Source organism: Lithobates pipiens, unplaced genomic scaffold (assembly GCF_037356315.1).
Source record: "Lithobates pipiens isolate NorthernLeopardFrog02 unplaced genomic scaffold, aLitPip1_a1.2 Scaffold_18, whole genome shotgun sequence".
Classification (NCBI taxonomy): domain Eukaryota; kingdom Metazoa; phylum Chordata; class Amphibia; order Anura; family Ranidae; genus Lithobates; species Lithobates pipiens.
In genome coordinates, this window is record NW_027507758.1 from 419,658,008 (window position 1) to 419,927,091 (window position 269,084).

The 269,084-nt window shown below is 42.8% G+C and overlaps 1 protein-coding gene across 5 annotated transcripts; it reads left to right on the forward strand.

Moving 5' to 3' along the window:
• The first annotated feature begins 42,946 nt into the window (after window positions 1-42,946).
• GOLIM4 (golgi integral membrane protein 4) lies at window positions 42,947-212,275 on the forward strand. Of its 5 annotated transcripts, XM_077488024.1 has the most exons (16): window positions 42,947-43,429; window positions 108,332-108,406; window positions 114,545-114,594; window positions 120,945-120,998; window positions 124,429-124,579; window positions 129,479-129,561; window positions 138,078-138,161; window positions 146,860-147,030; window positions 158,275-158,637; window positions 161,039-161,250; window positions 163,365-163,444; window positions 183,653-183,765; window positions 186,022-186,177; window positions 186,921-186,989; window positions 187,794-187,868; window positions 200,676-212,275. In XM_077488024.1, the coding sequence occupies exons 1-16, from the start codon at window positions 43,243-43,245 to the stop codon at window positions 200,811-200,813; spliced, it is 2,061 nt and encodes a 686-aa protein (XP_077344150.1). In that variant the 5' UTR covers window positions 42,947-43,242; the 3' UTR covers window positions 200,814-212,275. The 5 variants fall into 5 exon arrangements, with proteins under 5 accessions (XP_077344150.1, XP_077344153.1, XP_077344152.1 ...); XM_077488027.1 differs by lacking the exon at window positions 146,860-147,030; XM_077488026.1 differs by lacking the exon at window positions 138,078-138,161.
• The last annotated feature ends 56,809 nt before the right edge of the window (window positions 212,276-269,084 follow it).

Below are 269,084 nucleotides of genomic sequence, written 5' to 3' on the forward strand. Positions count from 1 at the left end.
TAATCATAGGTGTGGTCCTTTGCTTAGGATGTATAGAAACATACTAAAGTTTTAAAATAGAAAACTCAATTATTACACTTGGCATTATGGGAACAAGGGTGAGGTAGGGATCAGGGGTATCCCTGAAAATCTCATACATTGGACTACACCTCAGTCTCTTTTTGATCTTTTTTAACCATTTCAGCCACGTAAGATTTTACCCCCTTCCTGACCAGAGAACTTTTTCTGATTCGGCACTGCGTCGCTTTATCTGACAATTGCGCGGTCATGCAACGTGGCACCCAAACAAAATTGATGTCCTTTTTTTCCCACAAATAGAGCTTTCTTTTGGTGGCATTTGATCGTTTTTGTAGTTTTTATTTTTTGCGCTATAAACAAAAAAATAGAAATTCATTTTTTTTCAAAATTGTCACTTTTACTTTTTGCTATAATAAATATCCCGCAAAATTATATAAATAAAATATATTTTTTCCTCAGTTTAGACTGATATGTATTCTTCTACATATTTTTGGTAAAAAAAAAAAAAAAATCGTAATAAGCGTATATTGATTGGTTTGCGCAAAAGTTATAGCATCTACAATATAGGGGATAGTTTTATGACATTTTTTTATTTATTTTTTATTTTTATTTTTATTAATAATGTTGGCAAGCTGCAATTTTTATCAGGACTGCGACATTATGGCGGACACATTGGACACTTTTGACACTGTTTTGGGACCACTGTCATTTATACAGCGATCAGTGCTATAAAAATGCACGGATTACTGTGTAAATGATACTGGCAGTGGTTAACCGTGTCCTAGGGAGGGATTCTAACTGTGGGGGGGTGGGCCACCACTCACATGACAAGGATCACTGCTCCCGATTACAGGGAGCAGTGATCCCTGTCATGACACAAGGCAAAATGGGGAAATAGCTTGTTTACATAGGCACTTCCCCGTTCCGCGGCTCCGTGACACGATAGCTGGGAGACCAGCAGACATTGAGTCCGCCTGTCCCACAGGCACGGTCAAGCTTAAGAGCCTGCTAGCCCCAGCTCTTGAATGAGACGTACAGGTATGCCCATTTGCCCACCGCTGCCATTGTGCTGACATATATCGGCACACAATGGTCGGCAAGAGGTTAAATAACCCCAACCTGTGCATGGGGCTAGTCTATTCTCTACTGCCATGGATCACAGATTCTCACCAGTCTGAATTAGCCCTTATACTACACTAAATCTTTCACTCAGTCCCTAAATTATAGCATTTGTTATTATGAAAAGTTGATATAAAGAAAAAGTAGTGGTGAAAAAAGCACTAATCTGTATGTCCAATCGTTTTTACATATTATTTCCACATAACTGGGGGCAATACTAAACTCTGATTTAAAAAGAAAATTCTATTCAAGAATGTATTAAGTCAAAAATGTACCTTTTGTTGCTCTCAGCCTCCTACAAATCCCCCAATTTCCTTTTCTTCTGCTGTGATTTTACTTCCTATTAGATGATTACATTCGTTCTCCATGGTCCCATTGTGTGTAGGAATATAGCCACAAAGGGAGGGTTATAACCCCTGTCAGTTTTTTCTGGCATCTGTGTCCTATTTGAGAGACTTTCTTCACATCCCAAAGCCAATGTAGGAAGTGAGGGAATTACTCTAAATTTGGGATTTTTCTTTCACTTTCAGTGATAACGAAAAAATAGAGGAAGATCAATCTCCATGGCGTGGCACAGAAAGTAATAAAAACTGAGGTGCTCTAATTCCTCTCCATGCTGTCCAAACTAAGGGGAAAAAAAATGGTCTTTAGTTAAACATTAAAGAGGAGCTCCAGACTAGGCAAAAAATTAAAAGTCAGCAGCTACAAATACTGTAGCTGCTGACTTTTAATATAAGGACACTTACCTGTCCAGGGATCCAGCAATGTCGGCACCCTGAACCGATTCTTCAATCAGCTTTGGGTGCAGAGCTGGCATTGTAAGAAAGGGAAACTGGCAGTGAAGCCTTCAGGCTTCACAGCCTGTTTCCTACTGCGCATTTCTGCACTGCGCTTTCTGAAGGGTCCCGCTGTCTTCGGGGACCTGTGCGTCCCAGAAGGCAGCGGGGGGGTGAACTACTCAGAGATTGCTGCTGCGATATTACCCATAAGTGGGTACCCCCCCCAAAAAATTCCAAATGTGGAGTGAGGGAGGGTGCGAACAGGCAGAGTTTCCCCTTTTGGTTGGAGCTCTTTGTGGCTCATATAATTGTATTGTTCTTTCAACCCCCTGACGCTCCCTTCCTAATGGCCAGCGGGGTGGGAAGGATCATCGATAATGTGAACACTGTGACTGCCTTTCACAGTCGTCTCATGATCCGAAGTTGGTCCCGCCAGCTACCAAAGTTTTCTTGGGACCAAGAGCCATTTTAGCAGCTCAGTCTTTCGGCGGCTCCCTGCACTCACAGCACATAAACATTGTCACCCAGCTTTTTGACGCTGTACATATGGGTTAATCGAGTGTAACAGGGTTAAAATTAGGGCAACCACACATCCCCGATTGCCCGGGACAGTCCCACATTTTGGAGGTCTGTCCCGGGTCCCAGGCACCTTCATTCTGAGACAATACAGTGTCCTGGAATGAAATTGACACGGCTGATGCAGCCGTTCACAATTCTGTGGCCATGTCTGTCTCCTCTTCCGACTCTGGGAGGAGCTAGAGATCTGCACAGAGAGCGGGATTGGTGGGAGTCTTCATAACAGCACCTTCCGCCCCCTGCTCTGCTCTGCTAATAGGCAGGGCCATCTTTGCCTTAAAGGTAGTATAGGGTGATTGGTTGCAGGAGTGGGGGTGGACAGCGGGGTAATAGTACAATGGATGGAGGTGTAGGTCATGGATAGCAGTGTACGGCTGATCCCAGTGATCAGTGCTCTGACACTGCTTGTCTCTCGTGACTTAAATGGAGGCAGGGCCCTGCCTGTATCTGTCCCCGAGTCCCTCCCGTGCATCCCAGTCTCTGGGTTCCTCCTTCTCTGTGCTCAATCACCCCCAGCTGGTTCCTCCCTGATCGTCTCCCCCAGCTCTGATCAGTACAGAGGGCTCTAATCTGGGTCCCTCTAACTGTTCCAGGCTGTCCATGTCCAGGGTCCCCTCTGACACTATCCTCTGCCTTCTACTCCTCCCCTGACTCCGTGATGGAGCCCTCTCCTCTTCCTGTACCTCCCATCTTCCCTACATCCCTCTACCCTACAGAATCCTGCCCCCAACCCATGCATCTATGAATGCACACAGCCTGACTCGGGAGTATGTCATCAAGTGTACCCCATATGGCTTGTTTTGGGGCACAGGCAGTAGAGGAGAAGCAGAGAGCTCTGGGACCCCAGAAAAGGAGGTTAAGAAAGTAAGTATAGCACCTTTTTTATTTTGTTTTTAAAAATGGCTTACAATCACTTTAAAGAGTAGCTACTTTGTTGCTTCAGAAAGGAATTTGTGACCGTGCAGTTGTTTAGGGCTCCAATACAGATTTGTGAATTCCTCAGCAGACAAGCATAGGACTTTTATTACAGTAAGCTAGATCCATATTTCTGAATATTCCTTCAGTCAAGGCACCCTTTAAAATTCTGCACAATCTTGAGGCACCCCATTCTAAAATGTAAGAAATAAAATGAATATTTTTACATAATGTAACAACATGTATCAGTGGGACACCAAGCATTGGAGGTGATTTATTCTCCCAAAGTAAATACAACTTTGCACACTGGTACCTACTAGTATGCCAATGTTTCTCTTCTCTCTCGGTTTCCATCATTCGCTCAGTAAATGTGACCCTAGTGCTGACGGAGAGTGGCAAACAAGGACATCCGGTGCCTGCACAACATCCTTATCAACTGATCGTCAGCTGGAAGGCTATAATGGTGTACAATGCAAACCTGGACTTCATCCACCCGCTGGTTTGTATACAATTTTTGGGCAATTTTTAGTCCCAGTTGACATCACATGCAGTCCAATTGCATTTTTGTTCTGCATCAAAAACGCATGGAAAATATTTTATATTGTTTCCAATGGCATAGTTCACACCAGTACAGTCAGTTCCAGGGATTTTCAGTTAAAGAAAAAAAAAAAGGTAGAACATGCTGCATTTTTCATGTACTGGACTGTACTGGAACACAGTAAAATGCACTGGAACACATCAAAAAAACAAACAAAAAAAAAAAAACGCACTGGACCCTAGTATAGTGGGGAAAAAAGAAGAAAAAAAATAAAAAAGCACTTGAAATGCATCTGGAAATGCATCAAAAACTTGTTAAACCCATGCATGCAGAAATGCATCCGGAATGGATCTGGAGTGAGTTTTTGTGGTGTGAACTGGCCCTTAGGCATTTGACAAGGCACCCCTGAACAAACCTGAAGGCACCCTAGTTGAAAAAGGCTGAGCTGGATAGCTGTTTGCATTAACCACTTTTCTTACTCTCAGCATGCAGCTACTACTGAATAAAGTACATTTTACAATTGTCTGTGTCACGGGTTTGCAAGGGTGTCACCAGGTTCAAGTAGAACTTGTACTCATATGGTGCACTAAAAAATATTATAATAAATATATAGTGCCTTGCAAAAGTATTCGGCCCCCTTGAACTTTTCAACCTTTTGCCACATTTCAGGCTTCAAACATAAAGATATATAAAAAAAAAAATTTTTTGGTGAAGAATCACCAACAAGTGGGACACAATTGTGAAGTGGAACGAAATCTATTGGATTTTTGAAACTTTTTTAACTAATAAAAAAAATGAAAAGTGGGGCGTGCAAAATTATTCGGCCCCCTTGCATTAATACTTTGTAGAGCCACCTTTTGCTGCGATTACAGCTGCAAGTCGCTTGGGGTATGTCTCTATCAGTTTTGCACATCGAGAGACTGAAATTCTTGCCCATCCTTCCTTGCAAAACAGCTCGAGCTCAGTGAGGTTGGATGGAGAGCGTTTGTGAACAGCAGTTTTCAGCTCTTTCCACAGATTCTCGATTGGATACAGGTCTGGACTTTGACTTGGCCATTCTAACACCTGGATACGTTTATTTGTGAACCATTCCTTTGTAGATTTTGCTGTATGTTTGGGATCATTGTCTTGTTGGAACATAAATCTCCGTCCCAGTTTCAGGTCTTTTGCAGACTCCAACAGGTTTTCATCCAGAATGGTCCTGTATTTGGCTGCATCCATCTTCTCCTCAATTTTAACCATCTTCCCTGTCCCTGCTGAAGAAAAGCAGGCCCAAACCATGATGCTGCCACCACCATGTTTGACAGTGGGGATGGTGTGTTGAGGGTGATGAGCTGTGTTGCTTTTACGCCAAACATATCGTTTTGCATTGTGGGCAAAAAGTTAGATTTTGGTTTCATCTGACCAGAGCACCTTATTCCACATGTTTGGTGTGTCTCCCAGGTGGCTTGTGGCAAACTTTAGACGAGACTTTTTATGGATATCTTTGAGAAATGGCTTTCTTCTTGCCACTTTTCCATAAAGGCCAGATTTGTGCAGTGTACGACTGATTGTTGTCCTATGGACAGACTCTCCCACCTCAGCTGTAGTTCTCTGCAGTTCATCCAGAGTGATCATGGGCCTCTTGGCTGCATCTCTGATCAGTCTTCTCCTTGTCTGAGCTGAAAGTTTAGAGGGATGGCCAGGTCTTGGTAGATTTGCAGTGGTCTGATACTCCTTCCATTTCAAAATGATCGCTTGCACAGTGCTCCTTGGGATGTTTAAAGCTTTGGAAAAAAATTTGTATCCAAATCCAGCTTTAAACTTCTCCAACAGTATTACGGACCTGCCTGGTGTGTTCCTTGGTCTTCATGATGCTCTCTGTGCTTTCAACAGAACCCTGAGACTATCACAGAGCAGGTGTATTTATACAGAGACTTGATTACATACAGGTGGATTCTATTTATCACCATCAGTCATTTAGGACAACATTGGATCATTCAGAGATCCTCGCTGAACTTCTGGAGTGAGTTTGCTGCACTGAAAGTAAAGGGGCCGAATAATTTTGTATGCACCACTTTTCAGTTTTTTATTTGCTAAAAAAGTTTAAAATATCCAATAGATTTCATTCCACTTCACAATTGTGTCACCACTTGTTGGTGATTCTTCACAAATTTTTTTAAATTTTATATCTTTAATGTTTGAAGCCTGAAATGTGGCAAAAGTTTGCAAAGTTTAAGGGGGCCGAATACACTGTGTGTATGTATATATATATATATATATATACATACATACATACATACATACACACATACACACACACACACACACACACACACACACACACACACACACACACACACACACAATCTATCTATCTCGATATCCATTATCCACACACACTATATTAATTTATTTCACCATTAGCAGAACAATTATGAGTGTAATCATTGATTGTTGCACGTATGGACGTACTTCAGACCACATATAAGCTCCAATGTATACACTTAACCACTTCAATACAGGGCACTTTCGCCCCCTTCCTTCCCAGCCCAATTTTCAGCTTTCAGCGCTCTAGCGCTTTCAGTGACAATTGCGCGGTCATGCTACACTGTACCCAAATGAAATTTTTATCATTTTGTTCGCACAAATAGAGCTTTATTTTGGTGGTATTTATTCACGACTCCGTTTTTAATTTTTTGCGATATAAGCGCAAAAAAGCGGAAATTTGGAAAAAAAAACAATATTTTCTTTTTTCTACTTCAATAAAAATCCAATAAAATCAAATTTTGTCATAAATTTAAGCCAAAATGTATTCTGCTACATGTTTTTGGTAAAAAAAAATCCGTTAAGTGTATAATAATTGGTTTGTGTGATCACGGACATATGTACGCAAATGATCATGTACATATGTGTGCAGGTGATCACGTACATATGTGTGCAGATAATCATTGGGACATGTGATTTTAGTGGGACATATGTGGGGGACATGTTTTTATTATTAGGGACATGTGTTTTTATTATTTGGGGACATGTATGTTTTGGGGACATGTGTGGGGACATTGTGTTTATACTGTGTGATGTGTTTACTGTGTGGTGTGTTTACTGTGTACACTAGACTGGTGATCAGTGAGTAAAAAGCTGTAAAAAGCAGCTCATACTCACTGATCAGCAGCCGGCTGCAGCGATCTGCTCTCCTCTCCACAGCGATGACTTCTGTGTGAGGAGAGGAGGAGCCGATTGCCTAGCAACCGGCTGTTTGTTTACATCACATGACGGCCGTGATTGGACACGGCCGTCATGTGATCAGGAGGGCCAATCACAGAGCCCTCCTGCCGATCTGAGATGCGCCGTGTCCGGGTGACACGGGCGCATCGGGATCGCGCCGCTGCGCGGGCGTGCGCGCGCGCGATCCCACTACTCCTGAATGACGTTCCTGAACGTCCTATTAGGAGTAGGCGGCTCCCACCCGGCCGTATATGTGCATTGGCCGGGTGGGAAGTGGTTAAAGTGTTACTAAACCCAGGACCCTGCATTCACTATAGCTGGTCTCCCACAGTACACAGAACATGGAAATGTGATTATTTTAGTAAATATAAAAATGGAAAATTGTATACTCATATTTCTGTAATTTTCCTTTCCTGACGCATCCCCATGGCAGCACACACTGAGTTGGTACTCTGCCCCCACAACCTGACAGGATTGGTTAGCTATAAATTTGAAGGAGAGGCACCCCACTTCATTCTCTGTAACCATCATCCTAAATAAGGGGTGGGATGCTGTGTGCTGCCATGGGGATGCGTCAGGAAAGGAAAATGATGGAAAGGTGAGTATACAATTTTCCGTTTTCCTGACACATCCTGACAGCACACACTGGGAAATAACTCGCTAGTCGGGTGGGTGCAAGTTAAATTAGTAGCGTTTATTATATAGCTGAAGAATTGGCTCCAACAACGGCTCTTCCAAAATCTACCGTTGATAACTGAGCCGAATCCACTCTATAGTGGGACATGAAAGTATGCCTGGAGGACCAGGTAGCTGCCCTGCAAATTGTCTCGGGAGACACTCTGCAATACTCTGCCCAGGACGCTGCCACTGCCCTTGTTGAATAAGCCCTGATGCCTCCGGGTACAGGCAGATTCTGAAAGTCATAAGCTTTCTTGATTGCCTTGACCAACCAAGATGCGATGGTGCGGGATGATGCCATCTGGCCTCTTCTCCCCCCATGGGGCATCACTAATAGACATTTTCGGTCTTCCTGAAAGACACTGTAGCTGATAGATCATTTCTAATAGTAGTCTTAACATCCAAAGCGTGTGGTTGACCTTGATTATTGATGCTGGAATTGGCAGCGTTAGACCTGGAAGGGCTACCAGAAATCGCATTATTAGCAAATATGCACTCTTTTTTTCTCTCCTTCATACCTACCATGAATGCTGGCACCTCTCACCTCATATGATGAGGATGGTCTGCTTGGGCAGTGGCTTCCATGAAAACAGTGCACCAGAACACAGTATCTGGAAAACATACAGTATAGGATTGCACAAGTAGTCACAGACCTAAAAAGATCACTTATTAACACAAGCAAAAGAGATGTGGACTTACCTGAGACTGAGGGCAGCAAAGCACCCAAGGAAAATCCTTTTGTAATATGCCTGTATAACCATCAGCAAAAACAGACAGATTACAAGGCTTTTTAAATTCCCCTCCTCCGTCTCGCCGGAAATGACATCACCGCACATGTGCCTTACTGGCTAACATTTGAACTGAGATAAAGTATAAATTACGTGAATAAGGTTTATATAATCTGTTTGTTTTCCTATAGTCTCGTATGCTTACTCCGCCTCCCAGATTCTGATTGGGTGTCACGTACGGGAGTAATGAATATGCAATTTTTCCCTATAGTCTCGTACGCTCACTCCGCCTCTCTACTCTGATTGGCTGTTACGAACGGGAGTAATTATTATGCCGTTTTTTTAGTCTATTTTCCTATTTAATGCGTAGTGTGTAGTGGCGTGGCACCGCCGCTGAAGACGTCAATGATGAAACGCGTTCGACGGAGTTACGCTTACTACGTCACTTCCGGGGTCGCCTACGGTGGTTGGAACGCAGTTGGAGCGCACGCTGCGCATCCACCGAGCAGACCCCGCAGTGTGTTTAGGAGATTTGCTAAGAAGGGCTCTACCCTAGGGGAATTTACAAATAATTTTTTTTTTGCAAATGGAACTAATCTAGGAATACTGCTCACTTTTATTGGAGCAATTTGTAAAGCACAATTCAGGATTGTTCCTGTCCCCTTTGAGCCAGATAGCCATTAGCGTAGATTTTATCTGTGTTTTTGTATTTTTATTATTTTATTTTTATATACATTTTTTTGTGGAAATAAATGTTTTTTAAATATATTATTAGCATCTCCTTTAAATTAATTTTTTATATACATGTTACACTATGGAGACTATAATTATTTTCCTATGAGGGCAAAATGGAATTTTCTTCTGAATACGAATGACCATACAGCATATGGGCCAAGGAGCTGGATTTCCTCAAAGCTGATTTAAAGGCAAAGTACCCCTGCAGGGGTGTATTCTTCTGGTGAGTGGGGTACCTTGTGGGGGAGCATGGAAGTCACTTTGAAGAATTCACAACAAGCACTAAAGTCACCTTATGAACATCTACTGTTGGATTTGCACAATAGAAGATTTTTTGACAGTGGACATTATAGACGTTTTTTTTTGGGGGGGGGGGGGGGGGGGTTTGGTTTTTCTCTTTTTCTGTTTTTTTCTTTTTTTCTTTTCTTTTTATTATTAACCCTTTTTTTGCTTGGGTTTTTTACTCTTAATTTTTTATTTTGGTATTTTTTATTTTTATTTTTGTTGTGATTTACTCTTTGTCTTTTTTCCTAGTTGGGTATCTTTTAGGAATATACACAATCTTTGTTTGTGATATATGTTTACAGTAATTTGCACTTTAGAATTTTAATTTGATTTTAATTGTCTTACTGGTTTCAAATTGCACTTTATACACTTGTTCCTTATTCATATATTTGCACTTTCAAATTAGACTTGTTTACAAATTTAGCTGACACATTATTAATACTCATGCGACTTTAAGGTTAAAGTCGCATTGAGTATCACAGTTGTCATTTAGATATTATTTTTTTCACATAATTTATATTTTTTGGTGAATTATAATTCCTTTAAACACGGATGTAAGACACACATATATTACAATAGATAAGGTTACACTTTTGTCTGAATCGCAAGGGGTCAATCTATGCGATTTCAGTTGTGAACAGCAGAGGTTATCATTTTGTCTAATTTTTATAGAACTAGAGTTAGTGGGTTTGAAATTATTGTATTGTATCTCTTCTGTATCTCTTCTGAGAAGGAGTCATTATCTCCATAGGGTGGTAACTTGATTTCTATGATTACTATTTGAGAGACAGGATAGGTCATAGAATAAGTTGATGTATTATTGGACTTGTTGGCATTATCAGGGTTCCCACCAAAATACACTCTCTTTTTGGGATTTTGGAATTATGTTATGATAGTTTTTTAAATAAGAGGTAGCGCCAGATACCCCAGTTTTTTAGGTTTTATTTATTGCTGTGGAAACCCCTTGTGGGGACTTCCTTTGTTTTGGTGGGCTGCAACCTAAAAAAATATATATATATATATATATATATATATATATATATATATATATATATATATATTATGAGTTTTTTCTGGTTCTGTCTATCCTATACCTAGAACTCATTAGCGCGGTTTCTCCAAATATTTATAATACATGTGCAGTAGTGCTGTGTAGTCTCGGACACCATCTTGGAGAAGGGCAAATGTTCCAGTATGACCTCACTTCCCCCAGCACCTGTGCAGAGAGCTGATGAGGACTAGGGATGAGCTTCGTGTTCGAGTCGAACGCATGTTCGACTCGAACATCGGTCGTTCGTGCGTTCGCCGAATTCCGAACGTTTGGGCCGTTCGCGGCAAAATTCGTGTGGCCCACAATGCACTGCGATGGCGCAATGCATTGCTGTCTCACGATTGGCCAAGCATGCACTGTGACCCCGCATGCTTGGCCAATCGCAGCGCCAGTAGCGGGAAGAGCAATGGTTGGTCACAGGCATCCTGCCTGTGGCCAATCATAGCTCAGACAGTGTAGTGCATGCCCCACACTATATAAAGCTGCCTTTCAGGCGGCCTCGTGTAGTGTTTGTTAGCATCTGAAGCAGTGGGTGTTCTGTGTACCTTCAACACAGTTACACACCAATCGTTTTTGGCTGATTTACTATTTTGCTCTTGTGTAGTGGTTACTGTCTGTGCCCTGACCGCAGTATACACCACTATATTCACCTCACCTATATAGCTAGTGATCTAGCTTTAATAATAGAGCTTGCAGTCAGTAGTGTTAGTGCGTGCTGTCTGCGTGCTCTGTACCCAGTACATACCACTATATACACCTACATAGCTGTTCTCTATTTGAGCCCGATTGTCATTTGCTGGAGTTATTGGAAGTTGTGTGTGCCTCCAGCACAGCACAGTATACAGCTGTATATGCCCCTTTAACTCTGCTGTTTTCTTGTTATTGTCTGCGTGCCCTGACCGCAGTATACACCGTGATATTCACCTCACCTATATAGCTAGTGGTCCATCTTTAACAATAGAGCTTGCAGTCAGCAGTGTCACTCAGGAGATAGTGCGTGCTGTGTGCCTGCTCTGTACCCAGTACATACCGCTATTATCCACCTACATAGCTGTTCTCTATTTGGGCCCGATTGACATCTGCTGGAGTTATTGGAAGTTGTGTGTGCCTCCAGCACAGCACAGTATACAGCTGTATATACCCCTTTAACTCTGCTGTTTTCTTGTTATTGTCTGCGTGCCCTGACCGCAGTATACACCGTGATATTCACCTCACCTATATAGCTAGTGGTCCATCTTTAACAATAGAGCTTGCAGTCAGCAGTGTCACTCAGGAGATAGTGCGTGCTGTGTGCCTGCTCTGTACCCAGTACATACCGCTATTATCCACCTACATAGCTGTTCTCTATTTGGGCCCGATTGACATCTGCTGGAGTTATTGGAAGTTGTGTGTGCCTCCAGCACAGCACAGTATACAGCTGTATATACCCCTTTAACTCTGCTGTTTTCTTGTTATTGTCTGCGTGCCCTGACCGCAGTATACACCGTGATATTCACCTCACCTATATAGCTAGTGGTCCATCTTTAACAATAGAGCTTGCAGTCAGCAGTGTCACTCAGGAGATAGTGCGTGCTGTGTGCCTGCTCTGTACCCAGTACATACCGCTATTATCCACCTACATAGCTGTTCTGTATTTGGGCCCGATTGGCATCTGCTGGAGTTATTGGAAGTTGTGTGTGCTTCCAGCACAGCACAGTATACATCTGTATATACCCCTTTAACTCTGCTGTTCTATAAAAAAGGCATCTGCAGGAGTTAGTGGGTGTTGTGTGCCTCCAGCACAATATAAACTACCCAACTACTGTTTTGCCCAACTCCCTTCAGGCCATTACCATGTCTGGAAGGCCAGCAAGGAGAGGCAGACAGGCGCGAGCCGATAAAAGAGGGCAAGCAGGCTCTGTGTCTAGAGACAACAGTGCTGGTCGGGGACGCGGTGCATTGTCATCAGCACGTGGCCATGGGACATGCTTGTCCTTCTTTTCTGCAGCTGGACATGTTGAACCGCAACATGCCAACGACTTGGTAGAGTGGATGACCAAGCCCTCTTCATCCTCCTCATCCTCTCTCACCCAGTCTCAGGGTAGTAGAAAAGCAGCTGCCAACACATCGTCGTCCCTCCTCTCAATGTCATCATCAGTGACTCCTTCCCTAGACCCACCACGTCCTCCTGAGGAGTCTCCTGAACTCTTTGAGCACAGTGTTGGGTACATGCTCCAGGAGGATGCCCAGTGTTTGGTGGGCTCTGATGATGACACTCAGCTAGAGGAAGGCAGTAGCGTGAGCACAGAGAGAGGGGATGCTCAAGAAGGACAGCAATCTGGCAGTAATGTTCCACAAGCTACAGCATACTGCCAGGTTTGCTACAGCGATGAAGAGGGAGGGGATGATGAGGGCACTGACTCCACATGGGTGCCTGGAAGGAGGGAGGAGGAGGAGGAGGAGGAGGAGGCACATGTCCAACGAGGCAGGATGCCCTCCGGGGGCCAGCTTAGGGGCAGCACACCGACTGAATCACACCGCAGAGCTCCGCCTGCGCAGAGCGCTTCCTCTGCGCAGAGCGCTTCCTCTGCGCGTTATTCTAAAAGTTCTTTGGTGTGGGCCTTTTTTGAGACGAGTGCATCAGATCGCACCGCTGCTATTTGCAACATATGTCTCAAGCGTATCTCACGTGGCCAAAACATCAGCCGCTTGGGCACCACATGCTTGACCAGACATATGTTGACCTGCCATGCAGCTCGTTGGCAAGCATACCTCAAAAGACCCACACCAAAGAACAAAGCGGACCTCTCCTTGCTCCTCATCAGCTGGCATCTCCAACCCCACTAGACCTTCAGTCCTCTCTGAAACCTGCTCTGAGAGGAATGAAGGTGTAGAATTAGGTGTGTCACAGCCAAGTGCTTCCGGGAACTCTGCTAGTGGTACATCCACGTCCGATTATAGCAGACAAATGTCCCTGCCCCAGCTGCTGGACCGGCGGAAGAAATTTACTCCCAGCCATCCACATGCCCAGCGGTTGAATGCTAGCTTGGCTAAATTGCTAGCACTTCAACTGCTGCCTTTTCAGTTGGTAGATTCGGCCCCCTTCCGTGAGTTTGTACAATGTGCGGTTCCTCAGTGGCAGGTCCCCAAACGCCACTTTTTCTCACGGAAGGCAATTCCGGCTCTCTACCGGCATGTGGAAGGCAATGTCCTTGCCTCGCTGGACAGGGCGGTCAGTGGTAAGGTGCATATTACCGCTGACTCATGGTCCAGCAGGCATGGACAGGGACGTTACCTGTCTTTCACGGCCCATTGGGTCACTCTTCTGGCTGCTGGGAAGGATGCAGGACAAGGTGCAGTAGTATTGGAGGTTGTTCCGCCACCACGCCTCCAAAATGCTACTATTGGTTGTGACACACCTCTCTCCTCCACCCCCTCCTCTTCTTCTTCCTCCACGGCCTCTTCCAGTGCTCTGTCCTCAGAACCAGCGGTGCTCCGTAGGCGTTGCAGGGGCTACGCAAGTACGCAGGCAAAACGATGCCATGCCGTGCTTGCGCTGGTTTGTTTGGGGGACAGGAGCCACACTGGGGCGGATGTTTTGTCAGCTCTGCAGGGGCAGGCCGAGAGGTGGTTGACGCCACGCCAGCTTAAGCCAGGAATGGTGGTTTGCGACAATGGCACCAACCTCCTCTCCGCCCTCCGACAGGGACAACTGACCCATGTGCCCTGTGTAGCTCACGTCCTTAACCTGGTGGTGCAGCGGTTCTTGGGCAGGTACCCCGGCTTACAGGATGTCCTGAAACAGGCCAGGAGAGTCTGTGTGCATTTCCGCCGATCATTTAATGCCTGTGCTCGGCTGGCTGAGCTCCAAAAGGAGTTGAACCTGCCCAAGAACCGCCTTATATGTGACATGCCCACCAGATGGAACTCAACATTGGCCATGCTGCAGTGGCTGCACACGCAGCAGAGGGCCATCAATGAGTACCTGTGCGACTACGGCACCAGGACAGGGTCAGGAGAGCTTGGTTTTTTCTCACCACGCCAGTGGGGCATGATCAGGGATGCATGCACTGTCCTGTCACCGTTTGAGGAGGCCACAAGGATGGTGAGCAGTGACAGTGCATGCATCAGTGACACTATACCTCTTGTCCACCTCTTGGAGCATACGCTGCGTGGAATAATGGACAGGGCACTTGAGGCAGAACAGAGGCAGGAAGAGGAGGACTTCCTTGCCTCTCAAGGCCCCCTTTATCCAGACAGTGTTCCTGCTGTGCCACCCATCACACAGGAAGAGGGTGAGGAGGAGGAAGAGGAGGAGGAGGATGATTGTGTCAGCATGGAGGTGGAGGCTGGCACTCAGCATCAGCAGCAGCAGTCTTATAGGGATGATTTACAGTCCCAAGAAACACGTGGACTTGTACGTGGCTGGGAGGAGGTAGCTGCGGATCATGTTGTCCTTAGTGACCCAGAGGACTCCGGACCGAATGCCTCAGCTAACCTACGCTGCATGGCCTCCCTGATCCTGCAAAGCCTGCGGAAGGATCCTCGTATTCTTCGGATCAAAGAGAGGGACCATTACTGGCTGGCCACTCTCCTTGATCCACGGTACAAGGGTAAGGTTGCCGACCTTATCTTGCCATCGCAGAGGGAGCAGAGGATGAGACATCTCCGGGAGGCCTTGCAGAAAGCTCTGTGCAACGCGTTCCCAGAGACTGGGAGGTCACAAACTCCTGGTCCTGGACAACGTGTTGCTGAGGCATCAGTCAGAAGGAGCGGTGGAGAAGGTGGCCGTCTGACTGATGCGTTCAGACAATTTTTTAGTCCGCAGCCCCAAGGTATGATTGGTTCCAGCACCCATCGCCAGCGTCTAATTTACATGGTGCAGGAATACCTAGGGGCAAGGTCAGACTTGGACACCTTTCCCACTGAAAATCCTCTGGCTTACTGGGTCTTGAGGATGGATCACTGGCCAGAGCTTGCACAGTATGCAATTGAGCTCCTGGCCTGTCCTGCATCCAGCGTTCTTTCGGAACGCACCTTCAGTGCTGCTGGTGGCTTCGTTACCGATCACAGGGTGCGCCTGTCCACCGAATCAGTTGATCGACTGACCTTCATCAAGATGAATCAGTCTTGGATCACCCACAGCTACCAAGCACCTGAAGCTGATGTAACCGAATAATTTTTTTTGAAATACCACATCCCTTCAAGACTGCCTATGCTGATGCTGAGTGACTGTCCTGTTATGTTGATTGTCTATCCTCTTCCTCCTCCGCTGATATGTTGGAAGAACATTTTTGGTTCTGGGTGATGCCAGCAGCCCAATTTTTCTGCCCCTGTTTAACAGGGGTGTTTAAGTACAATTTTTGATGCAATGCTTTGCAGCAGGGCTAATTCCTGCAAAAAAACTAGAGTGTATGGCAGAGGTTGCAGTGTGATGGCACCAGTGCCTAAGGCCCAATTTTTCTGCCCCTGTTTAACAGGGGCGTTTAAGTACAATTTTTGATGCAATGCTTTGCAGCAGGGCTAATTCCTGCAATAAAACTAGAGTGTATGGCAGAGGTTGCAGTGTGATGGCACCAGTGCCTAAGGCCCAATTTTTCTGCCCCTGTTTAACAGGGGCGTTTAAGTACAATTTTTGATGCAATGCTTTGCAGCAGGGCTAATTCCTGCAATAAAACTAGAGTGTATGGCAGAGGTTGCAGTGTGATGGCACCAGTGCCTAAGGCCCAATTTTTCTGCCCCTGTTTAACAGGGGCGTTTAAGTACAATTTTTGATGCAATGCTTTGCAGCAGGGCTAATTCCTGCAATAAAACTAGAGTGTATGGCAGAGGTTGCAGTGTGATGGCACCAGTGCCTAAGGCCCAATTTTTCTGCCCCTGTTTAACAGGGACATGTAATTACAATTCTTGATATAATATTTCACTTGAGGGCCCCTTCCTGTGCCCACCCAGAGTAACTGTGAGGACTTATAGTGTTGTGGCACCAGCACCACAACCACCAAAGGTCAATTTTTCTACCACTGTTCAACAATGGCATGTACCGTATATACTCGAGTATAGGCCGACCCGAATATAAGCCAAGGCCCCCAATTTACCCCCAAAAAAACTGGCAAACTTATTGACTCGTGTATAAGCCGAGGGTGAGACATGCCTGTCCATCCCTGTGTGTGTGTCCGTCCATCCCTGTGTGTCCGTCCATCCCTGTGTGTCCGTCCATCCCTGTGTGTCCGTCCATCCCTGTGTGTCCGTCCATCCATCCCTGTGTGTGTGTGTGTCCATCCATCCATCCATCCCTGTGTGTGTGTGTCTCCATCCATCCATCCATCCATCCCTGTGTGTGTGTGTCTCCATCCATCCATCCATCCCTGTGTGTGTGTGTATCCATCCATCCCTGTGTGTGTGTGTGTCTCCATCCATCCATCCGTGTGTGTGTGTGTGTGTGTGTGTGTGTGTGTGTGTGTGTGTGTGTGTGTGTGTGTGTGTCCAGCCTACCTGTGTCCCGAGCCTTTGTCCCGAGCCTCCGTCCCGTGCCTTGCCTCCTTGCCTCCGTCCCGTGCCGTGCCTTGCCTCCGTCCCGTGTCGTGCCTTGCCTTGCCTCCGTCCCGTCCCGTCCCGTGCCGTGCCTTGCCTTGCCTCCGTCCCGTGCCCTCTTCGTCGGCGCCTCGGCGGCCATTGTAAAATTCAAAAGCCGCGCCTCCGCCTTCGCCTGTGATAGGCGGAACACTGAATTTCCCAGCAGCCTGTGTTCCGCCTATCACGGACATCGTATCATCCTCGTCCGTAGTACGAGGATGATACGATGTCCGTGATAGGCGGAACACAGGCTGCTGGGAAATTCAGTGTTCCGCCTATCACAGGCGAAGGCGGAGCCGGAGGCGCGGCTTTTGAATTATAGAATGGCCGCTGTCTGTCTGCTCGACACGCTGATCGAGCGGGCAGACAGCGATGACTCGAGTATAAGCCGAGGGGGGCACTTTCAGCCTCAAAAAAGAGGCTGAAAATCTCGGCTTATACTCGAGTATATACGGTAATTACAATTCTTGATATAATCGTTCACAGCAGGGCGCTCCAGCGGCCACCAAGAGTCACTTTGAGGGCTTACAATGTTGTTGCAAAACCAACACCTTGTTCCGCAATTTCTGCAGAGCATATAGGGCAGGCCCCTACTTTCAAACATCCAATTTACAAACATCTCCTACTTACAAACGGAAGGAGACAACAGCAAGTGAGATGAAAAAAGATGGACGACAAAACAAATTATACAGGGGTGATAACCCTTCCCTATGTTTTCCAAAAAGCTTAAAGATATTTTTTTTGACTGGAGCTACACTTTAAAAATGTACCGCTTGAAAATGACAAACAGATTCAACTTAACACAACAAACCTACACAGTCCCTGTCTTGTTTGCACCGCCTGTATACTGCTGTTCTGAGTATATAGGGCCTGGGGGCCACACGCATTTCCTTTTTTTAATATGGGTACGGGGTTCCCCTTAATATGCGTACAAGACCCAAATAGGCTGGTAATGGGCAGGGAGGGCTACCCATGCCATTTTTCTGAATGATTTTCAACCATATTACAGGAACCAGATATAACATTAAAACCGCAAGCAGTTTTAAATGGTGTTATTTCCGTTTAATGTCATTTTGTGCAGGGACTGTTCTAAACACGGGAAACACGTGGCACTTCACAGGCATACTATAGACACCCCCCAGGCACCATATTTAAAGGAATATTTCACTTTTTTTTTTCACTTTAATCGTCATTAAAATCAGTGCTCCCGCCAAAACGGTAGTTTTTAAAACTTTTTTTTGCAGTGACCCATGTCCCCTGAGGCAGGAGGCAGATCGCCAAACCCTTTTTAGCACACTATCTTGCATATTAGCCGTTAAAATTAGCACTTTCCAATTCGAACGTTCGAGTCCCATAGACTTCAATGGGGTTCTAACGTTCGTGCCGAACGCGGGGGTCGTTCGCAAGTTCTGGTGCGAACCGAACCGGGGGGTGTTCGGCTCATCCCTAATGAGGACACTGCACCAATCTTGGAGACTCCTCTTGTCTGTGGAACTATAGAGCCCAGCAGAACTTTAAAGCACACAAAAATGAAAGGAAATTACACACTTACAGGAGTGGAGACAGGTAGGAAGCCACTGCGATTTTTTTAAGCTTCTTTAAAGCTTTTTTTTTTTTTTTTATTCTATATTTTATTTCCAACAACTTTTACACACCAACACAAATACAATTTCATTGCATGCGTATCACAAAACATATCCCAAATCTTTATTGTTTCATTTTTCATCCGATTATACTGAAACACCAGAAAAAACAGAAAGAAAGAAAGAAAAAATGTATATATCTATATAATTAAATTCTCTTTTCCATCAGACAGAGATTTTCCATTGGCGTATTTAAACAATCCGATCTCTCCCCCCGAATAAGAGAACAAAGAAAGTGAGTAAGCTGTTGCATCTGCCAAGGATCCAGTGGCGGATTAAACGTAAGCTGTATTTCCGCCGCCATTTTCATCCTTGATCCTTCAAGATAATCACCTAATCTGATTTTGGCATCTCTTCTTTAAAGCTTGTATGTGCCAGAAATCCTTGCCCCTGAGACCACCAGAGTGGGGCTCTCTCCATAAAGACTCCTTTAGAGGCTGAACAGGAGTAAGGATGAGCTCAGGCGTATTGGCACAGCCCACATGCAGAGCCCGCAAGGAAGTCGGCACAGCGCTTACCGCTTCCCGCCCGCCCTATAGCCGAATAACGGCCTTAGGGCGGGCGGCTTCCCTCGCCTGGCCGTCCCTGGACGGCCTGGTGTTTACTTCCGCAATGCGCGCCGCCGCGGGCGCGCATCGCGGAAGTTCTGTGTTTGCCGTGTCCCCCGGGGACAGGCAAACACAGATCGCTGTAAACGGCCAATCACAGCGGCCGTTTACAGCGTGATCGGCGTGTCCAATGGGAGATGATCTCATATGTAAACATATGAGATCATCTCTCAGCGCCGCTCTCCCTCCTCACACAGACAGCGTGTGAGAGGGGAGAGAAGAACAGCTGCAGCAGCCGTCAGTGTACAAAAGAAAAAAAAAAAAAAAGTAAAAAAAAAGTTTAAAAAAAAGTGCCATCCTCCCCCAGAGCCATCCTCCCCCAGTGCCACCCCCCCCCCAGTGCCATGCCCCCCCCAGTGCCATCCTGCCCCAGTGCCATCCTGCCCCAGTGCCATCCGCCCCAGTGCCATCTCCCCCAGTGCCATCCTGCCCCAGTGCCATCCGCCCCAGTGCCATCCACCCCAGTGCCATCCACCCCAGTGCAATCCACCCCACCCCAGTGCCACCTGCCCGCAGTGCTATCTGTCCCCAGTGCCACCTGTTGTCAGTGCCATTTGTCCCCAGTGCCATCTGTCATCAGTGCCACGTATAAGTGGCATCTGTCATCAGTGCCACGTGTTATTAGTGCCACATAGTGCCATCTGTCATCAGTGCCACGTATTAGTGCCATCTGTCATCAGTGCCACGTATCAGTGCCATTTGTCATCAGTGCCACCTGTCAGTGTCACGTGCCATCTGTTGTCAGTGTCACGTGTCATCAATGCCACTTATCAGTGCCATCTGTCATCAGTGTCACGCGTCATTGGTGCCACGTATTAGTGCCATCTGTCACCGGTGGCACGTATTAGTGCCACGTATTAGTGCCACATGTCATCAGTGCCACGTATTAGTGCCACGTGTCATCAGTGCCACATATTAGTGCCACGTGTCATCAGTGCCACGTATTAGTGCCACGTGTCATCAGTGCCACGTATTAGTGCCACGTGTCATCAGTGCCACATATTAGTGTCATCTGTCATCAGTGCCACGTGTCATCAGTGCCACGTATAAGTGTCATCATTGCCACGTATCAGTGCCATCTGTCATCAGTGTCACGTGTCATTGTCCTGGTGCTTCAAAAGTGTAATAAATAGTCAACAAGTTAGATGTGTAATTTATGCTTCTAGAACACGTGATGGCGCTCCCTGCATGTTGGGCCTCTCTATGTGGCCAGGCTGTGAAAAAGTCCCACACATGTGGTATTGTAATACTCAGGAGGAGTAGCAGAATTTTTTGGGGGGTGTCATTTGTGGTATACACATGCCACGTGAGAGAAATAACCTATTACAATGACAATTTTGTGGAGAAAAATAAAGAAAATGAAAAATCTTCATTTTGCAAAGAATTGTGGGAAAAAAATGACAACATCAAAAAGCTCACCATGCCTCTTACTAAATACCTTGGAATGTCTACTTTCCAAAAAGGGGTCATTTGGGGGGTATTTGTACTTTCCTGACTTGTTCGGGTCACAAGAAGCGAGATAGGCCACCAGTACATCAGATGTGATCAATTTTGTGCGATTCGCACCACAGCTTGTAGACTCTCTAACTTTCACAAAGACCAAATAATATCCACTAATTTGGGTTATTTTTACCAAAGATATGTAGCAGTATAAATTGTGGCCAAAATTTATGAAGAAAAATTAATAATTTGCATAATTCTGTCACAGAAACAAAGAAATATGCGTTTTTTTTCAAAATTTTCGGTCTTTTTTCATTTATAGCGCAAAAAATAAAAACCCCAGAGGTGATCAAATACCACCAAAAGAAAGCTCTATTTGTGGGAAAAAAAGGACACAAAATTCATTTGGGTACAGTGTTGCATGACTGAGTAATTGTCATTCAAAGTGTGAGAGCACCGAAAGCTGAAAATTGGTCTGGGCAGGAAGGGTGTTTAAGTGCCCAGTAAGCAAGTGGTTAAACAGGAGAGACTTCCAGCCAGGAGAACCTGGTGGAGCGAATACGGTAAGGGTGCAGAGGCTTCCAATCTTGTCAGATGAGGAAAAAAAAGAGAATGAAGTGGGATGCCTCTCCTTCAAATTTATAGCTAACCAATCCTGTCAGGTTGTGGGGTGGAGTCACAACCCAGTGTGTGCTGCCTGTGATGCGTCAGAAAAACTGCTTTTCTCATCATCAGTATATAGCAGTCTTGTGACTTCTATAAGTTTCCAGTACTGGTTAAAGCTTGTAGGAGGAGTTTTCTGACTGACCTATGAGACTGCAAGACCCCTGACCCTCTGTCTGGACAGTGCTGATTGGCCCTATGCTGATCAAACGCACTCTCCTAAGAAGAAGAAGAAAAAAACCTCTCTAGCAATACACCAAACTGAGCATGTGAAGCCTGACTCCATAGACTCTGTATTATGAGGAAATTATTAGGGGACAGTGGAAAAAAGGGAGGATCAGAGAAGCTTGGATCAGAGAAGCTGGGATCAAACAGACTCTTTACACAATGCAGAGTATTGACTCCTTAGGTACCACAGTGAGTAAAACAAGTATGCTTTACTGCATATACAGACTTTATTGTAGTGGGTTTAGTAACACTTTAAGACATCTGATCAATCCCAATGCATGCACTTTAGATGACAGAACAGCCCTATTGAATGCACTTTAAACATCAGATCAGCCCCATTGCATGCACTTCAGACCCCCACATCAGCCCCAATCTCTGTACCTTCAGAAATGCCGAGTACTGCTGTAAGCTTGTGTACAGGCTTCTTCTGCACAATACATGTAGCAGCACCCCCGTAGGGGCTGCTAGTTGTTTTGGTCTGTCTCTCACCCTGCACAATTAGGCACACAGTTCTCAATCGCTCTTATGCCCCATACACACCATCAGATTTTCTGCTGATTTTTTCCTTCAGGTTTACCAAAACCATGTAGTGCAAGGGCCTGCCCCATTGTATACAAATTGAAACTCCTAAGATTTGACCTCATATTATATGGTTTTGGTAAATATGAAGGAAAAACTCAGCAGAAAAACTGATAGTGTGTATGGGGCTTTAGGCAGAAAAACAGACCTTGCACTTTGTTTTTCTTTTTTTATTTGGGGAAATCAACTTGAATGGGGTAAGGGAAAGTATGGGATGCCCACTTGATTGAAGAAACAAAGAATCTGGACTTCAACTATATACACCTCTTCACTTCCAGCTCCAGCACATCACTTCCAGGACCAGCTAGCACTAAAGGTTAGGCCTGTGACTGGCTCTGACTATGCATCCACAGTCCACTCCACTGTCTCTGCACCCATCCCAGACTGCACTCTCCCAGTCCTCTCATGCGTGCCTCCCCAGTCCTTCTGACTGTGTGAACACTTACCAGCCCTCCTGGTGAGGACTTCTCTGTGGGTTGTAAGAAGGTCCTGTCCGCACCCAATCCCAGGCCCAAGGTCACCCCCCAGACTGAGGAGCTCCCTCAAAGGCCACGGCAGCCTAACACTCTATCTCCATCTTCCACCAAATACCAACCCCTCCCCAACTGGGCTGACCCTGAGTATTTGAGGGGGTATGCCCCCTGCCAATCAAAGTTGGGGATTGGTCAGGGCCCTTAGATTACTCCAGGGAGCACACCCTGGCCTCTCTTCCTTTCTTTCCAGAAGATTCTAACATGTTCTGGAAACAAGTGGGAGGTCTCAGTGATGCTGCCTGTGAGTCATCCAGTCCTACCTGGCTTCCTGCCAACCCAGAATCAAAATACAGGCTTGGCTGCCTGCCAAGCCTGCTTAGGTTTTTTTGTAGCGTAGGAAAATCTAACTGTACACATCCTAGTACCACTAGAGGATGCTACGCTCACCCACCTAACATCCAGCCAGTCCCTTAGCTGGGAAAGTTCTAAAAAAAATCAGCTCCTGGGCCCAGGAACAAGGGCATCACACACAAATACAGTTTTATATGGGACAGGGGAGGAAACTGGGATGGGACTATGCACAAATAAATAAGTACAAAATAAAACTTTTGTTAGTATATACAGAATATACATTACATACACCTAACTACAAATCCCTATAGCTAACAACACTTTACACCACATACTGAGCCAGAGCAACTACCCCCACCCACCCCCCCAGGGAGAGATCCTCTGGCCGCAGGATTCTTGACTCCAGCCGGAGATGGATGTACAGCCACCCGAAGAGGCCCTGTGGGAAAAGGATAAACAACATCCTACTCTAACAACTATCTAGGCACTCTACAACATTTTCTGTCAGGAGGGGGTTATAGACCTGCTGACAGAAAGAAAGTTTGACACTCAATATACATTTGTTGCTCCCTAAGTGTTGGCCTGTCAGGAGAGGGTTAGCTTTCTGTTGACAGAGACAAAGGGGCAAGCTAAGAAGAAAAGCACAGTTCTTTTTTGGAGTTACTGGTGGGAGGGGCCCCCGGACTTTACTTATTAAATTTTTTGAAGAATATGTTATCAGACCTCACCCAGCATCCAGCAAAAGGAATGTCTATCCATTGGCACAGGTTAGGGTGGCAGGCCAGTCTGATCCTGTAAAGAGTCAGAGAAGAAATGAGGGAAAAACACAGTCTGTTTTCTCCATAACAGTTCATGTTGCCACTTCCATCATGAGCTGCACTCTTTAGCAGTCCACTCATGCTTAAATGTGCGAATCAGGCAGTCTCTTAGTACTCACCCCTCTTCTCAGATGGAGACAGAGTGGCTTCTTGCAGGCCATCCTGCTTCCACGACCACCACTCTGTCTTTGCAGATTGCAAGTACTCCCACACTAGGTCATCCTCCCACTCTCCCCAGGAATTCTCCATAATATCCACGATGTCCATAGTGTTACGGGGGGGACATAAGGGTAGTCAAGACCCCACTCCAGAGCAACTCTGCGCTGAACTTCCAGCTGGAACCTGGAAAACCTGGGCAGTTCTCTTGGCTTTTCCCAGGCTTCTTCACCTCCCATAGCCAGATCTGGCACATCTACCACCTTGGAATGGATCTCTTGGACCTGGGAGCCTCCCGTCCCCCATTCATACTCCGAGCTACTGTGGGACGACAAATCCACTATTCCAGGGACCCAAACTCTGCTTGCAGTCTGGGAGAACCCCAATCTATGGCCCTGTCCTTGCCTTCGCCTCCTTGCTCACCTGAGGTCGCATCTCAATGGGCCGTAGGGCAGTATTCCAACATAATGACCCAAAACACACCTCCAAGAGGACCACTGCCTTGCTAAAGAAGCTGAGGGTAAAGGTGATGGATTGGCCAAGCATGTCTCCAGACCTAAACCCTATTGAGCACATGAGGTGCATCCTAAAACTGAAGGTGTGAGGAGTGCAAGGTCTCTAACATCCACCAACTCTATCATGGAGGAGTGGAAGAGGACTCCAGTGGCAACCTGTGAAGCTCTGGTGAACTCCATGCCCAAGGCAGTACTGTAAAATAATGGTGGCCACACAAAATATTGACACTTTGGGCCCAATGTAGGCATTCTCCCTTTGGGGTGTACTCACTTTTGTTGGCAGCGGTTTATACATTAATGGCTGTGTGTTGAGTTATTTTGAGGGGACAGCAAATTTACACGGTTATACAAGCTGTACACTCACTACTTTACATTGTAGCAAAGTGTTATTTCTTCACTGTTATCATATGAAAAGATATAATAAAATATTTACAAAAATGTGAGATACTGTAATGTTTAGCCTTTAGAAGGCTTTCAGTAATGTCAGGGAGTTGGGTGGGCCAGGTGTTGTACAGGACAGCCTAGCAAAACCATAATTTACAGTCAAAAGCAGTGGGTATCAACGCAAACAGCATTCAGATAGGCATGTGTGCTGGGGGTTGCCAAAACCTGCATTATTTGCATTACCAATCTTCACCTTATTCTCGTGACCTTTAAATTATGTTGTTCTTTCTGTCAAATGACTTTGTTGAGCATTTTAAACCTAGAAGTTCAAGAAATTCAAGCTATTTCTGTACTACAGTGTCAAAAGTATGCAAAATAGAGTGCCTTTGGCAAAATTATAGGTTTTGGTAATTTTCTCAACAAAAAGAAGTTAACATAACTTAGAATCTATTTAAAACAAATCTTTACTTTGTCTGTACTGGATCACTTTACAGCAGGCATGTACTGGCCATCTGGACTACCGAGAGTTTCCCGGTGGGCCCATAGCTCAGTGGGCCACTGTGATCTAAGGGGGCTGGTGATGGGCCACTCTGATGTAAGGGGGCTGCTGATGGCACACTCTGATGTAAGGGGGCTGCTGATGTGACATTCTGATGTAAGGGGGCTGCTGATGTGACATTCTGATGTAAGGGGGCTGCTGATGGGCCACTCTGATGTAAGGGGGCTGCTGATGGGCCACTCTGATGTAAGGGGCTGCTCATGGGACACTCTGATGTAAGGGGCTGCTCATGGGACACTCTGATGTAAGGGGGCTGATGATGGGACACTCAAAATGTAAGTGGGCCGCCTGGATGAAGTCCAGGGCCAAATTTCTGTCCCAGTCCAGCCCTGCTTTACAGTAGGTAGTGGCATGGGTATTTACTTACCTTCCACTACCCCACTAACCTTTCCCATGTTACAGGACAAAACAGTGCATTGTGGAATGATGGCGGAGTGTAACATGTACTCATACACTGAGTACATGTTATGGTATTATTTTTCTGGCTGTACAGATTTAGGAGGGGAGGGTAAGTGGAAAGTATGTAAAGCTCCTGACTGCACCTCATGTAAAATGAAGCAGTATGGGTGAAGTACAACTTAAAGTTAAGTCAAGAAGCACCTTTAGAAAAAGTCAGTTTATGCTTTTCTAGTCTAGGGCTCATTCCTGGATGTTCTCTTGCATTGTCCATCAATGGCTCCTGCTGCTGCCTCTGTCCTGTGAATGCAGGAAGAGAGAGGAGAGAGCTTCTACAGTTGGGCACATTGCTGGATTGAGTGAGTAAGCATATGGGGGTGGGGTTGTGGGGAAATAAATGCTGGAAATTTTTTACCTTAAAGTGGTTCACCACTCTGTAACAAATTCAAGTCTGTGGCTACATATACTGTAGCCGCTGGCTTTAAATAATAGGACACTTACCTGTCCATGGATCCTGTCCTCATCTGGGCTAGTTCTTCTCTAGCAGAAAACAAATGCTCCTGCACATGAGTGGATTACCAGACAATCTATGTATCATGATGGTATATGTCACAGGCCTTGCTGCCCTCAAGGATAGCGGTATGCTAACAGTCAAAGAGAAAAGGAAAAAAGGGGCACCAGCCTTGTGCATTAGCCTATGGATATATTTTATTAAAAGTAAATAAAAGGAAAACTAACCACAAAACATCTGTAGAAATCTTGCAATGTAAATAGTCACCAAATAGAAGCAATTGGTCTAAGACAAATAATAAACTCCAGAGGTCACGGAGGAGATAACAGGGGCCACTGCCGGCTGACGCTTTTCGAAGGAATACCTTCTTCCTCAGAGCGCAGCAGCAGTCCTTATATATACTGCTAAAGTAGGATACACTGTTGCGCTCTGAGGAAGAAGGTATTCTTTCTTTTGAGTGGTTTTCCTTTTATTTACTTTTAATAAAATATATCCAAAGGATAATGCACAAGGCTGGGGCGCCCTTTTTTCTTTTTCTCTAGTTCTTCATTAGTCTTAGGGTTCCCTATGCCGGCATCTTAACTGTGGGCAGCCAGCTGTGCTTCTTGCGGCTTCACAGCCAGCTGCCCACTGCTCATGTTCGAGCCACGCTGCATTTTGTGAATGGTCCCACAGTCTTCTTCCACATTAAGTTAAAAAAGTGCGGCCGTTACAAACACTTTAAGGCCTCATGCATTGGGCTTTTGTAAATGCTTTCCTACTGGCAGGAGAAAAGCAGTTTAAAAAATCCATCTCAGCCATGTTTTGGAAATGCGTTTAGGCACACCAAGTGCTTGGGCATTTATTTATTTTATTGGTAAGAATATAAAAATTTGTTATTAAAGCATTAAACATACCTAATTTAGAAGCTCTTACATGCAATTAGGTGCGTCAAATGTTTTTTCAGCCAAAATGCCCTTCTCCCGAATGCCAACGTGATGTTTTTTTCTCTACGTCTAAACTGTTAACACTTATGTGTGCATGACCACACACACATACAATAGGGGCGTTTAGAGGCAGAAAAACAGGTTCACATACATTTCAATTTTGATTTTTGAAATTCATTTATTTTTATGTAATTGTTAAAAAGTCAATCCATCCAAAACTGATATTTTCAATTTGTTAGATGCTGGAGAGTGAAACCAACTGACAAATTTGTCATATCAGTTGGGAACTCATTTGGTGAGATATCTATCATTGGTTTACTAGATATGCACACCTTGCATGGCCATTATCAAGGGTTTACACTCTCCCTTTAGGATTTTTCTATTGACTTCATGTTATGGAAAATGAAATAGAATGAGTTGGGACATAGGTCAAAGGACAAAATGTTAACAGGGATAATCTAAACTCCAGGGTGAACATGAGCAGAATCAGGAATTACTGCAGAGAGGTTTCAATGTTGTAGTATCTAAGATGAATTTGAAGGCCAGGGCTTTGTTTCTACAATGCACAAATTTGAATCGGACCTCATTCATTCATTCATTCATTCAATCTAGAGCTGGCCATATACCGATTCCTGATGAACCAGCTGAAATGTAATCAGTGGGTGGATTTGTCACCACCCACCTTCACAACATCTCTTAATTGGAAAATGACAAAAGTAGGGTGGAATGAAAAAAATGGTGTATGACCATCTTTAATCATGTCAACCAATTAAAAAAAATAAAAAATAAAATAAATAAGAAAATAAAAAAAATTAAAACTTCAATGGCATTTTCCAGATAGCGTCAGTTCATCTTTAAAGAGACACTCGCATCATTAAACAGTTTAAGCAAAACTCATATTTGTTCCAAGGTCCACCGACTCTTTTTTCATCATACTCAAATACTCTAACAACTTCATCTTACCCCATCTCCTGTTATCCCGCATTCTTCATAATTCTTTATTTCTCGCAGCCTTTGAGAGGCCCCTAGCTTTAGCTGGTGGTTGGCATGGAGCATCAAATACACCTATGATCTTCTTTCGCTGGATGGCATCAAATGAGATCTTTTAATACTGTACTATCAAATTAACTACTTCTTACACATGCTTCCTAAACAAAACAATGACTGCCTGATATGTCTGTCTCTATTTGAAAGTTGCAGTGTGACTGACCTACAGCAGGGCCGGATATCTCTTTTGTACACAGCTCCCATATCCACAGCTACCATATCTCCCATATCCCCCTGTGAACAGCTCCAACTTCACCTGCATGCATAACTGGGAAATTAGATCTGAGATTACTTTTTGAGAAATTCCTAGATATCTCAAAATGGGAATATGGAGAAAACAAATTTGCCGTATTAAACTTGAAACGCTGCAGATAGACTTGCGGTACCTAATTCATTATATTATATGGCGGTGCAACTGCAGCATCTTACAGCATGGCATAACCCCAATTTTCAAGACCCTGTGAAATGTATCCTTGCAACTGTACTATCTGACAACGACCTGGTTGATTGTTTGGAGGCTGGGGAATTTGGAGCATTGTTTCAATACCCTACCTTGATATTAATAGATAAACAAAAACAAAAAAAGTGAAACAGCACTTTCAGGAGAGGGTTGGCAGACACTGAGGGGTTGGTAAGGTGGATAAGTCTGGCAGCAGCATTCATGATAGACTGAAGAGGGGATAGCCTATGGAGAAGCAGGCCAATGAGAAGGGAGTTGCAATAGTCAAAGCAAGAGATAACGAGGGAGTGAATGAGGAGCTTGGTGGTTTCATTTGTTAAAAAGGGGCAAATTTTAAAGATGTTACGGAGGTGAATTTTACCAAATTTTGACAATGATTGAATATGAGGCTGAAATGACAAGTCAGATTCTAGGATTACACCTAGTACCCTTACATGAGGGGAGGGACTGATGGTTGCATGGTTGGTTTTGATGGAAAAGTCAGGGAGGGGAGCACGGGCGGGGGGCAATATGATTAGCTCAGTTTTAGAGAGAGAGATTTAATTTAAGGAAGTGGTGCAACATCCATGCTGATATGTCAGTTAGTAATGCGAGAGGAAACTGAAGGAGTGAGGTGAGGAGTAGACAGATAGATTTGGATGTCATCGGCATATAAGTGCTATTGGAAGCCATGGATAGTTATCAAGTGACCAAGGGAGGAGGTGTAGATAGAGAAGAGAAGGGGTCCAAGAACAGAGCCTTGAAGGACCCCCACAGAAAGGGACAATGGAGAAGAGGAGACAGAGTTGTAGGTAACACTGAAGGAGTGCTGTGATAGATAGACAGAGAACCAGGATAGAGCAGAATCTTGGAGACCAAGGGAATGGAGTTTATTGAGAAGGAGCGGGTGGTCAACAGTATCAAAGACCGCAGAGAGGTCAAGTAGTAGGAGTATGGAGTACTGGCTGTTGGTTTTAGCAGTTAGTAAATCATTAGTGACTTTTAGTAAGGCAGTTTCTGTGGAGTGCTGTGAGCGAAAGCCTGACTGTAAGGGGTCAAGAAGGTTATTTTCACTGAGGTAAGTGCTAAGACGGTTGTAGACTAAGCGTTCTAGAAGCTTAGAGGTGAATGGGAGCAATGAGATGGGTCTTAAGTTGTTCAGGTTGGTGGGGTCCAGTGAGGGCTTTTTAAGTATGGGAGTGATCTGCGCATATTTTAGAGGGGAGGAAAAGGTGCCACTAGAGAGGGAGAGATTGAAAATGTGAGTGAGGGAGCATAGGATAGAAGAAGAGGGTGACTGTAGTAGTTGTGAGGGAACAGGATCCAAGGGACAATTGGTTATGTGGGCATCTGAGAAAAGTTTTGTAACTTCTTCAGTAGTAGCCAATTCAAAAGAGGAAAGTGTTGAATGTGCCGTTAAGGAAATGTATGTTGGGTGGTGAAGATGTACGTACAGTGGAGGTGTCCTCACAAATTGCATCAATCTTGTCTTTGAAGTGATTGGCAATCTCTTGGGCAGTGAGCGAGTTAGTGGGTGAAGGGGGTGGGAGACAAAGCAGAGAGTTAAAGGTTGAGAAGAGCCGACGAGGACTGGATGACAAGGTATTAATAAGAATGGCTATAAATTATTAATATTCTTAGGCCCCATACTCACTATTAGATTTTCTGCAGATTTTTGTCTTCCGATTTACCAAAACCATAGAATATGAGGTCAAAACTTAAGAGCTTCAATTTGTATGCAGTCAGGCAGGCCCTTGCACTACATGTTTTGGTAAATCTGAAGACAAAAATCTGCAGAAAATCTAATAGTGTGTATGGGGTCTTAGAGTCATGTTTATTGCCCAAAAACTTATAGCACAGAAGTGTCTCTCTGCAACACCTCCCTCTTATGAGGAGTGGGTTAATGCGGTTAACACAGTTTTGCATAGGGAACAATTTGTTTACCAGCATAGGGGTAGTTTTAATTTTAATTTTAATTTTTAATTTTAATTTTACCAAATTTGGGATGCATGGTTAGACACCCCTGGACTTGCCCCATTGCACCTAGTTTAAAATAGATTTCTTGGTGGAAAAATCTCCTCAGGCTTGGAGTAAAATGGTTATGGATGTTGTATTCCAACAAAATATGGGATATTAACTCTTAAAGGATTTTTCGATATTACTGAATAAGGTTGCTAAATTTCACTGTACCTGGACAGATAGAAGCTGTTTAATTGGTTTGTGTTTTTGTTCAGTATACAGCAGTTTTAAAGTAGTGTACATCTTTGTTTTTCCATTTTTTTTTCTCCTTCCTTTCTCTTGTTTGTTTGGTGGGGATGAAAAGGGGAGAGAAAGAGGGATTGAGGTTCTTGTGCATATTATTCTCATTGTTGGAGATACATATTTAGTACAATCAGATTGTTTATGTTGTATAATTCTATGTACGAAGTTAATCCCTCAATCTCTGGATGTGTATGTTTGAAAAATCTTAGTAAAAATAAATTAAAACATTTGAAAATTAAGATAAAAAAAAGGATATCTCAGAATGGGAGATTGACCACAACAAGGGTAAAATAGAACAACATGAAGGGTGGTTGAGAAACAGGTCAAAAGATCCAAAAAGAAGGCCAAAGAAAATCCATATAACAGACCTGGAGGTAAATGCTGACACCACCCAGTGACAGGAGAGTATACAAAAGTAAAAGGTTACACTCCTTTGGCCAGATGTTGCTGACCTAGAGATGTAAAATTTTCTGGTAGTTTTGAAGCCATGGGAAAGAAGTTTTTTCCCTGTTTTTTTTCCAGGGAAAAATGGGAATTTTGGAAAAAAAATTGCTTGGAATATTTTTACAAATTGAAAGTAATTAAAGGGTTAAATACAGTGTATATTAAAGTATAAGCTTTAGGGTCGGTTCACACTGAGGCAGCATGACTTGCAGCACAACTGCCTCAGGCGACCTGCATCCGACTTCCGCAGTGGTTTGCAAAATGAGTTCATTATAGAAGTCAATGCAAGTCACCTGGAGTCGCCCCAAAAGTAGTACAGAAACCTTTTTCTAAGTCGGACTTGTGTCGCTCCTATTAGAATGGCTCCATTGTACAGAATGGAGTGCGACTTGTCAGGCGGCTAAGTCGCCTGACAAGTTGCCCCAGTGTGGAACCGAGTCTTAAATAAAAGTACAGCTTATTCAGTAAATAAAGTAAACTTGAAACAAGTCTAAACAACTGCAGTGTGTGATGGGGTTTACTAAATATACTCCCATATGGAATAATAACAACTATGCTGAATTGGCAAAATTGCAGCAGGGTGACCCATCTTTCACATATTTTTAAGAACAGGAGGTTGCTTTCCTTTTCCGAACTTCAGAATTGTTTTGCTTTGCCCCTTCCATGCTTTAACATTACATGCAATTACAACATGCTGTCAAAGCCCAGGGCAATATGGAAGGATGGGTTCAGTGGCCTGCTACTATTTTTAATTTGATTCAAACATTTGATTGCACTAAAAGCTTCATTTCACATTGCTATAGTATGCTGGTAACTGGTTTTCTCAAGGACCACCCTATACAAGCAATGGCTCAATAGGATGAGGATATACTGTAGATTCACTGACAGGAAAGGGAGGAGGCATTCCAGTTAGTGACCATTAGATCATGGAATGTTTAACAGAAATTGTCAGATGTGTATATTTTATTGAGAGTGCATTACACTCCACTCAGACTTCATAAAATGGGTAAGCTCAAGGACCCACTGCGTGTGATGTGTGTGTAGGTGTAGTAGAGCACAAGGGGATCTTAGTCATCTCCTCTGGCATTGCCTGAAGTTAAACCAGTACTGGGCTGGGGTTCTGTCCACTTAACGGAGTCTTCCAGACTAAAGCACCCCTTGACCCGAAATGCTGTTTGTTAGGCATCCTAGAAGATGAGGTCCTGGAGGAAATGATGAGAGTGGCCTTTAAAAGAGCCTTGTTTCAGGCCCGCAAATTAATACTGATGTTATGGAAATCCTCAGAACCACCCTCCCTTAAGTCTTGGGTGACTCACATGGGAGATACACTCCTTCTCGTATTCTACATATATCAACACAGGAAACAAGAAATAAAATAGTTATCAAAGCTGCACCTCCAATTAATGGAATCCAAAGGGGGAGAATTAGGTTCCAGAAACCCTGGATCAGTGCGTACCGTCACTCCAGATCATCCACAACGAGAAGAGGAGTGTGTTCCTCTGAATCAATATTAGCATATACATACCGTAAATGGATAAGGAGTCCAAAGGAATTCGTCAATGAGGAGCAACCGGTATTGTAAAATGTTCCTCATTGACAAATTCCTTCAGACTCCTTGTCCATTTATGTATATATCAACACAAGGGCTGTTTGGGCAAGTTTGAAAAAAAACTGTGGGCACCGTGGCTCGACACGCCAGGTCTAAGTCTGAGGGACCTTAATGTACAGGGATATTATTATTGTTTATGGCTCGGCTTTACCTGAGGACTTTGATTGGGGGGGGGGGGGACAATACATTTTCTTTGATCTGTGGACTTTACTGCATGTTACTTAAAATCTGTACACTGGAGTGTTTTCTTATGTTCAATAAAACTTTATTGATTGAAGAAGAAATAATGTAAAACTTTTTTTTTTTTTTTATTGTATTTTTTATTACAAATAGAATAACCAGGACTGTATATGTTGAAAATATGTCAAGCTACACATGAGAACAGGTAATCACAACGCTTGCCCTCATAATGATATAAAAGCTTCCTCCCAATATGCATGCAAGTCCTAGGTGCGAGGCCAGATTTCTGAGAGTGCGCCCCTTGTGGCTGAGTGCAGCCTACCCCTGGGAGTGAGACATGGAGTACGGTGCTCAAAGGTGCATGAGTTGCCCAATGCAGTTTGCTGGGTAGCTGGGTTGTTGAGGGCAGCTGGGGTGCGCTGGTAAAGCAAATTGGGCACCCGTGCGTGGAAGGATCCCGGTGGAGCAACCAGGAACAGGATCAAGCCAGGCCAAGGGTCGTACACAACAAGATCAGTCCGAGAGAAGGTACAACAGGATAATTCAGGAACAGAGTCGGTAGCCAGACCAGGGGTCAAACACCATGCGGACAAGCGAAGGTACAGGAGTGCAGATGGTAGCTTAGTCAAATCCAAGCCAGGGGTCATGCAGGCGGAGAGCAGGAGGAGTCAGGCAAGCCGAGTAGTCAACAGGAATAAGATAATCAGATACAGGCAGCAGGTACCAAGGTCACAGGAAACTGACGATAATCCAGCAACCTGCCTACATCTACAGCAGGCTTAAATAGGCCAGAAGGCACCAACTACTGTCACTGTGCGTGCGTGTCTGTGCTCACCTTCTGTAGCTCATCTGCGCGCTCCCGCCGTATTGCACCTACATGCACCCGTCGTCGTGCACCTGTGTCTACGCACGTGCCTGGGTATTGGCCCAGCATGACCATGGCACTTACTGGCAGGATCACCAGTCCTACGGCTATTTCCCTGACAGATTGTGTAGTTTTGTGAGACCGTGGTTTGTAACACTTCCGTACACACGATCGGACTATCCGGTGGACTTAGTCCGGCGGACAAACCTCCGGACTTTGAGGCGGAGGTCCGCCGGACTTCAAAACAAGCGGACCTGCCCACACACGACTGGACTTTTCCAGTGGACTAGGTGCGGCGGACAAACCTCCAGACTATGGCCGGACTATTGAAATGAACGGACTTGCCCACACACGGAGGAAAGTCTGTTCATTTTGAAAGCGGCTCCAGGTAGATGGGACTAGCAAAGGAAGTCAATGTCGCCGCCTTCACCTGGTATGGACTTAAAGGGGAAGCCCTACGCCGAAAAAACGGCGTGGGGTTCCCCCCAAGGTCCATATCAGACCCTTATCCGAGCACGAGCGCTCTCCCCTTCTGAGCCGTACCAGGCTGCGTGCCCCCCAACATGGGGGGTGCTTTGGGGAAGGGGGCCCTGCGCCTCCCCACCCCAAAGCACCTTGTCCTCATGTTGATGAGGACAAGGGTCTCTTCCTGACAACCCTGGCCGTTGGTTGTCGGGGGTTTGCGGGTGGGGGAACTTATCGGAATCCGAGAGCCCCCTTTAATAAAGGGCCCCCCAGATACCGCCCTCCCACCCTATGAGAATGAGTATTGGGGTACCATGTACCCCTACCCCTTCACCTGGTGAAAAAAGTGTAAATAAAACACAAGGTTTTAAAATAATTTATTGCACAGCTCCGGTGATCTTCCGTCTTGAGGGGTCTTTTCGCCGGACTCCTCCGCTAGCTCTTTTACTAGCGGAGGAGCCCGGCTTTCTTCTTCTTCGTCACCGCCGCCGCCCGAGGGTCTTCTTCCGACTTTGGGGGTCTTGTCCCCCTCTTCGGTTCTTCTTGCCGGGCCTCCGCTTTCTTCTCCCAGCTATTTTACTAGCGGTGGCCCGGTCTTCTGTCATCACCGCCACCTTCTCTTCTTCTTCTACTCTTCTTCCTTGAGATGTTGACTCTGCGCTGTCTCTGGCCACAATGATAGGGATGCATTGTGCGGCGACTTATATAGGGACAATAGGCGGGATCACCGGGTGATGTCCCCGCCCCTTGTGATGTCACAGTCCCGGCATCCTCCGGGACTATGACATCATAAGGGGAGGGAGGAGGAGAAGCCCGGGCCACCGCTAGTAAAAAGAGCTGGGAGAAGTCGGAAGAAGACCCCCGGCAGTGAAGAAGAAGAAAGCCGGGCTCCTCCGCTAGTAAAAGAGCTAGCAGAAGATAGCAGAGAAGACTGGCGAGAAGACCCCCCCAAGACGGAAGACCAACGGAGCTGTGCAATAAATGATTTTAAAACCTTGTGTTGTGTTTTATTTACACTTTTTTCACCAGGTGAATGGGTAGGGGTACATTGCACCCCATACTCATTCACATAGGGTGGGGGGCTGGCATCTGGGCCCCCCAGATTCCGATAAGCCCCCCGCCCGCAGACCCCGACAACCAACGGCCAGGGTTGTCGGGAAGAGGCCCTTGTCCTCATCAACATGGGGACAAGGTGCTTTGGGGTGGGGGGCCGCAGGGCCCCCCCTTCCCCAAAGCACCCCCCATGTTGAGGGCACACGGCCTGGTAAGGCTCAGGAGGGGGGGTGCTCGCTTGTCCCCACCCCCTTTCCTAACCGGCCAGGCTGCGTGCTCGGATAAGGGTCTGATATGGACTTTGGGGGGACCCCCACGTCATTTTTTCGGCGTAGGGCTTCTCCTTTAAGTCCATACCAGGCGACGGGGCCAGCGGCGTGTCAATCTCGCCCATGGAGGCTGCAAAATTGACCTCCTGCGCTAGTCCCGTCTACCTGGAGCTGCGTTCAAAATGAACAGACTTTTCTCCGTGTGCGGGAAAGTCTGTTCATTTCAAAAGTCCAGCGGACTAGCACACAGGCGGCCGGATTGTCCGCTGGACTGCCGAGTCCGGCGGACAATTTTGAGTCAAAACTTCTAAGTCCGATGGACTTTTAGGGAAAAAAAAGTCTGTCGGAGCCCACACAGGGGCAGATTCCGCCGGACCAAGTCCGCCAGATAGTCCGATCGTGTGTACGGGGCATTACTTGAAGATGCTGCTGTTGAAGTAACACTTTGTGATGATCCAGAAGCAGCAGAAAGAGTGTTTCCGGAATGAGAACTTCTGGAAAAGCTACTCTCACTTTCATTATGGTCCTCATAATTTCATTCCATAAAGGACTTTTTAATGTCTTTTGGGCACCTCTGCCATGCAAGGATGTTGTTTGTCATCCTTGTAGCATTTGGAAAAGAAAATTTCTTCTCACAATATTTGCAAATATGGAAATGTTTCCAAACTCTAGATGTTGGTCTCAGAATTTTACTGAGAGGAGGAAAAGAAAAAGCAATTTACTGAGCAGACTATAGGGAAACATTAGTGCAGAACATTAATAGGAATCATGTAAAGGGTATAAAGATAAACTAATTTGTCAGACAAATGTACCCTCTTACCAGTCAATTAGGGCTTGAAAGAACAAACTATCATCTACTATATCCCTACAATCACCCAACAGTAAGCCCCTGTACACACGGTCGGAGATTTCCACAACCAAATCCGTCGGATTTTGTCCGTTAGATTTAGTCTGACGGATTGTGTCCGAAACTATTGCATACACACGGTCGGACTAAGTTGTCGAAAAATCCGATCTTTCAGAACGTGATGACGTAATTTCGTTACGATGGGACTACATTCAGGCTAGTAGCCAATAGCTTTGATGTAGGAATTTGATCTGAGCATGCGTGGCACTTGGTCCGATCAAAATTCTCTACACATGATCGGATTACGTCCGACCGGCCCAGTTGGTCGGGAAATATTTCCAACATGTTGGAAAATTGGGTCCGACGGAGATTCGGACGGAATCAGTCCGATGCATACCACATACAGTCGGAATATCTGACTACGCGGTCTGATAAGACGCATTCCGATGGATTCTCCAACCGTGTGTACGCGGCATAAGAAGTACAAAATGGAGCCCACCAGCAAACTAAACTGGAGCCTTTCTCCTTCAGTGCCCCCTAGTGGCATAAATGCATATTTCTCTTGTTTGAGAACTGCATTGAGAAGTACAGTGTTACTTGAACTGTATCCTGGGATTTGCTTGACTTCAGCTGAGAGAACATGCGATAATTTAAAATTTTACATAATGTCTCAGAAATCTTTCATTAAGGTCTTCATGTTAAATAGTTTGAATACTATGTCATAGATATGTTATTCATCATTGTAAAAGAATACATTCCACACTTCTTTTTTTGCAATTTATCCAGCATAAGTAGTAAAAAAAATGCCTTGAAAAAAACAGAACTTTTTTTAATTTTTTCTGGGGGGTTCCAGGCCTTCCCATCTCTATTGCTGCCAAAAGATATGTCACCAATCCAGTACTCAACTGACTGAGGATCTGCCAAGCAACTGATGTAAATCTTCTTAGCAGCAGCAGGCAGCTGAAATACATAACAGAAAGAACCAGTAAAGCAGCTCCAGAGAGATATGTGCTTACCAGTCACCATAGCCCTCTGCTAAGACAATTATAAAAAAATCAAATGAGTGAAAGGGGACAATCACATGGGAGCACTTTATTTTTTTATTTCATGGCCCTATTTAGAACACAACATACAGGGATATGGTAAATGATTATAGACACTGACACATGTTCACCTACACAGGTTGAACTGAATGGACTATTGCCTTTATTCAACCTTACCTACTATGATAATATTATTCTGGCTCAAGAAAACACAGACAAGCTGCTATTATGATAGTACTTGACCCCAGACCACATGGCTAAATTTGCACCTAATGCCTCTCCACTCTGTTTTTAGGGAGGTAGGACCCAGGTCATATTCCACCACAGTAGACGGAAGTAGACGGTGGAGTCTAGGAGGAGCTGCTTGGAGTGTTGATGAAGTCCCCAGCCAATCCCCAAAATGGGCTGGCAGGGGACAGGCCATTTTATAAATATTCACAAATCATGCCAGCAGGGGCAGTCAGGTGGAAGTTGGAGAAGGAGTGCTGAGGAGGGTGTGGTAGCCCTTGAGGGTGTCCCCTAGTCTGGGGGAGGGGGTGACCTTGGGACTGGGGCTAGGATGCTTGCGGGACCCTCTTCAACACATGAAGGAATCCTTTCTGGAGGCATGGGAGCAAGGAGAGGACAGTGGGAGCAGTTCAGCCCGTCCAGGAGTTCTCCTGAGAAGTCAGCCGGGTATGCTGGTGAGTGATCCGTCTGAGAGGACTATGTAGAGAGAGAGTGTCAGTCTGGTAAGACTGTGGAGAAGTAGCCAGGAGGGCTAATCAAAGGGGCAGCTGCAGCCAGAACGGGCTGGCAGTGCCTGAGGAGGTGGTGCTGGGATCAGCAACCACATGAGTGCTCAAGCTGGACACTGCAATTTTGCTACACACTTAAAGGGGCCTCGGGTTCCTGCCTTCAACAGGCTTTTGCTCTAAATCTAACTGCATGCTTGTGCAGTGCAGTGTGCCAGCTTAAGTTTTGCAAGCAAGTGTGCTGGGGGAAGTGAGGAGTGTATATTGACTGTAAATAGGAGAAGTTGTCCCTGAAGTTGCTTTGATGTCAAATTGGCATCCCATAATTTTTCCAATCCCTATCCAAGTTATGTTCTTTCAATAAAACAAAAAAAAAAGCTAATTACTGGACTGTTTCCTGACTCTGAAGCGACTGTGAAAATTCAGTGTGCCTGGCTGTGCAAGGTGGGGGATCCCAGTTCATCTGCGGCTCCTTAGGGGGTGCGCTACACATATTTTATGGCTTCCTCGATACAGCTAGTTTACCCCTCTTTTGTCCATCCCCCTTTGTCCTTTACCATCATAGGGCATCCAGAGCCTGCCATAATATATTCCCCAAACGATACACTCAGAAGCTCCCTTCCATGCATTCTACACTATTTTCTACATTTGATTGGGACTAAAGATGCTACCTTCCCTACCGCCACCTAAGTAACCAATGCCCGCACTTATGCGTAGAGATGAGCTTGGGCATCTTCTTAACACATCTTTATCCGAACTCTGAACTTGCACTCTTTTTTTACTCCAGTAAGCTGTGGGATGGGTCATAGTTTGACTATGGACGAGCTTGTAGGATGCCCAAGTTTTTCTCTACACATGCGTTTCCCCTGATGACATTTGTTTCATGCACTTCTGGTTGAATATATGCATATATTTTCTCCTTTTCTAATTTTACCCATTGTGTTGGACACGTCATTTGTATTGGACATGTCATTTGTATTATACAGTATTGTCTTTGCTCTACCTGCCTTCTTTTCCAGGTTCCTGTAGAGCAGGGATGTCCATCCTGCAGCTCACAACTGCTATGAATGCGACACAACATAAAATCGTACACGTACTAAAAATGTTGACTTTTATTGAAATTTTATGTAAAAACATGTTTACGCTTAGCGAACGCATGCATGCAACCGAAAAAAAAATCTGAGTGTCTTTTTACTGAACTTTTATAAGTTTTATCTTTCCAAAGAAAAATATTCCAGTCTTCACAATCACGCCTTATTCATGTCATCAGTTTTCGGTAGCACCTACTGTATCGGTGTATATAGGTGTATATCAAGGATGAAAATTAGAACCAAAATATCTAATGAGCACCTTGAGAATTCATTGAGGATTAATACTCCATCCATTGAACCAGATATTGATGTGTTAGTTTATCAAAAACAGTGACAAATATCGCACTAGTTTTATGTTGCCCTCTCTTACTTTTATTATAAAAAAAAATTACTTAATAAAAAATTATCTTATCAGTGATCATTAATTTGTGATCTGCCTCACGTTTTCTATTCATCAGCTATCCTTTTTGTTAGTATATTTTAGGTGTGGCCCAAAAAGGTCAAAAGGTTTGACAACCCTGCTGTATATTTTCTTTAAAAATCAATATAATATACATGAAAGAGAAATATACTGTAGGATTTGCCGCCCTCTACTGTTGGCTGTGAATGTGACAGTGCTATGTATAATTATGTATTAGTACTAGGAGGATGGCTTAAAAGCAGGGCTCAAGTCATGCAGGAACACATGGGAACGGAGTTCCTGTACTTTTTCCACAACAGGAACTCAGTTCCTGTTAGCAGCTGCGTCCTGCATATGCCTTAGTAACTGGTTGCAAGGCTGAGCAGCCAGCCACAGACACCACACCAGACAGAGCCACACTTACTGCTGGTAAGGATCCAGCCTGTGCCCACTGCCCAGTCAGTGCCAGACAGTCCCGGGGGCCGCCGCTAACTACTCCCGCAGCCGCTGTAGCACATTGCCAGCAGTGCAGCCCAACTCTGAGCTGCCAGAGAGAGAGAGACACAATTATTTTGGTGGTATTTGATCACCTCTGCGGTTTTTATTTTTGTGCTATAAAACAAAAAAAGTGTGACAATTTTGAAAAAAACAATATTTTTAACTTTTTGCTATAATAAATATCCCATTTAAAAAAAAAAAAAAAAATCTTTTCCTCAGTTTAGGCCGATACATATTCTTCTACACATTTTTGGTAAAAAAATTTATAAAATCGCAATAAGCGTACATTGATCGGTTTGTGAAAAAGTTATAGCATCTACAAAATAGGGGATAGATTTATGGCATTTTTAAATTTTTTTTACTAGTAATGGCAGCGATCTGCGATATTTTTCGTGACTGCGACGTTATGGCGGACACATTGGACACTTTTGACACATTTTTGGGACCATTCACAAAGCAATCGGTGCTATAAAATTGCACTGATTACTGTGTAAATGTGACTGGCAGGGAAGGGGTTAACACCAGGGGGCGCTGCAGGGGTTAATATGGGGGGAGAGGAGGAGACCGATCAGTGTTCCTCTGTACTGGGAACACACCATCGGTCTCCTCTCCACTGACAGGGCGTGGATCTGTGTGTTTACATACACAGGTTCACGGTACTGCTGTGTTCCCGGGCAATCGCGGGTGCCCGGCGGACATCACGGCCGTTGGGCACGCGCACCGGGTCCCGAGCAATGCCGCTCGCACCCCCTAGATGGCCGGGAATGAGAGGACGTCATATGAGTAGTGACAGACAAGTCTCTGTCCTATTCTTATTAGCTCACATGTACAGTGTCATATAGCTAAACTGGTGCTACTGAATGTATGTAGTGGTCACCTTCCAGTAAATCAGTAGGTGAACCTGTTTATTGCCATAGAGTTTATATGCAGCTCCTGTTATTTTGGTTAACCCTGACCCTTCTGGTCTGGGATTCTGTAGCTAGTTTTAGCTCAGGGCTCGATATCTAGAATATACTAGAGCCAGGTTAAGCATCTGATGACCACTTCTGGTAATAAGAGGTCTGCTTGAATGTCAGTTTAGAAACTACTAGGGAGGGACTAAAGTAGATAGGCTGACTCTAAGTTCCAGTGCCACATCACAGTTTCTGCAGGTGGGAAGCTGTGTTCCAGGCTGGCTGGACAACAGTTGGAGGATCTATCTATTGCTGCTAATCTTGCCTTCAGGACAAACGCTGCATTTTCCTAAGGGGCACCTGCAGCTAGACTAACTACATTCATCTGGAGCTTTTTCTATTAAATAACTAGATATACTCAGATATATGTGCACCAGGACTCTTGTTGGGCTCTTTGCTGATAATACCTCTTTGTACATATTTCCTAGTTTCTGTCAGTAACTTTTGTAAATAAGTAATTTTTCTCATTCACTGATGAGCGCTGATGAGGCTGCACTGATGAGGAGTCACTGATGATATGCTGTACTGATGGGCACTGATAGGCGACACTGTTGAGCACTGGTGGGCACCAATGGGTGGCACTCATGTATAGCTCACAACTGTCCCTGATTTGGAACAAAGTCCCTCTGTCCCTCATTCCTCCTCATTTTGGTCTGATCTATATAGTTGTATATAAAATGCACTTTTTATCTTTCTCAATATGTTTCCCAGTGCTAAACCTTTCATACAATTTTTAAATTGCTACATTTGTTCATCTCAATAGGCAATGTAAAGGAAAAATAGTGGTAAAAAACAAAACAAAACAAAAAAACAAAAACTTGAGGGTTTAACTAATCTTTTTTGTTTATATATTTCTCCCCTAAGGGAGCATGGCAGGGGGTGTTTCCTATGCCTATATAGTTTTTCTAATAGGTGTCCCTCATTCCCATCTCAGAAAATTGGGAGGTATGCTGATGGGCATTAATGGCCAGCACTGACTGGCATCACAAATAGGCACTGAGGGGCTTTACTGTAATCAGGGCACTGAGATTATTTATTACACTTATATCACTCTGTCAATTTACACAGTGATAGATTATATATATATATATATATATATATATAATGTCTTCTTCTCTATGTAGCATAATAAAATACATATAAAAGAGAAAAATACATGATTGACTTTTATAGCCTGCACACTTCAAATCTTGCATCTTCTTTATACTTTCCTGTTCTTTTCTAAATGTCTCTGCAGTTTTACATGAAAGCCAGTTGTTCGTTTTGTTACATTCCAATAAAGCAGCTTCAGAAAAAAAAAAAAAAAAGAAAAAAAAAGTAGAGCAAGCAGAGGATAGAGCTAGAGGCCCTGAATAGTTTGCAGTTCACATTGCTGGGATGTTTTAGCAGGAGGCAGCGTTCTATTGTGTGCAGTCTGAAGAGTGGCAGCAAAAACAAACGGAGGAGAGGAGAGGAGAGGAGAGGAGCGGAGGAGAGCGGAGGAGAGAAGAGAGGAGCATGCCAGTCCTCCCCCGGAGAAGGAGTTAGGAAAGTTGTCGGGGGACAGGCTCCTCGTGTGACTGCCACATACTGCCGGACCATGACTGCAGGAGCTGGCCCGTGAGCAGGGACTATGGGCAACGGTATGTGCTCCAGAAGACAGAAGAGGATCTTCCAGGCTCTCGCCTTCCTAGCGGTAGCCTTCGCCTTCGTCTATGGAGCTCTACTGAACTATGAGCTGCAGAAGCAGCTGAAGAAAGCCGAGGTTCTGGCACTCAAGTATCAGCAGCACCAGGAGTCCCTGTCCGCACAGCTCCAAGGTATGTCTATGGGGGCACTCCACTACATGGCCACACCAGTACCAGGATGTATATGGGGGGGGGGGGCATCCCACTACATGGCCACACCAGTACCAGTATGTCTATGGGGGGGGGGGGCATCCCACTACATGGCCACACCAGTACCAGTATGTCTATGGGGGGCACCCCACTACATGGCCACACCAGTACCAGGATGTCTATGGGGGGCACCCCACTACATGGCCACACCAGTACCAGGATGTCTATGAGGGGCATCCCACTACATGGCCACACCAGTACCAGGATGTCTATGAGGGGCATCCCACTACATGGTCACACCAGTACCAGGATGTCTGTGGGGGGCATCCCACTACATGGCCACACCAGTACCAGTCACAGGATGTCTGTGGGGGGCATCCCACTACATGGCCACACCAGTACCAGTCACAGGATGTCTATGGGGGGCATCCCACTACATGGCCACACCAGTACCAGTCACAGGATGTCTATGGGGGGCATCCCACTACATGGCCACACCAGTAATAGGATGTCTATGGGGGGCATCCCACTACATAGCTACACCAGAACCAGTCACAGGATATCTATGGGGGGCATCCCACTTCATTGCCACACCAGTACCAGCCATGGCTTTTATTATTACAGCTGGATCTTCAAAATCACAATGGAAATGTCAGATTTCAGTTACATTTGATCCATTAAAACAAAGTTACAGGACCTTCAGTCTTTAAAAAAAAAAAAAAGTTTTGTTTTGTTAAGTGAGCAGCTAACTATACTGTAACTGCTGACTTTTATAAAAAAAAAAAAAAAGGACACTCATCTGTCCAGAGCTCCAGCACTGTCCTCACTTGGGGCGGTTCTTCGCTGATCCCTGGCGCAGGCATGTTTACTGTGGGCGGCCAGCTTCCCTGTGTGCATGTATGAGCTGTGCTGCGCTTGGTGCACAGTCCAGTGTGGTTTAGTTCACCAGTTCAGGTGCAATTTTTTTTTTACTTGAATTAGCACATGAACCAGAGCTAAAAAAAAAAAAAAAAAAACACCAGGCCGTGGCTGTCCCGGGCATGTGTGACCCGGATCCGTTAAAAGCTGGTCCAGTTCACATGTTATGTGAATCGGATGTGGCTCAACAGGCAATTGATTTGCATATATGTGAACCGAGCCTAAAAGACGGGTTCTGTCGATTTTGCAGAATGATGGACTGCAGAGATTTTTGGAGTTTAACTCCCCCCCCCCATTTATTTATGCCGTTACAATGACTCAGTAGGTCTCTATTCACACCTGAATGCATTGGCCAGAGTGAGAAGTTTGTCACCAGTTCATGAAGAATCTCCAGAACAGGTACAAAGCTTTATTTTGCAATCACATCATAGTTACAGAAGCAACGTTTTAGAGCCTGATAAAGGGGTTCTGCGTCGTCATATGTCCTGCCTCGTCCCATGCCTGATGAAGGGGTCCTGCCTCGTCCCATGCCTGATGAAGGGGTCCTGCCTCGTCCCATGCCTGATGAAGGGGTCCTGCCTCGTCCCATGCCCTGCAGGGTCACATGCCTGATGAAGGGGTCTTGTGTAGTCTCATGCCTGATGAAGGGGTCCTGCGCCTTCCCATGCCTGATGAAGGGGTCCTGCGCCTTCCCATGCCTGATGAAGGGGTCCTGCGCCTTCCCATGCCTGATGAAGGGGTCCTGCGCCGTCCCATGCCTGATGAAGGGGTCCTGCGCCGTCCCATGCCTGATGAAGGGGTCCTGCGCCGTCCCATGCCTGATGAAGGGGTCCTGCGCCGTCCCATGCCTGATGAAGGGGTCCTGCGTCGTCCCATGCCTGATGAAGGGGTCCTGCGTCGTCCCATGCCTGATGAAGGGGTCCTGCGTCGTCCCATGCCTGATGAAGGGGTCCTGCGTCGTCCCATGCCTGATGAAGGGGTCCTGCGTCGTCCCATGCCTGATGAAGGGGTCCACGAGGCTCTGAAACATTGCTTCTATAACTATGGATTCGTACTGGTGATTCTTGGCATACTGGTGACTTACTTCTACCTTTTGGAAGTCTTTTGTTGTTCGGCCGGTTGCTGCACCACCCAATTACATATACAGCCACTTTTACGAATGTGTGTGTGTTTGAAATATTGTGCTTAAATGCATTGGCTGATGCATGACAAGAAAATTGCCATGCTTTGGGACTAGTTCACATCTGTGCATTATGGGGGGAAAACAAAAAGTACAGCTTTTTTTTTTGGTGCAACAATGCTCATGAGATGTGCATAAAAAAAAACAGCAACAAAAAAACCAACTCATGAAAATTCAGGCACAAAAGTGGAACCCAGCGAAAGCAGAATTGAATTTTGTTATGGAAAAGGTAATAAATGGTTGGATTGATGGTGGAGGTTTACAGCATGTCTCCAATGACTTGTGTGTTCCCATAAGGTCTCCATTGGCCATGCTGGGAGTAGTCTCACCTTTGCAGTGACAATCTGGGACATTTGTCTGTGTAGTTGCTCTTTGTGATCACTATAACAAATATTTTCATAGTGCTTTGACCTGTATTATGATAAACACTATACTATTCATTCATTCCCTCTTCAAGATTACATGCATTTGTAAATAAATCAATGATTTTGTTGTTGTATAGGAGAGGACTGGTGTTACCCCTAAGGTAACTCTATAGTACTGAGTGGGAAGGGCTGTTATTTATGATGAAGGCTTTTCAGTGTGACAGTGCTAGATGTAGGCTATCAAAGCCTTGGGAAAAGTGTTTGCAGATGCACTGAAGACTACATCCGCTTATCTGAAAGGAATGTCAGAGAGCAATCCTACCTCTCTAAGTAAACTTTGCTGTGTCCCGCTCCTCCCCCCCTTACAGACGTGTACATATTCTGGAAAGGCACACAGCATCTTAGCCAGGAATGACTAGCACTCCCTCCACAGCTATTACATGGAGCACAGGATGGGGACATTAGTTCCTTCTGTTACTGGGCTGTAATGAAGGAGCACAGAAACCTAACAAACACTACACATCGTATGTTTCAACTGAAAAAAACTTCTCTAACTTTTCATTTAATGCTGGACTTTGAAGAAATGAATGAGAAAATGTATCAATATTTGTCTTTAAAGACCCCGCTGAGGACCTGTATATATGTATGAAATCCTTCAAGCTCCCATGTGTCTTCACATCGCTAGCAGCAGTAATGGTTGTATTACAATGTAATCAAATAAAAGGCCACTATTGTGACATAAATTGTGTGCTGATAACTACATGTAGTGACCGGGATAAGGATTCTGTAAATCAGATACATTTTATTTGACTTTCTATTTTTCTCCACATGTTGTCCAAAGAAATTATAGTGATAGAGGTTACATGGTATACATTACCGGCAGGGGTTATGGAGAAAAAGTATAAAAAGGTAGCATACAAATGATGTACTGAACACTATCATTGCATGTATTAACTGCACGCAGCTAGAAGAATATATTTTTTCAAGATGGTGAATTAAAGTGGTTGTAAAACCTAAAGGTGTTTTTTTTTTTTTTTTTTTTTTTTTGTAACCTTCATAAATTCAATGCCTGGAGGTGAAAAACCTTCAATATGCAGCTCCTCTTGCAATATCTCCCCCCCAATACTTAACCAAGCCCAATTCTGATCCAGCGCTGTGCTTGAGAGCGGCTGCTGTCCCAGCTCTCTGCCTCTCCTCATTGGCTCCTGCTGCTGTCAATCACAGCCAGTGAGGTGGAAGCAGGGCTGTCCCCGCTCTTGTGTGTCTTATGAGCGGGGCTCAAAAGCGAGCACACACACACGTGCCCCCATAGCAAGCTATTGGTCTGCTGGGGGAAGGGGTGGAGGATGGACAGGGGTGCCATTGTATGGAGAGGAAGAGAGAAACGTTAGCTCTGCTCTAGGATTGTTTTTGGATGTTGGAACTGGATCAGTTGCCTGGAGCCCAGATGTCCAGGGCGTCGGGCAATGGGAGTTGCTCACATCTGGTGCTGGTGGTGAGTGGGCTGGTGGAAGTCCAGGGACGCGGTGTCTGTTCGCCATGGTAACCTGGTGCCTGGGATTTGTCAAGCTCTGATTTACACTTGAATATGTTTTCACACCAGATGCAGTCCAGTGTGTTTTTATTCTGCATCAAAAAGGCATGGAAAGCGTTTAACGTAGATTCAATGACCCTAGTTCATACCAGTGCAGCCAACAAAAGTAGAACATGTTGGATTTTTTTCTATATGGATGTGGCAAAATGCATTAAATACTTACCAGAACACATATGTCCTCAATTGATATGAAGGAAAAAAAAAGGTGAAAAAAACGCACTGGAGCGCATAAAAAATGCATCAAAAACCATGCACACAGAAAAACATCAGGAATGCAGAAATTGTGGTGTGAACCAGCCCTTAGGCCAAAGTTTAGTGTCACTTTAACCACTTGCCGACCAGTTGCCGTCATTATACTGCGGCAGGTCGGCACGATCCCACAAACAGTCGTAGCTGTATGTCGGTCCCTTTAAGCGGGATAGCAGGCGCATGCACCCGCTGAAGCGGGGTGCCGATGCTCGTGACCGGTGGCCACGAGCGATCGCAGGCACAAGAGGCAAAACATGGACGTGTGTATGTAAACACACACATCCCAGTTCTGTGAGGAGAGAGAGATCATGAGTTCCTGCGAGCTGGGAACCACGATCTCTCTTCTCCTATAGTCACTCCCATCCCCCACAGTTAGAACACACACATAGGGAACACAGTGAACCCCTTCCTTGCCAGTGACATTTATACAGCAATCAGTGTATTTTTATAACATTGATCGCTGTATAATTGTCAATCGACCCCAAAATTTGTCAAAAGTGTCCGATGTGTCCGCCATAATGTCACAGTCTCGCTAAAAATCGCAGATCACCGCCATTGCTAGTAAAAAAAATAATAAAAATGACATAAATCTATCCCCTATTTTGTAGATGCTATAACTTTTGTGCAAACCAATCAATATGTGCTTTTTGCATTTTTTTTTTTTTTTTTTTTTAATTACCAAAAATATGTAGAAGAATTCATATCGGCCTAAACTGAGGGAAAAAAAATAGCTTTTTAAAAAAAAAATTAGGGCTATTTATTACAGCAAAAAGTACAAAATATTGGGGTTATTTACTAAAGGAATATCCACTTTTCACTGCAAGTGCACTTGGAAGTAAAGTCACTGTAGATCTGAGGAGGACATGCAAGGAAAATAAAAAAATAGCATTTTAGCTTGCACATGATTGGATGATAAAATCAGCAGAGCTTCCCCTCATTTCAGATCTACCCCTTACATTTAGAGCAACTGCACTTTCAGTGCAAAGTGGAGTTGCCTTTCGTAAATAACCTCTATGTGTGGGGAAAAAAAGGATGTCAATTTTGTTTGGGTACAGCGTCGCACGACCGAGGCAGTTAAAGCGACGCAGTGCCATATAGCCAAAAATGGCCTGGTCTTTGAGCAGCCATTTCTTCTGGGGCTGAAGTGGTTAAAGCAGTATTAATCTCCAAACCAGAAAATGTAATATATTGCAGCTTACCAATCATTAGATGAGGTGGCTTTATTCGTTTTTTTTTTTTTAGGCTTTCTACCTGGTGATCTGGCCAGTATTGTCTTGGGGGGCGGGGGTGTGTTAGCTGTACTACCAGATTTAGATACTCCAAGAAATTAGAGCCAAACTCCAGCTAATACTTTATAAACAGTTACAATAACAGATTTTTTTTTCCTATTGAGATAAAAGTTATTGTAATTGTAAGTACCCTGTCAGTGCTAAAGTGTTGTTTCATCTCCCTAACGTCTACATCTGCAGGACGGTTTGTCCTGATAAAGAAAGAAACAGCAGATTTACTGGCAGGATCACCAGGTGAAAATAAGCATTGGTTGTTGTTGGCTCCAACTTGTCTTGCATACACGGTCACACAAATGTTGGCCAACAATTACGAACGTAGTGACGTACAAGACGTACGTGATGTCTCCATTACGAATGCTAGTTTTACAAGACCGAGCGCTCTCGGCTCATCCTTGATTCCAAGCATGCGTGGACTTTTGTCCGATGGACTTATGTACACACGCTCGGAAAGTCAAACATACATTTGTTGGCAGAAAATTTAAGAACATGCTAGCCAACATTTGTTGGCGGAAAGGCCGACAACATTTGTCCGATGGAGCATACACGCGGTTGGACTTTCCGCCAGCAGCCTGTCATCCAACATTTCCCATTGGAAAATCCAATTGTGTGTACGGGGCTTAAGAGCTGCATGTGAATTGCACAGGAACCACACCGCATTGAATGTGATTCAGTGTGGTGTGATTTGAGCCCATTCATTTTGAAAGGGCTCAGATTGCATTGCACCATAGAAATGCAGGCAATGTTTTTGGAGCCACACCAGAACCGCAGCGCATGGCTATTTTGTACAAACCTGCATTTGTGATCCATTTGAGGTGTTGTTAACTTTGTATTGACACCCGCAGCGGATTGCAATGCGGTGCAGGAAATGCACACGGATCACTGCGTTTCCCACACCACATATGTATCAACTTAGACTAAAGGAAAGAAAACGAATGCAGCAACCACATCTAAGAATTGGTAAGCTGCAATATAAGAAATGTTTGTTTTTTGGGTTTAATACTGATTTAGGTAACCTCCTCGTGCTCTCATGTAGCCCACCTTACCTTCCTCTCCACTCCCATGTTCTTCACAGTGTGGCCCAGTTGGAAAAAGACCTGGCCAAAGTGTTTTATCAAGCAAAGGCTGTGCAGCTCCAGGCAGAAGGTAATTATGTTATCAGTCAGGCTGCACATAAGCCATTCCTAGCTTAATGCCACCTTCACATCTAGCGTCGGTTGAACATGCTTTTTTTGGCATGCTTTTAGCATGTTTCTGCACATCACGCATGGTGCAGCCCATTCTCTCCAATGAGCAACAAATGCATCAGAGAAACTCCAGAATCTTTTTAGGCATAGAGCTTCATGCATTTTTTACTGTAGATTTTAGTTTGTTGTGTTTTTTTGTAGCATGCAAAAATGTGTGACTGCTGGCTGCTTTTGGGGTGTCATTAAGAGTTACACCGCAAGCACAACACACTTTATTCAAGTGTTTCTGTAATGTACAGCTGTGAATGGGGCCTTATGGATGAGTGAGTGATGACACTGTGATATCCCCTGGTGAATTGGACATTGCGGGGGATGTGTGGAGCTGTGTTGCTCCTGCAGCAGGAGAGACGCATATCTTGCAGCTCCACTCTAATCTCTCACTGAACTACCATTGCTGAGGGCTGTGATTGGTCAAGCAGCACATTTGTGTACCTCCACATGGATTATTTTTTCTCCAGCAGCTTGAGGTTAATTCAGATCTTTGTGTCGGACACAGTGGGGCTGATTTACCAAAGCCATGTGCCATCAGTAGAGGCACACAGCCAGGAACAGAGCACAACTCTGCCATTTACTTTAGCGATCTCGGCGCATGGTAGAATGTAATCTGTGCGCCACTATGGACATAGCGCACAGCATCTTCAATTCAATATTAGCAGAAGATGGAAGTGCCAATATTATGGGTGATGTGAGAAAGTTTAGTAACAACTACCCAAGTAACAAATATGCCCAAAATAGAATGAGAAAGTAACTTTTTCAGAGAAAGCCTGCTGTGCCTGCAAGTATGTTTAGAACTGCGTGAGATCAATGTAAGCACTGCGCATGGGCAAGCGACTCTTGCATGCGTTCAATCACTGCACGGCTAAAATCTTAGTAAATGTCAAGCAATGCAAATGCAATTGCATGGGTTGAACGGGCACACCACTAAATTTACTTTTTTTTTTTTTACGCTGGTTCACCTTTATGTAATTTTTTTTTTAAGGAGATTTGCACACAGGTCATGTTACATTGCCAACATGACATGCACCTTGTTAAAATTATGCAAAAAGACTCGCTCCTCCTAAAAGGGAATTTAACCTTCCCCTCTAATGCACATTATTTCCTTGGGCTAGCTTTTGCTTTTAAAGGGGAACTCCACACGCCGTTCTCCAATGCTCTTGTCCCACCCCCCCCAACCCCTTGGATTTCCATGGGCTAACTTTTTTGCTTTTAAAAGGGAATTCCACATTCCACTCCATTCTCAAAAGGCTGTGAGCTGCCTTCGCCAATCCAAACCACATCCCTTTTTCAGAGCACACAACAGGGCCAGCTAGGAAAGGGGTGAGTAAAGAGATCACTCAACCCCCTTCTGAACCATACAAGGCCACATACACTCAACATAGCTGGCTGCTTTTGGGGCAGCCCAATACCAACCACAAAACACCTTGTACCCACTAGTTTAAAGGGGCTTTCCACATTCCGTAAAGCCCCAGGTCTGCAGCCCCCCACAACCCCAGCCTAGGGTTGTGTGGAAAAAGCCTTTGTCCCCCTGAATATGGGAACAAGGTGGTTGACGTTTGGGATGCCCAAGCCCATCCTGCCCCCAAACATCCACCCTCCTTTCATGGGCTGGCTTGCCTTAACAGACCCAAATGGCCTTGTATGTATTTTGCAGCTGCAATGTAGACTTGTAACTTTTCTCTAAAGCCATACATCTTTGATGCAGCATTTTGGATACATGCTACAGATGTACCACTTTATAGGCAAAGTAAGCCTCCCCCCAGGTTACTAGCTTTCAAGCAATTTTGCATTTTCAAAGGCACTTCTTGTTTTGTTTTTGGGGTTTCCAAATTGGTGACATTGATATATGTGCCTTAGGGTGCTTTGACACCAAGGCATCAGCGGTTAAATGCCACTATTTTAAACCCCCGCTAGTGACCGAAAAAGGGTTAAAACCACCCGCAGCTTCACTTTGCCGCCGCTGCTTCCCTATTGATTTCAATGGGCAGGGGCGCTCTAGATGCTGCTTGCGGGACTTTTCTTTACCGTCCTGCAAGTGCACTGCTGCAGACTTTCACAATGGAGAAACAGGAGAGGCTCTTTACAGGTGCTATGCAGGGGCTATTTTTAGCAATGTAGCGCCTGTAAAGCGCTTCAGTTTGAAAGCAGTCTTAGGGTGAGACCTGGGCCCTCATACCCATTTTAAGGCCAATAACTAGAAGATAAGCCAGCCGAGTGGGGACTAGCAAAATTAACAAGTCAGTTCTCACAGACTGTAATGGTATTTGTTGTATAACTTTTGCCCATGTTAGTCCCTTTGTTTGCTGCCCTGGACTGATGGGTGTTCGTCCCATCTGTAATTTTGTAGCAGGCTGGATGATTATTATTATTATTCAGGATTTATATAGGCACCAACAATTTACGCAGCACTTTACAATATAAAAGGAGACAATACAGTTACAATACAATAAAATACAAGAGGATTAAGAGGGCCCTGCTCAGAAAAGTTTACAATCTATTAGGGATGATGTGCTTAATTTTGGACAGGGGGCGGCTTATTTTTTGCTAGTTGCATTTGGGTTGGTCTGGGCATGCTCAGGGACTTTCCTGTGCCTTTTGGTGTGTAAAATGCATTTGGGTTGGTCTGGCCATGCTCAGGGACTTGGCTTTTTTTTTTTTTCTTCTTCTTTTTGTGTGTGAACAGCACTTGGATATTCTGAGCGTGCTCAGAGAGTGTGTTTTTTGGGTTAGTAATTTAAGGACATCCTTAACAGTTGTACTCGCTTAGAGGTTCTGTCTCTACACTGGGTGAACTTGCATTTTTGTGTGTTTCATGGACTGTGCATGTGTTTTCAATTGCCTCATTAGCACGCAAACCTATGTTATATAAAGCTTGCAGATAGCATTCTTTACCTTGCCATGAAAAGTGTGTGTACACATTTGGGTGGCCTTATAGAGTTTGTAACGTTTGTATTTTTGATTTGTTTGTTGTGTCTTTGCAAAACAGATGTGTTTTAGAGCAAGTTTTTTTTTTACTTTGGTTTATTGTATTTTTTTTTGTCAATATGTGTCGTTTGTAGGTTGTTTCACTTTGATTTAATTGTCTGTGCTGCATTCTTTTGCAAAATCTTCCTCCAAGATGTTGACTAATTAATGTTTAATTCCTTAATAGATGTCTGTTTGTGGGCACACTCCTGTTAATTTTCTCTGCAAAATGCTCAGACCTCAAAACCATATTCTGTTAGTGTCTCAAATTTAACATACATGTGTTTTTTGCTTTTCCTTGCTCTTTTCCAAGTCCTGTTTTGCTGACCAATAAAATTTGTAGCAAATGTTTGTTTTTTTATGTATTTTTTTTCATTTTCATGCAACAGATTTTACATCTGCAGCTTAACTAGGTTGGTTGGCATGGCAAAGCAAAAAAAAGGTGTGATTTGTTTAAAAGTTACTTTGGTAGCATATGCATGGATTGTGCATATGCTGCCAGGAATAGTCACCAGAAAAGAAAAATTATAGAGAGGTAAGTATTCAGTCCTCAAATACCCCTGACAGCATGTTTTAGGAATTTATCTTAGCTAAAATAGCTGTCCAAAATTCCAAGCCATTGACTGTGATTTAAAGCACCTGTGCAAGATGAAGGAAAACCTGCAGACATGGCCTGTTGGGGATACTTGAGGACAGGGTTGAGAAGAACTGAGCTAAAATCGAGCTCAAGACAATCCTATTCTAATTGTGGGCATTTGAGGGAAACCCCTCAAAACAAGTGAGTGTTAGAACCCCTGATTGCCTTTTTTAGGTTGTCCTTTGTGTCCCTTTTCTTAAACGTGGCTTTACTTCCTGTCACATAGCCAAACAGGAAGTGAGGTTATAAACCTACCCCAGGGGGCGCGCGAGAGCAGAATTCTGGGAGGCCGTTAATTAACGGCCTCTCAGAGTTAAACAACCACCCTGTAGCCGTTAATCGGCTATGGGCCGGTTGTTAAGTGGTTAAGAAGTGGAAAATTAGGGGCTCTTTAAAACCAAGCTAAGGTCAGGTAGACCAAGAAAGATTGCAGCTATAACTGGTGGAAGAATTGCTCAGGATACAAAGAAAAGCCCACCGGTAACTGCAGGAGAAATACAGGCTGCTCTCCAAAAAGACAGCATTTTGTTTTTAAAGCGGGAGTCCACCGGGACTCCGCGTTTTTTTTTTTTTTAAAAGCCAGCAGCTACAAATACTGCAGCTGCTGACTTTTAAATAGTGACACTTACCTGTCCAGCGCGCCCGCGATGTCGGCACCCGAAGCCGATCGCTCGCTCGGCTGCCGGGTCCCGCCGCCATCTTGGGTATGGGAATCAGGAAATGGAGCCTTTCGGCTTCATTTCCCGGTTCCCTACTGCGCATGCGCGAGCCGCGCGGCGCAATCCGGACGGTCCCCGCTGCCTCTGGGAGCTGTGTGTTTCCCAGCAGGCAGCGGGGCACTTGCTGAAGGGGGCGGGCGCTTGCGGAACGGGGCGTAACGTACGCCCCGTTCCGCAGAGAGCTAGCCCGGAAGTGGGTGCAGTTACCTGGTTTATCCAGGTAACTGCACCCCCCTCCCCCCTGAAAGGTGCCGATTGTGGCGCCGGAGGGGGGGGGATTCCGATGAGCGGAGGTCCATTTTAGGGTGGACCTCCACTTTAAGGAGCATGATACAAGGATACTTGAACAAAAAATAGCTGCATGGTTGAGCTGCCAGAAGGAAGCCTTTACTGTGCCAATGCCAAAAGAAAGCCAATGAGGCATGTCAAGGTGTTGTTGGGCATATTGTAACCAGGCTTTTTTGTGGAACTTGTACAGTAAAAGCTTCTTTCTGGCAACTTAACCATGCAAATTTTTGTTCAACTATCATCGTATTGCGCTCCTTGAAAACAACCACACCATCTTTTTCCAGAGCAGCCTGTATTTCTCCTGAGGTTACCTGTGGGTTTTTCTTTGTACCCCAAACAGTTGTTGTGGCCAAAATCTTTCGATCTGAGCAGAGCGGGCTCCGTACACTGACACTTCCTCAGCAATGTAGAGGTTGAATAACAAAGCAAACTTGTATGTGTGAACAAGGTTAGATAATGTATAGAATAGATGGGGAAGAGAGAATGTATCAAACTATAGCTGACAGAATCTAGACCAATTGTGGATTTGGCAACCAATCAGCTTCTGTCTTTCCTTTTTCAAAGCTTAACTGAACAAGCTGAAGAAGATAGATGATTGGTTGTCATCCACAGGTGCTCTAGGTTCTGTCTGCTCCAGTTTTGATACATTTTCAGCTATATTATATAAAGCAAAGTTATAGTTTACAAAATGAAAATCTTGTACTGTAGATATAGACTTCTTATTTAGGAGACTTACCAGCGCCATTATAAATTTTCCTGTTGGAAGAAACAGGTGCACATTCGATAGTTAGAGAGTAACCAGGAAACAAAGTCTGCTCAGAACCAAGCTCCTGGAGCTTGGAGTGTAAGATTAGATGAATTATTATATAATAAGAAATGAGTTTAATATGCCATTAGCTGTATAACTATGAGTGCAAACATTAACTGGCGCACGCACAAAACATATTTAGCCTTAGTGCATGCACTTTAGATCTCAGATTAGCCTCAGATCAGAACCCAATGCATGCACTTCAGACCTCAGATCAGCCCCAATTAGAGCTGCACGATTCCGGGAAAAATGAGAATCACGTTTTTTTTTTTTTTTTTTTGCTTAGAATAAAGTTCACAATTCTCATGTCATAACATCATCTTTCACATTATACAAAAAAAATTTACTATTTAGTTTTTTTTAATTCATTAAAGTGTATTTTTTTTCCCAAAAAATTGCATTTGAAATACTGCTACACAAATACAGTGTGACATAAAATATTGCAAAAACCGCAATTTTATTCTCTAGGGTCTCTGCTAAAAAAAAATTATATATATATATATATATATATATATATATATATATATATAATGTATATGTTTGGGGATTCTAAGTAGTTTTTCTAGCAAAAAATAAGGATTTTAACTTGAAACAAGTGTCAAGGTTTAGTCTATAAGTGGTTAAACTTCCCTCATTTACAGACTGAAGTTCATTCCTTTAATCTAAGGAACAAAACCTTACAATGTTTATAGTTGGCTCAGGAATGTTGTGAAACTTGGTAGGCTGCCTTTTTTTTTGACGGCTGTCTGCTTGAGCAGAGAACTCGGCATAGAATCAGGGGAATGTTTTGTTAACCGATTCAGCCCTGGAAGAGTTTACCCCCTTCCTGACCAGAGCACTTTTTGCGATTCAGCACTGTGTCGCCTTAACTGACAATTGCACGGCTGTGTGATGTGTGACGCTGCACCCAAACAAAATTGACGTCCTTTTTTTTTCCCCCACAAATAGAGCTTTCTTTTGGTGGTATTTGATCACCTCTGCATTTTTTATATTTGCAACAATTTTGAAAAAAAAAGCAATATTTTTTACTTTTGGCTATAATAAATAAATAAATATCCCCCAAATATATAACACTTTTTTTCCTCAGTTTAGGCCAATATGTATTTGTCTACATATTTTTGCACAAAAATGATAGCGTCTACAAAATAGGGGCTAGTTTTATGTCATTTTTATTAATATTTGTTTTGTATTAGTAATGGCGGCGATCTGCGATTTAGTGGACACTTTTGACACTATTTTGGGACCATTGTCGTCATTTATACAGCGATCAGTGCTATAAAAATGCTCTGATTACTGTGTGAATGACACTGGCAGGGAAGGGGTTAAACACTAGAAGTTAAGTGTGTCCTAGGGAGTGATTCTAACTTTGGGGGGATGTGCTTCCACTCACATAACAGGGATCACTGCTCCCGCTGATCTCTGTCATGTCACAAGGCAGAACGTAGAAATGCCTTGTTTACATAGGCACTTCCCCGTTCTGCGGCTCTGTGACACTATCGCTGGGCATGATCCCGCGGGCATGGTCACACTGTACGTGGCAGGCGCGTGCCTGCTAGCCCCGCCAATTAAAGGGGATATACAGGTACGCCCATTTTCCCACCGCTGACATTGTGCCGATGTATATCTGCATGCAGCGGTTGGCAAGTGGTTAAGAACGTGAGGGGGAAAGAATCTCCATCTCGATTCTTAATGATTAATCATGCAGCTCTAGCCCCAATGCATGCACTTCAGATGTCTGATCAGCCCCAATGCTGGTACTAAGGCCTCAGATTAGCTCCAACACATGCACTTGAGACCTTGGATCTGCCCCAGTGCATACATGTCTAGAGCCAAAACAACGAATCGATTAATCGTCAACTAATCGATTATGAAAATAGTTGACAACTATTTTCATAATTAATTGGCCAGCCGATTATTTGCCTGCATACAGAATGCATTATTTGTTTACATATCAAGAATACAGCTCAGTACACCGTCCATACATGTCAGAAAGTGCCTGAGAACTTGTAAATGTGTGAGGAGCAATGCCTCAAGGGACATGTATCCCTGGGCAGGTGGTTCTAATGTCAGAAGTTTTTTTTTTTTTTTTACCTTGCTATAGGGGTGCTCTATTCTATACTTTTCAGCTTGCTATTGGGGCACACGGAAGGCAGGGGGAGCCAGAAGCGTCAGTGGGGGACCCCAGAAGAGGGGAATCAGGGCTGCTCTGTGCAAAATCATTACACAGAGCAGGTAAGTATAACACGTTTGTTGTTTAAAAAAAATAAATAAATAATACTTTAAAGACTGTGCAGCATCTGAGCCCAGAGAAGGTGGGCGCTGATAGACTGGAGGTAATAGAAGGCATTAAAATTACATTTAAAGTAAACTTTTACCAGTATTGTGCATTATATTTAAAATGATCATATCCATGAAAAAAGAGTACCAGCTTTTAGTACTACTTTAATATAAAGATTTCTATCTCCTTCCCACCTTTCATATAGCTTCATGTCTAACTCATAGTAAAATGCCCATGTATCTTACTTCTGGGTATATTTATTACTTGGTAATTTTTGCAGAAACGCACTACAGTTCATTTAACATGGTTTCCTATTGGACAGGTCAGGGACTTTTTTGAAAGCAAAACGGTGCTTTTTTGGTTCAATAGACTTCCAATGGGGAAGCTTCAGAAAAGCATGTAGTGCATTTTTTTTTTTTTATCTGCCCAACAACAAATTGGCCAAGAATATTCATATGAAAAATCTTTGTACATTCGCTAAATGAAAGAATGTCGCTTGAAAGTTTCACTTGCTTTTAACATTCAGTTTTAGAATGTGTACAAAAATTACATACACTGTCTGATTGGAAGCAGTGATCTCTGTCATGTTCTAGTGAGGCCACCCCCTCTACTGTTAGAACACACTGAGGAAACACACTCAACCCCTTGATCGCCCCCTAGTGTTTAACCCCTTCCCTGCCAGTGACATTTACACAGTAATCAGTGCATTTTTATAGCACTGATCGCTGTATAAATGCCAGTGGTCCCAAAATAGTGTCAAAAGAGTTCGATCTGTTGGCCCCAATGTCGCAGTCATGATAAAAATCGCAGCTCACCGCCATTACTAATAATAAAAAAAAAAATGCCATAAATCTATCCCCTATTTTGTAGAAGCTATAACTTTTACGCAAACAAATCAATATACACTTATTGGGATTTTATTTTTTATTTTATTTTTTTTACCAAAAATATGTAGAAGAATACATATCAGCCTAAACTGAGGAAGAAATTAGTTTTTTTTATATTTGTTTGGGGATATTTATTCTAGCAAAAAGTAAAAAATATTACTTTTTATTCAAAATTGTAGCTGTTTTTTTGTTTATAGTGCAAAAAATAAAAACCGAAGAGGTGATCAAACACCACCAAAAGAAAGCTCTATTTGTGGGAAAAAAAGAACCTCAATTTTGTTTGGGTACAACGTCACACGACCGCGCAATTGTCAGTTAAAGCGACGCATTGCCAAACCACAAAAAGGACTTAAGTGGTTAACTTAACATATTAACTAAATTATACATGCTTTTTTAAGGTTATTATCTGGATAATCGATTGATAAATTATGAAAATAATCATTAGTTGCAGCCCTATACATGTCAGACTTTGGATCAGCCCCAATGCATGCACCTCAGACCAGCCCCAATGCACAGACTTCAAACCTCGGATCAGCCCCAGTGCACGCACCTCTGACCTCGGATTAGCCCCAGCACACGCACGTCAGACCTCGGATCAGCCCTGCTGTACACATGTAATACCTTGGATCAGCCCCAGTTCATGCACGTCAGACCTCGGATCAGCCCCGGTGCGCGCTTGTCAGACCTCGGATCAGCCCCGGTGCGCGCTTGTCAGACCTCGGATCAGCCCCGGTGCGCGCTTGTCAGACCTCGGATCAGCCCCGGTGCGCGCTTGTCAGACCTCGGATCAGCCCCGGTGCGCGCTTGTCAGACCTCGGATCAGCCCCGGTGCGCGCTTGTCAGACCTCGGATCAGCCCCGGTGCATGCACGTCAGACTTCGGATCAGCCCCAGTGCATGCATTTCTGACCTCAGATCAGCCCCAATACTGACCCGATTCACCCATCCACACATTTGAGATGGATGAGGGAATCCTACCTCCTGTGTCATTGTATTCTGACAGGTGGGAGACTTCTACGCTGTCAGAATACAGAGATCAGCAGTCTATAGCTTGCAGCAATGTTTGAGCAGCTAAAGTCCAACGGGGCGATTGAAACAGAAGTTGACAATTTCAGTCACAGTGGCCATACAGTACTTGGATAGAAATTTGTCTGGACCCTGCTAAATTGGCCAAATTTCGATCCATGCATGGCCAGCTTTAGTCAGACAACACAAACAATTGTACTCCTGGAGGTAAAGGTTTGTATGGAAGCCATTATTCTACTGATGAATAGTGGCGATTTACATCTAAGACTATATAATGCTGATTATTGTTGACATACTGGTCCACTGTACTCATTGTGAAGTCAGTCCTTTGTGTGCAGAAGTATTAGAATTTGTCAGACTTATGTCAAATTCCTTGAAAGTTTACTTAAGTGAAAAGCTTTCACTGGGTTGATACATTTTCTTATACTTCTGACATTGTAGGTTAAAAATATGATTTTCATTTGTAAAGTATCTTTTATAGTGGTTATAAAGTCTTTTTTTTTTTTCTCTAAAATAACAAATATGTTCTACTTACCTGCTCTATGCAATGAAATTGCACAGAGCGGCCCTGAACTGCCTCTTCTGGGGTCCCCCGCTGGTGCGCTCTACTCCTCCTCTTCAGGGTCTGCCACTGTTGTGACATATTCAGTCCGGCCATCGAAAAGTGTCTACCCCATACTGTGCAGGTGCAGCGCTTGCGCAGTACAGAGCAGAAGGAGATTTGGAAAATCTCCGAAGATGAACCAAGCCTGTGCCGTGAGTCGAAGTGCAAGCCCCACCATCCAAGTGGACATAGGGCTGCACTTATTAGAGGGCCCCTTAAGGGCTCGCCACGCTTCGCTCGCCACGCTTCGGGCACAGCCTTGCTTCGCTCGGCTCTTTTTATTCTAACTCTATGTCCACTTGGATGGTGGGGCTAGAACCTGGACTCACGGCGCGTTCATCTTCGGCTATTTTCGGAATCTGCTTGTCCTGTGTACTGCGAATGCGCATTACACAGCGGACTCTATCCGACAGGACACCACCATAGAAAGCCTCTTGGTATGGGGGCAGACGTTTGTCCTCAGGATCCATAGACGCCCACTCCTGGTTCAGCCCCACTTTCTGCTGATAGGATTTGACTGGCAGCAGCAGAAACCAATGACTACCGCTGTGAAAGCAGGGAGAGAGCTGCTACAGACAGCCACGGCTCTGCAATTAGTAAGGATTCGGGTAAAAATTGAAGGGGGGTGAGGGAGCGTACTGCTACTGGGACTTTTTTTTTAGCCTAATGCAGGGAATACATTAAGGTTAAAATGTTTTGCCTTTAGAACCACTTTAATGATCTTTCATTGAACAGTTTGCCTCATTCAACACTTACCTCATCCTTCTCATATTAAGTGCCAGTTTACAACAGGATAAATGTTCTGATTACCCCCTGGTGTCTTTTTATCTTGTATACTTCCTGAAGCATGTATGTGCAATGCCCATATTTCACCAGCTGTGTCTGAATGCTTCCAAAGTACCCATCTGTTTTTAAATCATTAAAATGACCTACTACTGTTTGTTTTGCACAAGTACTATTGGCATGAGTTGATATTATGAAAATTTATGTCGGTGAGGATTGTTGCTGTCGCTCCCCATTTGGGAGATTGTTTTGATGTCTCTTGTTCTAGAATCTGGTTATCAGGACAGAAAGTAAGATGACATTGACAGCAAGAAAAGAAAACCAACCCAAAACAGAACTGGCACATAAAGCATATTTTTTCAGATTGACAATACACAGGTGCATCTAAAAAAATTAGAATAGCCTCAAAAAGTTAATTTATTTTAGTAATTCAATTCAAAAAGTAAAACTGATATGTTATATACAGGATCTCACAAAAGTGTGTTGGTGTGAATGAGCCCCAAACTAGCAACCCTGCTAGCTTAAAAAATAAGTTCTGATAAAACAGAATGCAGAGGTCAGATTCAAAAGAAAAGTACATACGGAGAAGGTCAGCGTTCAGTAAGAAGCCCCCGTCCCCCCGTCCCATCCAAGGCTCTGCACATTACTGTTAGCTTGACCTTGTACAGTGTTGAGATCCTGGGTGTATCATAATTGCTGATCTCTTTGAACACTTACTATTGTTTCATTGCCGCATGGGGAGAACACCTATAATTGTACCCCATGGTATCATGTGCCATGCCATAGTTGAACCCCCTGTAGTTACACACAAGCTAACAGCCAAGCCATCTGTTGGTCCAAACACTGAAAGTGCTTTCTAGGTTTTTATTTCTTTACATGGACAAGATTTCATCAAGCTTCTTTATTCTGCTGGACAGAAATGTCATCTGACCTCCTTATCTGTCATGTAGGATTAGCATTCATCAAAGTTTAATGTATACCACTAATTAATTTGGTGAACTTTGAGACATGAAACAAGCAGGGTTTATTAAAGCAAATGAAGGTCCATGCAAAGAAAGAAAATAGTCTACGGTGTTATTTTAGAATGCAAAGTTACGGTACATATTTTTAAACCTGTTGTACTTCAATACATTTTCTTGTAGAACTGCATTTTATGCCCTAGTCCTCTAGTAGCCCTGCATTACTAGGTCATGTAGTGGAGAGGCTATACGGAGAAAGTTTTTCAAGACTTAATCTAATATCAGAAGTCACACATTTACCATATCATATCTTTACAAGGTAGAAGATTCAGAATTGGCGATTGAAAGGCAAAGGGGTTGATTAAAGTAGTAGAGTTTACTCCTTAGCAAAGTTAGCAAAGTAAATGTCAGTAAATAGAGTGAAGCTGCATTCCTTTTAAATATCCAGTTTTGTTTACCTCCGGCGGCTCTTAAAGGGAACAACTTACCCATATGTTGTTTTGCCCAGCCACGCCATTCTGCCAACGTATATTGGAGTGAGCCGGTCGACAAGCGGGTAAATATAAAAAAAATATCAAGCTATCCAATGAGGACCTCAGACAGCGACTGGAGCTGCTGGGCTCGTTCTCGTCGCTGGAAAGATCGGGTTCAGTTCAGATAAGTATAAGGGGGGCTGCACCAAAGAAGGTTTTTCACCTTAATGCATAAAATGCATTGAGGTGAAAAACATTGGCCTCGTGCACACTGGATGGTAAAATAATGTTATAAAAATGCCAGTAGCTTTGCAGTGAGTTTTTCAACGTTTTTGCAATAGCGTTTTTAGCATTTTTCCCAGTTAACGTTATTTAGCGTTTTTTTTTTCAATGGATCAAAAACATCAAAGAACGCTGGTGAGCTTCCTTTTTTGAACATTTATGAACATTTTTTGACGTTAGCATGTTATTACAGGTGAAAACAGCTAAAAAAACTCCTTTCAGAACCCACTAGTTTTGGGGTTTTCAAAGTCAAAAAACTCCCCAGCCAAAAGCTGCTGATAACAGCCTATATGTGCATGGACACATAGGATAACACGGTGGGGAGTTTATTGACTGTAGAAAAAAAATGTCTGAAGCCAAAAACAGCTGCTGTAAAAACATCCAGTGTGCATGAAATTTACAACTCCTTTAAACTTTTAGGCAGAGAAATAAAAGCTCAAATGCCTGTAAAAGCAGCTTGTTTTGAGGTGCAATCTGCATGAGCCCTAATCATTGCACATGTCTTAATTGCTGTCACCAAAGCTGTACGCCTTTTGACTTCATTGGGGCCATAATGGTTTTCATACAGGACATTCACCTTGTATACACGATGGGACATTCCGATGGAAAATATCAGATTGGACCATGTTGTCGGATAATCCGACTGTGTGTGGCCTATATCGGACGTTTTCCGCCGGAATGTCCAACCAACAAAGTTTGAGAGCTGGATATAAAATTTTCCGACAACATGATCCGATCGGACTTTGTCTGTAGAGAGTTCTGATCGGACAAAGTGCCATGCATGCTCAGATCAAATTACGAGTCCAAAGCTATTGGCTACTAGCCTGAACGTAGTCCCGTTGTAACAAACTAACGTCATCACGTTCCGAATGATCGGATTTTCCAACAACTTTGTCTGACCGTGTGTATGCAACAACAGTTTCAGAAAAAATCTGTCGGATTTTGTGGTCGGAGTACAGGGGCTAATACAGGTCTACTGGAGAACATGTTTGGCGATTTCCTATAGGATTTGAGTCTTGGTCATCTGTGCAGCATTACAGAAAAACAATTACAGTAAAAAGCACTAGAAACATTCCAAGTCTGGTCTTATTTGTGTAGGTTGGGGATATGTATAATTTTCTACAAGTTCTTGACATGAATGTTTGTGTTAACATAAATGCATTTTTGAAGGACCGCATGTATTACAATGTAACATGTAACAGCAAAGAGACCATAGTAAAAAAAAAAATACTTTCTCTTGTGTCTGTATGGTAGTGACCAACTTGGAAAATGCAGACAAATGCATAATGTTTGCTTGAAACAACTTCTAAACAGAATATTGGGTGATTGCCAAGGATTTTTCTCTCTGGTATGGGAGCTTTAGCATGCGCTTCTCATTTACACAGATCTATCTCTGGATAACGTTGCCAGGACAGGCCATGTCTGGACACTGTTAGTCTAGTGTTAGGCCCCTTTCACACTGTTGGACTGTTCAGGTCCACCTGTCAGTTTTGACGGCGGACCTGACTCAGTGGTGACGTGTCCGCTGACATCCCACCCGGTCCGATCCGCTAAAAGCAGATGGATGCCCCTACGTTCGCGTCCCTGGTGGATCGGGTGAGATGGGATGAAAACAGACATGCTGACCGTTTTCATCCGATCTCTCCATAGAAACCAGCGGCACTCGACAAGCCCCTCCCCGCTCAGTGAGCAGAGAGGGACCTGTCATCCGCTGGCTCAGTGGAGATCAACGGAGAGATCTCCTGCTGAGCTGACGGACAGAGGCGGACTCCGTGGAAGCAGATCCACCTCGTGAGGATGAGGCCCATAGTGAAGAACTATTCAGAATAGGGAAACTGCAACCAAAGGGTTACCGTATTCTGTGATCCTAGAAAAGCAACAATAATGCAAGACCATGCTGACTCTTGGCAGTGTATCTGTCAGCCCAGAGAGAATGTATCTCTGCAAAGTTGAATTCTTTTTTAAAGACCATGCATATGTTTTGTCCTACAAACAGTTAGATCTATGTTCTTTGTAAACATTTTCTAGATTTTTTTTTGTTCAGTTCTTTCCAGGCTTTCCAGGCTTAATGGATTTGATCCAGTATTTTTCTACAACTAGCAGTTGTTTGTAATGCACAGATTTTTGGCAAACAAAATGTAATTCATAGGGTTACATCTACTTTTAGGCCTCATGCACACTGGACATTTTTGGCTTCAGATGTTTGTTTTTTTTTCCACAGTCAATAAACTCCCCATCATGTTATCCTATGTGCCCATGCACACACAGGCTGCTATCAGCAGTTTTTGGCTTGGGCGTCTTTTGGCTGTAAAAAAACCCCCAAAACTAGTGGGTTCTAAGAAGAGTTTTTTTTTAGCTGTTTTCAACGTTAAACGCTGAAAAACGCTGATAAGCACTCAAAAATGCAGCTCACCAGCATTTTTTAGCATTTTTTTTTATTCGTTGAGAAAAAATAAGGCCCCTTACACACTGGGGCGGTGCAGGCGTCAGTGGTAAAGCGCCGCTATTTTTAGCAGCGCTTTACCGTCGTTTTAGCAGCGGTCTGCGGGCGCTAGCGGGGTGGTTTTAACCCCCGCTAGCGGCCGAAAAAGGGTTAAAACAGCCCGCAAAGCGCCGCTGCAGCGGCACTTTGCCGACGGTATTGCCGCGTTGTCCCATTGATTTCAATGGGTAGGAGCGGTTTAGGAGCAGTGAATACACCGCTCCTTCACCGCTCCAAAGATGCGGCTAGCAGGACTTTTTTCACTGTCCTGCCAGCGCACCGCTCCAGTGTGAAAGCCCTCCGGCTTTCACACTGGAGTGAAAGGGGCCGTTTTTTTTCAGGCGCTACACAGGCGCTATTTTTAGCGCTGTAACGCCTGAATACCGCCCCAGTGTGAAAGCAGCCTAAATTAAAACTCCTAAAAATGTTCACGCAGAAAAACACTAAAAAGCACTATTGCAAAAACATTGAAAAACTTGCTGCAAAGCTACTGGTGTTTTTATAATGTTATTTTAATGTTCAGTTTGCATGAGGCCATACAGCAAAAGGCTGCACATTTTTGCTTCTCCACTCTTTATAGAATGCAGAAAACTTCTGTAATGCTTCTGATGCGTTCAGAACAACTCTGTCTAGATTTTTTCTTTATATTTTTTTTATATTTTTTAAAGTTTTGAAAAAAATATTCTTTACTTTCTCCTATAAAGTCTATCCCATAAAAAAAAATAAAAAATTACATCAAATTTCTTCATAAATTTAGGCCAATATGTATTCTGCTGCATATTTTTGGTAAAAAAATACCAAGCGTATATTGATTGGTTTGCATGAAAGTTATAGCGTCTACAGACTATGGTATATGTACTGGAATCTTTATACATTTTTTTTTATACTAGTGCCATAAGTTACTTTCACACTGGGGCGGGTTAACACCGGTGGTAAAGCGCTGCTTTACCGTCGTTTTAGCGGAGCTATTCAGCCAGTAGCAGGGCAGTTTTAACCCTTTTTCTGCTGCTAGCGGTGGTTAAAACCGGCGGCATTGTGGCGCTTTAGGAGTGGTGAATGCACTGCTCCTACAGCACTCCAAAGATATGTCTTGCAAGACTTTTGTGACTGTCCTGCAAGCGCACCGCTCCAGTGTGAAAGCCGGAGACACATGAGAGGCTCTTTACAGTCGCTATTTTTAGCGCTGTAGTGCCTGTAAAGAGCCTCAGTGTGAAAGTAGCTTAACAGTGCTTGGTGCATTCACAGTGTCCTGCTTTTACAAAGGGATATGCCAGTTTTCTGTTTCCCTGCTTTGTTTACATTCACAGAGCTCTGTCCTGTCATCTCCAGTGCCGGCGGCCAATCGTTGGCCGGCAGCCGCTGATGCGCTTGATGCACCAGGCCTGCACGCACGTGACGCACCCCCCTACCCGGGAGTGTTGGATCACGTATTTAATACGTGGTCCAGCGCAGGAGAGCCGTCATACTCCTACACGAGGCAGTCAGCAAGTGGTTTTTCACACTAAGGCACTTTACAGGCACTATAGCGCTAAAAAGAGCGCCTGCAAAGCACCTCTCACTCCTGTTCACACTGCTCTCACACTGGAGCAGTGTGCTGGCAGGACACCAAAAAAAAGTTCTGCAAGCAGCATCTTTGAGGCGCTGTAGGAGTGGTGTATAACACAAATCCTAAAGAGCCCCTGCCCATTAAAATCAATGGCCAGCACCGCCACATTTAACCGTTTATCGGCCGCTTATATGTCTATTCTCCCCTTCAGACTACATCAAACCCTTCACGTATTACATAAGAAGAGGTTATTGGCTGTGGCAAGCATCTGAAAGTTATACAAACACAGTTTTAAGACAATGTATTTTGCTTACTCTTCCTTTGTATTACACAATCTTCAATTCAAGTGCTGCTCATTTATATTAAGAGGGAGGTTTTTAACCTAATGAAAACAATGTGGTTGTTTATCCAGCTTTAGAGAAAATGCATGCCACGCACAGTGATTTTATTTTAACCCCTTTCAGTGACCAGTAATCCAAGTACAAGTTACCCCCACTGCATTCAAAGGAAGAGTTTTATATGATATGCTTCATAAAATTTCAGCATTTCCAGGCAACAAGAAAAATCAGGCCTTATAGGTAACATATGCAGAATGCTCCACTTATTTAACCACTTCATCCTGGAAGGTATCACCCTCTTCATGACCAGGACATTTTTTGCGATATGGCACTGCGATGCTTTAACTGACAATTTCGCAGCCGTGCAACACTGTACCCAAACAAAGTTTATGTCCCTTTTTTCCACAAATGGAGCTTTCTCTCGATGGTATTTGATCACCTCTGCAGATTTTTTCTTTTTTTGTGCTATCAAAAACAAAAGACCGACAATTTTGAAAAAAAAAAAAATTTTTTTACTGTTTACTATAAAACACATCCAATAAATTTTTTTTTCAAAATCTAATCTCTTCATCAATTTAGGCCAATATTGTATTCTGCTACATATTTTTGGTAACAAAAAAAATCCCAATAAGCGAATATTGATTTGTTTGTGCAAAAGTTATCACGTCTGCAAACTCTGGGATCATTTTTATGGCATTTTTATTTTTACTTGTAATGGCAGTGATCAGCGATTTTTAGCAGGATGGCAACATTGCGGCGGACAAAATATGACACTGAGTGGCACTTTTTGGGGACCAGTGACACCAATACAGTGATCGGTGCTAAAAAAATGTACTATCACTGTATAAATTACACTAGCGGGGAAGGGGTTAACATCGGGGTCTATCAAAGGGTTAAATGTTCTTAACTGATTTCTAACTGTGTGGGGGAAGGTTTAACTGGAGGAAGAGAGAGATCTGTGTTCCTGATTAGATCAGGAAGACAAGAGCTCTCTCTTCCTCTCAGTATCCCCAAAACAATCCAACACCTTTAACCCCCCTAGTGGTAATCCCGAGTCTGGCTCAGGTTGGGATTTCACTAACAGGAGCGGTAACCCCGAGCCAGACTCTGGATCGCATCGCTGGATGCAGGGGAGGACACAGGGAGAGTTACTTACCTTGTCCCCTGGATCCAGCGATGTCCGCCGCGCTGTGTGATCGAGTCGTCCTCCACTCGATTCACAGTGCTGAATGCCACTGAGCTCCATTCCCTGTAACGTTACGGTGCACGGGAGCGGAGAACGGCGGCAAATTCAAAAAAGTAAAAAGACACAAAACACACACAGCACTGTAATCTTACAGATTACAGTACTGTATTAAAAATTACACACCCCCTTTGTCCCTAGTGGTCTGTGCAGTGCCCTGCATGCACTTTTATATTATAAATACTGTTTTTTCTGCCTGGAATTTGGAGATTGTCCATAGCAACCAAAACGTGTCCCTTTTTCAGTGTTTTAGGATTTGATTACTTTATTGAATAATTTTTATTATTCTTTATTATATTATAAACTTTATCATACCCAGGATGTCTACTAGACTCTGGTTTGAACAGATTTAAGAGAGTTATTCCTAAGAATTACAGGACTACAAAATAAAACGCCAGATTTCCATGCAATAATTGTACTGCTTTCAGCACCTAAATCCAGACTGAATCATACCGCCAGGGAGCTTAATTTGTAAGCTGGGACCCCTATTGTCATAGGGTCATTCTCATCAGTCTACCCCAGCTCCCTTGGGTGTGACTGATGCCTCCCCCATGTCTAATCTGGAGTTCCTGACTGCTCTTGATTAGATACTGGAACCCTCTACCCACAGAGGTTCTAAACACACTCTGACAGCAGCCCTTAACAAGTCTGTATCTGGCCCTCCTGAGCCCCTAAATCAAACATGGCCAGGTTCCCATGTTACCATCTCTTATTCTCATTCAGAGTCTTAACAGGCTCTGAATGTCCGAAGACCTTTGTGTGGCTGATTACTTGGAAACAGGTCCTCCTTCTGTGGCTGCAGCCTATTGAAGAAGTTCATCCTTTGTTCTTGTACCTAATTAGATAAAACCTTATAGTAGTGTGACTAAGATTCCTGCCACTTGTTTTGGACCATGTTCTTTTGGATCAATGGTAGACAAGATTGCACAGTTTCCTCTGTCAGACCCCAAAAACACCTTCAGATGTTTAGGTTGGTGGGTCCCCATTCATCTTTCTGTTCTGGTGTCAAGTGCATCCCTGCCTACCATAGTATGAGTGCATTTTGTTGACCCTTGTTTTACTTTCAAGGTAGCCACCCTTGGGTTTTTCCAACAATCTCAAGGGTCCTTTAGATGTTTGAGATTTTATGCTGCGAGGACTCTATCTCATCGATATCTCCCTGCCAGATTAGTTGTGTGACTGGGCAATATCTTTTCACATTACGGAACCTCCTTTTCTTGCACCCTCCCTTTATTTGTCTAAGGTTGCCTTGATCTGTTATTCTGGGACTTGTCTAAGTGGGTTTTTTTCTGCTGACAACATCTCATTGCTGGTCTAGTTTCCCTTCTCAGATTCATGCATTGGTACTTACGGGAACTTCTGAGCTACAGCTGGTTCCCAAAATTCCTGTCAGTGATTGTTACCCATGGCTTAAGTACAAAGGATTTTTGTACTTAAAGTGGACTTCACTCACTGGATGCACTTTGCATAATCCTTGCATATAGCATATCCCTGGGTATTTTACTTTTCATTCACAGAAGCCGGAGAAGGGTGGGTGGGCCTGGCACATGTCACCTTGGGGCCTTGAACCGGAATGATGCACCTGTTGACCTCAAGAGCAAAGATGGCAGCTCTGGACACAGGCTTTGACAGCAGAATAGCGGGTCACAGTAAGACAATGCTGGATTAGTTGGGCAGAGTTATAGGTGAAACAATAACAACATTGTTTTACTAATAGGAGGGGGGAAAAAAGGGCGGGAGGTGGGGGTAGGCCAATTTTTTTATTTTTATTGTAAAATATTGTTCTTGGAGTCCATTGCCTCCAAGAAAAGGATTTTACAGCAAGTAAAAAGATATATTATTTCTTAGCCCAAAACCAAATGTAGACTCCTGAGCAAAGTTTCCACTGCTTTTTTACAAGAGAAGTGCATATAAATAAACATAGATAGGCCAATTTTTTAAATGATCATATCAGGGTGATATGTATATGTGGAAGTGATGGAGATATTTGTGGAAGAGTTAAGCCTCGTACACACAGTACACTTGTTGGTAGGGGATTGTCTGTTGACAGACTGTTGTCCTAAAATCTTACCGTTAGCACGCTGCTTTTGACAATTGTTGTCCAACTTTCAGCCAAATGTTGGATGGCAGGCTAGTAAACTTTCGGCGGACAACGGTTTGATGTCAGATTTTCGTATGGTCAGTACAAAAATCCGTCACACAAGTCGAAAGTACAAACATGCATGCTCGGAATCAATGCTCACCAAACACGAAATTAGCAGAAGGTGCCCAAAGGGTGGCGCTCAAGAGCTGAAATTCCTCATAGTACATCACTACGTTTGTGTTTGTGGCACTGTTAGTATGCAGAACAAGATCCTGGCACATGCCCTTTTGACAAAAATCAGATGCTCGGTTGGCCAACAATCGGACCGTGTGTATGAGGCTATTTTAACGAATCATTTGTCTACACAGCACCACCGTTGTCTAGACCAGTGTTTCTCAACCTTTTTTCAGTCAAGGCACCCTTTACAATTATGGACAGTGTCGAAGCACCCCATTCTAAAATGTAAAAAACTATTCTAATGCCCTGTACATGCGGTTGGACATTCCGACAACAAAATCCATCTGATCTTTTCAGACGGATTTTGTGCCAAACTTGTCTTGCATACAAACGGTCGGACAAAGTGATCGGAAAATCCGATTGTTCTTAATGAGGTGATGTACAACACGTACATCGGGACTATAAATGGGCCAGTAGCCAATAGCTGTGGTCTTTTAATTTATTCTGAGCATGCGTCGCACTTTGTCCGTCGGAATTGTCTACACACGATCAGAATTTAAACGACCGGATTTTGTTGTCGGAAAATTTTAGATCCTGCTCTCAAACTTTGTGTCTGAAATTCAGACGGAAAAAGTCAGATGGAGCTCACATATGATTGGATTTTCCAACAACACGATCCTATCGCACATTTTCCATCGTAAATTCCATCCGTGTGTACAGGGCATAATAGTTTTACAACTTCTCAATTGATGATGTCATTGGTTTTTACGATGCCAGTGGCAAGAAGGTTGTAATGGTGCACAATGAAAACCTGTGGCTTTGTTTAGCTAAAAGGCAGGCTTGATCCACCCTCTGGATTGTGTACAATTTTCGGACATCGTTTAGGCATTTTGCCAAGGCACCCCCAAGGAAACTTGAAAACACCCTAGGGTGCCTGGGCACCCTGGTTGAAAAAGGCTGGTCTACACCCCCATATATTTTTCAGCATTGTTTAGAGTGGCTTAACATGGGCATTTTTTTTTTTTTTTTACCCTGTTCTATTTACCAAAGCCAGTGATTTCCTGTACATCATTACTTTACCATAAATGTAAGCCGATCTGCTGATGCAATTATGAGAAGTATTTTAAATTAATCATAAAGGTTCTATTATACGTGTATGTGTGTATGTATGTATGTATGTATGTATGTATGTATGTGTATATATATAATATATATATATATATATATATATATATATATATATATATATATATATATTATACAGTATCTCACAAAGGTGAGCACATCTCTCACATTTTTGTATATATTTTATTATATCTTTTCATGTGACACACTGAAGAAATTACACTTTGCTACAATGTAAAGAAGTAGTGAGTGTACAGCTTGTATAACAGTGTCAATTTGCTGTCCCCTCAAAATAACTCAACACACAGCCATTAATGTCTAAGCTGCTGGCATCAAAAGTGAGTACACCCCTAAGTGAAAAGGCCCAAAGTGTCAATGTTTTGAGTGGCCACCATTATTTTCCAGCACTGCCCTAACCCCCTTTGGCATGGTGTTCACCAGAGCTTCACAGGTTGCCACTGGTCCTCTTCCACTCCTCCATGATGACATCACGCAGCTGGTGGATGTTAGAGACCTTGCGCTCCTCCACCTTCCGTTCGAGCATGTTCCACAAATGCCCAATGGGGTTTAGGTCTGGAGACTTGCTTGGCCAGTCCAACACCTTTACGCTCAGCTTCCTTAGCAAGACAGTGGTCCTCTTGGAGGTGTGTTTGGGGTTATTATCATGTTGGATTACTGCCCTGCGGTCCAGTCTCCGATAGGAGGGGATCATGCTCTGCTTCATATGTCACAGTACATATTGGTATTCATGGTTCCCTCAATAAACTGTAGCTCCTACCACCATGCTTGATTGTAGGCAAGACATACTTGTCTTTGTACTCCTTACCTGTTTGCTACGACACACACTTGACATCATCTGAACCAAATAAGTTTATCTTGGTCTCATCAGACCACAGGACATGGTTCTAGTAATCCATGTCCTTAGTCTGCTTGTCTTCAGCAAACTGTTTGCAGGTTTTCTTGTGCATCATCTTTAGAAGAGGCTTCCTTCTGGGATGACAGCCATGCAGACCAATTTGATGCAGTGTGCGGTATATGGTCTGAGCACTGACAGGCTGAACCCCCACTCCTTCAACCTCTGCAGCAATGCTGGCAGCACTCAAAGACCAAAGACAACCTCTGGATATGATGCTGAGCACATGCACTCAACTTCCTTGGTCAACCATGCCGAGGCCTGTTCTGAGTGGAACATGTCCTCTTAAACTACTGTATGGTCTTGGCCACCATGCTGCAGCTCAGTTTTAGGGTCTTGGCTATCTTCTTATAGCCTAGGCCATCTTTATGTAGAGCAACAATTCTTTTTTTCAAATCCTTAGAGAGTTCTTTGCCATGAGGTGCCAGTGACCAGTTTAACACACCTGCTCCCCATTCACACCTGAGACCTTGTAAGGCCGCGTACACACGGGCGGATTGTCTGCCCAACTAAGTTCGTCAGACAATCCGACAGACAGTCCGTTCAAAATTTGAATGAACGGACTTGACCACACACGATGAGCAGACAGTCCGCTGAAAGCGTGCGTGATGACGTGTACAGCACGTACGACGGGACTAGAAAAACGACGTCCTATACACTGCAATGCAACCTTCGGCCGTGTAAATCCTTTCTGAGCATGCGCCATACTTAGTCCGTCCAACTTGCCTACACACGAGCGGACTGTCCGCTGAAACCAAGTTTGGACGGACAAAACCAAGTTTGAACGGACAAAATTACGGAAATTCCGTAAGACTTTGTTCGTCAGACAGTCCGCTGAAAAAGTCAGCTGAAGCCCACACACGAGCGGATTGTCCGCTGAAACACGGTTCAGCGGACTAAGTTGGACAGACAATCCGCCCGTGTGTACGCGGCCTAACACTAACGAGTCACATGACACCGGGGAGGGAAAATGGCTAATTGGGCCCAATTTGGACATTTTCCCTTAGGGGTGTACTAACTTTTGTTGCTAGCGGTTTAGACATTAATGGCTGTATGTGGACTTATTTTAAAGGGCCAGCAAATTTACATAGTTTTACAAGCTGCACACTCACTACTTTACATTATAGCAAAATGTAATTTCTTCAGTGTTGTCACATGAAAAGGTTTAATAAAATATTTACAAAAATGTGAGGGGTGTACTCACTTTTGTGAGATACTGTATGTATATGTGTATGTGTGTATACACACAGATGTTCTACTGACTTGTTCTGTGCAATGATTTTGCACAGAGGAGCCCAAATTCTCCTCTTCAGGGTTCTCCTACAGGTACTTTGGGCTCCTCGTCTTCTCTGTGTGCCACCACCATTGTAAGCCGCTTTCTATGGTGTCACATGTGCTGGATCCATCCGAAGCTGCACTGTGTGTGTGTGTCTATTGATACACACAGTGCATCTCAGGCCCAGCCCGGCCCCAGAACATGCATTAAGATAAAAAACCTGAAGCCTTTACGACCGCTTTAACTGTAAGTGTAAATAAAAGAACACATTTACTGAACTCAATGGACATTTATTAAGCACTGCAGTCTCCACTATATTTTATTTAGGTATTGATAGTGTGGGAAAGAGTTGGATCCTTTGTCAGATTTTTATTGCATGCCTGTCTACCTGTAGGGGAGATTTCTATTCACTGTCTGCCCTGTTGACATCCTGTCATACTGTACCTTATCACACGGTGTTGCCAGAGCTGGAAGTAAGTGTGAATTGTTCCAGTGGGAACACAGATTGAAATAAAGACATAAGAGTGATTCTATCTAACCTTTACCTGCACTAACCAAAATAAAAAAAGGACAGAATCGTTTTATCAGTGAACTCCTAATAATTGATGAGAAACTAATAAACTATATGGTATATTATAAGCTTTTTAGGAGTGGTGCAGCAGTGAATGAAGCTGAAGGACCATAGGACATGTGAAGTCTACAGAAAAGTTTCTGTCTGTGTGGCCTAAGGCTGCTAGTTGTTACACCACTAAGAAGATTACAGGGCACTGACTCAGAACTCTGTATAGTACAAGGAGAAGTCATTTTCTCATTTAAGCTCAGCTGAATTTCAGTCGGGTTGAAATAATTTTAAAACCCATAGAAACAACTTTTGTATTTGTTTGTTGTCCCTTAAAGGACAAAAGAAGCCTTTAACTTTTGTTTTATTCTTCCCACTTACAGGGGCATAGGACACTGGCAAACAAAAAATAACTAGGCCATCCCGGGATAGCCCTTGCTATTACCAGCATGCCACTTTATTTGTTGAGAGCTTTGTTTTTGACTCAAGCTTCCCATTGTGCAATCCTTAGTCTGACTTGTGAAGTATCACCTCCAGGCCCCACTGGACTGGACATGCGGTGAAAGCCTATAAGTGACCTATTTTCATAAGTGGTCTATCCCCTTTGTGGATATGGCAGTGTCCCTCTTTAACAGGCACTTAACTTATCAGTCCGTCAGAGGACATGCCTGTCTTTGAGGACCCAACCAATAGGTGGTTGAAAGCCTTTTCTAATGCTTTGCCCTTGCTGGTGGGCCCTGTCTGTTTTCTAATTTTGGCTGTAAACTCACTATGTCAAACCATGTCTGAATGTCAAAATCTTTTAACAGAGGTCTTTCTGGTGCCAAGGTTGATCCCCCGTTCATAGAATATGTAAAGTAGATAGCTGTAGTGTTATTTCATGTGATGATTTGCTAGATGCCTCCTGTCTTGGTTCTTAAACGTGTGGCATGTCTTTTCATATGCATTAGTCACTTTGGCTAAAGGGTTGGACTGCAGAACCCTTGTGAAAGAAAAAAGTGTTTGACTTACATGGCCTTCGAGGGACAGTGCCTTTTCAGACAAACTCTTCACAACATCATCAATGATGCTTTTGATGCCAAACACACTTTTCTTCCTCGGTGCTAGAAGCTTAAGGATCAGGCTGCAACATTTTCTCCCTCTTTTTGTGTACAGAAATGCCCATTTAGTTTTTTAAACTCCCTCCACCCCCTCATCGAGACCCCCAAGTTTGGCTCACCATACAACTGCAAAGTTTGGCACAAGTTTGAGAAATTCTCAGACAAACCTTCTCCGCCTTCTGCGCCATCAGCTTTCAGAGTGGGAGGAGGTTAGCCTTTGCAGATGCTTTGACAGCTTAGGCTTCAGACACTTGGGTATGGGAGGTGGTCTTTCAGGGCTACAAAACTATATAATATACCCTGTGGTGTAGTATGAAGTGATCTGTCATCACTATAGCCATGTTAAGATACAAATATGAGAAATGAGGTTGGCAACATGGTGGCTTACAAAGTTATAGGTGAATTGGCTTCTCCCAAATAGCCCATACAATGTGTGTGACAGTGGTAGGTACAGTAGAATTGGATACATGAGATAGACATTTTGCAATTTATATATGGTGGTCATTAGTACATATAAGAAGAAACAACTCTCTTTTTATCTAGTTTGCATATGTTTTTACTTACGGTAAATATAAAACTAGGTTGGATAATTGCCCTTCAGACTGACTAAAAGTCAGCTGTGTAGTATTAAGACTAGCCTCTTATTTAGCAGGCTTACAATTGTGTAGGAGGAGAAATTTTTAGGGGCCAAATTATTCTTCCTTGCTGTGTTATATGTATTAATGCATTTGCTTCATTTATATATTAGGAAATTACATTTGTATCCACTTTAAGAAGGAAATACATTCACAGATGTCACTGGGACAGTTTTGTCAAGACACTTTCTTTGCAAAACTTTCTACAGTCCAACTTAAAGGCTGATGAAATTTGCTGGATTCCTGTGGTGCTTTTTTATTTTTTTAAGATAAAAACTATATGTATGAATTTTAAAAGCTTTTCAGGTTAGCGACTCTTAATGTACTGAAAGCTGTAGACCAGTACAACAATGCCAACATACATTTTCATAAAATTTGTATGCTGTAAGCAGGATTCTTTATCCAGATTAACTGCAATTTACCTACACCACTCATGATGACTGGCAAAGGGGCAGGAGCATTTAAAAAGGGAAAATCCTGGCAACACGGGTTAGATAGGAGGGACCATTGAAGGCTGGAGGTTAGGGAGAGAGCCAGGTGGATCCACATGAGCCCAGGCCGGATCAGGATGAGCCAGAAAGTCGCAAAAAGCCACCAGGGAGCTGATCATCCTGAAGAGGCAGGTAGCGAAACCTGGGGACAGACCGGGTCATCGCCACCTTCACAGCCACTCCAGATGAAGACATTGCTTCACCCTGCTGCGCTGTGACGAGTGAGGGGGGGATCTGCTAAAAATTCACTTGCCTAGATTTTTTACTGCCAGCCTGCAAGTGAGCTAGCCCCATGTTTGTTCTTTCTTTCCCATCTCTTTTGCTCACTTGGGAGAAATCTCTTGATTTGGAAGCTCACATTTAAATCTTCAGTCATGCAGGATGCGTGGGAGTGTCTTAAAGTGGTACTGTATTGTTTTGGCTTTTTTCTTTTGGTGTTATGCAGTCCTTTTTTTTTTCTTAGAGAATAGGTGCAGGAACTCCCCCCTCAAGTCATGCCTTGTCTCCATCCTCTACCCACCCCGCACCATTCCTTGGTTCCACCCCCAAATCACCTCCCGGTACCGGCCCTTTTAGAGATTACAGAACCATGTATCATTTTGTGGTGCTAAGTAATGTGTATGGAATTTGTTAATGATAACAAGAAAAGCAGTAAAATAGATCTCCATCCCAGCAACAATACATTCATCCACGCATTCCCGCTGAAAAAAACCCTGGTGGTATGCCATTTAAAAGACACCGTCAACTGATCCTTTTGCCTGTTTTTCCATTTCTGTGACTTTAAAGGGGCTGTAAACCCTTACAAACCACTTTGACCTACAGGTAAGCCTAGATTAAGGCTTATCTGTAGGTCAAGAAATATCTCCTAAACCGATATTTACAAAAAGACAGCCACCGCTGTCTACGGCGCATGCCCCGTAGACAGTGGCGCGCAGGCGCACTGGGCTGGCCGCAGATTGCGGCGATATGCGAAGACGGAGGACCGCTTCGGGGGCTTCGTTCTCAGGTAAGTTATTCATAATGAGCTAGTATGCTATGCGTACTAGCTCATTATGGCATTGCCTTGCGTGACAGAGAAGGAATCACCTTTTGGTGGTGTCAGCAGGGGCAACACTCTGCTCGGGGCTCAGTAGTGAACCAGGTACCCAGAAATACTCAGCAGCTCCTAAGGGGGAAGCACTACACTTTGTTGAAAACAGCCACTAACCAAATTCAAATACATGTTCTCAAACTATAATTTTTTAATGTAGATTTTAGTCTACTTGGTTGCACCATGTGAAAGAATAGAACTGATACTGGTCCCACCAGCCCATATGTTGTAAATGTAATGTACAGGGCCGTCTTTAATATTGATTGGACCCTAGGCAAACATTTTTTGGCCCCCTACCATGCAATTTCACCCTCCACTTGCTCTGAGACATATAATAAATAGCATCTAGACTCAAAACAGCATACTATTATGGCTCACTGATTAGTTGCTAGAGGTTAGAGAACATCATGTTTGCTTGCTGATTGGTTGCTAGAGGTTACTGCACATCCTTATGTTCACTGATTAGATGCTAGAGATTACTGGGCATCCTTGCGCTCACGGCATCATTACTGTTCACTTATTGGTTTCTGGAGCTGTGTGTGTGGGGGGGGGGGATCACTGGCAGTCCAGAACCCCCCTCCTTACATCAGAGTCCCAGAGAGCCCCCATTCTTACATCGGGGTCCCTAGAGCCCTCCTCCTTACATCAGGGTCCCTAGAGCCCCCCTCTTTACAACAGAAATCCTAGAGCCCCCCTTTTACATCAGGATCCCCAGAGAGACCCCCCTTCTTACATTAGGGTCCCCATAGCCCCCTTCTTACATTAGGGTCCCCATAGCCCCCTTCTTACATTAGGGTCCCCATAGCCCCCTTCTTACATTAGGGTCCCCATAGCCCCCCTTCTTACATTAGGGTCCCCATAGCCCCCCTTCTTACATTAGGGTCCCCATAGCCCCCTTCTTACATTAGGGTCCCCATAGCCCCCCTTCTTACATTAGGGTCCCCATAGCCCCCCTTCTTACATCAGGGTCCCCAGAGAGCCTCCCTCTTTACATAAGGGTCCCCAGAGAGCCTTATATCAGGGTGCCCCAGAGAGCCCCCTTCCTTACATCTGGGTGCCTCAGAGAGCCCCCTTCCTTACATCTGGGTGCCTCAGAGAGCCCCCCTTCTTACATCTGGGTGCCTCAGAGAGCCCCCCTTCTTACATCTTGGTGCCCCAGAGAGCCCCCCTCCTTACATCTGGGTGCCCCGGAGAGCCCCCCTCTTTACATCTGGGTCCTCAGAGAGCCCTCCTCCTTATATCAGGGCCCTCAGAGAGCCCTCCTCCTTATATCAGGGCCCTCAGAGAGCCCTCCTCCTTATATCAGGGCCCTCAGAGAGCCCTCCACCTTATATCAGGGCCCTCAGAGAGCCCTCCTCCTTACATCAGGGCCCTCAGAGAGCCCTCCTGCTTACATCAGGGTCCTCAGAGAGCCCTCCTGCTTACATCAGGGTCCTCAGAGAGCCCTCCTGCTTACATCAGGGTCCTCAGAGAGCCCTCCTCCTTACATCAGGGTCCTCAGAGAGCCCTCCTCCTTACATCAGGGTCCTCAGAGAGCCCTCCTCCTTACATCAGGGTCCTCAGAGAGCCCTCCTCCTTACATCAGGGTCCTCAGAGAGCCCTCCTCCTTACATCAGGGTCCTCAGAGAGCCCTCCTCCTAGCATCAGGGTCCTCAGAGAGCCCTCCTCCTAGCATCAGGGTCCTCAGAGAGCCCTCCTCCTAGCATCAGGGTCCTCAGAGAGCCCTCCTCCTAGCATCAGGGTCCTCAGAGAGCCCTCCTCCTAGCATCAGGGTCCTCAGAGAGCCCTCCTCCTAGCATCAGGGTCCTCAGAGAGCCCTCCTCCTAGCATCAGGGTCCTCAGAGAGCCCTCCTCCTAGCATCAGGGTTCCCAGAGCCCCCCTCCTTACATCAGGGTTCCCAGAGCCCCCCTCCTTACATCAGGGTTCCCAGAGCCCCCCTCCTTACATCAGGGTTCCCAGAGCCCCCCCTCCTTACATCAGGGTCACCAAAGAGCCCCCCTCCTTACATCAGGGTCACCGTAGCCCCCCCTCCTTGCATCAGGGTCCACAGAGAGACCCTTTCTTTTATCTGGGTCCCCAGAGCCCCCCTTCTTACACCAGGGTCGCCAGAGCCCCCCCTCCTTACACTAGGTAAGATCAATCCCTCTTACATCAGGGTCCACAAATTTCCCCCCTTAATCAGGGTCCCCTCCTTCTTATATCAGGGACCCCAGAGCTGCTCCTCCTCTAAAATAAATCAGAGCATTTCTATACCTTCCTTGAGTTCACTAAGCTGGTCTGGAGGGAGAAGCCCTGTGCCCCTTCCACTAAACACAGAGGGGTGGAAGTGCAGAGTCAGACAAGTCCATTGGTAACAGCTGCAACAGCCCAGTCTGGAGCAGGAAATCCCCAGCTCCTCCATGAACATGGGATCGGAGTAAGACAAACCATGTGGTTGACAGCTGCAGGGGAGAGCAGGGAGGTGTGGCAGCAGCCAGGACTGCAAGAGAAAGTTCTGATCTCCGCTGAATGCGGGGGCGAAGTCTAAGTCTGATTAGCCATGTGGTTAGTTGCTAGATGCCGCACGGTCCTTGCAACTAACCACTAATATCGGCAGCAGCAGGAGCCAGGAGGTGGGACTGCAGTGGCATCACTGTGACAGGCAGAATGTCAGATCTGGGGCAACACTGCATGGGGCGCAAGGGGCTGCTGCTTTGGGCCCAACAACATACCCCGGGCCCTGAGTTGAAGATAGCCCTGGTAATATATTGCAGATAAATAGTTCTTAGATGTGGTGGCTGCGAAATTGAAAATTACCAGGTAATCCAAGCAGAAATCCAGTGCCCTTTCCAGTGTAACTTTCTGCATATGAAACTGAAATCTGAAATGCTAACTATGCTTCTCCATAGATACAGTATATTGGGTAGGTGAGTAAGTGTTGTCACACTTGGGCAGTATGGTTCACCAGGTGACAAAATAAAAAAAAGCACTAATGCTGCTGCCACATTTGCAAAGTGGTAAGTTGCAATGTATAACATTTTGGTCTCGCTTATAGATATACCATAAGGCTCTTCCTTCATATGGTAATTTATTTCGATATTTTTGTCACAGAGTAACCTATTCCACTACTCACCTACAGTTAGAACATACGTGAAAGCTTCGTTTTCTACTAGATCCTAAGTTTTATTTATTAAAAAAGTACAAAAATAGCTCTTATTACATGTTATTGCAGCTTAGCCATTTCTTCCACGAAAACATACTTAACTTGTTATGCTGCCTGTTTGTGTGACACCCATTTAGTCATTTCAATTTGGATTCCATTCAGTGGAAACTTAAATTTTTTTTTCATGTAAAAATAACCTTAGGGGTGTTGACCTAATTTTATCACAATAAGTAAGCACACCTCTCTAGTCTGCACAGACACAAAGCCTCAGTTTTCAGGTATAAATGCTTTTCTTTTAACCTGATCATTGTTTTCAATGTGCCTGTACACACAGGCGTGCAAACATGCGCTGCTTATTGATCAGTAAAAACAATTTACATAAATCTGAGTTGCCGGTCAATATTTCTGGGCATATACTCACAAATCTACATGAATACTCACAATTGCCACAATCACTTCCCGCCACTCGCAGATATGCACAAATACGTGAAAATACGCAGAAGTGATATACGGCTCATCCTCGCATGTTTTCTGCCAGGAATGTTTAATGCTCATACATCAGTACAGTGTACAATTCAAGAGGCCTGTGTCAGATAATATGTATCAAGGACTGGAAAAATTGTCTATGAATCACAAAACCCAAAGAAACCCGAACCAATGTAAAGTGTATGAGGACTTTCTAAGTGCAATACAATTAAACAAACTGATAAAAATATATGAAGCATATCTTTCAATAATACGAATTAAAAGCTTGATATAAGTCCATTAGAAACAGTGGCAGCAGCACATTTAAAACAGCACATTCCTGCACCACCTTAAGTATGTGTACCCTATATTTCCTGCTGTTATGTCTGATGATCAGCTATTTCACACAGCAGAACAGGGATTCCTTCTCAACCTCCTCAGGAATATGGGTACGATATCTATTTTATGGATCTGCTGCTCTCTGATGTTTGTAAGTGGCTATGCTGCTGTTGTCCCATAGTTATGTGCAATTATGTATCGGCTTCCTGTCTCTGGGAGGCTGGCCTGGAAACCCCAGAAGAAAGACCTGTAGAGTGAGAAATATGTCCTGTCCACAGGAGAGCTGATGCTGAGCCCAGACAGGGTTTACTAGGGAGTACAGAGATTACTAGGCAAGTGCACCTATGTTTAATAGTTTACTATTCTTGTCCATGGCGTCTGGGTTTATATACTGTACGTATAAATAAATATAAAGACAGGTGACAGAAACATCTCTAGCCTGTTGTTGTTATCTCACATGTCAAGTGCCAGATTGCTTGTTTTGTGCTACTGTATGTGTATGAACGTCATCTACCAGTATATTAGTAGGTGAGCCTGTTTATTGCAACAGCGTTTATTTGCAGCTCCTATTTTATTGTTTATATAGTTAATCCTGTCCCTTCTGGTCTGGAATTCTATAGCTAGTTCTAGTTTGGTGCTCAAAAACCAGCATATGCATAAGCTAGGTTAAGCATCCAATGGCCACACCACAGCTTCTCCTGGAGACAAACTATGTTCTAGGCTGGTTTGACAGTGGTTGGAGGATCTTCCCATCACTGCGGATCTTGCCTTTAGGTCACAGACACCACATCTCAATCATCCTCAGGGTCCCCTGCAACTGGACTTTGCCGCAACATACATCTGGAGGTATTTTTTTAATACCTATACTGTATATACATGTGCACAATTCCACCAAGACTCTTGTTGAACCCTTTTCTGATAATACCTGTTTGTACATTGGATATACAGTATGTACTATTATTAAAGTGATTCTGCTGTATAACATGTATGTTATTTGTAAAAAAAAAACAAAGCTTTAATAACACTTTAACCCCTTACCGACCAGCTGCCGCAGGTTGGCTCCCCTGGGCGAAACAACGTTACCTTACGTCGCTTTGCCTTTTGACCACTAGGGGGCTCGCCGCTGGAGCCGATGCACGTGCCTGGTGGGCGCGATTACAGTCGGGCACCCGCAATCGCTCGTCACGGAGTTCTCTCAGGGGAGAGGAGACAGATCGTGTGTTCATTCTAAGTATGAACACTGATCTCTCTCTCTCTCTCTCTCCTCCTTGTCAGTCCCACCCCCCCCCCCCTGTTAGAACACACACTAGGGAACACAATTAACCCCTTGATTGCCCCCTAGTGTTAACCCCTTTCCTGCCAGTGACATTTATACAGTAATCAGTAAATTTTTATAGCACTGGTCGCTGTATAATTGTCACCGATCGCAAAAATGTGTCAAAAGTGTCCGCCGCAATATCGCAATCCCGATAAAAATCGCTGATCACTGCCATTACCAGTAAGAAAAAATGAATAATAATAAAAATGCCATAAATCTATCCCCTATTTTGTAGATGCTATAACATTTGCGCAAACCAATCAATATATATACTTATTGCAATTCTTTTTTTACCAAAAATATGTAGAAGAATACATATCGGCCTAAACTGAGGAAAAACTTTGTTTAAAAAAAAAAAAATGGGATATTTATTATAGCAAAAAGTAAAAGATATTGGTGGTTATTTACGAAAAGGCAAATCCACTTTGCACTGCAAGTGCACTGGGAAGTGCAGTCGCTCTAAATCTATGGGGTAGATCTGAAATGAGGGGAAGCTCTGCTGATTTTATCATCCAATCATGTGCAAAGCTAGAATGCTGTTTTTTTATTTTCCTTGCATGTCCCCCTCAGATCTACAGCGACTTTACTTCCAAGTGCACTTGCAGTGCAAAGTGAATTTTCCTTTAGCAAATAACCTCCATTGTGTTTTTTTTTTTAAAAGGTCGCTCTTATTTTGTTTATAGCGCAAAAAAACAAACAAACACAAAAAGCAGAGGTGATCAAATACCACCAAAAGAAAGCTCTATTTGTGGGAAGAAAAAGGCCTGGTCACCAAATCTTCCGGGGCTGAAGTGGTTAATCTTTCCTTAAATAAAGCTGGTATTTGTATACTGGTGTGCATATGGGTAAAGAGTAATCCCACTTTCATGGGGAAACACAATAGCAAATGAAAAAATATCAGCATATACAATTGCAACACAAGCCATATTGTAATTGAATGTTATTAAAAATTGCCTTACCTTTTCAATCTGCAGCTCTGTAATCTTCTGTAAAATGCAGTGCAATATGGCTACCTGGAGGTATTCTGTACACAGCATGTGTACTAAACGCCCCCAGAAACATAATTTCCTGCTCGTGTGATTGGCTTACTTATTTTACCAGAAGTCTACACTGAGATACAAGTCAGATTTTTGGCATCCCCTGCAACAAAATTTCATTTTTGGTAAGATACTCCCAAAAGAAAAGCATGTCTAAAGTGATAAAGACCCTGCAATTCTCCTCATTCGAGCCCTGCAGGTGCAACAGCTGGTTGGTAATTATGAAACTACTCCCATTAGACCCCTTTCACACTGGGGTGTTTTTCAGGTGTTTTTGCAGGTGCTTTAGCATTAAAAAAAGGCTTGTAAAGCGCTTGAAAGAAGCCTCATCTGCAATCCCAATGTAAAAACCCAAGTGCTTTAAGAGCCCTTTCACAATGTCAGCACCCGAAAAACGCTCATAAAGCACCGCTTAAACTAGCAGCGCTTTACCATTGTTTTTCGAGCGCTAGTGGGGCCCTTTTAACCCCTGCTAGTGGCCAAATAAAGGGTTAAAAGCGCCCACAAATCGCTGCTGCCAAAAGCGCTTTGCAGACGCTTTTCAGACGCTTTGCAAGCGCTTCCCATTGATTTCAATGGGAAGGGGCGCTTTAGGAGCAGTGTATTCACCGCTCCAAAAGCGCTACAAAGAAGCTGCTTGCAGGACTTTTTTTGATGCCCTGCCAGAGCAGCGCCTCAGTGTGAAAGCACTCGGGCTTTCACATTGGGATTGCAGTTGAGGCTTCTTTCAGGTGCTTTACAGGTGCTTATTTTAATGCTAAAGCGCCTGAAAAACACCATAGTGTGAAAGGGGTCTCAGTGTGAAAACACTCGGGCTTTCACATTGGGATTGCAGATGAGGCTTCTTTCATCCGTTTTAAATGCGCTTTTTTTAATGCTAAAGCGCCTGAAAAATGCCCCAATGTGAAAGGGGTCTTAGATTCACTTAGGACAGGGGCACAGAGGAACAAACAGTGATTTATTTAGAATAACAATAGGTTGGAATCTGCAACAAAGTTTTTTTTTTTTTTAAATCCTTGCAATGTACGTAGATCATCCAGGGGGATGATTTCATGTTTTTTTTTCTTCAACAAAAGTTGAGTTAGGCTTTAACCACTTGCCGACCGCTGCACGCCGATATACGTCAGCACAATGGCAGTGGTGGGCAAATGAGCATACCTGTACGTCCCCTTTAAGAGCCGGGGATAGCAGGCGCATGCCTTGTACAGCGTGACTGTGCCCGCAGGACCGGCAAACTCAATGTCTGCTGGTCTGCCGGCAATTGTTTGATGGAGCCTCAGAATGGGGAAGTGCCTATGTAAACAAGGCACTTCCCCGTTCTTGCTTGTGTCATGACAGAGATCACCTCTCCCTGTCTTCGGGAGCGGTGATCACTGTCATGTGACCTGAAGCCCATCCCCCCCACAGTTAGAATCATTCCCTAGGAACACACTTAACCCCTTCATCACCCCCTAGCGGCTACCCCTTCCACTGCCAGTGTCGTTTACACAGTATTCAATGCATTACTGATATGCCTGTTTTTAACCCCCTTGGCGGTATTCCCGAGTCTGGCTCGGGGTGAAAATTCAGCACCATTAGCGGTAACCCCGAGCCAGACTCGGGATCGCATCGCTGAATCCAGGGAGAGCCTACTTACCTTATCCCCTGGATTCAGCGTTGTCCCCCCGCTGTACGAGCGAGCCGCCCGCTCGATCTATCACATCGCCGGGCTCAGTTGCCTGTGAGCGTTGCGATGCACGGGGACGGAGAACGACGCTAAATTCAAAAAGTGAAACACACACATTACATACAGTGTAATGTAGTCTTACAGATTACATTGCTGTATGCAATTATTTCACATCCCCTTTGTCCCTAGTGGTCTGCCCAGTGTCCTGCATGCAGTTTTATAATATAAAAACTGTTCTTTATGCCTGGAAACTGGAGATTGTCCATAGCAACCAAACTGTCCTTTTACATCAAAAATGGTTTTAGACCAGCTAGAAAACAGCGATAATAAATTGGAATCACTTGCAGAATTGAGGGATAGCGATTTGTGGGGAGATCCGTCATCAAATACTGAAAAGTAATGACAGTGACAATTCTGCAACTGAGCAAATTTCAGTGTTTTTGATTTGATTACATTATTGAATATTTTTTATTAATGTTATATTATTATTTGGTATAATTATTTATAGTTATTTATTATATTATAATATGATTTCATTTTTCAAACTTTATCATACCCGGGATGTCTGCTAGACTCTGGTTTGGACAGATTTAAGTGAGTTATTCCTAAGAATTGCAGGATTACAATATAAAACGCCAAATTTTCATGCAAAATAATTGTACCGTGTGAGCGGCCGTCTTCTGTCAATCTTGGGTGGTGAATTTCCTTCTCGCTTTGGGATCAAAAGAGGTGGCCTTTAATGGAAGATATCACTTATCACGTCACAGTATGGACTTGGAGGTGATTGACTTGTACTGGTTTTATTCACGTTTTTTGTTTTCTCTTCATATTGGTCTTAGTGTCATATTAATGTATGGGTGCGCAATTATTGTGCTATTAATTTTCTGGTTTGATAGTGCCAATACTAATGAGAGTGGCAATATGAGTTTATCATATGGTCATGTGCACTGCTCTATGAACACTACAAATTCCATAGTCCATTCTGAGAGCAATCAAGAGAGGGTGGCTACATTCCTACATACTGTTGGACCATGGAGAACAAAAGTAGCCATCCTCTAACGGTGTCAAATCACAGCACCAAAAAAATAAATAATCAAAATCAGTGAGCCATTGAAGAGAGAGAGGGGGTGGAGCTGAGCCCCAGCTCCGTGTCTGAATGAACACAGAGCAGCGTTTAGGCTTGGGTGCCCCCATAGCAAGCTGCTTGCTTTGGGGGCACTCAGTAGGAGGGAGGGGCCAGGAGCACCAACTAGGGACCCGAGAAGAGGAGGATCTGGGCTGCTCTGTACAAAACCACTACACAGAGCAGGTAAGTATAACATGTTTGTTTGTTTTTTTTTTAAAAGGAGACTTTTAATATTACTTTAAGAATTCAATGTGATATATTTTTGAACCAGAGTTTAGCATCACTTTGACCTAATATTTTTATGGTATAATTCATTTTCTCTAACTTCTTTGCTCTATTGACACAGTTGTACCTAGTTTAGTCATTCATGTTCAGATCTAAATGACAATTGGGTATCTTGTAAACGATACCTTTCTGCAGTTCCTTGTCTGACTGCAAAGAACTTGTTGCATGGAAATTGGTAAATGCTTTAGGGAATAAATACAAAAATCTATTAATTGGTTACACAAGCGTCTTCTTCAAGCTCTTAGAAATAACGCTCTGTTCAGCTGGGACAAAATAAAGCACTTGTGGCGAGACCTTACTTGGCAAGTTCTGTCTTTTCAGCAGAGCGCACTGAGCTAAAAGGCTGTTTATGCAAAGGGTGAAATTCACTGTGCTTTGAGTACTCAACCTTTAATCTCTTCCTTCTAAGCAGTATTTACTGCAGGGGTTCTTGTGTCTTCCGAGTACAGTTTTATAGCTAAATGAGAGCCCTGCACTAATATTACCCCAAAACCCAAAATGAAGACCGGTCATATAGAATTAAGGAATAGCACCGATTAAACAATTTCAACATGTTTTTTTGCAGTTGCTTACAATGAAGTTAGGGTAGCACATGTATTTAAAGAAGAACTATTATTTCATATACAGTATTATTTTATGCTCTGGTTCCCTAGGGTACAATGTACATAAGGTTTTTTTTTTTTTTTTTTTTTTTTAGGAGCTGTAGAAGCTGAGATCCAGTATGTAACAGTGCCTCAAACTCCACCCACAGTTTGTTTCCTACCAAAAAGGTGGTGTGTCAGTTTATTATTGCGCAACACAGACATGCTTACAGCAGCTCTGTTCACACAAGCCATGGCTGTTAACAAGCTGGGGGTGACAGAAGTGTCAGAACATGGCTTTCATAAATTATTTTCACTAACCATTTGTTATGAAAGTCCTGTGCTGCTGTCTGTGTTCAGTTGGAAGTGCATCCTCGTTCTGACACCACTTCCGGTCTCAGTCAGTAAACAGCCAGGACATGTGTGAGCTGCACAGGAACAGTGCTACTGCTGAAGTTTTAAGGTAATGCACCTCCTCCTCTGCATTCAGAGTGATGGCACTTTTGTCAAGAAAAAGGAACAGGTGACTACACAAGTGCTGTCGATCATACATCCATCTCCTTGAAACTTTGTACTCAAAAATCATGGGGATGCACTGTCACATACTGCGCTTATGCAGCTCCTATAAAGATGAGACCGAGTGCTACATGTACTTTGATCCTAGGGGTCTGGAACATCAAATAATATATGAAGCATTCTTCTTCAAATTATTATAGGTCCATGTTAAAGGTTTTTCTGCTTGTTAAGTAAAAGGAGTTTCTGCAAAAATGTTGTGATTCCTTTGGGATCAGAGCATTTTTCACAGATGGTTGCACTGAGATTTTGAAGTTATTGTTACTCAATTAGCTCTTGACAAAGATTTAAAAAAATATATATAATCAGATTAATTAATAAATAATATTTTAAAGTGGTTGTAAAGGCAGAAGGTTTTTTTTTATCTTACTGCATTCTACCTTTCTTGTGCAGCAGCTGCCCTCATCCCCACTAATACCAGTAACATCTATCTGGCATAGTGACAATAAAGAATACTTGAACGACATCTACCTCAATGCAGTGTGCGGCCTCTTCTCCCCCCCCCCCCCCAATACTTAGCTGAGCCCCATCTCTATGCAGCGATGCCCATGATTGCCTCGGCCTTCCCGGACTCTCCCTCCTGATTGGCTGAGACACAGCAGCAGCACCATTGGCTCCCACTGATGTCAATCAAAGTCAGTTAGCCTATCAGGAGAGAGAGGGGGTGGGGCTGAACTGGGCTCCGTTTCTGAATGGTCACTTGGAGCTGCGGCTCGGGTGCCCCATAGCAAGCTGCTTGCTGTGGGTGCACTTGACAGGAGGGAGGGGCCAGGAGAGCCAAATAGATACCCAGGAAGAGGAGGATCTGGGCTGCCTTGTTTAAAACCACTGCACAGAGCAGTTATATGTAACCATAACTAACATATAATAAGCTAAGTATACCATGTTTGTTATTTTTATAGAAAAAAAGAGACTTTACAATCACTTTAAAACAAAATGACAAAAGCATAAATAAAATGTAAAAATAAATGAAATATTATTTTAAAGAAAAATTAAAAAAGGTAATCGGCAAGAAAAACTGTAGTGTAACCTGGCATTATGAGAGCATTCATTTCATAACTTACACCCCCTATCATCTTGCTGATACACATGCACATCCTACCACTACTGCTACGTGGTTCTTCCATACTTTGGACTTACCAGGAAATTTTTTCTTTATGCCCTACTGGTAGATTTGTTCCTTTACCTTTTCCTTATTATCTTCGCATTAACGTTTTAAATCTTTCTTGCTTTCTTGTAGCTGTCAATTTTTGGCTCTTGCGTTTCTTTTTTTGCCCCTCTTTCAAAAAGACTTACTTTCTTGTAATATTATTGCTTTCACCTAAAATGTCTGCTAGTATCTGACGCACTAGCAGAAAGCAGTCCAAGTAAATATATAGTACACGGATGGGGGTCTGTGAAGATCCAAGTATGCTTGACTCAGTGACTGCTGCTGGTTGAAGAGCTAGAAGGAACCTTGAAAGTGGATAAATGAGAAGAGAAGCAGCACCTTCCAAGTGTAGCATAAAAGCGCTGACTTTTTAAACAACAAAGTGGCAACTCACAAAAGTAAAAAGCAGAAGCACTCATCTAGGTAACACCACTGTAGTCAGCCAGTCTGGTCCTGCTGAAGTGGATTCAGAGCAAAGCCCTCGGCTGTTCTGGTAGCTCCCAGCACTTCCTGGTAGGCCTGGGTCTCTGCCAAACTCTCCCAGCAGCAGCACCTGGTAGAATGGGAGGAGGTTACTTTCCTGGGACAGGTCGTCTCATACGATCATGTCTTCTTATTTATTGCTTTCACCTGACCATTATTACATATGGTACCTCATCCCTGATCAAATGTCATATGCAAACATGGAGTGGGACCTTATATAGGTATGTAGAAAATTATAAAAAATATCCCTTTATTCAATATAGTATAAAGATATGAACACATCACTTGAATTACACCAGGCCTGCATTCTAGGGTTTCCCTTGGATTGTCATTTTCTCTTTTTATCTATGCATCATTGGGCTTTCTACTGTACTATTTACCTCCTGATGAAGACTCTGTATGAGTTCAACCATGTTGAGGTTTGCTTTACAGACAGATATTGAAGACATCTTTATATGATGGGATTTATACATGCTATATAAACCCTTGATGTAATCGATTGCAATCTTTTGTACTGTGTTCATATCTTTTTATTGTATTGAGGGGGGGGGGGGGGCACAGAGTCTCCTTAAGAATTTCCTTTCCAAAAGTTCCCAGCTAGTTACTATTGTTTTTTTTTCCACCATACTATATACAGTATAGTAATCTGAGTTTCCGGGCACAGGTATTGGTGCTATTTTTGTTTAGTTTTAGTAAGTCATTCTTGTGATGTTTTAGTAAGCCATTCTTGTGATGCATGCAACTGCAATTCGGCAAAATCACTCTGCTATCCCCTGCTAGTTGACGAGGTTATGTTGCTGATTCATTGCCCAATAAAAAGGCTGGAAACAAAGACACTGTATTGCCCAACCAGGAAGATGAATTGCTACACCTGTCTGGCTGTACAGTGTGGAAAATATAAGGACAAGATTTACTAATCTTTCAGATGATCGTAAAAGTATATGCATTTCAACTGTGTGTTTAACAGTTTGGCCCTATTTTTACATTACCTGTTTGCCTTTTACCTTTAGCCCTGATTCATACCAGTGCGGCTTTGAAATCACGCTACTTTAGCACAATTTCAAAGCCGCAAATCGGTGCAATTTGAATATACAATTTTATTGCAACTTTATTTAAGGGAAGTCAATGAAAGTCACAATGAAATCTCAGAAAAGTAGTGCAGGAACCTTTTTCAATGTTGCTTGCGACTTGAGTCGCAGCAATTTGAACTGTTCCATTGCTGCAAATAAGGTGTGATTTGTCATGCAATTTTGAATTGGTGTGAAGGAGGGCTTAATACATATATGATGTGCTTATGTAGAGAGTGTACTGTATTGCTGGAGCATTCATTGTATGTTGACTCCACATTTATGCTTGTGAATGGCTGGGAGAGAGAGAGAGAGAGAGAGAGCGAGCAGCATGCTAAAATAGGGAAAGATAGGATCTGTGGTTTCTGGCTTCTAGACATTTTCAACCAAATATAAATGAAGATAAAAATATTCTTTGAAGGCTGGTGGCTCTTTCCTTTCTGATTATGGTAAAATAGTAAAAGGGATATTCAGTGCACCTGAGAATACAACTATTTTAAATGTCAATGTTTTATGCAGAATTGATTTTATGAAATGTCATTTCAGATCCAGGATAAAACATTGGCAGAGTCTCTGATATATAGTAGAAAAGCATAGAACAAAAGACAAGTTCATTATAACAATAGTGATGAGCAAATGTTAGCACTCTTCCATGTTAGGAGCTACATAAACTTAAAGGAGTTGTAAAGGCACAAGGTTTTTTATCTTAATGCATTCTAAGCATGGAAAGGTGCCAGACTATAAAACACAGGAACTCCTCTTGGTTGTCTAGTAGTACTGACTTCTTTCTCCTACTATGTGAAATCGCTCTGTTATAAATGCACTGTCCCTTTCCTGCATATGTGCATCGGGATATTCCTTATTTCAACATACCTCAATAAATCCTATCTATGAAATAGCAGTTCAAGTAGCGGATGGCTGGTCCTTGTCTGCTCTGCTTATGCAGAGCAGACACAGGCACAACCTGCTTCCCTCTGTGGGTGGTCAGATGTAAACGAACCACCTGTCTGAGGTACACCCATCTGCCAACCGATCCTCCAGCCGGATGTATCTGTCTTTAGCAGATAGGATCGGATCGGATGTCAGCAGGTCTAAAAGAACATGTCCATTGGCTCCCGCCACTCCATAGAAGAGACTGGAGGGTCCGATCAGGTCCACCTGATAAACTGACAGGCAGACCTGATCAGTTTTCTAATGTGAAAGGGGCTTTGCAGGGGGTTTATTACAAGATGTTACACTGATGCAGAACTATTGGTCTGCTGAGATTTATGCTAGCATCATCAATGTGTAAATACCAATAATCATAGATGTTTTAAATTGGTTTTTAAGAAAAACACTAATTCCCTATTCGATGGTGGCCTGACCTGTTCTGTAAATGTTATGGACCGCCCTGCAGCTGACATAAAATAGCTTGATCCATATTCAGCTTTTTTCTTAACCACTTTCAGACCGGACCATTTTGCTGGCTTTAGACCAGACCACGTGGCTCCCAAACAAAATTGATGTCCTTTTTTCCCCCGCAAATAGAGCTTTCTTTTGGTGGTATTTGATCACCGCTGCAGTTTTTATTTTTTGCGCTATAAACAAAAATAGAGCGACAAGTTTGAAAAAAACGCATTATTTTTTACTTTTTGTTATAATAAATATCCCCCAAAAATATATAAAAAACTGTTTTTTTTCCCTCAGTTTAGGCCGATACGTATTCTTCTACATATTTTTGGTAAAAAAAAATCGCAATAAGTGATTATTGATTGGTTTGCGCAAAAGTTATAGCGTTTACAAAAAAGGGGATAGTTTTATGGAATTTTTATTAATAATTTTTTTTTTTTTTACTAGTAATGGCAGCGATCAGCGATTTTTTTTTATTGTGACTGCGAGAGAAGAGCAGAGATTCTGTTCACTAATTATACACCAATAAATACAATGCCTTGCAAAAGTATTCACCCTCTTGGCATTCTTCATGTTTTGTTGCCTCACTACCTGGAATTAACATGGATTGTTTTGAGAATTTGCATCATTTAGTTTACAGAACATGACCATCAACTTAGAAGATGTATTTCAAAGAACTCCGCCAAAAGTCCATCGAGAAGACTGCCGGACCTAATCTGCTGGAAAGTCCGGTCGTGTGTACGCGGCATAAGTCTGACCACAGGTCTCCTATTGGATTGAGGTCTGGGCTTTGACTAGGCCATTCCAACACATTTATATGTTTCCCCTTAAACCACTCAAGTGTTGCTTTAGCAGTGTGTTTGGGGGTCATTGTCCTGCTGGAAGGTGAACCTCCGTCCTAGCATCAAATCACACACAGAGTGGTGCAGGTTTTGCTCAAGAATATCCCTGTATTTAGCACCATCCCTATTTCCCTCAACTCTGACTAGTTTCCCAGTCCCAACTGCTGAAAAACATCCCCACAGCATGATGCTGCCACCACCATATTTCACTGTGAGATGTGATGGGTTTGCGTCAGACATGGCATTTTCCTTGATGGCCAAAAAGTTCAATTTTAGTCTCATCAGACCAGAGCACCTTCCTCCATACATTTTGGGAGTCTCCCACGTGCCTTTTCGCAAACTCAAAACGTGCCATTTTGTTTTTTGCTGAAAGTAATGTCTTTCTTCTGGCCACTCTGCCATAAAGCCTAACTCTATGGAGTGTACGGCTTACTGTCATCCTATGAACAGATACTCCAGTCTCTGCTGTGGAACTCTGCAGCTCCTCCAGGGTTACCTTAGCTCTCTGTGCTGCCTCTCTGTTTAAAGCCAAAAATGGAACTTCCGCTTTAACCACTTCAGCCCCGGACCAATTAACAGCCTAAGGACCAGAGGTCTTTTTACAATTTCGCACTGCACTGCTTTAACTGGTAATTGCGCGGTCATGCAATGTTGTACCCAAACGAAATTTGCGTCCTTTTCTTCCCACAAATAGAGCTTTCTTTTGATGGTATTTGATTGCCTCTGCGATTTTTATTTTTTGCGATATAAATGGAAAAAGACCGAAAATTTTGAGTAAAAAATATATTTTCTACTTTTTGTTATAAGAAAAATCGAATAAACTCAATTTTAGTCGTACATTTAGGGCAAAATTTATTCAGCCACATGTCTTTAGTAAAAAAAAGTCAATAAGCCTATATTTTTTGGTTTGCGCAAAAGTTATAGCGTCTACAAACTAGAGTACATTTTCTGGAATTTACACAGCTTTTCATTTATGACTGCCTATCTCATTTCTTGAGGTGCTAAAATGGCAGGGCAGTACAAACCCCCCCCCCCCCCCCCCCCCCAAATGACCCCATTTTGGAAAGAAGACACCCCAAGGAAATTTCTGAGAGGCATGTTGAGCCCATTGAATTTTTTTTTTTTTTTTTTTTTTTTGTGCCAAGTGATTGAATAATGACACAAAAAAAAAAAAAAGTTTACTAAAAGTTGTCACTAAATGATATATTGCTCACACATGCCATAGTTATATGTGGAATTGCACCCTAAAATATATTCTGCTGCTTCTCCTGAGTACGGGGATACCACATATGTGGGACTTTTTGGGAGCCTAGCCACGTACGGCACCCCGAAAACCAATCACTGCCTTCAGGATTTCTAAGGGTGCAAATTTTTGATTTCACTCTTCACTACCTATCACAGTTTCGAAAGCCATAAAATGCCAAAATAACACAACCCCCCCCCCCCCCCCCCCCCAAATGACCCCATTTTGGAAAGTAGACACCCCAAGCTATTTACTAAGAGGCATGTTGAGTCCATGAAATATTTTATATTTTGCCACAAGTTGCAGGAATATTACAATTTTTTTATTTTTTTTTTGCACAAAGTTGTCACTAAATGATATATTGCTCACACATGCTATGGGCATAAGTCAAATTAGACCCCAAAATAAATTCTGCTGCTTCTCCCGAGTACGGGATACCACATGTGGGGGACTTTTTGGGAGCCTAGCCACGTACTGGACCCTGAAAACCAAGCACTGCCTTCCGGATTTAAATATAAAACGCTACCAAAAAAAATGTTAGCGATCGCAGGGATCAGGCCTGACTCTGCGAACGCTGCAGTTATGTGTTTAGTGTTTTGTAAGTGACCGTGATCGATTGATACTACACTTGGGTGGGCTGGGCGGAGGGGCAAAACGCAGGTGCTAGCAGGTATCTGGGCTGATCCCACTAACAATGAGTTTTTTTGGAACCCTAAACTGCTGGGGACGCTAGTATAGATCTGATCAGATCAGATATTGATCTGTTCAGATTCTATACCACTATGGGAGGTGTATGCTTTGTGTGTGGGTGTTAGTGGTACTGGCACTAACCTAGCGCTGCCTGGGGCGACGCAGACCCTGACCCTAAAACCTAATTGATATCACCCGCCGGGTGATCAGGGGGTTAAACCTTTATTGGATAATAAATGGTGGGTGCCCTGATTCTATAAAAAGCAAACTGACTAACCAGAGTCACCCGAAACACTTATACGGTGATCACTGGTGAAAGGGTTAACTAGGGGCAATCAGGGGGTTCAAATTTTTATTAGGTAGTATATGGGGGTCCCTGGCGCTATATAAAAACCTGACGGGGAACCTAAAAAAACTGGCTAACCAGCATCACCAGTGGCACTTATACGGTGATCGCTGGTGAAAGGGTTAACTAAGGGCAATCAGGGGGTTAAAACCATTATTGGGTAGTATATGGGGGTACCTAGCGCTATAAAAACCTGGCGGTGAACCTAAAAAAATAACTAGCTACCTAGTGACACTAATGCAGCGATCAGAAAAATGATCGCTTAGTGACACTGGCAAAAGGGGGTGAAAGGGTTAATTAGGGGCAATCGGGGTTAAAACCATTATTGGGTAGTATATCGGGGTACCTAGCGCTATAAAAACCTGGCGGTGAACCTAAAAAAATAACTAGCTACCTAGCGACACTAATGCAGCGAACAGAAAAATGATCGCTTAGTGACACTGGCAAAAGGGGGTGAAAGGGTTAACTCTAAGGGCAATCAGGGGGTTAAATCTTTATTGGGGGTGGTAGGGGGCTACCCTGGACCTAACACTAACTGCCCTGACACTTTTTACTTTTACAACTGACACTGAATGCAGTGATCGGTAAATAAATGATCACTGCAATCAGTGACACTGTGACTGGGGGGTAGGGGGGGAAGGGGTTGTGTGCCTGTGTGTTAGTTAGTGTCAGTGTAGTGTTTGGTGCAGACTTACTGTGTGCTCTCCTCGTAGTCCGGTCAATAAGACCGCCCCGAGGAGAATGACATCACTTCCTCCCTGCCTGTGTATACAATACACAGTGGGAGGAAGCTTCTCATTCGCCAGGAGCGATCGAGAGGGGATGGCCAGAAACCAATGGCCATCCCCTCATCCCGGATCGCTCCTGAAGCGAACCGGACCGATCGGACCCCCCACCCGCTGGAAGGCAAGCACGTACATGTACGTGCTTGTGCCTGTACATGCCATTGTGATGACGTACAATGGCATGCGGCGGTCGTTAAGTGGTTAAGCACTCCTCACCCCTTACATGCCACATTTGGCATGTAATTGTTTTGGAGGGGAGTGGGGGCTTCGTTAAGAGGGGGACTTCCTGTTCCACTTCCTCCTTCTTCTGCCCAGAGACAGCCAGGACGACCTCTCATTTCACCTTAGGCGGCCCCTCCCTCTAGGCGATCTCCTGGGAAACATGACAGGTCCCAGGAGATTGCCTGTCCACTCCGGGAGCACAGCGCAACTTGCGCATGCGCCGTGCGTGCCCGGCCATGAAGCTGAAAGCTGTCACGGCTGGGTGCCCAGAGTGGCAATGGAGGCGGAGAGGAGAGACGCTCCGTTTGGCTGCATCGCTAGACCATGGAACAGGTAAGTAAAAGCCTGGAACTCTGCTTTAATGCCCTCCTTGCCCAGTCCATGAGTTTTGGTGTGCGGCCGTCTCTTGGCAGGTTTGCTGTTGTGCCACGTTCTTTCCTTTTGGTTATGATAGATTTAATGGTACTCCTAGGGCTCATCAAAGATTTGGATATTTTTTTATAACCTAACCCTGACTTGTACTTCTCAACAGCATTGTCCCTTACTTGTTTGGCGAGTTCTGTGGTCTTCATGGCAGTGTTTGGTTAGTGGTGTCTCTTGCTTAGGTGTTGCAGCCTCTGGGGCCTTTCAAAAAGGTGTGTATATGTAATGACAGATCATGTGACATTTATATTGATCATTCCACTAATTATGTGACTTCTGAAGGTAATTGGTTGCACCAGAGATTTTTATGGGCTTCATAACAAAGGGGGTGAATATATACGCACATGCCAATTATCAGTTTTTAATTTCTGAAAAATAGTTTTATGTATATACTTTTCTAATTTGACTTCACCAATTTAGACTATTGTGTTCTGATCCATTACATATAATTCAGATTTAAAAAAAACATTGAACTAAAGGCTGTAATGTAACAAACTAGATAAAAAGCCAAGGGGGTGAATACTTTTGCACGGCACTGTAGTTTTTAAGCCAAATATCTCCGATTTTGTAAGGGTTTTCTGTAAACATTGGCAAACAAACATATTTTGCTTTAAATAAGATTCTATGTTTTCCAGTATCCAGCAAATTCTGTGTTCTGTTATTGTATTTTGTAGAGAAGGTCTACTGTGACCATAGCATATCATTGTCCAGTATGTGACAACTGCGCATCAGGGCTGTGCAGTCCTATTAGTCATAAAATTTTAAATCTTCACTAAACCATTCAATGCAATGTCAGATATTAGTTGCATTGATTGAATGAAAGAATTCCACTACGTTGCCTTCAAAGGAATTGTTAATTACAATCATTTCTTGATTGCAGGACATCAGATGTAGATATTCAGTTTTATTCCTTCACTTTGTAAAGTACCAAGTATATGATCAATCAGAATACTTGAGTGATGATTCCCTATTGTGCTATGAGTTATGCATCAGATGAGCAAGCGAGGTAATTTCTCAGATATTTCAAGTTATTTAACAGTGTGTCTTTTGTCGTTTTTCGATACTGTGCAAATTTCATATATATATATATATATATATATATATATATATATATATATATATATATATATATATATATATATATATATATATATATATATATATATATATATATATATATATTTTTTTTTTTTTTTCATATATGTTTAATATATTAATAGTTATATTAAGGAAAGTAATCTATTTCTTCTGTGGGGTTATTACAATAGAGTACAATGCTCTACTGATTGCCTGTAGAAGTTCTTGTTCAGTCGTGTACATTCAGGTGAAAAAATACGACAAAGTAGTCGCCGCGATTGGACATTTATGGTCAAATGCTCTGCCCATAGGCTATAGAAAAATTCTACTGTTGGTTGACTAGTAATAATAATTAATAAATATAATTATTACTAGTGTCATACAACATTAGAATTCTACTATAGCTTGAAAGCGGAACATTCGTCCGGAAATGTACGATTGCGGCGGCGTACAGTTTAGCTGCTCTGTCTAATCTGCTTAGAACCTTCGACAGACACCATAAGCCTTCAATGACAGATTCGACCTTAATAATTTTGGATTCTCAGATGAATGCATTTTTTAATGAAACAAAATAAATAAAAACAAATTTAGGGAGTAACTAAATGAATGTATTTTTTGGCCGAAAACAAAATTCCGAAACAAAATATTTCAGCGTGCACATGTCTAGTGCCTACAGATAAAGGTGATTTACTTGAATAAAAACAAGGAAAATTAGCTTTTACAATAATTTGAATGATGTTATGTGGAAACTGTAAGTTTATCCTTTTCCTCAGAAGCTGCTATTTGCCCCCTTCAGCAGAAATGAATATAGTAAGGCAAGTGCAATGTCTAATGTTACTTGAGTCACATGACAATCTAAATGAGATTGTTTTCAATGGTGGCCATTCACAATACAATACAAAGCTGTGATGAGACTTAGGGAAAGGGTCCTGTGCTACTTTGATGTGTTGTAATGCAAGTAGAAACATATCAGAAATGCAGGTACATGCTTTTTTATGCAATTTTGTTGCATTTTTCCCCAACAAGTAGCAGTAGTAGTAGCCCCAAGCCTTGAAATGGCACCCAAAAATACACAACAATAAAATTACAATCGGAAAACACTCACACAAAAACCACACAGCAGCTACACTGCATAATCACTCCCCAAATCGCATTCAAAACTCATCGGAATAATGTGAGACAGGCCTTAGTGTTTTTCACAACTGCTGTGGGTTTTCTTGCATTAACTGCCCTTTTCAAATCCCCCAACAATATTTCAATGATATGCAAATCAGGACTTTAACTAGGGCAGTGCATAGCCTTCCATGTTTTCTTTTTGATCCATTTCTTTGTGGATTTTCTAGTACTTCAAATCAGTAGCGTGTTAAATGATCAGTTTCTGGTTTAAAGTGGATCTAAGTTCGATTTTTTTTTTCCCCCTCAAAATATTAAACACATCATACTTACCTGCTCTGTGCAATGGTTTTGCACAGAGCAGTCCCAATCCTCCTCTGGCCTTCCCCCTTACAGAGTGCCCTAGAGCAAGCTTCTTGCTCTTGGGGCACTGGTGTGTGCTCGCTCCCGAGCTGCCTCTGTATGTTTGTGGGACACTCCAAACATGGCTCAGTCCCGCTCCCTCCTCACTGGCTGTGATTGACAGTAGGGATTGGCGAACTGTTCAGGCCGAACTTTGGTTGTTCGGATGTTCTACTAACACTGAACAATATGCGGTGTTCGGGGCAAATTCGAAAGCCGCTGGAACACCGTTAAAGTCTATGGGACACTAACATGAAAAAGTGCTAATTTTCAAGGCTTATATGCAAATTATTGTCATAATAAGTGTTTGGGGACCCGGGTCCTGCCCCAGGGGACATGTATCAATGCAAAAAAAAAAAATTTTAAACACCCATTTTTTGGGAGCAGTGATTTTTTTTAATGCTTAAAGTGAAACAATAAAAATGAAATATTCCTTTACATATCGTGCCTGGGGGGTGTCTATAGTATGCCTGTAAAGTGGTGCATTTTTTCCCATCTTTAGAACAGTACCACAGCAAAATTACATTTTTAAGGACCCTTTCACACTGGGGCTGCTTTACTGTTGTGTTAGCAGTGGTAATCGGCCACTAGCGGGGCGGTTTTACCCCCCTGCTAGCGGCCAAGAAAGGCCAAGAAAGGGTTAAAACCAATGCAAAGCACTGCTGCAGCGGCGCTTTGCTGGCGGTATAGCCGCGCTGCCCCATTCATTTCAATGGGCAGGAGCGGTGAAGGAGCAGTATACACACCGCTCCTTTACCGCTCCAAAGATGCTGCCAGCAGGACTTTTTTTTACCGTCCTGCCAGCGCACCGCTCTAGTGTGCAAAGCTCCCTAGTGTGAAAGGGATCTGAAAGAAAAGTTTCCATTTAAAACTGATCGCGGCTGTAATGAATTGTCGGGTCTCGGCAATATATGTAGTGCACTTGTAGTGCCTTTCGTAAATAACCCCCATTGTCACTGTAAACACCAAATTACTACAAAAACTGGTATTGAGTATTGAAAGAAGAAGCCACACTTTGTTGAGTAAAAAACATTTTACTCAAAGCACATTCACATGTGCGTTAGAAAAGGGTTTTTGAACAAACCAACATATTTGTTGTATAACATTTTTAGGTTTGACAGTACAAATAGCCTTTTTCGGGTTAAATAGGCATGTTTAAAACCATAAACATACACAACTCAGGAACTTGCACAGTTCAATTTTGAAAAAGTGAAGGCAGTATCATACATTAGTATTTCCAAACTGTGTTGATATTGTCTTCATCAAATGGGGTGATGTCACCCCTGTGAAAGCCAAATTATGAAGATGCACACGAATTGGGAGTCAAAATGTGCATTTCCCTCCTGATCCTGTCTAATGACAACATGTGCTAGCTCCCATCATGGGGGATCAATGGACGTGTTTCGGGGGTGCAACCCCTTCCTCTCATCTACTTTAGTTGCGAGGAAGGTGTTGCACCCACAAAACGCATACCTTGATATCCCATGATGGCAGATAGCACATGTTGACACACTGTGTGCATCTTCAAAATTTGGCTTTCTAAAAAATATTTAAAATGTGTGAAAATCAGAAAAATACAAACAAACTAGAATAATTTTGGGGTGTTTTAGATTCTGCCTAAAACATCAATGATATTTTTGAGTCTTTTTTCCACATCATTGATGTCTTCCTTGATCTTCTAAAAATCCTAATTGCACACCATGATCTCCCTGATGAGGACGTGTGCACTTGTGAAATGAGATTCTTCTTCTACAATATCCACATCACATAAATAAAAAAAAAAAAACACACCATGTACTATAAATATGCAGGCATCCATCTATTACCTGAAGCTGTGGTCTCAGACACTCACTTGTTGTGGCCACTATTTCACCCACTTCATAAACCTCTCCTTCCTCCACATTATGAGGTTGTGCTGTTGTGAGTTCCCCTTCTTTAGCTATTATCTTGGCCTTTCACACATTTGGGTGTGGGTAAGGTCCATGTTTCCCATCATAGACGGCCCTCTTCAAGATGTCCACCTTCTCCCACTGTGCCGAAAGAGAAAGGGCAGGGAACATACTTGAAAGAAGGTCAGGGGCGGGCGGAGTTTCACGCATGCGCAGTGCATATAAAGCATAACACGCGTATGTCGTACGTACGATCTGTAGGCGGAGGACAGATAGTGATAACGAAGGTACAGTTTGAACTTGGGGCATCAGTGGTCTAAACTGCGTCTAGATTGAGGCCTATATCGGGACAAGATTAAGGTTTGTCTTGTGTTGTATCTTGCAGATAAAATGGATTGATTCAATGATCATGACTTCCTCCCCCAATTCATTGATATGTACAGAGAGCTATATACTCTCTCTATATGTGTACTCTAATAAAAGAAAGAGGCAGGCAGCGCTGGATCAAACATAAACTATTTGAAGGCCAAAATTGGTGGCCTGAGGAGCACATATAATAGGGAGCGCAAGAAAGCCCAGGATTCCATGAGATCGGGAGCAGCAACAGATGACGTTTATTTCCCCAGGCTCTGGTACTACGACAGACTGCTGTTTTTGTCAGACCAGACTGAAATCAGGCCATCACCTTTCCTTCCACACTTCCTTCCACCTCAGATGAGGCTTCAGAAGTCCAACCTGGGCCTTCCACCCTGGAAGAAGATGTGGAGGAGCCCAGCTTGAGTCAGGTATAGCATTGTTTAACGTATTTCTCAAAATTGTGTTTGATTGATGAACAATAAACTAAAAACATGTCCCATTTTTATACACAGGAAAGCCTCAGGCAGGAGGTGGCGGGGGAAAGTGGCAGCCAGGAGGTGGCCAGGCCCAGTAGCCTGACCGAATCCAAGGTTCCTCCCCTCTGCCTTCCAACAAAAAGTACCAGGAGGGGGAGGAACATGCAGGAGTCAGTGCTTTTTTTGATTCGGGAGGCTACTGCGGCCCTCAGAACCACTCCTAATCTTAAAAAGGCCTATGCCTGCACGGTAGCCAGCAAAATGCAGGAAATTGAGGTGGGCCAATGCCTTTTGTAGGAAAGTGATATAGTTGGCTCTAAATAAGGGGTTGAGGGGGAAACGCACAAGCAAAACCCACCTGTCTGAGTTGGACCATCCTCCACCTCCTGCCACAACTCCAACACCAGAGCCACAGCCCAGAAGCAAGCATGGAAGGAAGATGAGAGTGATGGCCTGGGTTCAGTCTGGTCTGACAAAAGACACAGGCTGTTGTAAGACCACAGCCTCAGGACAAACATGTTATCTGCTGCTGTTCCTGATCTCTCGGAGTCCTGAACCGTATTGTGCTCCCTATTAAATGAACTCCTCAGGCAACAATTTTGCCTGTCAAATAATTGAAATCTGCCCTGCGGTACAAAGGCTTCGCCAATTTCACCAGTTTATCCAGCGTTTCCTTTCTCTTTATTTTATGACCCTTAATGAATGCTTATTTTATTTTCACAAATACTTGACTATGTGTTTTAGTTCAAAAAGGACAGTTTGTTTGTGAGTAGGCAGGTACATTTCAAAAAGACAATGTCAAATTAACAAGGGACACCAACACCAACCAATCTCTTTGATAAATAAAAAAATAAAAGAAAAATACAAGATAATAATGGTGTTGTGGTAACTTGATACACAAAACGAGAAAACATATTATGGAGATCACTATAAAAAAGGAGATCTTGATAAAAAAAAAAGCATTATTCTGGAGATCTGGCAAAAAAAAAAAAATTATTTATGAGATCACGAGAAATAATAAAGAAATCAGTTTGTCAGAACTTTGTGACTATCAGCAGCAAAACAACTTCATTATTCTAGGAATTATAAAGAAGAAAAGAATGCGCTGCATTAAAAGATTAAAAACTTTGCAGCGTGACGAATATGCTATCTCCATTACGAATGCTAGTTTTAACAGACCGAGTGTTTACGTCTCGTACTTGATTCAGAGCATGCATGGAATTTTGTGCATCTACACACACTTGGAATTTACGACTGTGGATTTTGTCTGAAAATTTGAGAACCAGCTCTCAAATTTTGTTTGTCAGAAATTCCGACAAAAAATGTCTGATGGAGCCTACACACGGTCGGAATTTCCGACAACAAGCTCATATCGAACATCTGTTGTCAGAAATTCCGATTTGTCTGTATACGGCATTAGAGTGCTGACTGCAAGACCCTTGTCTGCACCCTTTTGTAAGAATTCTAAAACTGAGACAATGTCTTTCACAGCTCTATTTGCAGAATAACACCAAGAATTGTAGACCTTCCACACCATGGCGTAAATAGCTCTAGTTATTTCCTTCCTACTGGAAAGTAAAGTGGTTCTGAAAAACCCTTGTTAACATCTGCTCTTCAGATACCAGGCAGCGAGGCTTAACCAGGCTACATCCGGGTAATGCACTGGGCCTTGGGCAAATCCTGTATAAGAGGAAGCTGCTAAAATGGTTTGACTGCCATTTGCAGAATGATGGAAAATCAAGCTCTTTTTGGCCAGAATGGAGTAATCAGGATTACTGACACTCTTTCCTTATGTTTTTTTGTCAATACTAATAGAATGAGCTGGAATGGAGGAAAGACGTACCCCAGGTGAAAATTCCAAGGGTGCGCCAAGGCGTCTATCCCCTGAGAACGGTCATCTCCGTGAAGGGAAAAGAATCGCGGGAGCTGTTTGTTTTGCCTTGATGCAAACAGGTCCACTTGTGGATGGCCCCAGGTCTGGTGATCAATGTAAAAACCTCTGGATTCAGGCTCCACTCTGCTTCCTGAATTTTCTGCCTGCTCAAAAAATCTGCCACTTCATTAAGACCCCATAGCGTTAGAAATAGCGCCTGCAATCCGCCCTAAAAAAAGCTGCACCATTGTCTGTAGTGTGACTGCCCAAGGGCGGTGCGCTGGCAGGAGGTCAGGGAAAAGTCCTGCCAGCAGCTTCTTTGGAGCGGTGTGTTTACCGCTCCTCCACCGCTGCTCCCCATTGAAATCAATTGGGCAGCGCTGTAATACCGCCGGCAACCCTTTCTCGTTAAAAGCGCCCGCTAGTGGCCAAAATGCGCCACAAATCCGGCGGTAAAACGCCGCTAAAAATAGCGGCGTTTTACCCCTGACGCTATGGGCGGTGTGGTGTTCCGCCCACTCCAGAATCTCTGCCGACAGCAACTGAAGAGTTTTGTGCCTCCCTGTTTGTTCAGGTAGGCTATGGTAGTGGCATTGTCCAATAGAACCGGCATATATGCACCAGCTCCGTTCCGCCCTTCTCCCCCTGCGCCTTGCGCCTGCTCCGTAGATGCCGCCCCCTTCCAGATATCTTGCTTCTGGCATATGCAGTCCCTGACTGCCAGTCCAAATATGGCGGCAACGTTTCAGAGAGGTGATCGAATTTTGCAAAAAAGGAAAAATGAGGTCCGTTCCACCTCGCTGCCTCTCAGGATTGGCGCCCGCAGCAGTACCGGCTCTCCCCAAGCACCTAAAGAGGGAGAAGGAGCCCATCCAGCAGAGCTCTGTGGAATGGGAGGAACAAGCTCTCTGAGGTAAGAAAAACGGTGGAGCGGGAAGCCTGGACTTTCGTAACTGTACCTAAGAGTGCCTGACTTCCCACTAGGTGTTCCCTGCCGAAGAAAACACAAAAACTGGCAACATGTGGGAAGGAGCCTCCTTTTAAAGTTTGGTGGAAGGTGTGTTTCCTGTTGGCAAGTGGGAGGAGCAATCTGTCCTGAAAAGACTCCTGGAAAACAAGTTACCAGTAAGTCTAACTTTAATTAGGCATGCACAGGGGGTGTGCCGAGTGTGCCTGGGCACACCCTAATCACCCCATATATCTCAGATTCCCCTGCTAATATTTGACCAAAGTGGGGACCCTGCTTTTTTTTTTTTTTTTTTCAAATATGAAAATAAAATAATAAAAAAAAAAACGACTGACACCAACTTTTGCCCTGATAACACCATCCATGTTTTAATACATTTTAATTATTTTTTTACATTTATATTACGCACACACGCACACACGCACACACACACACGTTTGAGCTTTGCGGTGCACAACCTAATACAATAGTCTTCGCTCATCTAAAAAAAAAGACAAGTTATAGAACTAATCCGCCTGAGGTTGCCTAGTGTATAGGGGAAATGACTTTTTCTGTCAATTACTATCCCATCAAATATTACAGTAAATGGACAGGCTGGAAAATGCAGTCTATCTCCAGAATTGTCTAAACGTTCTAATGTAGGTATGAACCTTACTGGTCATCTACCCCCCATAGCACTGTTTAGGCTGGAAAAATTGGAATTGCGTTATTTATAAAATATTTATATAGTTTCTCTTTTACCATTTAATTCACATTCATGCTAGTTTGGGCACCTGTTTTTGTATTAAGAGTAATGTTTGTTAGAAATAAATGTGCTTGTGGTTCCGTGTATTCATTTAGAATCTGAATGTTTAAACAGAGAAAATGGGTTTTCTTCAGAGAGGTGAAAGAATGTGATAAGAGATTGTGTGGTGTTTTTTTTATACATATTTATGTTTTTTATTGCAATCAGGACTAACAAAAATAATTACATTTTTTCAGTTCAGTAAATATGAAATATTAATGAGTATTAAATATGAATATTATATAGTCCGTTTATCCAGGTAGCAAGTGGAGCATTCAGCGTCTTTTTTTTTTTTTTTTTTTTTTACTGTTTTCTTTGTCTTTCCTTCAGGGTGGGTTTGATTTAAATCGTGATTTAAATCACTAGTAAAAAGGCTTGATTTAAATCAACTTGATTTAAATTATAATTTTTAGAGAGCATCTGTCCTCTCCTCTGAACCGTTGTTGACTCACCGACAATCCCTATCACTTTAACCACTTGAGACCCGCGCTATAGCCGAATGACGGCTACAGCGCGGATCTCCTTTGCCGGGACGACGTCTATTGACGTCGTCCCGTGCACGAGTGGCCTGCGCGCCCCCTGAGGGGTGCGCGCGGCGCGCTCTGTGATCGGCGAGTCTATGAGACTCGCCTGATCACCGATCCGAGCAAGGGGTCGATCCCGACCCCTTATCACGTGATCAGCTGTCAGCCAATGACAGCTGATCATGTGATACAACGGAGCCGGTAATCGGCTATTATTCCACCCAGCAGTGCCCACAATCTGCCTCAACAAAGGTGCTGCACCCCAGTGCCACATATCTGTGCCCATCAGTCCCATCTATCAGTGGTACCTATCAGTGCCCCTTAGTGCCACCCATCTGTGCCCATCAGTGCCGCCTTATCTGTGCCTATTAGTGCCGCCTTAACTATGCCTATCAGTGCCCACCAGTGCAGCCTATCAGTGCCTACCAGTGCAGTCTACCAGTGCCGCCTCATCAGCGTACTTCAATAAAGGAGAAAAATGACCTGTTTGCAAAATTTTAAAACAAACTATTAAACATGATTTTTTTTTTTTTGCATCTTTGTTTGTTTAGCAAAAAAATAAAACTCCCAGCTGTAATTAAATGCCACCAAAAGAAAGCTCTATTTGTGGGAAAAAAATGATAAAAAATTCATTTGGGTACAGTGTTGTATGCCCGCGCAATTGTCATTCAAAGTGCATCAGCGCTGAAAGCTGAAAATTGGTCTGGGCATGAGGGGGGTTTAAGTGCCCAGTAAGCAAGTGGTTAATGGGATGGCTGGTGATGCGGCAGTGACACAACAAAAGTAAGGGACGTGGCGGCTGCAGGTAAGTGAATGCCCGCTAACAGGCTCTGCCACGATGGATCTGAAATGGCAAGTGCTCTTTAAATATAAGGAATCATTCTTGCTGGTGGTTAAAATCTTTTTTATATTTTATTTTTTAGATTTAGAATAATAAGCTGTTAGGTTAGCAAAACAGCGATATCAGAAGCGATTCAATCATATAGTTTGTATTGTACATAGATTTGCAAAACAATGGGATAAAGGAATATTCCTGAACTTTGTTTCATCTCATGGTTAAATTGTGTGAATGCATCAATGCAGTTCCTGTTATCTCAGCTTGCAGGGCTTGGATTCATTGAATTTGTTTACCAAAAATGTAAATATTGTAGAAGATACAGCCTCATGCTACATAATTGAGCTGTTTCTTGCTGAATAAATTATTAATGTATCTTAACCAGAAACCTATGTTTGGATAGATTTTTACTCCAAAAGCATTTTATTAAAATAAATGTAATAAAAATCAAAAAAATCGATTTTAAATAAAAAAAAAAAATCATCCGATTTTTTTAAATGTTTTCATATTATTATTATTTTTTTTTAAATCATTGATTTATATCCACCCTGCTTTCCTTTCATTCTCCTGCTTACATTGTTCAGTACTGCATGAAGAAATGTACACACAAGTATATAATGTACTTATTTATAAAACCTGTATGAAAAGCTTAAAATTGTTCCACCATCCTTATAGTTTTCTTTTATTAGAAACATCTTGCTTGCATTCAGAAAATCTTTTTTTTTTTTTTGTTTTTTTTGTTTTTGTTTATGTCAGTAGCCAACTTATACTTTTTCTTACAAGCATGACAAGAATTTAAATTTTCTTTTCTAGTGGTGTATGAGCACAGATCACGGCTAGAAAAATCTTTACAAAAGGAAAGACTTGAACTGAAAAAAGCAAGAGAAGGTAAGTGAAACAGTGCGGTTTATTGTGTTTATTGTGTTTATTGTGTTTGACCCAGGCGTTTCTTACATGCCCTCTCAGAGATAGAATGTGTACAGCTTAGGGACACCAGTACTATTGAGGCATGAGCCAGTTGTTATTGTACAAATCGCTCATCATTTTTAATGGAACATGAGTGTTCGGACAGTTCTGGTAACAACTGTTGAATAATTTGCTGATGGGGACCCAGAATTTGTCCCAAGCTTATTAGATGTGACAATTACAGTAGGTATATTTGTGAGATCCTAAGATGCAGATCACAGAATTTTTGGTATGTAGCTTTTCACCATTTATGTCACATTAACATTATTGCATTTTTCACCTTAGTACAAATTTTGCCTGAGGGTTAGGCTTGGATTTACGGGGTTAGTTTGAATTTAGGGATTAAGATCAGGTTAATGGTTATATATAGTGGTTAGGTTTAGAGTTACAACAACGTTTAGGTGTTCAGGGCAAAGGCTCTTTTGCAGCAATTGCCATTTTAAGCTGTGATAAATGAATTTCTTATGTGCGACAATTGTATAGCATGTGTTTTAAAAGCATTAGTTCTTGCTGAAATCTCTGGCACCCAAACTTCCACACCAAAACAAAGTCAGCAAGTCTCAGAAGTGGACAAATGGACAACTAGTTGAGTAGTGGACAACTAATATACTGCTAAATAAGAGAAGAACAACTGAGGACCTAATAAAATCTCTGACTAATCAAGTCCCTGTGTAGAAAACATTGAGCACCATGGGTTGTTCCATTTTTGTTTGGAAGAAGCAAGTCCTAAAGCGGAGTTCTACCCATTTAAAAGTCAGCAGCTACAGAAAGTGACTTTTAACCTCCCCAGCGGTACGATTATTTCAGATTTTAGGTGCTGAAAGCGGTACAATTATTTTGCATGAAAATTTGGCGTTTTATATTGTAGTCCTGTAATTCTTAGGAATAACTCATTTAAATCTGTCCAAGTCAGAGTCTAGCAGACATCCCGGGTATGATAAAGTTTGAAAAATGAAATCATAAATTATAATATAATAAATAACTATAAATAATTATACCAAATAATATAATAATAATAAAAATGATTCAATAATGTAATCAAATCAAAAACACAGAAATTTGCTCAGTTACAGAATTGTCACTGTCATTACTTTTCAGTATTTGATGACGGATCTCCCCACAAATCGTTATTGCTCAATTCTGCGAGTGATTCTAATTTATTATCACTGTTCTCTAGCTGGTCTAAAACCATTTTTGATGTAAAGGGACAGTTTTGGTTGCTATGGACAATCTCCAGTTTCCAGGCACAGTTTTTATATTATAAAACTGCATGCAGGACACTGGACAGACCACTAGGGACAAAGGGGATGTGAAATAATTACATACAGCAATGTAATCTGTAAGATTACATTATACTGTATGTAATGTGTGTGTTTCACTTTTTGAATTTGGCGCCGTTCTCCATCCCCAAGCGACACAATGCTCGCAGGGAACGGAACTCGGCTCCGTGATAGATCGAGCGGAGCACGGCTCGCTCGTACAGTGGAGGGACATCGCTGGATCGAGGGGACAAGGTAAGTAAACTCTCCCTGCATTCAGCGATGCGGTCCTGAGTCTGGCTCGGTAATTCCGCCAGGGAGGTTAATAATCAGGCACTCTCCTGTCTAGTGGTCCAGCGATGCAGGAACACGAAGCCACGCTCCTCTCCCCCTATTTTCCCACTCATCTCCGCCGCGCCGGCATTGTTACTATGGGCGTCTGGCTGTGGCTTCACAGCTGGGCGCACACTACGCATGCGCGAGCCGCGCTGCATGCACTACGAATGCGCTAGGCGTGCTGTGATTGGTCGGGCAATCTTCTGGGACCTGTGACGTGTCCGAGAAGAGAGGGGAGGAGAGGTGATCTTCCTTCCTGTGCCGTGGCCCCAGGGAGGAAGTGGGAGCTGGGTTCCCCTAAAAACAGGGTACCCACTGCTCCCCCCAAAAAAAATGACATGTCAAATGTGACGTGTCAGGGGGTCACCTACACTTAAAGCGGAAGTGCCATTCTTGGGTGGAACTCCGCTTTAAATTAGTTCCACTGATCTTTTTCCAACCCTAAACAGCCCAAATATTCCTAATGAAATTTGGATAGATCGAATTGATAATGTAAAATCTAAATTTAAAAGAATAACTCAATCCTTTAGAAATATGCATAGAGACCACCAGCATCTCAGCCTCTTGATTTGGGGGAGCCTGGGGATGGACTTTATGTAGTTGAGTGCCCCAGCAATTCAAACTGACTAATTTGGTTGAAAGTGATTCTAAGGCCGCGTACACACGGGCGGACTGTTCGCCCAACTTTGTCCGCTGAAACACTGTTTCAGTCCGCTCGTGTGTGGGCTTCAGCGGACAGTTTCAGCGGACAGTCTGACGAACAAAGTTTTTCGGAAATCCCGTAAAACTGTCCGCTGAAACTTGGTTTGAGCGGACAGTCCGCTCGTGTGTAGGCTTGTTCGTCAAACTAAGTTCCGCGCATGCTCAGAAAGGATTTACATGCCGAAGGTTGTATTGCAGTGTATAGGACGTCGTTTTTCTAGTCCCGTCGTACGTGCCGTTCACGTCATCGCGCACGGTTTCAGCGGACTGTTCGTTCATCGTGTGTGGTCAAGTCCGCTCATGCTAATTTTGAGCGGACTGTTTGACGAACAAGGTTGGGCGAACAGTCCGCGCGTGTGTACGCGGCCTCAGGCCTCATGCACACTGAACATTTTTACAGCTTCTGTTTTGGGCGTCGGGCATTTTTTTCTACAGCCAGTAAACTCCCCAGCATGTTATCCTATGTGTCCATGCACACATAGGCTTTTATCAGCGTTTTTTAGCAGGGGTGTTTTCTGGCTGGAAAAAAACCCCAGAACTACTGTGTTTGAACAGGAGTTTTTCAGCTGTAAAAATGCTGTAACACGAAAAAAAAATGAAAAACACGGCAAAATGAAGCAAAACACGGCTATCCGGCATTTATGAGTGTTTTTGAGCCTCAAGCTTTTGTGAGAGTATAGTTTTGCTAAAAAACGCAAATGCAGCAAAACTCACGTTTTTAATGCAGCATTCTGCAGCTAACGATACTGATGTAAAACATCTAGTGTGCGTGAGGCAATGGTTTTGCACAGAGCAGTCCTGACCAGTGATCCTGGCTCCTCCACTGGCTAGTGCCCCCCATAGGAAGCTGATCCCAAGCCATGCTGCCTGTGTCCATAGACCAGACAGCATGGCTCGGCCCCACTCTGTCATCACTGAATTTGATTGACAACAGCAGGAGTTAATAGCTGCCACTGCTTCCTCACTGTCCTGTGAGGTGGGAGTGAGCGGAGAGAACCACTGCTCTCAGACACAGAAGGTTCTTTACCTTAATGCAAAGACTGCATTAAGATCAAAAAACCTTAAGCCTTTAGAACCATTTCATTTTAACATTGTGCTGTCTGTACAAATTCAGGTGTTGAAGCATCAGAAGGGCAGTTAATGTTGCTTAATGAAGAAGAGAACTGCAAATACTGCATGAATTCTGCAGTAGCCTGTATATCCTCTGGTATTGTATGCAAAGTGCTCAGTATAGAAAAATGTGTTTGCTTTCTCTTCAACGCAGCATTGATCTGAATCTTACTGAACACTTGCACTATTTGGCTCTGTACACTGTTAATGCATTACATTTCTTGTAGTGCTTAACTGGTATCAGGAATATGTGTATCAGAACTTTTAGGCTAGGGCTGCACAGGTCATTTTTAATATTAGACCAAAAAAAAAGTCAATAAAAATCTGTGCTTATATAGGAGATTGCGGTGTAAATATTATGAATTAAAGGAAAAGTCCAGCCTGCGCTTGTTTGGCTGTGCTTCTCCTAAGGGTCACAGGAGTACAGTGCAGAAATACCGAGGTGGGGACAGATGCAGCATCGGACCCATGCTGCATCCACCTAGGTAAGTATAAATGGAGATAAAAAATAAATATAAAAAAAATAAATATAATTCTCTTTTAATGTTGTAGTGATATAACAGAATAGCAAAAATTGCTTAACAATCTCATACATGAGCTATTGCTGAATGATAAATCCCTTGTTCCCATTCAGGTCAGGATTGTGGGAGATGAAAATAAAAGTAATGCAATAGAAGCAAAGATCAATCTCTTATAATATTTTAGTAGCTTTAATAAGCCACTGAAAATTGCCCACATGTTTAATCCACACCTAAAACACAATGCCCTTCTTGCATCTTTTAAAACTTTTTTTTTTTTTTCTTGTTAAGCAAGGATTTCTGGACTTTAATTAATGATAAAGTGGCTAGTATTGTGCTAAATAGCATCTCTGCAACAAAAAAATAACCAATTTAATGAGCCACAAAGGCTGAGCAGGTCCTGGCCACACTCAGTATGAGATAATTGCTTTAATAATCCAGGTGCACATTTTGCTTTGGTCAGCGCAAGTTTCTAGATATATACAGTGAAAATGCAAATTTAGCTGTGCATTTTCTATGCAAATGAATAATCTCAAGCAATTAATTATTTAGCTTCTGACCAATAAACTGTGAAATTGCATTTTGTCTTATCAGCTCGAAGGACGTGGGTTTTATTTGTGTTGTCACAAGGCTGTAGCAGACAATTTTTTAAAAGCGCTGAAAACGTCACACACTCAACATTTTCAAATTCACATACTAGTCAGTCCTTTTTTTTGTGGAAATTTCTATAAGTCTGATAAAAGTAGTAGGTGCCTTATTGCTGCCATCTAATGGTGGAAAGAAAATTAACACGTGCTATAATGAAACTAGAGTACATTTCATTATGGGCAACAACTGAAGTTGAAATGGGTTGCAAAAAAGTGTCCATTAAAATAAGTTATAGCCATTACTGTGTTTCTAACAGAGTATAAGGGTTCATGTCAGCAAGCATTTTTTTTCCTGCATTTTTGCATGTGTTTAGAATATGCTTGTCAGCAAATTACAATTGACTTTAAAGAGGAAGTAAACCCTGATGGCTTTACTTCCTCTTTGTTTCCCTGCAAAGGTAAAGCATAATGGACTACTATGCATCGTTTTGTAAAGGTTAAAAAACAAACAAACATGGTATACTTGCCTGTTCTGTGTTATGGTATTGCAGAGAGTAGCCCAATCCTCCTCTTTTCTGTCGCACCCCCCCCCCCCCCCACACACACACACACACACGACCGGTGCTCCTGGCTCCCCCCCCACCTTCTGAGTGCCCCCATAGCAAGCCGCTTGCTCCTGATCTACACTCGGTGTGTCCATTGACACACACAGTGCAGCTTGACCCCCCCCCCCCCCCCCCCCCGTTCCCTCCTTACTAGCTGTGATTGACAGTAGCCAGAACCGATGGCTTCAGCTGCTGTGTCTGAGCACAGTGAGGAGCGAGAGAAAGAGAGGGAGCGCTAATGCCAGCGCTGAATTCAGATTGGGTTCAGGAGAGTGTAAGTGGGGGCTAGGGGAGCTGCACACAGAAGATTTTTTACCTTAATGAATAGAATTCATTATCCTTCTGTCTTTAGAACTACTTGACAGTGTGTTTGAACTGCAAGTAAAACAGCCCAAAGGCAGTCTATTTTTCCAAGCACTGCATTTTCCATTCAATCCTGGCTGCATGCGCTTTGAAAAGAAAACTCATCTCATGACTAGAATGCCACAGTAAAGTCTAATCTTTTATTCTGTGGCAAGTACAGACACACATTCCAAACTCAGATGGCAGTTTACTGACAAATTTAAAGTTTGAGAGAAATAATATGACTCTGAAGCCGTTACTGGACTTTCTGAAAAATAGTCTAACTGCCAGCTTTCTTCAAACGGTCTGTAGATCAGAATGTTATACTAAAAATAATTTTTGCCTTTATTAAAGGCAAACGTCAAGAGAATCTGTGTATCTGTCACACTTTTTGTGAATGCATACTGTACTTCCGTTAAGAAAAGGTCAGTCGCCTTTTCCCCTTATTCAACATATAACTAAAATTGCAACCTAAGAGAAGCTTGGAGTGGAGTTGGCCTTCAGTTGTTTGCTGAAGGATTCCGAAGATGTTTTTTGATTTTGTAGATCTATGGAATTCATATTTGAAATATGCTTATCATTTATTTAATTTTTTTCCTAGATCATCTTGTTTATAAACTTGAAGCCCAAGAAACACTGAATAAAGGAAGAGTAAGTAGACTAAAATTTACATTTGGTATCAAACTTGTAGACAAGGACAATTTTAATTGTACTGTGATTATGACTGCAATGAGTATATTTATTGCATTCTTTATGTCATATAGTGGAGAACTTGAAATCACAATTTGGCAGACCCACTAATTTACCCAAACTTACAAAATGATAAGAACTTATGAGTTTTCGAAAATGTATTAAAGCTGTTCCGGAATATAACCCATATATATTCATTTTAATAGTACATACAGTAGATTGACTAACATCTATTAATAAACAATCAGATAAAAAAAGAAAAGTCTAATGAATTTAATGACTTTGCAAGCAAGATTACCGAGTTACAAGACTGGTTTATTACTAGGCAAATTGGTGGTCTTTAGTCAGCTTTCACCAAATTTGTTTCCTAGATTAGAGTAACAAAATTACCAAATTGAATCTAGCATGTAAATAGATGAAAATGTCCTCCATTACCACTGGAAAAGTTTTCCTCCCTCATTGTTTTACTAAATTGCATCGGACCAGGAAATATTTGTGGATGAAAGCAACACAATTCTCAAGTATCACCATAATAATAAAACATCCCTAACACAGCTGCTCTGGGACAAATACATTCTATATACGGAAGTCAATATGGGATTTTTAATTTTACAGGTATAAAAAGGGATACTAGCATGGCGGTACTACATGCAGTAGTAAGCGTAAGTGTGTCCTATTACTGAAATGCCACGTACACACAGTCGGACTTTCTGTACTACATGCAGTAGTGAGCGTAAGTGTGTCCTATTACTGAAATGCCACGTACACACAGTCGGACTTTTCTTGATGCTGTGTAGGCTCCATCGAACAGTTTCCATTGGAATTTCCTTCACACAAATTTTGGTTCTTAAATTTTCCGACAACAAAATCCGTTCTCGTTAATTCTGATCGTGTGTACACAGTTCCGATGCACAAAGTTCCACGCATGCTCAAAATCAAGCAGAAGAGCCGCACTTGCTATTGAACTTCATTTTTTTTCGGCTCGTCTTATGTGTTGTACATCACCGCGTTCTTGATGTTTCGGAAATTTCGACAACTTTGTCTATGCAAGACAAGTTTGAGCCAACATCCACAAAGTTGTCAGAAAATCCGATCGTTCAGAACGCAGTGACGTAGAACGCGTACGACGGGACTATAAAGAGGGCAGTAGCCAATAGCTTTTTGTCTCGTAATTATTTCTGAGCACGCATGGCACTTTGTCTGTTGGAATTGTCTACACACGATCGGAATTTAAACGATTGGATTTTGTTGTCGGAAAATTGTAGATCCAGCTCTCAAACTTTGTGTGTCGGAAATTCCAACGAAAAAAGTCAGATGGAGCCTAAACACGATCACATTTTCCGACAACAAGATCCAGTCGCACATTTTCTGTCGGAAAGTCCAACCATGTGTACAGGGCATTAGTGTGTGCATGGAACAGCGTGTGGTGATGAAGTTTCTTGTGAATAAAGGTGTAAAATGTATGGATTTCTACAGAAGACTTCAAGCACAGTACGATGATGAGAGGCTCAGCCACAGTAAGACATTTGAATGGTGTAACGACCATTAGTAAGGATCCTGGTCATGGTGGTTCCAAGCCCACAGCAGTCATTCCTGTGAACATTCAGCACATGGAACGCTTGACCCGGATAATTTACGCATAACCTATCATGAAATTGCAAGAAAAGTGGAGTTTTTCATGTGGATTTTCTATTCTGCGGTGCTACTATTAACCGTGAAATAGCCTCTTTTGTGTTGTACTGTGCTTACATTATTATAAATTATTTGTCAGCTTGTCTTACCTGACCTGTTCTTTTTGGGAGAAGCTGCAGCCAGGAGATAATGGGGTTGATTTACTAAAGGCAAATAGACTGCGCATTTTGCAAAGTGCAGTTTCTCCAGAGCTGCGCATTTTGCAAAGTGCAGTTTCTCCAGAGCTTAGTGAATGAAATAAGCTTTTAGGGACGAAACAACCAATCGATTATGAAACTAATTTTCATAATCGATTAATCAGCCAACCGATTAGTTGGCCTGCATACAGAATGCATTATTTGTTTACATATCAGGCACTACAGTGCAGCACACATACAGCTCAGTACACCATCCATACATGTCAGTAAGTGCCTAAGAACATATGAATGTGTGAGGAGCAATGCCTCTTGTGACGTGTAGTCCTGGGCAGGAGGTGAGTGGTTCTAAAGGCAGAAGTTTTCTTTATCTTGCTATTGGGGCACTCTACCATAATTTGTAGCTTGATATTGAGACACTTTGAAGGCAGGAGGAGAAAGAAGTGTCAGTGGGGGACCCTAGAAGAGGAGAATCCAGGCTGCTCTGTGCAAAACCATTACACAGAGCACGTAAGTATAACATGTTTGTTGTTTTTAACTAAAAAAAAAACAAGACTCTAAAGGGTTACTAAACCCTCGTTTTTTTTTTTTTTGTCTATAAATAACAAACATACCATACTTACCTCCACTGTGCAGACATCCTCGTCTTCTGGGATCCCCCAACGGCGCTTGCGGGTCCTCCCCACATTGGGAAACCACCTAGGAGAAGAGCTCTCCATCGGGGTCCCGGTGTAGGTGTGCTCCAGAGTCAAGCATTTTGCATCCATTGACACAGAATGCTGGGCTCTGCCCCGCCCCCTGACGCCATTGGATTGGATTGACAGCAGCGGGAGCCAATGGCTGCGCTGCTATCTATCCAATCAAGAGCCGAGACAATCGGCAAAGAAGGTGCGTCTCCGGCGTGGGAATGATGGGGCTCAAGTGAGTAAAATTGGGGGGGGGGGGGCTAATTTTAGTTTTTTTTAACCCATTATGACAGGCAATACAAAAAAATCCATGCTGCTGCTACTAAACTTCTTAGGCCTATGCATTTTTGGTGCTTTTTGCAGAAATGCATTACAGTTCATTTACCTTGGGACACATTCTTATCTATGCTTTATTCAGCCGCTGAGTATTTGGAAAGGGTCAAGGAATTGTTCAATTGCAAACTGTGCTTTTTTTTTTGGTTCAATATACTTCAATGGAGAAGCTGCAGAAATGCATGTAGTGTGTTTTTGCAGCAAACAAATTGGGCAAAAAAAATGCAAAAACTGCAAATCACAAAAAAAATCACTTGCGCAAAAATCAAAACGCACAACAAAAAGCACTGCAGAAACATATCAAAAGCAAACGATAAGAGTGTACCGAGCCTTATCCCAAATGTGTATCGATTTTCAGACGAGAATATTCATATGAAAAATCTTTGTACATTCACTGAATGAAAGAATGTTGTTTGAAATTTTCACTTGCTTTTAGCTATCTGTTTTAAAATGAAAGTAATTTCTGAACGAAAACCACATACACTGTCTGAAAATTCCTTTGATAAAGAAGTTTTTCGATTATTTTACAAATTTTCCCATCACTGTGGTTGAAAACGAACGCCGATTTGACCCCACTAATGATAGAAAATAGAAGAACGTTCTTAACCACTTGCCGACCGCTGTCGGCATATATATGTCGGCAGAAGGGCATGGCTGGGCAAAGTAACATACCCATACGTTACTTTGAAATTCCCACCGTGCACGTGTGCCGCAAGCTCCGTGACCGTGCCCAAGGGACGTGCGGACTTGATCGCCGTGGGAATACCCGCGAATGTGTCACGGAGCTCAAAAACGGGGAGATGCTGATGTAAACAGCATCTCCCCGTTCTGCCTAATGACAGGATACTGATTGTCTGTTCCCTGACATTTTTACAGTAATCAATGCAATTTTAAAGCATTGATTGCTGTATTAATGCCAATGGTCTCAAAAATGTGTCAAAATTGTCCTATGCGTCAGCCATAATGTCATGATAAAAATCGCTGAACGCCGCCATTACTAGTAAAAAAAATATTAATAAAAATGCCATAAAACTATACCCTATTTTGTAGACGCTATAACTTTTGCACAAACCAATCAATAAACGCTTATTGCGATTTTTTTAAAAAAAATTTTTTTTACCAAAAATATGTAAAAGAATACGTATTGGCCTAAACTGAGGAAAAAAATGTTTTTATATATATTTTTGGGGGATATTTATTATAGCAAAAAGTTAAAAAATAGAGTTTTTTCAAAATTGTCCCAATTTTTTTGTTTATAGCGCAAAAAAAAAAAAAATGCAGGGGTGATCAAATACCACCAAAAGAACGCTCTATTTGTGGGAAAAAAAGACGCCAATTTTGTTTGGTAACCACGTTGCACGACCGTGCAATTGTCAGTTAAAGCAATGCAGTGCCGAATCGCAAAAAGTGCTCTGGTCAGGAAGGGGGTAAGGCCTTCCGGGGCTGGGTATTGGTTAAAATTAAAAAAATTTTTTAAGGAAGACATTGTTTTTGTGTGGCCAGCATATAATATATTGTAGTTCTGTTCTTTAAATAAAAAAAATGATCTCTGAGTCTGTTGATATTTACCAGATTCAACCTCTAATAGTATATACAGTATATCTCTTCTGTCTGTTAGGCTCCTTTCACACTGGGGTGGTGCGGGCGTCAGCGGTAAAGCAGCTCTATTTTTAGCACCGCTTTACCATCGTTTTAGCGGGTTTTAAAGGGTCGTTTTAAAGGGCTAAAACTGCCCGCAAAGCGCCGCTGCATTGGCGCTTTGCTGGCGCTTTGCTGGCGGTATAGCCGCGCTGCCTCATTGAATTCAAGATGCTCCAAAGATGCTGCTAGCAGGACTTGCGAGCTACCGTCCTGCCAGCGCACCGCTCCAGTGTGAAAGCTTCCGCTTTTTTCAGGCGCTATACAGGTGCTATTTTTAGCTGAAAAACGCCTCGGTGTGAAAGGGGCCTTATTCTCAGAGTGGATTCGAGATTTTGCTCCCTAACCATATACAGGCATACCCCACTTTTAAGTACACAATGTGGTTTATTTACTAAAGCTGGAAAGTGCAAAATCAGGCTCACTTCTGCATAGAAACCAATGAGCTTCCAGGTTTTATTTCCAAAGCTTAATTGAACAATCTGGGGTTAGAAGCTCATTGGTTTCTATGCAGAAGTGGGGCTGATTTTGAACTTTCAAGCTTTAGTAAATAAACCCCATTGTGTACTTAAAAGTGGGGTATGCCTGTAGTTGTTTTTTTTATATTTACCACTGAGGCGTTTAAGAATAAAGTGCCTTTTTTTTAAGCTTTACATATTAACTAAATTATACACTACACTTTTTTAAGATTATTAACCAATTAATCAATTCACTGAAACAATAATTGATCAAGTAATCGATTATGAAAATAATCGTAGCCCTAAAAGCTTTCCTTTGCAAAGAATACCCAATCATGCCAGGGAAAGAAAAAAAATGCATTTTTGCTTGCTCATGATTGAATGATGGAAGTCAGCAGAGCTTCTGCTCTGGAGCAACTGCTCTTGCAGAGTGCAAATGCCCTTTTCAAAGTGCACTGTTTATTTGCATTTATTAAATTAACCCCATTCAGTCTGATGGCTAGGTGGATTTATTGGCAGAAATATAAGCACAGACCAAATGTGGGTGGGAGTGATTGGCCTGGACAGGCAGAATATATGCAGGTGTTTGTGAGTTAATGCACTTCTATGGAGTACACTATACAGCTGATCCAGGTGTTCCATTATTGAATTGTTGGCCAACTTTTTTCCTCTTACTTGTACGCTGGCTTTTTTTTTCTTTGCATATTTGATCATAATAACAGCAGCAATAATTGAAAGTGAGCCAAGTCTGCATTGACACTATACATCTTGCTCTGTGATTACAACTCTCAACTCTTGTAAGGGTCATTTTTGTCTTTTATTATTGTCAGTAAATTGTTGTACCTGCACTTTCCAGTGCCCTTCGCCTATTGTTTTTGCTTTTGAAACAATACCACTGGACTTGTTCAATATAGCAAAGTGCTGTGACACTCAGGAATCAATTGATCTTACTGCAGTAACCTAAAAGTGATTGGTTGCTGTCGGCTACTACACTTCACAGATCGGCAGTGCACCTTATACTTCCTTTTTCAATAGACCCAAGTTTGTAAACTTTGCATGGATTTGCATGCTTGGTCAGTCTGTCCCTCTTGGTACACTTTTTTTTTCCCCCCTTCTGCTTTGTTGCCAATTTGTATGCCACATAGCAGACTTAAAGCATAGCATATTCTTTCATCATGCTGGAGAATTTTAGTTCTTCAGAAAGAATTGTTTCCGACACAGTACTTTACCTATTTATTATGTGTGTGATTTATACATCCTCATTCTTTACCAAATCATTCCTATCCAGGCACAAGTTGTAAATGGTTTTATACTTTGTAATATATATTTTTGCTGGAGTGCGCTCAGTGTTTTTATCTTTATTTTTTTAGCAAGACTCAAATACTAGATACAATGCACTCAGTGTACAGCATCAAATGTTAAAGGTACGTTTTTTAAATTTATTTTTTATCACACATTTTAAATCCAGTTTTCACCATAACTAGTGTGTTTTAGGTAATCGTAACAAAGCAGAATACTTTGGATATAGTAAATGTGAATATTTTTTTTTTTCAGGAAAGTTGGGTGGGTGGAATCAACTATCTGCTATTGCTGACCTTTTTCTGGAAATGCATGTTATCTAACACGCTAAGGTGTCATCAGGCAGGCCATACATGGTCCGAATTTCAAACTGTGTATGGGCGAGCTGAATGTACCAAGTTGATTGACTGATCAACTTTGGTACAACCAGCTTGCTGGGTTTTACCTGCGACTATCGTTAGTGGCTGCTATAAGCACTAGGAATAATCACTGTCTTCTCCGGGCAGGCACAATGGCTTAGTAGGAGAGATTGCAGCATCAACACTGTCTGTGTTGATGGAGAAGTCAAGCGAGTGGCTGCAGGAAAGAAATTCGCTCTGTGTATGGTTGGCCTTAGTCTCTGAGTGACTGACCCCAACTAAGCATGCAGATGATGAAGTCTATCAAAAGGCAGAACACCTCATCTGAGTGCTTGTTCTATGTCAGTTGACTAAATTTATCATAAGTGAAAACAGCTAGGCCCAAAGCAGTCAAGCCCCTATTTAGTACTGCCATATTGGCTTTTGCACAGCATGGAGAAGTTGAAACTGGGCCGGCAATCACAGCCTGCAAACCAGACACTTCTGCTTTTCCTGTGACAGTTACATGTCATTGTTGTCTGCATACATCAGCAACTAGGGGGAGTGGTTAGAAAGAGATGAGAACTTGACTATATATAGATTGAAATTTGCCTGGGTCAACAGGGACCAGACAGATTTTGATCTATGTATAGGCACTGTGGTTAAGCATAAGTTGATGAACCAATCGACTTCTGTTTAACCAGCCCGTTGGAAAATGCCCACATGATCAGCACTGGAGGCTATAGCCTGCAGTGCAGATTAGTGCACTCTGATAGCGGAGAAGTCTCCCTGCAATCAGAATACAATAGCTTAGCAGAGAGGATTCCCCCATCCACACATTGAAACCTAGTCATTTTTTTTTCATTCAACCTGCTGGTTTAAAAAAACCGACTACAGCTGGCCATACATTAAGCAATTTTCTTTCCTTCAACCACGGGCTGCGTACCTTTGACAAACAAATTATATTTGTGTATTAGTAACAGGATAGTTCAGTCTGATTAGCTGCATGTTTTGGGAAAAGGAAAAGTGCATTAGATACAGTGGTGTGAAAAAGTGTTTGCCCCCTTCCTCATTTCCTGTTCCTTTGCATGTTTGTCACAGTTAAGTGTTTCGGAACATCAAACCAATTTAAACAATAGTCAAGGATAACACAAGTAAACACAAAATGCAATTTGTAAATGAAGGTGTTTATTATTAAAGGTGAAAAAAAATCCAAACCATCATGGCCCTGTGTGAAAAAGTGATTGCCCCCCTTGTTAAAACATACTATAACTGTGGTTATCCACACCTGAGTTCAATTTCTCTAGCCACACCCAGGCCTGATTATTGCCACACCTGTTCACAATCAAGGCATCACTTAAATAGGAGCTGCTTGACACAGTAAGGTCCACCAGAAGATCCTTAAAAGCTACACATCATGCCGAGACCCAAAGAAATTCAGGAACAATTGAGAAAGAAAGTAATTGAGATCTATCAGTCTGGAAAGGGTTATAAAGCCATTTCCAAAGCTTTGGGAATCCAGCGAACCACAGTGAGAGCCATTATCCACAAATGGCGAAGACATGGAACAGTGGTGAACCTTCCCAGGAGTGGCCGGCCGCCCAAAATTACCCCAAGAGCGCAGCGACGACTCATCCAAGAAGTCACAAAAGACCCCACAACAACGTCCAAGGAACTGCAGGCCTCACTTGCCTCAGTTAAGGTCAGCGTTCATGCCTCCACCATCAGGAAAAGACTGGGCAAAAATGGCCTGCATGGCAGAGTTCCAAGGAGAAAACCACTGCTGAGCAAAAAGAACATCAAAGCTCGTCTCAATTTCTCCACAACACATCTTGATGATCCCCAAGACTTTTGGGACAACATTCTGTGGAACGATGAGACAAAAGTGGAACTCTTTGGAAGGTGTGTGTCCAAATATATCTCTCGTAGAAGGAACACTGCATTTCATAAAAAGAACATTATACCAACAGTAAAATATGGTGGTGGTAGTGTGATGGTCTGGGGCTGTTTTGCTGCTTCAGGACCTGGAAGACTTGCCGTGATAAAAGGAACTATGAATTCTGCTGTCTACCAAGAGATCCTGAAGGAGAATGTCCGACCATCTGTTCGTGTACTCAAGCTGAAACGAACTTGGGTTCTGCAGCAGGACAATGATCCTAAACACACCAGCAAGTCCACCACCGAATGGCTGAAGAAAAACAAAATGAAGACTTTGGAGTGGCCTAGCCAAAGTCCTGACCTGAATCCTATTGAGATGTTGTGGTATGACCTTAAAAAGGCCGTTCATGCTCGAAAACCCTCTAATGTAACTGAATTAGGACAATTCTGCAAAGATGAGTGGGCCAAAATTCCTCCAGGACGCTGTAAAAGCCTCATTGCACGTTATTGCAAACGCTTGGTTGCAGTTGTTGCTGCTAAGGGTGGCCCAACCAGTTATTAGGTTTAGGGGGCAATCACTTTTTCACACAGGGCCATGATGGTTTGGATTTTTTTTCACCTTTAATAATAAACACCTTCATTTACAAATTGCATTTGTGTTTACTTGTGTTGTCCTTGACTATTGTTTAAATTGGTTTGATGTTCCGAAACACTTAAGTGTGACAAACATGCAAAGGAACAGGAAATGAGGAAGGGGGCAAACACTTTTTCACACCACTGTATAGTAGACTATAATGGCACTGCTGTATATGCATGCTTTGGAAATGGAAAGTTCACTTTAATATTTCATGTTAATGTCGGTGCTAAAAAATATATTTTCTATTTGAGATTTGTAATCCAGTTGCTACATAAAATTCAGTTTGCAGAGCAGTGATTGCAGTCATGGCACATGACTTCCTTTTTTATCTTTTTTTCTTGGTCTGTATATCTGTACATTTTTGTTAAATCCAACATGACAGCACTCTTCTTTAATTTGTAACAGCGTTGGGTTTTGCAGCATCTTCAATATGTATGTAGTCTGGATTTGCACAGAGGGGTGACAGGCTGAACCCTTTGTCACTGTGTTGACATGTTACACTTTTAAAGGATTTCAAGCAGAAAACTGTATACCCTGTACGATGTAATAATTTATTAGTTACAAGGCTTTGGGAACTGCATCTACAAAGATTGGCAGTCATAGGAAAGGCAAGGTAAAAGTTGTCCAAAGGGGCACATATCTGAAATCCGCCTTTGTCAGTTTAACTTATGATTTTGTGCTCATGGATTTTTAATTTCATAGAGTCAACATGAGGAACTAAGGAAGAAGCACACAGAACTGCAAGCAGAACACGAGAAACTAGGAGAGGATTTAACAAAATCCTTTAGTCAACATAAAGAGAAATATTTACAGCTGCAGCAGGATAAGGAACAAGAAGTATCAAAGCTAAAAGGTGAGTACTATTACTGTAAGTCTATGTGACATATACGGCTGTATTATCTAGTTGCTAAAGACCAGAAAGTTTGAAGGTTTAAAATAACTTTATACTACTGAGATTATCTCTGCTGTCATATCAGCATTATACATTTTTCAGAGTGCATTCTAGTCAAAGTTGCAATTTCTGTTTGAATTCATACAGCTGTATTCAAATGGACTGTGCAGATTTTGCTAAGAAAAGGTTGTGTTTGTCCTTTGTTGCTTGAAGTTCACCCGCACCAAATAGGACAAGCTGTATATAAAAAAAAAATGCAGTGCGAAGCAAGGTAAGTCAAACACAACCATCTCCTTGCTAGTTGTGTTTTTGGACTGCCATAGAGGGAGGAAGATGTCCTGTCTGAACTCACAGCTAGCCTTAGACAGCACATAGGAAGAGCCTCAGACATCTCACATTTCACAGGTCCCAGTCCCTTTATCTCAAAGGCTTTTCTAGTGCCAAATTATATTATTCTATTGGTTTATGCCTGTCTTACTGCAACTTTTACTCAGCATATTGACTTTCTTTTCTGGCTTATTGTTAACTGTAATATTCTACTGTTGACAGCTCACATATTTTTTTTGACTGGTTTAAGCAGAAATAGTATACAAAATAAATCTTGCTCTTAAAGTGTTTGCAAATATGTTTTTTCTTAAAATAAAATAGGTTTATACTTGCCTGTTCTATACAATGGTATTCTTTTGGGTTCTTCTGGTGGTGCTGTCCTCTCCTCCTCTTTTGCGAGTGCTGCCATAGCAAACCTGTCCCTATGGAGGCACTTGTACAGGTACACTCCCAAGCCAGGCTGCGTACATCCATAAACGCACACTGCGCGGCTCAGCCCCCTCCCCCACAGAATTTGATCAACAGCAACGGGAGCCAATGGCTTCCACTGCTGTCTCTGTGTCCTGTGAGAGCAGGGAAAGGGGAGATTGCTGATGCAGATGGGCAAAGGGGATGTGTTAAGGTAAGGAATAGCTTGCTTTTACAACCACATTAAACCCCTGTTTTTTTATGTTTTTGGATGTATGTGAAGTGTGAGCATCTTTGTCAAGTCTGTGTTGCCATGTGTGCCGCCATTGGGAAGATTTCCCTTTCTCTTATATTCACCGACCGACACAGCTCCTCTCTGTAACTAAATGGGTTGTATAGCCTGCCATTAGGAGAACTTTTTGCGCAAGATGAAAGATCCTGGGATCTTCTATCAACTGCCGGCTGGATGACAGGCTGGTTAATGATTATCCTTGTTGTCTCCCCAGTCCGGCCATCGAGCATGAGCAGCGCGAGCATATATATATATATTTTTTTAGCAGAGATCCTAGGGAATAAAATAGCGGTTGTTGCAATATTTTATGTCACACGGCATTTGCGCAGAGGTCTTTCAAATGCAATTTTTTGGGGAAAAAAATACTCTAATGATTTTAAAAAAACAAAAAACTAAAACAGTAAAGTTAGGGTTAGGGTTCTAACTACCTATTTTTATTTAATATATAGGTTTTTTTTTGTTTGTTTTTTATATCTAAATCATACATACAAGTAAACTAATTGGAAGTTTGTTTTGTTTAATAAATGTTTAAATGTAAGAAACTTTCTGTATCACTTATGAAGGCTGCTTTCACATTGGAGCGGGCAGGCGTTGATGGTAAAACGCTGCTAGTTTTAGCGACGCTTTACCATAATTTTAGCGGTGCTATTCGGTTGCTAGTGGGGCACATATAACCCAGCTAGCGGCCGAGGAAGAGGTTAAATGCGCCCGTGAAGCACCGCTGCCAAATCGCATTGCATGCGCTTCGGCAGTGGTGCCCATTAATATCAGTGGGCAGGAGTGGTGGAGGAGCGGCATACACCATGCCAAACGTGCTGCTTGTAGGACTTTTTTTTTAACATCCTGCCAGCGCACCGCCTCAGTGTGAAAGCACTCCTTTCACACAGACTGCAGGGGAGCCATTTTACAGGTGCTATTTTTAGCCCAAAAGCACCTGAAAAATGCCCCAGTGGGAAAGTTGTCTATTAGATTTTATGAGATGAAGGGGGATAAAAAAAAAAGAAAAATAAAATAAAAATAAAAATCGGCCTAACATATCGGCCCAAAAAGATCAGCATCATATATCGGCCGCCATGATTTCTAAATATCGGCATCGGCATTGGCCAGAGAAAAACCCATATTGGTCGACCTCTACTAAAAACACAATGGGCTTGATTTACTAAAAATAGTCTGTGCACCCGCAAGTACAGTTGCTCTAGTTCTGAGGGGAACATGCAAGGAAAATTTAAAAAAACTTGTTTATGCTTGCACATGATTGGATGATAGAAACCAGCATAGCTCCCCCTAAGATCTAGAGCAACTGCACTTGAAATGCACTTCTAGTACACATTTGCCTTTAGTAAATAAACCTCAATGTTTTTAGACATACAGGCATTTTCTTTGCTGATGTAAATGCAGCCCATTGTTTTTAATGTGTATGCAGGCGTGTAAACATGCAATGCATAAAGATCAGTAAAAGAAATGCAAAAACCTGCCATGCTGGAAAATATTTAATGTGCAAATATGCACAGACGCTTGTACGACACATTCCAACAAAAGCTAGAGGAAGTTTTACGCTTATATGTGCATGTGCGCGAATACACACATTTATTATGCTGCCAATGCTCATGTTTTTATGCAGGAATTCTTTTGCCAGGAATTTGATGTTCATACATCCGTACCATATGCAAGTACCCTTATAGTTAATAATGTTTTACTGATGTCCATCAAAGGGATATGTCATGTATGTAGCGGAGATCAAGTGTAGAATTTGCAAAAAAAGTTTATATTCGCCCATAGATTAGAGTGCAGAATGCGTCTTTGAACTTCATTTGTGTACCAGTGTACATTGTTCTGGCAAATGGTCTGATTTGCAGGATTACCAGGTGCAGATGTCCAAGCCAAGCTCATGCTATACACAATAATAAGCAGTAATAATCACCAGATGGGTGATCAGGAGTTCACGCAAAGGCCAGGGTGGTTGAGCTGTGTAAGACTGTTATGCTCCCCTGGTGGATTCTCTAGAATAAAAAATAAATGAAATGTAAATTAAAAATTAAAACATATTTATGGTGAATTTGGCAGCCTCTTAAAGAGCAGGTGGAGGTGACATTTGGCAAGGAAGGTCTCGCCCCTGAGATCTCCAAGATATGTATAATGTAGCTCTTTCGTTTAATTTGCATATATCAAATATGGAAATCTCAGCTTTAGATTAACTTACCTTTTTAATATCTAAAGGAACAGGGAAACCTACAGGCCGATGTGTAAATACAATCAAGCCTAGCTTTTTAAAACCTCTTGGTGTATATGATATGCAAAAAAGCTAAAATTATTTATTTGATTGCTTGTGACCCACATTGAAAATTCAAACAGTTATAGGGAACAGGACACAGATATAGATTGCAGCTGTATTGTATGGGCTTGCTACCGCTTTTACTTTTATATTTAAGCTACCATGTCAATAAATTCTGTTCCATCCTCCTGTTATTACATGGTGAAAAATGTCAATACGTGTTGCTGCACTGCAAACCACTGACTTGTATAGCTTGACCTATAATTTATCATCGTATTGTGCTCTGTGTTTGCGCTGAATGAATGTTATTCCTAATCAATAAGTAGGTATCTAAACTTTGTATCCTCTCCAGCATACTACATGTTTGATGTACAGATAAGCAGTAAACTCTTTGTGGTTCTTTTTAACAGCAGCCATTTCCTCTCCAATTACACCCATTTTACTGGGGAGCTTCACAAAAAGCACATTCAGTTTGTGGTAGAAATTATGATTTAGGTTTTATTAAAGTAATTCAGCAATTTGTGAGAGACACCTTTTCAAATGCATTGCATAAAGAAAAGGGAAGACGGTATGTTATCTAAGATCAGCATGAAATGCTTTATTTGTATAATGGAAGGTTTACAATTACAGAGCAATAAATGCTGCATATTGTCACTTGTGCACAGGCCTATCTGTCTTTGGTTGAACATAGCATTTCAGAATTTCATACACAATATTTTATATAGTGGTGTCTCTAAAGTGAATACCCTTATAACAAGTTACCCTTAAAAAGAATCCATTTTTTTATTGTACACCTAAGGTTCAGGTCGGATCACTTGCAGATTTGTCCAGGGCTGATCGTCACATGAGCGATTACATGTGAGCGGCCGTGATTAACTGTGTGAGCCAGCAGCCTCCCATTGCTTTCAATGGGGCTGCCTCCTACAACTAAAGCTGCATCTGATTAATGTCAGGCCCATTTGCAGGTTTGTATCTATGTTTTAAAAAACTAACGTGTAATATAAAATAATGGTTTACAAGTTGTTACCCAATTCACAGTGACTTTCAGATGACTTTGCAGTCATTCACCACTGTTGTCAGACTTGTGTAGCAACTCAAGTTAAAGGCCATTGTTTGTTCTCTTTATAACTGCTTCTCTCCTTGTACAAGTCTTTGGCAATGCAAAAGCAACTTAGCAGGTCAACTGCATCTGCAATGAAATTTGAATGATCTCAGAGGCATCTCAAACGGATGTCAAAAGCACTCTAGCGTTTACCCATCAAAGGCTGTTGACACAGGCGCTAACTGTCACTTATTCAAAGGCTTTAAGCAGTAGTATGTTAATAGTAAGAAAGCCATGTTCTGACATGGCTGCTTGTTTAGCCGCAAACTCTCTGTCCTTCTGTGAAAAGCAGTCATGTTCGATGTATGATCACAGTGGGATATAATGCCTTAATATCAGACCCTGCTTGTACTGTACAAATTAGCTAGCAAGATGGGTTGAAGACACTGTTGCACATGAATGCATGCTAAAATTGACCTTAAACCTTTCAATTTACACTACATAAATTGTTTCCAACAGAAAGCGTATACAACCTGAGAGAAGAGAATAGGCAGCTAAGAAAGGCACACCAAGATGTCCACACTCAGCTGCAGGATGTCAAGGTGGGTAACTGTTCTGAAACAGAATGGAATAGTGTGAGTACAGAATAAGAATTATAATGTTAATAATAGGACCAGAATTGGTGCCCATGTAACAAACAAATGGTAAATTGCTAGCTCAGGTAATTGTTGAAGATACTGATTATTAACCACTTACCATCCATAGGCTGTTTATAAACAGCCTAGACTTCAGTTGGTTAAATGCAAGTATTCTATCTAGCCTCAGCCATGAGCCTGGTGCCATTTTTCTTCAGCCAACTAGTAGCTTTTGAGTAAAAGTGATCTGGGCTGCTTTTACAGTACTATGAAGACCCACCAGCTGCCATGGCGTCCAAGTTCTTCTGTTTTTCTGAGGAGCCTAAGACACCTGTAAATGGTTTCTTAATTCTGAGGAGGAGATCAGTGAACATTCTGTTCCAATCTTGTCTGCAGTTAATAAACCCTAAATTAGACAAGCATTTCTTTACTTCTGACTGCTTTGGCGGGGTATCTGTGTTTGATTAGCTGCATTGAAGGGCAGAGGTGACATTAGTAGTCTAATAGACCCCTAATATCTCCAAGAAAAGGACCTGTCACCTGCTAAAAATTGTTTACAAATGAGTTTATAAGAAATGAAAAGCGACCCAAATACTCTGCGAATGTAAAACAGTGATTGTACCACCCATTACGTATCGCTGCATATGTCAAAGGGAGAGCGATACTTCTAGATCCAACGTTCACAGTTAACTGATAACATGTAAAGGCTTTTAAAGCATTGCCTGTGAACAATTTTGGGTACCATAGTTTTGCCATTTCACTGGTGCACAAAACATAAAAGCTTAACATGTTTGGTATCTATTAACTCAAAGTAACACATTTATATTTTACCAAAACATTAGGTATTATATTGTGTTTGTGTGGAGTAAATATCATGTTAGTGTGTTTTTCCTGAAAATATAGATATGATAAACATTTGCCCAAAAATCACAACCTAAAAAAATTGCCTCTATTTTGTTCTACAGGGCCCTGGGCTTCAGGGCCTCACTGAACTTCAAGTCCAAGCACTAAATTGCAGGCACAGTGTGATGAAACTGTAAGATAGCATTGGTCTTCAAATCTATGTCCCTGTAAACTTCTGGGATCTTACATCCAGGCTTTATAGAGCCTCGGCTCCCTTCCAAGTCAAGATTTAGCCCTTCTTCCAAGTTCTGTATCCCAATCTTTTCAATTAACTTTCACATTTTTATTAATAGAAATTTTACCCTTTATGAATAAGGACAGTACTGCAAGTTGCTACCTCTAGCTTTAGAACATAGAGTCCATTAAATGGAACCTGCCTAAGGCAATACGATTGTTAAAATAGAGGAACACTGCAGAGGCATTAAGTATTTTTTGTTTGATTTCCAATTAAACCCATGTGTTCCAGGGTAGCCCCTTTGGATCCTAGGTACAGACTGTGCACAGAACGTCAGCTGCCCTCCAAGATTAAGCTCTGTCCCTTCTGCTAAGCTCCGCTACTTGTGGTTCAGTGGTTAAAATATATACTGTCCACAGTGGCCTTGGCACTTAAAAGAAAAAGAAGCTTGGGGTCAAAAGGCTTGGTAAAAGCTCTTGTGTTTAATGACAAGGTGTGGAGCTCAGCACAATGATGGCCAATCACATTCTGTGAAAAGCTTGGAGCTAGAATACAAGGAACCCAGAGACTATTTTATGTGCTTGCCCCACAAGGTACCTTAACTTCAGCAGTGTTGGTACCAAAAGCGCTTTTTAGGCCAGGACAGGTTCAGCACTAATAGTCTGTAGATTCTACATGTCCAGCAGAAAGTTCAAACTATAGGCCCTCTCTGCTTGTGTACTTTTGCAAGACTGAGGATTTGACAGTAAAATAAAATGGTTGTCAGATCTATGTATAATGGAAAACTAGAAAAGAAACTGCTACGGTAATAGTGATGCTCTCTAATAAAGTGCACCTACAATTTAAATGAGGGTTTCTATACAAAACCAGCGGAAGCTGCAACTCTCCTGTATAACATAACTACAGTGACAAGAATATAGAAAAAAATATAATTGCGCTAAACCAGTGAAATGTGAACTGTGAATCTATAAATAACCTCACTTGTATGTCAGAATCACACCGACCATGGAATTACCCATGATCGGCATGAATCCAAGATAGAAAGAAGAGGTTATATTTCAATTAACTGTGCTGTGTTGTAAAACACAGAAACTACACCACAAAATAAATCATACATATATCTTCTTAGAAATCATTAGAAAATAAATCCTCACAAGAATATATATGACATATATAAAATAAAATATATAGGAAGATGGTGATATCCCTATAAATAAGTCCAATATAAAATGAGAAATACAATATGTAAACAAAAGGTGATGTCCCTTTAAATAAAGTCCAGTGATATATGGAAATCACATATATGTAACATGCACCCATGTATAACTAAAAAATTGTGATCTGTAAAGTCCATCCATGAAAGAAATCACTTTTTGGATCCTGATGTGAGCTGTGTACAATCCACCACCGCTATATACAGAGGTGCTTCTTACCAGAAGCCCGTGATCCCCCATTAGAGGATCACAGAGAGCATGTGGCAATAATGTAATCTACTGGACACCTCAGACACTCCTGCTGATCTCCACAGCGTGAAAGATTAGCCCAAAACTCTTCAACTCATCTCATGTAAACCCGGACTCATGGGCGTACATGCGTGGCATGAAAAGATAGAGGCTCCAAATAGTGTAAAACCTTCAATTTATTTTAGATAAAATACATCATATTGCACTTACAAGAACATTGTAGTAGGAAAGCCTTAAGTCTGGTGTGCCGAGTCCTGCCGGAGTCCTGCCGGAGTCCTGCCGGAGTCCTGACAGAGTTCTGACGGACTTTTCGACTGAGCGGACTTGGCCACACACAATCACACCAAACTCCGACGGATTCGAACGTGATGACGTACGACTGGACTCGAATAAGGAAGTTCATAGCCAGTAGCCAATAGCTGCCCTAGCGTCGGTTTTAGTCCGTCGGAATAGCATACACACGAGCACATTTTTCAAAGGGACCGGGTCCGGTGGAGTTTCATATTCTAAAGTCCGTCAGACTTTTGCGAATCAAAAGTCCGTTGCAGCCCACACACGATCGAATAGTCTGACGGAATCATTCTGTCGGACTTTGGATGTTGAAAAGTCCGCTCGTGTGTACGCGGCATTACATCCCTTTCACACCAGGGCGTTTTGCAGGCGCTATAGCGTTAGAAATAGCGCCTGCAATCCGCCCTAAAGAAGCTGAACCATTGTGTGTAGTGTGAAAGCCCGAGGGCTTTCACACTACAGCGGTGCGCTGGCAGGACGTCAGAAAAAAGTCCTGCCAGCAGCTTCTTTGGAGCGGTGAAGGAGCGGTGTGTTTACCGCTCCTCCACCGCTGCTCCCCATTGAAATCAATGGGGCAGCGCTGCAATACCGCCGGCAAAACACCGCTATTGCGGCGTATTGCCGGCGGTTTTAACCCTTTGGTGACCGCAAATCCGGCGGTAAAACACCGCTAAAAATTGCGGCGTTTTACCGCCGACGCTATGGGCGGTGTGGTGTGAAAGGGGTCTTATGGATGGACTTTACTTTATAGATCACAATTTTTTAGTTGCACACTGGTGTATGTTACATATATGTGATTTTCATATATCATTGAACTTTATTTAAAGGGACATAACCTTTTGTTTACATATTGTATTCTTCACTTTATATTTATAGGGATATCACCATCTTCCTATATTTTTTATTTTATATATGTCCTATATATTCTTGTGAGGATTTATTGTCTAATGACTCATAAGAAGATATATGTACAGTGGTGTGAAAAAGTGTTTGCCCCCTTCCTCATTTCCTGTTCCTTTGCATGTTTGTCACACTTAAGTGTTTTGGAACATCAAACCAATTTAAACAATAGTCAAGGACAACACAAGTAAACACAAAATGCAATTTGTAAATGAAGGTGTTTATTATTAAAGGTGAAAAAAAATCCAAACCATCATGGCCCTGTGTGAAAAAGTGATTGCCCCCCTTGTTAAAACATACTATAACTGTGGTTGTCCACACCTGAGTTCAATTTCTCTAGCCACACCCAGGCCTGATTATTGCCACACCTGTTCACAATCAAGGCATCACTTAAATAGGAGCTGCTTGACACAGTAAGGTCCACCAGAAGATCCTTAAAAGCTACACATCATGCCAAGACCCAAAGAAATTCAGGAACAATTGAGAAAGAAAGTAATTGAGATCTATCAGTCTGGAAAGGGTTATAAAGCCATTTCCAAAGCGTTGGGAATCCAGCGAACCACAGTGAGAGCCATTATCCACAAATGGCGAAGACATGGAACAGTGGTGAACCTTCCCAGGAGTGGCCGGCCGCCCAAAATTACCCCAAGAGCGCAGTGACGACTCATCCAAGAGGTCACAAAGGACCCCACAACAACGTCCAAGGAACTGCAGGCCTCACTTGCCTCAGTTAAGGTCAGCGTTCATGCCTCCACCATCAGGAAAAGACTGGGCAAAAATGGCCTGCATGGCAGAGTTCCAAGGAGAAAACCACTGCTGAGCAAAAAGAACATCAAAGCTCGTCTCAATTTCTCCACAACACATCTTGATGATCCCCAACACTTTTGGGACAACATTCTGTGGACCGATGAGACAAAAGTGGAACTCTTTGGAAGGTGTGTGTCCAAGTATATCTGGCGTAGAAGGAACACTGCATTTCATAAAAAGAACATTATACCAACAGTAAAATATGGTGGTGGTAGTGTGATGGTCTGGGGCTGTTTTGCTGCTTCAGGACCTGGAAGACTTGCCGTGATAAAAGGAACTATGAATTCTGCTGTCTACCAAGAGATCCTGAAGGAGAATGTCCGACCATCTGTTCGTGTACTCAAGCTGAAACGAACTTGGGTTCTGCAGCAGGACAATGATCCTAAACACACCAGCAAGTCCACCACCGAATGGCTGAAGAAAAACAAAATGAAGACTTTGGAGTGGCCTAGCCAAAGTCCTGACCTGAATCCTATTGAGATGTTGTGGTATGACCTTAAAAAGGCCGTTCATGCTCGAAAACCCTCTAAGGCTGGGTTCACACTGCTGCGGGGGGAGATCCGGATGTGATTCGCACAGCAAATCACATCCGATCTCCGTAGCAATGCGAGTTCAGCCATACAGATAGTATGGCTGAATTCGCAGCGCTCCCACAGCAAACTCGCACGGGACCCTTTTTTGGGTCCGCAACAGAATCGGATCGCATGGGGGTTCACACCATGCGATCCGATTCCTGTGCGAGTCGGCAGATCGCACTGCGATATGCCGACGGATCTGGGGGTGTCATTAACATAACATTGACACTCCCAGCCGTCCGCATAGGGCAGTGTGAACTGCCGGCGGGAGGTGTGCGATGCGGGAAAACGCTGCGGATTCGCGGCGTTCCCGCATCGCTATAGTGTGAACCCGGTCTAATGTAACTGAATTAGGACAATTCTGCAAAGATGAGTGGGCCAAAATTCCTCCAGGACGCTGTAAAAGCCTCATTGCACGTTATCGCAAACGCTTGGTTGCAGTTGTTGCTGCTAAGGGTGGCCCAACCAGTTATTAGGTTTAGGGGGCAATCACTTTTTCACACAGGGCCATGATGGTTTGGATTTTTTTCACCTTTAATAATAAACACCTTCATTTACAAATTGCATTTTGTGTTTACTTGTGTTGTCCTTGACTATTGTTTAAATTGGTTTGATGTTCCGAAACACTTAAGTGTGACAAACATGCAAAGGAACAGGAAATGAGGAAGGGGGCAAACACTTTTTCACACCACTGTATGATTTATTTTGTGGTGTAGTTTGTGTTTTACAACACAGCACAGTTAATTGAAATATAGCCTCTTCTTTCTATCTTGGATTCACGCTGATTGTGGGTAATTCCATGGTCGGTGTGATTCTGACATACAAGTGAGGTTATTTATAGATAGATTAATAGTTCACCTTTTACTGGTTTAGCGCGATTCTATTTTTTCTATTTTCTATATATTATGTATAACACAACATTTATTTTTTTATCTAATCCCTCCCATAACATAGTTTTACTACAAGGTTTTGATTCTACTAACTAGTAGAACATCATTTGTCACCTTCCTCCAGCAGGGTGACAATGCTGTAGTGAAATTAACATGGACAAGAGTCAAGCTATGTGTATAGTCTAGATGCAGAATCCCAGTAATTGCACAAGAACATTGATTTTAAGACAAATGCTAGAACTTGCTCCCATCACAAGGTCTCTGCATTTTAGCACCATCTTTATCCTCTTAGGCCGGATCAGGTTCACTTTAATATAAATACTACATTACATAAGGAACATGAGTAATGAAATTGGTATATACATATATATATATATATATATATATATATATACCAATTTCATTACCCATGTTCCTTATGTAACATGGTATATCCACCTGACCTGATAGAATATCTTGTTTTTGATGCTTAGAACCCTTGGCTGATAATGACAAAAAGTGAAATAAAAACAGCACAGTAGAAGCCCTCCCTCTAAATCTCAAACTGTCAGTAAACCCATATGCACTTGCATTAATATCTGAGTAGTTTATCTTATAATTAAAATAATGGTCCATATACTGCTTAATTATAATTCTGGTAAATACCGTATTGTATTGTAAATACGGGTCACAGATCATTCTGAAGTTCTTCAGTAATTGTTGAAAAATGTGTGGACGAAGCAGATTTCAAATGTGTGGCCCATCATGCACGTCACTGCAGTATGTTCTGACCTGATCAGTGCTCTGTACTGTCATGCGACTGATTATAAGCAACAAAAAAAAAAAAAAACATTATTAAAATGTAAATTACACAATTTAAAAAAAGAAACAAAGAAAGGAGTACCTGCTTTAAGCAAGGTGCATTAATTCCAAAAAAGAGCAAACATTTCTTTACAATCTTCTGTGCTCCCCCACATGACGCTCCCATAAGGAATGCTGGGTGGCTCAATTATTGTTATTGACAGTGAAACATTACCTCTTTGCTCCCCTGTCCTTCATGTCCAAGTGACCGTGCGCTCTTGAATGTGGGCAGAATAAGCAAAGGAGCTACGCAAAAGTGCTTCTCTGTCAGTCAGGAACTTTCAGCTACCACACATGATGTGCAGGGGAGCCACATGGAGCAAATAGCTGTGAATGGTAGAGAAAGTTCTCAGCTCCATGACAATGAAGTTAGAGCCTGCACAGACAGAGTGACAATGCAGAAAACTTGGGATCCCTCAAAATAATGTTACCAGTCTGCATAGTGGACGCCACTGAGCTAGCAGGGTCACTGAATAATTAAAATATAATAGATTTTTAAAAGAATAGAACAGCACAAATGCAAGACAGAATGCTTGTACAGCTTTAGATGAATTTGCCAGCTTTGTGTTTACTGACACTTTAATCTAACCCTTAGGCTGACCCTAAAATCTAAAAATGTATTCTTAACACAATCTCCCAAATTTATCAGCTTTACCCCTAAAAATAATGCTCTCTACTACTTGACACTTAGCCCTAAAACACAAGCTGAACTGCCCCAACTCATCCCTTTAAATTAACACAGAACCTTAACCTAACCCTTAACATGCTAGCACTATAATTGATTGTAAGGTTTTATTTTTATTTGAATAAAATAACAAACATGAAATACACAGATCTGTGCAGTGGTTTTGCACAGAGCAGCCCTAATCCTCCTCTTCTCGAGTTTCCTGACAGCACTCCTTGCTCCACTCTCAAGCTGAGTGCCCCCTATACAAAGCCGATTGCTTTAGGGGCACTTGGCGTGCTCGCTCCCAAGCTCTGCTCTGTGTGTCCATAAGATACACAGAGTGGAGCTGGGCCCTCATTACTGGTTCTGATTGACAGCAGCGAGAACCAATGGCTCCTGCTGCTGTATCTGATCTAATGAGGAGCGAGAAAGCTGAGACAGCCTGGACATAGAATGCAGTAAAGTAAATAAACCTACTGCCTTTACAACCGTTAAATTAGTGTAAATGCAGGTTCCTGATCTTCTTGTACAGTATTAACTGTTGTATTAACTTGTCTTGACTTTTTTATTTTTTGCTTCTTTTTTGAGTGATTAATAGGGCTGTGTGACAGGTTATCATAAAAATTTGTGATGTATTTTATATTTTAAAGGGTTGGAGATGTACAACATGTATCATTGTTTTCAATGTCATAACTCACTGCCATACATATAAAATAAAGCATGTGCTAAGCAATGTGTGTTTTGAGAACAGAAAATGTTGAGCATCATCTGCCTTATTATGTTTTTACACTAAAATACCTGCTGTGTTATATCAAAATGTACTCGTCTTGGATTTATGTTGGGCTAAAACTCTTTTTACTAGAATTTTTGGAATTACAAGTATTTAAATGTTTCCTTTACCATATTATAATAGTAATGTTATCCCTTACAATATTACAAATATATCATACAAGACTTCTTCTTTCAATATAGCAACAGCATAAGAGCTTGCTCTCTGAACATGAACAAGTTGTAATGAGCTTGGACAACCACAAGAGTGCGCTGGCTGCCGCACAGGTTAGATGAAAATGACAGCTCTGGTATCATAACAGATAACTGTTTGCAATGATTCAATTGCTGCTCTTCTCAGTGTGCATGTGGACTTGGCCTTATCTAACCTTTGGAATCCTGGCTGCAGTTGTTTCTGGTATAGTGAATTGGGGAACTATTATCTAATAACACCTAAAAAGCATGGAAAGACAAAAACATGACCTGTCTTTTACTTGGCTTTACGTTATAGATTGCATGGCTGCTGGGAAAGAAGGCTAACACTTTTTAAAAAAAAATAAAGCATCCTTTAACATTAACTAATAACTCTATTATTTTTCTTGATTTGACAAGTTTTGTGCATCTCTGTTTGTATATGTTAAAGCAACAAAGGTAACAAGATCTATATTCCTTTGCATTTTCATGGCCAATTTTATTTTTGTAGACCTAAGACACTTCTATCCAGTTCTGTGAATAAATGAACTTTCTTATGACACAGTAACGTTTTTTTTTTTTTGTCCCAATAAAATCAGTGATTTAAAAAAGAAACACGTACACCTATCTGATCAGAGCTTGCAAGTACAGGAAATGTGCATGCATTTTGTGTATGAACATTTCACTTACTTGAGATGGCAAAATATATTCACAAAAAAATTATTTGATCTACAGATTATTGTTTCTGTCAACGTTTAGCTATGAAAATTGTTTATACAAAACTGTTACATAAGAACAAATGTTGGATTGGCGTCACATTTCCTAAGACCACTGTATAGATTTGGGTAGCTTAAGTCTGGGAGATAAGATAATGAAATCTGTGAACATTATTACACTGTTATTACTGTTACATGATTACCTAGATTTTCTCTGATTCCCACAAACGCTCTCAAGATACCCATTCTTACTGAGATATGTTCAGATATGCTTTTTCACACATGAAAATTGGGGTCAAATAGAATGATGTAACTTTGGTTACAACATTTCCTGAGCATCTTTGGATGCAGACAGCCCTCTTTGTGCTGTTTTTTGGAGCTGTGAATTGCTAAAATTCTAAACTGTTGAAGTTGTTATATGAAATAGAGGTAGCCCCTTAATTCATCTGAGGTACACCATGTATAAGAACCAGCGTTGTACAGGCATATATAAATAAACCTGCAGTGCTAAATATATATGTTGTAGAAAAGCAAGTTTTGGTATAAAAAAAAAAGCAACATCCAAAGAAAATGCGAGGAAGGAAGTATAGAGCAGGCATGCACTAAGCCCCATCTAAATACCGGACTTTATAGGCTTCAACATGGGAGACACAAACCAAATTTTATATAAAAAAAAAAATAGCATTTTTATTTATACAATTTAAAATTCAGAGATAAAATGAATGCCTATCTATCGGCCTCAATATCATCCAGTAGATACTGTTACATATAGCTCTATACAGGTACCAGAAGTCTGTAGTATGTGTAGAGTGGCATAATAGCAGGTCAACGTTTTGCCAATCAAACGGCTTCTTCAGGACTCAGTGAGGCACAACAGAGCAACACTCTATGTATTGTACAAAGGTAAAAAAAAAAAAAAAGAGTATAAAGGTGAATATTACAACTCAAACACATTATATTATCCACTTGACCACCGGAATATCCCCCCCTCATGACCTGGCCATTTTTTTTGCGATATGACACTGCGTTACTTTAATTGACCATTGCGCAGTTGCGACACTGTACCCAAAGAAAATTGTATGTTCTTTTTTTCCCCACAAATAGAGCTTTCTTTTGGTGGTATTTGATCACTTCTGCGGTTTTTATTTTTTGCGCTATAAACAAAAAGATACCGACAATTTTGAAAAAACAAACAAAAAAAAAAAAACAATGTTTTTTACTCTCCTATAAAACATATTCAATTTCTTCATAAATTTAAGCCAATATGTATTCTGTTACATTCTTTTGGTAAAAAAGTGTATATTGATTGGTTTGCACAAAAATGTATAGCATCTACAACAGCGGTCTTAAACTCAAATTACCTGAGGACAGGACAAATTTTCACATGCAATGGGTCCGCTTGCAAACTGTCCTTCCCCCCAGCATTGTTTTCAGCGGACACAGTATTAACCCCCAGCACTGGTGTCGGTGGCAATGTTAAACCCCAGCACTGGTGTCAGCGGACGCAATATTAACCCCCAGCACTGGTGTCAGCGGACGCACTATTAACCCCCAGCACTGGTGTCAGCGAACGCACTATTAACCCCCAGCACTGGTGTCAGCGGACGCACTATTAACCCCCAGCACTGGTGTCAGCGGACGCACTATTAACCCCCAGCACTGGTGTCAGCGGACGCACTATTAACCCCCAGCATTGGTGTCAGCGGACGCACTATTAACCCCCAGCACTGGTGTCAGCGGACGCACTATTAACCCCCAGCACTGGTGTCAGCGGACGCACTATTAACCCCCAGCACTGGTGTCAGCGGACGCACTATTAACCCCCAGCACTGGTGTCAGCGGACGCAATACTAAACCCCAGCATTACCCTCTACATTCCACAAATACCCCCCCTCCCCCACACTCCACTTCACAAATATCCCCCTGAGGCCGCGTACACACGGGCGGACTGTCTGCCCAACTTAGTCCGCCGAAACACATTTCAGCGGACAGTCCGCTCGTGTGTGGGCTTCAGCGGACTTTTTCAGCGGACAGTCTGGCGGACTAAGTCTTTCGGAATGTTGGAAAGACTGTCCGCTGGACTCGCATTTGGGCGGACAATCCGCGGACAATCCGCCCGTGTGTGCCAGTCCGCCCAACTTTTGAAATGAGCGGACTTTTCCCGCCCGGAGAAAATTCCGCTCATTTCGAGCGGGTATCCAGGTAGGCGGGGCCCGCGACGGAGACGTCGCTGGCCCTGCCGCCTGGTATGGACTTAAAGGGGAACCCCAACGCCGAAAAAATCGGCGTGGGGTCCCCCCTAAGTCCACAACAGACCCTCGTCCGAGCACGCTACCCGGCCGGCCAGGAAAGGGGGGCGAGCGAGCGCCCCCCCCCCCTCCTGAGCCGTACCAGGCCGCGTGCCCTCAACATGGGGGGGTGCCTTGGAGAAGGGGGGGCCGCGCGGCCCCCCCACCCCAAAGCACCTTGTCCCCATGTTGATGAGGACAAGGGCCTCTTCCCGACAACCCTGGCCGTTGGTTGTCGGGGTCTGCGGGCGGGGGGCTTATCGGAATCCGGGAGCCCCCTTTAATAAGGGGCCCCCGGATACCGGCCCCCCACCCTATGTGAATGAGTATGGGGTACAATGTACCCCTACCCATTCACCTGTAAAATAAAAGTACCAAAAAAAAAACACAACACACGAGATAAAATACTTTATTGCACAGCTCCGGGGGTCTTCCGTCTTCGGGGGTCTTCTCGCCGGACTCCTCTGCTATCTTCTTGTAGCTCTTTTGCTAGCGGAGGAGTCTGGCTTTCTTCCTCCCCGCCGCCGGCCTCTTCTCCCGACTTCGGGGGTCTTGTCCCCCTCTTCGGTTCTTCTGCCGGGCCACCGCGCCTTCTTATAGCTCTTTTACAGGCGGTGGCCCGGTCTTCTGTCGCCGCCGCCGCCTTCCGTTTCTTCTTCTTCTTCTTCTTCTTCTTCTTCTTCTTCTCCAGGAGATGTTGCCTCGACGATCTCTCCGGCCGGAATGCCAGAGCCGCGCTGCGCGGCCACTTATATAGTGACAATGGGGCGGTGTCACATGGTATATGTCACATGGGTTGGTCACATGGGTTGATGTCACATGGGGACTATGACATCGTAAGGGGGCGTGGTCACCATGTGACACCAACCCATGTGACATATACCATGTGACACCGCCCCATTGTCACTATATAAGTGGCCGCGCAGCGCGGCTCTGGCATTCCGGCCGGAGAGATCGTCGAGGCAACATCTCCTGGAGAAGAAGAAGAAGAAGAACGGAAGGCGGCGGCGGCGACAGAAGACCGGGCCACCGCCTGTAAAAGAGCTATAAGAAGGCGCGGTGGCCCGGCAGAAGAACCGAAGAGGGGGACAAGACCCCCGAAGTCGGGAGAAGAGGCCGGCGGCGGGGAGGAAGAAAGCCGGACTCCTCCGCTAGCAAAAGAGCTACAAGAAGATAGCGGAGGAGTCCGGCGAGAAGACCCCCGAAGACGGAAGACCCCCGGAGCTGTGCAATAAAATATTTTAACCCTGTGTTGTGTTTTTTTTGTACTTTTTTTCACAGGTGAATGGGTAGGGGTACATTGTACCCCATACTCATTCACATAGGGTGGGGGGGCCGGTATGCGGGGGCCCCCTTATTAAAGGGGGCTCCCGGATTCCGATAAGCCCCCCGCCCGCAGACCCCGACAACCAACGGCCAGGGTTGTCGGGAAGAGGCCCTTGTCCTCATCAACATGGGGACAAGGTGCCCTGGGGTGGGGGGGGGTCGCGTGGCCCCCCCTTCCCCAAGGCACCCCCCATGTTAAGGGCACGCGGCCTGGTACGGCTCAGGAGGGGGCGCTCGCTCGCCCCCCTTTCCTGGCCGGCCGGGTAGCGTGCTCTGACAAGGGTCTGTTGTGGACTTGGGGGGGGACCCCCACGCCGATTTTTTTTTCGGCGTTGGGGTTCCCCTTTTAGTCCATTCCAGGCGGCGGGGCCAGCGACGTCTCCTTCGCGGGCCCCGCCTACCTGGAGACGCGCTCGAAATGAGCGGACTTTCCTCCGCGTGTGTGGGCAAGTCCGTTCATTCAAAAGTTTGGACGGACTGTCTGTCGGATTGTCTGACCAACTTAGTTGGGCAGACAATCCGCCCGTGTGTACGCGGCCTTACACTCCACAAATACCAACCCCCCTCCACACACACACACTCCACAAATACCCCCTGTTCACAAATTTCAACCCCAGTCACAAACCTAATGACTTTTCTCAGCCTCCGTGTGATGGCTCACTTATTTCTCCTCCTGGCAGTCAGCTGGTGGCCTGATCTTCTGCCTCCCGAGTCCTCTCCTCCTGTCAGGTCCTGGTTTCGTCACAGTGGCAGGGCACCCTGAGAAAACCACAATCTACTGCCCTGAGGTGACAGTACGACCCTGGATCTGAACTCAGTGTTCTGTCGAGAAGGTCCCGCTACCGAATAGTACCGGAACGAACTGCACATGTGCCCTACGTAATAGTACAACAGCTGATTTTATGATCAGCTGTTGTTTCTGAGACAGCGCTGCGCACAATAGCCAACTGAAGAAATTTTTAGCTGTTTTGTTGTGGTATTGCGTACTGTGCATGCGAAGTTCGTCCAGGTGTTCTGTAAAGAAATAGTGCACGGACTGAAGGACGCGTGTGCAACGCATGCGCCGTACGTAAGATCACAACAGCTGATTTTACCATTAGCTGTTGAGATGGCACAGGGGCACAATAGCCGACAATTATTTTTCTGTCAGATTGTGCCCCGTGCTGCCATGGCGAGTATGTCCATGATGGGCGGATTTATGAGCACTTTGGGGTGAAATTACATGGCCAGTGCTGCAAAACAAAACTTTGTGATAGGCGGATTTCTACATTTCTTGTGGGTGGATTTATAAGCACTTTTGGGCAGAATATCACAGTTTTATTTTTTTGCAGCACTGGTCATCTAATTCAACCCCAAAATGCCGATAAATCCACCCACAACAAATGTAGAAATCCACCCATCACAAAGTTTTTGCTAAAAATATACACTGTCACTGTACTAATGACACTGGCAGGGAAGGGGTTAACATCAGGGGCAATCAAAGGGTTAAATGTGTGCCTATTTGGGGATTCAGTGTAGTAGGGGATGCGCTTTTACTAGTGGAAGGCATGGATTTGTGTCCCTGCTTTACAATCGATGCCTTCTGCACTGACTTGTTTACATAGGCAGACAGCGTTCTGCCTCTGTACCGATAGATTGGCAGATCACAGCAGACTTCGAGTACGCCATACCCGCCTATGAGCTCCTCCTTTTATATAATCACATTGGGAGCGGGTCGCCAGCGGCGTGCGCTCGTGCCAAAGACCCGGAAGTGCAGGATCACGCACTAGGCATTGCATATATACATAATGCTCATGTAATTGTGATGGATCATGGGACATCCAAAAAGTATACCCCTTGATCCGTTGTCATAGTCCTGGTGGGTGGCAGTCTTTTAATAAACCTGTTGGACAGATGTTGGGGTGCAGCTGTTTTTTCTACTTGGTATCCAAAAAGTATAGCCTGGAGCGGGCACAGGGGAAGAACAGGGGGACCTTCAGGCCGGCAGGTGCAGAACTACCTTGTGCAGGAGAATCTATAGGATAATGAGAATCCCAAAATATATATCTCATAATGCATATGGAGTATCTATATATTATATAAGAGACATACTACGTACTCTTCAATAGTGGGCGTAGACACACAGGATGAAAAGAGCAGAGGGAATTTGAGTAAATATCAGCCAGTTGCATCTGTGATCATACAGGGGAAAACAGTAACAAGCTGTAATATAATACCATCAAGGAAGAAATAGTGACTCCCTAAAGTGACCTATAATGCTCCATGCTCACTAGGAAACATGATGAAAGAGATCAACCAGGTGTCCGAATATAAATCGCTCCAGTTAAGGATACAGCTCTGGGTTGTACACAGGTACTAAAGGGAAAAGCAAGAAGCTACATAGTAGTGAGTAGAAGATGGCATAACAAGAAGAGTAAGTGAGATATAATCGGGTTTAATCAGGGACGATAGCTTACCTATAGGTATATTCAAAACACACGTGCCTAGTGAGTATGGAGCATTATAGACCACTCTTGAGGAGTACGTAGCATGTCTCTTATATAATATATAAATACTCCAATATGCATTATGAGATGTATGGTTCCCCTGCGCCCACCCTCAGGCTATAGTTCTTGATGTCCCATGATCCATCACAGTTATGTGAGCTTTAGGTATATATGCAATACTATGTGTATAGAATAATGTGTTTGAGTTTTAATATGCACCTTTACTTGTACTTTTTTTTTTATATAAAATTTGGTTTGTGTCTCCCATATTGAAGCCTATAAAGTCTGGTAAGTAGGTGGGATTTGGCATATGCTGGCCCTTTACCTCCTTTCTTGTAATAGAAAATAGAGGATGTTAGATTTGTCATAAAAAGTCCATATAGATTTCAATAGGAAAGGAAGTCCCAACACCAGCTACTGTGTGAAATGACCACACTCGGCACCACTGTGATAAAAGTAGCTTACCAGACAAAGTGGACCCTCAAATTATAGATTGGTCACAAAACACCTTATAGTACTCCAACATTGATCTTGCTGATTATACATTCTTCAGCAATAATGGATAAGGAGATCTGTGCCTTTAAACCAAGTCGCTGTGGGCTTCATACATCACACATCATCAGGAAATACCAGCACAAGTGCATCAGACTCCCCCTACAGTGCTTTTCATACCCTGGCTCCATCACATGTGTGGTTTGGCTGTGCTCACCTGTAGTTGTACAGGCATACCCAAGAAAAACAGGTAACAAATAGTATTTAGTGTATATTTGGTACCTTATTTGCCTTCCCTAAAGTATCCTAGTAGTACAGACACTTTCTGTCTATATAATGTACTTGTACATGCACTGCAGTGGTGGCTACATGACAAGTTTGTGATGGTGATAACAGTGGACCATGTCTGGGTAATGTGTGTTGATATAATTTATAGTCGCGTTTGGTCAGGATGATAACACAGGGACCTGGGATATGAGAGCAAAGCGTGATCACCCTGTAACAGAATGTATCTTTATGGCAGGAACACAAAGTATCATTTTAAGAAAGGCTACAAATTTTTAAATATTGAGAACGTTTGAAATGACTTTACAGTGTTAAGCCTTATATGGGATTTTAATGACTATGTTTACATATGCCACTAAATAAGTGATATCATTTTTATTGTATTTGATGGACTTGGCATTTCTTTTTTGATAAATAGTCCAACGGTCACTTTTTTTTAGTGCGCTAATGTAAAATGAAGGACAGTGGTATCTATTAGACTTTCCATTATAGTTTTATAATCGTCAGATACAGAGACGCAAACCTATGCATAATAAATGTGAGAAAGTAAACATTACCTGAATGGCTTTAAATCATTGTGTCAGACTATAACTATAATTTTTCGAAAGCTATAAACTAATTTTATAATGTCTGCGTTCTTTTGCTTTAGCAGCTCTTTTCTACCAAGTGGAAGAAAATGTTAAAGGGATTTATGTTGCTCTTCTAATTCTGTGTAGTTGCTTCAGAGGCATTTGTCATTATTTTTTTTCTTCATGACCTACTGCTCAGCCATGTCCTGAATGCTGAAAAACAACTGTTGTCGCCTCCTGACTATATGTCAATTTGCAGTCTGCCAAGATTTGAAGAAGATTTAACCTTCCTTGCATCAGGCCTCAGGATTACATGACTTTAATTTATTTCCTATAAATCCTGAACCAAGACATCCCTTTGACAGTTGTTCCTTTGGTACTTTGCCTGGAAGTATAATTTTAATCTGTGGGTAGGATGGATCTATCATTCATTTACATTTTCAATGTTTCAGGAAATGTTTTTAATTCCTCTAATTAGCACTTTCTTCTTTGTGCTGATACCCAGACTGATGAATGGGGGTCAGCCATACTTGGATGTGCAAATGCTGTTACAGCACTGATTAACTCCACTCTGGGATGCATGCTGCTAACAATGTTAAGCATTTGTCCCCTTGGTCTTGTGTGTCTTTCAGAACCAAGTGGAAGAATTTATGCAACTTAAAAATGCTTTGAATAAAGTTCCAAGCCTTCGACAGTTAGAAAAAAGCACACAAACCACAATCCCTAGAGTGGTACCATCAGTCTCCTCCATACAAGGACATTTAGCGGTACAGGAATCTGCAGTACATAGTAAACTCATACAGGTAAGTTGTGCTTTGGCATTGCTGGAAGATTAAGAAGATTGGTCAAAGCAGTGGAAACTGCAGCTTAATGTTTCTAATTGTAAAATAATTCACCTGGGGGAAAATAATCTCTTGATAGGGCACAATATTGGGGATACAGTGTTGGCTAGCACTACAGAGGAAAGAAATTTGGGAACATTTATTTCAGATGATTGCAAAATGAGCAAACCGTGTGCAAAACAGTGGGAAAAGTGAATATAATTCTAGAATGCATTGCTAGAGTGGTCACCAGAGGGAGGAAGGAGGTCCTAATTCCCTAATATAGATCTTTAATTCAACCTCCTTTGGAATATTATGTCCAGTTCTGGATAACTTTATCTACAAAAAGATATTGATGAGATATAATAAGTCCATAAACGGCAACTAAAATGGTCAATGGTCTGGAAAGAAGAGAAAGGAGAGATAGGATTGAGCCCTTTAGGCTGGGTTCACATTATGTGCAGATTATGTGCAGCCGCAGGGCACAGCAGTTGGTCCCCCTTTCACCGTTTCGGGTCCGAATTTTCACCTGAATTTAGACCTGAAACAGCGCCAAAGACGCACATGATCCTTCTGCTGTGTGCTCCACGGCTGTCCCGGAGGTGTGGGAACTTGCTCCATTGAGAGCCGATCACACTCTTCTGTCATGCAAATTGGAAACCCGCATCCAGTTCACATTAGTGTGAACCCAGCCTTAAACACATTCAGAAGGGTGAATATGGTTCAGAAGGGCAGTATTTTCAATATTAAGCAAAGATCAAGAACATGAAGACATGACCTCTAACTAGCAGAGAAAAGTTCAAAACTAATCTTAGAAAGTATTATTTTACTGAAAGAGTAAAGAGGCAGAGGTAGTGAATCTGTCAACAGTACGTGGTTTCAAACATGCTTGGGACAAAAAAAAACTGGGGCTGACTTAATGGACCACTTGGTCTTTTTTTCTGCCATCACCGCATCAATGCTGATATTGTTATTGTTATTGATATTGTCATTGTTATTGCAGCGCCAGTAGTGAGACATTAAGATTTTAGAGTATACAAATTGATAATTTGATGTAAAAGTTAATATCCCTCTAAGGTTACTTTTATATAGCACTCCCTAGTTTCTTCTTCCTATGTATTATACAATATTTGAAACATTATCCTTTTATAACATTTTTCTTAATTGACATTTATCTTGACTTGACATATACAGACTGGCTGATGAGGAGGCATGCAGATATTGACAGTGCTTTTTAGGAAAATGGTCTGAATTACCCGTTGATTACAGTGATGTTAAATATTGTCAATACAAAGTCTCAATGTGCTCATGTGAAGCTCATAAAAACATTTCTCAGTAGGAAGCACTGGATATATAGATTTCTTTGACTATTACCTAGCTTTACTACCCAACTGAGAAAATGGTTTCTACCGTCTACTACTATAATATGGGGACACGTGGAGGCATCCTATATCCCAGGACGCTCTCTTTATACCTGGCTCACTAGTCCACTTCTAGAAGCTCGAATTCCCACACATACAGTGCCTTGGAAAGTATTCACCCCCTTGGCTTTTTACCTATTTTTTTACATTGCAGCCTTTGGTGCAATGTTTTTTTAATCTGAATTATATGTGATGGATCAGAACACAATAGTCTAAGTTGGTGAAGTAAAATTAGAAAAATATATACTGTACATAAAACTATTTCTTAGAAATAAAAAAATAATTGGCATGTGCGTATGTATTCACCCCCTTTGTTATGAAGCCCATAAAAAGCTCTGGTGCAACCAATTACCTTCAGAAGTCACATAATTAGTGAAATGATGTCCACCTGTGTGCAATTTAAGTGTCACATGAGCTGTCATTACATATACACACCGTCATGAAAGGACCTAAGCAAGAGGCACCACTAACCAAATACTTCCATGAAGACCAAGGAACTCTCATAACAAGTAAGCGACAATGTTTTTGAGAAGTATAAGTCAGGGGTAGGGTATAAAAAAAATATCCAAATCTTTGATGATCCCTAGGAGCACCATAAAATCTATCATAACCAAATGGAAAGAACATTGCACAACAGGAAACCTGCCAAGAGATAGCCGCACACCAAAACGAATGGACTGGGCAAGGAGGGAATTAATCAGAGAGGCAGCACGGAGACCTAAGGTAACCCTGGATGAGCTTCAGCGTTCCATAGCAGATACTGGAGTAATACACAGTACATAGGACGACAGTAAGCCGTACGCTTTCTAGAGTTTGGGCTTTATGGCAGAGCGGCCAGAAGAAAGTCATTACTTTCAGTAAAAAACTAAATGGCACGTTTTGAGTTTGTGAAAAGGCATGTGGGAGACTCCCAAAATATATGGAGGAAGGTGCTCTGGTCTGATGAGACTAAAATTTTACTTTTTGGCCATCAAAGAAAATGCTATGTCTGGTGCAAATCCAACACATCACATCACCCAAAAAAACACCATCCCCACAGTGGAACATGTTGGCAGCATCATGCTGTGGGGATGTTTTTCAGCAGTCGGGACTGGGAAACTGGTCAGTGAGTGAAGGGAAAGATGGATAATGCTAAATACAGGGATATTCTTGAGCAAAACCTGTACCACTCTGTGTGTGATTTGAGGCAAGGACGGAGGTTCACCTTCCAGCAGGACAATGACCCCAAACACACTGCTAAAGCAACACTTGAGTGGTTTAAGAGGAAAAATATAACTGTGTTAGAATGGCCTAGTCAAAGCCCAGACCTCAATCCAATAGAAAATCTGTGGTCAGACTTAAAGTTTGCTGTTCACAAGCGCAAACCATTCAGCTTGAAGGAGCTGGAGTCATTTTGCAAGGAGGTATGGGCAAAAGGCCCAGTGGTAAGATGTGGCAAGCTCATAGAGACTTATCCAAAGTGACTTGGAGCTGTGATAGCCGCAAAAGGAGGTTCTACAAACTATTGACTTTAGGGGGGTGAATAGTTATGCACATTTTCTGTTTTGTCCTATTTGCTTCACACTACAAAAATAAATACAAATCTTCAAAGTTGTGGGCATGTTCTGTAAATTAAATGATGCAAATCCTCAAACAATCCATGTTAATTCCAGGTTTTGAGGCAACAAAATATGAAGAATGCCAATGGGGGCTAAATACTTTTGCAAGACACTGTATACCTCCCACTATGAAAGCTTTGATTAAAGCCTGGAAATTCCTAACCCATTCTGCTCACTCCTACCCTCTCACCACCATCCTTAAAATCCCAATTACAGCCTTACACGACATTATGGATTCTATATTTTTCACATCCTGGCAATTGAAAGGTTGAAGATACAAAAAGATTCTCTCCTCCCAGACTCAGATCTATACAAATACATTCGTATGGAACATTGCATTTCAGCAATCTCCTTATAGCGTGCAGAATACCCTCTCCTGCCTGGGTATTTTTCACCACCACTACACCTCAATATAAAGGAATTTCACTTTTCTATACTATTCTTCAACAATAATGCACCTTTACGAAATCAGCCCCATGGGAAAATTACCTGGGGCGTGCATTCACTGACAAACAATGGACCACAGCCTGTAATACCACATATAAAGTTACCAGTTGCTCTACCCTTTGGGAACTCACCATTAAACTGACACTTAGATGGTACTTAACACCCAACAGTCTCTCTAGATTTGGTAAGCTTACCACTGACCTTTGTTGGCGGAACTGTGGCCAAAACGGTGACCTCCTCCACACCTTCTGGAGTTGCCCTAAACTGATAAAGTTTTGTAGGTCTGTCTTTAGACTCATATCCGAAGTAGCTCCAAAAAAATCTCTCTCCATCCCCCAGCCTAGCACTACTATCATTAGAAATAGAATTGCTCCCACGCATATCACAATATATCACCACCCATATTATTTTAGCAGCTAAACTTTGTATCACCAGAAGATGGAAAGATCTCGATCCTCCCACTCTTTGGGAAGTGATGGATCTAACCCAACTACATTACTCTTGAAATAGATATTTTGTAGATAGGCAACTCCTATCCCCATATTGATTAGTGGTTCCAAATTAATAATGACTACTGCAGTAGGGAACAGACACAAAAGATACGCTCAGCATCTTTCCAAATAACTGTTCTCCTTTATTATGACGCATTTTAAGGTTTTTATACACATGATTACGTAGGTATCACATTAATATTACAATTGTACGTTTATGGTAACAAGGGGCCTTACATAGGTAGGCTAATTCTAATCAGGACTCAAAAGAATGCAAATTATGTACTGAAAACATTATTAGTGCCGTGTGTGCGGTGAGGGCAGTGTGCAATACATATAAAATAGAATACAATTATATACAGAACAAATTTCCAATACACTCTCATAAACAAATTTCAGCATTCCACTGAGTGAAATGCTTTACTTGCATGTGGCATCCATGGATTGAATGGAGAATGCTAAATTTTTGAACTGTACTTATGCACTCTGTAGAGATAAACTGGATGTTGCCTCTTTTCCTTTGTTGTATTACAGATTGAGATACTTGTACTGTATACTTGGAATTTCTTTGTACAATCATTAATGTTCGTTTTTTTTTTCTTGTTAATCTTAAAACCAAATAAATATTTATTGATAAATATATATATATATATATATATATATATATATATATATATATAACACTATGTGGACACCCAGTGTCCACATACTGGATGGACATAGCTGGAGATCTGCTGCAGAAAGGGGTTAACTTAATTGAAGTGTCATAAAATGTCACCTTATTCTACTTTGTAATGCATTGTGCTTTGCACTGTGTAAAAATACAGACTCGCTGCATTTTTATGCAGCACACGCCAATACACATGTATGGTGTGCATAGGGCATACAAGAAGCAGTTATTTTCATTGCGTTCCATATATTGAGCCTACATTTGTCAAGACACCTGCTGTGAAAGAGTCCTATGGGAAAATGACTGGAAGTTATGTCATCTCCCAGCATGGACCCATACTGCAGTGTCATGCTTTTATGAACTTTTGCTAACATAATTTCACTATTTGTTTTAGTACATGTCATGGTTTCAGCTTTTGAGCTAGCCTTGCTAGTCGTATTTCTCTGATTACCACCCACTGAAGAAAGGAGTGGCCACAGCTTCAGATTGACGGGGATTTGGCATAGTATTCTACTAGGGTAAAGAGATTTTAAATGAAGGGTGGAAGAAGGGACAAGGTCAACTCAGGGGTGGGGGGGGGGGGGCTGGTTAGGGTCCAGCTTATCTCTTCCTCTATGTGTGTTGTTAAACATGTAATACAATGTTTTTATTAGGAATTTAGCAGCACATTTCCACGTGTGTGTATATTGCAGATTCCTTGAAAAAAAAACATAGTTGGCCGACACAGTTATGTGTGCAGATATTGAGTTTGTATAACAAGATGAGGCAGAAAGCAGCAATATGGTAAATCCCTATAGCAACCCATTTTGTGTAATTTTACTAGTGTCAGGATCAGAGGGGTAAACAGGCTGCTGGAAGACAGTTTAATCAATTTAAAAATCAGATTTATTCAGCAAAACAGAAAATAATGACTTTGTCTTCATGGGCAGTTCAAACAACAGAAAGAACTCTTCTCGTTAGTACAATGCAGTCTTTTTAAATAATGTTCAGCATCCCAGCCACAACATAGTCAATATAGCAAAGTCCCAGTTACAAGCCAGCTCACCCAGCAGGTTCAAGTCAGAGTAAAGCCTCATACGCATTATCGGACTTTGTACAAACTTTCCTGTGGATTTTTGTACAAAGGGCGTCGGCCGAGAACTTGTATTGCATACACATAGCAGGACTTTTTCAGCCAACTTTCACCAAATCACGTGGTTTTTCTGCTCTTTACCGCCACCTTTGGTCAACTTCTGTATTGTTGTCTGATCTTTTGCTTTGGTTCTGAGCATGCGTGTTTGTACTTTGTACAAAAATCCTATGGTTTTCTGTACACACGATCAGATTTTGCTCCATCTGACTTTTGTTGCCAGAAAGTTTGTCCGTTCGCACAGCCATCAAAAGTCCAATGAAAACCAAAAAAGTTTGTCCGATGGAGCGTACACACTGTCGGATGTTGCTCCAAAACAGCTAATTTGCATGTTGTCAAAAAGTCAGATCGTGTGTACGGGACTTATAGAGGCTTCCATCCAGCATCCAGGTCTCCTTACCTTGATAGCAAAAAAGCCATAAACCACCTTATCTGACCAGCTGCATAATAAACAGGCCTGAAAGAGAAGTACCTGTCCTCTTCAATTAACTCTCTCTTAACCTGCCCCAGGTTGACTCCCTACACTAGAAATAACATTAATGAAGGATGATTTAGAATCACCTGGTTAGATGAGTATCTGGTTACTGTAGGTTACCACACTGCACAATTTCCTTTAACTCACCAGCAACAATGTTAACCCTTTCATGACTAAGCCTATTTTTGGAATTTGGTGTTTACAAGTTAAAATCCATATTTTTTGCTAGAAAATTACGTGGAACCCCCAAACATTATATATATTTTTTTAGCAGAGACTCTAGAGAATAAAACGGTGATTGTTGCAATATTTTATGTCACACGGTATTTGCGCAGTGGTGTTTTAAACGCAACTTTTTGGGAAAAGGGACACTTTCATGAATAAAAAAAAAACCAAACAGTAAAATTAGCCCAATTTTTTTGCGTAATGTGAAAGATAATGTTACGCCGAGTAAATAGATACCAAACATGTCACACTTTATAATTGCGCGCACTTGTAGATTGACGACAAAGTACGGTACCTAAAAATCTCAATAGGCGACGCTTTAAAAATTTTTTACGGTTACCAGGTTAGCGTTACAGAGGAGGTCTAGTGCTAGAATTATTGCTCTCACTCTGACGATCGCGGCGATACCTCACATGTGTGATTTGAACACCGTTTACATACGCGGGCGCGACTTCCGTATGCGTTTTCTTTGCTTCGCGAGCTCGCGGGCGCGGCGGGCGCTTTAAAAAATTTTTTTTTATTTTTTTTATTTATTTTATTTATTTTTAAATAACTAAATTGTTTTAAAAAAAAAAAAAAAAATTGATCACTTTTATTGCTGTCACAAGGAATGTAAACATCCCTTGTGACAGTAAAAGGTGGTGACAGGTCCTCTTTATGGAGGGATCGGGGGTCTAAAAGACCCCCCACCCCTCCTTCACACTTCAATGTATTCAGATCGCCGAAAACGGCGATTCTGAATACCGAATATTTTTTTAAAACCGGCGCCATTGGCAGCCGAGTAAACGGGAAGTGACGTCATGACGTCGCTTCCGTGTTTACAATGAGGAGACTGGAACGAAGCCGATTACGGCTTCGTTCCAGTTCCTCCGCAGCAGCCGGAGGCGTCGGATCCCTGATCGGTGCTCCCGATCGAGCGGGAGCACCGGTAGCAGCGGCGAGAGGCGGCGGGAGGGGGGGGGCGTCCCCTCCCGCTCCTCCGGCATAACAGCCGAGCGGCTTTTAGCCGCATCGGTTGTTATGGCTGGAAAGCCAATCGCCTGCTGAAGAAAACGGTACCGGGATGATGCCTGCAGGTGCGGGCATCATCCCGGTATACCCCCCGGAAGCCGAGTACGCATATCTGCGTACGCTCGGCGGGAAGGGGTTAATGGGCTTCCAACAGAAAAAACACAATTGAACAGCACCCTTATTACCATGGCAGGTGATATTAAAGTTGTTGTAAACTTCTGACATGAAATATGAGCAAAGCATATCCCTCTATACTGTGTACTTGTCTCAATCCAGAGCACTAGGTCTCATTTCTGTCTGATACCTTGTTCCTCTGCTATCGGTATTAGTCACTTCTGACAGGTTTTCCTGACACCGAGAGGTAAAAGGGTGATGGGGAGGGAGCTCCAGCACACACCCTGTGATTGTCAATCTCAGCTCTATTCCTATGTGCTGTGTGAAGAGAGTAGTGTTCCTTACATCCAATCAGCTCTCAGTTCTCCTCACCAAGCTCTTTAGAGGGTAACTTCAGCTTCCTGCCCCCTGCACTCTGAAAGCTCAGACAAACTGTATAAATTCTGCACTTTGGATGTAGAGAAGAGAACACTGCAGATAAACAGGTACAACGTATGTAGGAGGATTTGTTTCATCCCTGTGTATCACTGGGGGTCAGTCACTTCACTGGGTATAAGGGTTTACAACCACTTTAAGGCAATGGCTGCATTTGACGGGCACAAGTGGCTGCAAGTGATGGGTACAAGTGGCTGCATATGATGGGCACAAGTGGGTGCATGTGACGGGCACAAGTGGCTGCATTTGATGGGCACAAGTGTCTGCATTTGATGGGCACAGTGAGGTTGCAATTGATGGGGGGGTTCAGTATTTTTCAGTTTGTTTGCGCCCCCCCCCAAAAAAAAATTTGAACATCAGCCGCCACTGGGCTCAGCCAATCACTGTTGTGCCCTGTAAACAAAAAGTCAGTAGAGGAAGGAAGCTCTTATTTGTAACCTCATCAGGCAGACCCTGGCAGCAGAAACTAGTGGTAGAAGCCTTCCTCTGCTGACTCTTTGTACACAAGTGACAACAGCAGTTTTAGGAATGGTCACTGCACCTGTGGGTCCAATCTGACACAGATTTGAATGGAAAATTATTTAAAGTGGTTCTAATTTTTTTTCCCTTAATGCATTCCCTGCGTTAAGATAAGCAAAAACTTTCTGCAAGCAGCTTCTTCCCCAAACCACCCTTATATTTACCTGAGCCCAATCTCGATCCAGCTATGTGTAGGAGACTGAGGCCCTCTCGGCTCCCTCTCTGCTCAAACAGCAGTGGAAGCCATTGGTACCTGCTGCTGTCAATCACAGCTAGATGAGGGCCAAGCCGATCTTTGTGTCTCTTATAGACACACACAGCTGGCTTGGAAGCAAGCACACACGAGTGCCCCCCATAGCCAGCAGATTGTTAGGGGGAGGAGCCAGGACCGCCGGAGGGGGACCCAAGAAGCGCAGGATTAGGACTGCTTTGTGCAATACTATTGCACAGAGAAGGCAAGTATGACATGTTTGTGCTTTTTTTTTATTATGCCTATAGAATCACTTTAACTACAGAGTCATTCACCGCATCTTATCCCTGGGGCCCTGACAGAATCCCCCCATCTGGTCTGGGCCCTATAGCAGCCATGCAGATAGTTACATCAGTATGCATATACAGTGTTTTGTGTGTGTGTGTATATGTATATATATATATATATATATATATATATATATTTATATATATATATAGAGAGAGAGAGAGAGAGAGAGAGAGAGAGAGAGAGAGAGAGAGAGAGAGAGAGAGAGAGAGAGAGGAGGGAGAGAGAGGGAGAGAGAGGGAGAGAGAGGGAGAGAGAGGGAGGGAGGGGGGGAGAGGGAGAGAGGGAGGGAGAGGGAGGGAGAGAGGGAGTTTTTCTCATAAGTTTACATACCCTGGCAGAATTTAGGATTTCTTGGCTATTTTTCAGAGAATATGAATGATAACACAGAAACTTTTCTTTCACTCATGGTTCGTGTTTGGCTAAAGCCATTTATTATCAATCAACTGTGTTTACTCTTTTTAAATCATATTTATAACAGAAACGACCCAAATGACCCTGATCAAAAGTTGACATACCCTGGTGATTTTTGCCTGATAACATGAACACGAGTTGAAACACAGTGGTTTGAATGGCTATTAAAGGTAACTATCCTCACCTGTGATCTGTTTGCTTGTAATTGGTGTGTGTGTATAAAATATCAATGAGTTTCTGGGCTCCTGACAGACCCTTGCATCTTTCATCCAGTGCTGTACTGACGTTTCTGGATTCTGAGTCATGATGAAAGCAAAATAATTATCAAAGTATCTGCGGGAAAAGGTAGCTGAGCTGTATAAAACAGGAGAGGGATATAAAAAGATATCCAAGGAAGTGAGAATGGCAATCAGCAGTGTTCAAATTTTAATCAAGAAGTGGAAAATGAGGGGTTCTGTTGAAACCAAACCACGGTCAGCTAGACCAACTAAAATTTCACTGCCAGGAAAATTGTTTGGGATGCAAAGAAAAACCCACAATTAACCTCGGGTGAAATACAGGACTCTCTAAAAACATGTGGTGTGGCTGTTTCAAGATGTACAATAAGGAGGCACTTGAAGAAAGATGGGCTGCATGGTCAAGTCGCCAAAAGAAAGCTAATACTCCACAAATGCCACAAAGTATCCCGTTTACAATACGCCAAACAGCACAGAGATAGGCCTCAAACCTTTTTTCCACAAAGTAGTTTGGAGTGATGAGACTAAAATTTTGCTTTTTGGCCACATCCATAAACATTACATTTGAAGAGGAGTCAACAAGGCCTATGATGAAAGGTACACTATTCCTACTGTGAAACACAGAGGTGGATCGCTGATGTTTTGGGGATGTGTGAGCTACAAAGGCACAGGAAATTTGGTCAAAATTGATGGCAAGATGAATGCAGTATGTTATCGAAAAATACTGGAGGAATATTTGCATTCATCAGCCAGAAAGCTGCGCATGGGACATACTTGGACATTCCATCATAACAATGATCGAAAACACAAGGACAAGTCAACCTATCATTGGCTACAGCAGAATAAATTGAAGGCCCTGGAGTGGCTATCTCAGTCTCCTGACCTCAATATCATTGAGCCACTCTGGGGAGATCTCAAATGTGCAGTTCATGCAAGACAGCCCAAAAATTTACAGTTACTGGAGGCTTTTTGCCAAGTGGAATGGGCAGCTTTACCATCTGAGAAGATAAAAGGCCTCATCCACAAATACCACAAAAGACTTCAAGTTGTCATTGATGTTAAAGGGGGCAATACATGGTATTCAGAACTGGGGTATGTAAACTTTTGATCAGAGTCATTTGGGTAGTGTCTGTTGTGATTATGATTTAAAAGAGAAAACAGAGTTGATTTATAATAAATGGCTTCAGCCAAAAACTAACCATGAGTGAAAGAAAAGTTTTTGTGTTATCATTCATATTCTCTGAAAAATGGACAAGAAATCATAAATTCTGCCAGGGTATGTAAACTTATGAGCACAACTGTATATAAGTTTTTGTTGGGGTACAGACTTGGTTATAAATCCTGTTCACCAAAGAAACAATTTAATATTTTGAATTAGCTTTGCATTTGTGTTGGATCAGAAATGGTCAAAAAAAAGTATATCAACTTGGTTTATAAGTATCTCAAATGTACGGATATGATTGTATATTTTTCATATATGCGTGTGATGGTTTTGTTCTTTAGACAAATATCCAGACCCAACAAGAGCATGAAAAAATCACACATAGCAAGGATGTTAATGAAGAGGCTGAACACCAGGACACAGAAAGGCCTGAACTTCATAAGGGACAGGAGGACAATGGACCACCACAGGAAACTGGACCAGCTACTGAGCATCCTGTGGAGGTAGAAGAAGAGCATAAAAAAGAGCTAGAAGAGGAAGAGATGGAACAGGTAGGGAAGCCAGAAAGACTTGTGGAAGAACAGGATCAAGTTCAGGAAGAGCAGGAACAGCACAGGCAATTGGAAGATGAGCACAGAGGAGCAGGAAATGAAGATGAAGAAGAAAGAGAGGAAGACACTAACATGTTGCAAGAACATGAGAAGGTGAGAAACATTGCAATATTGGCCAGTTTTGTATTGTCTACTTTGTAGTCATACAACTTTATACAACTTCTTTATTAATTAGAATTCTTTGCAAAAATATATCTATTTGAAATTATATTGATTCTTGTAGCTTAACCACTACAATACAGGGCACTTTCGCCCCCTTCCTTCCCAGCCCAATTTTCAGCTTTCATCGCTCTCGCGCTTTCAGTGACAATTGCGCGGTCATGCTACACTGTACCCAAATGAAATTTTTATCATTTTGTTCGCACAAATAGAGATTTATTTTGGTGGTATTTGATCACCTCTACGGTTTTTATTTTTTGCGATATAAGCAAAAAAAAGCGGAAATTTGGAAAAAAAACAATATTTTCTTTTTTCTATTTTAAAAGAAATCCAATAAAATCAAATTTTGTCATAAATTTAAGCCAAAATGTATTCTGCTACATGTTTTTGGTAAAAAAAATTCCGTTAAGTGTATAATAATTGGTTTGTGTGATCACGGACATATGTACGCAAATGATCATGTACATATGTGTGCAGGTGATCACGTACATATGTGTGCACATAATCATTGGGACAAGTGATTTTAGTGGGACATATGTGGGGAACATGTTTTTATTATTAGGGACATGTGTTTTTATTTTTTGGGGACATGTATGTTTTGGGGACATGTGTGTTATGGGGACATATGTGGGACTGTGTTTACACTGTGTGGTGTGTTGTGTGTTTACACTAGACTGAAGATCAGTGAGTAAAAAGCTGTAAAAAACAGCTCATACTCACTGATCATCAGCCGGCTGCAGCAATCTGCTCTCCTCTCCTCAGCGATGACTTCTGTGTGAGGAGAGGAGGAGCCGATTGCCTAGCAACCGGCTGTTTGTTTACATCACATGACGGCCGTGATTGGACACGGCCGTCATGTGATCAGGAGGGCCAATCACAGAGCCCTCCTACCGATCTGAGATGCGCCGTGTCCCGGTGACACGGGCGCATCGGGATCGCGCCGCTGCGCGGGCACGCGCGCGCGCGCGATCCCGCTCCTCCTGATGGACGTTCCTGAACGTCCTATCATGAGTAGACGGCTCCCACCCGGCCGTATATGTGCATTGGCCGGGTGGGAAGTGGTTAAGAAGCTATTACTGTATATTAAAAGCCAATAGATAAAAGCTAGTTTCCTTATTTTCATACATGAGAAAAGGTGTAATGGAACTGTGTACCCCATCTAACCACATTTTCATGGTTGGGCCTACAGCTGGTTATCGTGATTGCCGATTGCTTACTTCCTGTCCAGAACATAAGCAGTAGTGTCAGCCCATGTTTGGCCACAAATAAGCCTAGTAATGGAAAGCAACAGTTGTTTTGCGATTTTTGCTTGTTATAGACCACTAAATGGAAAGAACTCCCCTGTTGTGGGGTTTTTAGGCAGCCAGACAAAAAAGAGGAGGAAATAATAATAAATAATGTATGAAAATCTGTATTTATTAGTATGTAGAAAAAACCCTTTACATGATGATTAAAACATGAGCTTCAGTGGGAAAATAATAATAAAATAAAAAGAAAAATGGATACATATTGTCAGAAAATGGTTACATATCAGCATTACATAATAAATGTCCAGATAGTAAACCAATCGCAGTCCTGACACGTTTCAACCCCAACTGGGGTCTTCTTCAGAGGGACTTTCTGCTAAAGGAATGTATAACAATTACTTATTGCACACACTGTTCCAAATTGTTCCACAGACACCACAACCAGGGACGGGCCGAGGCCACAGTATGGCTTACAAGAAGTCACACTTATAGGGCCCCACCCCCTTCCCTGCTGGAAAGAGAGGGGGCTCAACCGCCCGGTAGTGTGGGTATAGGCAGGTGACACCTATGGTAAGAGATCAAAAATAAAGTTGTATTCAATGTAATGTATAAAAAATTACACAAATTACACAAGGCTTGAGCATATGTATGGGCAAAATCGTACCACAGCATATGCATCAAATCATTTATGCTTGAATTTATACACCCATGGGTTGTGCATATATATTATAGTTGTTATAGACCACTATGCACATTAGTAAACTATCTACTTGTTTGTTTTTTTTTATAGTATCCAGGTCCACCTACACCAGTAAGTAACTTGCTACCAATAGTAACTACAAAAGGTCTCCAGTACAGTAAAGCCCTCCCTGTTCCCATGCAATAGGTACTAAGATGGCTGTTTTTAGATATTGCTTTGTGCAGTGGTGGGAGAAAGTCATACCTACCTAATGTTGTCCAGTCATAGACAGTGGTAGATGTACTCTGTGAGTTGGGTATAATCATAGATTTTTTGTTTTGTAAGGTAACACTGCATGTGCAGTACTCTATTCTTCTGTGATGTATTTTCCTTTTTTTTTTTTTTTCAGAGGGATCAAACTATAAAACCTGAAATCAGGTTTAAATCTGCCTATGAGGAGAGAATAGAGCAGCAAAAGTTAGCAGCGCAACAAGAAGCGCAGTCTAGATATCTGAAAGCACATCAGGACCTACTGCACCAACACATCCTGCAACAGCAGCAAATGCATAATGATGACATGGATGGGGGGAAACTAAACAAGCTGAAAGAGATCACAAAGAGGTATTGAAGATTTTGTGAATATTGAATAGAACTGTAATTATTCTGTATGCATTACTTATGTTTATGTATTTTATATCGGGGTAGACAACCTTTGAGGAGTGGAGATCTACCTGAATGACACGAAAGAGATCAAAAATCACCTTTTTTTTTTTTTTACAACAAATTAACTAGCAAGGCCTAAATAGTAAGAAAACCTTAGAAAAATATAATCAAACATTTGTCACTGTAAAAATATAAACTTAACTTGCCTTAATTGTGGACAGTTTCAGTCAGTAGGGCAGTGGACAGTGTGTGGACATTGTCAGTAGGGCAGTGGATGGTGTGTGGACAGTGTCAGCAGGGCACTGAATGTCATCAGCAGGGCAGTGAACGGTGTCAGTTAGTAGAGCAGTGGATGTCGCCAAAGGTTTTTTATCTTTATTATTTATTTTTCCACAATTTCCTTTAGCGGCCCTGTTGGGGGCTTTGCTGAAATATCAGGGGTCCTAACAGAATAAAGGAACAGGAAGGGCGCTGCACAGTCTCCTTGTGCATTAACAAAGTGAAGCATGGTTTGTGAGCATGTGCAGATTTCCTAAGTGCATGTGAAGGTCAGTGAACTGGTCAGCGACTGCAGGAATATGCCCAGAGCCAGAGCCCTTCCTGATGGGGGGGGGGGGGGGGCAAGGGAAGCACACAGGGGGGTCCGAGCAGCAGAAGAAAGGGGAACTTGAACAGGAGGGGCGGCATTTACTGAAATCATTTTGCTGTATTTTACTCCTGCAGAAGCTGAATGCTGGCGGGAGGGAAAGGAGGAGAAGCTGTCTTTCACCTGCTGCAAAAGGAAAATGCAGGGGATCCGTTCCATTATATGTTGCCCCCCTGCTCCTGTCCAGGTTATGGAGGTTGGCAAGGAAGAGACACAATCTATCCATCATCTATCCGCAATCAAACGGGTAGATTGTGTCAATGGGTTACCACCCTCTGTTTTACATGATCTCTTTAATTTTACAGTAGGTCTGATTGTAAACTATAAGTTATAACACTGTTTCTAATGGTTTCATTATGTGTTAAGCAGGCAAAGCTGAATAATAGGACCTGGGGAAAAAACTAGGCTAGTGTCAGAGCCGTTTTTAAGGCAGGGCAAAGGGGCAGCTACCCTGGGCCCTGTCATTGTTGTGGGGCCCAAAGCAGTTGCCTCATACTTGCCAACTATCCCAGTTTAAATTTCCTTGTCTCTTGCTGTGTCCTGATATCTCAGTGTAAAGTGCTGCTACTAATGCTGCCCAGCTCTGCCCTATTGTTGTGTACAGATGACTCACCTACAGACCCTGTGTTTACATGTAAGTAACCAGCATGCATATGTAAATAGCAGCAGCATTCATATGTAAATGGATGCATCCGGCAGCATAGATATGTAAATAAAGGCGGCATCCATATGTATAGCATGACCCCTGGAGTGAGGAGATGATGTGCTGTAACCTCTAGCAATGAATCAGTGAGCAGTATTACTGTATAGTAATCTCAACAAGCAGAAATCATGCGCTGTAACCTCTAGTAACTAATCAGTGAGTTGTAATGTGTGCTGTAACCTCTAGCAACCAGTCAATGAGTGGTAATGATACACTGTAACCTCTGGCAACCAATTACAATAGCTGCCTGATCTGATTCAGTAAACTGATTTTGAGTCTAGCTGTTATTTATTGTATGTCTCAGAGCCGTTGGAGAGCAAAACTGCATGGGGGGGCAAGAAAATTTTTGCCCAGGGTCCAATCAATATTAAAGATGGCCCTGGCTAGTGTACTGACAAAACTGGGCCACGGGGAGGTTATTGTAACACATATACTGTACCTCACTTTTTAATTATTATACTGGTAGAATAAATACAATTTTAAATTTTAAAAAGCTGTTATATATAAACTTGCCTGTGATGGTACAGTTTTATGGTTGACATTGCAATATTCATATTATGCTGTGTGGTGTGAATAAGAATGCAAATTTTCTATACATTGCTTTAAGGCAGGGAAGGGTAAGTCACTTAGTCTTGATGCAGTAGGTTCTCAATATAGACTCAGAGTGACCAGGTGTTTTTTTATACAGAATCCTAACTGAAAAACATATTTCTGTCATTTTAGGGAGCATGAACAATATGATAACATAGATCATGATATTGTTCAAGGAGAAGAAGAACAACATCTTCAGGAAGAAGGGGGAGGTATGTTTTTATTTGGACCTTCGCCTGTCTATACATGGCCTGATATATAACGTTGATGTAACCCATGCCATGGTGATACCAATTCCCAAGCAAAAGCATGCAAGTTTTACCAAAACGACTGTAAGGCCTCTTTCACACTACCGTGACTTTAGAGTTGCACAATTTTGCGGCCACGATTTTTATGTAAAGTTGAGGTCTATGGACCTCAATTTGCATCAAAGTCGAACCAAAGTAGTACATGGACTACTTTGAAGTCGGTACGACCTGAAGTTGCACAGATATGAATGGTACTCATTGGAAATCGTGCGGTACAACTTGTCATGCAACTTTGCAGTCCCATGTCGCAGGACAAGTCGCACAAGTGTGAAAGAGGCCTCAGTCATAGAGTTTTTTATTTTTAATCTTGCGAGATGAGAACCAGTGGCATATCCTCCATGGGTGCTGTGTGTGCGGGTCAGATGGGCCCAGAGGGAAGGGGAGCCTACTGTGCCCTGACACACCCTGCCCAAATAAAATACATTTAAGTCCATAGCATTTCCCTGGGCTCCATCATTTCATCAGACCACAGGGCCCCAGGAAGCTGTGGGTAGAAGCCGTGAAACTTTCATTTTCGGCGCAGGGCATTTGCCGACACTGATTATAATTTCGACCGCAGCAGCTCACAGCCACTAGCAGACTTTGTGATATATCTGCCTCTCCCCCTCAGTAAGGCAAATGTCTTTTCTGGTAAGTCTCTAACATGTGCACAGAAGTAGAGTGAGAAAAATGCTGCAGTGTTTGCTATACTATTACTACTCCTGACAGGAGTAGTAATAGTATACTGTGCAAACAGTGCCTGCAGCCATGTGAATGATACAGCAACAGTACCTGATATCATCATCCTGTACTGTGTGATCATCACCATGATAATAATGATGATAATATAAGCACAGTGAGATGATTCCTTTTTGGCCTTGTGTGTGGGGATGTTAAAACAGAGCTCTGCCAAGCGTTTTTACTGCCCCCAACCACTCTCTCTTATGCTGCAAAGGCAGACGAGAGGGAAGGACATATGCCTTTGCATATTTTTTTATTTGAATAAATGCAAAGCTTCCTTTTGATTGGCATAGAAACAGATGGATGACATCACAAACTCCACCAGTCAATAAGAAGAAGCTTTGTATTCATTCATGTATTCATTCATAGAATATAAAGCTTCATGTGAGTTCTCAGCCCAAATCTGTTTTGTTCTGGGAGTGAGACAGGAAGTCTCCATCTCACTACCACAACACAGTGCTTATACTGTGTTCATAGCTGGGGCTACATATAGTTCATACAGCACGCCCATCAAGTTTGCCTGTTGGTGCATGAAGTAGTTTGTTTGTGCCAGCTTGACCCAAATGATTTAAAGGGACATTCAGTGACCTGTGTATAGCTTGCATGGAAAAAACACAGGTTATTGTACATAGTATGACCAAGCCCCTACTTTCATGTGTGTTATTCCCATTTTGTCCAGGCAAGGACTGAGCTACACCAGAAGTTGTGTTATAACCTTTTTTTTTTTTATTAACTTTAACCCTTTTACTGCCTTCAGTGTATACCAATCAGCCATAACTTTATAATTACTCACCTAATATTGAGGAGGTCCTTCTTTTGCCACCAAAACAGCCCTGACCTGTCAAGGCATAGATGTCACTAGACTTCTGAAGGTATGCTGTAATATCTGGCACTAAGCTGTCAGTAGCAGATCCTTTAATCCTATCATTTGCTCATTTGGATTGAGATCTGCAGAATTTGGAGGCTAGATCAAAACCTCACACTTGTTTTTGTCTTCTTCAAACCATTCTTAAACAATTTTTGCAGTATGGCAGGGCACATTATCCTGCCAAAAGAGGCCAATGCCCTCAGAGAACACCATTTCCATGAAGGGGTGCACTTGGTCAGCAACAATGTTTAAAGTGATTGGGGTGTAATTTTTGGTGTGTACATGCCATAAAAATATAAGAAGATGAAGCAGCGCTAGGGAGTAAATTAATAATCCTGTGATGGGTATTACCCAAAAACAGATATATTCAAATCACCCAAAACGTTGCTCAAATATAAACCAAATTATTGAAAAACCTGTTAATGAAAAAAATTATATAAAAAGTCTTATATTGAAAATTCTTATATTGAAAGATATAAATTTAATTCTTTACTGAAACAACAATCCAAGTTCATAAATCAAGTGTTCAAAAAACCTAAAAATAGTGACAGATCCACCACCGCAACCAGACTGTGGACACCATAAGAAATGCATGCTTACCAAATAGCAAACTAACCAAGCCTGCGACCAATAACCCGGTCAGGGCCTTTATCCCAGAGTGAAACCGGTATCTCCAATCGGGGCTTTAATCCTGGAAGAGAACCTGGTGCCTCTAACGGAACCAACGATCTAACAAATAGTACTGGCAACTCAGTAGGCTCTGCTAATCCGGCAAGGCTCCAACAAGATGGTCATATGAAAACCCAAAGAAAAAGAACTTGCCATAACATAATTCCAATGAGACATGTTTAATCAAATATTTCAAAATACACTTACAGTGTTAAAGATAAAAATAGCAAATAACCGGCCGATTGTGCATAAAAAGCCTGTCCACTTGGACGCGATGACGTCAGCACATCAAATCCTCCCAACATACGTTTCGTCAAATAATGACATCGTCTGGGGCACGGTGTGTACATACTATGTGTTAGAAATATTGTATAAATGGACAACTTTGTATAAAAAAAAATGCGTTTTCATTTTCTTTACACTTTTTCCAAAAATTTGTAGAACAAAAAAGACATGTTCAAAAGATTTATTATGCCTCATATATTATACGTTGGGTTGTTTTCTTTCCAAAATTGGGTAATTTTTGGGGTAGTCAAGAAATGATATATGTAATTTATGCTCCAAGACGGCCTGATGGTGCTCCCTGAATGTTGAGCTTCTGTATGTGGCCACGCTGTGTAAAAGTCTCACATGTGGTATCGCCATACTCAGGAGGAGTAATAGAATATGTTTTGGGTTGTAATTTGTGCTATGCATATGCTGTGTGTGAGAAATAAACTGCTAATATAACAATTTTGTGGAAAAAAATATTGATTTTGCAAAGAATTGTGGGAAAAAAGTACAACTTCAAAAAACTCACCATGCCTCTTACTAAATACGTTGTAATGCCTAGGTTCCAAAAAGGGATCATTTGGGGGGTGTTTGTACTTTTCTGTCTTTTTAGAGTCTCAAGAAATGATCACAATGCACAGGTACTCACAGTGCACATGTACTCACAATTACTCAGGTACTCATAATACTCACAATACGCAGGTACTCACAATACGCAGGTACTCACAATACGCAGGTACTCACAATAAGTAGGTACTCACAATACGCAGGTACTCACAATACGCAGGTACTCACAATACGCAGGTACTCACAATATGCAGGTTCTCACAATCCTCACAATTCACAGGTACTAACAATTCACAGGTACTAACAATTCACAGGTACTCACAATACACAGGCACAATACACAGATACTCACAATACGCAGTTAGTCAAAAAACTTTTTTGTTTTTTCTCTGCTCAGCCACCCCTTGTAATCTGACACTAGCAGCAGTCAGTGAGTCAAACCTTCAGTCCCACAGCTCCTCTATTCCTGCTGTCACACTCCCCCTCCGGTCTACAGTTCACTTACCCAGCGCCTCTCTTGGTCAGCCTTCCACCTCCTGCTGGATTTCCTCCTGCTGGATCTCCTCCCGTCTCCTCTGTCTGTGTCTGTGGGGTGATTACTGTCCCCAGTTACTCCTTCTCCACCACGATCTCCGGCTCTGTTCCTAGGTCACCCACTGCTGCTCTTGGTCATGGGGGGAGGGGTCCGGTCCTATGGTCTCCACTCCCTCTCACACCACGCTGGTCTCCTGGGCCACCCGCTGCTGCCCTCGGGGGGGGGGGGGGCGGGGGTCTGGTCCTATGGTCTCCTCTCTCACACCACGCTGATCTCCCGGGCCACCCGCTGCTGCTCTCGGTCATGGGGGGTGGGGTCCGGTTCTACGGTCACCCCTCTCACACCACGCTGGTCTCCCGGGCCACCCGCTGCTGCTGTCGGTCACGGGGGCGGGGTCCGGTCCTCTGGTTTCCCCTCCCTCACTCCCTCTCACACAACACTAGTCTCCCAGGTCACCGGATGCCACTCTCGAGCACAGGGGGGTCGGCCGGTCCTCTGGTCTCTTCTCCCTCACCCCCTCTCACACCACACTGTCACAGGGTCTAACCCCTTCTGCACTTCCGCACCAAAAAGCTCTGCAACAGCACCATCTTCTGGTAATATCCTTGTTGAAAAGCATGCAAACCTTTTGCCTTACAGCTATTTTTTTCCCCAGTACAGTGTAAGGTATGCCCCCGGCCATCCACATGCTGTAAAAGCAAACTTGTTTCATCAGACAAGGCCACCTTCTTCCATTGCTCCATGGTCCAGCTCTGATTAGGGTATTGAAGTTCATTACCATTATTGTAATGTCCACTTTCATGCATTGCATTTTCTTTTCCTCTGCATCTAAAGCCCAACTTATGATAGTGCACATAGGCCTACTGATTTCATAAAAATTCTCCGGCTGAGAACACAGTAATGTTTGTGTATTATTTATAATTTAACACATTCTATTTAACAGTTAGTTGCTGAACCATTACAGAACATGTTTGTTCATCATGCCAGTATGTTATAAATGGAATTGTAAATCTTACCAATATTAGTATTCTGCATCTTAGGCAAAGGAGTAACCAGTGAGTTGTGACAGTCATGTATGCCAATACTGTAATTGCACAGCTTACAGCAAATCCTTTTCCAGCAACAACACTAACCTCCTATTCCTAAAGTATAAGTAAAAGCAAAACTTTTTTTTAGCTTTGGATCAAGTGGAGAGAAATTATAACACCCGTCAGTTTTTATTGCTGTCTGTGCCTCGTTTAGCGAGATTCACCCTTTCTATTTGTCCTATTTACCATTATTATTGAAAGTGAAATTAAAAGAAAATCCAGAATTTTGGGTTGACACCAGCACAGTAATAGAGGGGAATGTTCCAATTGGGAAATCAGATCTGATGACCTTGGTGATACTCCAGGAGTCCTTCACTTTGGAGTGATTCCCGCTCTCTTCCTGTTTCCTCTCTCTCCTGTCCTGTAGCCTGACAGAGGTCATAATCCTCCCTTACCCTGTAATTTTACTTTAACCGCTTCCTGACCGCCTCACACAGATATACTGTGGCAGAAGTACACGTACAGGCAGATTAATGTACCTGTACGTTGCCCTTTAAGAGGTGGCTTGCAGGCATATGCTCCCACCGGGAGCTCCATGACTGTGATCGCGCATCCCCATGATCGTCTCACGGTGAGGAAGAATGGGGGGAGATGCTAATGTAAACAAGCATCTCCCCGTTCTGCCTATTGACACTTTCACTGATCAGCTCTCCCTGTAATCGGGAGTGCTGATCAGTGATGTGTCACACACAGCCCCCCCCCCCCCACAGTTAGAATCACTTCCTAGGACACACTTAACCCCTACAGTGCCACCTAGTGGTTAACCCCTTCACTGCCAGTGAAATGTTTACAGTAATCAATGCAATGTTTTGCATTGATCGCTGTAGTAATGCCAATGGTCCCAAAAATGTGTCAAAATTGTCCGATGTGTCTGCCATAATGAATAAAACTATTATAGCAAAACGTTTTTTTCAAAATTGTTGCTATATTTTTTTGTTTATAGCGCAAAAAATAAAAACGCAGAGGTGATCAAATACCACCAAAGGAAAGCTCTATTTGTGGGGAAAAAAAGGATGTCAATTTTGTTTGGGAGCCACGTCGCACGACCGCGCAATTTTCAGTTAAAGCGAAGCAGTGCCGAATCGCAATAAGTGCTCTGGTCAGGAAGGGGGTAAATTCTTCCGGGGCTGAAGTGGTTAAAGATTAAGTTCACCTTTATGAACATGTTACATGTTACAACCATATTTTGGGTGTAATATGTAACATGTTCAGCATGCACCCGCTTTACCTCTGATTCCCCCCCTCCCAATGACAGCACGTGGGGGATCCTCTCCATGTACCTGCTATAACAATTCTAAAACAGGATAGCCGAGCAGGGCTTGGTCCACACAGGCATGTCATTCATGCACAGTTTCTTGTGAATGATTAGACTACAAGTACCATCAGCCATTGTGTCCGATAGCTTGCAGTTCTCAATGGACTTCAAGGGTGCTGGTGAGTTGCCATGTAGTTTATTTACCTTCCTGGTCTCAATTAACTGCCTGAGAGTCTGCAGGAACCTGGCACTGCACCTGTGATCTGCTGATCATGGGTGCAATGCTCTGCAGGCTCCTTAGAGCTGCCTTTTTTATCTGCATAAAAATGTGCATTTATTTATTTATTTTTCTCAAAAGGTGAACTTATCCCTTAAGAGGCACCACGTAATCAAAATTTTGTTTGCGCATCAGAGTTTCATACTTACATCTGTACTGGTCTCGCTTTTCTCCATTAAGCTTTTTTTCTGCTGCTGGCCGTGTTATTGAGCCACAACATGCAGAAGAGTTGGTAGAGTGGATAACTAAGCCATCCTCTGTCACCCAGGCTCAGAGTAGTATGCCTTCCAGCACAGCTGCCAAAGCAGACTATTCCACCATCTCCTTGTCCACAGTCACTCCTTCTGTAGCCCCACCATCATGCACAGAGGAGACCCCAGAATTATTCGACCACAGTGTCGGTTACACGATGCTGGAGGATGCACAGCGATTTGAAGGCTCCGATGTTGGTTCCCAGGTTGAGGAAGGGAGAAAGGTGAGCCTAGAAAGAGGGGGTGCCACAGAAGGACAAGAAACTGGCAATCATGTTCTCTATGCTGCCAAGTTTGCTCCAGTAATGAGAAGGGAGGGGATGATGAGGTCACTGACTGTACTTGGGTGCCTGAGAAAAGAGAGGAGGAAATTGAGGAGGAGGGGGCACAACTCTAACGAGGCAGGATGTGCTCCAGGGGGTAGCTTAAGGGCAGCCACCCTATTGCATCACACTGTAGAGCTCCGCAGGTGCAGGGGGCTGCTGACTGCTGACTTTTTACAGTTCCTTGATGTGGGCCTTTTTTGACACGTGTGCAGCAGATCACACTGTTGCTGTTTGCAACCTATGTCTGAAGAGGATCAAGCGTGGCCAGGACAGCAGCCGCTTGGGCACCACATGCTTGACCAGACATATAACGACCTGCCATGTAGTCCATTGGCAACAGCACTTGAAAGATCCACATCATAGAAAAAGGCGGACTTCTCCTTGCTTCTCATCTGAGATCTCAAACCCTACTATACCTACAGTCCTCTCAAAAACCTGTACTGAGAGGAATGAAGGTATAGCAATAGGTGTCACAAGTGCTTGCAGCCAATCTGCTAGCAGTACACCACCAGTTGATTTCAGCAGTCAAATTTCCCTACCCCAGTTTCTGAACCGTAAAAAGAAATTTGGTTCCAGCCATCCACATGCTCAGCGTCAAAATGCTAGCTTGGCCAAATTGCTAGCACTGCAACTGCTGCCTTTTCAGCTGGTGGACTTTGCCCCCTTTCATGAATTTGTGGAATGTGCTTTACCACAGTTTCAGATTTCAAAACAGCATTTCTTTTCACGTAAGGCCATTCCTGCTCTCTACCATCACGTGGAAGTAAATGTTTTGTCCTCATTGGACAGGGCAGTCAGCAGTATGGTTCATATTACCAGCAAATCAGGCATGGGCAGCAATGCTATCTTTCCTTTATGGCGCACTGGGTAACTCTGCCGTGAGCTGGGTTAGATGCCGGACTGGGTTCAGTGTTGTTGGAGCTTGTTCTGCCACCACACCTCCAAAAAGCTAGTGGTAATTCTGCCACAGCTCTCTGCTTCACCCCCTCCTCTTCTTCTTCCTCTATGGCCTCTTCTACAGACTTGTCCTCTGAACCAGCAGTGCTCCTTAAGCGCTCAAGGGGCTATGCAATCAGACTAAAAGATGTCATGTGGTGCTTGAGTTGGTCTACCTAGGGGACAGGAGCCACACTGGGGCAGAGATTATGTCAACTCTGCAGGGGCAGGCACAGAGGTGGTTGGCACCACACCAGCTTCCAACAGGAATGGTTGTATGTGACAATAGCACCAACCTTCTCCTTGCCCCCCATCAGGGACACTTGACCCATGTTTAATGTTTGGCATTTGGTGGTGCGGCGTTTCTTGACCAGTTACCCAGGCTTACAAAATCTCCTGAGGCAGGCCAGAAAAGTCTGTGGTCGTTGCCACCGGTCATACAATGCCAGGGCTTGGCTGGCTGACATTCATAGGGAATGCAACCTACCCACCAACCGCCTCATTTGTGACATCACCAGGTGGAACTCAACATTGGCAATGCTGCAGCCGGTGCACACATAGCAGAGGGCCATCAATTATGTGAGTATTGCACCAGGACAGGGTCAGGGGAGCTTTGCTTCTTTTTGCCACGCCAGTGGCTACTGATCAAGGATGCATGCACTGTCCTGTTACCATTTGAGGCCACAAGGATGGTGAGCAGTGACAATGCATGCATCAGTTACACTGTCCCTCTAGTCTTCCTGCTGGAGCATGTGCTTTGTGGAATCATGGACAGGGCACTTGAGGCAGAACAGCGGGAGGAAGAGGAGGACTTCCTTTCCTCTCAAGGCCCCCTTTATCCAGATAGCAATTCCTGCAGAGCCGCCAAACACACAGAAAGAAGAGGAGGATTGTGTCAGCATGGATGTAGAGGATAGCATGCAGCAGTCTTCAAGGGATGTTTTTCAGAAACCCAAGAGGTGGTACGTAGCTGGCAGGAGTTAGTTACGGATAATTAGGGCTCGGAATCGAATGCCTCTGAAAAACGTATGCTTTATGGCCTCCCTGATTCCGCAAAGCCTGCAAAAGGACCCTAGGATTTGTGGTATCAAGGAGAGGGATCATTACTGGCTGGCAACCCTTCTTGATCCACGTTACAAGGGTAAAGTTGCAGAACTCATCCTGCCTTTGCAGAGGATGAAACGGCTTCAGGAGGCCTTGATTAAAAGTTTGTAATGCCTATCCAGACCGATTTCCTGGTGCTGGACACCAGGAAGCTTTGTTCGGTCAGAGGAAGAGCAGTGGAGAAGATGGCTTTAAACAGTTTTTCAGTCCTCAGCGCCATGATCTGAAGGTTCAATCAACCATCGCCAGCGTCTGCATTAAATGATGCAGGAATATCTAGGGGCAAGAGCAGACTTGGAGACCTTTCCAACAGAGCATCCACTGGGTTTGGGTTACTGGGTCTTGAGAATGGACCACCGGCCAGAACTTGCGCAATATGCAATCGAGCTACTGGCCTGTCCTACATCCAGCATTCTTTCTGAATGCACATTCAGTGCTGCTGGAGCATTTGTAACGGATCAAAGAGTGTACCTGTCCACAGACTCCATTAATAGGCCCACATTTATTAAAATTACTCAGTCCTGGATCAGCAGCTATCAATCACCTGATGCTGATGTAACTGATTGAATTTGCTATGGATCCGTTGAAGACTATGCTGCCTATCCTATTCCTTCTGAATATTAATGACACTAACTTCCAACAATATTTTTGGCTTGGGGCACCACCAATGCCCAATTTTTCTACCCCTGTAACAGGGGCATATTGATGGGGACAAGGGCCTCATCCCCATGACTCTTGCCCGTTGGTTGTGGAGGTCTGTGCCCGGGGGCTTATCGGAATCTAAAGAACAGTTTTTGACAAGTCCTTTATTAAAAAAGAAAAAAAATGTCCCGCAATGTCCATCCATCTTCATGGACCCTCCGCCTCGATGGGAGGCATTCCGCCGACTGTTATCTCTTGGCTGTGACAGCTGTTATATAGGCAAGGACAGGTCCGTTGATGCCATGATTGAAGATGGATGGACATTGCGGGACACTTTTTTTTTTTTAATAAAGGAATTTTAATTTTGGTGAATGAGTAGGGGTACAATGTACCCGGTACCCATTCACATGGGGGGGGGGGCGGGATCTTGGGGCCCCCTTGTTAACGGGGGCTTCCTGATTCTGATAAGCCCCCTGCCCGCAGATCCCCCACAACCACCAGGCAAGGGTTGTGGGGATGAGGCCTTTGTCCCCATCAACATGGGGACTGGGGACAAGATGCTTTGGGGGGGACCATGTTGAGGGCATGTGGCCTGGTACGGTTCAGGAGGGGGGGCACTCTCTCATCATCACTCCCCCATTTCCTGCGGCCTGCCACGTTGCATGCTCTGATAAGGATCTGGTATGGATTTTGGGGGACCCCGCAGCATTTTTTTTTTGGCATGGGGATCCCCTTTAAATCCATACCAGACCTGAAGAGCCTGGTATGGATTTTGGGGGGACCTACACACCATTGTTTTTATTTAGGCGTGGAGTTCCCTTTAATATCCATACCAGACCCGACGGGCCTGGTGCGGACTTGGGGGGGGGGGGGGGGACACTGTTTTTTTCAATGATTTTTTATGTACATTGCCGGGATCCCGCAATACATTGCAGCCACAACCAATTTTAACCTCCTTGGTGGTATTCCCGAGGGTGGCTTGGGGTGAGATTTCAGTACCATTAGCTGTAACTCCAACCCCCGGGATCCCGCAATGTACTCCCGCTGTGTATGGCGGCCGGATCTCCCGATCGATCCTCTGTGTGTTCCGGCTCCCCTTCCCTGTGAGCGTGGCATCGCAGGGTGGTGGAACCAGCGGCAGATTCAAAAAGTATAAACCACAACACACACCATACATTGTAATCTTATTGGATTACATTACTGTATCTAATAAATTTACCTCAGTTTGCCTCCCAGTGCTTTGTCCAGTGCCCTTGCCTGCAGTTTTACTGAACTTTCTGCCTGGAAACTGCAGAACGACCATGGCATCAAAAAAGCATGCCTCTACCTCAAAAGCAGGTTAATGACATAGTATACACACTTGCAGAATTGAGTTATAGCGATTCGTGGGGAAGTTCGTCATCAGACACATAAAGTGATTTCTGCGATGATCTTGTGACTGACATCAGTGATGTACAGACTTGGTGCTCTATCGACTGTGGTACGGATCATGTAGCGCCCCCAAGATTCCCATTTACTGGAGCACCTGGTATCAAAGTGAATGTGGAAGATGACAACCCCTTGGAACACCCCCAACTATTTTTGACCGATAAGGTTATTGAAAAAATAGTTAGAGACAAACTGGTACCAGAAGCAACAAGCTGCTACACCTCGGAGGTTTTCAAAGAGCAGAAAATGGGAACCAGTGACCAAAGCAAACATCTGGAAATTTCTGGGCCTAATAATTCTTCAGGGAGTGGTGGGGAAACCCCTTCAGAAGTGGTAATGGGCAATCTCTATTTAATCCTCACAGTGCAGCACAACAGAATCTGAGAAAAAAAAGATCTTCTTACCTTTATTAGTATACATTCAGCAAAGACAGTAACTGAAATAAACTGATCTTGTGCATGCTGCCTGCATGAATCCATCTATGGCCCCATTGAAATACTTTGTTAGCAGACTACGACCCTTGTGTGGGGGGAATGAAGCGGCCTTAAAGGACTAAAATTAATGGACTTAAACAAGGTAATATATAACAGGAACTTAATGACTGTCCGATAATGCTTCCCTTTGGATTCTCATGAGGTGTTACCCTTTCACTTAGATGGATGTTAACAGCAGACCTGCTGTGCTTTATTGAAGTCTATGTTGTTTATGCCCTGGAAGATTTCGGAAAAATAAAAAAAGGCTAGAAGGTGTTTTGCAAAGACTGCGTCTTTCGATCTGCACAGCTACCAATGAAAAGCCATTTATACAGTGAAAAAATAAGTGACTGAAATAGAGATCATCATAGTGCGATCAGTGTCCTGTTCATCTTAAATACCATGCAATATCCTTTAATTATATGATCATTTACAGATTTCCTCAAGAGTTTCTGACATACTTTGCATCATGTTTGTAAAACACCCCGTGTGTTCTTACAATCACTCATCCAGATTTGTTTAAGTCCCGTAGATAATAAATGCTAGTCAGTGATTTATCCTGACTGTCAGGGAAAAAAAACAATAAAACAATCAGACAGGTTGGAAAACCTTACCCATTCTCTATTGCTTAATTCTATAAGCCATTGCCAGTTAACATCTGCTGCTTCACCACCTCTGCAGTCTCATTTAGTATGCTTATGTGTCCTGCTGGGCAGTCAAACAAATGGCTAAAAGACATTGAGATGATTGGGTAGTACTCGGAAATTCCACTGTTTCTGATTTCTGAGGTTATAACTTATTTTTTTCTGCATTACAATAAGCCAAGGAGATTGAATCAAAGTTTTTAAAGTTTATCAAAGGCCAGTCAAATGAACATTGTATTTGGTATACATTAATCTAAGTATCATCTTGACATAAATATTGTGCTTCTATCTTTGAATATGTATATTCACTGTCACTACAAACTTTCATTAGAAATGTCAATGTAATTAGAATGTTAAATTCTCCCTTCTTTTTGTAATAAATCCCATGCCATGGATTATGGCCCTTAGCTGAATTAGATCACTTTGAGACACTTTTGACTATCAGTAGGCAATGTACAAGGCATTCAGGGGACAGTTTTCGATCTTCATTATTCATAATGACGCATTCTGTTTGCCAGTACAATCATGAATACTCATGAATTATGTTTGTCTAGATGATGGAATATTCTTACAGAAATAAAACAAAGGATAACACATCCATAATACTTAGTCCCTGTAGCACATGTTTTGCTATAAGCGGTATCTTTTCTGATATACAGTCATGTGAAAAGGTAAGTACACTTCATGAAAATCTTTGACTCTTTGAGCAGGCAAATATAAGATCTTAATCCAAACAGTGCCTACAGATAACAGTGATATACTTGAACAAATAAAATTGACATGTATTCATTCTCATAATCTAAATTAGTGAAAATGTGGAAAAAAATAAGTACAGCCTTACATTTCCCACCACTTCAAATGCATGAAATTAGGTGATCCAGATTGGGCGTCAATGACGAGTACCTCCTTGGAAATTATGCAGGTAGAATCTGTTTTATTTTAACCTAGATAGACAGATATCTAGGGTCTGACATGAATTCAATTGAAATTGTATGTGAGATATAGGATGTTCCCTCAATCTAGATAGTAAAGAGAAATAGGGGCGGGTACCATCATTATTCAAATTAGGATAGTGGAAAAGGGTGTGTCAGAGGATACTCCAAAATATTGCCCCACGACAACAAAAATGTGGAAAAATCAAATCTCGGTACCCAGGGGTTTAGACAAGGTATATATAAAAAGTATAAATGTATTGAAGGAAGGACGGAGATAAAAAACATTAAGTATAACAATACATAAAATAGTTATTGCATACAGTTACAGATGATTCAAAAAAGAGCAAATAAACCCCACTGGTATATAGGGAGTAAAGATGTAGGTCCAGACATAATCTTCTGCATGTTTCGTGACACAAGTCGCTTCTTCAGGAGGAAGCAGCCATAAACATCTAAAGAAATGTACAGTCTCATAGTTGCATAATCACAAATAATGAAAGTAATAGAAAAAAATAAAAATACAAATATACAAAAATAGTAAATAAGATAGTTTTGGAGTGTTATAGTCAGGCATAGCTTACCAGTGGAAGCCCATAGGGGGCACCAGATGGCACAATCTGAGGCACCCTAAATGGGTAATCCCCCCCGTGGTGAACATGGGAGGCACTGGAAGGTGCAATGGCTGAAATCAAAAAATATAAGAAATATTCTAATGTGGGTCTATATAGTCTATGGAAAGGAAACAAACACAGAACCAGAGGGGGGGGGGGGGGGGGTGTTGGGAAAGGCAAGAGGGCCGGGAAAAGAGGGAAACAGCAATCCAATCAAAAGTCTAACCCACCCAATGGATAGCATATAAATATTATGACACCCGGGGATCAAAGGCAGGACTTAAAACACAGCCATATCCCAAGGTTAAAGGCAGGTAAACTGCGTTTGTAAGGAGCTATGTTCAGTGGTCAGGCATGGCCAGCAACAGGTCACCTATAGCCATGAGGCTAAAGAAACAGGTGCAGTGAGTACATATAAAAATATGGACCATGGTCCACATCATAGGCAATAGACCACATAGTGTAACAATATCAGCAAGTGCCAAGCCTACAACTTCCTGTCATAAAAGCACAGGTAGGGCTGGCGAGTATAACCAAGGCGGTTGCTCACAAAAGTGACGTGGTTGTACAGATCCATCTTACCTTGAAAAGCCTGTGATAGAGCCTGTCCCCAGTTGGCAGCCATCTGCATCTGAATGAGGGCCTCCATAAGCACCTTTTTGAGAGCCTCCGACCCGGCCCACATCATCGTGCCTGACGTCACTGGGTCCATCTCGCCCACGTGATGTGCATGCGTGTGACCCTCACGATAGGATGGCCAGAGGCCATCATCAAGGGGAGGGCAGCCCACGAACTGGGGTCCCACCTAATGGAGAGACGCATGTCTATCACTGGGGAGAGTATATCGCCTCAAGCCGTTGTTACATATTTGCCCAGGACATGATGGTCTGTTAACCACTTGCCGACCGCCGCACGCCGATGTACGTCGGCAGAATGGCACGGGCAGGCATAAGCACATACATGTACGTCCTTTGCCTCCCGCGGGTCGGGGGCCCGATCGGGCCCCCGCCCGGTGCCTGCGGCGGTCGGTTTTCGTTCGGGAGCGATCCCGGACGAGGGGACGGCCATTCATTCATGGCCACCCCCTCGCGATCGCTCCCGACGAATGGAAATCCCCGGTGACATCACTTCCTCTCCTGTAATGTAAACACAGGAGAGGAAGTGATGTATTCTCTCCTCCGTGTCGGTATTTTTCGTTCCGACACGGAGGAGAGCGGATCAGTGAGTTGCACCAACACATCCCACACACAGTAGAACATGCCAGGCACACTCACACCCCCCCTTTACCCCCCGATCACCCCCCCAATTACCCCTGCCCCCCAGTCACAGTGACACCAATGTCATTTTTTTTTTTTTTTTTTTTTTTTTTTTGCATTGGTGTCATTTGTGACTGTAATAACTGTTAGGGCAGTTAGGGTTAGCCCCCTTTAGTTCTAATGTACCCCCCTAACCCCCCCAATAAAGGTTTAACCCCGTGATCACCCCCCGTCGCCAGTGTCACTAAGGCTGGGTTCACATTGCAGCGGTTTATGAGAACGAATGTGATTCGCACCGCACTGCAGTGCAAATCACATCCGATCTCTGTGCGATTCGAGTTCAGCCATTCGCCGCACCCGCCGCACCCGCCACACCCGCCGCACCCGCCGCAAATTCGCACGGGACCCTTTTTTTGGCCCGCAGCAGAATCGGATCGCATGGGTGTTCACACCATGCGATCCGAGTTTGCAGATCGCACTGCGATATGCGAACTGATCTGGGGGTGTCAGTAACATTTCACTGACACTCCCAGCAGTTCGCATAGGGCAGTGTGAACTGCCGCCGGGAGGCATGCGATGCGGGAACCCGCCGCGGATTCGCGGCGTTTCCGCATCGCTCCAGTGTGAACCCAGCCTAATAAGCGATCATTTTTCTGATCGCCGTATTAGTGTCACAGGTGACGCTAGTTAGGCAGGTAGGTATTTAGGTTCGCCGCAGCTTTTTATAGCGCTAGGGACCCCCATATACTACCGCATAAAGCCCCCTGATTGCCCCCTAGTTAACCCTTTCACCAGTGATCACCATATAACTGTTACAGGTGACGCTGGTTGGTTAGTTATTTTTTTATAGTTTCAGGGCACCCGCCATTTATTACCTAATAAAGGTTTAACCCCCTGATCACCCGGCAGGTGTCATTTGTGACTAATAACTGTTAGGGCAGTTAGGGTTAGCCCCCTTTAGTTCTAAGGTACCCCCCTAACCCCCCCAATAAAGGTTTAACCCCGTGATCACCCCCCGTCGCCAGTGTCACTAAGGCTGGGTTCACATTGCAGCGGTTTATGAGAACGGATGTGATTCGCACCGCACTGCAGTGCAAATCACATCCGATCTCTGTGCGATTCGAGTTCAGCTATACAGATAGTATGGCTGAATTCGTGTCGCACCCGCCGCACCCGCCGCAAACTCGCACGGGACCCTTTTTTTGGTCCGCAGCAGAATCGGATCGCATGGGTGTTCACACCATGCGATCCAAGTTTGCAGATCGCACTGCGATATGCGAACTGATCTGGGGGTGTCATTAACATTTCACTGACACTCCCAGCAGTTCGCATAGGGCAGTGTGAACTGCCGCCGGGAGGCATGCGATGCGGGAACCCGCCGCGCATTCGTGGCGTTCCCGCATCGCTCCAGTGTGAACCCAGCCTAATAAGCGATCGTTTTTCTGATCGCTGTATTAGTGTCACAGGTGACGCTAGTTAGGCAGGTAGGTATTTAGGTTCGCCGCAGCTTTTTATAGCGCCAGGGACCCCCATATACTACCGCATAAAGCCCCCTGATTGCCCCCTAGTTAACCCTTTCACCAGTGATCACCATATAACTGTTACAGGTGACGCTGGTTGGTTAGTTATTTTTTTATAGTTTCAGGGCACCCGCCATTTATTACCTAGTCTCACTAGTGTACCCCTAAATTTAGGGGTGTCTACTTTCTAAAATGGGGTCATTTGGGGGGGGGGGGTTTGTGCCATCTTGGCATTTTATGGCCTTCAAAACTGTAACGCCCTTAGAAAGCCTGAAGGCGGTGCTTGGTTTTTGGGGCCCCGTACGCGGCTAGGCTCCCAAAAAGTCCCACATATGTGGTATCCCCGTACTCAGGAGAAGCAGCAGAATTTATTTTGGGGTGTCATTTCACATATGCCCATGGCATGCGTGAGCAATATATCATTTAGTGACAACTTTGTGAAAAAAAAAAAAAGTTTGTAATTTTCCCGCAACTTGTGGCAAAATATAAAATATTCCATGGACTCAACATGCCTCTCAGCAAATAGCTTGGGGTGTCTACTTTCTAAAATGGGGTCATTTGTGGGGGTTTTGTGCCATCTTTGGCATTTTATGGCCTTCAAAACTGTAATAGGTAGTGAGAAGTGAACTCAAAAAATTACGCCCTTAGAAAGCCTGAAGGCGGTGCTTGGTTTTCGGGGCCCCGTACGCGGCTAGGCTCCCAAAAAGTCCCACATATGTGGTATCCCCGTACTCAGGAGAAGCAGCAGAATTTATTTTGGGGTGTCATTTCACATATGCCCATGGCATGCATGAGCAATATATCATTTAGTGACAACTTTGTGAAAAAAAAAAAAAAAAAAAAAAAGTTTGTAATTTTCCCGCAACTTGTGGCAAAATATAAAATATTCCATGGACTCAACATGCCTCTCAGCAAATAGCTTGGGGTGTCTACTTTCTAAAATGGGGTCATTTGTGGGGGTTTTGTGCCATCTTGGCATTTTATGGCCTTCAAAACTGTAATAGGTAGTGAGGCGTGAAATCAAAAATTTACGCCCTTAGAAAGCCTGAAGGCGGTGCTTGGTTTTCGGGGCCCTGTACGCGGCTAGGCTCCCAAAAAGTCCCACATATGTGGTATCCCCGTACTCAGGAGAAGCAGCAGAATTTATTTTGGGGTGTCATTTCACATACGCCCATAGCATGTGTGAGCAATATATCATTTAGTGACAACTTTGTGTAAAAAAAAAAAAAAAAAATTTTTTTTTTGTCATTATTCAATCGCTTGAGGCAAAAAAATAAAATATTCAATGGGCTCAACATGCCTCTTATCAATTTCCTTAGGGGGTCTACTTTCCAAAATGGGGTCATTTGGGGGGGTTTTGTACTGCCCTGTCATTTTAGCACCTCAAGAAATGAGATAGGCAGTCGTAAACTAAAAGCTGCGTAAATTCCAGAAAACGTACCTTAGTTTGTAGATGTGACAACTTTTGCGCAAACCAATAAATATACAATTATTGACTTTTTTTTTACCAAAGACATGTGGCTGAATACATTTTGGCCTAAATGTATGACTAAAATTGAGTTTATTGGATTTTTCTAATAACAAAAAGTAGAAAATATCATTTTTTTTCAAAATTTGCGGTCTTTTTACGTTTATATCGCAAAAAATAAAAATCGCAGAGGCAATCAAATACCATCAAAAGAAAGCTCTATTTGTGGGAAGAAAAGGACGCAAATTTTGTTTGGGTACAACATTGCATGACCGCGCAATTACCAGTTAAAGCAGCGCAGTGCCAAAGTGTAAAAAGACCTCTGGTCATTTACCAGCAAAATGGTCCGGTCTGAAAGTGGTTAAGAGATGCCAATGTTCTGACAATAATGTACGTAGTTGGTTGTGATGAATGGAGAATTTGGTAACCATTTTAAATGTTTTAGATGGTTCTACATGAGGGGGGCCATATAGCAATGACGATCTGGTCCGTGAAAAGGCCCTGTTATAGGCCTTCCTAAAATGAATGCTGGTATAGCCCATGCTAAAAGGCGCTCATGTAGAGCAGCCGCTTGGATGTAAAAATCCCCGTCCTCTGTGCAGTTATGACGCAACCTTAAATATTGAGCGTACGGGATACTGCGTATCGGGGGACGGGGATGAGAGCTGGAGGCATGAAGCAACGTATTGCCCGCCGTGGGTTTCCGATATAGGTCCATTGCTATTTAACCGGTGGGATTCTTGATGATCTTTGAATTAAGAAAGGAGATATGAATCATAAGTAAATGTAAAGCGTAGGTTAAACTGATTAGTATTTAAACGTTTGATAAACTTGATCAGTGATAATTCTGTACCCATCCAGATAACAAATAGGTCATCAATGAACCTGTACCAACATAGCACATGGTTCAAAAATAATTGTAGGGAATCATCCCTGAAAATTGATCTCTCCCATCCCCCCAAATAAAGGTTGGCATAGGAGGGTGCACAGGAAGTGCCCATTGCCACTCCCTGTGTTTGTAAATAGATCTGGTCCATTTATGTAAATTGCTCAGGATAAACTGCAATAGTTTCAAAATAAACAAATTGAGGGGCCATGTATCACAATCTTGCTCCATCAAGATGGTACCAGCCATCCAGACGCCCTGCCTGTGGGAGATGCTCAAGTAGAGAGCCTCAACATCTATAGCCACGAGGAGGGCATCTGGAGGGACCTGGACCCCTTCGATGTTTAAAAGCAAGTCCGTTGTGTCCCGAATGTATGACGGAACTCAAAACATGTGGCATTAGAAATGTGTCTGCAATTTTTTTGCGTTTTCTGTTAGGGACCCTATGCCCGATACTATGGGTCTCCCGGGTGGTGCCCTAAGGTTTTTATGGGTTGTGCATGTAGGAGTGATCAAAATGATATTTTTGATGTATAAATTATTTAACGGTTACATTTTGCTTGTTATTTTATTTATGTATATCACCTCTATCTGTAGGCTATGTTTGAATGAAGGTATAGATTTGCCTGTTCATATATTTGGAAAAAGTAAAACCTTTCCATGGGGCATACCTACTTTTTCACATGACTATAGGTTTCATGTGATATTCTATCAGACTGTGTAACATGTTTTAGGGTTATTGGGCAAATGCACAGGATATCCTAACTAAATGTAAAGCCTGACTTCAGAGGAAACCGTTTTTGGATGGATTGGGAAATAAACATTTTTGTCAAATTTAGATTTTTGTCCATTAGGACGATTTTTCCCTCTCCCTGTGACACCAGACAAGAGGAAGTGGGGAGGGGATAGAAGATCTAACACACCTGCAATGTTTAAAAAAAAAGGTATATTTTGTCGGTGTTCCAGTTGGAGAGATTTCCCATCATTTTCTGTCCAGACAGGAACTGTGGGGATATCTCATCTGTTTTGACACAGACATCAATAAATACCCGACAGGGGCTACAGCCTTTCTCCAGATTTTGGCTGCAGTTGATAAAAAAAAAAATCAGCTATCTATATTTAGACACCCATTTTTATTTGTTTACTTATTACTCATTTATTTGCCAGTCATCAGCTAGGCACATAACAAGTACCCCCTTGGCTTCCCAACACTGACAGAAATTCACTACGCGTCTGTGAATTTTTATTGCTTGCCTGAGGAAAGTCACCGAACCAAGCCAAACCAGCAAAATCCTAATGCTGTAAAACATGAATCATAACCTTCAAGACCTGCATTATTGTTGTCATATAATATATATCTAATGTCATGGCATTGCATTGCAGCATATGAAAGAGAGAATCATCAAGATGAAGCTGAAGAAGCAGAAAATACTGCTAAGAATGCAAACGAGGAGCAAGCTATAGATCAGCAGCCTGCAAGCAGAGAGCGGCAAGATGTAAGTGTGATATATGGTGATACCTTAAGTAGAAGCCATGATGACACATTGGATATAAGTCACCCAATTCATATGGCCTTACAATGCTAATAAAAAGCTTTGCATTAAATTGAATAATTTGCAAAACAGATGAGTTTTGTCACTATCCCTTAAGTGTTGTTAGTGCAGTAACTGTGAGGTAAAATGTATGGAGGCCACTAATGAAGTACTGTAATCTTTCTCATTGATTAGCATCAGGAAATGTATCCTCATTTATAAAGGCATGCAAGGCTACTAAAACTTTGCCTGGAATCAAGACCACTGATTTATATTGATGTTTACTTAAGGTTACAGTTTAGTCTAATTGAAACAAATCTTAAGTTGTATTTTTGCATTTCTCTGTGCAACAATAGAACTAGCAATTCTGTAAAGTCAAATTGGTATTGTCGCCTCTAGCAGGGAAGTAGTCTAGTGGATGTAAAGATACCTGGACACCTGCAGGCTGTGTTCATAAAGAAAATGTAATCTTCAAATGTAACATGCCTCACTGGTGCCCAGGTTCTCTGCTCATCCTTGCAAGTTCTATATATATCTAAAGGCAAATATAACTATATTGTAGATAAAACAAAACGGAACATACCAGATAATGCAGATAAAACATCTTATAATCAATAAAATTATAGATTAATTGCACTTACAAAGAAGCAACTTGATCAGAACATGGGTAACCCATATCTCATTAGATGTCAGATCCCTAGATGCAGATGCAAAAACTGCCAATTCAATATAGCCGCCATAAGAAAGAATAGCTTATGATATAATATCCTAGATAAGGACCAGGCTGACATCCTGGAGCAAAGGACCTCCACTTACATGTTTCGGGTGGCCCTATCCCTTAGCCTCTTACATGATTCAGTGTCTTGTTCCATCACAGTAAGCTATCCCTCCTTTTGCAAGCTCTCTGGAAGTCATGGTGATCATTCATTATCTGTGAGTACCCAAAGACACCACCACCTGGAATTTCTCAGAAGACACTGAACAGCCATATTGGCAAGCATTCTCTGATTGTTATTGTTCCTCAACAGGACAAGTCCGCTCCCCCCAGTTTTCCTGTCCATAGCCATGAACATAAAAGATGGACTGAACTGTGCATTTGAGTTTATGCAAGGATAAGCATCCAACCTTTCTCTCATTTTTATGGATGACCTAACACCAGTTAAAACAATGTGTGTAGTCGGTCCATGGTAACCTGCAGGTGATTAATAATTAAATGTAGTCTAAAGGTCTGAAGCCACGATTCCTTAAATGGGGTTCTTTTGTAGCTTCAGAAAATAAACATATGCAGATTAAATTATCATGCTTGTTTATTGTATTGCAGCTCTAATAGTGTTAGCCCTTGTACACACAGTCGGACATTCCGACAACAAAATCCGTCTGATTTTGTCCGACAGATTTTGTCTGAAACCGGTGTTGCATACACGAGGTCGGACAAAGTTGTCGGAAAATCCGATCTAACGTAATGTGATTATGTTATTTTGTTACGACGGGACTATGTTCAGGCTAGTAGCCAATAGCTTTGGTCTAGGAATTTGATCTGAGCATGCGTGGCATTTTGTCCGATCGGAATTCTCTACACACAATCGAATAAAGTCCGATCAGATCATGTTGTCGGAAAGTGTTATAGCCCAGCTCTAAAACTTTGTCTGTCGGATATTCCGACGGAAACAGTCCAATGGAGCCCACACACAGTCGGATTATCCGACAACGCGGTCCGATCGGACATTTTCCGTCAGAATGTCCGACCGTGTGTACAAGGGCTTAGACTTTAATTTACTTTGTCTGTTAATGTACCTGGTGATATTAGAATCACTTCTGATTTGACTCCACTTTAGTGTAAAATAGGACATAATTTCTTAATCTGAATGCAAATTTGTGTGCCTTCAATTTATAAAAAAAATCTGCTGTGATGCAAAAGATAGATGAATGTTTTTCTAAGTTTAATATGAACACTAAAGCAATGCTAGATGAGACAAATGAATCTTAATTATGGTTTGTTTTTAAGTATACAAATTTTGAGCAGCTCTGGAACTCAATAACGGCTTTGTTTGTTTATCACAACTTTTAGTGTAATTAAAGTTCAGTATTTTATTTAGTATAAACCAGAATAATTTATTTTGTATAGCATGAGAAGCATACCCAGTGGAGACAAAAACATTACTCTAGTGTACCAAAAGCATTTCCAGTATTTTAGTAACACAATTTATGCACGTACACTAGGCTGCTGGGGACGATGTGAATCCTGCAGATGATCCCAATAACCAAGGGGAAGATGAATTTGAAGAGGCAGAACAAGAGCGAGAGGAGAACCTGCCAGATGAGAACGAGGAGCAAAGACAGCAGCAAGACCAGGCTGAGAAACAAGAGCATTTAGTGGTAAGAGCTTCTGCTGTGGCTGAATAAAGTGCCAGTTAGAGTCACTTGGAGGCAGAAGAACTCCACAAGAACGGAAGCTAAGAGAAAGTCAGCAAGCCGATAACCCACAGACCTCATCCTGCTTTCCAAGCAAATGCTCATAGAAAACACACATTTTTATGCTTCACTTGCAAAGCAAATGGCTAGCAACCTTTTTTTTATTTATTTTTTTATATTGCAACACACAGTAATTATTTTTAATGAAATTCTCCTATTTGCTCTGTATCAAAATAGAGGAATGAAAAATAATTCCAGTTTATGGCTTTAGCAGTATGAAATCTGAGTAAACCTTAAAGTGTAGTTTGCTGTATCATAATAAATGTATAGAAGCAAAGAACAATTAAAAGCCTGCTATACACTTTTTTTTTCCCCATTCAACCCAGCAGGGCTGAACTAAAAACAAAACAAAAAATAAACTGTCCCCACCAGAACGTCAGACCCTTTTTCAGTTATACCCCTTCAACAGAAGTGTGCCCAGCAGTCAGGCTGCAGTGCATCTCCAATAAGAAGGCAGCTTTGTTCACTGCTACTGTATGTGCATGACTTGGTTGCTAGTTTTTTGGTGCATTCTTTCTGTAACAAACACAAAGTTTGAGTTCTCTTAGCAAGCATGTGCTTTGTGGTTCAGTGATCATATTAAGTAAACTGTTAGCGCTATATAAATCCTTTATAATAATAATAAATGTTGTTTTTTGCTTTTATAGATGGCTGGGAATCCTGACCAGCAGGAGGATAATGTTGATGAACAATACCAGGAGGAAGGAGAAGAAGAGGTGTGTTCAACATGTCCTTTTATTAACAATGCATTATTAGTTGCCCGGTTTTAAAATAAATAAAACTGTCCCCAAGAAAATGCCCTTATTGGATCAACGATCCAGACATCTGATCTTTGGGAAAGTATAAAAACACAAAGATCTGTGCACAAGTCCAAAGACTGCAACTAATTTCACGACTGGCAGAGTCACACATGGTTTAACTAAGGTTACTGGGGACAAGTGGATTGATGACTTGTGAGATTAACGTCCCAATCTCAAATTCCATCTAGAATACATATTGTTTTTTTTTATTATTATCCCAACAACACATTACTCTTTATACACGCTGCTCAAACTATATTTTTTCAAGACTGGAAACATCACATTTTATTTATGGTTCTGTCAGTTCATTTATCTTTAATATTAGGCATAGTGGGCTTTTTACTAGGAAGCTGAATTGAAAGCTGTTTATATTGTTCCAATATACCGAAGTGTGCACATCATACCTTATCATTTATTAAATCCATAACCACAACTAGTTTTAAATGTAGGTTATGAAATGAAAGGGGTGTATACAGGTTATATACTATATGCAGCAGTCATCTTTCTCTAGTTTTAGTTGCTGATTGGATTCACACGTTCTACTGTAGTCATGTGTCACCTTGAAAAGTGTTCATATGAATCTGTGATGCATATACACAGGAGTAACACAGGGACATTGATAATGTTAGTCACAATTCAGTGCACAGGGGGATATAAATCTAATATCCCATTAATTCTGCAATATATGTCTTGATTTATTGATGCCTTATATTTGTTTAGGTACAGGAAGATCTCACAGAGGAGAGAAAGAGAGAACAAAATGGAGAAGAACCATATGGTGAAAATGAAGAAAATGTAAGGAATATAATTAGATTGTAAAATTAATATTTCATGATATGTTAGTATGTATTTTTCAATATGTATTATATTTTCATTATACATAGACTGGGTGAACAACATATATATTGTAAATAAAATTCAAGCCCTAATCTGGACTTTTTAGAAGTCACATGCTTATATTCATATAAATATCCCACTGGCAAAAAAAATGCTAAACCACACTATTTGCTATTGGTTATTTTGGTCTTATGCTCTTTTTTCAGTTTTAATGTATAAGAGAATGCATTCAATAGCTGAGGGAGTAGTTGTGATGTCCTAGTAGATTTGTTGAAGCAAATTAAATATAGAAGCCCTGTGTGCAGGTGAAGATGACACTGATCTAATACTGCATCATTAGTATCTTCTTTCATTCACAGATCACTGTGAATGAATGACGCAACTGTGAATACAAGAGATAGCAGTGAAAAGAACCCCCAGATTTTTAAGTTGTTAAGAAAGGGGGGCCATGTTACACCTTAAGTTTGGGTATAACATGAAACATGGTCATAAAATTATCTTCTCTTTTAACCCTTTCCCCCCATGCATACGCATATATGTGCAGGTGGGTCTTTATCCATGTGGCCATATATATGTGCTATTGTGTCACGGACATCCCTATGTCTCATAGAAATGAAAAGATGCACTGTATTGCTACACACCTTGTGGGCTTTTTTCATCAAAATGCAGGTACAAAAACAAAGAATCATAGAGGGGGAAAGAAAGATATTGACATGTTTTGCACTGTTCTAGCACTTCTTAACAACTCCTCTGTGTCTCACACTAACAATCGGGAACCACGATGACCAGTTCCTGATCACTTAATCGCTATGATAGCCTGTGATTGGCTAGCACAGTGATTGGTCACTGTATAGCCCCCTCCTTAGTTCTTAAGGGTTTATCTTATGTACCTAAAAATATCTTCTTTAGCCTTTTCTCATTTTGGACATCTATGCATAGATCGTTTTGCTGTATTAAGGGCTTGTTCATATGAGTTACAGTGCATTTATGTCCATTTTTTACAGTTTTGTGCAAGCTTTCGGCCCGTGTATACAGAAGCCAACCGAACGTCCAGCTTCCGTTAAATGGGCATGCTGGAAAAACAGCAGCCAATCGGCATCTGATCAGTGCTCGCAAGCCAATGGCTGTGAGCGCTGACCAGTGTGCTCTGGCAGGGGAGCAGTCCCCCTGTCAGAACACAATAGCTCAGCAGGGAGATCACTGTGCTAACATTGCATAGTTAGTACAGCAAGATACTCGGTTTTGTTTGTTCAGCCCTCTGGGTTAAACGTAAAAAAATTGTAAATGTGTACAAGGCATAAAAGTGTATAAATTGGCGGAGTGCTTCGTTCATCAAATTATTTTGGCAGTGCAACAATATGAGGGTTTGGGCACTGTAGACACATACTTCCCTCTTGTGTCCAACTACTTAATGCCTTATGTATGAACAGTTTGTGTTTGACAGTAGTCATTTTTGGTATGCTAGGCACTCATTTTACATGAAACATCACGCTTTTCCTTATTTCTGTGTTGACACAGATATGAGAGGCTGCTGCCGTGTGCTAAATTATAATTCCTCTAGTCCCAAAAACCTAAAGTTTTTCCATGGCAAGAATAGATTTGGGTGGCCATACATGTCTCAATATTGTCAGGCAATAGGACTAATTAGACATGACTTATTATTGGCCAGTGTACTGTGTGTACTTTGCTAACTTCTAAGTAAAAAAAAAAAAAAAAGTGATCTCACACGGATATGATCATGGCTCTTGTGCTGCAGCAGAATTTTGTCACGAAGAGCAGTTCTTCCCTCACGTTGACAAATCTACTGATATATGTCAGCTTTTAGTGTACTTGCCATTTTAAACATAAGCTATAGTAAAGCTACATTTCTTACTGTACAAATAAATACATGCATGACAAATCACCTTTATCACCATCAATGCTAACTGCATACAAGCCCTTAAAAGGGCCAGTTTGCTTCAACACTGATAGATAGTAATGCTGTAAGGCAGATACCAAATAACCTTATTTGCTTACATTTTCTGTGACCCGCCACACTCTTGGGAGTTTGTGTTCTAGTGTAGTTTTCACTTGATTTCCTTGTGCTCTCTATACTTCGCAGATGTCACATATGGCGGTGATTTCAGTATTCAGGAGTGTGCTGAAGTCATATTGTCACTCTACCAGAACCCATCTGGGGCCTTTTTATGTTCAGATTATTTCCTTCTAGTATCACTTTACTATTTAAAGAGAGAAGGAGAGGGCAAACAATAAAGATTATAGCATCAAAGGATATTTTTTCATGTGTATGTTAGATAAATGTGCTATTGATGGTAAAAGCTACTGATCAGAATCTAATGCTTTTTACCTTTATTGTTGATAGGTGGCTTCTTAGTGGCAGATTGGTATAAGAATTATTCTATTGCTCTGACTAGGCTTTTTAAAATATAACTTTAATTATTTTCCATATAACAAAGATGGAAGCGCTTAAACCCAAAAACACAAATATATTACCGGTATATTGCAGCTTATCAACTCTTGGACATGGTGGTTGCATTTGTTTTTTTCTGTTATTTTCACCTGCCAATAAATATGTTGTTTTTCAACTTCCTTCAACAGATCTATTTACCACTGACATGGGGCTGCTTGCAATGTTCAGCATTTATTCATTTATGTAGAAATGGGAAGAAAACCTGTTGCTGTTCCTGTGTTAGCTTGAGTTCAGCTTTTTTATTAATTAATTTGTTAGGCAAGTCCATCTGAATCTTATAGTACATCTAATACTATCCCCCCAGACTGAAAATACTGCTGTTCCAAGGTGTCTTTGTTGCGCCTTCATCCAAAGGAGAGTTCACAGTTCACACCAGATGCTGTTCCGTGTGCTTTTTTTTCTGCACTAAAAATGCATGCACAGTGTTTTCCATGTATTCCAATGGCTCTAGTTCACACCAATGCAGTCAGTTCCAGTCAGTTTCTGGTCAGTTTTTGCCCCGGAAACTGACTGGAACTGACTGCACTGGTGTGAACTAGAGCCAATGGAATACATGGAAAACACTGTGCATGCATTTTTAGTGCATAAAAAAGCGCACGGAACTGCATCTGGTGTGAACTAGCACTCAGGCCACATGCACATTAGCACTTTAGCCTGTGTGCATTAAATCCTAGTTTTATCAGGCACCTGGGAGGCACAGGTGCAGTGTCCAGCCCTGCTAAAATCTATCACAGTCTGAAAACCGTGGAGGCTGCACACTATACTAAGAGCTCGTTCTTACAGGGGCAACTCGGGATCAGACTTCAATTCACCTCAAGTCACGCTGTTGAGAAAATCAATGTTAGTTAATGGAGCCGTCTTAATGTACACTACAGCAGTCGCTCCGACTTCAAAAAAGGTTCCTGTACTACTTCAATCCGACTTCTAGGCGACTTGTACCCATTGATTTCAATGGAAGTCGTCTCCAAGTCGGATCTCCATCTATATTGAAGCGACAATGTCACCTTTCTCACAGAATAATCAGCTCTCAAGGGGGAAATCCGCGCCAAATTTTAAATGAAATACCGGCATGGGTTCCCCCTCCGGGAGCATACCAGACCCTTAGGTCTGGTATGGATTTTAAAGGGAACCCCCATACGCCGAAAAAACTGCTTGGGGTCCCCCCAAAATTCATACCAGACCCTTATCCAAGCACGCAGCCCAGCCGGTCAGGAGAGGGGGTGGGAACAAGCGAGCCCCCGAACCGTACCAGGCCGCATGCCCTCAACATGGGCGGTGGGTGCTTTGGGGAAGGGGGGCGCTGCCCACCCCAAAGCACCTTGTCCCCATGTTGATGAGGACAAGGTCCTCTTCCCGACAACCCTGCCCGTTGGTTGTTGGAGTCTGCAGGCGGGGGGCCCCCCACCCTATGTGAAAGAGTATGGGGTACATCGTACCCCTACCCATTCACCTGGCGAAAAAAGTGTCCATAAAAAAAAAAACACAACACAGGTTTTTAAAGTAATTTATTAATCAGCTCCGGGCGTCTTCTTCCCACCTCGGGGGTCTTCTTCCGACTTCTCCACTCTGTTCCGCCTCTTCTCCCGGGGTCCGGCCTCTTCTCCCACTCTCCGGAGTCATCTCCCACTCTCCAGTTCTTCTGCCGGCTTCTCCGCTCTCTTCTTCCAGCTCTTTTACTAGCGGAGGAGCCCGTTCTCCTCCATCCCTCTTCTCTCCTCTTTCTTCTTTCTTCTTCCGATGTTGACACCACGCTCTTTTCCGCTGTAATGGCTTGTGCGACGTGTGCTGTGACTTATATAGGCATAAGGGGCAGGGTCACCTGACCGGCCGGGGCTACATGCTTGGATAAGGGTCTGGTATAGATTTAGGGGGTAACCCCATGCCGTTTTTCCGGCGTAGGGGGGTTCCCCTTAAAATCCATACCAGACCTAAGGGCCTGGTATGCTCCTGGAGGGGGAACCCATGCCGTTTTTTTTTTTTATTTAAAATTTGGCGTGGAGTTCCCCCTCAAGAGCTCATTATTCTCTGATTGGCCACGGCCAAAGTCGTCTGGCCTGAGGCGACCTAAAGTCGTGTTGTAAGTCGCCCCAAGTTGTGTTGAAGTCACTCCAAGTTTTTTTGGTAATGTAATGTGAGACTCCAGTTTTTTGCTTGCATCCTAAGGTGATGGATATCTTCTGCTGTGAGGAAATTTTCTAAACCTTTTTTGTTTTTTCTTTAACACTTTGATCAAGATCCAGCTGCCTATTTATTGCCTCATGGCTCAGTAGCAGTTTGCAGATTGGTTTCCCTTGATGTAAATCTTGGGAACTCTACCCGGGTCCTGCAGAAGCCTATCATTTTTACATGTGGATGAGTTATCTCCCTTCGTAAACGTCTCCGCTTTGTTGGTTTGATGTGAAGTTTTTACAACCCCAATTTCAATAAAGTTGGGACGCCGTTTATATAAAATCTACATAAAAACAGAATGCAATAATTTGCAAATTTCATAAACTCATATCTTATTCACAATAGAAACCATATCAAATGCTTAAACTGAGAAAATTTACCATTTTAAGAAAAAAGGTAAATTTGAAACTGATGGCAGCAACACGTCTCAAAAGAGTTGGGACAGGGAAACACGATGTGGTATCAACAAGGATGAGCTGGAGAAACATTTTGATACTAATTAGGTTAATTGGCAACATGTCAGTAACATATTCAGGTATAAAAATGGTGTCTTGGTGAGTCAGAGTGTCTCAGAAGTAAATATGGGCAGAGTTTCACCAATCTGTGAAAAGCTGCATCTAAAAATTGTCAAACTATTTCAGAATAAATTTCCTCAGCATAAAATTGCAACGTCTTTCAATATATCATCATCTATAGTACATAATATCAAATGATGCACTGTAGAAATCTCTGTGTGCAAGGGACAAGGCCAAAACTTAATATTAGATGCAGTGATCTTCAGGCTGCATTAAAAAAGGTATGATCTGTGATGGACTTCACTGCATGGGCTCAGGAATATGTCAAAAAAATCACTGTCTGTGTACATAGTTCACTGTGCCATCTAAAAATGCAAGGTAAAACTCTGTCATGCAAAGAAGAAGCCATCTCTGAACATGATCCATAAATGATGCTGTTTTCTCTGGGCCAAAGCTCATTTAAAATGGTCTGTTGCACAATGGGAAAATGTTCTGTGGTCAGATGAAATTTGACATTCTTTTTGGCAACCATGGGCGCTGCATCCTCTGGACTAAAGAAGGAGAGGGACCTTCCAGTTTCATATTAGTGCTCAGTTTAAAAGCTTGCATCCCTGATGGTATGTGGGTGCATTAGTGCATATAGAATGGGCAGCTTGCACATCTGGAAAACTTTCATCAATGCTGAACAATATATCCAGGTTTTAGAGCAGTATATTCTCCCATCTAGATGTCTTTTTTCGGGGAAGTCCAGTCCAGAACTTTCACTAACTGAAAACATTTGGCACGTCTTGAAGCGAAACAGGGAAGACACTGAACTGTTGAGCATTTAGAATCCTATATCAGGCAAGAATGGGACAACCTTCCTCCCAAAACTCCCAGACATTTACAGAGTGTTGTTAAAAGAAGAGGGGATGCTAAACCTTGGTAAACATGGCCCTGTCCAAATTTTATTTTAAGATGTGTAGCTGCCATCAATCTCAAAACGGTTGTCAATTTTGTTTGGGTACATTGTCGCGCAATTGCCAGTTAAGGCGACACAGTGCCGTATCGCAAAAAAATGGCCTGGTAATTGAGCAGCCAATTCTTCTGGGGCGGAAGTGGTTAAAATGATAAATTTTAACAGTTATAACATTTGATATTTTTTCTGTTAAATTTTCTGGTAATTTTCGGAATAAAATATAGGTTTATGAAATTGGCGAATTTACACAGCGTCCTAACTGTTTTGGAATTGTGGTTGTATAACACTTACCTTTTTAAATTTGGTGGGTTTTTCCCACTCAGCATTGCTGCTTAGGTGGTGGCGTAATTACATAACTCCTTCTAGCTGATGTGCTTCCACCTGCCATTTCCACTGAGAATTCATAAAGCACATCAGCTGATCTTCCGACTACCTGCTTTTCCAAAGACACAACAATAGGACATCCATCAGCATTTGGGTTATAGCAGCTTCCTTCCCGGACATGCAAAAACCCTCCCAGTCCGCATCTATCTCGTAAGTACGCCACAGAGGATGCTCTCACCTAAAAATGGCAGAGATAAGTTCAGATCAACATTCTCATTGTACTCCTCTTGTCCTAGCTTTTCTTCAGTCTGACCTGGACCAGCATCTGACTCTTGATACTCTTAAGGGACATAAAAGAGCAGAGGTAGGGTGCTACTACCCAATAAGATCAGAAAAATGTTCAGAGATACCTGGGTGCAGAAAGGCAGTCACACAGCTGCAATAGCAATCATGAGAAAACATGGTCCGCAACTCCTTGCTTGCTCTTTGAAAACTTCAAAATGCATTGATTATCCAAAGAAGACACAGGAACAGACAGCAGATGTAAATGTGTTTCAGCCTTGTGGGCCTTGCTCACTACAAATTCTATGTACAAAAATGCCACAATATATAGTGTATAAACCCCTCCTGGCAGCACACGTCATTAATTTGCCAATTAGTAGATAATCAAAGTTACTTGGAGAAGTGAAACACATAAATTCTAAATCTAAAATACAAAAAAGACAGTAAAATCCAAGAAAATAACAATACAAAATCTAAAGCTGAAATCTAAAAAGGGAAAAATGGAAAAAAATAAGTAAGAATGCCCAGTAGGGGAAATACAATAGTATTAATAAAATAGAAGAGGCAGGTAGTGCAAGAAGGAATCAATAAGTGTAAATCTAGGTCCCATTTGAGGTTTACCCCCTGAGGGACCCAGATTTTTTATATAAATATCCACCATGCCACTCTATCTAAAAGCTGTCTGTTCCTATCACCACTACTGGGCATAGAAGTCAATCTCTCAATGCCAGTACTCCTAAAGGAGGAGGACATGTTACCAGAATGGCACTCTTTAACATGAGACATTCAAAATGTGCTTTGCGTTTGGATTAACAGGGTCACAACAATGTTCTCCTTTTCTTGTTCTTAAAGCACATGTGGTACATCCAATGTACTGCAAGTTACAAGAAATGCAGCAGCTCTGATACACCACATACTTGATTTCACAATTAATGTATTGCTTAATGTCAAAGCTTTCTCCAATGGTTGCTGAATTGAAATATTTAGTGCATAAATTAACATGACAATATCTGCACATTTTAAAGTTGCATGAATAGCAACCTGGACATGAGAGCCAGGTGGTTGGTATTTTTTGGATGAAAATAAGCTAGGTGACAGCAATGAGCCCAAAGTTTGTGCTCGTCTGCTAGAAAAACGTCAGCCTGATTTTAAGACTTTGTAGAGACTTTGGTTTGAGTGGAGGATGGGAAGAATTTTCTTTATTGTATTAACAACTTGATGGTATTCTTGTGAGAAAGTGGTTACAAATGTTGCCAAACAATTGTTCTTTCTCTCTGTTCCTATACACAAATGCTTATTTCTATTTTATGGGTTATGGGTCTTTGTATATTAGCTGAAACATTAGAAAGAAGATCCTCTCTCCTCTTGACCCTAGCGTTATCGAATCCTCTCTGTACAGCTGATTTGGGGTAGCCCCTTTGGGCTAGTTGTATAGTTATAGTCTGGCATTCCGCATTAAAAGTGGCATCAGAGGAGCAATTCCTTTGAGCCAGAGTGAATTCTCCAACAGGGATCGCACGGATAGTGTGGGATGAGTGACAGCTGGTGGCAAAGAGAGTAGTATTTCACAAGCATGGCTTTCTGTAGGTGCAGGTGTATATAGCTTTAAGAGGAGCTGCACAAAAAAAAAAAATATTAAAAGCCAGCAGCTACTAATATTGCAGCTGCTGACTTTTAATAATATCACACTTACCTGTCCCAGGTTCCAGCGATGTCGGCGGCAGATGACGAGCAATCGCTCGTCTCGCTGCAGCCACCTCCGCCATCCTCTGTCAGGGAATCGGGAAGTGAAGCAAGAGGGCTTCACTGCCCGGTTCCCTACTGCGCATGCGCGAGTCGCGCTGCGCTGGTTCCCCCGCTGTGTCTCTGGGAACTCTGTGTTTCCCAGAACACAACGGGGGGGGGGGGGCGGAGCCATGCGGCGGTCTGGCCGGAAGTGGGTGCAGTTACCTGGATTATCCAGGTAACTGCACCCCCCTCCCCCCCCGAAAGGTGCCGATTGTGGCACCGGAGGGGGGGAGGGATAATACTAGCGGAACTTCCCCTTTAGGGTGAAGAACCGCTTTTAGTATCTGAATCCCCACACAAGGTGATATCCAGAAAGTCAATGCTCAGGGAATTAAGAGACTGTGAACTGAAGATTAAGTTCATTATCCTAAGGGATGGGTTTCTGCTTTATTCATTTTATTTCAGAAACCTTTGGCTTTGAACTCTGTTGTCAAGACCTTTGTACAGGGAGTTTCTCATGTTAATCCCTCACTTTGACCTCTGGTGTCTCTCTGGGATCTTAAACTGATACACTTGGTTATTCAAAGACCTACCTTTGAACCGATTTGGGATATCCCATTGGATGAATCGCACCAGTAAGTTGGCCTTTTTGGTGGCCATTACCTCCATCAGGTGTATCTCCAAGTTGGCAGCTCTTTCTTGTGTTTTTTGCTTGTTTATTACGTTGTCATTATGTCTGTTGCAAGTAGAGCAAAAAAAACATTTACATAATTTAGCCAAGTCCTGGACCTGCACATAACCACCTAGGGCAAAATCAATGTTTTTTTTTCAGTACATGCACAAACACAGATGCTTTGGAAATGGTGTGCGATTCCAGGACTTTGCTAAATGGTGTATTGGAGAAACAGACCCTGGAGTGAGTACCTCCGAGCCAGAGTTCAGGATTGCAGCTGCTTTATCTTTTGTGGGTAACCTAAAGAAAAACAGTTTGTGTGAACCAAATGCCTTTGCAAACTCTAAGATTACCTTGTAAAGGTAGTAGGGACATCATCACTCTGCTGCACATAGCCGGTGATTCATGAAATTTGAGCTGGGCATATATATCTGCAGTGTTTTTTTATCCCTCTTTACAGCACTATGTCCCTTGGCTTTGTCCTGCTGCTTTCTTCTGTTATCAGCATGATGACCTTTGACAAGCTCTCTGAGATGGGAGCCTGAAGTGTGTGTTAGGGGAGGTTGCTATAAATGGATTAGCAGACTGCTAAACCATTCGCAGGCAACCTCTGCATGTGTGGAGAGGGGGGTGTGTGCCTTTCCTCCAATCAGCTGTCTCACAGTGTATAGCAATAATCCACTACTACAGATGAATGAGGAAGTGAAAAATCTAACAAGAGCTCCACTTTCTAAACAATATATAAAGTTGAAGACAGCAGATACACAGTTGTGCTCATACGTTTACATACCCTGGCAGAATTTTATGATTTCTTGGGCATTTTTCAGAGACTATGAATGATAACACAAAGTTAGTGTTTTGCTGAAGCTGTTTATTATTAATCAACTGTTTACTCTTATTAAATCATAATGGCAACAGAAGCTACCAAAAAGACCCTGATCAAAATTGACATACCCTGGTCAATTTTAGCCTGATAACATGCACACAAGTTGACACAAAGGGGTTTGAATGGCTATTATAGGTAACCAGCCTCACCTGTGATCTGTTTGTTTGTAATTACTGTGCGTGTATTAAAGGTCAATGAGTTTCTGGACTCCTGACAGACCCTTGAATCTTTCATACAGTGCAGCACTGACGTTTCTGGATTCTGAGTCATGGGGAAAGCAAAAGAATTGTCAAAGGATCTGCAGGAAAATGTAGTTAAACTGTATATAACAGGAAAGGGATATAAAAGATATCCAAGGAAGTGAGAATGCCAATTAGCAGTGTTCAAACTCTAAACAATAATTGGAAAATGAGGGGTTCTGTTGAAACCAAACCATGGTCAGGTAGACCAACTAAAATTTCTGCCAGAAAAATTGTTCAGGATGCAAAGAAAATATAAATAACAAATAACTTCAGGTGAAATACAGGACTGTCCGAAAACATGTGGTGTGGCTGTTTCAAGATGCACAATAAGGAGGCATATGAAGATAGATGGGCTGCATGGTCGAGTCGCCAGAAGAATGCCATTACTACGCAAATGTCACAAAGTATCCCGCTTACAATATGACAAACAGCACAGAGACAAGCCTCAAACCTCCTAGCACAAAGTCATTTGGAGTGATGAAACCAAAATTGAGCTTTATGGCCAAAACCATAAACGCTACATTTGGAGAGGAGTCAACAAGGCCTATGATGAACGGTACACCATTCCTACTGTGAAACACGGAGGTGGATTGCTGATGTTTTGGGGATGTGTGAGCTACAAAGGCACAGGAAGTTTGGTCAAAATTGATGGCAAGATGAATGCAGTATGTTATCAAAAACTACTGGAGGAATATTTGCATTCATCAGCCAGGAAGCTGCACATGGGACATACCTGGACATTCCAACATGACAATGGTCCAAAAGACAAGGCCAAGTCGACCTATCATTGGCTACAGCAGAATAAAGTGAAGGTTCTGGAGTGTCCATCTTAGTCTCCAGACCTCAATATCATTAAGCCACTCTCGGGAGATCTCAAACATGCAGTTAATGCATAATAGCCCAAGAAGTTAAAGGAACTGGAGGCTTTTTGCCAAGAGGAATGGGCAGCTTTACCACCTGAGAAGACAAATAGCCTCATCCACAAATACCACTAAAGACTTCAAGCTGTCATTGATTTTAAAGGGGGCAATACACTGTATTAAGAACTGGGGTATGTAAACTTTTGATCAGGGTCATTTGTGTAGTTTCTGTTGCCATTATGATTTAAAAAGAGTAAACACAGTTGATTGATAATAAATGGCTTCAGTCAAACACTAACCATGAGTGAAAGAGAAAGTTTTGGGTTATTCATATTCTTTGAAAAATGGCCAAGAAATCATAAATTCTGCCAGGGTATGTAAACTTATGAGCACAACTGTACATGTAAAACTTATGTAGGGAGATTTGTTTCATCTTTGTGTGTCATCTGAGTGTTCACTTCACTGGGTATATGTGAGGGTTTACATCCACTTTAAGCACTACAAAGCTATGCCATAGATGCAGTATGCTGTTTCACATTGTCCTGCTGAAATATGCAAGGCCTTCACTGAAAAATATATTGTCTGGATGGGAGCATATGCTGCTCTAAAAGCTGGATATATCTTTTGGCATTGATGGTGCCTTTCCAGATGTGCAAGCTGCTCATTCCATCCTTACTAATGCACCCCCATGCCATCAGAGACGGAGATGTTTGAACTGAGCGCTGGTAACATGCAGAGAGGTCCCTCTCCTCTTTAGGTGCCAATGGTTGCCAAAAAGAATGTCAAATTTGGGTTTGATCACAGAACAGTTTTCCAGTCAGCAATAGACCATTTTAAATGGATCATGCTTTGATATGGCTGCTTCTTTGCATGATGAGTTTTATGTTGTATTTTTGGATGGTGTGGCAAACTGTGTTCACAAACCGTGATTTTTGAATGTATTCGTGAGCTCATGCAGTGATGACCACCACACAATCATGCTTGTTTTTAATACAGTGCCATCTGAGGGCCTAAAGATCATGTATGTCCAATTTTGCATTTCAGCCTGGTCCCTTGCGCATAGAGATTACTCCAGATTCTTAGAATCTTTTGATGACACTTTTAATATGTATTATGTACCGTAGATTATATATTTAAAGTCTTTGCAGTTTTACATTGAGGAATATTATTCTGAAATTGTTCAACAATTTTTAGATGGAGCTTTTCAGATTGGTGAACTTCTGTTCATCTTTACTACGAGAATACTCTGACTTTCTAAGATGCTCTTTTTATACCCAGTCATGTTACTGACCTGTTGTCAATTATCCTAATTAGTTGCAAAATGTTCTTCCAGCAATTTCTTGTTGGTATCACTCACTTTACTCACTTTTTGTTTCCCTGTCCCAAACTTTTTTAAGAGGTGTTGCTGCTATCAGTTTCAAAATTACCTTATTTTTTTTCTTAAAATTGTACATTTTCTCAGTTTAAACCTTTGATATGTTTTCTATTTTCTATTGTGAATACAATTTGGGTTTATGAGATTTGCAGATCGATGCATTCTGCTTTTATGATGATTTTACACAGCGTCCCAACTTCTTTGGAATTGGGGTTTTACATTTTAATCTAAAAAATTAAGAGAATATACATTTGTGATAACCAAAATGTTTTTCTTTTGGTAGGTTATGGGTAAGCGGATTGGAGCAGAAAGACAACATGAATCTATGCAAGAGCCAAAAGACAATAATGAAGACAACTATGAAGAAGAGGAGGAGGAAGATGGAGGTGCTGGGGCAAAGAAACAGCGAGCTGAAATGTGATGTTGTTTACCCCCACTCTCATATATGTTCCTTAACAAATTCCAAGCTGGCCTTTTTCTATCGTGTTCCTTTTGTACTTTTGTGCATATGGGACACTTTTATAAAAACTGTATTTTATTACATAATGCTTTTTATTAACATTAGGCTTTATCTAATACTTTTGAATGACAAGGCTGCCAAAGCCAGTCATTAGTCAACTTTTCTTTTATAATTAAAAAGTGAAAATCTGTAGGGGATTAATGTCTCCTATGAGTTACAATGCAGTATATGGTAGTACCAAGTATTGCCATCCTTTTGATAGTTACAAGAACCCTTTATTAGGGCAGTAGTTTCAATTATTGTGCCTTATGTCTCTTATAAGAGGAAGTTCAGGCATTCACCTTGTATATTTATTGTTTGTAATATATCCAACATTCAAGGTCATTTTGGAATAAGTTCCTTGTTTCCTGTATTATGCAATGATAATATGAAATAATCCTTAAGGGGTGTGAAGGTCGTCAGCAGGAATAACTTTGTTAAATATTATGTAAACCTAATGCAGAATAGTAATGTAATGTGTCATCGCATATCCTTAGGGCCCTTGTAAGTGCTCTTTCTCCAGTGAAAATAGCATTTTATGCTGAAAAGCAGATCACTCTCTGCAAGGTTCAGGCAATGTTATTGTATTCTAAGTATACTTTCTCCTCTCCTCAAGGTAAAATTTATCTTATATTAATTTACCTTCTCTGGAAACCCTCACCATGTATGACCATTTTATGAGGGTTTCTTTCTTTTGCACAGAATGTTTTTATTGCCTTCGGGTCTCTTATCTGTTTTTTTTTTATACCCTTTAACATTTGATGTGTCAAGTTTTAAATATTTCTGTCTATGCGATGTGGTTAGGATGGTGCACAGTGTCACTGATACTTCTTGCTGCTCCATGCTTTCTTCTATGGGTAGAATGAACCACAAAAGGCAGCTTTTTCGAGGTGCACAGGGAGTCATTGACACTTCTTTTTGCCTCATGTCTCTCCCTCCTCATCTTAAGTATATGGGAACATGGGAACAATGAAGCACAGAAGTGATATATTCGAGTTGCTCAAAGATTCACTCACATTCATGCCACCCCCACTCCTAGGTATATAGGTAGGATGAACATGGTGGGCTGTGACTGTTGTTTTTTTTTTTCACTGTCTCAGCAAACGCTTAGGGCAGGAGTTGACTTTGGCAATCTGTGTTATTATCAGCCTGTCTCTGTTCATTATTACTGGAAGAAAGGCAGATGGGGAATTGATATTTTAGGTTTAAAGTAGAGGAGTAATATGCAGTAAGTAATGGTTCTTTCTACTCTGCAGCCTTCCCAATACTGACACAATATATGTCACTTTAGGGTGAAGAGTAGCATATGATTGCCTTCCCTGTTAGTGTTCAGGTCCAACACCTAATCAATACGCCAAGCACTGCCACATAACCAGGGGAGTGACATAATCGCTCATCTGCTTTGCCCACACAGCTAATTCTAATGCATACTGCGGAGGAGGAAGGGGAAATCACACGATTGCTACTAAAGGGGGAGGAGGGGCTTCAGACTGCTTTTCCAGAGACACATTAGTTTTGCCCTAAATGGGAAAAAGTGACCAAGTCTTCTTAGTTCAGTGTCAAATAGGACTGTTTATTTAAAGTCTGTACATGTACTGCTGTGTCACACATTTCATTGAACCTGCCGTCTGAGAGGTTACAAGAGGAATCAGGGATCACTGTTAACAGACAGCAAGGTACCATGGGAAATGTAGTCTTTTGAAATGTAAAGTATTTTCAAGTAAGCTTATTGAGGATTACACAAAATAACTGTTGTTCGTATTCCTATTACACAATGATGTTTTTCAAAAATGAAAGTAAATGTTGTGGCTATAGGTCTCCTTTAAATGTTGTTACTACCACCAAAATATGACTGCATGTACTCCCTTCACATTCAGAAAAGCAGTTCCACCGATCTGAGGTAGAAAATAGTGTTTAACAATATCTTGTCTTTCTCTTGCATCTTTCTTGAAACTAGGCCCCATTCACAGAGCATACAACATCTTTGACGTGTCCAACTTTTGGACTGCAATTAAATCAAACCGATAGAAGCATTGCAGAAATCAGTTATACATTCCCTCACTCTCTTCATTCAGAGAATAAATATTGCAGATCCTGCACCTTCTATACAAATGGCTGATCGCTTAGGACACATTTCTAAAACAGTGCCTTAAGTGATTACTCTCTGTTATAGTAAATCTAAGTAATAAACATAAACCTATTGTTTGACTTATCATGACATCAGTGGTGCTACGACTTTTAATTAATGCCTGTTATGTTTACAGTGGAGATTTCATGGCCATGCTCAAAGGTTTTGTTTGATATCATAAATATCAGAGAAGAACCACAATTTTCACAATGAATGAATTCACTGAAGTACAGAAAAACAATGTTCTAGGCAGAATGTTTCATATCAGAAGAATGTTGTACCATGTTCACTAATGGTAGTAAACATGCAACAGTAGAGGTAAATTCAATTGTCTAAGCTTTGTTTCAGTTTGAAAGCTTTTGACACTAGTCCCATCTTTAGGCATTGGGGTTGATTTCGTAAACCTGGAGATGGCAAAATCTGGTGTAGCTGTGCATGGTAGCCAATCTGCTTCTAACTTTAGCTTGTTCAATTGAGCTTTCACAAAAAAAAAAAAAACTGGAAGTTGATTGGTTTCTATGCGGAGCTGCACTAGATTTTGTAGATTTTGTACTCTCCAGTTTTAGTAAATCAACACCATTGCTTCTTTATTACATCATGCCAGGAAGAGAGAACTGAACCGCCTTCAGAGTATGCAATCGTATTCTACAAAAAAGGAATTTATTGCTATGTATATTGTAATATTGGGGAAGATTTACTAAAACTGGTGCACAGAGAATCTGGTGCATACAGTAACCAGTCAGCTTCTAAATTCAGCTTGTTCAATTAAGCCTTGACAATAAAACCTGGAAGCTGATTGGTTACTGTACACAAGAGCAACAGATTCTGTGTGCACCAGTCTTAGTAAATCTGCCCCACTGATATGTCTTTTCTAATATCAGACTTTTGCCTGTTTATAATTCTAGCAAATTTGATCAGTTCAGATATTTATTCAGTGCAATCTGATAATAAAACTGCTAAAACTTAAACTCCAAGCAAAGAGCTAATATCTTTACTGTTTTACCCACCTTAGGATTTATAAATATGGACAGCCATTATTTTTGATTACAAACACCTCTGTAAGTCATGATGATGACTCTGGCTTTTTTCTGGAAACAGAGAGGTGACCTAAAAAGCCAAAATTTAAAACCAATAAATGAGTGTCACCTGTCTGGCTGTGTAATTGTTGTTTTAAATCGCAAGACTTATTGACGAAAAGTGAAGATTTTTTGACCAGTAAAATAGTAACCATATATAAATATCGTTCCGTATTAATTTAAAGTAACCCTTTCCTTTGCCCATCCTCCCTTACATGCTCACCTTTCCTTGCCCCTGTTCTATAAATTCAGGAACTCAGCTACCAGGAGAAATACCTGACACACCCAAGTATGGGTGAGCATGTGACTCATTTCTGATCTCCCATGTGACAGTGCTGTGTGTCTCATGGCTGCACATGGAAAGGGAAGGAGTCCATAGCCCCATATAAGCTCCAACACATTGGTTTAGGGCTCACACATTTCTTTCTTTCCTCAGTTGGCAAAGAAAGTTGGGTGCATGCTGCTGAGGAGGAGGGGGGAGTTTGATAGCCCATTTCCTTTTGCCCTGCAGCTTGGACAGAGAAGAGTCCTTTTAAGTGAATGCTTGGAGTTGAAGGTGAGAAATTGTTGAAGTAGGGTACTACCAAAACCTCTATTACAAATTGTGTTAGCATTATATAGCCACGAATAAATGTATTCATGGTATCCAAAGTATCAAGTGGACTTTTGGAGCACCTTCATCTTCAATAAAAGACTAACCTTATAGGGTGTGTGAAGTCCTACATCCTATAATATTCCACTGATCCACATAAGAAAGGAACTATAAAATATACAAAATCATAATTTGCCTTTCACAAGTTGAAATCATATGGTGTCGTTTAACACCATATGATTTCAACTTGTGAAAGGCAAATTATGATTTTGTATATTTTGTAGTTTGGTTTATGTTTGTTCAGACACATAGCTCCACAAGAGATGAGGTTTTTGTATCACTGGGGAAATGGTTCTGTGTCCTTCATGTTATACAGCAGTTGTAATATGAAGAGTGGGACATATTGTATGTCAAATGTATTGCTTCATGGGCTTTCCACCTATCTTCCTGAACTTTGTATACTACCCAGATAACCGATACTACCATAGTTTCCAAAAGATGACGCTGTCAGAGTCAATTTTCATCCATATTTCTGATGTCTTCTGATTGATGGTTACTAAAGTTAAATTGGCAGATTTTCAATGAATATACAACCTCAATTCGTGGCAGTTCACAAAAAGAATGTAACATTTCTATTCTCCTGACCACTTTCCACTTTTCAACAGACCATTTTAACCTCCCTTGCGGTATGATTATTTCAGATTTTAGGTGCTGAAAGCAGTACAATTATTTTGCATGAAAATTTGGCATTTTATGTTGTAGGCCTGTAATTCTTAGGAATAAATCTGTCCAAACCAGAGTCTAGCAGACATCCCGGGTATGATAAAGTTTGAAAAATGAAATCATAAATTATATTATAATAAATAACTATAAATAGTTGAACCAAATAATAATATAACAATAATAAAAAATATTCAATAATGTAATCAAATCAAAAACACAGAAATTTGCTCAGTTGCAGAATTGTCACTGTCATTACTTTCCAGTATTTGATGACAGCTGTCCCCACAAATTGCTATCGCTCAATTCTGCGAGTGATTCTAATTTATTATCGCTGTTTTCTAGCTGGTCTAAAACCATTTTTGATGTAAAGGGACAGTTTTGGTTGCTATGGACAATCTCCAGTTTCCAGTCAGAACAGTTTTTATAATATAAAACTGCATGCAGGACACTGGGCAGAACATTAGGGACAAAGGGCATGTGAAATAATTACATACAGCAATGTAATCTGTAAGATTACATTATACTGTATGTAATGTGTGTGTTTTACTTTTTTAATTTGGCGCCGTTCTCCGTCCCCGTGCGTCGCAACGCTCGCAGGGACTGGAGCTCGGCGATGTGATAGATCGAGCAGAGGACGGCTCGCTCGTACAGCCGGGGGGACATCGCTGGATCCAGAGGACAAGGTAAGTAAGCTCTTCCTGGATCCAGCGATGCGGTCCCGAGTCTGGCTCGGGGTTACCGCTAATGGTACTAAATTTTCACCCTGAGCCAGTCTCTGGAATACCGCCAGGGAGGTTAAATGAGCTCTGGCCCAGAGAAGATCACGGCATCAAATATTGCTTTTCGGCTTTGTCCCTTGCGCACACAGATTTCTCCAGCTTCTCTGCATCCTTTGATGATATTATGTACTGTAAATGATGATGTATTTCAAGACTTTGTAATTTTACATTTAGAACCATTATTCTTAAATTGTTTGACAATCTTTAGATGCAGCTTTTCACAAATTGGTGAACCTCTACCGGTCTTTACTTTTGATACACTCTTAACTCTCTAAGACGCCATTTTTATACCCAATTATGTTACTGACCTGTTGGCAATTAATCCAATTAATTGCGATTAATTAGATTAATTCATTGTTCTTCCAACTCTTCCTTATTAGTACCACTTTGCCAGCTTTTTGTTGCTCTGTCCCAACTTTTTTGAGATTTGTTGCTGTCATCAATTTGACCTTTTTTTTTTCTCTTAAAATGGTACATTTTCTCCATTTAAACATTTGATATGTTTTCTCATTTTTATTGTAAATAAAATATGGATTTATGAGATTTCCAAATCAGTGCATTCTGTTTTTATGTAGATTTTACACAGCATCCCAACTTTTTTGGAATTGGGGTTGTATATTGTTTCCTAACATAGTTTATAGATTTGTCTGGAATTCTTGAAAGCTCAATTTAGGTAGTCAATAGATTAAGTAGCAAAGTATTAGATACAATAAATAATGAACTTGTATAGTGTCACAAATCATATATAAAAACAAAAAAAAAATCTTAACTATATGGAGAGCACTATATTTTTAAAACAGAAGCAACAATACTTATACCCATACAGCATAAAGATGAAAGAGCTCCTGGGTGCCCGATCCACAGCTATTTCACTGAGTGCACATATAGAAAGATGATCCACACACCAATAGTTGCTCTTAAAAAAAATCTTCATCTTTATTCAGAAACCATAGTCCACAACCACAGATAAGATCAGTTGACGTGTTTCAGCCTATGAGGCCTAAGTCATAACTAATCTTATCTGTGGTGTGGACTGTGGTTCCTGAATAAAGATGAAGATTTTTTAAGAGCAAATATTGGTGTGTGAATCATCTTTCTATAGACCACTATATATATTTTTTTTTTGAGCTTCCTATATACAACCAGAAGGATTACTATGAATACAGATGGATTGAATGACATCCATACACAGCAGAGGGGAACAACACTTCTGGCATCTCATACCCTGTTTAAAGGGAAAGCAGATGAGACCTGAATCTTATTGGGTCAAACCACAAGGTGAGAGTACTGGAATGTTGGTGATGAGTTTTACACCATAATAGTTGGAGTGACTCACAAAAACATTGCAGAAAGAGTACAGTATTTATGGTACAAAAGAAGAAAGGGATAATGGACACGCACATTGATAATTGAAGGACTTTTATTTCATAATTATTGTGGACTTGCATAGTTGATTTTGGCTTTGTTTTGTTTTTGGATATATGATTTCTGGCATTATATAAGGAGGTCTTTCACTTCCTTCAGTTTAGGTAGTGTTCCTCTGTGTTGCATTGCGTTCGAGGGGTGGTCTGGTTCAATACCATTGTATGTATACCAGAGGCCGTGGGATGGTAGTTTGTTTACAGTCTTGACGCCAATGCTTCTTAATCAAGTGTAATTCTGATTATGCAAATGTATTTACATACTGTATGCCATCTTCCTAAAAGGTTAATGGTAATTTGGAAATAATTATGTTTACCTCAGCTCTTGAGTATTATTATGCATGGAACCATCTCAGTAAGACTGTGTAATCTTGTGTTAGAGAGTATGTGGTGAATCTAAAATAGATAATGTGAGGAGGCACAGGCTGCACAAGTGTATTGCATGGTTTTATATACCACTGCACTTGTTTCTCTGCCTACTGTACCTCATAATATGGTGAAAGTCCTAATTTTTTAAATTGATGACTTAATGATGTTGTATCTGCTTTAGTCAGCTGGCGAATATGTAGCCTGCCAACTGAAATCTGTTCTCCCCATTGTAAGTAAATCTTTCTTTATTTCTTGCGTTGTAAGTCCTTCAAGATTATTGCGCAGATGAACATTGTTTATCGTATTGATTGAAGTACACCTAGGAATGCTGCTTAGCACATATATGTGCCCCTAAATGGTAGTTTGTATTCAATGCTGGAGATTATTTTTAAAAAGAGAAGAGGTTGTTCATTTACTTAAGTGAATGTTCGCTTTGCAAAACCAATGGCAGTAAATAAGGGGACAGCGTGCAGCTTAAATACCCAAACAAGTTTGAGAGACATAAAAAAACAGCATTTTTGACTGGTTGATTGAACTAAACGCTGCATCACCTGAGGCCGCGTACACACTGGCGGATTGTCTGTCCAACTTAGTCCGCTGAACAGTGTTTCAGCGGACAATCCGCTCGTGTGTGGGCTTCAGCGGTCTTTTTCAGTGGACAGTCTGACGAACAAAGTCTTACGGAATTTCCGTAAGACAGTCCGTTCAAACTTGGTTTTGTCCGTCCAAACTTGGTTTCAGCGGACAGTCCGCTCGTGTGTAGGCAAGTTGGACGGACTAAGTATGGCGCATGCTCAGAAAGGGTTTACACGGCCGAAGGTTGCATTGCAGTGTATAGGATGTCGTTTTTCTAGTCCCGTCGTACGTGCTGTACACGTCATCACGCACGCTTTCAGCGGACTGTCTGCTCATCGTATGTGGTCAAGTCCGTTCATGCAAATTTTGAACGGACTGTCTGTCGGATTGTCTGCCGAACTTAGTTGGGCAGACAATCCGCCCGTGTGTACGCGGCCTTACTAGGTTTCGTGAACATTCATTATCTCTTTGGTACATTTTCTCAGGTGTTTAGCATTGATGGGATATAGAATCAGACTCAATCTTGCACCTCCCACAGTGTAGTACATCTATAGGAAAAATATTGTGGCCACCTATGAACCAGCCACCATGTTACCTGCAGTTTTTTTTTGTCTCAGTGGTCCTGTTTTCTTTTCGGTGGAGCCCATTTACTGCTGTGCACTACGCTGCCATGGTTTGAAAAGAACACTACAGGTGCATGAACATGTGCTTTTGGCCCCAAGGATATCAGGGCAGTGCATAAAAAATGCATGTATCATACATGTTGTGTCCGCTTTAGTGCATGACAGCAAGTCCCCACTCCTACCAACCTCTACTTTGTTTGACTTTGTTTGTCCAAACAAAAAAAAGCAGAAAGATTAAAACTGATATTAAAAATAAATGCAAAACACAGGTAAATGCAGTGCAGTCCAGATTACTTAGTAAGGCCATGCAAAGAATAATGGTGTGTAATTTACAGCAATCAATCACGTTGTACCTTTTTTCATGTGTTTTAAAGCATTCTGAACAATTTAAAAAGATTGCTGTATGTTACATTGTGGGCTTTGTTTTTTTGCCTTTCACAAATCAGTGTGTTCCTGGAAAAGATCTAGTATGCTGACTGCTAATGATCATTGGAAATTAGCATCTCAGGAACATTTAACATTTGCTTACACCAGGACATTTATATATTTCCTTTGGGAATTGAGGATATTAAAGCTAAATAAGGCAAGCTCCACTAGTGCTGTAGTGAATTCTTCATCAGTGTATAAGGGTAATGTACATGTGTCCTGGCATTAATTGCACATTACATTTAAATGGGTACATATATTGTAAAATCAATGTTATTTTATATAACATGGGAGATTAGGTTAAAACTATGTCCCACAATCTTATATTTATATTTGGTAGAAATCCTATTCTCACCACTACACCTTTACCAATCATACCTTAGAAACCCCCAGCTGTACCTCCATAGGATACAATTTGTTGATAGATACAATATAACAAGTTGTATAAGTTGTGGGGAATAGTCTGATATATAAATACGGAAGCATAGTAGAGTGAAGTCTACTGCTCTCTCTCCCTGAACCATGGTAAAAACAATAATTAGCACCTGATAGGTTAAGCTGGCACAGGAACTATTATGCAATCGTCTAACATATTTATGATAAACAGCTGTATTGTATAAAGACCTCCTTAAACAATCTGTTTAATTTGCATGTCACATACATTACACTACCAATACATAACTATTTGCACATTTTGCTGATATGATTTAAAAGTTCAAACTGAGCACCATCTGGCTGTGTGTCACCAGTCATAATTGCCCAACTCAGTTTTTCACCATGGGTCCTGTGCTTATATACTTCTATGCAAAGTAGTGAGTCTGATGCATTATACTGTAAAGCAACCAAGTTTTGAGGAAAAATAGGTTCACAGTATTGAAATAGGGACTTCAACTATTTTTCATATATGTTGCTGTATCAGTTTTATATTATGTAGTCTTTATTTTGCCTTTCTTAAAATAAATCTGTATCTCTATTTTTGTAAATAAATGTTTTGTGATGTATTTTGTGTTAGAAAATTGTGTCATACTTCTAATTACATACTCTGTTGGGATCCTCTGACCTTTCTATTTTTAGCATACATGGAGATATGCTGAAAATATTATGTTATAGGGCAACTTTTGTAGTACACCAACACACAAGACCCTTACTAAGCATGTTTTCTTACTAATTCCACTATGCCTACCAGTCAATAGATTTTGTATGGACTTGGAAAGGTGGATGGTGGATAATTAAATCCAAATGTTTCTGTTAGAGGGTATTGAGTGGTAAATTATGAGTTAAAGCAGGACTAAACTCTCCTATCCTTTTCGGCCAAGGAAGCTGCCATCTTGGCCTCTGTTTGATCTTCAGCTGCCATGATGCTGCTTATGTGATCAGTTATGACACCAGCTATTTGATCATTTGACGGTTTGGTTGATAGAAAAACCAATGTGGCTGTTACATTCCCGGCACGTGTCGGGAATGTAATTGCATTTTGAAACTGTTAAATCCATGAGTTTAGTTCCGCTTTAAGGATAATAGAACAATTTAATTTTTCACCCCCCTATACAGGACTGAGTGTATGGAGCATTTTATTGAAGCACCTCTGTGACACAGCACTGACAGTAGTGCTGCACAGATCCTTTTCAGAGAATAGCATAGTAATTTCATTGGGAGCAGGTATCCCCTTGGGTGCGCTGGCTCATTAGTACTATGATTTGGGAGATACCTTCCATTCCTTGACCAGATCACAGTCTCAGTAGTGCCACATGTCAGGCCTTTCATTACAATGTGTGTAATTGCAGCTGGAATTATAAAAACCCAAGAAGATTTCTTAGGCCACTATATTAGTGGTCAATAAGTGGCCTTTTCAGTATTGATGCTCTTTAAAACTTTGTTTTATCTAACTTTATATATTTTATTTTAACTGTAGTTTAAAATACAATTAATTAGAAATAAATTCCCTTTTGACAATGGTGATCTGATTCTTCCACTGGTTTCTGTTATCTCTCAGGAACTCCAGTCAAAGTTCCTAGCTCTGGGCTTGAAATGTTTACACTGTGTTCTTTACATCACAATGTAATTGGTGAAACTAACAGGGAGACCAAAGTTCCATAAAAAAGATAGCCACAGCACATGGGTGGAACAGGGAATTTCACCACCAGTGTTCCCAACAGAAAAAAGAAAGTCGTTGTTGATTCAATCCACCAAACCCTGGCCAAAACTGAAATACAGGTTTTATGTGGAAACACTTTGAATAGGAAAGCAGTGTAGGAAACCTGGGAATCTGAGTTTGACATATTGACTTATGTTGTGAATAGTACTGCTGTGCCCCAAAGTTCTGTTTAGCATTGCTGAGCATGCTAGCTATGCATCTTTTACTGTTTTATGAATGTATTCAAGTTCCTTATTCACTTTTTAAAAATAAAATTGAAGTTATATCATTAAACATAGGACAGGCACTGCTGGTACATAAATCAAAATACACATTGCCAATACAGTGAACAAGTGTGTCTTCTAATGTATATTATGTATATATACGTATTTCAGAATATAGAAATAATTTTGATGTGTTTGTATTTTTATTGACATTTTGGCGGTAAAATATTTTTGTGGTCCAACATAAAATAAATTGCTGTTGTGGAGCAATGAATTAATTTCAACAATAAATATCTGCTGCGATACTATGGAACTAGTGTGCCTGTTGGTTATTGTTTTCCATGTTTATTTACTTTAGCTTTACATCTGAATATGTTGTGGGAGAAGTAGTGCCCCAAGGGGCAGACAAAAGCTAGCAAAGGGTCACAGTTTGGAGACCATTGGACTAGAACAACTGCAAAATGTATATTAGGTCAATAATGTTATGATTCTGGCACTACTGGGCTAACACATTAAATGACAAGGAGCAGAAGCTCATAGTAACCAATCAGTAATTACCTGTCACTTCTGACAGCTGTAATTTGATAAAAAACAAAACAAAATCTGATTACGTGCTATAGGTTAATGGCTAATGCAGTTGTTTACACAGCCTCAGTTTAAAATGGCTGTGAGATCTAGTTCACGCCACATGCAGTCCAGTGGGTTTTTAATCTGCATCAAAAATGCATGCACAATGTATCGCAGTGGCCCTAGTGCACACCAGTGCAGCCAATAAAAGTGGAATGCAGCAAAACGCATGTAAGCACACCGGAACACACATCATCCTGCAATTTTTCAAATGTTAAAATAAGTTTAAAAAATGCACACTCGAAGGAAGGCATTGAAAATGAATCAAAAGGGCACATAAACGCATATGCAATTATGCAGCTGGAACACAGAAATTGTGGTGTGAAACAGCCCTAATAGATTTCTTTGGAAAAAAAACTGATGGTGACAGTGGAGAACTGAGGTTTTTAAAAGGATTCTTTAACCTAGGCCTTATTTATCAAGATGATGGAGATTAACTGGTTTAGGCAATCTGTACTGCCTGATATCAAAAAGCCAGATATAAATTCCTATCATAAGCTGCCCCCTCATTCCAGGGAAGGCAGACTGGTTTCTATAAGGCAATACTATCTTACCTTTCCATTTATATCACTTCTCTTGGTCTTGTGTCCGTGTCTTATTAAATATCAGTGGAAATAATAGGTTGAATAGCCCTTTCATTTTTTTATTAAGCGTGCCTAGGCACTTATGTTCTTTAACATTTTATAGGCACTGCTCCATGCAACTGTTTGTCTTGTGAGATTTGGCGAGGTCATTATCTGTACTTGAGGAGCTGCGCTGCTTGCATCTCACTACTTATGCTTCATTCATTCAGTGACTTGTGTACAGCCAGTCCGTTGGGTTGTTCCTGAACAATCAGTGTACCACAGGTAGCACTGATCATTCTATTCCAACGTCGGAGAATTCTCCCCCTTGTCAGAACACTATAACACAGCAAGAGGATTCCCCCACCCACATTGAGGCCGGTTCACATATGTGCGATCGCACTTCACAGCATAGGGTCCAGTGTGTCCCTGTTCAGGTGTGATTCTGGTCCAAATTTTTGCCATAATTTGCACCTGAACCAGACCCAAAGACACACAGGACCCTTCTGCAATCCGGACCTCGGCCGCCCTGGACCTGTGTAAACCGGCTGCTTTGAGACCCAGGCACACTCACCTGTCATACGAATTGGATGCGGGAAACCTGCATATATGTGAACCCAGCCTTAATGTGTGCATGGGGGAATAGTTATTTTTAATGAATGTATGGCCAGCCTTAGGGTGATGTCTCCTGAGATATGTAAATAAACTTGTATAACCCCTGCCTCCCTCCTACACTTTCCTCTGCTACATTACTGTGACACATTGAAACTAGGTTATAATCCCAGTAGTAGTGGTATATACACAGGGCATGGCTGACAACTATAGGGCATAGTGTAATCGTAATGTCATACAGCCCCCAGCGTTATAATTCACTTTCTCCATCTATGTACTGTTAAAGCTGAAGTTTAGTATATTTTTTTTGAGTGGAGGGGATAAAACACCAAGCATATTTGTTATGTGTAATGGTGTGTATCCTATTACCTGCTGCCTCTGCAAAAAATCATCCCTGCAGTGACTCCCTATTAGCCACCAGATACTATCCTGAGCCCTGTCTTCTGTGGCTGTGAAAGTTGACAGCAACGAAAAGTTTCTCTCCATTCCCCCTTCTGCCCTCTCCACCATTAACAGAACATGTATTACTACACTCTCACAATGCTTCATGTTCTGTGGACAGGGGATTAGCAGTTGAATGACAGGATCTCCTCTGCCCTTTCACAGAACGTTCTGTCAATGGCAGAGAAGGCAGAAGAGGACAGGCAAGCAGTGTAACTTTTCTCTTTGCATCCACTACTGTTAAAGAGGAAGTAAACTTCAACTTCCACCTGTCAGCACCCATCATAGTACCTGTCACTCACAGTCCATCAGAGTAACCAAGTACCTGTCACAGTGCAATCAGAGTACCTGAGTACCTGTCACAGCCCATCAGAGTACCGAGTACCTGTCACAGTCCATCCGAGTACCTGTCACCAGGCCATCAGAGTACCCGAGTACCTGTTACCAGGCTATCAGAGTACCCGAGTACCTGTCACAGTCTATATGAGTACCTGAGTACCTATCACCGCCCTTCAGAGTACCCAAATGCCAGTCACCAGGCCATCAGAGTACCCGAGTACCTGTCACCAGGCCATCAGAGTACCCGAGTACCTGTCACCAGGCCATCAGAGTACCCGAGTACCTGTCACCAGGCCATCAGAGTACCCGAGTACCTGTCACCAGGCCATCAGAGTACCCCAGTACCTGTCACCAGCCCATCAGAGTACCCGAGTACCTGTCACCAGGCCATCTGAGTACCTGTCACAGCCCATCAGAGTACCCGAGTAACTGTCACAGCCCATCAGAGTACCGAGTACCTGTCACAGCACATCAGAGTACCGAGTACCTGTCACAGTCCATCCGAGTACCTGTCACAGCCCATAAGAGTACCCGAGTACCTGTCACCAGGCCATCAGAGTACCCGAGTACCTGTCACCAGGCCATCAGAGTACCCGAGTACCTGTCACCAGGCCATCAGAGTACCCGAGTACCTGTCACCAGGCCATAAGAGTACCCGAGTACCTGTCACCAGGCCATCAGAGTACCCGAGTACCTGTCACAGTCTATATGAATACTTGAGTACCTATCACCACCCTTCAGAGTACCCAAATACCAGTCACCAGGCCATCAGAGAACCTGTCACCAGGCCATCAGAGTACCCAAGTACCTGTCACCAGGCCATCAGAGTACCCAAGTACCTGTCACCAGGCCATCAGAGTACCTGTCACAGCCCATCAGAGTACTCGAGTACCTGTCACAGCCCATCAGAGTACCCGAGTACCTGTCACAGTCCATCCGAGTACCTGTCACAGCCCATCAGAGTACCCGAGTACCTGTCACCAGGCCATCAGAGTACCCGAGTACCTGTCACAGTCTATAGGAGTACCTATCACCGCCCTTCAGAGTACCCAAATACCAGTCACCAGGGCATCAGAGAACCTGTCACCAGGCCATCAGGGTACAGAGTACCTGTCACAGTCCATCCGAGTACCTGTCACAGCCCATCAGAGTACCCGAGTACCTGTCACAGCACATCAGAGTACCGAGTACCTGTCACAGCCCATCAGAGTACCCGAGTACCTGTCACCAGCCCATCAGAGTACCCAAGTACCTGTCACCAGGCCATCAGAGTACCCGAGTACCTGTCACAGTCTATATTAATACCTGAGTACCTATCACCGCCCTTCAGAGTTCCCAAATACCAGTCACCAGGCCATCAGAGAACCTGTCACCAGGCCATCAGAGTACCCGAGTACCTGTCACCAGGCCATCCGAGTACCCGAGTACCTGTCACAGCCCATCAGAGTACTCGAGTACCTGTCACAGCCCATCAGAGTACCCGAGTACCTGTCACAGTCCATCCGAGTACCTGTCACAGCCCATCAGAGTACCCGAGTACCTGTCACCAGGCCATCAGAGTACCCGAGTACCTGTCACAGTTCATCAGAGTACCCGAGTACCTGTCACAGTCTATATGAGTACCTATCACCGCCCTTCAGAGTACCCAAATACCAGTCACCAGGGCATCAGAGAACCTGTCACCAGGCCATCAGGGTACAGAGTACCTGTCACAGTCCATCCGAGTACCTGTCACAGCCCATCAGAGTACCCGAGTACCTGTCACAGCACATCAGAGTACCGAGTACCTGTCACAGCCCATCAGAGTACCCGAGTACCTGTCACCAGCCCATCAGAGTACCCAAGTACCTGTCACCAGGCCATCAGAGTACCCGAGTACCTGTCACAGTCTATATGAATACCTGAGTACCTATCACCGCCCTTCAGAGTTCCCAAATACCAGTCACCAGGCCATCAGAGAACCTGTCACCAGGCCATCAGAGTACCCGAGTACCTGTCACCAGGCCATCCGAGTACCCGAGTACCTGTCACAGCCCATCAGAGTACTCGAGTACCTGTCACAGCCCATCAGAGTACCCGAGTACCTGTCACAGTCCATCCGAGTACCTGTCACAGCCCATCAGAGTACCCGAGTACCTGTCACCAGGCCATCAGAGTACCCGAGTACCTGTCACAGTTCATCAGAGTACCCGAGTACCTGTCACAGTCTATATAAGTACCTATCACCGCCCTTCAGAGTACCCAAATACCAGTCACCAGGGAATCAGAGAACCTGTCACCAGGCCTTTAGGGTACAGAGTACCTGTCACAGTCCATCCGAGTACCTGTCACAGCCCATCAGAGTACCCGAGTACCTGTCACAGCCCATCAGAGTACCGAGTACCTGTCACCAGCCCATCAGAGTACCCAAGTACCTGTCACCAGGCCATCAGAGTACCCGAGTACCTGTCACAGTCTATATGAATACCTGAGTACCTATCACCGCCCTTCAGAGTTCCCAAATACCAGTCACCAGGCCATCAGAGAACCTGTCACCAGGCCATCAGAGTACCCCAGTACCTGTCACCAGGCCATCAGAGTACCCGAGTACCTGTCACAGTCTATATGAATACCTGAGTACCTATCACCGCCCTTCAGAGTACCCAAATACCAGTCACAAGGCCATCAGAGAGCCTGTCACCAGGCCATCAGAGTACCGAGTACCTGTCACCAGGCCATCAGAGTACCGAGTACCTGTCACAGTCCATCCGAGTACCTGTCACAGCCCATCAGAGTACCCGAGTAACTGTCACAGCCCATCATAGTACCGAGTACCTATCACAGTCCATCCGAGTACCTGTCACCAGGCCATCAGAGTACCCGAGTACCTGTCACAGTCCATCAGAGTACCCGAGTACCTGTCACAGTCTATATGAGTACCTGAGTACCTATCACCACCCTTCAGAGTACCTGTCACAGCCCATCAGAGTACCCGAGTAACTGTCACAGCCCATCATAGTACCGAGTACCTATCACAGTCCATCCGAGTACCCAAGTACCTGTCACAGTCCATCAGAGTACCCGAGTACCTGTCACAGTCTATATGAGTACCTATCACCGCCCTTCAGAGTACCCAAATACCAATCCCCAGGCCAACAGAGAACCTGTCACCAGGCCATCAGAGTACCCAAGTACCTGTCACCAGGCCATCGGAGTACCCCAGTACCTGTCACCAGCCCATCAGAGAACCTGTCTCCAGGCCATCAGAGTACCTGAGTAGCTGTCACCAGGCCATCGGAGTACCAGAGTAGCTGTCACCAGGCCATCAGAGTACCAGAGTAGCTGTCACCAGGCCATCAGAGTACCTGAGTACCTGTCACCAGGCCATCAGAGTACTCGAGTACCTGTCACCAGCCCATCAGAGTACCCGAGTACCTATTTGCAGCCCATGCCTCATAGAATATACATTGGGGTGTTTGCTTTCCAAAATGGGGTCATTTTTGAAAGCAAATTCCATTGTCCTGGTGCTCCAGGACCTTCAAAGGTGTGATAGGTAGGAATGAAATGAGATGTGTCATTTATGCTCCTAGAACGCCTGAAGGTACTACTTCAATGTTCGGCCTCTCTATGTGACCAGGCTGTGTAAAAGTCCTACACATGTGGTATCACTATACTCAGGAGGAGTAGCAGAATGTGTTTTGGGGTGTAATTTTTGCTATATACATGCTACATGTTAGAAATATCTTATAAATTGACAACTTTGTGTAAAAAAAAAAATGCGTTTTCATTTTTTTCCACATTTTCCAAAAACTTCTGGAAAAATATGAACCATTCAAAAGACTCATTATACCTCCCAGATTATACGTTGGGGTGTTTGCTTTCCAAAATAGGGTAATTTTATGGGCAATTCCATTGTCCTGGTATTCCACGGCCTTCAAAATTGTAAGGCCGCGTACACACGGGCGGACTGTTCGCCCAACTTTGTCCGCTGAACAGTGTTTGGGCGGACAGTCCGCTCGTGTGTGGGCTTTCAGCGGACAGTTTCAGCGGACAGTTTGACGGACAAGGTTTTTCGGAAATTCCGTAAAACTGTCCGCTGAAACCTTGTTTCAGCGAACAGTCCGCTCGTGTGTAGGCTTGTTCGTCAAACAAAGTTGCGCGCATGCTCAGAAAGGATTTTCACGCCGAAAGCTATAATGCAGTGTATAGGACGTCGTATTTTTCGTCCCGTCGTACGTGCCGTTCACGTCATCGCGCACGGTTTCAGCAAACTGTTCGTCCGTCGTGTGTGGCCATGTCCGTCCATGCTAAGTTTGAGCGGACTGTTTGCCGAAACTGTTGGACGGACAAAGTTGGGCGAACAGTCCGCGCGTGTGTACGCGGCCTAATAGGTGGCTGTGAAATGAGATGTGTCATTTCAATGTTGGTGCTCTGTATGTGGCCATGCTGTGTAAAAGTCTCACACATGTGGTATCGCCATACTCAGGAAGAGTAGCAGAATGTATTTCCGGGTGTAATTTGTTGTATACATATGCTGTGTGTGAGAAATAACCTGATAATATGACAATTTTGTAAAAATAAAAAATAAAAAAATCTTAATTTTGCAAAGAATTGTGGGAAAAAATTACAATTTGAAAAAAACTCACCATGCTACTTACTTAATACCTTGGAATGTCTACTTTCTAAAAAGGGGTCATTTGGGGGGTATTTGTACTTTCCTGACTTGTTAGGGCCGGTTCACACTGCGGGCGATGCGAGGCGACACGACTTGCCTCGCCGCGATCTGACAAGTCGCCCCCGTTCTGTACAATGGAACCGTTCTGAGAGGAGCGACTCGAGTCGCTCCGACTCAGAAAAAAGGTTCCTGTACTACTTTTGGGCGACCTCGGGGCGACTTACAGAAGTCATTTGCAAGTCGCCGCTGAGGTCGCGGCAGGTCGCGGCGAGGCAAGTCGGTGTCGCCTCGCATCGCCCGCAGTGTGAACCGGCCCTTAGTGTCTCAAGAAATGAGATACATCTGATGTAATGAAGGCCTGATCAGATGTGATCAATTTTCAGTGATTGGCACCATAGTTTGTAGCCTCTATAACTTTCACAAAGACCAAATAATATATACTAATGTGGGTTATTTTTACCAAAGATATGTAGCAGTATAAATTTTGCCCAAAATGTATGAAGAAAAATTACTAATTAGCAAAATTTTATGACAGAAACAAAATTTACGTTTTTTTTTATTTATAGCACAAAAAATAAAAAACCCACTAGTGATTAAATACCACTAAAAGAAAGCTCTATTTGTGTGGAAAAAAGGACGCAAGTTTCATATGGGTACAGTGTTGCATGACTGAGTAATTGTCTTTCAAACTGTGAGAGCGCTGAAAGCTGAAAATTGGTCTGGTCAGGAAGGGGGTGTAAGTGCACTGAATTGAGGTGCTTAAAGTGGTTGTAAACCCTTACAAACCACTTTGACCTACAGGTAAGCCTAGATTAAGGCTTACCTGTAGGTCCAAGCAATATCTCCTAAACCTATATGGTTTAGGAGATATTTGCCCGAAAACGGGCACCGCTGTCTACGGCGCATGCGCCGTAGACAGCGGCGCGCAGGCGCACTGAACGCGGCAGTTCCAAGAATGGAGCTGCCGCATTTGTCGACTCCCGTGCGCATGCGCGGGAGTGACGTCATCGCGGCTTCGCCGAATGACAGCGGCGGAGCTGCGAGACGCCACCAGCAAGATGGATGCGGCGGACTACAGGGGACAGCGCGACTTCGCTGGCTCCTGTGTCAGGTAAGTGACACATAATGGGCTACTATGCGATGCATAGTAGTCCATTATGCTTTGCCTTTGCAGGGAAAAAAAGAGGAAGTAAACTCATCAGGGTTTACTTCCTCTTTAAAGCATAACTATACTGCATATGAGCACCACAAACCAATAATACTGTTTAGTTCATTTGTATTATTGAAAGCAAACTCATCCATCCATCCATGTCTCCATGCTTTGTTTTGCAGAGAAATCGCTTTTAAAAACATCCCTAGCATTTCTGGCCACTGCCATCTTGAGTAAGGGTAAATGATTCATGTAGCATTTACTTCCTGGAATCCAGCTACCCTTAGCTTTGGCATGTAGTCATGAGGGTGTGCTTAGTTTATTATATTATGTTATACAAGCTGTACACTCACTACTTTACATTGTAGCTAAGTGTATTTCTTCAGTGTTGTCACATGAAAAGATAGAATAAACTACAAAGTGAAGAGTGTACTTACTTTTGTGAGATACTGTAGATCAGAAATAATTTATGTTGATTGAAAATTCCGCTTTAACTTTCATAGGGCTGAAAAACAATCATTGAGATCATTATCCAGCAGCTATGAAGGAGACATGCTGGAGCGATGAATATAGCAGAGGATTACTGTTTGCTAAACTTAAAGAACTGCAGTCTGCTCTTATAATTTGTAATAAAAACATTTTTGCCATTCTGAAGCTTCTCTCCAACCACTTTGCATATTATTTATTATTATATATCCTGTGATTCTGTACTTGCCAAATATACTGCAGAAATCTCCCTCCACTAATTCAAACTGCAGTCATTTTAAAGAAGTCTAGCCTAGACTCATTTGGCTGGGATTCTCCTATGGGTCACAGGAGTGCATTTTATAATATTTTTTTAATTTTAATAATGCTTAACTACATCAGCCCTTGAAGGATTTGCCCCCTTCCAGACCAGACCAATTTTTGAGATACGGCACCGTGTCACTTTAACTGACAAATGCGCGGTCGTGTGATGTTGTACCCAAACAAAATTAATGTCCCATTTTCCGTACAAATAGAGCTTTCTTTTGGTGGTATTTGATCACCTCTGCTTTTTTTATTTTTTGCGCTATAAATAAAAAAAGAGTGACAATTTTGAAAAAAACACAATATTTTGTACTTTTTGCTATAATAAATATCCCTAATTTAAATATTTTTTTTTATCATGACTGCGACATTGCGGCGGACAGATCAGACACTTTTGACCCTTTTTTCAGACCATTGACATTTATACAGCGATCAGAACTGAAAATAGCCAATGATTACTGTATAAATGTCAAAGGGGTTAACACTAGGGGGGCAATAATTGGGTTAACTGTGTTTCCTAGGTGTGTTCTAACTGTGGGGGGGATGGGACTGACTACGGGAGGAGACCAATCGGTGCTCATACTTAGTAGGAACACACGATCTATCTCCTCTACCCTGAGAGAACCGGGATTTGTGTGCTTACACACACAAATCCCAGTTATTGCTCTGTCACAAGCGATCGCAGGTGCCCGGCGGTCATCACGCCCACCAGGCATGTGCATCAGCTCCGGGGACACGCTGGGGGCGCGCACACCTGCTAAAGCATCTTAAAGAGCCAACGTACAGCTACAACGGCTCGTGCAGGGGAGCCAACCTTCTGTAGTATAACTGCGTGGCTGGTCCGGAAGCAGTTAAAGTGAAATAATAAAATTGAAATATTCCTTTAAAAATTGTGCCTGGGGGTCCCCTTAGTCTGTCTGTAAAATGGCACATCTGTGCAATTTGTTGAACAGTGCTGCAGCAATAATGACATTTCTAAAGGAAAAAAATTCATTTAAACTTGCTCACGGCTGTAATATAATATAGATGAAAAATCTATGAAAAAAAAAACGGTGCCAAAACTAAAAAAAATTAATTGGCGTAGGGTCCACCCCAAAATCCATACCAGACCCTTATCTGAGTATGCAGCCTGAAGGTCAGGATGGGGGGGAACAAACGAGTGCCCCCCCTCCTGAACCATACCAGGCCACATGCCCTCAACATAGGAGGGTAGGTGCTTTGGCTGTGCCCCCCCACCCCAAAGCACCTTGTCCCCATGTTGATGGGGACAAGGGCCTTTTCCCGACAACCCTGGGCTGTGGTTGTCAGGATCTGCGGGTGGGGGGGGCTTATCAGAATCTGGATTCCTTTTAGCCCCTGATCACCCGGCGGGTGATATCAGTTTTATCGGTTTTAGCGTCAGTCAGGGTCTTGGTCACCCCAGGCAGTGTGAGATTAGTTCCAGTAACGCTAACACCCACGCATGCATCATACACCTCCCTTAGTAAGTATAGTGTCTAAATGGATCAATATCTGTTCTGATCCGATCTATACTAGTGTCCCCTGTAGTTTAGGGTTCCCAAAAATGCAGCATTAGCAGGATCAGCCCAGATATCTGCTAGCACCTGCATTTAGCCTCTCCGACCCAGCCCACCCAAGTGCAATATCAATTGATCACTGTCACTAACAAAACACATAGCTGCAGCATTCGCAGAGTCAGGCCTAATCCCTGCGAACACTAACAGTTTTTTTTGGTAGTGTTTGAATCAGTCGCTGACAGTCAGGTGCGCTTTTTTCCTTTTGGTCTCACTAGTATAACAGTAAATTTAAAGGCCAAAATGTCCAATCAAAGGTACACTAGTGAAGAGGCCTACACGTTTCTGAGCCTGACAGATGAGAGTGAAGAGGAAATCACTCATCTGTCAGATTCAGGCTCAGAATACGAACCAGTAGACAGCAGCAGCACCCTGACAGATAGCACTGATGACGGAGTAGTGGTCCCTGTCAAGGTCAGGTGTACCCAACCCTGTTTTTCTTCTGTTGTTGAGGTGCAAGAACTGCAGGGCTCTCGTATGGAGCAGAGAGCCAGTACTAGTGACGCTCATCCTTCTGGTGAACTAGCAAGCACCAGCAGCCTAGTACATACTGGTCGTACATCCAGCAATGCAGTAAGACTTGGTGACATGGTGAGTCCCTTGAGTGCAGTTCAAGCTGGTCAGGTGGCTAGCACAACTAGTGTCCCACAGGGAGGTTACCATTTCCTGGATAATGTGTTTCTGAGGCTTCGTTCTGTCAGAGGAAGAGTGGTGGAGAAGGTGGCCGGCTTCAAACGATTCAAACAATTCTTTAGTCCTCAGCACCCAGGGCTATTAGATTTAACCACTTGCCACCTGCCATATAGCAAAATGGCGGCGACAAAGTGGTTTCAATATCCTGACCGGACGTCGTCAGGATATCAAGCCCGATGCGTGCCCCCGGGGGTGTGCATCACTGCGATCATTGTTGCGGTGTGTCAGTCTGACACACTACAACACCGATCTAGGTAAAGAGTCTCCGTCCAATCACGGCTGATCACAGTGTAAACAGGAAGAGCCGTTGATCAGCTTTTCCTCACTCGTGTCTGTCAGACGCGAGTAGAGGAGAGACTATCGGCTGCTCCTCTGACAGAGGGGGTCTGTGCTGATTATCAGTGCAGCCCCCCCCCAGGATGCCCATACCGGACCACCAGGGATGTCACCACCAGGTATGCCACCCTAGACCACCAGGGATGTCAATCAGTGCCTACAATGGATGCCAATCAGTGCCCACAATGGGCATCACTGATTGGCAGGCATTATTGTTTGGCATTGATTGGCATCCATACCATCAATTAGTGTACCTCAGTGCCATCTATCAGTGCCCATCCATGCTGCCTATCAGTGCCCATCCGTCTCCAGGCAGACACTATAAATACTGTTTATCATTTGCACTTTAGTGCCATCTCTGGCTACTATGTGCATGTGCACCCTTCGTGTGAGCTGCCTCTACTGTGTCAGCTTTGTGAAAACAAGCTTGGACTGGGTAGGACCATTTCCTTTACAAGTAGGGGCTGTGAAGGAAAGGGAGGAGGCTGTTTGTGTACAGGTAGGGGCCAGAGACTTATGTGTTTACAGATTTGTGTATTTGTGGGGCTGTCATATATATATACAGGTAGGGGGAGGGGGGCTGACATACATGCTCGTCTTCAGGACTTCTCCAGAGCCTCTCCCATCCACGGGAATTCCCTTCCCTGGTATATCCAATCAGCCCCTCAATTGTCCATCTTTAGGAAATCCCTGAAAACTCACTTATTCAGGGAAGCCTATCCCACACCCACCTAACAACCCCATCAAATCATTCCCGCATCTATTACCCTTTGTACCACCACACCCTCCCTTTAGAATGTAAGCTCTACAAGCAGAGCCCTCCTGTCCCTTCTGTATTGAACTGTACTGTAATTGTGCTATCCCCCATCTACATTGTAAAGTGCTGCATAAACTGCTGGCGCTATATAAATCATTATTATTAATAATAATAATAATAATAACAATAATATATTCAGGTGTGAGAGGGGCTGACATATACAGGTGTGTGGGGGGGCTGATATATATACAGGTGTGAGGGGGGCTGACATATATACAAGTGGGGGGGTGTGAGGCTGACATATATACAGGTGTGAGGGGGGCTGGCATATATACATGATTTGGGGGAGCTGACATACATACAGGATTGAGGAGGGAGCTGAATGCGCACAGTTGAGGTGACCGGTGTGGATTCGGCGGGATGGCCTGTGGGCAAGCCCTGGGGAATGTTGTTTGTCGGGCTTGGGGGGGGGGGGGGGGCCAGGCCTAAAGCTGTGTAAGGGGCCCAAGAATTTCTGATGGCTGCCCTGATAGTGTTAGCGCACCTTTTCATTTATTCTTAATGGGAGAACTAACCCTTTTAACACGGTAGTAAACTACACTTTAAAAAAATAAATCTTGCAAGACAATGGCATAATGTGCATCATGCCAAAATTTACAAACGGCACCGTTTTTTTACTAGCAAAAAAAACTCACGAAATTTACTGACCTACATTCTTTACTGGCACTGCAAAAAAAGTATCTAAAATGACTGTTTTTAGTGCTAAACAGTGCAAATATCAATATTTGAACTATAAACACATTGCTAGTGCTATTAGTCATGTGTTAAGTTAAACAAAAGTAAAAAAACATATTTCTCAATTTACATGAAGGTCAGGATACTATAACCCAGCCAGCATAGAGTTCTCCCTTACATCAGAGTCTGCAGGATGGTGACCAGAGACCACCTTCCACAGAGTGAATGCACTAAGGTAAGGGGGAGATTACTAATATAGGGGGAACCTTTATATCAGTGTCCCCTTACATTATTGTATTCACTCCCCCCTTACATCAGTGAGCCCCCTCAGACTGGCCTGGCAGCGCTGTCACTGACCTCCTCTCAGGTGCACCGTGCAGGGCTCAGTCAGATGGCTCCAGCTTGGCAGCTCTGGTTTTATTCTATAGTCTCCTCTCCACAGTCCACACATGTCTGTCTCTTCAAGTAACCCCCCATCCCGGCAGCGCACCCACTATTGACTCCTTTCTAGGATCCCCTCAGAGACTCACTGCAGATATGATAAAAGACAAGAGATAGTCAGAGGCTGTGGACATACTACAGGAGGTGGACAGAGGCTGCGGACATACTACAGGAGGTGGACAGAGGCTGCGGGCATACTACAGGAGGTGGACAGAGGCTGCGTGCATACTACAGGAGGTGGACAGGGGCTGCGTGCATACTACAAGAGGTGAATAGAGGCTACGGGCATACTACAAGAGGTGGACAGAGGCTGCGGGCATACTACAAGAGGTGGACAGAGGCTGCGGGCATAGTACAGGAGGTGGACGGAGGCTGCGGGCATATTACAGGGGGTGGACAAAGACTGCGGCCATGACACAGGAGGACTGACTTGCCTGTCCTCTCCTCCTCCTTGGCTGTGGCTGTGTGTGTGACAACTGGCACTGGTCATAATATTATGGCTCCCCATAGGAAGGTACAAGTGCTATCCATCTTGTCATCACCCCCACCCTCTGCAGCAGGCATGCCCTGTGCTAAATAAACAAAGTGTCATTACCAGGACTCCAGGAGGCAGAGCTCACAATCCATGCCGTAGCCCGTGTATAATCCAACCGAGCCCAGCCTGCCCTGTCCTGCCCAATCCTGAGGCAATTTAAAAATGGCGCCAGGCAGCATCATTACGTTACAGCGTATGCACCGCCTGGCCGAGCGTGTATGAACTTTCCTGAGCCCGGCTGGCTTCGGAACGTCGAATGGTCGGCTTGCGTCCATCTTTTTTATGGGCACCGTTGCCTTTAATGGACATTTACGGGCACCCCCAAAATGGGCTTTAATTTATGGGCTGCCCGTAAATATACAGGCGGTTGGCAACACTGGTTTGTAAGTTGTTATAAGTTGGAGACATCCAAAAAAAAATGACCTCAATGCACGGTTTGATTGGGCAACTATGTGACAAATGAGGTTTATTACTGATAAATGTAAAGTTATGCAGTGGGGGCTAAGGATATGCATGCATCATTCATTCTAGGGGCACTACAACTGGGGGAATCCATAATGGAGAAAGATTTGGGGGCTCTGGTAGATCATAAGCTTAATAATAGCATGCAATGCCAAGCTGTGGTTTCCAAAGTGAGCAAAGTCCCTTCTTGTATTAAGGGAGGCATGGACTGCAGAGAAAGAGAGATATCATTTTGCCCCTGTATATACCATTAGTAAGACCTCATTTGGAATATGCAGTTCAGTTTTGGGCACCAGTTCTCAAAAAGGATATTGGGGAACTGGAGAGTGCATAGAAGGGCAACCAAACTGATAAGAGGAGGAGCTCAGCTATGAGGAGAGATTAGAGGAACTGCATTTATTTTCTCTTGAGAAGAAGAGATTAAGGGGGGACAACATGTATACATACATAAGGGGTCCATATAGTGAACTTGGTGTTGAGTTATTCACTGTAAGGTCACCACAGAGGACAAGGGGCACTCTTTACATCTAGAGGAAAAGAGATTTCATCTCCAAATACGGAAAGGTTTCTTCACAGTAAGAGCTGTGAAAATGTGGAATAGACTCCTTCTAGAGGTGGTTCTGGCCAGCTCAGTAGATTGCATTAAAAAAGGCCTGGATTATTTTCTAAATGTACATAATATAACTGGATACTAACATTTATAGGTAAAGTTGATCCAGCGAATATCTGATTGCCTCTCGGGGATCAGAGAGGAATTTTTTCCCTTGCTGGAGCAAATTGGATAATGCTCTGCTGTTTTATTTGCCTCCTTCTGAATCAACTGTGGGTATAGGATTGTGTATATGGGATTGTATGATTTATATATTTTTCCCCTTTTTTGGTTCAACTAGATGGACTTGTGTCTTTTTTCAACCAGACTATGTAACCTGTAGGTACAAGTAAAGAAAATACTTTACTACCACTTTAGGCTGGGTGCACGCCTTTGACGGATGTGGCTCGCAGCAGGGGTCCGTTGTGTCCCTGTTCGTCATTTCAGGGACGAATCAGGGCCAAATTTTTGCCTGAATTCAGCCCTGAAATGGAGCCAAAGACGTCACTCCACAGCCGCAACAGAGATATGTGAACCGGCTCCATAGAGAACCTGATCAGAAGGTCCATGCTGTCTTTTGGACAAGCAAGTGTAAACTGACTTGTGTTCATTTATACCTGCCTACCTCCAGGTCTTTTTCAGTCTGCAAAAAATAATAGAAGAAGACAGCGTCCTTGTTCCGCTTTAGCAAGCCAAATCAGAGGTAGTCTGAATAGACAGCGGAGTCCATTTACACCTGGCCACCCACAGAACTCAGCAGGGTCTACCTGTATCGGCTCTGCATAAACTGAGCGGGCACAGATGTGTCATCACCCAGTTCTGCACAGAGATCCTCTGCTGATTGGAGTGGACTCTGATCTGTGTGGAAGACGACTAAGTTTTATTTCTTGCACTATGAGCTGGCTTGTAATGTGTTTTGAAAACATAGCATAAATTACAAAAGGGGTTTCCTTGTTTACACCACACTTACCAAGAAACGTGAATTGATGTAAAAACTGTAGCAGTGCCTTATTTCAGTGGCGCCACCAATATATACCATTACATTGACTCACAAAGGGGCATATACACATCAATTATTTAAAAAGACAAGCACAATTCCACGCTTGTAAGAAAATCCTTTCATCCTTATCAGATTCAACATTCTACTAGACTGAAGAACGGAAGTTACTTGTACTACCTCGATAACTAAGCTACACTATTCTTTAGTTGTAATAAAGGAGCACTAAACAAATGCTCCCTACTTGTGATAGTCAATGAAAATAAAGATGGAACAATATGCAATTATTTCAAGATATCAGAACAAAATATATTTAATATTAGGGTGGATAAGTGGGGGTATTTTAAAATATACAGCGAACTTCTTGGCCCAAAGTAGGACCTGTCACTTTCTTGCTTCATTTGCCCTTGCTTAGCTGCAAACATAATGCAATAGGCACTAAACACATTTCATAACTCCATATAAAGACAGCTTGCTTGGCCCCAGAGCAGTACCTCAGCAGATTAAAGCGGAGGTCCACCCTAAAGTGGACCTTCCGCTCATCGGAACCCTCCCCCCCTCCGGTGCCACAATCGGCACCTTTCAGGGGGGAGGGGGGTGCAGTTACCTGGATAATCCAGGTAACTGCACCCACTTCCGGGATAGCTCTCTGCGGAAAGGGGCGTAACTTACGCCCCTTTCTGCAAGTGCCCGCCCCTTCCCGCAAGTGCCCTGCTGCCTGCTGGGAAACACACAGATCCCAGAGGCAGCGGGGAGCGTCCTTATTGCGCAGCGCGATTCGCGCATGCGCAGTAGGGAACCGGGAAATGAAGCTGAAAGGCTCCATTTCCTGATTCCCATACCCAAGATGGCGGCGGCAGGACCCGACAGACGACCTAGAGATCGGCTTCGGGTGCCGACATCGCGGGCGCGCTGGACAGGTAAGTGTCACTATTTTAAAAGTCAGCAGCTGCAGTATTTGTAGCTGCTGGCTTTTAAAAAAAAAAAAAAAAACGCGGAGTCCCGGTGGACTCCCGCTTTAAGGCCTCTTGCACACGATACTCCTGTTTGAGCATCTACTTTTTCAGATGGCTTTTTTTTTATGCATTTTCGAGCATATACATTGGCACAATTTTTTCCCACATTCACGCTCATTTACACGCATGTGCAGAAGCTTGTTCTCGCATTGACAATGTCATTGGACAAATCTGTGCAAGAGGCATAAATTACTAACTCAAAATGCAGATTTTTCTATTTTTTTTTTTTTACTGAAGCATAAACTGTGCTTGTTTACGTGTCTGTGTGCATAGGCACATTACAATTAATGGGCTGTATTTTAGTTCAGTAAAAAAATAAGCTGTACTGAGCTTTTTCAAGCTGCAGTGTGCAAGAGGCCTGAAGGTTATCTGTAATAATAGAGTAAAATGGACACCAGAGGGTGATTCTAAGTGTAGCAAGTTAGTGTTCATTACTAAAAGTGAAAATGCACTTATATTTAGAAAGATAAAAGAAGGCATATCTTAAAACCATGGGGTTGTCATCTCAGGGACTCAGGCTGAACTGCAACTATCCAGAGAGAGGTATTTAGTAACCCTACTATTTAAATTATATGCATTTAGTGAGGCAAGTGGAAGTCCTTATACTGACCATACAGGTTCAGATTAGTGGTCACAGCATCCAAACTCCAAATAAAAGAATCTTTCCTGTAATATGAATGCTCAAATGGCCAATATGTTCCAGCATAATTGAAGGTTTCTGCTAAAACTGTACACAAACCTTGCTTTTTTAAGTGTGTCATATAAGCCCCACACATTGTACTGTTGCAAGTGACAATGCAGCCTTTGTGACATTGTCTGAAATGTTATGTGCTTTATGACTAAATGGATCTACCTTTATATGAGACAAATTAAAGTTCATTTTTATTTTCTACCTGTGAATGACCATTGTGATGTTTTATGCATACAATAGAAAATGATCAAATAAAAAGCTTGTAATATAAGAAATCAAATTGTCCACATTTCCTATCTGTCTCTCAGAAGGACATTTTGATGTAATACTGTATATGTGGCTGAAATGCAGGTGACCCTACTGTGATAGTTTCTTATGCAGGCAAAGTACAGGTTCCATAAATGCTCATTTTAGACACTCTAATGCACTGGGATGAACTGGAACAATGTGGAGTGCTCACTGGAAGCTGCTTAATACAATGTTATTGTTGCGTTGTTAGCAGCTATCATAAATCATTGTAATAACATTGCTGAGAGGGGAAAAGCAAGCGTCAGCCTTCCAGGAAAACAGCAGAACAATACTATTGGGTATCACAAGGAGAACTAAAATTGTGTTTTTACTTAAAAATAGAGTTAACTACTTCAATACCTGGTACTTTCACCCCCTTCCTGCCAAGGGCAATTTTCAGCTTTCAGTGATGTCGCAATTTGAATAACAATTGCGCGGTCATGCAACACTGTACCCAAATGAATTTTTTATAATTTTCTTCACATAAATAGAACTTTGTATTGGTGGTATTTAATCACCACAGATTTTTTATTTTTTTTTCTAAAAAAATTAAGTTTTCCTTTCTGTTTCTGTCAGCAAATTTTTTAAAATAAGTAACTTCTCCTACATTAATGTGTGCTGATGAGGCGGCACTGAAGGACACTGAAGGGGTGCCACTGATATGCAGTACTGATGGGCACTGATATGCAGCACTAATGAGCACTGATAAGAGGCACTGATGGGCACTGAAAGGTAGCACTTGTAGCACTGACCCCCGAAGGAGCTGCTGGTTTTATTGGGCTTACCGTTACCTTCTTAACTGCTTCTCCGTCTACTTCTCGGTCTAGGATTTCCTGTGGTAGATGGCCCAAAGAAATGTGGAAACTGACACTGAATCTTCTTTTAGGTTATTTATTTGAAGTATAAACAGAGTCTCTCAGTTTAGGGTAAAAGGTTAGGATAAAGTTCAGGTACTTTGGACTGAAAGAATGACAAGTCTCTTATAGAAGAAATCCAGATAATAACCGTTTCACAGCTGGATTTTACAACCCCCGGATAGACCTCCTCTCACTAGGCCTAGCAGCCGGTGGGGTGTTAAGAAAAGTCTCTGCCACAGACTTGAATGTAGAATACTTGAGAAAAAGTCTCCGCCACAGATTTGAGTGTAGAATACTTGGGAAAAGTCTCTGCCACAGACTTGAATGTAACTGAGGGACATAGACAAATTTAAAGAGCTATCATACGGTACCAGTATCTCTCAGCCGGTCTGGCGATACCGTATGAGTGTAGATCCACGAAGTGTCCTTCAACTGAGCCTCCAGGCTCCTTCAGAGAAGCCATCCTTCTCCTGAAGAGTCCTCCCCTGGGTGCTTCTCCAGTTGCTGGGCCTCTCCCTTAGATGAGACGGCACCGGACCACCTTTGAATCAATAGGCCCCGATATCCATTCAGGCCCGTCCCTGCAGTTGCGTCGCCTCAAGCTAGCCAGCCCCGAGACTTGGAAATGCATGGTTCCACACCCCAGGCCAGGAGGGCCATGTGGGCTGGTCAGGAGGACCAGAACCAAACAGACAGAAAATTTACTCTTGTAGATGTTTTTGACTGACTCCTGAGACATCTCAGCTCCCCTCCATTGAGGTTTATTTGTTTATCATCTGTTTTCATTACTGTGCATGGTTTTGAGTGCACACTGTATGTACTTTTGTACTAACTGTTTTTAACCATGGCTGTTCTTTAATAAACTGTAATAAAAAAAATCTTTTAAATTTGTTTAATCCTTGGGTACTGAGATAGTCCTCGACTTTTCAGTGCTGAGGGGCATGTTTGGAGCAGCCCCAGGCATTTCCCCTTCTTTCCAATATACAATATTTAAGGTTGATGGTACCTACCCCTATCCCCAGTTTTCCGTTGAATGAGGCTTTATTTACCAGTATAATTTAGGATGCTTGGTCCTTGACATGTCTCTCTCCTGCTAGTGAATTCATATCCTTACATATTTTGTATTATTTTTGGTACCTTTAACATAATCTGAGACATATTATCACTACCTGAGTATCTAGAATAATTATATGGATCTTTATACAATATCCCATTGTTCTATATATTGTGTTTTAGTTTGTATTTTTTTTGTTCTTGAGTTTTGTGAGACAACAATGTTTGTTTTGCCTCCTGGTGTCCCCTGGATGTTGTAGGAGCTGCTACACTTACTGCACATGCGCAGTGATGTCATGGCAGGTGCGCCGTGACGTTTTTGTGTCATAACATTTATTTACGTTGGATGCATCATGGCTGTTTTTGTTGTTTTGGTGCCAATAATGGCCATTTCAGGTATATTTAAAGACATCCCTTATGTGGAAAGGTGACAGTAGCTTCTGAAGCAGCCGGTCAGTCCAGCTAAATGCTCAGGCTTCCAGCTTGGTTCCATGCAGCCAGCCTTTGGAATACCTCCTCTCCTACCTCTTCCATTCCTTTAGGGGACTGATATTATCCTGAATATGGACTGATATACCTTTATTGCCACAAACACAGCTTGTACTTTTCAAGATCCACATGGATGGCTAAGTACATTTCCTTTACTTAAGTGTTCAATTTTTTTGTTTCTCTTCAAATTACACTGATGGCTCCCACACTGGGCAATGATAAATCACATATTACACAGTTGCAGAAGTTTTCATATGTGATTAATTTGCCAATTAAGGGAGGACAGCAGATGCCTTGCTAATGAACCACAAGAGCACTATATGTGATAACAAGGACATCCCTCCCTGGGTGTTTTTCAGTTGTATTTGATGCTCACCATATAAGCCCCCAATTCACTCTCATTTATGTATCCAGCTGGATACATAAGGACAGATCCCACACAGGATACCCTTATGGACTTCACAGGTTATTAACCTCATGCAGTGGCCCTCTGAATCACCCTCAGTTGGGTATATCTCACATTACAGCCCAAACAGTGTTGGCCACATGGGGTGACATTGTGCACATGTGGTTTGGACGTTCTTGCATATTCATGAGAATATCCCTTAATGGACTTTAAATTAGCTCTGGAACATATTTTACCACATGATTCCTCTTCAGGGATCACTTTATCACCTTAGCGCTGACCATACGCACATATGCGGCCTTGGCTTTAAGGGGTTATACCAGTATGATGCCTGTAGCTGCAGGCATAACCCTAGTACCATTTGTTAGAGCGGGCGGTCGGCTGTTATCCTAAAGGAGCGGGAGGGGACGTTACCCCCCCCCCGCCACCTTCCGCTGGTCTTCCCGGGTTTCTCATCCCACCGGGAGACCTGATCCACAATTCGGCCGGCTAGAGTGAGACTGGAACAATGCCGGAAATGGCTAAGTTCCAGTCTCCTATCTAAAAACATGAAAGCAACGTCACAACGTCACTTCCAGTTTACAATTATGTTTTTATGAGATAGATATTGGGTTTTGTACTGTTTAAATATTTGTGTCTAATAAAGCTGATTTCTATATTTCTATACATGTGTCAGATCACTGGGTCTTGTTACACCTATTTATGGATAAAGCACACAGTATATACAGTTGAGCTTGAACTCAGTCAGGCTTTATGTCCCTTTTTTGTTTTGTTTTTTTGTTTCTGGTAGAGACATACCCAAAAAGACTTGCAGCTGTAATGTAAGTGAAAGCTGGTTCTACAAACTATTGACTCATGGGGGAATAATACAAATTCATGCCACATAGATCAGATATTTATTTGTAAAAAATGTTGAAAACCATTTATTATTTTCCTTCTACTTCACAATTATGTGCCACTTTGGGTTGGTCTATCATATAAAATCCCAATAAAATAAATTTATGTTTTTGGTTGTAACATGAGAAAATTTGGAAAATTTTAAGGGGTATGAATAATTTTTCAAGGCACCGTATATGTAATAATGGACAGTTAATCTATAGGTGTGTGAGCAATTGATATGCCAATTTCACTATTGTTGGTATTGATATAAATGGTAGATATTGTAGAACTTATGGGTCCATATAGGTATATGTTTATATTGAGTATATTACAAGGCACTGTATTTTATTATAGGTCCTTAGTTTACTCTCAGGAAGAGCAATTAGCAGAACAAAAGCAACATCCCCAAATCTCACTCCAAATTATATTATATATTTTAAACATTATATTATAATTATAGGATTAATATGATATGATTAAACATAATAGGATTAATGTCTAAGCATACTTAGTGTATAATATTATAGCTGAGTTATCCATAATTTTTCTGCAGCAGATAAAGAATGGAGCAATGTAAAAATAGACATATGTGGAGTGTTTGATCTTTGCTACTCTAACAGGAAACTTCATTCACCTATGGTTCCAAGACCCTTTTGAAATGTTGCCTGTGGAATTACAGAGTCACAGGAAATTCTGCTGTGACTGATCACAGCTTGTGCTTGAGGACACACTAGCTAGAAGATGACAATAAACTTTCCCTGTGTGATGTGGTTCGGTATCATAAAACCTTTGTTTAATAACTTTATTTTCCTGATGTTAGTGTAATAGCATACTATTATTTTTTGGGGGGATAAAATATCTTGTTTCCGGCTGCTGCATCCAGTGACTGCTTAATAAGGGTACTCCTGCAAAGGGAAAAAATATTGATCCTACAGTAAAAGATGATGTAAAATGCTGTAAGGTAGATAGAAGGCATGTGCTGCCTATTTACTACAATAAGGTATCTCCTCATTGTAAATACAGCATATAGCAGTTTGAGCTTTCTTTTAAAGCAAGTCTGTCACCGAAATAATAAATAAAAACAATATGCTCCTGCTAAAGAAAACACTTCATACCTCCCTGTCCCAGCTCCTGTTTTTAGGCCCTGCTGTTTGCTACTAAACAGCTGCTATCACACCTCACTTTGTGGTTGCTTTTTCAAGCCCCTCCATCCCGACTGTGTCCTGTATGGTCATGTGTGCCAGAGGAAAAAAACACAGAATGCAATAGGGGCATATTTGATGTGAACATTCCTTGGGTGGCTTTGCTTAACCATTGAGTAAGTGTAGCGGATGACTAGGGATGAGCTGAATGCCCCCCCCCCCGGTTCGGTTCGCACCAGAACTTGCGAACGGACCGAAAATTCATGCAAACTTTAGAACTCTATTGAAGTCTATGGGACTCAAACATTTGAAATAAAAAGTGCTAAAAAGGGTTAGAGGACCTGACTCCTGCCCCAGGGGACATGGGTCAATGCCAACATTTTTTTTAAAAATGGCAGTTTTTTTCGGGAGCACTGATTTTAATGACAATGAAAGTGAAAAAAAAAAAGTAAAATATTCCTTTAAATATCGTGCCTGGGGGGTGTCTATAGTATGCCTGTGAAGTGGCACGTGTTTCCCGTGTTTAGAAAAGTCCCTGCACAAAATGACATTTAACGGAATAAAAGTCATTTAAAACTGCTTGCGGTTTTAATGTAATATCTGGTTCCGGCAATATGGATGAAAATCGTTGAAAAAAATGGCATGGGTAGCCCCCCCTGCCCATTACCAGCCCCGTTGGGTCTTGTACGGATATTAAGGGGAACCCTGTACCCATATTAAAAAAAGGAAAGGCGTCGGGCCACCAGGCCCTATATACTCAGAACAGCAGTATACAGGCGGAGCAAACAAGACAGGGACTGTGTAGGTTTGTTGTGTTAAGTAGAATCTGTTTGTAATTTTGAACTGGTACATTTTTAAAGTGTAGCTCCAGTCAAAAAATCTATTTTTAAGATTTTTGGAAAACATAGAGAAGGGTTATCACCCCTGTATAATTTTTTTTGCCATCCGTCTTTTTTCATCTCACTTCCTGTTGTCTCCTTCCGTTTGCAAGTAGGAGACGTTTGTATGTTGGATGATTGAAAGTAGGGGCCTGCCCTATATGCTCTGCAGAAATGGGGGCCTAAGGTGTTAGTGTTGCCACAACACTGTAAGCCCTCAAAGTGACTCTTGATGGGTGCTGGAGCACCGTGCTGTGAATGATTATATCAAGAATTGTAATTACATGCCATTGTTGAACAGTGGTAGAAAAATTGGGCCTTTGGTGGTTGTGGTGGTGGTGTTGGTGCCACAACACTATAAGTCCTCACAGTTACTCTCGGTGGGCACAAGAATGGGCCTTGCTGTGAAATATTATATCAAAAATTGTATTACATGCCCCTGTTAAACAGGGGCTGAAAAATTGGGCCAATACACTGCAACCTCTACCATATACTCTAGTTGTAGTGCAGGAATGAACCCTGCTGCAAAGCATTGCATCAAAAATTGTATTACATGCCCCTGTTAAACAGGGGCCAAAAAATTGGGCCTATAAACTGCAACCTCTACCATATACTCTAGTTGGAGTGCAGGAATGAGCCCTGCTGCAAAGCATTGCATCAAAAATTTTAATTACAAACCCCTGTTAAACAGGGGCTGAAAAATTGGGCTGGTGGCATCACCCAGAACCAAAAATGTTCTTCCAAGATATCAGTAGGATCATTGATGAGGAAGAGGATAGTCAGTCAACATAACAGGACAGTCACTCAGCATCAGCATAGGCAGTCTTGAAGGGATGTGACATTTCCAAAAAAATTATTCGGTTACATCAGCTTCAGGTGCTTGGTAGCTGGTGGTGATCCAAGACTGATTCATCTTTATGAAGGTCAGTCAATCAACATGAGTAGGTGGACAGGCGCACCTTAAGATCAGTTAGAAGCCACCAGCAGCACTGAAGGTGCGTTCCAAAAGAATGCTGGATGCAGGACAGGCCAGTAGCTCAATTGCATACTGTGCAAGCTCTGGCCAGTGATCCATCCTCAAGACCCAGTAAGCCAGAGGATTTTCAGTGGGAAAGGTGTCCAAGTCTGACCTTGCCCGTAGGTAATCCTGCACCATGTAAATCAGACGCTGGAACCGATCATACCTTGGGGCTGCGGACTAAAAAATTGTCTGAACGCATCAGTCAGACGGCCACCTTCTCCACCGCTCCTTTTGACCGAAGCCTCAGCAAAACGTTGTCCAGGACCAGGAGTTTGTAACCTCCCAGTCTCTGGGAGTGTGTTGAACAGACCTTTCTGCAAATCCTCCTGGAGATGTCTCATCCTCTCCTCCCTCTGCGATGGCAAGATAAGGTCAGCAATCTTACCCTTGTACCGTGGATCAAGGAGAGTGGCCAGCCAGTAATGGTCCCTCTCCTTGATCCGAAGAATATGAGGATCCTTCTGCAGGCTTTGCAGGATCAGGGAGGTAGGTTAGCTGAGGCATTCGGTCCGGAGTCCTCTGGGTCACTAAGGACAACATGATCCGCAGCCACGTACAAGTCCACGGGTTTCTTGGGACTGTAAATCATCCCTACAAGACTGCTGCTGCTGATGCTGAGTGCCAGGCTCCACCTCCATGCTGACACAATCCTCCTCCTCCTCTTTGTCCTCTTCCTGTGTGATGGGTGGGACAGTAGGAACACTGTCTGGATCAAGGGGGCCTTCAGAGGCAAGGAATTCCTCATCTTCCTGCCTCTGTTCTGCCTCAAGTGCCCTGTCCATTATTCCACCCAGCGTATGCTCCAACAGGTGGACAAGAGGTACAGTGTCACTGATGCATGCACTGTCACTGCTCACCATCCTTGTGGCCTCCTCAAACGGTGACAGGACAGTGCATGCATCCCTGATCATGCCCCACTGGTGTGGTGAGGAAAAACTGAGCTCCCCTGACCCTGTCCTGGTGCCGTAGTCGCACAGGTATTCGTTGATGGCCCTCTGCTGTGTGTGCAGCCGCTGCAGCATAGCCAACGTTGAGTTCCACCTGGTGGGCATGTCACATATAAGGCAGTTCTTGGGCAGGTTCAACTCCTTCTGGAGCTCAACCAGCCGAGCAATGGCATTAAATGATTGGCAGAAATGCACACAGACTTTCCTGGCCTGCTTCAGGACATCCTGTAAGCCCAGGTACCTGCCCAAGAACCGCTGCACCATCAGGTTAAGGACGTGAGCCACACAGGGCACATGGGTCAGTTGTCCCTGTTGGAGGGCAGAGAGGAGGTTGGTGCCATTGTCGCAAACCACCATTCCTGGCTTAGGCTGGCATGGCATCAACCACCTCTCGGCCTGCCCCTGCAGAGCTGACAAAATATCTGCCCCAGTGTGGCTCCTGTGCCCCAAACAAACCAGCGCAAGCACGGCATGACATCTTTTTGCCTGCGTACTTGCGTAGCCCCTTGAATGCCTACAGAGCACCGCTGGTTCCAAGGACAGAGCACTGGAAGAGGCCACGGAGGAAGAAGAAGAGGAGGGGGTGGAGGAGAGAGGTGTGTCACAACCAGTAGTAGCATTTTGGAGGCGTGGTGGCCGAACAACCTCCAACACTACTGCACTTTGTCCTGCATCCATCCCAGCTGCCAGAAGAGTGACCCAATGGGCCGTGAAAAATAGGTAACGTCCCTTTCAATGTCTGCTGGACCATGAGTCAGCGGTAATATGCACCTTACTGCTGACCGCCCTGTCCAGCGAGGCAAGGACATTGCCTTCCACATGCTGGTAGAGAGCCGGAATTGCCTTCCGTGAGAAAAAGGGGCATTTGGGGACCTGCCACTGAGGAACCACACATTGCACAAACTCACGGAAGGGGGTCGAGTCTACCAACTGAAAAGGCAGCAGTTGAAGTGCTAGCAATTTAGCCAAGCTAGCATTCAACCGCTGGGCATGTGGATGGCTGGGAGTGAACTTCTTTAGCCGGTCCAGCAGCTGGGGCAGGGAAATTTGCCTGCTACAATCGGGCATGGGTGTACTGCTAGCAGAGTGCCCACAAGCACTTGGCTGTGACACACCTAATTCTACACCTTTATTCCTCTCAGTGCAGGTTTCAGAGAGGACTGAAGGTCTAGTGGGGTTGGAGATCCCAGCTGATGAGGAGCAAGGAGAGGTCCGCTTTGTTCTTTGGTGTGAGTCTTTAAGGTACACTTGCCAACGAGCTGCATGGCAGGTCAACATATGTCTGGTCAAGCATGTGGTTCCCAATCGGCTAATGTTTTGGCCATGCAAGATACGCTTGAGACATATGTTGCAAATAGCAGTGGTGCGATCTGATGCACTTGTCTCAAAAAAGGCCCACACCAAAGAACTTTTGGAATAACGTGCAGAGGCAGCGCCCTGCACAGGCGGAGCTCTGCGGTGTGATTCAGTTGGTGTGCTGCCCCTAAGCTGGCCCCCGGAGGGCATCCTGCCTTGTTGGAGATGTGCCTCCTCCTCCTCCTCCTCTCTCCTAACAGGCACCCACGTGGAGTCAGTGACCTCATAATCCCCTCCCTCTTCATCACTGGAGCAAACCTGGCAGTATGCTACAGCTGGTGGAACATGACTGCCAGATTGCTGTCCTCTCTCTGCGCTCATGCTACTGCCTTCTTCTAGCTGAGTATCATCATCAGAGCATTCAAAACACTGGGCATCCTCCTGGAGCATGTACCCAACACTGTGCTCAACCAGTTCGGGGGACTCCTCAGGAGGACATGGTGGGTCTAGGGAAGGAGTGACTGATGATGACATTGAGACGAGGGAAGAGGATGTGTTGGCAGCTGCTTTGCTCGTACCCTGAGCCTGGGTGAGAGAGGATGAGGAGGATGAAGAGGGCTTGGTCATCCACTCTACCAAGTCTTCGGCATGATGCGGCTCAACACGTCCAGCTGCCGAAAATAAGGACAAGCGTGTCCCATAGACACGTGCTGATGATGATGCACTGTGTCCACGACCAGCACTGTTGTCTCTAGACACAGAGCCTGCTTGCCCTCTTTTATTGGCTCGTGACTGTCTGCCTCTCCTTGTTGGCCTTCCAGACATAGTAATGGCCTGCAGGGAGATGGGAAAACCAGCAATTGGGTAGTGTATATTGTGCTGGAGGCACACAACACCCACTAACTCCTGCAGATGCCTTTATTATAGAACACCAGCAATAAAGGGTAGATAAAGGTGTATACTGTGCTGGAGGCACACAGCACCCACTAACTCCTGCAGATGGCTGTATTAGGGAACACCAGCAATAAAGGGTAGATACAGATGTATACTGTGCTGGAGGCACACAACACCCACTAACTCCTGCAGATGTCTTTATTATAGAACACCAGCAATAAAGGTTAGATACAGGTGTATACTGTGCTGTGCTTGAGGCACAAAACACCCACTAATTCATGCAGATGCCTTTATTATAGAACACCAGCAAAAAAGGGTAGATACAGGTGTATACTGTGCCGTGCTAGAGGTACACAACACCCACTAACTCCTGCAGATGGTTCTATTAGAGAACACCAGCAATAAAGGGTAGATACAGGTGTATACTGCGCTGGAGGCACACAACACCCACTAACTCCTGCAGATGGCTCTATTAGAGAACAGCAATAAAGGGTAGATACAGGTGTATACTGCGCTTAAGGGACACAACACACACTAACTTCTGCAGATGGCTGTATTATAGAACACCAGCAATAAAGGGTAGATACAGGTGTATATTGTGCTGTGCTGGAGGCACACAACACCCACTAACTTCTGCAGATGGCTGTATTAGAGAACACCAGCAATAAAGGGTGGATACAGGTGTATACTGTGCTGGAGGCACAGAGCACCCACTAACTCCTGCAGATGGCTCTATTAGAGAACAACAGCAATAAAGGGTAGATACAGGTGTATACTGTGCTGTGCTGGAGGCACACAACACCCACTGACACCCGCAGCTGGCTGTATTAGAGAACAACAGCAATAAAGGGTAGATACAGGTGTATACTGCACTGGAGGCACACAACACCCACTAACTCCTGCAGATGGCTGTATTAGAGAACTCTAGCAATAAAGGGTAGATACAGGTGTATATTGTGCCGTACTGGAGGCACAGAACACCCACTAACTCCTGCAGATGGCTCTATTAGAGAACAGCAATAAAGGTAGATACAGGTTTATACTGCGCTGGAGGGACACAACACCCACTAACTCCTGCAGTTGGCTCTATTAAAGAACAGCAATAAAGGGTAGATACAGGTGTATACTGCGCTGGAAGCACACAACACCCACTAACTCCTGCAGATGGCTCTATTAGAGAACATCAATAAAGGGTAGATACAGGTGTATACTACACAAGACAAGTAAAGGCGCAATAAGCCATATATAATATACCCAAAACAGGGAGGACTGTCTACATAGAAGCATTTACATATACAGTATTGCTCTGTATATATTTATAATCAGGTCCACTGGAATGTATCAGTCTTTTATGGAGAAGTTTTACATACAGGGCTGCCGCCGTTGAGGAACTGAAACCAAGTTCCCAAGTTACTACAAGATACAAAAGAGGAAAAGAGGGGGCGCCTCTGGGTGCAGATTTTTTAAAACAGTTTCACACATTTATTAAAAAAGATTTGCACTCACAAATTCCATGAGCAAACGTGCATTAAAAATAGGGGTCATCTGATTCATTCCGTCATGTTTGTAATCCAGTCCGCAAATGTCCTCTTGCATCTCTGAGCCTCTCCACTGATAGATGTTCAAATTTGCGGCTGTAGTGGACACAGAGTGTGTAATCCTAAAGCGAGGCTTGGAACACTGTGGCAAGCAGGACGTGGGGCTATGACGTCATTTCCGGACGACGCGTTTCCTGAGCGCTCGTGTCGTGATGGAGGGACGACCGCGCTCTTTCATCAGGCCAATCTGAGGTTTGGCCTGATTAAGCGGCACACAACACCCACTAACTCCTGCAGATAGCTCTATTAGAGAACAGCAATAAATGGTAGATACAGGTGTATACTGCGCTGGAGGCACACAACACCCACTAACTCCTGCAGATGGCTCTATTAGAGAATAACAGAAATAAAGGGTAGATCCAGGTGTATACTGTGCTGGAGGCACACAACACCCACTAACTCCTGCAGATGGCTCTACTAGAGAACAGCAATAAAGGGTAGATACAGGTGTATACTGCGCTGAAGGCACACAACACCCACTAACTCCTGCAGATGGCTCTATTAGAGAACAACAGCAATAAGGGTAGATACAAGTGTATACTGTGCTGGAGGCACACAACACCCACTAACGCCTGCAGGTGGCTCTATTAGAAAACAACAGCAATAAAAGGTAGATGCAGGTGTATACTGCGCTGGAGGCACACAACACCCACTAACTCCTGAAGATGGCTCTATTACAGAACAGCAATAAAGGGTAGATACAGGTGTATACTACGCTGGAGGCACACAACATCCACTAACTCCTGCAGGCGCTGGAACACTACACAAGGCCGCCGCGCTGGCGGCCTTATATAGTGTGGGGCATGTACTAAACACCCTGAGCTATAATTGGCCACAGAAATCCTGCCTGTGGCCAATTAGGGCTCTCCTCGCTGCCGGCGCTGTGATTGGCCAAGCATGCAGGGTCACAGTGCATGCTTAGCCAATCATGAGCCAGCAATGAACTGCCATGGAGCAGTGCATTGTGGGCCATGAGTGCCACCCGAATTTAGTGCGAACGGCCCACAGATTTCTGGCTTTGTCGAATGGGTGAACAGCCGGTGTTCGAGTCGAACACCAAGCTCATCCCTACGGATGACATTTGGGATCAAATGTCACACGCATCTAAATTTAGTTTTTGCCTCAGAACAATAAAGGTTCTGAGGGTTAATTCTGTAGGTAGGCCTTAACACAAGTCTGGCCAGGCTGTGTTTGGAAGTTCTGCCTGGTCATGTGAACGGTGAGGTGCACATGACAGGCCAGAACCAGGTCTGGTTGGATGTTTATGTATCGGGCTTCTCTGAGCCAATCAGTGGGAGTGCCGGGCCCGCTGAGGAGTCTAGGAGGGAGTACTTAAGCAGGTGTGGGTCACGTGTTCGGGGTTCCGGAGTTTGTTTGTGAGACCCGTGTGGTCTGTTCTGGTTCCAGGACCAGGGTAGCCCCGTGAGGGGTCCCGGTCACGGGGTGTTTGACATCCCGCAACATGTTCCTGTCAGTGGCCCCTTATAGATCTGCCTGGTCTGGGGGTAGGGATTCGCCTGTTCCTGAGTCTCAGAAGTGGCTGGTCTGAGGCGCAGTAACTGAGGGAGGATTCACAGTGTCTGGGTGTGCTCTCGGTTTGGAGGGAGACCACAGCTCGTGGAAGTGACCGGAGGAGGGCCAGCAAGTGGCATCCAGAGAAGTGCCTGGTTTCTGAGTTGGGAAGGACATTGACAAATTCACACTTTCCCAGTACCATTGAGGAAAGGGGAAACGTTTCAGGTACAGTGGAAAGAGATTCCTGTTCACCCTTACTTGATCGTTCAAGTTCTGAGTCAACGTGCTGACTGCCATGATCTCTGGCTAGAGATCTGTTCAGCCTTGAAGTACCCAGCTGTGAGTGGCTACTCTCTGGGTGGAAATAGAGACTGCTAAACCTGCAGTTCAAGGTGCCTGAGTTCTTCACCCGTGCCCTCTGTTCCCTAAGAGACTGTGTTATTTGAAAGTTCTACTGCAAAATAAACCTTTTTTAAAAGGACTTCATCTGTGTCAGTGTACAAGTCGTTGGGTATCAACCCTGGGAACCCCTAGAAGTGGAAGAGCAGGCCATGGACAAGGATTGTAAAAATGGGTGAGCATGAGTTTTTTGTTGTGTATTTCATATTTTAATACTTACCTTAGAACTAAGCTGTTTTAGCAGCGCCCCACACTGTTGACACAGCTGACATCTTTCCCTGTGTTTTTTACAGGTTTGCGGGCTCCGGCAATGTGGTTGGCCCAAGCTGCGATGTCACTCCCGTGTATGCGTGCAGGAGTTGCTGGTCACAGCAGGCCCTAAAAAAATGCCATGGGCGGCCAATGACATAATGGGCGCAGTATACAGTACCTATATCTAATAAATGGTGCAAGGCGATATTTACAGTACCTATAGGTAAGCCTTATTATAGTCTTACTTATAGGTACAAACACTACAGAGGCATTTGCTTCCTCTTTAATATTAAATAAAGGTCAGAACACATCAAATGGCATTGAAAAGGATGCAGCAACTTATTGGTTGTAGCAACATTTTGTAAACTCAATTAATTAAATTGCTTGTTGATAGTAAATATACAAATCATTTTAATAATAACATAACCAATAGCTCAGTTTTGAGAACTTGAGCTTAACTTTTACAGCAATTAGTTTACAGCAATTACAATAACACCCCCCTTGAAATTTAGGTGGCAGATAACCTTATAAAGTACCTGTGATGGGGTGGGGGGAGGAAGATATCTTAAGACAGGAGGTCCAGAGTGAGGAAAACCCAATTCCCTTAGGAGCTTATATAGGATGAGGACTTTCCCGAAAATTCCAGGAATTCCTATTGGCTGGAATTCCATCTGCAGAAATCATTAATTTTCTTAAAGAGAAAGTAAACCCTGATGGGTTTTACTTCCTCTTTATTTCCCTGCAAAGGTAAGGCCACGTACACACGCGCGGACTGTTCGCCCAACTTTGTCCATCCAACAGTTTCGGCAAACAGTCCGCTCAAAATTAGCATGGACGGACATGGCCACACACGACGAACGAACAGTTTGCTGAAACCGTGCGCGATGACGTGAACGGCACGTACGACGGGACGAAAAATACGACGTCCTATACACTGCATTATAACTTTCGGCGTGTAAATCCTTTCTGAGCATGCGCGGAACTTAGTTTGACGAACAAGCCTACACACGGGCGGACTGTTCGCTGAAACAAGGTTTCAGCGGACAGTTTTTCGGAAATTCCGTAAAACCTTGTTCGTCAAACTGTCCGCTGAAACTGTCCGCTGAAAGCCCACACACGAGCGGACTGTCCACCCAAACACTGTTCAGCGGACAAAGTTGGGCGAACAGTCCGCGCGTGTGTACGCGGCCTTAAGCTTAACGGGCTACTATGCATCGCAAAATGAAGCCTGCAATGGCACTGCTGTCTCCACTAACAGCGAGCATCCATCTTCACCCCTCTTCCTTCCAGGGCCATGAACTCCGGCTCTGTGATTGGCCAGAGTCGCGTGACGTCACTCCCATGCATGAGCGCCAGTCACGTCATGACCCTTATTAGAAACGGCACGATGTGCCCTTTCTAAAGTGTGCATACGCCATAGACATTGGCGCATGCCCTGTAGTCATCAGCGCTCTGCTTTTTGGTAAATATCTCCTAAACCGTGGAGGTTTAGGAGATATTTCAAGCCCCTACAGGTAAGCCTTAATATAGGCTTACCTGTAGGTAAAAGTGGTTGTACAGGGTGTACAACCACTTTAGAGAGGAAATGTCCCCAAAATGATTTAAACAATTTAAACATCTGTTTTAAACAAACAAGAGCTGAAATAGGGCATGGGGCTGCTGCTATCCTATACAGGTGGTCCCAAAGAGTTGTGCCCCCCTTTCATAGTCTTCAATCTATTCTGCTCCCCCCTGCAATTGCAGAATTTTTTGTTCAATCCTATTTTATTGATAAAGTAACCAATACCAACTTGCATATACATATTACAAACAAAAGGTGCCATACGTAATAGAACATATGGAAAGTATGATCTCTCAAGTGATGAAACAGCCTCAGAAAGGCAGGTCAAAGAGTCAATGGATATGTAAGACATAGAAGAACAGAACACACATAAAGATACAGAGCATTAACGTCAACGTCATGGGTATCACCTATGAACAAAAATCATTAAGACATTGTGAAGTACACTGAAAAACTGTTACTCTTAGAAAAGAGTATGCTCTAGGGATCGTACTTTGTCAAAAATGGACAGGGAAGAGTTATGAACGATTGCTCAAAGGGTTTCTAAAGGTGCATATACGCAAAAGAGGGAAGGAATGGAAAGAAAGGAGACAGAAGGACTGGGGATAAGATACACTCTGACCAGGCTATGAGGTGACCTTCACCTTCAGCCCAAGAGATAAACTCCAAGGAGTAGCGCAACATGGACCATGAAGTCTAGGTGAGAGAAAACTGCTGGTCCTTTCCAGTTTCCTGAGCCAACAGATGTTGCAGGTCCTTAATACAGTCCACTTCAGTAGCCCAATCCCCCTGGGAAGGCATGGTTGTCAATCTCCAGTGTTGGCAAATCACTAATTTTTAAGCTGACCATACACTGAGCGAATTTCATCTGGTTCCTAATGAACTGGCTAACATTTGGTTAGTGGGTGGCTCTGCCACTCCTGTACAATTTGACAAAACTTGATTGTTCCATCAACTTATATTGTAGGAGCCTGCTAGAAAATGTTCAGCCGCATAGTGGCTGAATCCAATCAAATGCTGCCACTGTTCAGGGAATCTGACAACAGCCGCCGGTTCTATATAGTGTGGATAGAGTAATGTGATACAGGATGAATAAAATAAATCTAACAGGGTAGGGGCAGCTTTATACTCACCTACCATTGCTCCTTTCATATATTCACTATGCGTTCCACTAAGAGACTACTCTACCAGTTTTCACTTTTTCCATCATATGCATCGGTTTCAATTGTCTAGTTTTGAGACATATTTATTTTAAGGCAACAATGTCAATGAAAAGCTAAAACTCTTCCTTGTAATGATGGAGTTTTGAGTTGATTTCCATCAATGATGCTCTCTTTGAGGCCTTGGTATATTTTTCTCATGTTTTCCTAGGTGCATGGGTCAAGTGAAATAGTCTGCGTGATTCACTTGACCACACTTTAAAAATTGATAAAATAAGCCCCAAATTAATTTATAAACCCTAACAAACACCTATGAACTTGTTTACTAAAATCAGGTCACTGAAAGATGTATTTTGATCGGTTGCTATGGATTACTGAACTTTATACTCTGTTCTTTGCCTTGTTAAATAATCGTTTGTGAGTTTTCAGTTTTCAGTTTCTATGGCCATGGGTGCCCCTGAGCTCCTGCTGATTTCTAATGTGATTAGAGAATGAATGCAAACATCTGATTAGGGATGAGCAAATGTTTGAAAACACATTTCAGCCCACTTACTGGTTGTTAATACTTTCTGTACATCATTGCTTTCTGCACATCTTATTAAGCCTGTTTGAGTTTCATAACCCTTGTGAGTATTCCAAAAATAATGTGGATTATTATAAATTCCCATCCCATCAAATGTATGCATTTAATGAGCTGAATCACTGTGATCTATTTCTTCTTTAAAAGATTTAATGGATTTTAAATACGTAAAATTGCTGTTTATATCTAAAGCTAATTCCTGTTTGGCCAAACGGAATGTTCCATAATTAGATCCTTAACTGATGCCAAAACATTTTATTCACTTTTATATTGCCCGGATTGTGAACTGTAGCCTTCTGTGATATAAAGCAATTTATTACTTAAATGGTGTGCTAAAGTTTTTGAAGCATTACATTATGATTTATTTTAAAATAATTAAAGTAAGCTTAAGCAGTAGAACTAAATCTTTATCTTCTACATTGTATACATGGCTGGATTAATGTCTGCGGTATCTCAGTCTGTCTGGAAATGAAGAAAAACACTGGGTGTCTGCACAATTAAAAGTACAAATTTTAAGACAAATCAGCAAATAAAATGTTACATTTAAAAGGCCTCGGTATTGATGAGCTGAATGTACCCAGGTTCATTTCGGCAAATGTTATTGAAATCCAGATCCAAAATCTGAACCCCTTTGAAAACAATGGGAGCCAAATGTTCATTTTCAGCAATGGCTATTTTCTAAGCTAAAAAAAAAAAAATGTAAGTTATAGTTCAACGGGGAGAGGCCATTTGGAGTGGCTCAAGGGTGGACATAGAAATATGCAATTTCTTTAAATAACATTCCTTAAAGTGGTAGTAAACCATTATCTTTTTTTTTTAAACCTACAAAGCAAAGTTATAATGTGCTAGTACACATCACATACGCATCACATACTAGCACATTATGTGAAACGTACCTTAAAATGAAACTGCTGACAGGGCTTCCATCTTAACCCGATCTTCCTTCCGAATTGGCGAGCTTTGGACCTTTGATTGGTTGAGCCACGATGACGTCAAATGCACGTGGGAGCCGCTGTTCATGGCACAGGACTCCAAAAGAGGGTATGCCGTTCCTTCAGATCTCATGCGCCAGTGAAGTCATTGGGGGCTTAGCAAGTAAATATCTACTAAACAGTGCACATTATTACATATTATAATAGGCCTATTGTAGGCTTACCTATAGGTAAAAATGAACCCCAGGAGTTTACTCCCACTTTAAAGCTGTGTGTGAAATTGCAGAACAATAATAACTTTTGGAGAGTGTCAGTGACACCATATTCTGGCACCAGATAAAATGCATGTCTATTTTTACTTTTTTTACATTTACTTTACATTTACCATTACATAATTGGCTTACATACAGCAGCAGCAACCCAATATAATTGATTTCCACCCCGAAATGAATTTGTAATAGGTAGGTTTTGCCAAAGGATTTTTTGTGTATAAGTTAAAATTAAGTCTTGAAAGCAGAAGAGGCAATCAATTCCTGCGGAGCCCAAGATGGGCCCTGCTTTAACACATTGTAAAGAATGTGCAATTGGGTTTTAAGTGTTCATGCTGGTCACTCACTGTAAGCCCACGGAAATATTCCTGCAAGCACAGGATGGACCCTCTTACCCAAAATGAACAGCATTTGCAACTGTAAAACAGTTTTCTAGGTGTGGCTGGTGTCCAAACACCATAAACTGATACAATAATTCTTGCAGATTGCAGTATAAGCCTCTTTGAAAAAAATCACAGCATTTTCAACTGTGAAACAGCTGCTCGGAAATTAGTGGGTGCCACATTAAAATTGGTGTTTAAAAAAACAGCGGCTATTGCCCCATTTTTAAGCTGTAATGATAGCAGGCCTACAACAGTGGCAGATTGTAGAATGTACAGTGCCTTGAAAAAGTATTCATAGCCCTTGAAACGTTCCAAATTTTGTCATGTTACAAACAAAAACGTAAATGTATTTTATTGGGATTTTATGTGATAGACCAACACAAAGTGGCACATAATTGTGAAGTGAAAGGAAAATGATAAATGATTTTCAACATTTTTTTTACGAATAAATATCTGAAAAGTGTGGCGTGGATTTGTATTCAGCCCCTTTACTCTGATACCCCTAACTAAAATCTAGTGGAACCAATTGCCTTCAGAAGTCACCTGATTAGTAAAAAGAGTATACCTGTGTGTAATTTAATCTCAGTATAAATACAGCTGTTCTGTGAAGCCCTCAGAGGTTTATTGGAGACCCTAATGAACAAACAGCATCATGAAGGCCAAGGAACACACCAGACAGGTCAGGAATACAATTGTGGAGAAGTTTAAAGCATAGCTATGTTATAAAAAAAAATATCCCAAGCTTTGAACATCTCATGGAGCACTATTTAATCCATCATCCGAAAATGGAAATAGTATGGCACAATTGCAAAACTACCAAGACATGGCTGTCTACCTAAACTGACTGGCCGGACAAGGAGAGCATTAATCAGAGAAGCAGCCAAGAGGCCCACGGTAACTCTGGAGGAGCTGCAGAGATCCACAGCTCAGGTGGGAGAATCTGTCCACAGGACAACTATTAGTCGTGCACTCCACAAATCTGGCCTTTACGGAAGAGCAGCAAGAAGAAAGCCATTGTTGAAAGAAAGTCACAAAAAGTCCCATTTGCAGTTTCGTGAGAAGTCATGCGGGGAACACAGAAAATATGTGGAAGAAGGTGCACTGGTCAGATGAGACCAAAATTGAACTGCACATCACCCTGAACACACCATCCCCCCAGTGAAACATGGTGGTGGCAGCATCATGTTGTGAGGATGCTTTTCTTCAGCAGGGACAGGGAAGCTGGTCCATGAGCCTCTTGGCTGCTTCTCTGATTAATGCTCTCCTTGTCTGGCCTGTCAGTTTAAGTAGACGGCCATGTCTTGGTAGTTTTGCAATTGATGGGAAGACGGAAGACAGAGTTGATGGGAAGACAGATGGAGCCAAATACAGGGCAATCTTAGAAGAAAACCTGTTAGAGTCTGCAAAAGACTTGAGACTGGGGTGGAGGTTCACCTTCCAGCAGGATAAGGACCCTAAACATACAGCCAGAGATACAAAGCCTATTCATGTGTTAGAATGGCCCAGTCAATGTCCAGATCTAAATCCAATTGAGAGTCTGTGGCAAGACTTGAAAATTGCTGTTCACAGACGCTCTCCATCCAATCTGACAGAACTTGAGCTATTTTGCACAGAAGAATGGGCAAAAATGTCACTCTCTAGATGTGCAAAGCTGGTAGAGACATCCCCAAACAGACTTGCTGCTGTAATTGCAGTGAAAGGTGGTTCTAGAAAGTATAGGGGAGCTGAATGCACGCCACACTTTTCAGATATTTATTTGCAAAATATTTTGAAAATCATTTATCATATAAAACCTGCCCCAGTTTGTCTGATCAACCCCTACCCCGTCCACCTTTAGGAGTTCCCTGAAAACTCATTTATTCAGGGAAGCCTATCCCATACCCACCTAACTGTCCCTGAGCCATCCCCATCAAATCACTCTCTGCAGCTATTACCTTTTGTACCACCACTTCCTCCCTTTAAAATGTAAGCTCTACGAGCAGGGCCCTCCTGTCCCTTTTGTATTGTTATGTAATTGTGTTGTCCCCCCCCCCCCATACATTGTAAAGCGCTGCGTAAACTGTTGGCGCTATATAAATCGTGTATAATAATAATAATAATAATAATAATAATTTTCCTTCCACTTCACAATTATGTGGCACTTTGTGTTGGTCTATCACATAAAACCCCAATAAAATAATTGTACGCTTTTGGTTGTAACATGACAAAACGTGGAAAATTTCAAGGAGTATGAATACTTTTTCAAGGCACTGTATATTATTTATTTTCATGAATGTACAGTATGATAGATAGAAAGATAGATAGATAGATAGATAGATAGATAGATAGATAGATAGATAGATAGATAGATAGATAGATAGATAGATAGATAGACCAGAGACAATACACTATATTTTTTTATCACCTGGCTGCACCTTGTGTGAAGAATGAATAAACCAGAGCTTAATCTCTAGCTTTGGATACCTCCACAAAGGTGCCTAGCAACCAAAAAGCATTGTCATTATGCCATCTAGTCAGTCACCCATTCTTTGCAGACACAATGGGTCTATAGACAGTCTTATGAGGTTAGGATATTATATACTTCAGCACTGACTGGTGTTAAATATGTTAGAGCAATGAGTTTTAGGTTATTGAGGTTATTGCAAGCGGAGGACTGACTTCTTCCTGCAGATCTTAGCAAATGTGTATGTTGGAATGATTGCTGCTGTAATAATGATTTTTTTTTTCTCAGCTGTGTTTGTGCTAGTTCATTTCTGTCTTCCCATCAAACATAAAGCAAACCAGCAGTCAATGATAGTTAGAGACCAAAATATATTTTTTATTTTTACAGCCACTACACATTTCTATCAGGTTAAAAGATAATAAACTGCATTCTTTTCAAGACTGCTTTCTTGCTGTATGTTTTTTTTTTTTTTTTTTTAATAAATATTCATTAACATATGTGCAGATAATTTGAGTCAAATATATTCCTAATTGCAATTTTTAAGGGAGAAATGAATCTCGGTAGAGTGCTATATTGGTTGTCTTTTATTTGGCTTCTAGAACAGTTCTATTGACTCAGAAAATCATTCAACAATTGCTTTGTTCCTGGTATTCTCTGTCCCAGCTCTATTGATTAACTTTGCAGTAGTGTATGCTTACTTTGCGCTAATGCTGCTGCTGCTACTACTATTTCTAATAATAAGTAGAAATGGGTTTTGGGTTTGCAGTTGGACTGCCTAATATTTTCATATATCAATGCAGTTATGATTCAGTAATTTGACAGTTTTGTATGGCTGTCTATCATGTCAGCTACAGAGTGGAGCTTTATGGCAGGGGGTCATCAATAAAAAGATTTCTCCTGAATCTTCTGGATAATACTTCATACATAGAATCCTGCAGTGTTTTAATAGGGGCTATGTCTGCCCCAGAGTGAATGTACACTGAAGTTTCTGTGAACAGAGTCCATATCAATACACCCCCAAGACACCCTGTGGTGCATTAATTTACTTATAGCTTTTTTTTCATAGCATGGTAAATTTTGGGGACTTGATACCCACTAGGAACTTATTAGCATGTTGTTTTTCCAGCTGGGAATCTGAGGACACTGGTGCGATGTTCGCGTGCATCATGACGTTGTTTGGCAGCCATTTTCAATAGATTTAAGGGCGGATTCGGGCACAGGTAAGTTTAATACCTCTTGTGCAGCCAGCTTGACTTGAGAAATCAGTCTGGTTTCCCCTGGACCTGGCATTTCTCTGATTCTCATTGGTGTCTGGCCAAGATTGGGACTGATAAGTATTTAATTGCAATCATCTTCATTTATGGATGCTTGCTTGGGTGCTCAGGTTAGCTATATTGTGTCTTCTAAAGGGGGCCCTTGGCTGGGAAACATTGATATAGCAGTTGACCAATGGCATGCCCACACCTAAGTTCAAGGACTAAATTTACAGATGTAGCGAAAGTGAACTACAGTTACGCTATCATGCAGACCACCCCGTCATTCTCCATCTACAGTGGTGTCCCTCTAGTTAGTGGCATAACGGGGGGGGGGGTCCACCCCGGTTGGCACACATTGAAGGGGGTCCACCCCGGTTGCCACACATTGAAGGGGGTGCAGTAAAATAATTTTTTTTTCATTAGTAGCCCCCATAGAGTGGGCTGGCAGCTCTGCTTCTTCTCTTGGTGCAGCCGAGCAATGTTCAGGGAGGGAGGCAGGCAGAGGCAGACATCCGGGAGAGGACTCAAGTTGAGCCCGCTATACCGTGGTGTGGGAAGAAGCTCTATGGTGCCTGGCATCTGCCTTTGCACCTCCAGCCAGCAGTGCATACTTTACAGTGGAGGGGGAGGGGCGTCTGACCAGGACAGACACTGGCTTGTGTACAGTGAGTTACTCAGGCACTAAGGTAGGCATCACAGAGCTGCCAATTGGTAGTGCAGCAGGGCAGGTGTGTGTGTGTGTGTATGGGGGGGGGGGGGGTGTTCCAGAGATACAAGGAAAAAATGTGGATATGGAGATGTGCTGGGGGCACAGAAGCATGCTGGGGGGTTTAGAGGCATTCTGGGAGTGCGGAGATGTCCAAAGAGGTATAAAAACATGCGTTGAGGAGCACAGGGGTGTTCTGGGGGTACAAAGATGTGCTGAGTGGTTACGGAGGTGTGCTGCTGGGTATGGAGGTGTGCTGTGATATTTTTGTAGCAGTATACTGTAATATTTGTAGTGCAGCATAATGTAATACTAGTGGTGGAGCATAATGTAATAATAGTGGTGGAGCATAATGTACCGTATTTATCGGCGTATAACACGCACTTTTTCCCCCTTAAAATCGGGGGAAAGTCATGGGTGCGTGTTATACGGCGATCCCCACTGTCTGTGAGGCTAAAATACTGAGCGGCGCCGAAAAAGACCGTGCGGCACCGAAAAAGACCGAGCCGTCTGCTTGGCTCCGCTCGTAGTCCCGCCTCCCTGCTGTTTCTGGAGCGAGCGCTGCCGAAAAAGACTGAGCCGACTCTAGTGTGTACTCGGCTCGGCTCGGCTTGCAGTCCCGCCCATACTGGGCGGGACTGCGAGCCGAGCCAAGCCGAATACACAGTAGAGTGGGCTCGTCTTTTTCGCCAGCGCTGGCTCCAGAAACAGCAGGGAGGCGGGACTACGAGCGGAGCCGAGCAGACGGCTCGGCCTTTTTCGGCGCCGCTCAGTCTTTTTCGGCGGCACTCGCTCGGTCTGTCTCGGCGGCAGGATATTTAAACATGGGCAAGGCTGCAAACGGTGCTGGGGAGCTGGAAATGACACTCTGCAAGGCTGCAAACAGCGGTGGGCAAGCTGTAAATGACACTGATCATTCTGCAATTATGGACAAGGCTACAGATGCACACTGATGAGGCGGCATTGACGGGCATTTAAATTTAAGTTTTTTTTCCCTTAAACTTCCCTCCTAAAACTTTTTTCCTTAAAATGCCCTCCTAAACTTGGGGTGCGTGTTATACGCCGGTGCATGTTATACCCCCATAAATAAAGTAATATCAGTGGTGGAGCAACTGTAATATTAGCGGTGGAGCATAATGTAATATTTTTGGTGGAGCATAATGTAATAACTGTGGAGCATAATGTAATATTAGGGGTGGAGCATAATGTAATATCTGTGAAGCATAATATAATATTAGTGGTGCAGCATAATGTAATAATAGCGATGGAGCATAATATAATATTAGTGGTGGAGGAACTGTAATATTAGCGTTGGAGCATACTGTAATATTTGGGGTGGAGCATAATGTGATATTAGTGGTGGAGCATAATGTAATATTAGTGGCCGAGCATGCTGTCATATTTGTGGTGGAGCATACTGTAATATTAGTAGTGGAACATAATGTAATATTTGTGGTGGAACATAATGTAACAGTGGTGGAACATAATGTAATATTAGTGATGGAGCATAATGTAATTTTAGTGGTGGAGCATAATATAATATCTGTGGAGAATAATGTAATATTTGTGGAGAAACTATACTACAAACTCCACCTTCACTTGTGTAGAAAAAAAATCCTTGCACCAGCCCTGCTGTCCACTTTTAAGGTAGGTTAAGCTCATATTTTTACAATGACAAATTTTAGAAATTTTTGTGCGTGTCTACATCTTAAATGGGGGGTGCCAGATATAGGATCCGTCCCGGGTGCCAAATGTTCTAGGTACGCCCCTGCCTCTAGTGTTGGGTGCCAGTACCTGTTGTCATGTATGTGCCCAAGCAAAAAGGATTGAGGGATAGCTCGTTTTTCAGCTTGGCAATTCCGTTATGTGATATCACACATGGACTACACCTCCCAGGGATCCTTGGTATGACAGAAGAGATCTCTGGGAGGAACTATGAAAAAAGCCAACGGCTCCGCACTCTTTTTTCTTCTTCCTGGGGCTCGCAGATTACACACCTCTCTGTGGCTGCGGTGATCGAGTGATCCAACCCGCATAAGGAGGGCCTAACTCTGCTTGCTGTTCGTCAGATGTCCACACTGCACCAACCAATCCGATCAACACCACGATCGTCACACTCAGTAGCTGTGGGTCCTTGCCTCATCTTCCTGAAGGATGTCTATCCCAGGGTTGCTATCCCAGAGGTATGTATCCGGTCCAGTCGTTGGTGGGAGGGCAATCGCCCACCATTTGCAAACCTTCTTTGGTCACTTGATCTGAACACTGTGCACAGCCACCTTACCATTGGGAACACTTCACTTCATTCTATTGAACACTCTACATAGACACCTTTACCTACAACCAGCTCCAGGAGTAGTACTGATTTGCTTAAGCCATTCTACTTGCCTTCACATCATTGAGTCTTATTGGATATAAATTAAGGAGCTCCAACTGCCTGTGAAGACTATCAGGCCTGCATCTTGGGCATTGCTGTTGTTACTATTTAAAGGGCCCATAGGGTATCCCTGTTCTGTCTGGTCTCTCATTAGAATATAAAGGTAGAATAGGCCGGTCTGGGATCCCCTCTTTAGTGAGGTGACAATCTGCTTTGATTATCTAACCTTACTGCTTTTACAGGTCCTGCTCCAGATGGCATTTCCTTGTATATACATGTGTAATGTGCTATTGAGCTGTTAAACTGTTGTGATCTGTTGTTTGGTGAGTTCCTCTCCCGAGTTTGGACTGTTCTCCAGAACTTGGTTGATAAACTACCTTGCCGATGTAATCCGTAACTTGAGAATGGGAAAGACAACTTGTATTGTTATGCACTACATAGATGCTTTGTATGCTGTGTTCAGAAGAGTTGAAACAACTGTAGATCTGGTTTACAAGTTTAATCACATTCATAAACAAATGTGAGAGAGCCTCTCTGGGTACATCTCCCGAGTAGACAGAATGTTGCACCAAATTATCCTTAAAAGGGGTATCAACCCCAAGGACACTGATCAAGCTCGTTTAGATTGGGTCTTGCAAGGGGCTCTGCCAAACCATCCCATTGTCCTAAAGCTGTTACTGCAAAGAACACAGGTGATATCCACGTATCTAGAATTGATAATGGAAGTGCGGGAAGAAAAGAGCCAAGGACCGAGAGAATTGAGTGCTATTGCTGCCAAGAGGGAGAAAGTAGTGGCCTGAACTTTCCATGTTGAAGCAGGTTTCTCAGATGAGGACAGTGAAACTGAGTAAGTGCAGGCTGGGCTGGCCATTCCTGATACTAACAAGCCAGTGGGCGAACTCGGGTTAACTTAAGTGACTCAAGCTCAAACTCAGATGTGAGTGATGGAAATTCAAGCGAAGGTTCAAGAACAAGGATTTCACCAAGGGGGGCCAAAGTCTCCCCGATTGCGAGAAAATAAATGTTATGGATGTGGAGAAGTTGGACACTTCCAGGCTGAGTGCCCCAAAGCTGGAATCAGCCCACAATTACTCACAAAAGTTTTAAAAGCTTTACAGAAGCTCCTCAAAATAATTTTAAAAAAGCACCTCTGTTACCCCCGTGCTCACGAGCAAAGGCAAACACAAGCATCGGTCTGGTGTCATATGTAAACAGCAATTGCACCATGCATGTGAGGTATCGCCGCAAAGGTCAGATCGAGGGCAGCAATTTTAGCAGTAGACCTCTTCTGTAAATCGAAAGTGTTAACCTGTAAAGGATTTTAAAGGCTTTTAAAATGTATGTAGTTTGTCCTCTTCCAAAAGCCGGGGGAAAAACTTCAGGGGACCTCATTACCATTATTGTCATTACTGTTATCATTTTTGATTGGATTGTACTATTATCAATAATCATGAATTGATTAACTGTGTACAGCGATTATGTAATACATTGCGTATTTGCTGCATCACATTATATTCATATTATTGTATATTAATCTTTATCAACATATATATATATATATATATATATATATATTATTTATTCTTAGAAATTAAACACACAGATAGGCCTCATGCAAAGTCAGACTATTCCCTCTTTCTTCTATATATCTATGTACTAGGGACGAAGGCATGTATGTGCTAGCTGTGGCAAGTCACACTTGTCCTCATTTTGTCCTTCACACAACAGCAGAGTTAATTAGCACAAACAACAATGGGTGAAAGACTCTTAATGCCGGGTACACACGACCGGACTTTTTGACAGCAATGGTCCGACGGAACGAGTCCATCGGGCAATTAGATCATGTGTGGGCTCCATCGGACCTTTGCTTGCCAAAAATCTGGCGAACTTTAGAAATACATTTTTAAATTTTCCTGCCAGAACTCCGCCGGACCGAGAAATCCGTTCATGGGTATGCTAGTCCGACGGACAAATCCGACGGTAGGGCAGCTTTTGGCTACTGACTATGAACTTCCTTATTCCACTTCGGTCGTATGTCATCACCTTTGAATCCATCGGTTTTTGGTGTGATTGTGTGTGTCCAAGTCCGTTCATTCAGAAAGTCCACTGGAACTCGCCAAAAGTCAGTCGAGAAGACTGTCGGACCTAGTAAGTCGAAAAGTCTGGTCGTGTGTACACGGCATAAGAAGCCCTACTAGACTTACAGTATCTCACAAAAGTGAGTAGACCCCTCACATTTTTGTAAATATTTTATTATATCTTTTCATGTGATAACAGTGAAGAAATAACACTTTGCTACAATGTAAAGTAGTGAGTGTACCGTTGTGTAACAGTGTCAATTTTCTGTACCCTAAAAATAACTCAACACACAGCCATTAATGTCTAAACAGCTGGCAACAAAAGTGAGTACACCCCTAAGTGAAAATGTCCAAATTGGGCCCAAAGTGTCAATATTTTCTGTGGCCACCATTATTTCCCAGCACTGCCTTAACCCTTTTGGCCATAGAGTTCACTAGAGCTGGAGTCCTCTTCCATTCCTCCGTGAGGACATCACGGAGCTGGTGGATGTTAGAGACCTTGCGGTCCTCCACCTTTCATTTGAAGATGCCCCACAGATGCTCAAGGTTAAGGTCTGGAGACATGCTTGGCCAGTCCATCACCTTTACCCTCAGCTTCTTCAGTAAGGCAGTGGTCTTCTTGGAGGTGTGTTTGGGGTAGTTATGTTGGAATACTGCCCTGCGGCCCAGTCTCTGAAGGGAGGGAATCATGCTGGGCTTCAGTATGTCACAGTACATGTTGGCATTCATTGTTCTCTCAATGAATTGTAGCTCCCCAGTACCAGCAGCACTCATGCAGCCCCAGACCATGACACTCCCACCACCATGCTTGACTGTAGACAAGACACACTTGTCTTTGTACTATTCACCTGGTTGCTGCCACACACGCTTGACACCATCTGAACCAAATAACTTTATCTTGGTCTAATCAGACCACAGGACATGGTTCAGTAATCCATGTCCTTAGTCTGCTTGTCTTCAGAAAACTGTTTGCAGGCTTTCTTGTGCATAATTTTTACAAGAGGCTTCCTTCTGGGACGACAGCCATGCAGACCAATTTGATGCAGCGTGTGGCATATGGTCTCAGCACTGACAGGCTGACCCTCTACCCCTTCAACCTTTGCAGCAATGCTGGCAGCACTCATACATCTATTTCCCAAAGACAACCTCTGGATATGACGCTGAGCATGTCTACTCAATTTTTTGGTTTACCATGGCGAGGCCTGTTCTGAGTGGAACCTGTACTGTTAAACCGCTGTATGGTCTTGGCCCCCGTGCTGCAGCTCAGTTCCAGGATCTTGGCAATCTTCTTATAGTCTAGGCCATCTTTATGTAGAGCAACATTTCTTTTTTCTTTTTTGATCCTCAGAGAGTTCTTTGCCATGAGGTGCCGCGTTGAACTTCAAGTGACCAGTATGAGAAAATGAGAGTGATAACACCAAATTTAACACACCTGCTCCTGATTCACACATGAGACCTTGTAACACTAACTAGTCACCTGACATTGGGGAGGGAAAATGGCTAATTGGGCCCAATTTGTACAATTTCACTTAGGGGTGTACTGACTTTTGTTGCCAGTGGTTTAGACATTAATGTCTGTATGTTGAGTTATTTTGAGGGGACAGCAAATTTACACTGTTATACAAGCTGTACACTCACTACTTTACATTGTAGCAATGTAATTTCTTCAGTGTTGTCACATGAAAAGATAAAATAAAATATTTACAAAAATGTGAGGGGTCTAGGTCTACTCACTTCTGTGAGATACTGTATTTACAAAAAACACATTATAGCAGACAACAGGCAGACAGGTGGCTGGAGTTGATGACATCAGCATCTGCTATGAGTCCCAACAGTATGAAGCAGTCACTATTTATAATATGGCATATACAGGGTTCCCAGTGTCTGTGCGTCTTGGAGGACATGGACCTCGATCAAAAGTAACACCGCCTCAAAAGTCCCGGGGCATATACCTCACAAAGAGCACTGTCCCTCCAAAATCCAGGGCCCATAATCAGTAAGAGCATTTAGTCCCCTCCAAAAGCTTCCGTCCCTTGGTGAATCCATCACATTTCTCCCCCATCAAAAGTCAACTAACAAGGTCCTAGACCTACACCTGGCCTGGACATGCATTAGTTGGGCAGAGTGAACTCACATAGTCAGTCCGCATGATCCCCATTCTTGGCTGCAAGGAATCATTGTCATCAGTAGGTGTGGGGCTGAAGTCATTGACTCTCTGTCTGGCTGCCAACGCTTCAGCTGGGTGGTCTTTACCATTCCATGACTTGGCCTGTTGCTGGGCAGAGAGGCCAACTGCCCCAGTTCCCTGAAGCTGAGAAAAAACTGTAGGTGCTAGGCAGAGGTGCCCTGTTGCCAGTGATTTAGCTAGGAGTAGAAGCTTCACTACATCTGCTTGTCGCTGGAGAGAGGGGCCAACTGCCCCAGCACCCTGGAACTCTGTAGTTGTTGCCGGTGCTGGGCAGATGTTGGTAGCACTCTGCCCTGTTGCCAGCACTTCTGCTGGGAACTCCACATCATCCGCTCTGGCTTCCTCCACTCCTAGACTGTGAATTTGCTGCTGGGGTTAAAGTATAACCTCCGTCTCTCTCCCAAACTGTGTAGCTGCCATTGGGGAGGTGAGCCGGCTGCTTCCTCAGCCGTTCCCTCATCTGACTGCTGGGATGACATTTCTCTGTCACAGTTTCCCAGGTGCACAAATCCTTGTTGGGGAGTGAGCATCCCCTTCTCACCCTGGGCCTCCGAAACTGCGGCAGGTGTGGGGCAGAGGTCTTGGACCCTTCGGTTACCAGCGCTTCAGCTGGAGAAGTTTGTCGTAATTCCACAGATACTGCTGGAAGAAAATACCATGTCACTGTCAGTGTTGTGGGAGAAAGGCCGACTACCTCTTCTCTCAGGGAGGCCGAAGGCGCTGTTAGTGCTGGGCAGAGGTTAACAGAGCTCTGCCCTGTTGTCAGGACTTCTGCTTTGGAGATGGCAATATACAGAGTTTCCACTGATGATTCTCTGGCATGCCGCTGAATGTGTTCTAGCAGGTTCTTGTATGCCTGTTCCAGATGCTGCTCCTTCCTTAGCAAATAGTCCAGATCAGGTTAAAGCTCTGAGAACCCCTGTTGCAAATAATTGAAGAACTCTGGACCGCCACACTCCAAGATAAATTCAAATGCCGTTTATTCGTGAAGCAGAATAACACAAAAGTGGGTCACAGCAAAGCAACAATAACTAACGCGTTTCACACTACCAAGAGTGCTTACTCATAGCTAACCTATGAGTAACACCACCTCAAGGGTCCCCAGGCATACACCTCACTAAGAGCACCGTTCCCCCAAAATCCAGGGCCCATAATCAGAGGCCAGCATTCAGTCCCCTCCAAAAGCCTCTCTCCCGGGTGAGTCCATCACAGTAAGTATTGAGGCTAGGGAGTCAGCACATTTTTCAATGGGGCCAGCAATGATAGCTTCTATTTTTCTCTCAATGCAGGCTAACTTTACATAGTAAAAACATCAGTAATTAGTAACAACAAAAAGAGATGTTTCTTATGCAAAATAGTTACATATTTTTAAAAACTGCCAAACAGTTCTTCCTTCCTTGCAGGTAAAATCACTCTCCAGCACCTGTGATGTTCCAGAAATGAAATGTACATACTACATTGGTAAAAAGGATTTTTTTAGCATAACACAATGTTGAACTATTATAACGTTAGTAGTGACTGCGAAAGAATTGAAAGTAGTGTTAGAACGATGTTAAGGAGGTTATATAGATAAAATATTGTATAGTAAAACTCTCAGGGGTTAACAGGTAACAGACTTCATTACCCTCAATGTAGATAACGGTGTGGCCAAAAAGTAAGTAAATCCCATGGAAATTGTTGATTTTTATCAACATATTTCAACAGAAAACATTAGATCTCGATTCAATGCTGCCAGTTCCAGTAATGCCTCCTCTCTATTTCCTCTGGTTTAGGTTTTATATTATTTTAATGTGGTTCCAGATAGAGTATTGACCTATGACAGTTTGATACAGACTTTTCTTCATCCCAATTTTTTTGTCACGTTTCATATGCTAACTGGTCACTATTATTTTAATGTATTTTGACTTTTAATGATTATTGTGTAATATTTTGGTGAATGCAGCACTTTCCAAAATTGTAGCAGAGTTTCAATGCAAAAGGTCAAAAACATAAAACAAAAAAACTGCTTGTCCAAGCCACTAACTACGGTAATATGAGGCTAATTCCTCAATAACAGGGTGTCCCTAAAGTTTCCCCAAAACATACAAACACTTGTGTTTTGTGAGCCGTTGGCCTTTTCACCCAGCATCAGGTTTCCACAGCAGAGAAAGGTGAGAAAGAGAGCCCTGAGCATCAGTCATTCCACATACTGTACTGTATATAAAGGCCTGTGGACAGATAAGATGTGGACCTAAAAATTGAGGTTTTATCCCACCCAAAGATCTATAAAGCCATCAGACTCCAAAATCCAGAACAGGTCTTATTACGATTCCGAGAAAACAAGATGTTTGTCTTCTCCATATCAGTCATAACCCTGGAGCTCCTCACTATGTGTAGGTGATAAATCTAAGTGACATATATATGCCATGCACAATCCTGCCAGTCAGTGCATCACAACTTACACTTTAATATGAAACATATTGGAAATTCTGATTTTTTTAAGGGTGATGTATTGGGGTTGACTTACTAAAAGTAAAGATTTACTCACTTTGAGTATCCAGATATGACATTTTTAAACTATAAAAAAACATAATAGGATTTTGCCTTGCACGTAATTATATAATTGGAGAGAACACAGCATCATTTTACTCTGTTCACTACTCCTTTAAGTAAATCAACCCCATGTTATCAGACAGTGAAAATACATTTCCCATTTGCTACATACACATACGGTCAATGTAAAGAACAGTACTCATGAATTAGCTAGTCATATGCAGCCAGAAGAGTGATGCAGTTTAGTTCTATAAATGCACTTGAGAACTAACAAATACAGAGCACAATAATCACTGCCTATAAACTCTTCAATGTCTTTTCAGTACTTGCCACTAATGACTTTAGTAATCATGTCTCATTTTCCCGCCACCATAAATATTCATACCAATGTGCCTTCTGTCTCTTCTGCATTGGTGCCAAATTCATGAGTTGCTTTTAGTGGAATGAGAGTGTATAAATTTTTCTGCTATTCAGATCACAGCTCCATAGGTACTCAGCAATCAGCTGGCACGTTACTTGTCCAAATGATTGTTCATTAGTCTATAGAATGTACTCCATCATTGTAGCATTTACCAGTGTAAAAGCTGTGCTATATTTAAACTCTAGGTATATTTTCTGTTACCGAGGGATGGGCTCAGTTATATCTGCGATTGGCTGGGTGTCAAGAATAATTTTCTGATTATCTGTTTTCAAGCTGAGCTAATTTTGTAAAGGCATTTGTTAAATTCTTCAACTAAAATGTGGATTTATTCAATGTGATACTACCATATCACTTTACTTGCACTCAGTCCAATTTCCTCCATGAGCCACTAGCTGGATAGAGATGAGCATCAGGTTCAGCTTTACTATGGGTTTGGGTCAACTTGCAGTTTGAGAAATGGAAAACTATTGTGATTATAGAATCCAAATACTAACAATGAAATTCCTAGCCTCTGAACTGTGGTCAAGCGACTTACGTAGCCATGCCCCCATAGGGGTTGCTGTATGTAGTGGTTCACCTGTCACCCTGCCCAGCCAGACATCCATCTCTCAGTCACTCAGAGACCTAGAACAGTTCATAGCTTTGTTTTGTTTTTATTGAGGCAAATAAACTTGTATGGGAAATTGGGAATTATGGGATCGCCAGGAATGTTCAGTGCAAATTTGCTTGGGACTTCTGTATACACTCCAGTATATACACTCCAATATTCTCTCCAGCACAAACACTTGCTGGGGGAACTGATTTCCCTGGTCTCTTAACTTAAGAATGCCCGCCAAGCTGACTTTCAGAGAGTCCTTTATGCCCTCCAGCAAGCACAAACGTCGGCATAGGAGTCATGAAGAAACCGAGGCGTTAGTAAAACTGACTGAGCTTCGGGAGTTCTTTGTACACTTACTAGACCATCAAGTTCGCAGACACCAACATTACCCATCTCATAAATTCTATGAGCATGGGAACAAGTGTGGTCAAATGCATATTTATAAGCTTTGCTAGAGACATGGTTGCCCATTCCTCCAAAATCACCTCAGTGTTCCGTGACTACTATGCTGAACTTTATAATCGGGGTTCCAGTCATCCCCAGATGCCCAAGTGGCCAGGCTGTCTAGCATACAGGGGTATTTGGCCTTAGCAGGCCTTCCTTCCTTGACTGACTAGCAATGTTCCACCCTTGAAATGTTACTCCCCTTGAAATTGAATCAATTGTGAAATCCTTGCCTGGCAGAAAGAGCCCTGGCCTGGATGGATACACTAAAGCATATTATGTTACCTTTTTACCACTTTTAGAAAATTATTTTCCCCTCAGGGTGGGATTTTAAAGCACAGATTGTGAAACAGCATTTAAAATCACAGTATTTTAATAATATCAAAGAGATTTACAAAAAGTAACGCAATATAATAACATGAAATATTAGACCAACATGATTATGAGCAACATCACATGTAGTTTAAAAAAATGATACGCATACATGATGAAAATAATAGATACTGTTTGCATCCGTAGTTCCTACGCTTTACGGAGTAATATAGACTGCTTCTTCGGGGATAATTCAATATGCAAAGATGAGTAACACTTATAATCTAAGAATACAAAAATATATGTTATACATCCATTGGATATTGAAGGATATAATGCCAAAAATAGGGAAAAGGGGTAAGAAACATCCACTTGCTATCTAAATACTCACTTGCCTAATGGAAAAGTGTGTAGCCCACTGCATACAGCAAGATATCAAAAGGCTGTAGGGGAATACGGTGCAGAGGAGAGTGCACTTAGGAGAGAATCAGATCAGAGCGGGCTTAGATGCAGAGCCACATATATGCACACCGAGACCAGATTGGCATCACTGCGGGCAGAAAGAAGTATTGTCAGTAAATCATATTCAAATGCATATATGTATATAAGTACCTTTCTAAGGTGATTGTCCGCCGCTCTTACTGACGCATAAAGGTGTATAAAGACATACCTTTATGCTAAATATATTCACTGTCCTGGATGCTAAATATATTTTTTTCTCTAGGTTTTAGATTTCAAAGATGTTTTTACTTCATCATAAGAGATGTAAATATAAAGAGCTTCTTGATCTGAGACTTGCAAATTTAGTGGCAGACGATCAGAGGAAGTAGTTGTAAACCTCCATACCGTCAAAGTAATCCTATTGCTGTGAAGCAGCCAACAGGCAGCCACCAGCAAACATGTAAGAAAGGGAGCAGAGAGGCAAAAATGCTCATTCTCATAAATCAAAAAATAAAGGATATGGTAGAGCTAACAATGGTTTCCATTGACGATGGATAACAAAGATGCAGCACACCTATCTGTATGTCCAAGCTAAGGGACTCAAATGGTTTAATGCACACTTATCCTGCAGTCGGTCGCCATTAGGGAGGATGCAATCTCTCCCCTTATATGTGGTTACTACAACCCCCATAGTTTCTGTCAGTACATACACATGGTTGCACCTGATTCACCCCCCCCCCCCCCCAGCCTTTTGGTATCTTGCTGTACGCAGTGGGCTACACATTTCTCCACTGAGCAAGTGAGTATTTAGATAGCAAGTGGATGTTTCTTTCCCCCTTTTCCCCCCACCTTCCCTATTTTTGCCTATTCCCTATTTTTTATATCCTTCAATATCAAATGGATGTAAAACCTATATTTTTGTATGCTTAGATTATAAGTGTTGCTCATATTTGCATATTGAATTATCCCTGAAGAAGGAGTCTATATTACTCTGTAATGCATGGGAACAATTAATGCAAACAGCATCTATTATTTTCATCATGTATGCGCATTATTTTTTCAAGCTACATGTGATGTTGCTCATAATCATGTTGGTCTAATATTTCATGTTTTTATATTGCATTACTTTTTGTAAATCTCTTTGATACTATTAAAATACAGTGATTTTAAATGCTGTTTCACAATCTGTGCCTTTAAAGTCCCACCCCGAGGGTAAAATCTTTTTCTATTGACATTAGAGGGATGTTGGCCATTTAATGGCAGACACAATTTACCTAATTTATTTATATTTTTACCGCTTTTGATACACCCAATATGTAGTTATTTTAATTCTATAGCAGGAGGCAGCCAGATTCCTTCTGAGGCATTACTGGTTCATATCACAGTTCTCCCGAAGTATGGTAAGGACCCTCCCCTACCACAAAATTACCGTTCCATTTAACTGCTAAATGCAGATATAAAAATCTTGACAAAAATTCTGGCTAATTGCCTGAAACATCTTATGCCCATATTATCCATCAGGACCAAACAGTATTTATTGTGGGCGGTGAGGCAATATATAATTCCCTTAGGCCAATTCAACTTATACACTGGGCTCGCAAATGTCAGGACCCCATGCCATACTGGATCCTATCGACAGATGCAGAAAAAAATTGCGTGGACTGTTCCTACTTTAAAGCGGTCCTGGCGACCCTGGGGTTGCGATCATACATGTTGGCCTTAATCATAATCATAAGCTCCTAGTGCCCAGGTCACGGTAAATGGCCTTTTTTCTTCCAGGTTCACCATCTGGAATGGCATGAGGTAGAGGTGCCCTCTTTTCGCCTCTTCTTTTTGCTTTGGTTCTTGAACCTCTTTTACGCACTGTAAGGGCGAACCTAGATATTAGAGGCCTGACAGTGGGCAAAACTGAGCATAAATTGTCAGCCTATGCAGATGATGTGCTCTTTCACCTTACAAATCCCCTTGTCTCCTTGCCTAACCAAGCATTTTGGGACGCTCTCAAACTTTAAAATTCATTTTACGAAATCAGAGATCTTACCTATCCAGCTGCCCTCTTCCCTGGCAAACAGCCTGCAGACAGCCTTCCCCTTTACTTGAGCCAAGTCCTCTTTGAAATATTTGGGCATTCAGCTCACTGACAGCTTTGAAACCCTATATGCCCACAATTATCCCACGTTGTTAGCCACAGTTAAGCAAGATTTAGCCTCCTGGACTAAGATAGCCTTCACGTTGGTGGGACGGGTGAATAACATAAAAATGAATATCCTCCCTAGGATACTTTTCTATATGCAGATGGTGCTGATACCCCTGCCCAGAGGCTTTTTTACCCAGCTTACTAGTATACTAACCAGGTTTGTGTGGAATGAGTGGAGACCACAATTCACTCTGAGGACGCTGAGGCGCTCAAAGAAATGAGGTGGTCTAGGAATCCCAGATGTGCAGAGATATTACAGAGCCATAGTTCTTCAGCAGGTCCTGAACTGGCATTTCCATACTCTATCTAAGGTATGGGTATCCTCGTCTTACGCCCCATGACTGACACGGGAACACAGGGGGCTGTCTGATACTACTTCTCCTTTGATGACCCGTGCTCTTAGAGTTTGAGATCAAATTAATCAGTTATGGGACCTGGCCCCCCTCTGTCCCCATTGGCTCCACTCGGGGGTTTCTATGGTTTCCTCCTGGTGAACAAATTACTTTCTTTGGACCATGGGTCGATTATGGCAATACCAGTTGCAGTAAATTCATGGAGAATGATCATTTGCTGGCCTTTGAAGTTCTAAAGGCGCAGCGTGGTGACTTCCATATGGACTTTTGGTGTTACAGGCAACTCTATAATTTCTTTGCTCAAAATGGCCATGCTATTAGGGACATATACTCTCTTACACCTTTCAAATGTCTTTTTATAGGCTGAAGAACCTATACCTCACATGATATCTTAACTTTATCAATTATTAGGCCCTGCCACTTCCGAAGCCAAGAGTTTGTTTATCCGGGCATGGGAACGAGACTTATGGCTCGTGTTCTCTCAGGCTCAGCTGACCCACCTGTACCACCTCACCCATTCTAGGTCACTGGATTAAAAAATGCAAGAGACAAACAATAAGATCCTATCACGCTGGTACAGGGTGCCTACTGACCTGTCACATATTTATCCCTCTACCTCTGACCTATTCTGGTGAGGATGTGGCCATAGAGGCATACTGCTGCACCTGTGGTGGGAATGCCCTGTGATAGAACCTTTCTGTAAGGACGTTAAAGCTCAGATACAAGATATTCTTGCTTCCCTTATCTCCAATACATTTTTTCCTCCATGTCCCTCCTCTGCCGATTAGTCAATATAAGAAAAGTGTACTGCCTCATCTTCTGCATGCGGCCAAGTGCTTGCTGCCAATATATGAATGGGATCAGAGATGCAGAGGACTGGATAGCTACCTGCAAGGGCACACGTGAACGCTTCACAAGCATATGGGCTGTATGGTTATAGCACGTTCCAGACCCACAGTTGGTTTCTTCTAGTCTGAACTTGGCGCTTCTGGAGCTGGCAGAGCCCTCCCTTAGACAGCAAAAGCATTTTTAGCAGCAGTGAGATAGAGCACTTTTTAGGCGTAGGAATGGTTCTCCTCTCCTACTCTTTGCCATCTTCTCTGCAGCACATCAGTGGGCAGCGGTGTGAGCAATTTGCCTAACAGTGAGCATTCTTGGTATGTGCTTGATTTCTCTTCTTTCTTTCTTTTCTTTTCTTATACTGTATGTTGTTTTCTTATTTCTTGTTTTAAAATACATACAACTGACATATGGACCTAATGTTTTGCCATGGTAGACGGGGGTCACCTAATTTAAGGTCGATCCTACTACTCTTTTTCGGAACTTAAATATTTTTGGATGTGTCCCCTGTGGTGGCGGGCCACTGGGGGAGGTTAGCTGGAGGTCATTTGGCCCCCCTCCCTTAGTGGTGGAGCCAGCAGGGCTGCATTTTTACCGAACGTAGCACTCAGGGGCGTAACTATAGGGGGTGCAGCAGTCGCGACCGCAACTGGGCCCTGTGCTGCAGGGGGCCCATGCAGCTCCCTCTACATATGGCCGGCAGCAGCATAGGCAGCTAGGGGTACCAGTGCACCATGCACACGGGTGGCTGGAGGTGGAGGGTGACTAGCAGAGCTTCATGCTCGACTATCGCACTGGCTGCTCTTTAGTTGTGCATTCCCCGCATGACCTGTGTCCTCGGCTGGCTCCTCAGAGTACCCCTCTCCTGCTCCATGCATTGCCGCTCAGTCCGATGTCTGTTCTCCCCAGCCAGAGTCCCACCCCCCCCCCCCGAGTCCGGCCCACACTGCACTGCATACTTCTCCCGGGTAAACAAATTTTAAGCACACAGATGCAGTGCAGCCCTATGAGAGCCGGCTCCCCGGAGGACACTGTAGGCTTGTCTGCCAGCCCCCCTCCTCCCCGTCATACACAGATGAGGAAAGGTCTTTCTGGGAGATATGCTGATCACCCGTCCAGCACACTGGATGGAGCCCAGG

What these genes read in the sequence shown, in the direction of transcription:
- GOLIM4 (XM_077488024.1), top strand. Translation starts at nt 43,243, where the DNA reads ATGGGCAACGGTATGTGCTCCAGAAGACAGAAGAGGATCTTCCAGGCT. An exon ending in TACAGCATCAAATGTTAAAG is followed by an intron (nt 120,999 to 124,428) that starts GTACGTTTTTTA and finishes TTAATTTCATAG; the next exon opens with AGTCAACATGAGGAACTAAG. An exon ending in CTGAAAGAGATCACAAAGAG is followed by an intron (nt 161,251 to 163,364) that starts GTATTGAAGATT and finishes CTGTCATTTTAG; the next exon opens with GGAGCATGAACAATATGATA.